This window comes from Etheostoma spectabile, chromosome 12, assembly GCF_008692095.1.
Source record: "Etheostoma spectabile isolate EspeVRDwgs_2016 chromosome 12, UIUC_Espe_1.0, whole genome shotgun sequence".
NCBI classification, from domain to species: domain Eukaryota; kingdom Metazoa; phylum Chordata; class Actinopteri; order Perciformes; family Percidae; genus Etheostoma; species Etheostoma spectabile.
In genome coordinates this window covers 18,753,338-19,041,695 of record NC_045744.1, presented here as the reverse complement: position 1 = coordinate 19,041,695, position 288,358 = coordinate 18,753,338, and the positions used below count along the sequence as shown (strand labels likewise).

Genomic DNA, 288,358 nt, shown 5'->3' with positions numbered 1-288,358 from the left:
ACTGGTTCAAATACAGGTTTGCCCCTCATACTTAACAATATCCAGCTGTGTTAATGTGTGCTGTGTGGCCGGGCGCGGAGTAAGAGGAGAGATCCCACACAGGCACGGCTTTACAGAACAAATGGGTAATGTAACGCAAAAGTAAACCATATCCATATAAACAACATTGCAGCGGATGCGAGGACATTAGCGCCGGTGCGTCCTAGAGGAGCTAACAGCTAACAGATGCTACTAGCTAACAGCTAACAGACGCTACTAGCTAACAGCTAACAGACGCTACTAGCACCGACTAGCACTGGTCACTGCTGTTGTCTGAAAAACAGATGGGACGAAATGTTGCGTTTACTGGCAAACTGGTAAACCTTGGGACCGACGTATAACCGACTGCTATCTGTTGAGTTTTCCTCCCGTTACTCTGTTCTCTGTGACTGTCTACATCTAGAAACTAAGCTGCGCGGTGCAGGGAACAACAGACTGGCACATGAGCAGACCGGGCTATGCAAAAAACCCGGAGCGTGCTATGAAAATGATGCTTTAAAAAAAAGAATCGCTCAATCACGCAAATTTGATCGTGGGAAGTCAAAATCGTGATCGCGATTAAAATTCAATTAATTGTGCAGCCCTACTTCCACCCCTGGCTGTAACTTGTTTATGGCACTCCCTACATATAACGTGATTTTGTTGCTCATCTGATACTTTGAATCCAAACCATCTCCAAATTACTGAACCACTGCTTTTTCTTGTATTAACCAATTCCTCCTCCGCACGCCCCGCAGACGTTGTTGCTTCCTCCATGTTTGTTGAAAAGTGGCTGAGTGTCTGTTCCTGCTCCTCCCCCCTCTGTGCATGAAAGAGGAGGGGCGGGAAGAAGTGCAGAGAGCTCCGGTCAAAAGCTTGCTTGGAGCAAGGATCAAAGCGCAAATTTTAACTATATTGATATATGCAATATGGTCTAATTCCATATTACATTTAAAAATATATAAATATAGTTTTTTATATTGCTATATCACCCAGCCCTATATTGCCCTTTTCCCCCGTCTGGCTATATGACATCCTGGGTGAGCAACATCACTTCATCCCTGTAATGTGTAACAGAATCATAACAATGTCCTCAGTACACCATGATTGAGTACATTTTGATCCTGCGGAAGTGAGACCATCAACAAAACCCAGGCAGTGCTGTCCAAGATGTCAAGTAAACTCATGTGACGACATACTACAGTCGCAGTATAGAGTGTGTAACAAACAAACTCTATTGTGTGTTTTGATTGGCGGAGAGTTTGGCAAGTGTAATGGCGTGTATACTATCATGTGGGAAAAGTAACCACATTTACATACTGTGAATCGTTTTTTTAATTGACACTTGGTTTTGAATCAAATGGATTTTTGAATCAAATCTTCAGCCTAAAAATTGAAATTGAATCGTGACATTTTCTGAATCGTGCACCCCTGATGATGATGATGATGATGATGATGATGAGAGAACGCCGGAACAATCGAAACCCAAAGCTTAAAAGCCAGCGTCATGGATAGTCCTTCTCTCGCCTCTATCTCTTCTCTCTCCCCCTTTTCTCTGTCTGCCCCTCCCTCCATCCATTCCTCCTAATCCTGATGGTGTTAATTGAAAGTCAGGAGAGGGCACTCTTGCGGTTTCATTATTAATTTAACACTCAGGGTAACTTAAAGTGCAATTTTCACCCACATGTGCAACAGAAAAATCAATGGCCACAACAGCAGTGAGCATCAAGGTTGATTACTGATGCATGGGGAGAGACAGGCAAGACACCAGCTACTTGAAGCAAAATGTGACGTGTGTGTGTGGTGTCTGGTTGGTTTTTGCCAACCAGACACCACACACAAGTGTAAGTGTTTCTGAAGCGTAGACCCTGTTTTGACACCTCTTTCGGTAATACAAAGCAGTGGGTGAACACAAAGATGTGATCAGCTGATTAAAAATGACACCCAATGGTGTTGTGGTTGTATTCCCGTGTGTATACACGTTTGTGTATTCTTTCATTCATCAGCATGTGCTCAGGCCATGCATTTATGTTGCATCTGCATGCTTGTGTGTATATTTCTCCATGTTTAATTGTGCACGTACGTGACTCTGTTTCTTATCACCACTAGCTGTGCACTGGTCGGCCCTGTGCTGAGGATTAAATGGGGGAAATAAAGGTATATTGCCCAGTAATGCAATCTGTCCTACGAGTTGAGAGATGAGCAGCCTGCCCTTTGCGCTGAGTGGACTCGCAGATGATTTAGAGCAAGCAGATGGAAAATTCTAATATGTTAGCCTAACCCCGAATGGCTAAGAGCTAATTTATTTCAAACCCTTCGCAAGAATTACAGTTCCTTCCATGGATGCCTCTTTTTTTCCCCTTCTTACTCTGGGCTCTCTTTATTCTCTTGACTCTCAAACACAAGAGAGGAAAGTCGCCAAGACATGCAGAGAGGGAGTGTAACACTAAAGTGTATTTAACCCACCTACAAAGCACCAGGTTGTAGAATTTATTCCTTTCTTGAAGCCAAAATTGAACTCCATTTAGGGTCCAGCAGTTAATTGAAAATATGCCACTCTGAGGCGAGGTAAAAACACAGTAGAAAAGGGATAAACTGACAATTTATAGTGAGTAGGTTCTCTGCCAGGAACATTACTCTCCTCATCCTCCCATGATGTATGCCTGTACTTTATTTTAGGCGATTTCAAGTGCTTTGCACGTTAATTCAGTTATTCTGATTTAAGACATTATTCAGTTGATACTGAATTACTTCTTGATTGAGGACCACTAATAACCCCCCCCCATTTCTCTGCCATTACCTTTAAATCCTGCTGTATGCAAACTTCATATAAACGCGCTTGGTCTTACCTACAGTAGGAAAAAGCCATTGTAATGTGTGCTTATTGCCAGGAAATACTCAGGCACGTGCAAGAACACGTTCAAACACACAATCATCCTGGTAATTAAGACAACACGCACGCATGCATAGATGTGCATATACCCAAATTTTTCCCCTCCCCCCTCGTTTGCATCTAGCTGCTTGAGGTATTTCAGTGTGATCACCCCTAAGTGGACATGTCCGTCTTGATAAACACTTTATGCAGATCAGCTTCCACTTGTTTTTCCTTTCTTGAGAGAGGGAGCGAGGGAGAGCGAAAGAGAGAAATAATACCTCTCTAATTGACCCATTTGGCTGCTTCTCTGCCCACAGGAGGGGGCCTCGGCTTTTAATGTTTGATCGGCCTAATTTCCCCAACACATCATTAGTGGCCATCTTCAGCCTCGACTCTTAATAACCTCTTTATGAGGCGAGTGGATGCCGTTAAAAGTCTTTGTCTCTCTCATCCCTCTCTCCGGGTCCCGGACCCTCCTCGTTGTCCTAATTAAGTCAGATGTTTCAAAATATGGTAATGGGGCCTGGACCTGTTTGAATTGAATAAGCAAGCATCTTCTGGACTTTTCCACCATTTACATAATTTCATTAACAGGTAAAACACACTAATTGTTGTGTGTGGGTGTTTGCATGAGGGAGTGTATGGACAGGGTGAGCCAGCGGTTCCTTGGCAAAAATGCAGCACTAATTACAAAGTGAGTGGCAGCGCTCCAGAGCCAGGGTGTGTAAAAGCAACAAGCCATTTACACAGAGGCTAATGGATTACTGAGCGCCGGCTTGGCCATTCCAACAGTGTAGGGCAACATTTTCCCAGTAAAGCTGATCTTTTATTACACATTGTATCCTAATAATAGGTCAGTGCTTACAATCTAATGCGCAAAGCAACAAGCCACTTATTCCCATTCATTTAGCATTAGCTGCAGTGTCATATGCTGTTTGGGAAGCAAGTACAAAAGATATAACCTCATCAGCTGCAGATTCAGCTGCTTCTCTCCCCACGTCAGAGTCAAAGAAACCCGGAAAATAGTCACATCAAATCTATCAATATACAATAAACAATACTGAAAGGCCAGTTGGTGGCATTTGCTTGTACAATCCCTAAAGCCTCATTGTTTAGTTGACAGTCATAGCAATCCTTTAAATAGCATACTTCATAGTTTTCTGCATCCTGTCCTGCCTAGAAGCTCTTATTGAGTGCACACTCCAAAAATGGTCTTTATCAAGTCTATGGAAGGACAAAATAACGTTTGTCAGGACCAGTTAATATATATGCTTAGGAAACTGAAAGACCTGCAGTCTATATCTGTGTTTCTAAAGCTAAATGAATTAAAAATGGTTGTGGTCCTACATTAAAAGATAGATTTGTTTATATTAGTCAGGATACAGAATGAGACATTATTTCTTGAAGTTGAAAAAAAGGAAGGAACTTCTAACACTTTACATCTAATAGGTGTGTGTGTGTGTGTGTGTGTGTGTGTGTGTGTGTGTGGTGTGTGTGTGTGTGTGTGTGTGTGTGTGGTGTGTGTGTGTGGTGTGTGTGTGTGTGTGTGTGTGTGTGTGTGTGTTTTGTGTGTGTGTGCGCGCGTGGGGTGTGCGGCGGTGTGCGTGTTGTGCGTGCGTGCGTGTGGTGTGTGCGCTTCCTTTGTCGTGCCTCCTGCCGTGTTTTTGTCCAGACATCACAAACAGCTGTGACCGTCTCTGCCTGTATCACGCTACCAAACTTCCCCTACATAAAGAACAACATAATCTTGCCTGTTTTACACTCAGCTGCTGATTGACTTACCAGGACACAGCTGTGTGGAGGAAGCATGACTACACAAACAACTTTCTAGACAGAACAACAATACTAGGTGTTTCTGGGTAGGGATGCAAATTTAGATTTTCTTTTCTGACCGATAGCTGGCCCTTGTTAGCCAATCATTGACCGACCCTACAAGCAGGCAACTGAATCCCACTTCACCTGTCCTCCAGTGCTGTGGAGAAAGGTCGAGCATTGGGAGACTACAGTTTATTGTCCAGGAGGCTCGGACATACTTTCGGCATCCTGGGGACAGCTGCGGACTTGTACAGGTCATCGCTATGAGCGTTTGTCAGAGCTTGTCTCCACCTGTGAGATTGTCAGCTGTGTGCCTGCCTGGGAGACTCTGTGTGTAGGACGGCCGATTTAATCCTGTCAGTCCTCTTCAGATCTGTAATATGTCATTTAGTCCTACACTGTGAGCACTGTCCAGCAGAGAACCACACATTTAGCAGAAAAAAAATCTTAAAATGCTAAGTTAGCACCATCAAGTTAACATACAGTTAAATGGATTGTATGGACTATTTTTATTTTACCATGCAACACATTGTTACTTTATTATTTTTGTTAAAATAATGTTGTTTTTTAACTGTTTAACTAGTATTAATCGGTCGAAATTCTTAATCTTGATTAAACAATTAATCATCCCTAATTCTGAAACCCCCCCGGATTATGTTCAATGCCAACATTTCTTCATTTCCACTACAGATTTTTAGTATCTTCACATTGCAAAAGGTTAAAAGTAGAGCTAAGTAGGCAATAAATCAATATTATATTGATATTGTGAAATGAGAATAGATATCGTCTTCAATTTTGGATATCTTAATATCGTAATATGGCACAATTGGTGTCTTACCCTGGTTTTAAAGTCTGCATTACAATAAAGGGATGTAATTTCCTGAACTTACCAGATTGTTGTAAGTGTAAGTGTTGTATTATTTGCCTTTACCCACCTAGTCATTATATCCACCTTACTGATTATTTATCCAAAATCTCATTGTGTATATATTTTGTAAAAGAACCAATAGTCAACACTGCAATATCGCTGCGGTATCGATGTCAAGGTATTTGGTCAATAATCTTGTCCGTCCTTCTTCATCCGCTTATTCGGTCTCGGGGGCAGCAGTTCCAGCAGTGGACCCCAAACTTCCCTTTCCCGAGCCGCATTAACCAGCTCCGACTGGGGGATCCCGAGGCGTTCCCAGGCCAGGTTGGAGATTAAATCCCTCCACCTAGTCCTGGGTCTTTCCCGAGGCCTCCTCCCAGCTGGACGTGCCTGGAACACCTCCCTAGGGAGGCGCCCAGGAGGCATCCTTACCAGATACCCAAACCACCTCAACTGGCTCCTTTCGACGCAAGGAGCAGCAGCTCTACTCAGAGCTCCTCACGGATGACTGAGCTTCTCATCCTATCTCTAAGGGAGACGCCAGCCCCCCCTCCTGAGGAAACCCATTTCGGCCACTTGTACCCTGGATCTCGTTCTTTCGGTCATGACCATAGGTGAGGGTAGGAACAAACACTGACCGGTAGATCAAGAGCTTTGCTTTCTGGCTTTCTTTGCTTTCCCAGGTATTTAAACTCCTTCACTTGGGGTAAGGACACGTCTTCATAGAGAAGTCTCTTGTTTCCCTGGACAATGTTTCCTTACTGAGCTGCAGTAAAAAAAAAAAAGTTAGATGAAAGATGTTTTTAGGACTGACTTGAAAAATGGTGAACCTATTCTTTAAATTTGGCTTTTAAAAGAATCCCAGTAATAGTCTTCTTGCTGAAGTAAACTAGACATGATGCTCAGTGCAGCGCCATCATGGTACACAGTGTAGCGCCATTGTTTGTTTAAAGCTTTGATAAAACCCGTTTTTGCATGTACTGTAACATAATTACAGACTTTTTTTTCAAATTCCATCAATCAAATAAATTAAAAACTTTTGATCATTGTATTTCCCTCTTAGTGGATGCATGTGTGTGCATATTTACAAGTTAATGAGAAATATATGAATTCCCCCCCCCCCCCCCTACCTTGTTAAGTCATTTGTCACCCAGCCATGTCTCCACCTTTTGATGAGATACAGTACATGCACTGATCACCCCCCCCCCCCTAAGTGTCTGCGCCTTATTCCACTCCCTGACAGCCAGGAGTGTGTGGCACTGTGTGTATGTGTAGATGGCCCTCAGAGGCCAACTTCTATTTGCCATTTACGCCAAATGGTTTGGTTATTAATTACCAGCCGCGGGGGGGACAGGGAGGAGCCAGCTTGTCCAGCGCTGGCATCAAGTCTGTCATTTTTAAAACATCTAAAGCTCCCTAAGTCTTTTGTGTTTAACAAAATGGCAATATCCTCTCTTCAGAAAGTGTCGAGAGGATTCAATACTGAGGGATGTTAAAGTTATTAAGTTATTTAGTTAATATTCGGTCATGTGTACTCAAGTTTACTTGTCCGCAATGTAGCTGAACCAAGTATCACTGTTGTTGAAAGAAGGTAGACTACTTCTATCAATAAATTGACTCTTGGTTTTGATAAAGAAGTTGATTTGCATTGGAAACAAGTGGAATTACTTTACCCCCTTGGCAGCTTTTCTCACTTCATATAAAATAAGATGGATACTTTTTAAAGTGTATTGCACATGCACTCCCTTTTTTGTTCCTTTTTTCTGTTTCTTTCTTTCACACAATTGCCTGACACCACATAGCTCTTCATCAGGTGCTGGTCGTCAGGGCCTCTTGCACGTGCAGGCGATTACCTTGTCCCCTGATTGCCACCACACAGCGATGGGGAGTTTTTTTTCTTACAAATTAGTGGATAAATAGATACCCCACCACCATCGCCACCATTCACCCCCCTCTCTTCTACCAACTCCACCCAACAACCCTGTGCCTAATGACGGGGGCTGGGGAGCGGTAATGAAAAACTATACATCACAATCAGCCGGACAGTCCTATTCATGGCTATGCATTATGCTCACTAGTCATAATCATCGCTGCGGTGACACAAGGAGAGATGTGGAGAGAAGAGACCAGAGGAGAAAGAGAAAGAAACCAGAGCAAGAGATGGTAAAAGAAGAGTTTGATAGAAAAAAAGATTGTGTGAAATGGTCTGATGAGGGGAAAAAAAAAAGATAGGGAAATGAGGAAATGGAAGGAGAGAGTGCAAAGGAGCCATGGCAGAGAGGAGAAGTAGAAAGAATGAAACGCGATCAGGGCGGAACAGGTGCTGGTCTTTGTTTATCTGCTGTTTTTTAGCATTACCTCTGTAATGAATGCACTGCACAACAGCACACTACTGCTGCATTGTTACCTGCCTGAGAAAGGTTTTTCTTCTGATTAGTGGTGAAATAGTTGTTATAAGATTCTTAGGACTGCAGGAGGCAGCACCAAAACATGACGGATATGATAACATAGCTATTGTACAATGGTGAGATGTCTGTCCTCTTCAGTCTAGTACATTGATATTTGCAGCACATGATTTCGGCGTGCGATAACACCATTCAGTGCCAGTGCAGGAGGCAGTGTGTCCTTTATGAAATGAGGGGAAAAGTCTGAAGGTCGGGGTGGTAAATTGTTGTACAGTAAGGCTGCACAATTAATTTAATATTAATAACATCACGATTTGGCTTACCACAATTAAATGAACATGACCGACTGTGACTTTGATTTTTAAATGCATGGTTTAAACGCCGCAACCCTAGTTGTGATAGTTTACAGGTAAGATTTTGTTCCCCAATAGACATCCATACATACAGGGATGCTTAGGAAGCTACAAGCCGTTGTCTGTCTGTCTGTCTGTCTAAAAAACACAGGAGACCTGTTTACCTCACGCTCAAGTCAGTGGAGGACATACTGTATAAACGCGAACTGGCATAGGTTTACAAAGTCTGCAGTCATTAAGAGTAAAATACTCCACACTTTAGAAGACCATGTGCAAGCCTTTTTCTCAACTTGGTGTTGCGAGGAATCCCTACTTGCGCTGTTGCTGGAGGCCGCAATGTTATTTTTAGACGTGGCGTGTCAACACATTCGCGTAATCGACTACGTCGACGAATCGTCCCAGCCCTACATTCGAATTGTAATTTCAGCATTCAAAAAGATTTTTATTTATTTATTTTTTTTGCTATTGGAATTATATTCTGCTTCAGGAATTCGTTCCAGCAGCCCCACTCTACATTGGCTTATTTGGCAGCCTCTGCCCGTTCTGGCATCCCCCATCCTCTGGACATTACATTGTAGAGGGTCTGTGTGCGTTAGAAGATACAGTTGCAGTGTGTAGGTACACTTTTATGGGTTTGCATGTGTTTGTTGGCACAAGTTAGGCAGCAAGCAAGGAGGGGAAGAGAGAAAAGGAGATTAGCAGAGAAAAAAAAGAGTGACTGATACAGAGTGAGAAAATGACAGAGGTATGGTTGGCACAGTCACACATACACACATGTTCACCCAGAATCCTTTGGGGGAGATTTGTATTAGGACAAAGCTGCATAATAAAAGTTGGATCACATAATCACTTTGACTACTGCAGAAAACTAGACTGGCTAAAATACCCAGGGGACAAATAATAAGGTTCTCCTATCAAATGCGTTCGGCCCATCTGTTGCCAGGGGTGTGTGGGTGTGGGTGTGTGTGTGTGTGTGTGTGTGTGTGTGTGTGTGTGTGTGTGTGTGTGAGACACAGTATGAGACAAAAAAATGGAAATGTAGAAACATTTCTATTACCCCCCTCCACACACACACTCTCAGTGTGTGAAGTATGGTCTCATTAAGCAGGCTGTATGGGATTAACAACAGCGGTGACATTTGGTGGCTTGTAAGCGACCAGTCTATAAAAACAGACCGAGGAAAGGTGTGTGTGTGTTCACTTAGTATGTATATGTTAACATGTCTATGAGTGGCTATGCAGGTTTGAAGTGTTGCGTGTGTGTGTCACCCCTGACCTTGCCCTCACCCACATCTCATTCTGTCTCATTAAATATGTATAGCTTATCGCACAACTGTGCTTTCTATCTCTATCTCTCTCTCTCTTCCTTCTTCTCTTTCACACACACACACGCAACACACACACACTGAAGCATATTTGCATGCAATAAATTTCAGCAAGTGACGGGGACAGGGTTGTAGAGAGAAACAGTGAGAGGTAAGACTAGCTTACTAATGGGTGAGATGTTGATAGAGGAAGAAACATACAGAGTGAAGCAGAGACTATTTCAGTTCAGACAGTTAGGTTTTTTTCTTCTCCAATCCCCACTTTGCGTCACTCTCTCCGGTCTTCTATCTATCTCACTGTGTCTCTCTTTGTGTCTTTGTGTACAGTGAATCTTGATCGAATCTGGCCTAATGAGAATGATGTGCTACAGTGATAAAACACGGCTGTGGCCTCCAGTAAAACACTGAGCATCCCTAGCATTAATTATTGACCAGGCTGGGGTGGCCCTGAAGGGGTTTACAAGGGGAGAAAAACATTACACTGACCACCAGCATAGTTAATCACCACTGGACACTGGATGGTGCTCAGACAAAGTGGAGCACATGAACAAAACACAGAGTTTTGATAAACTTAGCTGTATTGTGATGAGAACATTGACACCAAAGTTATCAGAAAATCATGAGGTCTATGCTTATACTTTGGCATGGTTGCCAAACATTCCACCAAATGTCTTTTTGAGGAAATAATCTTTCCAAATCTTTTTTTCTTTTTTTTATGTTTTGAGGAAAGGGGGTTGAGAGGGGGAAAACATGCAGCAAATGGCCACATGTTGGACTTAAACCCTGAGCCGCTGCATATGGGTGCCCGCTCTACCAGGCGAGCTACCCAGGCACCCATAATCTTTCCAATTCTATATATTGTGATTTCACTTAGGCTTTAGGCTATCTGCTTACAAAGCTACAAGTTGCAGGAGAAGTGATTTGCGAGAACCACGAATTTGGCTAAATTCTTAAATTAGTTGTAGGGGGACAAATTCAGGGTCAAAATTGGGCATCTATACAGTGTCTTTCCAACTCTATGGAGTAGATGGGACCGAGACGTAACAGTCTGCAGCTGTCGTTGTCGGAAAAGCAACACAGACAGTGCGTTCGCTGAAACTGGTAGCCTAAGCCACGTGGTGCATTCAAAGCTATTGTAAAATACCTTTTTCCCATCTGGAGGTTGTTTTTGTTGTTTAACAGCAATTTACTGGTGACGTAATTATTGTTAGACGTTACTGTAATTACATTTTTAATCACTTAATTTTGACCATATGGCAATAAACAAGCCGTTCTTAAATGTCGCCGACTGTCGCTTTGTGCTATTTTTCTTGTACCTTTTCTGGTATCACTATCACCGGTATCAGAAAAAAACCAAACGATACCCAACCCTACTTGTAGCCTGTCCATGCTGCTGCTGAAGTTAGTATTGACACTGAAGTATTCACGTAGTTGCTATATAGTGCATATATATATACTACAGTGTATAGTAGTATACAGTATATATACTCACCCTATCTCTAAGGGAGACGCCAGCCCCCCTCCTGAAAAAACACATTTGGGCGCTTGTACCCTGGATCTTGTTTTTTCGGTCATGACCCAGCCTTTATGACCATAGGCAAGGGTAGGAAAGAAAACTGACCGGTAGATCGAGAGCATGGTAAATGTAATACCGCACCTGCTGTGCCGATTATTCCGCTCCATTGTTCCCTCACTCGCGAGCAAGACCCCAATTCCTTCACTTGGGGTAAGGACTCATTCCCTACCTGGAGTAGGCAGTCCATCTGTTTCCTGCTGAGAACCATGGCTTCATATTTAGAGGCACTAGTGAGGGCTGAAGGTCACAGGCCGATGATGCCATCAGCACCACATTATCTACAAAAAGCAGAGATGAGATCCCCAGCCCACCAAACTGCAACCCCTTCACACCATAACTACGCCTCGATATCCTGTCCATAAATATCACAAACAGGATTGGCAACAAAGCGCAGCCCTGGCAGAGGCCAACCCTCACCTGAAACCAGTCCGACTGACTGCTGAGAACCCGGACACAGCACTCGCTTTGGTCATACAGAGTTTGGATTGCTGTGAGAAGGGACCCCCTCACCCCATACTCTTGCTCCACCTCCCACAGTATCTCTGAGAAGTGTGATACCCCTGTAATTGGCACACAACCTCTGGCCCCCCTTTGGAACAGGTGAACCACCATCATGGTCTGCCACTCCTTAGGCACTGTCCTAAACATCCATGCAATGTTGAAGAGGAGTGCCATCCAAGACAGCCCATCCACACCCAGAGCTTTCCCCATTTCTGGACTGATGTCATCAGTTTATGGAGCTTTGCCAATGTGGAGTTGTTTGACTACCTCAGCAACTTCCACCAGGGAAATTGATGACAATCCCCCATCGTCCTCCTTCTAACAGGACATGTTTTTTTTCATGGATTTAGGAGTTCCTAAAAGTGCTCCTTCCACTGCCCGATTACCTCCTCATTTGAAGTCAGAAGCGTCCCTTCCTTACTGTACACAGCTTGGATAGTTTCTATCTCCCCCCTCATGAGGTGGCAAACAGTTTTGCAGAAGCACCTTCATGCCAACCAAAAGTCCTTCTTCATGACTTCTCCGAAGTTCTACCACACCCGCTGCTTTGCCTTTTTCAAGGCAGAGGCTGCAGCCCTTTGGGCCCTTCAGTACCCTGCAACTGCCTCCTGAGTATCAAAAGACTCCTTCAGTTGGACAGCTTCCCTGACCCCCGGTGTCCACCACAGACAACCTAAGACTCTAAGACCACAGCTCCCCACTGCAGCTTCAGCAATGGAAACTTTGAACATTGTCCCCTCAGGTTCAATGCCTCCGCCGGAGGTGTGAGTTGAAAGTATGTCGGACAGTGGCCTCCTCCAGACGTTCCCAGTTTATCCGCATCTGGATCTCCAAGATGGCTGAATAATCCAAGCTTTTGTTTTGTGCATATGCACAAACAGTCAGTTTCTCCCTCACAACCCGCTGGTGTAGGGAGGCAACCCTCTCTTCCACCGGGGTGAACTACAACATAGCACTGCTCAGCAGAGGGATTGTGAGTATCCCCACACCTAGCCGACGCCTTACACACTGGGCAACTCCGGAGAAGAAAAGAGTCCAACCCCAATCCAGGAGCATGGCAGGCAGGGTAACTCTTCCTCCTCCTTGTTGAATCTTAGGTTTATGAACCATTCTTTGTCTGGCCCCTCACCTGACACCACTTTGCCATGGGGAGACCCTACACACACCCTCAGGTTCATAGGGACACACAAACCTATCCACCACAATAAGGGGATGGTTCCAGGTTACCAAAGACATTCAATGACAAAATGCAACATCACAGACAAGGTGTGTGGGGGGGGTGGGTGGGTGGGTGGGTGGCCAAAACAATGGCCCATCAGATTGAAACTGACTTCACCTTGTATCTTTTGGCCCCGGCCTGCGACAATAGATTGGACAGGAAATCCAATGGCAAGCTGAGGAGAGGGGGGATGGAGGCGCAGAAGAGGATAACAGATTACAAATATGCTGTTGTAGAGGTGTGTGTGAGAGAACTGCATGTGAACTTATAAATTACTGTATGTTTAGATCATGCATTTGTGTGTGAGGATGTGTATTTTAGTATTATTTGATCCAAATGTGTGTATTTATTCCACATTGTTGTGGTTATGCAGGTGTTTCCATGTGTTTGTGAGTGAACATGAAAGTGTGTGTTTGTGTGTGTGGTAGGTGACCTGGCCCGTTTTAATCTGTGGCAGAGAGAAGATGTGGTGAAAACCATTATCACTGTCTCCTTGTCGCTGATAACAGCCCGCTAATCTGTTTGCTGGAGGTATTGAACGAATGCATTTGTGCCACAGACGGACAAGGAGAGAGGTGAGGGAGGGGATGAATGGAGAGATGGGAGCCTGTGTGTGTGTGTGTGTGTGTGTGTGTGTGTGTGTGTGTGTGTGTGTGTGTGTGGTGGTGTGTGTGGGAGGTTGGGAAAACTTCCACAGCGGTGGCCTCCCTGTGACAACAAAGAAGCAGGGAGAGATGAGGAAAGAGAATGAGCAAGAGGTAAAGACAACGTGGCGAGGCGAAGGAAAGAAATTGAGGTAATGACAGAGACAGATGAAAGAAATGAGAAGGAGAAAGACTGGATGAAAAAAGAAAATGGGAAAGAAAGATGAAGACAGAAAAAAACGAGACAGTGAAGGTAGTTAGGGAGAATGAAAGTGTTGGATGCAGAGGGTGAGTGATCCGGTCAAGTATTGTAGATCAATTGTTGTGTGAATAGACCTTGACCTGTGATGTAAGTTTGATCCAACTAAAGTTGATCTAGGAAATGTATGTTTAGAGCATATTTTACGTTCTCAAATACAGTATTCTCTTCCGTATTCCTTTATTGTGGTGTTGTTATTAGGCCTGGTCAGACAGCTTTGAAGTGAAATGACTTCAGTCCAAAAAGTCCCAAGAAAGATGAAGTCCGAAGTTGGTTGCCACTGTTGATACAGTGGGTCTCAAAAGTCTCAAAAAGTTAGATTTTATTTCCATCATTTACACTTTTAAAATAACAGAAAACAAAAAAATGGCGTCTGCAAAAGTTTGGGCACCCTGCAGAGTTTAATACCTTGTACTGTCCCCTTTGGCAAGTATCACAGCTTCACAGAAACGCTTCATGTAGCCAGCCAAGAGTGTTTCAATTCTTGTTTGAGGTATCTTCGCCCATTCTTCCTTGCAAAAGCCTTCCAGTTCTTTGAGATTTCTCAGCTGTCTGTCACGCACTGCTCTTTTAAGGTCTATCCATAGATTTTCAATTATGTTGAGGTCAGGAGATTGTGAAGGCCATGGCAAAACCTTCAGTTTACGCCTCTTGATGTAATCCACCGGGGATTTTGAGGTGTGTTTAGGATCATTATCCATTTGTAGAAGCCATCCTCTCTTTAACTTCAGCTTTTTCACAGATGGCATCAAGTTAGCATCCAAAATTTGCTGAAATTTTATTGAATCCCTTTTTCCTTCTACTCGGGAAATGTTCCCTGTGCCACTGGTTGCAATACAACCCCAAAGCCTGATTGATTCACCCCCCCATGATTAACAGTTGGACAGAGGTTCTTTTCATTAAATTCTGTGCCCTTTCTTCTACAAACGTACCTTTGCCCAAAAAGTTCTATTTTAACCTCATCGGTCCACAGAACTTGTTTCCACAATGCATCAGGCTTGTCTATATGTTCATTTGCAAACTTCAAACGCTGAGTTTTGTGGTGAGGACGTAGAAGAGGTTACCTTCTGATGACTCTTCCATGAAGACCATGTTTGTACGAGTATCTCTTTATAGTGGAATGGTGTACAACTCCAGTGTCTACCAGGTCTTCCTGGATGGATCGTGCAGTCAAACTTGGGTTTGGACTTGCTTTTATCACAATCCTGCGAGCTGTTCTGTCTGATATTTTTCTTGGTCTTTCAGATCTTGCTTTAACTTCCACTGTTCCTGATGACTGCCATTTCTTAATTACATTACGAACAGAGGATATTGGCATCTGAAAACGCTTTGCTATCTTCTCATAGCCTTGTCCTGCTTTGTGAGCATTAACTATTTTCAGTTTGATTTTTCAGACAACTGCTTAGAAGAACCCATGGTGCTGATTGTTGGGCCAAGGTCAGCTGAGTCTGGGCATTTAAAACCTTAAGATTGACATCACCTGGTCTTTCAAGACGATGATTGAGAACAATCCATGACGCTGTCAGGTCTCAGCTTTCCAAAGGGGGCGGTGCATGCTATAAACTCTGCAGGGTGCCCAAACTTTTGCAGACGCCATTTTTTTTGTTATTTTGAAAGTGTAAATGATGGAAATGAAATCTAACTTTTTGTGACATATTAATACAAATATCTAATCTCTCATTTGATGCCTTTTGGAGATTTTTTTCTTTTCTTGGCTTCTTTATGCACATTAATACAAATTTTTACCTGGGGTGCCCAAACTTTTGAGCCCCACTGTATAGGTGCCAGTAGGCAGGGCCGGAGTGGGACTCATTTTTCAACCTTGTAATTTCACACACTGTGTTACATCAGTGTAGATGTGCTTTCCACACTGTCAACAGCTATCCCTTGCACACTATTGGCTCTACTTCCGACACTAAATCAAATGTTATACATTGTCAAAATAATCAGCACAAATCTCCCTTTTTTACAAAGCCTTCAGATCAAGTCAGTTTCATTACTGTAGTGCTGAATCATCTGGTATCAGGTCAAGCTCATGAATAGTAATGAGCTCAGGCAACATGACATCAGACTGACCAGCTTTTGTAATTGGCCTGTTTCTGATCTTATTTCTTTTCAGTGGCCAGAGCTGACAGAGGAGGTTGCAGTTCATTTTCACATTTACAACATAACAAAACACATTTGGACATATTAAAAAAAAAAAAATTTTGTTGGCAGCGCACCTTTTAATTACAAAATGTCCAAGAATGAATAAAACTAAGACTGATGACAGAGATATTTGAGAAAAAAATAATTTAAGGGATATTTGTGCTTTTTATTTCACCATACCCATGTGACTAATTCCATGGTGCCATTGACTGGGCGGTTTGTCAGTTGAGGCTAGTGGTGGTTGGGTGGTGGGGGAGTTTGGTTTTACTACAAGCCCCGGGCTAGCAGTTAACCTGAGCTCAGAGACCCTCTCCTATGAAATGCTGAAGATTCCAGAGATGTTAAAGAAAAGAATGGGTGGGCTGGAGTGGTGTTGTAATACCCTAAGCAGAACGTCAAACCCAAGGAAGGACATACTTATGCACTGTTTTATCTTTCTCTTTTCTCACCATCTCCATTTCATTCGGCCTGTAACGTCTCTTCCTTCTTCTCTTTTACATCATATTTCTAGTATTCATTTCCATATTGTTTTGTATCCCGTCTTATTTTCTCTCTGTCGTGTCATCTCTTCAGCCCCGCTATCTCTTCTCTCCCTCCCTCCCTCCCTCCTGCTCTGCTGAGGCCCTAGGGCACCATCCCACTGCACCGGCTAACCCTTGTATAAGTTTTCCAATTCCAATTCCTGCTGGATTATGGCATGGTGGTGATGAGGGGACATTTCCTCTCTGATTATATATTTGATTCAATGGTATGATTTGTTGTGTGTGTGTGTGTGTGTGTGTGGGTGTGGGTGTGTGTGTGTGTGGAGAGGGTGATGATGTTGAGTGGGGACAGAGACCTTGACCTCACCCAGGGGACAATGGACATTCTTGTGCTTTCTCTCTCACACACACAAATAAACGGTAATGCACAATCCCAAAATCCATGCACACAAACACACGCACACCCTCTCCACCCTGCAGCCCTGAGGTTAGGGGCTATAGATGGAGATTGGTTTTTAGTTAAATGTCAGTGGAGGTGAGAGTACAGCCCAAAGGCGCCTCGCTCTTTCTCCCTTTCTCTGTCTCTTGCTAGCTTTCTCACTCGCTCTATTCCTTGTGCTATTTCTTATGACAACCTCTGTCTTTCTTTCACATTGTCTTTCATAATTCTGTCAATATGGATCAATCCATCTCATATATCCACATTGTGGGTTTTCTCTTTATTTAATCACTGTTTGCTCCCAAATATCAGATAACTAGATGGAAAAGAAACTCCATCTTCAGAAGACGATAACTAACTCATTTTCTTCAAACAAGGAACAATAGAATTAAAAAAACAACAACTCCTCAGTAGCTATAGACACTGAAATGGCGCGTCCTATGGAAAGCTCATTGTGGGACTGGCTCTAGTGCCTGTAATTCGGCACCAAGGCCGGATTTTCTGAAAGAGACTTCAGAAACAGTATCAGGGGACCACTATGGCCTATACAAAAGCATCCAAAATGCACTATGTCATGGGACCTTTAAATTTGACTTGGTGAAACATGTAGAAACTCTGGTCTGTCTTAGTTTTTCCCAACAACTTTTCATCCGATCGACTTAACACTTACAGGGTGTTTTGCTGAGATCAATGAAACCGATAGGGTGCGTTATGTACAGTACACACTGTTCATGCATTGAGATTCAACCCTTATTTACTGTTTCATTGCCAAATTCAAATTATGTCAGAGATGACTTAATATGGAGAATTTCAAAATGAATAAAAACAAAATCTGTTATGTACCAGTAAGTCACAATCTGAGATAGCTTCAGACCCAGTCAGACATTGACTTGAGTTAATGTGCTATGTTGCATAAATGTATGATTTAACCCAGTAAGGTGTCATAGTGAGCCTATGTTAGAAGTGCTGGGCCATTTAAAAAGAGAGTTCTCTGCATGTTATGAAATGATGTTCACTTATAATGCATTTGAAAGTCAGTGAGTCTTTACAAGAGTGCAGCATTGGGCTAAATGTGCCTTGTTTGATCAGATATTAAGAGAGAAGAAGAACCTGTGGTGGTGTTAGTTGTTTGGATATCTATTTCAATTGGGTGTTGGTCAGTGGATGATATTGTATTTGTCAGACAGCAGGCTGAGTGGGGTTTAGATTATGGCTTACAGATGTCTAATCACTGAATGAAATTGTAAGCTACAAAAAAAGAACTGTCACTAGCATGGGGATACTAATATTACTTAAAATTTAGCGCTGTCAAATGATTAAAATATTTAATTGCTATTAATCGCATTAATGTCATGGTTAACTTACAATTAATCACACATTTTTATCTATTCTAAATGTCACTCGATTTCTTTGTGTCCCATTATTATTATTTATTTTTTCTCATTTTATTTCTCTTATCCAATGGAAAAGTGGACCGGCTTGCTTTGTGCAAATGTTTTTTAATGGAAAACAACATTGGCGTACAGCCTACTGTAGCGTTCAATTTCACATGTAACATTCTCACTTGAAGCAGTCATTCTCACCAAAGGGATTCAATTAGCAACTAGCTAGCAAACGCAATGGAGCATTCAGCTGCTGAAGCACTGGATAGTAAATATTGGATGTCTAAGTACTGGTTCTGATGTGATCATTATGTGTCTGCATTACTATCAGTAAAGAGCATAGGGAACTTACAGAATCCACCAGGTAGTTACTCGGGCTTTGTAGTCTGCTAAAAGGACAGCTGGCTGCAAGTGTGTGGCACAAATCGCATTCTCCCGTGGGTGTCAACATGCCAGCTGCTTCTCCTTGTGAACACCAAACCAACAGAAGAAAGCTGCTGTGCATCTGTTGCAGCCTGTGGCTTTAACAATGTTCTTACCTATTTTAAAGTAACTGCCTTGGCCTTTTCATTGGTAGTGTAGATGAAATAAATGAAGCACATATATTGGACTCACGTCATCATTGGTTTGTTCCTGCCAGTGGAGATTTGACAGCTGGATCATGCCAAAGACTCGGCATGAAAAAGTGCTTCAGAAAACTGGCATCCTGTCCAGAGTGAAGATTTGAAAACTTATGTATATTTGTGTAAATGTGTGTGGCCTGTCCTGTTCAACCCGAGATGTGTCAATCAACTCAGCTCAGAGTGGCAGTTGTCAAACTGGTATTCACAGCACCAAAGCCAGAGGACACACAACACACACCACACACACACACACACACACACACACACACACACACCACACACACACACACACACACACACACACACACACACACACACACTGGTACAGAGATCATGTCCTAAAGGGTTGTATTGTCCTAACATGGGCCGTACGTTGTCTGTCCACCAATCTGATCACACGGACCACTAAACCTCTACACTGCCCCTAACGCTGTGTGTGTTGGGGTGTGTGTGTGTGGTGTGTGTGTGTGTGTGTGTGTGTGTGTGTGTGTGTGTGTGTGTGTGTGTGTGTGTGTGTGTGTGTGTGTGTGTGTGTGTGTGTGTGTGTGTGTGTGTGTGTGGTGTGTGTGTGTGTGTGTGTGTGTGTGTGTGTTTACTGCATGAATGCTGACTGACAGCTGTCACAAAGCCTGAGAACCAACAGACCGTATTCGTATGTGGGGTTTTTGTGTTACTCTATGATGGATTAAGTGTGTGTATGCTTATGTGCCTCCGGTCATAAGAAAAGGTCAGTGTCTGCTAGCTCTTTGAATGTTTTCTACACTGGGTCATTGTTACACACGCGCACGCAAGCAGTTTGTTAATTTTTGTGTAGAAGTGAAAAGGAAAAATGCAGAATCAGATGATTTGTATCATATGCAATAAAATGATTTGATACAATTTCTTGCCAGATTTACTCGTGGCTCAGAAAGAAAATGGACCAGAAATTAGACTGATCCACATCACTATTGTCGGAACAACCTGAAAAATAACGGATTTGGGGGAATGAAACATTAGGTTTTACAAGCTTTGTATGCTGGTAAAAATATCTCTAAAATTAATTTAAAACTAAGAATTTAAGCAATCTTTTTTCCTATAATGTATTTATAACTATTATTTCGCCTTTTTACATTTTTTCAATTAATTTGTTAAAAGAGAACAGGTCAAGTCGACGAGTATGGCGTATGTTGCTGGCATTGGCTGTTGGGTGCAAAAAAAAAAGACTGAATAAACATAATAAACAAATTTGAGCAAATAAAACAATTCACGCCCCTTAACATGGACACTATCCAGTTTCAAATTCCCACACGGATTGTACAGATCTACAGAACACTAAGAATGTAAAACATTAATTTTTTCCCTCTGCCATGTTTATATTCCGTCATATTAGGAATATCCAAGCTTCAGTCTTTTGGCACAAAGCGCTGAACTATTTTACACAGCATTATTGTTATTTCAGACCCTCAACTTTGTTACACTTGCCTCGCTAAAGTGCAGTGTCCATTTGAACCAAAGCACCACGGGAGCTGAATAGCAGGGGAGAGCAGCCAAGGCAACAAACAAGCCAATTTGGAGACACAAATAGTGTGGCCAAACACTTTCCCATAGTTCAACCGTAAAACAATTCACAGAGGCAGAGGGCGAATGTGAAGTTGGTGGCTTTCAGTGCATCCCAGTAGGCTAATACGCTGTCTATCTGCGTGTGTGAGTCTTGTCTCAGTAGGTAACACAGTAAATGCCCAAGAACAATGTCCATAACACTGGGAAATCCTCAAAAACTGGGTTGTTGCACATGAAGACAAGCAAGGAATTACTCATTATCTGTCAATTATTGAAGAAATGGTAGCATCGAATCATGGCAATGCTTACATCCTCACTACTAAGACTGTTGCTACTTATTTCTGACTCACTCCAAATTGAAATACTAATTGATAACACCAGTTGTTCCTGGTTAAAAAAAACAATAATACGATTACCGTCTTCTGCCTCCCGTCACACTCAAATATGTTTAATTGGTTGATTTTAGTTGATTAAAACGTAGGCCTTAATTTCGTGCTTTCAACAATGTTCTATTGTTATAACATTGTACATCTGTAGCCTGTGATGAATATTTGCAACATATGGTTTGGGTAATAATTTAACAGTTCTTTGTCTAAAAAAAGGTTTGGCTAACCTTACGGTTTGTTGTGACAATAAAACTAATTCTTATCATACTATTTTAGTGAAAACTTGTAAATAAACAACAATCATTTAAAATAACTATTGTTAGAGAAATCTGTTTTGTTACGGATTTCTCGATTTCGTTTGAAAAATATATATGGGCAATATATTAAATATCGGATTTTTAAATGACCAACTATTTGTATTGGTATCGGCCTCGAAAATCTTTAATCGGCCGGGCTCTAGCCCAAACCCAGAAACCCACACCCCTGTTCCTGCCAACGCGGTGACTGCCTGATAAAGGCTGTCCCATGTGCCTGTAAAGAACAATCTCTTTTTCAAACCACACACACAACACACACACACACACACACACACACACACACACACACACACACACACACACACACACACACACACACACACACACACAGAGGAGGCTATGCACTGCATTCTATCCCACTAATTCCTATTCATTTAAAACAGCCAGCAGGGCACGGCGTAGCCTAGCCCGGCCCCAGACACCAGCCATTCATTATTCAGCTGCTTGCTTTATGAATGGCTTACAGGGGGATGCTACAACATCAACCAAGCAACACTGCTCGTAAATCACAATACGAATACGTACTTTCTTTCTTTTTTTCTTTCTTTTTTTTTTACCGTTTTTGAGGATATAGAGCCATATGTGTTCGCCCGTGAATGGGGTTGCACTTTGTTGTCAGTTTCTCTGTGTGCACACTCTCTCTCTGCTGCTGTTTAATTAGTAATGAGGACAAATATTTGTTTGTTCCAACACTGAGGGAGAGGGAGAGAGAGAGAGAGGGAGAGAGAGAGGGAGAGGGAAAGGGGGGGAGAGAGAGAGAGCCTACAGGACTAAATTAGTTTCCCCTTGTTTGTTGTCAGTAGCAAGCTGTCTGACTGTTCTCTCTATAGGCAACCAATGATAGAGATGGCCGTGTGTGTGTGTTTGTGTTTGTGTGTGTGTCAATACCAAAGCACAGGGCAGCTGTTTAACATAGTCTGTGGTATAACTAATAGATCACACTGTGTTACATTTGTCAATTTGACACTTTCTCCTATATTGAGTTACACTCCGGGGGTTTCTGCCTTTCTTCTCCTCCCTCTCTGTGTTCTTCTTCATACTTCTCCACTCTTGCGCTCTTTCTGTCCGTCTCTACTCTTTCTGACCTCTGCAGTCATTCTCTGTTTCGCTCCGCAAATCAAGACTCAGGCTGCAGACAGCGAGGGAGATCAGCCTACCAGAAGAATGCCTTGGTCTGGTCAAGGTGTCGACATCCCTCTCATCCACCAATGATGATGGATGACACAATGAACTGTGTTCTCAATTTTGTCATGATATACATCAGGGTTTTTCACCTCTGTCTGTCTGTGCTTATATTCAGTCACAAGTCACGAGGACACCAACTTTTTAGGAACTTTTAACAGAATGTTTTTTGCATAGTAAAGATGTTAGAAAATTCAACAAAACTGAAGTGCAAGGATGCCTTTATTTCACCTTTTACATCTGTGAATAGAAAGGAATTGGACCTCATTCCTGGAGCAATTTCTCACTTTTTGTTTACTGTAATGCTGTTGTGTGTTTTATGTACAGTGTATGTTTGTGTGAGAGTGGTGGCATTGCAGTAATGATTGATGTGCCCTTCTCTTTCTTCCAGATGCTTCCACTCAGCTCGTCTTTCCCTGCCAGGCCTCTGATTCTGTTTCCACTCTGTCACTCACTCACAGAGAAAAACACACACACACACACACACACACACACACACACACACACACACACACACACACTGATTCTGTTTCCAGTTCGTCAGTCACGCAGATACACACTGAGATATGAAGGCAGTATGTGACAGCGCATCTACCGGTGCTCTCAGCAGCCACACGCATACACACCAACACACACACTCAGTGCTGCTCAGTGTTGTGTTTTTGTTTTCCCCAACTGACCTCTTGAAGAAAATGTCTTGCTTCAGGCTGTGTTGTCTTTGCAGTTGTCAGGTAGACAGATGTATAAAGATTGTGATGCTGTCTATGTGTGTATGTTTGTGTTTGGCTTGGGGTGAACACATTTGACTGGACTGTTCACAACAGCATTGAGTTTTGAGGAATCACTCTGTAGCTGTTTTACCAGTTGTTTGACTTAGATAAATTGAAGAAGTCAGCCATCATTTTGTATAATTTACACCTATGCCTTTCCAACTCTGACAGGGGAGCTGGGTAGACATACATCTACATATACACGCTTTGTGGGAAAGCCAAGAAAAGACAAATTTAACTGTCCCAAAGTAGATGTAAATTATCCAAAAAACAATATGTTGTTTCTTATTATCATCTAAAGTTGTTAGTGGCATAGTTAAAAACACCATTACGTTGTTGAGTAAAAAAAAATTATAGTTTGCTCCATTCAAAAAAATTGGTTTTAAACAAAATAAAAAATTATCAGTAAACTGTAAAAACCTGAATTAATCCAAAAAAAAAATAAATAGGACATAATTTAGTAATGCAGAACTTGGGAAAATCTATGTGTCAATCCTGCTGTGTGTTTAGCTCGGCTAGCTCTATTAGCTCTGTTAGCTGTTGGTTCCATTGACCAAACACACCACAGGATTCTGCTGGCCACCGGCTGCTAACAGCTAACCAGCTCTCCTGCCGATTTCAACACAGACTTGTTCACAATGTGGCATTATCAGGAAATTTTCATATTTTTGAAGTCCTACTACTTGAATGACAAAAGCGGGTCATTGGTCAGTGTGTTTCAAAAGTACTGATGTGGTGCTTCTGTCTGAGTACTTAAGCTTAGGGAATGTCCATGGTTAAAACCAACCAGTGCTGATGTGAACATCTTTCTCCAGTCAAAACACTGAATGCTCATCCATTAGCTCCAGCAGAAGACTTTTCACTTACAGTGACCTGTACTTTCCGCCAGGCTTTCTGCTTTGCTACTGAATGTAAAATGATGGTCTCTTTGAGCTTTTTAATTCAAACAATTGATGCGTGCTGTTGAAAAATTGCTCTTAAGGGAAGCTTTGTGTGAACCTGTTTTTACTTTAGTATTATAAAAGCGTAGCGCTCCTTTGCTAAGGTTGTTGTGTAGCAGTTAGAGACTAACCAACCTCTCTGAAACACAGTCAGCTGTGAGGTTTGGATAGCACAGGACTAACTACCTGCATGCACACACCTCACACACACACACACACACACACACACACACACACACACACACACACACACACCTCGCGCACACAGTTGCATGCACCATGATTCATAACCCAGTGTGCTGCCTTTTGACACAAAGGCAATAGGAGCAGCAGCCTGTACAAGCCTGGACTTTTATTCCTTTCAATTTATCTTGCTTAAAAAACAAACCGGCCGTGAGCCAGTGAATAAATAAATAAAGTGGTAGGCACTGAGGGAGGGAGGGAGGGAGAGAGGATGGATGAATGGGCCCGTCTCAGGAGTGAGGGAAGGTACCGGGGGGGGTAGACCTACCTTGGAGAAGAAAGTTGTGTGTGTGTGTGTGTTGGCAATTCTTTGTCTGCAAATAGGTGCACACATGCCTTTTTATGTTGGCATGTCTATATGTGCACACATGTTTATATACAGTATGTGTGAATGTGTTCCATAATTTAGTGTGTGTGTGTGTGTGTGTGTGTGTGTGTGTGTGTGTGTGTGTGTGTGTGTGTTGTGTGTGTGTGTGTGTGTGGTGTGTGTGTGGTGTGTGTGTGTGTGTGTGTGTGTGTGTTGTGTGTGTGTGTGTGTGTGTGTGTGTGTGGTGTGTGTGTGTGTGTGTGTGTGAGAAATCTACACTTTACATTTTCTACTACTTTACATGTGCGCACATAGCTGTGTGTGTGTGTGTGTGTCTGAGCAGCTGTCTCCCGGCCTGCTGTTGCTCAGTGTGTATGCGGTCACAATGTTTCATCTTTCAGAGCCCGGCCGTCCCAGACAGAAGGGGGCGGGACTGTTCCCTTTTTCATCATCTCGGCTTACGACTGTAAGCTTCCATTGTGGAAAGATACAATGTAGTATTTTCCTGTACGGCTTTAGAGTACTATATGACTAAGGTTATTAATAGATTGGCAGCATAAGAACTATAACTTAAAACAATGTAAAATGTTAATAAATCATACTTGTCCCCCACGTTTTTCAGGAAATGTATAACCTACCTAAATTACTACATAACTCAGTTCTATTGACGGCATACGGTTACATGTTAAACCAGAAAATAGTTCTTTAAGTTTGTACCTAATAGAATCCTTTTTTTTTTTACACTATTAATCCCTCCAAAAAGGTTTTAATACAGATGTTAAGGTCCCATGTGTCAGTGGCTCTACAGGCTTGTTGGAGTTGGAAATAACTTTATTTGGTAGGGAAATCCTTGCTGGGAAAGTTGTCATTAAAATGCGCCCAAGTCTCTCCTGAACAACTGTTTCCACTTATCTATGGTTCATTTTAGCATCTTGAAACAATAACAACAAAACAGTACTTAACTCAAGGTTACCAGGAGAATGAGAACATTTACTGTGAAAACATTCTGCTTTTTAGTTTTAGTTTTTGCTTTAAGCCTTAATGTGAGACTTCTTCGTTATCGGTACAGTTTAATGTCAAGCACTATGGAATGAGTTCCAAAGCAATCAGCATAAGACCTTCAAACACATCTGTTGATTTTGGGCACTTTTTTAAACATGCCACAGATGTCTAATTACAGTGCACTTAAAAAATTGAAACATGCTATGTCAGCAAACCCCTGAAGCAATTAAAATACCTGACATGACAGATAGTTGCAATATATCCACAGAACGAAGGGGCTATCCTTTCAATACATTCAAACCCTGTCTCTGTCTGTCTGTATAGTAACCCTGAGGCAACCATAGCACAAGAATTCTTTTTTTCCTCCGTGTTGTTCTACTTGCTACTACGACTCGTTTTTTGTCTCTCATTTGTAAAGTCAACATCCATCCATCAGTCCCTCTCTCTCTTCATGCATTGGTGTGTGTAGAGTTTATAATGTCTTCAGGCTACTGATAAACCCCTTTGCCTCTCTTCAGGTACCCTGGTGCTTGTCTCAGTCAGTTTTTCTACAGGAATCTATCCCTCCACTTGTTTTCTTGCTCCCTTTTAGCTGATAATGACATATTGCCTTGTTACGAATGCTTGATTCATTTCTAATATAAACATGACCATATTCTTCATTAAATGTTTTTGAATGTTGAGTTTCAACCGACACCTGACATTTTTCTGTAAAGTTGAGCCTTTTTATTTTTTTTTAAATTTTTGTAAGTGCTTTACAAAAAGTGCTTTTTTGAAAGTTCACCTTTTTGAAGAGCTGCTGCTGTCCGAGCACCCTGTAAATGCTTCAATATACTTCTTGTGTATTGAAGAAATCCCATTACTCATGTTCCAACTAGACACAGGACACAGGCGATAAGTAATGTGTAGCGCATATATTTGAAGAAATGCTAAAAGCAAAAAGATATATGATAAAAGGAATTCTGCACACGTTTTTCTCTGGGACACTTCAGTCTTGATTTGTGAACATGAACAACTTTCCCCTCTAGGGGTTTGGTAGATATGGGAATCATTACTTAACAGCAAGTAGAGCAAACACATTAAATATCTCATCCCTCCCTCTCCACCTCCTCCATTGCCTCTCCATCTTCTTGCTCCCTGGACTTCCTTGTACTTTAAATACACACTTTCGTGACAACAACACGCCATTGATCCTGGTCAGCCCACACAGCTGCACAAGTCAAAACCCAGGAGATTGTTCTGTTAGAAGTGGATTAAGGGGGGGACATGGCACTAAGTGCGGTGTGTGTGTGTTTGTGTGTGTGTGTGTGTGTGTGTGTGTGTGTGGTGTGTGTGTGTGTGTTGTGTTGTGTGTGTGTGTGTGTGTGGTGTGTGTGTGTGTGTGTGTGTGTGTGTGTGTGGTGTGTGTGTGTGTGTGGTGTGTGTGTGTGTGTGTGTGTGTGTGTGTGTGTGTGTTGTGTGGGGGCAGGCCAATAAAGGAGTATGTTTTATGACAAGTGAAACGAGCCCAGTGAGAAGCTGCCCAGTTCAATACCTCATCACACACGCCAAATTGTGCTGTGTGGACGACACACACAGAAACTGATGTGTGTGCACCAAAACTCATTTCATGGCAAATTGTCCATTCCTGATGACAATCACACTGAGGAACAGTACACACATACGTACAGTAGACACAGTAATAACAGTAATCATATAGAACTTGTAATAATAAATTGAAAACTGAAAGACATTATATATGATATCGATCTAAATAATAAAAGGATTAGACCGACAAAGGCGGTGAACATGGAAATGTAAAGTTGTGAAGGTCAGATGAGTCCCTCTGGTACAGTACGTTGATACATTGTGAGGTGGAATCGTTTTTGCACTATAATGTATCACTTTCAACTCTATCCAAAGCTTCTTGGCTTGGCAGCAGATCAGACATGCTTCCTCATTCAATGACAATGTCCAAATGCCATGATGCTGGTATTGCTCCACCAAATTACACCATGGCTTTCGGGGGAGCCCTAATTTTTGGGGTGGGAGAGCACTGTACGCTTTCTCAAGCATATATATGAATTCAGCCCGCTATTTGCAAAGGCATGCTATCAATACATTTCAATTCTTACAAGCAAGCCATGCGAACTTGATTCTGAGACAAACAAATCTACACTGTACATTTTCTACTACTTTACAACCTTATTGTTAATTTCTCCTTTGCTCTGATCACCAACAGCCGAACACCACTTCAAGTGGCTGCTCTGAGTGCATCCCCTGTCACTCTCTCTGGTTCTACCACACACTCACTATGCACTAAGCTATTCCTTCTCACAAAATTGATACGTGAGCTAGGGAAGTTTTTACAGTAATGAGTTGGCACGTTTGTGTGTGCGCCTTTTTATTGATAGTTAGTTAGAATTTGGTAAACTCTGACTTTCAAAAAAAACAAAGATTCTACAGCCAATGCTTTTATTTAGCAGTTGTGAGTGACTATTAAATGTGTAGCTCAATCCAATCAACCTGGCTGCCAATGTGGCGAATGGCCTGACAATGCTAATTTCAGACCCTGCCTGTGATGGTTACTTTTTTTGGGAGGAGAGGATCTTGGAGGACACTGATGAGAGCTTTGCCATTTATTTTGGGTCTAGGGGAGAAGGAGATCAAGAGCATGTATTCACTGCGGTTCAATCTCCATGACAAATGTCCCCTCAGGAACAATCAAGGTTATCTCATTGTGACATTGTGCACAAAACAGACATAAACATAATAATGCATGCTAAATTAGCAGAGATGCAATCCCTTATTGTAAACACACCAACCTGCAGGAATACACACACAGGCACGCACGCGCATACACACCCCTGCCTGGTCCAGGCAACATGCTCCAATTAACACCTCCTTAAGCGGCGATCAGCAGACCCCCCACAACCCGAGCAGAACCCCGCCAACCTTTGGAATCAGCAAATCAAAGAGCAGACATATCTCAACAAGGAAGTAATTGGCCTGACCCTGTGACCTCTGGTGCTTTACATCAGGAACACATTGAATCAAAACTGGCTACTGAAAGACACACCCACACTGCTAACTAGCGCCTTGGTTGCTTAAAACACACACACACACACACACACACACACACACACATTTAATGTATACAGCAACATGCACACAAAGATGCGTCATTAGTGGCTATGCTGCGCTCATTAAACACAAACTAGGGAGAGATGATCAGTTGATGAGGAGGTGAAGTGGCTTCCACTGAACATACACACAAAACACACGCAGCCATGTAAGGACAAACATAAAAATGACTGGTCTCAACTAGTGAGGACAAGAAGCTGCAGGGCTAATAAGGTAGGCTTGGGGAGGAGAGGGAAGAAGGAAACGAAGGAGAGACATCCGTTTCTCCCCACTGTTTAGAGGAGATTTAATTGATGCTGGGACAGAAAGATTGAGATTTTGGAAGGAAGGATGGGATGTCTCTATGCTTTATATAGTAAAAAAGTGCCGCCATTAGGTTTTGTGAATACGTGCATCCATCCATCAAAGCTATTAAATAGTCAAGAATTAAGCAAAACGTTTGTTCCTCAGAAAATGGACAATTTTTGGAGTGAATTTATAGAAAGCTTTCATGTTATTGTAAAATTTGCTGAACTAGAAGCAAATCTGTGGTGTGGAATAATAGACTGGTAATAAATCCGAAGAAGCTATTTTTTGTAGCCAATGCTGTTGAAGCAATACTTATTGCAGTAGAAAAGGCTGCAATTGTGTTATTTCCCCAAATTTCACTGCCTAGGCGTTTGGTTAGTCTGTTTGTCTCAAACAGCTGATGTAGTGACTGTCCACCAACTCCTGAGGGAAACGTGAGGCCCGTAAGCTGCTAAATGCTCCTTTACAATCAGTCACTAACTTTTGTCTGTTTGGAGTTTGGTGCTGGGCAGGTAGCATACTGTGAGTTTATCAGAGCTTTTTAAATGAACATGGTTGAGAGCAATGAGACAACAGAGTCTGGTGATAACCCTCTGTGGGCTCATCGCTATGAGTGAGCCCTCTCTCATTACACGCAATCATTTCATCCAACGATAACATGAAATACTGAGTAATGCAGCTTTAAAAGCAAAATATAATATGTATAAACGTGTGACTCTAATAAGGTTGTCAAAATGTTTGATACATGTTTAAAACAACACAAATTTAGGGGGGGGGGGTAATCAAAGAGGGCCTGAGTAACATTGCAATTCACAATTGGTGCATTACTGGACTCAAACATACACACACGCACAATAATCATAATAAACACAGCCTATACATGTAGATATCTTTAAATATCACACATGATAACACAACATAATGAAGGTGTTTGGCAACCATTGCAAGAGATGTTGTAAATGGTGACACCGAATGCAGGAGTTAAGTGTTATTCATTCCATATACACTACGTGTTGTATGCTAATGAGGTGATTTTTATTTTTTTTATTTTTACTAGACTTAATAAAGATTGTTTTTCCCCCAGTGATTTATAATGTAAACCAGGTGTTAATGTAATTTGCGTTGTTATTGGGGATAAAGATGTTCCCTCTTCTCGTTGAGGGGACAAGCAGACTTAATTCCATATCAACTGCATTTAAGTGGCACTCGGTTTTTCATACTCGCGCCCACACATACTGTATAAAATGCACGCATTAATCCAAACGCAGACAAAAACACACTTACAAATCTGCACACAATTACGATCCCTCACACTATAGCCCCTTTTAATTTAAACTCAGATACGCACAAATGCATTCGTTCAAAATCCCTCTTTTACTCCTACCCTAATATCACTGTACATGCGCCATACGTTAAGACCTGTACACAAACAAACACACGCGTGCACTGTTAGTTAATCACGTATTAGATGGAGAGCAGAACTATGCTAATGTCTCAGTTAATGCCTCAGTGGCTCTCCTTGAGAAATATATTTATCGCTTTATTATGGGCTCATTTCTATAATTCATAGGAAGCACACTGTCCTAGATTACCCCCAGATGAATAGAGCCGGAGAGTGGAGAGATGTAAGTGTAATTCACTGAGGTCTACTGCCGTTATGCCCCTCTCCACCTCTCTCCCTTTTTTTAACTTTTTTTCAGTGTCTGTAGTTATGGATCATAATATTATGATAGCTGTTGGTTGTGCTTGCACCATTAATGATGTTGCCTGATGGGTGAGAACAACTGTTTCAGCAAGTACAGGCTCCTCTGGGAAGGTGTGTGTGTGTGGTGTGTGTGTGTGGTGTGTGTGTGGTGTGTGTGTGTGTGGTGAGAAATTATCGTAACTGGAAGTTTCAGAGTTATGGAGGGGGGGGGCTACGAGGAGGCAGGTGGTAGAGCGGTCGTCTACCAATTAGAAGGTTGTCGGTTTGATCCCTGGCCCGCAGTTCATGTCAAACTGTCCTTGGGCAAGATTTCAAATGGGAGCACCTTTGAATGGCAGCCGTGTGTGTGTGTGTGTGTGTGGGTGTGTGTGTGTGGTGGGGTGTGTGTGTGTGTGTGTGTGGTGTGTGTGTGTGTGTGTGTGTGTGGTGTGTGTGTGTGTGTGGTGGTGTGTGTGTGTGGGTGTGTGTGTGTGTGTGTGTGTGTGTGGTGTGTTGAATGGTGCCTGTACTATGTAAAAATCTTGTTAAGACTGAAAAGTGCTATATAAAATGCAGCCATTTATGCCTATTGGAATGGGGGGGGGGGGGGGTACAGCTGCCGTACCAGGCGGTGACACATCCGGTCAGGATACTCTCAATAGTGCATCTATTGAAGTGGAGCGTGTCCTCGCGTCCAAGACGAATCTCCTTAGCTGTTCGAGGAAGAAAAGCCGTTTCCTGGCCTCCTTTACCACAGTGTTGGAGTGGAGAGACGAGGTCGGGTCATCGCTGATGTTGACCCAGAGGAACTTTAGGTTGGTAAATCTTTTGACTGCAGACCCGTTGATGAGAATGGGGCGTGGTCTCCCCGCCGCTGATTCCTGTAGTCGATCATCTTCTCCTTTTGTCTTGCTGGCGTTGAGCTGGAGGTTGTTATCCTGGCATCACAAAGACAGTGATCGTATCTTGTCTCTGTAGGCCGTCTCTTCGTTATCAGAGATCCGGCCTATGACGGTGGTGTCGTCAGCAAACTTTATAATGGTGTTAAAGGTGTGAGTTGCCAAGCAGTCGTGGGTAAAAAGAGTACAGGAGCGGGCTCAGCACACAGCCCTGGGGGAGATCCAGTGCTGAGGGTCAGTGAGGTATGATGTTGCCCATTCGCACCACCTCGGGTTTAACAGTCAGGAAGTTCAGGATCCATCCGCACAGGGCAGAGACCCAGTTCCCTGAGCTTCACTGCAAGCTTAAGGGGCACAATGGTGTTGAATGCTGAGCTGTAGTCTATGAACAGCATTCTCACATACGTGTTCTTTTTGTCCAGGTGAGAGAGTGTAGAGTGGAGGGACGGAGCGATGGCATCCTCTGTGGACCTGTTAGGCCTGTAGGCAAACGGTACAGGTATCTATATGTAGTCGGCATGGAGTCTGTGATGTGGGCTTTGACTAGCTCCTCTTAGCATTTTATGATGGTGGATGTGCTACTGGCCGGTAATTGTTCATACAGAAGACACTTTACCGATAGAGTAGTTCTAGACCACACTTTTTAAATATCAAAGACCCAATAATTCCCCTAAAAGCAAGCATTTAGTGCAAAAGTGGTGAGGAAAAACTTCATATTAGGCAGAAACCTCTGACAGACCCAGGCCTTTGGAGGGCGGGCATGCCGGTGCTGTTTGGGGTTTGAAGAACAGTGGCAATTATAGTAACAAAGATAATGGAACTATGACTAGAAATAATAGTTGTAGTAGTTCATGGCGTAGCAGGATGCGGAGCAGGACCCACGGCAGCAGCTGCTACCATGATTTAGGGGCCACCCTGATCTAAGGACATGTGATATGAGAAAACATAAGGACAGCAGGGAATAAACTTCCCGGAGATAAGTTAGTGGGACACGAATGCACACAGATGGATAGAAGAGAGAGGACCTCAGCGTGTCAAAGGAAGTTCTCCGGCAGTCTAGACTCTATGACAGCATAACTAAATAGCGCTGGTCCAAGGCAAACCAGAGCCAGCTCTATCAGGGTTGGTAGATGAATCGGACGACTATGAAGAGAAGCAGAGATGACATCATGTTTGCAGCAAAAGTCTACCTAGTTTTACTGCTCAATAGCACGGCTGTTTGTCTGAACAAGGCCGACATCCAGAGAATTCATTGTAGAGACTGTGAATGTCTGTGGCAATGTGCACTATATTCATCAGTGTTTTGGATATTTTCTATACAGTTCACTATTTAATAAACACTCGAGGGAACCTCACGATTTGATTGTGAGGCTATTGATTTGATTCTAAACCGATTTATTGATGCATCTCGATGCAACAAATTCTTTTATGTACATTTCCATGCGTGATTTAAAAAAATGCATATAGTTTGTCTACTGAGGTTTTTATTGTGTAGTCATTCCATGCTTAAGCCTTAAACATGCTTGTGAAAGTCACCTTCTCTCACAGTAATCCTCCATGTCGGAGGATCAGTCATATTTAAAGGTGGAGAATTGGCTTCTTAGAACATGAAACATAAGGGTGGTCAGATGTAATGTGATAAAGTAGATGAACAGCCTCTATATGTTTTGCCCAATTATTTTATGTATGTCTTATTTATGTGTATGTCTACAAAACCTTTTTTTTCTGCACTCTTACGTAAACTCTAAATTGTTGTCCATTATTCCAATCTCTTTCAGGCTGTTTTCTGATTTGTACATGTCTACTTTTAAATAGAAATTTATATATATATATATATATATATATATATATATATTATATATATATATATGTATAATTAAAAGAATTAAATCTTTTATTTCATCAAAATCGAGCATTGGATTTTCTAGAGAGAAGGGAAATGCTTTAAAAAAAATAGAAAAAAATAGAAAAGGTTCCTCTTCTCCCCCCTCCCCTCGGGGAGCGACCATTTCTCTGACATTTGTTTTGGGCCTACCTTTGTTTTTCCCCCTTAAAAATCTCCCCCAACGCTCAAGCCCCGAGAGGGGGGAATAAAAGAAAGGGGGGAAATCAAAGGGAAAAGGATGATAAAAGGAGAAAAAAAAAGGGAAAAGAAAGTGGTGCAAAAATGGGAAAAAAAGGATGTTTGAAAAAAAGTAAATTATAGGAAGAAATAATGTGGGGGAAAAGAAACTGAAAAAAAGAAGGGCAAAATCCCGCTGCTGGGTGGATCCCTCACTGAAAAAACTTATCTCATCTTGTATGTCTCGACATTCAGAATTTCAAAAGAAACCATTAAAAACCCTGGCCTTTTTTTTTTCCCCTTTGCTCTTCTCCTCTTCCCTTTCCTTCCCCCCCTTCCCAACCCTCTCTGACTTACTTCCCCCAAAATACAACAATATGGTGGGGGGTGGGGGTGTTTGTGTGGGTTTGTGGGGGATGTTGTGTTTGGGTGGATGGGGTTTTGGGGGGTTCCGATTTTGCTGACCCTTGCCTCTCGGGCCCGTCACGGAAATCCCCCTCTTGAAACCCCTTTCACAAGGTTTAAGTGTTGCAGGGCAGCCCCACTGGTGGAAAGACGGGGCTGATCACTATTGGGGGGGAGTTTGTGGGGGTAAAAGGGGAGGCAGTTCTGAGAGCTTGATTTTTTTAAACGGGAAACGGTGGACAGAAAAAGGGAACAGAATGCTTCCCAAAATTATAAATAATAAATTATTTTAAAAAAACACATTTAAAATGTCAAATTTGGGTTTATTACCGTTTTATTTTTAAAAAATTGGGTCAAATTATTTTCAAAAATTCTTTTTTTTAAATTATACCCCTATCATCCAATTTTTGCCACTTATCCTGGCCTGGCTATACGTTCTGGCCCGGGCGGTCCGTCCGTGTCTAAAACCAAACCCAACTCAAGATTTTTTACTGCCAAGCTAAACCAAAAATCTACAAAATGGCATACTTTTCCTACAAACTCACCCCGTACATGACCGTTGGGAAACATTCCTGTCGGATATTGACAAGGCCTTGATAGAAATGTTAACGAATTAGCATAAATCGTTCCTCCTTGCCCTTTGGTTACACAGATGATATATGGAAGAAATTTACATTTATTTTTTTAGGGTTAATACCCTCATAATCTATGGTGCGCTATTTCACCTGGTCAATTCAGTTTGACATGATGAATGGGTGACCGTTTACACTTAAAATAGATTCTTCCTGATACACCTGGAAGCTTATACATCTTCCTTTGTATATTTCTAAAAGCACCATTATGCACTTGATGACATAAGATAAGATAATCAATGGTAGAGCATGAAAGCAAAGGTTTAATCTCCAGACTTGCAGCATAAATCTGGATGGAATTGCAGTGCTTAGCCCTACTTATTATTATTATTATTATTATTTATTTTTCTCTTTACCTCGTCTCTCTTGTTTTTGTTGTAATAGTTTTAGACAGCTGGGGACTTATTTTGATACACTAGTTAGGGCATAGATCGAATATTGTTAGGGAGTAGTAGTTAGTCACATAGTTTTCAGTTTATCTATCATATAATCAGAATATAATAGAACCAAGGGAGACTTGGCATACAGCCCGATCCGGTTGGGGAGAGTTCTAGCCCGGCCGGCTGGAGCTCTCTTACCTCGTCTCTCTTGGTTTTGTTGAATAGTTTTAGACAGCTGGGGACTTCCTTTGACACACTGAGCTCCCTCTCCTCTATCTTTCCATCTTTTCATTTATGTGCATCCATGTCCCAGAAATGCTTGTTACTAACCTAGCTCTGGGGAGTCATTCCCCGGAGTCCTTATGTTCTTTTTTTCCCCAGCATGTTCCCTTGGATCAGAGAGGCTCCGAAATCAGGGTAGCAGCTGTCGCCATGGTCCCGCTACACGTTCTGGTGATGCCATGTTCAACTGCCACACTACGGTGCCCTGCTACGTCCTGCTACGTCCTGCTACGTCCTGCTACGTCCTGCTACGTCCTGCTGTGCCTTGTATGCCGCACAGCGTCCTGCTATGCCATGAACTACTACAAAGAACTGCTACAAACTACTAATTTTTTTCTATTTTTGTTATTGCCACTCTTCATTCTAACCCTAACCGGCCCGTCAGACACCGCCTACCAAGAGCCTGGGTCTGACCGAGGTTTCTGCCTAAAAGGAAGTTTTTCCTCGCCACTTTCGCACTGTTGCTTGCTCTGGAGGAAACTACTAGAACTGTTGGGTCCTTGTAAATTCTGGAGTGTGGTCTATCTGTAAAGTGTCTTGAGATAACTCTTGTTATGAATTGATACTATAAATAAATTGAATTGAATTGAATTGAATTTTCACCGCTGAGGCACACTTACGCAAGCTGGAGTGCAGAGCACAGCTCAGAGGCAGGGTACCTTAGGTTGGCTGTAGGAAAGTGCTACCCTGGAAATAGCATTACCGGTGTGTGTGTCTCCCCCCCTCCCCCATCCCTTTCACTTTTAGCCGTCTGTACAGTTAGCTAAATTTACCCAACAAAACAGGAATAAGGCACCAAAAGGACTGCTAGTAATTTAAAGATGTGGTAGCACTGGATCTGGACGAGAAGGGTAACTCTGGAGTTGGAAGGGGTGTGTCACGGTTTTGCCTTCTTCCACCGTGACACAGGTTCGTCGAGCTGAGAGTCGCGATTTCGGTTTTATTTTCCATATCGTTACAGCCCTAGGTCCTTGACATTAAGGGCAGCTGAGAACCCCTGACGGTGTAAAGGGTCTGGAAGTTGATTAAGACAAAGGGGAGCACTCCGCTACCTGCTTGCCGCTTAAAGAGCTCTTTATCCAGGATATGATTAGTTCCAAGGACCCCTCTCTTCAACCACCCAGGGATAGACTAGACTTGCATGCACACAGCCAACCAGGCCTGCAGACAGAGAGAGACAAATGCAGAGCAGAGAAGTAAAGTGCCTCTTCATACTGCCAGTTAATCGTCCCAGAGTGGGGAGCAGGGCAGAGTGGAACCTCTTGGCTGCCTGACCCCATGAAGAGCTCTCAACCTGGGCTCACTGAGTCCCAGAGCCTTGTTTCTCTCCTAGACCTCAAGCCCTGTAGCCCTGCTGGGTCAGAGCAAACCGCACAACTCTTCTCTGGATGCTTGGTAATAGGGCCTGGATGAACTCTTCAAGGGGATTAAAAGCTTCTTCTGGCTCCTGGATTTGGACTTTATAAACTGGTTTCAATACAATTTTAGGACTACATAAGAAATGTAGTGCCGATTGAATTGGCAGTCTTTATTATATATACCAGGAAATAGAAGATCTCTAGTTCACACAAATACTAAAATCAAGACTGCAGTTAAGGCAAGAACTATTCAGGAAGTGACAATTATCACATAATAGGAAATTTAAAGAACGTGGCCGTTTTTAAGCCCCTGTGGAAACAAACCCAATGTGAGGTAGCTGCAGCAAGGAGAACGAGTGTAGAGGCAGAGTGGCAGCTGAGTGGAGAGATGGAGTGGTTAACTGGAGTCGGGGTGGAGGAAAAGAGCTGCAGAGGTCAACACAGGTCAGAAGAGCGTAGATCAGGAAGAGAGAATACTGAAGTCCCATTCTGAGCTACTGCACAGCATGTTGCTGATGTAACTTAAAGCTCAATTGTGATGCATAATTCAGCAATGGTGTCAGCAATTCAGTTTTTTTGTCAAGCCCGCCAAACCCTTCCTCCTAAACCAAACAGGGTGTTTCCAGTAAGTGAGAACGCATCCGAGACAAATCTCCTGTTGTGTGCTAACGTGTGAAAGGGAATCTCCCGACTATGTTGAGGCCTAATTCCTCATTGCCCAGTGTTTCTATGTAAAAACAGATTTATTGGAAATTGACAAACTAAACCATTGTTTACTTTTTGAAAGAAGTTTAATGTGGAAGAAGGCCATGACTGGCCTACACGGAGTCATGATCTGAACCCCATCCATAACTTTTGGGTTTGACTGGAACACCAACTGTGATCCTTGTCATTAAACAGTAGAGCGTGACCTCACAGTTGCTCTTGTGGCTGAATGGGAACAAATTCCTCCAGTCAGGGATTTGTTCCCATTCAGGTCCCGATGTGTTTGGCTAAGCCTCCCCAGAAGAGTGGAGGCCGTTATATGGAGGCTGGTTTTAGGGTGAGATTCCAGTGTCTACATACTGTTGGCCCTAGTGTATTTTCCGGATGTTTATTTGAAGGTACTGTATGATGTCACCTAGTCTCATGGAATCATGCATCTTTGGCCACTTTACATCAAGGACCGCTATGAAAATTAGACTTGGACTTGGTGTGCGTCATCCTTGAAATCTGTAGATGTGTTTGATGTGTTGAATGAACTAAACCTTGAAACATAGTCCACCAATCAACCATTGCAATAGAATATACACCGAGGTGCAACATTAAACATTGAACAAAATTATAAATGCAACACTTTTTGCCCGCATTTTATCATGAGCTGAACTCAAATATCTGACTTATTTAAACAAAAGGGTTATTTCTCTCACATATTGTTTGCAAATCCGTCTAAATCTGTGTTAGCAACATTTCTCCTATGCCGAGATAATCCAGCCACCTCACAGATGTGGCATATCAAGATTCTGATTAGACAGCATGACGGCATTGCAGGTGTGCCTTAGGCTGGCCACAATAAAATGCCACATTAAAATGTGTGGGGACCCCCCCCATACAGTAAACTGCACATTTTAGAGTGGCTTTTTATTATGGCCAGCCTAAGGCACACCTGCAATAATCATGCTGTCTAATCAGAATCTTGATATGCCACATCTGTGAGGTGGCTAGATTATCTCGGCATAGAAGTCCTCACCAACATAGAATTAGTATATATTATGCAATAGTTGAGAGAAATAAGCCTTTTGTGTACATAGGATAAGTCTTAGATCTTTGAGTTCTGCTCATGAAAAATGGGGGCAAAAACAAAAGTGTTTATAATTTTGTTCAGTAAATATCATCAATATCTACTTATCAGAGACAACCGAGATGATGTAAACGAATCAAAGCAAGTGAAGTGATATCACATTTATCTTGGTTTTAGCTCTCTAGTCATCTGGCTTCTCCTGTCCTGTTGATAGCATGTCACAGTGGAGGGTGCAGTCATGTAAGGGGCTCTGCAGGGTTAAACTCTAGCACTCTCATTCCATGTGACAATTAGGCAATCAGGCATTTAGGAGCTACGGGGATTGCTTTAGACACTCGTGGGAGGTAATTTGCTGCAGTTTATGTAAATGTGACCGGGAGAAAAATAGAGTGGATGTGTTCTTTCATCTGACTTTCTTCATTTTTTTTTTTTTTTTTAACCCACCGTTTTACATAATCATCTTTTTCCTGTCCATTACTTCATCTGTCTCTCTCTGTCACCAGATGACAACAAGCTTCCTTCTCCACCCACCACACCTTCTCTTTCTATCTCTTCTCCTTCATCTCTCCTTACCCTTCCATCTCACTCGTCCATTTCCAATATCCCACAATACCACTCTTCCACCGTACAAATCTTCTCTCTCTCTCTCTCTCTCTCTCTCTCTCTCTCTCTCTCTCTCTCTCTCTCTCTCTCTCCCCTCCCCTCTCTCCAAGTCAGGTGACACCAGCCAGACCACTAATTAGAATTCTGTCACTAAGTAAATGCATTGTGACCGGTGGTTGACAGCTCTGTGTGTGTGTGTGTGTGTCCACGGTGTGTGTGTGTGTCCACGTGTGTGTAAGTGTGTGACAGTTTGGGCAGCTTGTTGGCGGTGACGATGGCAGCCGCCTGGCATTTTTAACGTGGCAAGGTGCTGCTCTCGCCACTGACCTGACAGTCTTTTAAAATTTACACAGCGGATTGTGTGTGTGTGTGTGTGTGTGTGTGTGTGGTGTGTGTGTGTGTGTGTGGTGTGTGTGTGTGGGGTGTGTGTGGTGTTGTGTGTGTGTGTGTGTGTTTTTGTGTGTGTGTGTGTGTGTGTGTGTGTGTGTGTGTGTCCCATTAGTAGCTGTGGGATAATCACTGACTCTCAGGTTGACTGATTGTGTAGCTGACGGACTCACTGACTCATTGTTGGAAAACCGACAGATAGGCAAGGCTTGTTTATCATGTCAGCCACCAATATAACTCAAATCTCCGTATTTCTCATTGACATGCACATACTCACACACATAACATAAAGTGAGGAAACAAAAGATGAGAGGGCAGAAAATACAATGGTAGTAAAGGAGTGTGAAGGGACTGAAAAACAAAAATGGCTTTTATAGCCTGGCAATCAACCTTTGCAGCTTGATAAAGAGATTGATGGGGGGGGGGGGGGGGGAATGGCAGAAACATCTGTATACAGCATTTACTTGTAAAACATTTTTTTCAGTCAGTGTTATCAGATTTCTTTTTTCTTTTTTTCTTCTTCAAACAGTTCACCATCCAAACTAGAGGCTGCCATTTTTTCGGGAATCCCGTGGGATTCCCGTGGGATTCCTGCAGGATTCCTGCAGGATGGGAGTCGTATTTACTATTAATCACGGGATTTGGACGGTACAGGATAAATGGTTAACAGGAGCAGACGGGAGCGGGAATCAACCAATAGCAAAGAAGACAAAAAAATCTAAATGCACCTAAATGCAAAAAAAAGTAAATGCACCTTTTGTAGTTTCCTTTTAATACGCCTACAATGTAACGCAATTAAAAAATAACTACAAGACCCAGCCGTCCCAGAAGCCATCAGTGCTTTTTGTCACGGCTTACCGCCGTAATTCAAAGAGCAGTGATGGAGGGAGCTAACAGCCGCGGAGAAGTCGATGTGGCAAAAAATGATTTACAGCGCAAAGTCAGAAGTAAGGACATGTCTATTAAGTTCACAGAACTAGTCGGAAAGTCTGAAATATGAATTAAGTTTATGAGAGTAGAATGTGACGGTGATAGCACGATGTATGCTGCTTGTAAGACATGCTTAGTCTTAGTCAAGTACGCTAGGGATTCAGGGACAAGCGGTCTGAAGAGGCACACTTGCAAGGCAAATTCGGGAAAGAATCAGCCAAGCATCGCTTCGTTCATCAAGCGAAAATTGCCGTCAGGTGTCAAGTCTCGTCTGACCGAAACAGGCTCAGCAGCTGGTCTAAAACAGGATGGAGAGCAGATTAAATCAAATTCTATGTATTAACTAAACACTAATTTAAGAAAAAAATAAATGGGAGCGGTACAGGAGCCTGAGTCAGTTTAAACAGGAGCGGGATGGGAGTGGGACTCAATTTACCAGGAGCGGGATGGGATGGGATTAGTTTTTAAACTTTGGTCTGGGAGTGGGACGGGACAAGATTTCTTTCTATGGGAGTGGGACGGGACAGGAGTGAAAATCCACTCCCGTGTCATCCTCTAATCCAAACTACAACACTGGAAAAATGTTCTTCTAGTGAGGATACACAGGGCGTCCGAGCCACTTGTGTTTTCTGCTTTTTGTCTTCATCAGAGTAATGTTTGGCAAGAGCAAATGTGAATTATGGGTTGCAAAAGCAAGTCATGATTGTCCAAAATGAAACACATGCCCACTGTGTATTAGCATGTTTACAAACTTTTTTCTACACACACATGGCCCCTGTGTCTGCCAATCACCTTGACTTTGCTGCGATTCGCAATTTTGACCAACCACCGCAACTTTTCCATAAATTTGACCAATAACCGTAGTTTGCTCAGTTCCCCCAGCGACTGACACAAAGACTGGAGCTTTAAAATGGACCCTTGAAAGTGCTTGAAAAGTGCTGATGTGACCTTGGGAAAAGGGTAAAAACACTGATTGAGGTATCCACGCCTGCCTCTTGTCCCCCCAGTGGCTAAAATGGTTGATAGGTGTAAACCGAGCCCTGGGTGTCTGCTCTGCCTTCGAGTAATGAAAGCTAAATGGTCCCGATCTGGAATCTTGCTCCTTAGAGGTCCTAAATGGGAAAGGATTCCCTCCCCTTTTTCTGCTTGGCCCGCGCAAGAGACATTGGTCCACCCATGGAGGAGGAGACGTCATGGCTTTCAACAGAGCAGGTGGATTGGTCAAGGCCACACCCCAGCTCCACATTGCCCCTTTGATTCATTCAGTAAATTATTTTTTGTCTTAAATCCACCACTTTCATATTCTACTGCAGCATCCTGAGCCTTTTTGGTAAGGTTCCTATGAAAACTCAGCTCAGAGTAATTTTATTCTCCTCAAAACAAGTTTCCTCTTTATACTTTTGCAACTTTCACTGTCTCTCACAACGTCATTGCAACAAACATTGGACATTTTATTGCAATTTTTTTCAAAAGGTCCTGCAAAATCAGGCTTTTTTTGGTACGCAACAATCTCAAAAAAAGGCCTCAAAATCCTGAAGGGACTGATTTCAAATTCCCTCAGTATTTAAAACAGTTCATGATACCTTTGTCCTCTAAGTATCAATTGAGACACTTTTCTGTTCCTGCAGACTCTAGTCAAAAGGGACAATTAAAGGGACAGCAAGCGTTTTAGGAACATTCCAAGTGTACCTGGTTCTGTCTGCTACGGGAGATTGACTGCTTTGCTACGGCAAACGGTTGGAATGTTTCTGGAACGCCGTAGCCGTCCTTCAACTGTTGCTGCTTAAAGTCCCTAACAGCTAAGAAGTCGTTTTTTTTTTTGATGACTTTGATTCTCATTTATTTGCAATCCCAACTTCATCACAAACGTACTTACTGGTCTTCTGTGAGTTTAAACTAGACTGTATAAAATAGGTTTTACAAGCCACTCCCCAGGCTGCAATGCTCCCCTTATTTCACTTGAGCTTCTCTGTTTACAGGCTTGGTGGCGCAATGTGCTTAGATGCAAAAAAAAAATCTAGTTGGGTACTCACAATTTGTTTTGTTCTGTCTGGTCAAAACAACTCGTGGCAGAGAATCGTGAATCAATTTAAGTAAGCAAAGAAATCGCGATCATGTTTTTCCCGAATCGTTTGCAGGCCTAGGTACAGAGGAGGAGAGCGGAGAGACAGAGAGAGAACGAGAGAGAGAGATGAGAGGGGAGAGGAGAGAGAGGAGGGAGACCGACGTGAGACGACCGGAGAGGAGGAGGAGAGATGAGAGAGAAAGGGAGAGAGGAGAGAGAGGAGAGAGAGAGAGAGAGAGAGACGAGAGAGAGAGGAGAGATGAAGAGGGAAGAGAGAGAGCGAGACGAGAGATCGAGAGACGGGGGGGGGGGGGGAATGAGAGAGAGAGAGAGACGAGAGGAGAGAGAGAGACCGGAGTGGGGAGAGAGGAGGAGAGAGAGAGAGGTGTGCCCTTGAAGGAAAACAGCGATCAGTGTCCCACCAGATGACAAGCCACCATGACAGCGCATGGTAAAACACCTCTTAATGCACCTCTATGGTTTTTACTGTGTCGTATAGCAGCAAGGACGCACACACACAACACAAAGAGGACACGCCAAGGATGGGGACATTGGAGATTCACGTTTTTGTTTTTCACCGGGGCAACATGCTTCAGCACAAACTCACGCACACAATGTGGATATTTATTATTCACGCTTTTGTTTTGCACACAGACAACATGCTTGCTGGAGAGAGGAGGAGATATGGAGGGAAAGAGAGAGATAAACAACCGTGATAAGTCTTGTCTTGTCAGAGGAGAGGAGAAGGGCTGAGTGACATACGATTGGTCTCCCGGTCGTAAAATATGCATGGCTTTTTCAGCAGCCAGAGGAGAGGAGTTAATTTAGGCCTCTCGCTATGCTCGGGGTAATTAAAAGAGATGATCGATAGTTTCCCCCCCGTGACTGATAACAACCGCCACACACACACACACCACACACACACACACACACACACACACACACACACACAACACACAGCACACACAGCACACACAGCACACACAGCGCACACACAGCGCACACACACACAGCACACACACACAGCACACACACACAGCACACATACAAGCAAGACACTGACAATGCACAGACAACTGCACCAAGTATACATGCACATCACAATTGGAGTATCAGGGAAACAAACAGGGAATAAGAGAGCAATGAACATCAGTCCAGAACAACAATTCCTTATTCAGGCAATGTCAGGTTATTAACAAAAAATAGTTTTTTTTGTATATTAAGTTAATTAAGTGTAAAATGCATAAAAATATGCCCATCCCAGAAGACCCCATAAATAAATCTACCCAATCCAGAGTAGAGCAGATACATTTACATTACATCCATAACTTACAATCAGCACTTAACCCAACTCTCAACCTTCAAGTCTACAACACTCATAAATTTCTGATAAAAATATGTAATTGTAAATGTAACTAGACTTATATCAAGTAAGATTTTCTTTAAAGCCACTAAGCTTTTTAGCAGAAACTATTCGTAATTGTTTGTGCCAGTGTTCCCTCGCTCACGGAAATATTAATCATAAAATAAATCATTTGTTCTTGTAACACTGGGGTGTGCTGTGTATATGCTAGCTGGCAAACTAGCGTCTTGAATCTGTCCTTTCGGCCTTCTGGTTCTCTTGATGAATACACTGCAATACGTACTAGTTGGCTGTAGCCTGTAATCTTTGCGGGGTGTTCAAGTGCAACCTTTTGGTCCAGACACAGGCAGCGTGAGGCGTCGCAACAGTCTGCTTTCTTCCCCACTAGGTCTTTGATGTCGGTTTGGTGTGTCTGGGCCCTTATGCTTAGTGTGGGTACGTGATTAAGGAGACATGTGTTTTTTTGGGCCAATTAGTACAGAAAAACGAACACTTGTATATAATGCAATCCATTGTCACTTGCGAGTGTATCCCTTCTGGATCATCCCCCCCCCCCCAAAAAAAAAAAATTAAAAATCCATTTTGAATTCATTCTGCTATGTCAGGATGTTGATTTGTATTCTCTAGTCTCTTATAAGGAGGCAGAGAAGAAGAGAGCTCAGTCCTGCAATCTCTTCCATAAACAGACACTCTGTCATCAATATTGTAGAGGAATCCATACTGCAGGACTAGAAGACTAATTAGAGTCAGCTCTAAATTATTTAACTCCCTCTGATTTTATTGATTTGTCAGTTCAGAGCTGCGACTCAGAGCTGTAAAATTGACTCTGCTGAAAGAGACATGCTCTTCTGCTGGTTTATGGCTGTCAGCACATAGACGGGGACAGACAGTGATGTACTAATACAGCTGCTACACACGTCACAAGCAGATACACGGAGGAAACTGAAAGAGACAGAAGAAAGTCATACATGGGGACAGAAGCACCCATGCTAATGAATAGGCAGGACTCTGTAGATAATATAGTCAAACCATAAAGTTACAGCATTAACCGGCTTAATTAACAGCACTGCAATTAAACACTCCCATGTACTCAGCACACACACACACACACACACCACACACACACACACACACACACACACACACACAAACTTGTAATCTAATTACGTATCTCTCAATTAACACAGATCTCAATGTGGAGTGCATGGAGCTCCAGGGATCCAGTTAGCCACCTGTTACTAATATCTCAACTCAAGCATGATAACATCAGTACACACAGACACATAAACACACACACTCCCTCAATACTGGCCTTCAATTAAATGCACAAACTGCAATAAACACCAGTGGACTTTGAATAGGGCCGACTCGTCTGGCTTGTTGGATGTTTGCTAAATTGGTTTGCTAAATGCCTAATTGTTTAATTGCAGAGGGATTATGTTCAGATGTCTGGGAATCAATTGACCGGGCATGCACATTAGCACAGATGATTGACAGAAGAGATGAATGATCTCATAGGCTGCGAAGCAAATCAGGGATTAACCAATCAGAGCAGATGTCAATTGATCTTGCGGGCCTGGAGGTGAGCTGTAGTTTATGACAGTAATCGTCAAATAAATGTTAATTGAACACCTTGATCTGCCCTGGATTGATATTGTGTCATTTTTTTATGTTTTGGTGTATGCATTGATTTTGAAGTGCTGGTGGGAAGTGAGACTCTTAGTGTAGGCTGTTCAGAAAGGAAAGGACAGTTTAAAATGAACTGCCTATCACTCACTCCAAATGCCACACTGTGTTGTTCATTGATGCCCTGTTTAATCCTCATTGAGCAGTTATGGATTCATCTCGGCTCATGTGTGTTCATAATGTAGGTGCATACATGTAATGTGTCAAATTTCTACTACACACCTGATGCTCTTGACAGTTGTGGGTGTAGGTGCTCAATGAGGTTCAAGTTCACACGTTTACGGTTCATGGATCAAACGGAGCAAATGGTTGTGTCTGCCAAACACAGCAGGGTCCAGCTGTGGCCAAATGTCATCAAGACAGACAGACGACAAAAATAGAAATAAATATAGATAGAAGCTTTTGTTGTAGTCTAGTGCTAATAGATTACGTATAGTCCCCACGGGGCATTTCACAAATCTTTTACTGAAAAGATGTTTTCTAACATTAAGTGTTTTAGTTACCTAACCCTAACCATACCTTACTCATAACTTGTTAGCTATAACCACAATCTTACCATATCTTTTTGTGTTTGGACAAAAAAACAAACATTTTTATTGAACTCAACCAGGATTTTTTGCAGAATCATATATATTATATATATAGATAGATAGATAGATAGATAGATAGATAGATAGATAGATTTTTTTCTAGTGAAATAAGTTGTATAGTGTCCTTGGTGGCTCTGGAAGAGCTTTGTCAAATCAGAAGAAAGTTACATCTGGTAATGTTGTATGTTCTTGGACTTGGAGAGGAAATACTTCCAGTTCACTTGAGGTGTAGGTGTAGAAGATGGTATTGAGTTGCTTCAAATGAATTGTAGCATTCAGTGTTTTTGGTACTAGACTCATACTAGAGGCTAAAAGACAAAACATACACACCATAAAGAAACACACTGCAACTACAGAAACCACAAGAGAATGTGACATTTTTGGTGTTAATCAATTCTATGCGGCTGTGCTTGGTAACTAAGCCAATTGGGCTAATTTAAAATTGTACATAATGTTCTGGCATGTTCATTGACACTGATTTGCCTACATTGTGAACTTTCCAATGCTAATATGTACAGTAGCAGGTGTCAGAAATCCCTAAATGACGGAGAACCATGGCCCCTGACAGATTCAGCAGCCAACACAACAGCAGATGCTTCAGATGTAGGAGCATTGCAGTCAATCCATCACTCTCCGATCATTTATCAAGCTCGCTCACTCTCCCTGTTTACTCTCCCCCTCTCTCTCTTCATTTATCAAACTCCCCAAACCAAAAGAAAACCAGCAGACCCTGAGGAACACCTGGCCTGCAGTGACAATCCCCCCACCCCCTAACACACAACACTACACACACACACACCACCCACCACCACACACACACACACACACACACACACACACACCCACACAATGAAAAAAAACATTCCAACAACAAAATAATTGCATTTCCAACTCCTGTTGGGACTATTTTTCATGTAGCTGAATAGTGGGTGCTGGTGTGTGGGCTGACTGGATACAGATTAGAGGTGGCGTTAGAGGCCACTCCCTCATTGAGCAACAGCCAGAGTGTGACTGCTGTCCCTCTCTATTACACTCTCTCTCTCTCTCTCTCTCTCTCTGTGCTTAGCCCGCTGCAACAACCATTTCTTTTTTTCTCCACTTGTCCCATCTTCCATCACCTTCTTTCCTTATTGTCCATGTACCCATGCCTGTTCCTCATCCATCCATCCATCCATCCATCTTTCTATCTATCACCTCTATTTTTCCATCTGTGCAAGGCACAAAGATGGCTAGAACATTGGATAGATTAGACTAAGCTGATATAACAGCAGTCAGAGACACTCATTTGATGTCATGCTATGAGGAGAAGTTGCCTGTCATGAGGTGATATGAAATCAAGGCTCTGGGTGCTGTCATGGACTGCTAACAGTGTTTGTGATTGGTCAAGCAAATATGTTGTCAAGTCATCACTGACTGCTAAAACAAATTACTACTACATTTACTACAGCCAAGGGCATAGGTCTTTTTTAGGAATAAAACACCCAGAGGAAAACCTTTGCAACAGCAATAAACACCAGTGGACTTCGAAAAGGCCCGACTCGTCTTGCTTGTTGGATCTTTGCTGAATTCGATGCTGCATTTGCTCATGCAGATTTTAGTATCTATCCCTAGTAATAATACATCTGCATCTGCAATGACTGCATTTTTAAAAAGCTAGATGAAAATGTTTACCAGGGGACATCACAATGTTTAGGTGAATGGTGGCAAAATAGATACTTCATTTACCCCTGCAGGGAAATTCACATGTCACAGCAGCAGTATACAAATGAAAAGCACTGAACAAAGAATAGTGCAGGGAATCAGTCAACTATCAAAATGTAATACAATCAAATATCAAAGTTCAAGTTCAAAGGGTTTTGTCTCATGCCCTGTAAGGAAACATGTTTCCCTGTACAATTAAACTCTTCCTTTTCTGTCCACATAATGCCAAACAATGTAAAATCTACACTATATACTACAAATATACAAAATAAACAATGTACAAAATAAAACAATTTTAAAAGGCAGCATTTGAAAAATAAAGTAACAATAATATTAAACAGTCCAAATGTATGTAGGGCTAGGCACCGAACATTGATTCTTTTATGGCACCAAACAAAATACTCTGATCCTATGAGTATGGAAAGATGATTTATCTTTCTGTAAAATTTTGGTACCTGAGAGCATTTAATCGCAAGCTTAACTGTCTTCTCTGTCCTCTCTGCATATTGACTAAGAGCGGAGCTCCGACGCACACACGCGTGCAAGAGGTGCGGACGAAGTTTCCTGGTTTCCAGTGTGGTTACAGTTATTCAAAACTTCACGCGATATGATATTAATGGCAGGCAAAAGCGGTCACGGTGCTGTTGACATTCCACTTCCTCTGAGACAAGCAGGCACAACAGTGGTTTTTATGCCCTGATGACAGGCTGAGGTTGTAAGGCTAGGCAACTTTATTTCTACTGCACCTTTCAGCCATAAGGTAATTCAATTACATTCCTTTGCACTTAGGTCAGTTCTCCATTAGGTAGGTCAATGTTGACAACTGGGCAGTCACCAAGTCTATTGTTAAAGGTTTGTGTCATTATGTAGTTTGCACTACAACGTCTTTGTTGTTTACATGCCTTTGCATTTTAGTTAGTTCAATATTAACCTGTACACAATTTCATCTGTTTATTTATTATTTATAATATGTTCATGTTGTGGCAAAAAGGTTCTCTTTCTTTGTTAATTTTGGCCCAGTTGGGATTGATACCAATTTTGGGGGTTTGAATATTATTATTATTATTATTATTTTTTTAAACGTGCTGACGGGCTGAAATTCACTGCAGTGTTTTGTCGGGACCAAGCTGCTAGGTAATGTCCGCTAGCTGCTGGCAAATTTCTGCAGCGCTATGCTGTCCATCTCAGCCAAGAATGGAGAAATGTTGAGTTACATGCAAGCAGTCTGATGTTTGCAGAGGTCTGTGTGGTTCGACTGTAGCAGCCTGGTGCCGTTTTCAGACCATTTGATAAAGGTAAAGATAGTAGGCTTGACTGACTGAGCATTCATTCACAAACACTGCAACAATCATCATCGTCAGACGGTCTGGCCAAAAAGCAGTTCTTGCAGCAAACATTTCGTCGTCGTCTACCTGCGGTGGACATTCTCGTCATGTTAACACACTATCAGACTCGTCAGTCCGTATTGAGGCCTGTAAAACATCACTGTTACAAAAAGGTTTTAAAGGCAATGTAAACGCATGAAATGCAAGTCTTGAACTGCACATGATTGTGTGTAACAACAGGTGACTGCAACAGCACATCAGTTGCTTCAACTCTATCTTTTTTCTGGGAAATGAAGCTGCCTAAAGGTGCAGTCAGAAATTTTGTTTTTCCCCACCGCTGCTGCCTCCACCAAACTTTGAAAAAATGGAATTCGGTACAGCCCTACTCTCAAGTTTCTGAGGTAGAAATACATTTTTTGGTGGCATTTTTAAGCCTTTTTTTAATATGTGCTGGGAATGGCTGAACAGAATGATCTGGATAGATGGATTTTGTGGTTTCCAGTTAGCGTTGTATTTCTTTGTACCATGGTTCTTTTTCTGCCTGCGATGCAACTTGTGTAAATAGACACATCATTGAAACTATCTCTCCATGATTGCAAGTGATTATTACATTACCCCTTGGTTAATGAACATGCTCATGATGGAAAACAACTCACTGACTCTACCGATCAATTCCCATATTCAGATACTCTTACGGTCTTTTTAAAGTCTAAATAACATGGACGCATCAAACTCTGTGTATGGGTCTGCGCTGTTAAGGTATGCACCAGCAGGCACACTTAAGTTTGCATGTATGACTGAAGGTGTGTGTGGTGTGTGTGTGTGTGTGTGTGTGTGTGTGTGTGTGTGTGTGTGTGTGTGTGTGTGTGTGTGTTTTGTGTGTGTGTGTGTGGTGTGTGTGTGTGGTGTGTGTGTGTGTGGGGTGTGGGTGTGGTTTTCAGACATATTAGTGGCAGTCCCATGAAGAATGAAGTCACCTGGCTTTCCCCTGTCTTGAAGGTCAAGGAGACCCACTTGCATATTCATGGCCGAGCGCGTGTTTGCACACGTGTGTGTATGTGTGTGTTCATGCGCGTTCACGTGTGTGTGTGAGTCGGGATCGATGGCTTTTAATTGTTTTTCCTGAGCTGTGGAAGGAAGTGCCAGCAGTTATTGATTGGATGGAGGGATGGCCAAGAGAGGGAGAGAGTGGATAGGAAGGCAGAGTAGTACAAAAGAGGAAGACAGAAAGAGAGAGACAGTGTGGCAGACAAGAAGGAAATGTGACAAGACAGGTGGCGACATGGAACATAGAATCACTGTCTAGAGGGTGGATGACGGGGGAGGGTGTGTGTGTGTGTGCGTGTGTGTGTGTGTGTGTGTGTGTGTGTGTGTGTGTGTGTGTGTGTGTGTGTGGTGTGTGTGTGTGGTGTGTGTGTGTGTGAGAGAGGGGGGGGGGGTCTATGGGTGCCAAGTGTGCATATGTAAGTGTGTGTGTGTGTGTGTTGTGTGTGTAGGGGCTGGGGGAATGTCACAGGGTGTCTGATCTGAATGCTACACACACATTGTGCACCACCCTCACTAGGTGCGTTATTGAGTCGGGCTTAGTGTGCGTGGATAAGTGTGATTCCGTCCGCGGGTTCACATCGCTTGCACAGAACAGGCCCCTCGTTTGTTATTCTTTGCTTTTCATTCTTATTTAAAGTGTTAAATCTTACATTTTCAACAAAGATAGGATTTTAAAATAGGTTGTATCAACATTATCAGAAAAAAACATGTATGACTGGTGCACATGACAAACTAATAGGATATGTATATTCACACTTTATATACAGACAACAATAATAGTATACATTGTATAAGTATTCACTGTCCAAAAATAAACAATTTTGAACCCTATTGATAATTTCTTGTGATTTATGAATAGCTTATGAACAAACACTGCTTTGCGGTGTGTTTTAATAGTTCAAAGATTGGTAAAAATGTTTTTATTGATGTAACTGTTATTGTGAGCTCATTTTAGCGGTTAGCCAATCAAATAAAAGCAGCCAAACTTACTAGAAGGTATGACATAGTATAATACAATTAAAAACACACAAACCACACACAAACACCTCTCTAAAACAGTTTCAACTATACATTTTGTGATTTATTTATTTGCAGGGCTTTTGAATAAAATTGCATTAGTTTAAGCTAAGTGTAGCTAATAAAATGGACACTGCGTGTATCCAACATACTGTATATGAAACTGCATGTTACCATCTGGGTTGTAGCCTGGATTTTAGAAATACTAAGGTCAAGAGACCAATGATGCATCCTTAGACACCCCAAAGAAGGGTAACATGTTTCAATTATAGACATTTTTCATACTTTATGTATTTAACTGATGCCCAGGGTTCAAATTTATAATTCAAAAGGGTGAATAATTTATTTTGTTTGCTTAAAACACTGAAATGTTATTATACTGAATCTAACAATAAATTAGTTTTATGCTTTTCCTTCAAGTTGCTAAAACTGACCAAAAAGAAAACAGATGACATGACCCCAGTGTCCTTAGTGGTAGCGTGACATCATATGATGATAAAAAACAAATATTTTATGTCTTTATAACTTCTATTAGTTACCCGATGACCTACTTAGTCTTATTTTCATCAAAAACAGAGCAAATATTTAATATATTAAACCCTATATCTACACTTTGATATGGCTGTATCATGCAGATTATGGATGCATATTTCATTGCACAAGAACTTGATAATGCATTATGAGAGTTGACCGTCTGAATCAATAAGTTGGGTGGGTCTCTCATATTACATAACTAATGAATACGCCTTCTATTCAAATAAATATTAAGGGGCCTTTATGAAAGACCCATTTGTTTTCATGCTGTTTGCGTTCCTATGCAGTACTAGGTTGCACAGATATTAGTTTCTAGTGTTACGAACGAGAGAAAGAGAAAGAAAACAGGCAGGCCAATGTTTGAGCTACAGGGCAAGACGAAATTGGAGTCAATGGTGTTGCTCAACCCTGACCCAGTGTTAGCTAAGGCTTGTTTGGATGAAATGTGGGTGTATCTCTATTGTGGGTGTGTGTGTGTGGGTGGATATGTGTGTGTTGGCGAGTGTGTTAGGACTAAAAGTAACAAGCTTTATTCCCTAACAATGTTCCACCATGCCCTCATTACACACAGGTTAAAGTGGCACTCGGCCCTGTCTAGACTGCTAAAGAGCGTGTTCACACACACACACACACACACACACACACACACACACACACACACACACACACACACACGCAGGTGAGAGTGGACTGGGGCCCTGTTTCACTGCTGACCAGGCCACAAGCACTCAATCACCGAACAGTGAGAGGGAGAGATTGAGATGATGTGGGCCAGAAGAGTGTGTGTGTGTGTGTTGTTTCTTAATTGAATGTAATACGATCTAAACACCATGACTGAGCCGCAGTCAAAAAGGAAAAAAGGGGCTAACCAGGATGACAAGTGTTTTGTTGTAGCTTGTATTGTAGCGATTGCTGTTGTTGTCAATGCTGTCTTTGCTACAGCAGCTATAGATTGCTGTTGATATTGTTGTTTGGTCTGAACGTTTTTGTTTTTTTGCATTTTGTTCCTGCAGTGACCCTGGTCGCTGTAATGTAAAAGCGGTTAACGTTGTTGTACCTGCTGTTGCGTTTTGGGTTGTCATCTTTTGTGGAGTTGCTATTGCTTTGGTTCCTGTGCTTGTTTGGACTGTGATTGTTATAGAACGGTTGGCTTCTGCTTCTGCTGTTGCTGTCAAAGCTGCAGGTTGTTCTAATCAAATGTAAAACTCGCTTTTAGTCAGCAGGTAAGCTGACTTTGCAAACATTTGTCTACAAGCAAGCAAACAGTTCAAAATATATTTTATGAACAATAAAGTAAAAAAAAAATGAATGCATTATGAATATTGCTTTTAAACTCAACATAATGAACAAAGTATCTGAAGTTGGTTTCTGCTTCCCTTATAATTATTACAAAATAGTTATTTTAAATAGTTCTCGCAGGAAAGAACTTTGTTTGGAATTTACGCATCTGTCAAATAAAGAGTTACCAAACGCATACACTGCACCAAGGTAATATTATGGCCATTTTTGGGGGGCACTGCATACAGTACATTTCTCTCTCCTAAAATGTGGAAACTCAAATAAAATGACAAAGGCGAAATGTAGTGCACTAGAAAGCAAACAAGGAGTGATTGCAGACACAATCCAAGTGATCAAGAACATGCGAGACAGTCCAGGTACACTCACACACACTCACACACAGGGTCCTATTATTATAGTATTTTCTCACCCTCAAATAACTTTCTTATTCTCCCTCCATTGCACCATGGTCTATCTGTTTCTGTGTCTCTCCCTCACCCACTGTCTGTCTCGCTCCTTGCCCAAAAACCTCCATTGCACAAGACGTGATAATCAGCGTCTACTGAAGCACGGCCAAAAAACATTTAAGTGAAGTGAAGATGGGGGAGCGGTGGTGGTGGAAACAGGGATTTGGGTGGGGGGGGGGGGGGGATGAATTGGTGCTGAGGAGATTGCGGCAACAACACACAAGGCTTTGCCCTGCTCCGCCACACTGTCAAATCTGCCTTACACACACACACACAGATTCTCTAATAGATTCTCGTCTTGACACTCAATTCCGTGGCGAGACGATCCCGCTTTATCCCTCCCTGCATCAAATATTTAAACACTTGTATTAGTGGCTGTGTCATCCCCTCAAACACCCGCAGCTTAGGGCACCAATCTCCTCTCCACCTCTCTCTCTTCTTCTTATTCCTTTTCTGTCTCTCCTCCACACTCCTCTCACTCTCTTTCCTCATCTTGCGCAATTCCACCCCTAATATCCACAATGTTATCACCTGCTTGCCTCCCTCCACCACCCCATCATTTTATATTTTCAATACTTCAACCTTTTTTTCCTATGAAGGAGTGTGATAGAGGGAGGGCCGTAGAGTAGGGAGTATGTCTTTTTTTTCTTTTCAGGCTTTTTGTCGCGGGCCGAGAGCCCTTTTCAATCTTAAGAGACGAAGCGCTACAGATTGCAACAAGGAGTAGGGAGATGGAATGAAAAAAGCGGGATAAAGGAGGGAGGGGAAAGGAGAAGGTGGATGAGCAGAGAGAGAGAGAGACAGAGCGAGGGGAAGGGAGTGGGGATCGGTGGCGGCGGCTGTGCGCTTGAATGATGTCTTTCAAGAGGAGCAGTCTAGCTTGTCAAATCGCCGGCTGCAAAATGAATTGGCATATCTGTTGGGCTCGGCGCGGAGATGTCGCGCCACGCCGTTTCATATTCCTCGATAAGGCCAAATAACGCAATTGTCAGAGAGACAGAGAGAGTTTGACAGAGAATGAGAGAGTAGAGCCAGTTAAAAGAGAGTGGCAGTGGAGGGGGGAAAGAGAGTGAAGCTGGCAACAATGGAGTGTGTATGATAGACAGAAGAGCTTTTACACCTGATATTCTGCTCGTCTGTCTGTCTGTGGCTGGTGTTACGGCGGGCTAATGCAAACCTTTTAAAACCACTCAACACATGAATCTGTTGGCTTAAATCTGATTGCTTGCCATTGAAGTTTTCCACCTTGAGGCTAAAGTGGCTAACACCATGACCTACCTATTTTTGTAAGATTATTATAGGTCATATCAACTTCAGATAGTACACAATGAAAAATACTGAGAATGATGAGAAAAGGTAAAGGACACGGGCTAGACTTGAACTCCACAATGTCAGACAGTACATACATAACATATCTCGGCTTCCTCAGCCACTGTAAGGGCCCCAGAGCTCGGATATCATCCACTCTCTATCTTCCACTTAGACGTTGGTTCACTTCCACAGTACAAACAGGTGATTTGTCCTTCATGTTTTTGTCAAATCAGGACCAGAATATTGTCCAGTTATTAATTCAAAACTTTTTCTAAAGCTGCTTAAAGAGACATTTCACTAATACAAATGGAGATCAGTGTACTTCATCATTAGAATAGTACTTGGTCTGTAAAAATAGTTCATAAGGTCCTCGGCAGGTCTAGAATAGCTTTTACAAGTCCGGAAAAAATAACCCTTCTGTTGTCATTCGTGTACTCTTGACTTGGGCTTGGACACGCTGCGCTACATAACGGGGTTGTGGAGTATTGAGATGTGGGCATTTAGCAGGTAGTCTGGGTCTAATGAAGAGAAGCTAGACAAACAAGCAATTCATTTTATATCCGTGAACATCCATTACAGGCCGATCTGCTGGTCTTTCCAGGTCCACAATTACTATAATTGTGCGCAGTCACGTTGTTTCCAATAAGGGATTTGAAGTGCATTAACTCTAGGTTTTACTTAAAAAAACAAAACAAAGGGATTTTTTAGATAATCTGGCTAGTTGCTAACTTGTCCGAACATCCTACCGCTGTTCTTCTTTTCCCCATCGGACCCTGTTGCACCAATGTAGCCTGTGTGCAGCCATTTTTACAGATCTCAGCAATTGCAGTACCTTGGTGGGTTTTCATAACAAATAGAAGTCAAAGAACTGATGTGTAAATGTACAGAAATAAGGTCCAAGTTCCAGGAACCAAGTTGTAACAAACCACTTGTTATTGAGATGTATGTACCTGGGGGGGAAAAAAACGACAAAAATCCCAGCTTCCACAGCTTTTTCTTGTCTAACAGACTGTCTACCTATTGTGTCTACACGTGAGTGTGGTGGGGGGAATGCACGATGTGTCACTGGGTGGTTCAGTGTTGTGCTGTCCAACAGTAGACTACAGTTTGGTTTGGTTCTGACAAACTGACAAACTGAGACTTGTTTGTTCAGTAGCACCAAGTCCAACGGGAGAGTGGGAGAGTATCGTCAAGGGAGACCACTGTCTACAGAATTTGTGATGAGGGGTGTGAGTAGACGTATGGTAACATACAAACACCACACACACGCATAAAGTGCAGTGGTGGGCTAGAGTGTACTAGTGGTTCAGTATGTGACAAACTGAGGAGGGTTGTTTGAAATGTAGTCCAGTTGGAAAGAAGAGAAGAAAGAATGCACAGAGTTGTCTTGTTGAGAATTACTACTGTAGCGGTGTGTGTGTGTGTGTGTGTGTGTGTGTGTGTGTGGACCACAAAGGTGATGGTAGAGAGAGGCTTTCCAGGTTCATGGTTACTACTAGAAATAAGCATAAGAAACCAGAAATGCTGTCAAAGTCTGGCAGCGTCTTGTACACGTAGAACACACACACACACACACCTATGATAAAGTATCCTTTCGCTAGTGTGCTGTTTGAATAAGTTGACCACTAATACATGCTCATACATAATTCTAACACATTTTTAGATAGAGATTAATGAAAACAAACACCAAGGTTTTTATTAAGGCAATATGTTATTAACTGAATGCTTTACCAGATAATAAAGGATGTGCATCCTATGTTTTAGGGTTATACATTTAAAGAAAATCACACCTCTCTAAAATAGATATTTATTTCTAGCTGTATAATAATCAATAACAATGATGACTGACTTATATTTAAATTTATTAAAAAGTGGGGCAAAAGAATGAGTGCTGCAACTAGTTAATGTTTCCCTTATTTAAAAAATCTGCAAGGTGTAGAAGTCTTGTCGTTACTACCAATAACTTAAAACCAAAATAATTTTAATGTACAGTCATTTAAAAGCAGCAAAGCCTGACCAGAAGTTGAAAACCAGAGGATGTTTTGCATTTTTACTTGTATGCAAGTAATACAAGTAAAAAGTATTTTTACTTGTATTACTTGTATGCAAATATGTAAACATGTTTAAAATGGTGATTTGATTATCAAAGTATTTGCACATTAATTTTATGTCAAATTAATAGTCAGTTAATTGATTAATGGTTTCAGCTCTGAAATTTTCAACAAATATATTTTTAAGTGCAGAGCATGTTGGTTTCTAAAGACCACTGTTGCTTTATCATGATATGGGTACATTTTGACCAAATATAAAATAAACAAAATCAACATGATTATCTGTCAATGCAATGAGATGGTTTCTCTTAATCTTTTTTAGATTAGTTAGCAAGGTCTGAGTACTGACTAAAGGCACTTTCTTTGCTTTTCTGTCCAACACTTGCCTCTTCCCTCCATCTGTTACGGCCCGACTTTCTCTTCTGTGGTCGGCCCATTAGCTCGGTGACCAGTGGACTATGACAGGGTGGCCTGGTCATGGCAACACACAGCTTGTAACATGGATGGTGCCTTTCACATTAGTGTGGTGAACAAGGGGAACAGGAGCAGGAGCTTTTCCATTAGCACCTCCCACGACCTGCCAAGATCCTGACAGGGAGCGAGGGAGAGGGAGAGCTATATTGACCATGTTTTCAAATGGCTGCTTCCTAACAGTATGACAATGGCCCGAGCCATGCTGTAGGCAGGACTATCTTCCATATTCATACACTGAGAGAGAAACCGGGAGCATGGTGTACAGTATAATGGGGGTAGGACCAGTGTACATTGTGTGGTTCCCACTCAAAATAAAATCAAGTAAATTAACTTGCAAGGTAACGTCTTATTGAGGTAAATAAAAAGTAATTAGTAGAAAATATGTTTTTACGTTTTGGATCTTGACATAAATTGACATGAATTACTATGTCAATAGTTTTTCTTTTTGAGCCCTTCTTCTCTCATCAGGACTAATGTTTTTTTTTTTTTCTTTCATCCTAGTTCCTAAAGAAGAAGCGTGAATAAAAGTTTTCCAGCAGCTGTTATTTTAACCTGTCCTAGCAGCAATAGCACAGTCTCTTGCCCTGTCCTAATTACTGGAGGTGTGTCACTGAGCCAACATGCACACAATTATTCATTAAATAGTTAAATATTTAGTGGTTTACAGAAGTTGAAGTTTCATAAAGTTGAATACAAGAGAAACGTTTTCATGTAAACTTCCCCATCCATTGAGTTTACATACTGTGTCAAAACAATCATTAGTAAATTAGCTTTTAAAAAATCTGCCTTTTTTAAAGTGGTACTCCAGCATTTCTGTTTTCAACTGCCATGATGAAGGAAAGATTAAAAGAAAAAATCGGGATAAAGCAGGAGAAGCTGAGATATCCTGACTTTTACTAAAGCTACTGAACAGTGGCTTTTTGGGACTTCATGTATACCTGATGTAAGATGGCCACTTCCCTTCGTAGCTATGGCGCTTAGGTATAGATACACAAGTCGGGCTCAACGGGTGTACATTGCTGGGATAAAGCCTGACATTGAGTCCCTTCCCCTTCTGCTATCTATTTTGCATGGGCCCTATTTCTGCATTAGGGCTAAGCACTGCCCAGGATGTTGTGATTGGTTTCCCTTACTCAGAATAGGTAAGCGTTGCAGCCAGACCATCGTCTGGCAATGCAAGACAATAGATTTATTGTCTAGTTTTCTCCGACTTGAGAACTTTAGGCTGTAGAAAAGCTGTTAGACTTAAATGCAACTTAATTTGCAGTTAACACCAATAATGCCTCATAAAGGCACCTCACAAATAAAACATGATGCTTTTCCGTGATGCCTGTAAGTCCCCCAAAATGTACTTCTCTTTTTTCTTTGTCTTTTTTCCCCCCAATGCCTCCAAGTATAATTACAACAAAGCTATTGAAATGGACTGCATTGGGCCCTTGGATAGCACACCTGATAGGCTACTCACCCATATACAGAGGCTCAGTCCTCAAAACAGCAGCCGCGGGTTCGGTTCTGACCTGTGGCTCTTTGCTGCATGTCATTCCCCCTCTCTCTCCCCTTTCCTTTCTAAGCTGTCCTGTCAGATATAAAGGCCTAAAAATGCCAAAACAAATAATCTTAAAAAAAGAAATGGATTGCATAGCATTTCATCAATGGTTTGCTTTTTAAAATGTCGGTTTCTTATTCATCTCCAAAGGTAGCAGCAACGTCCCTTTTGATGAAGTGATCAAATGTTGAGGCGCTCATTTGCTGTGATCACAGGGCCACACGTTCCCAAGCCCTAAGTCTATCTACTTCATTTATTTAATCTTTTTTTTTTTGGTGTGTTTCAGTGTTGCCTTCTTCTCCTCTGTCTGTTCCCTGTAATTTGACGTGGAGATGCTTGTTATGGCCGATCAAAGACAGCCATCTGTGGTCTGTCAGCTTCTCTCAGACAAAGTTGGAGGTGAGACGGGATGATCTACAACATGCATATCACAGACAGGGATTCAATGAGAGAGACATGCATTAACAGGGTACCACAGAGGAGTGTTAGAAAGATAGAAGAGATGAAAGAAATGAGAAGCAGTGGAAATATGATGGAGAAAATATCATGATAATTTTTACCAGATGCTGTACATCAATGTCAATATTGCATCAATATTGTAGGGTTGAATATTGGGTCTCTCACAAATAAAAATACACAATGAGTTTTTTTGATAAATAATCATCAGTAATGTGGATATATTGACTAAGTGGTTAAAGGCAAATAATAGAGCAGCTAGAACTATTCTGGTAAGTTCATAAAGTTACATCACTTTTCTGTGATGCAGCCTTTTAAACCAGGAAAAGACAACACTTGACAATATTTTGTCTCACATATTGACATAGCCCTAATACAGCTACTGTGTATTTTTCCTTAAGGAGTGGTTGTGTGGCTTTGTTTGGGCAACGAGAGACCGTTAATCAGAGCTAGGAAAGAAATGTCTCATGCCAGAGCACAAATTAAGTTCTCTGTGTGCACAAATTACTAAACTGAGAGCACAAATACATATGTTTCTCTATGACATCTCCTGGTCTCTATAGTCCTACTTTCATACTAGACATTAAAAGATCCTTTCCAATGCTGGTGGTCAACAAAATCCACAGTCTTGCAAAATTCTTAAGTTTATCTGAAGTTATTACGAGGCTTCAGCTCTAACTAAAATATGTAACTTATGAAGATATCTACTTGATTTGTCAATTCCTCAATTTGCAGAATGTCAAAGCCTCATTTTAGCGTCGGTTTTTAGATAACAATCAGTTGTTTCTGGGCCAGGGCGTGATACTGTATTGCACATGATGGCTGACTGATGCACCTGAATGGGATGGAGCCATAATTGACATTATTTGTTTCAGCTGTGCTTTTCCTACTGGTCAAAATATCAGCTGTGAAAAAGACTGTTTACAAGTATTTTCATAAACAGACATTTCAACCTCTCCGGTTTCAAAAATAACATTGTGCACAGCTGTCAGTTTTCAGAATAGTGTTCATTTACCCTGTGTGTGTGGTGTGTGTGTGTGTGTGTGTGTGTGTGTGTGTGTGTGTGGTGTATATATATATATATATACACATATATATATATATATATATATGCTGTCGATGGCACCAAGAGCATGCCAAACCTGTAGGTGACCGTGTTAGGAGAAGCTCAAGCCCACGTTAGCTAAGTCGAATCCCGAAAATAGCAACAACAACAACGAATACTTCCTCTCTCTTCTCTTCCTCACTTCCTCGGCTGCTTAAAGCTCCATAAGTCTCAGTTTACATGCAAACGTGCAGACAAAGTTTTCAAAAATCTCCACTCTGGCCGGAGTTTCTAGAAAGACTCATTTTCAGAGGCGAATTCTCCGTTTGTGTGTAAACGAAGGGCAGTGTCTCCGTTTGTCAAAAGAACCATGTCCGTGTAAACGGGGCCAAAGTCATTTTGCTTGCAGTTTAATTTACAGTATGATATGCACAAATTTGAATTGTTGAATGTCTTGACACACCTGTAACAACCAGTCAGAGATAAATATTGTGTGTAGCCTTGGAATTAATAATATTAATGCGCAAGATAAAAAGCAGTCAGATAACAAGTCAAAAGTAAATTTTCATAAGAATGTGATCGTATCAGCTTTATTCTCACAAATGTAACTTTGTCACATTTGTCAGACTCAACAGATTCAACTGGCAGTTCCATTTCACATGATATGTTCAGTTTAGCATATTACTTCAAGTTATTTGCCTATTCTGTGTATACACAGCTATATTGAATGATTAATGGTGATAAAATACAATACACTTCACAATTTTAAGAATGCATGCACACATTAGCTGTAGGCTATCTATGCTAAATAATCAGAGGCAATGTCTTCCATGTGTGTATAATGCTGACCATCCAATAAGTGCCACTCTGAGAAGTGCGTACATGCACATGATGTAGCATGACAAGACAATAGCCGCCCTAATGATGAAGGGCAGACATTACATGGAACAAGACACAGATATGGACGGGACAGGACAATGTAGAGATGTAATGGTACAAGACCCTCATTACAGAGGACAAGACACTGCAGAGGACAGGACATAAAGTGATCGAACCCTCTCAAGAGAGATAAAAGCGATGAAAATGGCAGAGCGAGGGACAGGGGATGAGAGAGTTGGGGAGAGGGCGAAAGAATGAGCAAAGGAAGGGATGAAATAGGAGGACAACTCCACTCAAAGAGACCCTATCGCTCAAAGTAATGATGATGTCTTAGTTGGTTAAAAAGCAGTGTTAAGTATTGGCCGTGTTGAATATCAGGGAGAGCTGGCTCAGAGAGATGGATAGCATCTTAAGTAACATCATCTTGATAGATAGGTTGGCACAGGAGCAGAGCATGACGCGTACTGTAAGGAAAGAAGAGGGAAAAAGAAAGGGAGAGTTGGAGAAAAAGGAAGGCTAATACCAACATTTTGCATATTTTACATGGAAAAATGAACAATACAGGAAATGAGTGACATAACTCTTAGCTAACCGAAAAGTAAATGGCATTAAGGTATTTTAAACTAAATTTGATCCTGCAGCTTCTCTTATCACAACATAGTTCAAAGATGGAGTGAAAATACCAGGGATTTATTTGAACACTAGTGATTAAGACAAATACAAACGGCGTCCTTTCCTTTCTAGACCAGCTGGAGTTGACAATCTGGAGATGAATTCCTACTGTATGTGGACCTTTTTTTTCTTCCTTTTGCCTTTGCATAATGAGATTATTATATTATTTTAAACATTACATACTTTGGTCCGTACTGGGATTGAGACAGCGACCCTCCGGTTCCCAACACTACTCCCTACTGACTCCCCCCCCACACACACACACACACCACACACACCACACACACACACACACACACCCACACACACACACACACACACACACACACACACACACACACACACACACACACACACACACACACACATCATGCAGCAGGACAAACAATTACTTGACAGAAATTCTGCAGCCATGACCGTGGCTATGTAAAGCTGTATTCAAGCACAGCCAATGGCACCTCCATGCACAGGCTTAATGTGGCTTAAAAATGTTATATGTAATATTTCTGCATTAAAATGTCACAAAACGACTATACCTACAGTATGTTACCTATGTATGTATAAGGTCTGGGAACAGACCATATCAGACCCAATGCACCCGCATCTGGCCTAAATCGAGAGATTTGGTGGTGGAGATGCCACCCATCACCACCACCTCCACTGGCCAAGTTTCAGTCTCGGGCCATGGGCCTCCAGGGGCCTCACAGGTCATTAATTATTAATCATAAATTTGCACCACCAACGCCTTGAATAAAATTGGACCAGGGAAGTCACAGAAGTTTCCCATGCATAGCCATGATGAACAGTGTGCTCAGTCTTGCTGGAGCGGTCTGCCTTTGTCCCAGCGGTGAAACTGGCTATGTTATGCCCTCCGACCTCCACGCCTGCTGCATTGCTCCTGAACATACACACCGGGCCGCATGCGCTGAGCGCGAGTTACACGGTAAAGAGGCACTGGATGTTTTCGACCGACCCAGCTTCAGCTCCCTCCATCGCTGGCTCCCCCCCACTACCCAATGGGAGATCATTATGTGTATTAAAGGTTCAAAGTACGGAATAATAAGTGGAATAATATTAATTGAATCATCCAGTGTGTTATAATCATATAACAATGATACATAAACCTAAAATAATTGAAATTGCTCATTATAAATGGCACTTAATGCAGAATTTACTTATTCTAAAATATTGGTAAAGGGAAGCTTTATTAGTAATCAAGATAGAATTTTTCTGAGAACAGACAAACCTGAAGCGTGCCTTTGAAAATATGTCCATTTATCATCACATTTAGACTGCTCTTACCCTCAGAGGGTTATTTTGTCTGATGGGACTGAAGCAGCCCTCCTCCCTAACCATTTCAATAAGTGTTTTTCAATTACTGCTGTCAGCTGGTAATCATCTAGTGATGAATAGTCTGATATCCAGCCTTTATATTCATCTGCCTTCTTTGTTAGATTGTTTCGAGACAAGGTGTGTGTGTGTGTGTGTGTGTGTGTGTGTGTGTGTGTGTGTGTGTGCGCGCGCACGCTCAAAGGTAATATATATTTTATGTATTTACTTAAAGTATAGAAGGTGAGATTAAATAAATGGCAAAGTTAATGAATTTTGCCTTGTTTAATTTGTCATAACAAAAACAAATATAAATGCTACTTTTCTGAACAATTAAACTATCCGCTGTCAGTCCTGAGAAGAAGCTGGTTTTATTTTGATCATGTATGAATGATTATTACTCATCATGGATAATAATTGCAATTTTTTTCTCTTTTCAAGCTATTTTGGTTCCAATAACAAAAGCACAAGCAAAAGTGGGCTAATATTATCATTAGAAGCATTATGTAAATACAGTATTATGCAGAAAGCATGTAATTGCACCTAACGAATGGCCAGACACGGTAGATATGGAAAGCATTGATTTTATTACTTTTGGGTCATTATAGCAGGAGAAGAGTGGTCAAATATTAACACTGGAAACATTTTGTAAATGCTATATTAGACAGAAAATGGAACTTAAAAAAAAATGAAATGCTTATCTAAAGTACATGGAATAAACAAACCAATTATAAAGCAATATGACTATTTATATCTGGGTTGGAAGTTTGGGGGAAGCTGGTCTTTTTTCATTTCTAGGTTGTTTAGTTTTGCTTTTCTGTCCTTTGACTAAGCCTGAATTACCAACAAGGCATTGTGTGCCCCAGAACACCAGGGTCCACTGAAAACACCAGACTTGTAGTTTGCCAACTGGTATCTGTTACTGTAATTGTTATTTTGTAGGCTCGCACGATTCAGAAAACTCAAGATTTGATTTAAAATCGATTTTCGATTCAAAAACAATTGTCAATTAAAAAAAAATGATTCACAGTATGTTACTTTTCCCATGTGATAGTATACACGGCATTACAAAACGAAAAGAAAAAATTAGATTTTTGGAATTCTATAATCAATTTTGAATAGGTAGAGCTTGAATGTTTTTGGTTTTTTTTTCTGCACACCCCTGGTTAGTCAACTGACTAATAAGGACTTTAAGGGTTCTGCTTCAGTCATGAGGCCCTGCCTTGTACAGGCTCGCTCTGCCTTTACCTTTGTGTTTTCATGTTTCAGATTCATCAATAAATGTAAGTTTAATCAAACTATCTCACATTAATTCTGGAGCCAGGTGGTGCTCCCTTTAAGAAAACAGTTCAACCCAATAGCCATTGGAATTGCGTACCTATTGGACAATTTTGCAACTCACGATTTTTAGTTCAATGACAATAGATTATCTATGTTCGACAACCCTGTCAACTAGAAATGAGATTATGACAGAAACGTAATCTAGCCGGTTTCTATTAAAGCCACAGTGCGTAGTTTCTGTCTCCCTCATGAGTAATTCTAAGGAATGACAACACGGTAGGCGCGTCCTCATGTTACAAGCCTTCCGTGATCGTGCACCTCCCCGCCCCTCCTCCAAGCAGTTGCTGGTAGCCAAGCAGGACACAGAGGATTTAAAAAAACATAATGGACTCTTCAGAAGAGGTAATTATCTTCACTCAATTTTTTGCATGCAAAAGTCGCCGGACAACACCATTTTCTGAACATAAATATACTGAGAAATACAGAGAGAGGAGCAGAGTCTGCTATTTAGCTTTGTCGACTTATTTGGCAATGGCTTGAATGTAATGACCGTTCATCAATGTAAAAAAAGTTACGCTTTAAAGTTTAAACATAATGGGGAAGTTTTGTTAACATATCTGGCAAGTTTTAAAATGTTGATACTGAACGTGGCAGTAAAATGTACATTGAAAATGTGTTTTTTTTTTTCTTCACCAAAATATCTGATCCAAACTTTTTCACAATTACGTTTTTGTTTGTATGTATGGTTATGTTCATCGTGGTCTGGTTTAATACAGAACAACTTTGCAGTGACTTGAATCCCAGGACACATCACGATTGTTAGCATTTAACCAAAACTACAATCTTTTCCCCACATTAACCAAAGTGTGTTGTAATCTGGGGTCTTGCAGACTTGTGCTACATTAATTTTATTGTCAGGCAATGGGGTTAAAGTACATATATGCACAGATGGGGAAGATATGGGAATTCATATTTGCCATGGGGTGTCCCTTCAGTTAAATCAGACCATGCCCAAGACCACTCTGTGGAACATTAGGCTCCCTACAAGGATCATTTTTATTGTAGTGTTGTATGTTAAAGCATTGAAATAGTTTTTTTTTTTCTTGAATTACATACTTTGAAATAAACTGAGTGAAGGACACTAGGGCAGGGTATAACACTGTAAAGAAGATATGTCATAACTGAAAGGTTGGATTCAGGACAACAAACATGCAGAGTGGTCCAAGAGAAGTGGATGCATTGTGAAAGCAGTGTAGCAGCAGAAGGAATGGTCAGAGTGCAGGAGGTAGAGGAAAATAAGTATTGCTGCTGTGTGTTAGCCCGAAATTCCAAAATATTCCCTGCCATGTTGTTCTACACCCTGCCATTTGGATTGTGTGAAGATGTAGGTTTGTGAAGGAAGTGGGGGTATTCAAACAATTATGATACTATATTTAGTTTTAATGATTTATGTACAGTGGTGTGAAAAAGTGTTTGCCCCCTTCCTCATTTCCTGTTCCTTTGCATTTTTGTCACACTTAAGTGTTTCGGAACATCAAACCAATTTAAACAATAGTCAAGGACAACACAAGTAAACACAAAATGCAATTTGTAATGAAGGTGTTTTTTATTAAGGTGAAAAAAAATCCAAACCATCATGGCCCTGTGTGAAAAAGTGATTGCCCCCTAAACCTAATAACGGGGTGGGCCACCCTTAGCAGCAAACAACTGCAACCAAGCGTTTGCGATAACGTGCAATGAGGCTTTTACAGCGTCCTGGAGGAATTTGGCCCACTCTCTTTGCAGAATTGTCCTAATTCAGTTACATTAGAGGGTTTTCGAGCATGAAAGGCCGTTTTAAAAGGGCATACCACAACATCTTAATAGGATTCAGGTCAGGACTTTGGCTAGGCCACTCCAAAGTTTTTCATTTTGTTTTTCTTCAGCCATTCGGTGGTGGACTGCTGGTGTGTTTAGGATCATTGTCCTGGGTCAGAACCCAAGTTCGTTTCAGCTTGAGTACACGAACAGATGGTCGGACATTCTCCTTCAGGATCTCTGGTAGACAGCAGAATTCATAGTTCCTTTTATCACGGCAAGTCTTCAGGTCCTGAAGCAGCAAACAGCCCCAGACCATCACACTACCACCACCATATTTTACTGTTGGTATAATGTTCTTTTTATGAAATGCATGTTCCTTCTACACCAGATATCTTGGACACACACCTTCCAAAGAGTTCCACTTTTGTCTCTCGGTCCACAGAATGTTGTCCCAAAGTCTTGGGGATCATCAAGATGTGTTGTGGAGAAATTGAGACGAGCTTTGATGTTTTTTTTGCTCAGCAGTGGTTTCCTCCTTGGAACTTTGCCATGCAGCCATTTTTGCCCAGTCTTTTCCTGATGGTGGAGGCATGAACGCTGACCTTAACTGAGGCAAGTGAGGCCTGCAGTTCTTTGGACGTTGTTGTGGGGTCTTTGTGACCTTTGGATGAGTCGTCACTGCGCTCTTGGGGTAATTTTGGGCGGCCGGCCACTCCTGGGAAGGTTCACCACTGTTCCATGTCTTCGCCATTTGTGGATAATGGCTCTCACTGTGGTTCGCTGGATTCCCAAAGCTTTGGAAATGGCTTTATAACCCTTTCCAGACTGATAGATCTCAATTACTTTCTTTCTCAATTGTTCCTGAATTTCTTTGGGTCTCGGCATGATGTGTAGCTTTTAAGGATCTTCTGGTGGACCTTACTGTGTCAAGCAGCTCCTATTTAAGTGATGCCTTGATTGTGAACAGGTTGTGGCAATAATCAGGCCTGGGTGTGGCGAGAGAAATTGAACTCAGGTGTGGACAACCACAGTTATAGTATGTTTTAACAAGGGGGGCAATCACTTTTTCACACAGGCCATGATGGTTTGAATTTTTTTACCTTTAATAATAAACACCTTCATTTACAAATTGCATTTGTGTTTACTTGTGTTGTCCTTGACTATTGTTTAAATTGGTTTGATGTTCCGAAACACTTAAGTGTGACAAACATGCAAAGGAACAGGAAATGAGGAAGGGGGCAAACACTTTTTCACACCACTGTATGCCTACTGATACACTGCAACATACACAAAATGTATTAAAAGTTTTTAAATGGAGAACACCGTTGCCAATCCGGTACATCCAACATGTAAATACACTCTTCTTCTACCATAGTTGCATGGTAGAAATGTTACAAAGACATTTCCTTGAAACAATAAAATATAATACATGTGCAGGCAGAGAAAGAACTCCCTGCCCTCCTCCCTCCCCTCCTCTTCCCTCTCCGCTCTCCATCTATCACATCCAGCAGGTACCACAGGCCACTGACCAAGCCTGTCCTCCTGTCATTAGCCCCACGGTCTCCTCACGCGATCCGTGTGGCTACCCCTGTCTCCTTTCTCCAGCCCGACACCCCATAATAATATCTCTTTCAACCTTCACACCGTGATAAATAGGGGTGCGCAGAACAAAAGGGATGGTGGGAGAGAAGGGGGGAGACCAGAGGGGTGAAGTGTAAGAGAATTAGGGTAAAGAAAGAAAAAGAGGGGAAGTGTGGGTGGTGTGTGTGTGTGTGTGTGTGTTGGTTGTGTGTGTGTGTTGTGTGTGTGTGTGTGTGTGTTGTGTGTGTTGTGTGTGTGTGTGTGTGTGTGTGTGTGTGTGTGTGTGTGTGTGTGGTGCCTGCTCTGTTAAAGACTGCATTGTCAGGATGTAATATGAAAAGTTTACAGTGGACATGGACATTATTACTGTTTTTTGTAAATTTTAAAATGAGCTTATTTTACTTTATTGGACATTATGAGAAGCAAGACATTAAATCACACACACAACCACAAAGTGTAGAGAAGGACGCAGTAAACAAAGACATACTGTGGTCATTGATGAGTAAAGATGCAGGAGCTCTGCTGAAATCCGTAAACCAATACAATTCATATCTAAATTATAATCACTTCAAGTCACACAGCTAGAAAATAATAGTTGGTTACTAATCCTGTTTATGTTTGAAAGTAGTACCGCCACCACAGAACCTTAAAGTATCACGACATCGCCATTAAGTACAGTAATTGGAAAGTTTCATTTTTTGTTTATTTCTCGTTTCTTGCAACGCCAGATCCCTTGTTGTGGACTTAGCTGAATGTTGCTCAAGTTGCGTATCTCCTCCGCTGGTTGTTGTGCTCCCTACCGCGGTCTTTGTCTTGTTGATTCATTTAACAGTGCAAATAGTGATAATAATGAAAATCCAGATCCCTCAGCTCCACCAAGACAAAAAAGAGGGGGATAAAATCATTATGCAGATTCCCCTGAGACATGTTTTGAGTTTGATGTTTAAGTCATAATTAAAAAGTCTCTCTCCCTGCTCTCATAATATCTGTGTGATTTATTAGCACCGCCACAAATTGCATCCTTTTTTTCCCTCCCTCTGAGATATGTATTGTAATATTACACTTCAACAGTTAAGTAGATTGTTGTGTATATGTAGTGTAAGTCTGTGTGTGGACCTGTGCTCCTTTTCTATATTGGCTTTAATCAGTGCCGTGCTCTTTTCATGTGTGTATTTGTTAGCATTATACACTGATATTAACTTTTCTTAATTTTCTTAAAAACACACATTACCTAAATAAGTTTTTTTTATTGTTCTGGACTGATGTTTGCTCCTGTATCCCCTGTTTGTTTGTCTGCTACTCCAAGTGTGATGTGCATGTACTATATATTTAGTGCAGTTGTCTGTGCATTGTCCGTGTTGCTTGTGTTTGTGTGTGTGGGTGTGTATGTGTGGGTTGCAGGGTTACTTTTAATATCAACTTGAAGTTAGTGTGGGGGAAACAATATGTCAAGTCATGTCAGGAGAGGACATGTTAATTAATTTTTCCTCTTCTGTATGTCACACTAAACAGTGTAGAACTTGCCTGGACTTCCGCTCCCCCTTTCTATATATCCTCCACCTAAAATACCTCCATCTTTCCCCTCTATCCTTCCTTCTGTCTATCTTTCTATCCATCCTTGCCGCCCTCCGTCTCTCCCCAACTTGATTTAAGAGTCGCCCTCATGGCTTTGACACATCGGTATATCTATCAGAGATGTGTGGGTGTGTGGGTGTGTGTGTGTTCGTGTTCCATGATGATTCAAATATAATAGCTCTGTATTGCTGCCGTCTTGTTCAGTTGCAGAGATTAATAAGTGTGTGTGTGTGTGTGTGTGTGTGTGTGTGTGTGTGTGGTGTGTGTGTGTGTGTGTGTGTGTGGTGTGTGTGTTCGTTCACTGTTGTGTGTGTGCATGCAGGGTTGTACATTTACGCCCAGACGGTAATATCTGCCATGCATACATTATCCATCCTCCCCATTATCCAGAAGTCTCAGGCAGAAGAATTAAAGCGCGGCTCCTCTGTCTTGTTGGTCTCTCTGAGCAGACCGGACTGCTGTGCCTCTCCCCCCAGTCAGAGGTTAAGATAGCAATCAGGACAGGACTGCAGATGGAGGCAGACATTTTAATATTATCTTAATATTCACAGTGTCTGGTAATTGTTAAAGGACAGTGCGGTCGTCAGCGCTCTGCCTCAATGTCCCAGTAATTGCACAAAGGCTACAAAGCCTGCCAGCTACAGAGTGGTCCCCTTTTTTTAAAATGTAAGCACAATGCACGTAGTCCACTCTTTTAACAAATAAAAAATCCTCTTGTTGCATCTACTCATGCACTTTTGGTTGTATTTCCCCATTTTTAGATTGCTGCCCTAAAATCTCAGTTCCCATCCCAGTACGAATGTACTTCTGTTGTGGTGTTCATAAAAACAAATCCATAGAAATAACTCAATGGTAACGCCCCTTTTCAGAGACAATCTTTCTGTCACACTGGATAATCCACAGATTTTATTGTCAGCAGTTTTCATAAAGACCTTTTTTTTTCCCAGAGTAGTTCCAATGGAAACAAAGAAGCCTCTGGAATTCCCTGAGTAAAAGTCATGTTTTCCTGAAAGACGAGTTGATGTTGCATCACCCCAACCCATCAGGCTTTAAATGTGTACTTTTTCTGGAAAAACTGTAGAGATAGAGATTACAATTTGAAACTGCAATTTACTGTCTGTGGATACAGGGCTTCATGTGATCCAGGACATAGATCATGTCTTAAAAAAATAAATCCAAATCAAACTTTTAAGCCTTTAAAAAAAGTACTTAACTCACTGAAGTATTGTGTTCTAGGTTAAATAATAACTGGTCTTAATTGTCCTATGTCGATGTAACGCTAATGCTCATTGAAATGCTCCCACAGCCTTACAATATTTTTTAAAGTTTTTTTTTCATTCTGTGATGTTGTAGTTCTTTCTTTCTCTAGTCCAAATATAATTTGCTGTATATAGACAGATTATTATTACCCCTTGTTGATTTTATTCAATTTGAATGAGTTTACTTTTATGACTCTGTAGTACTTTCATGTAGTGATATTGGTCTTAAATTTTATTCCAAATGGTCTTTAAAAGCTCTCAAAAAGTCTTAAATTTGACTTGGTGAAACCCCGCAGAAACCCTGTGTAGCTTGATCCGAGGCTGGATGTGTGGGGAGGTAGCAAGCCTCTACCAAAAAAGGACTCCACATTTGTTTTTTTCTAACCCCAAACTTGTCTTATTTACATTGTGTCTTCCTATCTAGCTAGCCACCGGCAAGCCTATATATTCAGGTTTTGTTTCGAGGTGGAGTAATTTTGAACCATGTGGCTTCACATTGAGGACAGAACTTCTGGTACCTGTAAAGGGAAGGAGATTAGTCAGCTTAGTTATGAAACAAGTCATTTAAGTCACATGTTTCCTGTGCTGTTGTGTAAATAGTATAGTTTTGTCATTACCTTTTCAATAAGGGGGGCGGCTGTGGCTCAGTGGTAGAGCTGTTGCCTGCCAATCGGAAGGTTGGTGGTTCGATCCCTGCCCCTGCAGTCATTGTCGAAGTGTCCTTGGGCAAGACACTGAACCCCGAGTTGCCCCCGGTGCTGCGCATCGGAGTGTGAATGTGTGTGAATGTTTATCTGATGAGCAGGTGGCACCTTGTACGGCAGCCCCGGCCACAGTGTGTGTGAATGGTGAATGTTTCCTGTAGATGTAAAAGCGCTTTGAGCAGTTGTTAAGACTGGAAAAGTGCTATATAAATACAGCACATATACATTTACATTTACAATAAGTAACTGATGAGGAATTGGGATGGTGGCAGAAATGTGAAGTTTTGTAAGGTTTTGTGATCACAAAGGATTTGAGCAGAACACAGAGCTGGGATGCAGGGATACCACCCTATTTCCTTTTGCCTCAGACAAGCAGAGGTACGAAATAAAATGTCAAACCCCATCACCAGGCACTTTGAAACGACAGAATACAAGTTTGATCAAAGTCATTTCCCAGCTTCAACGCTCCGTATCACATCTACAACATCTGAAATGGTCGAACACAACAGGGCCAGCTGGAAAATAAAGGGAGCTGACACCAAAATAGCCCACCTGCTCTGCATGCTCCTTGCTGTTATGCATCAATCTATCAGCTAGCCTTATTACTATTCAGATTACACACAGCCCACACACACTATTCAGATGAGAGGCTAAGGTGTACGGGACGTTGAGGGGAGCAACGGAGACATGAGTGACCTTTTCAATCGTTGCTGGACATTTTGAGGCCGCAGTGAATCCATCTCAGCGAACTGGTGTGATAGGCGATTTCTTGAAACCTGTCTAATGCTCTTCAGATCTACTACCAGGCTATTGTAATGCATGCACATTACATTTGTTCAGTTGTGCACCATGTGTTTTCCTGTATTCTATTCCTTTTCTACATGTGCTGTTGACCGCAGCCAATTCTAGTTCTGTGTGCAATCAGGTAAACCAAAGCTCAGTTTCATAACGTCTAAACCCAAGTTCTCTCTATAGACATGATGTGGGCAGTTACTATGATGCATGATTTCATCTGCTGACTGATAGAACACTCAGTTTTTCAGTTTGAGTACTGTCATTCAGTAACATAATGATGTATCGCTCCATTGTGATTATGTGGCGGCATTGGCTAGTCTTGGCATAAGCTGATGCAAAATGCTGCAACTGCATCACTCAAATAGTCACCTGCTTTCGATTAGAGCTGCAACAACGATTCAATAAAATCAAAAAAATTCGATTATTAAAAGATTTGGCAACAAATTTCATTATGGATCCATAGTGTCTCGCATCTATTACGCCACTTATTAAGTTACGTTGATGTTTGAGTGGAGGTAGAGGAATGACCATCGAAGAGACCATAACGTTCTGAATCTGAGAAATCTGGACGACCTAAGTCATCCAAGGTGTGGGAGCATTTCATACTAAATAAATTGAAAAAAGTGTTAATTGCAAGACATGCAAAAGTGACATGGCACGGCACGGGAGCACCGCGGTGATGATTCAGCACTTAAATTGTAAACATGTTGGAGTCCTTGATGAGGAGGAAGGGAGTTCAACAGCAGGGTAAGTCACTACAGAATTATTGTTGACAAATATATTTGTGTGTGTTGTACTTTTTAATTTCATTTTAAAGTTATTTTGTAGCATTTGGTCATCTTAAGCTGTTCAAATGTGGTGTATAAATGAACTTATTGAGTTGATGTAAATTGTGCTATTACACATACTCATACTATCTTTTGGATTCCAGGCTTCTTGATGGGAAATGCACCATGTAGGCTACACCACAGCAAGCCGCTGTCTTGACGGATAGTATCCTCAACATGCTCGTCACTGACATGACACCTGTGACGATGGTTGAAGATGAAGACTACTTTGTAATCATTACTTTAACAGCTTAGGGATGTTCAAGGAGCAACCTGTTTGTGCACTTTCTGAAGATGTTGTGCATTGTGAATGTGTCAATTCTGTTTTTTAAATAAAGGGTTGGAACTTAATGCTCTTTTGTTTTTTTTTTAATCCGATTCATCGATAAATCGGAAAAATAATCGTCAGATAAATTGATTATTAAAATAATCATTAGTTGCAGCCCTACTTTCAATAGTGTTAAGTGGTCTGAGTTTCTGCTTTCTCATCATTTAGGAAGTTAACGAGGGGGGAGGGGCGTATGGCACGTCACTGGTTGTGATGTTATGAAGGAGATTTGCTCTCTGATGTCGAGCTACAGTGGCATGAAAAGGCAGAGTTGGACGCTGACTGGAATACTGGACATGGTCACAAGATCAATTAGGATCTGGATTCCTTGAAAATAAACATACGTATTGTCTTTCTGGGTTGTTTTTTTTGCTTACCGGAATATTTATTTTCAAAATCACACACAACTAAGTACCTTGTACACACAACATACTCAGTTAAATGACACTCACACACTCACTCACTCTCACACACGCTTCCTCTCTCTCTCTCTCTCTCTCTCTCTCTCTCTCTCTCTCTCTCTCTTTCTCACACACACACACACACACACACACACTCTCACACACACACACACATGGTTGTGAGTTCCCTAATGGTGGCTGGTGCTCTGTCATGCATCTCCAGCCCACTCCTGGTTAATTATCCACACCATTAATTTATTGCTTTGTATATTTGTTGCTTATTAGCTCTCCAGCGAGAGAGAGAGTACTCAAGTACACTCACGCTCCAGCTCTCTCTCTCTCTCTCTCCCCCCCCCCCTCTGAGAGAGTATAATTACAGTGAAACCTGCCCCAGCAGAGGGTATTGGGAGGCCCATGAAAAGAAGCACACAAACGCACACATAAGCAACCACACCACCGGTTCATAAATGGACAGACTTTTTCCGTTTCTTGAATTTGTCTGACGATTTTGGCGTCTGCCCTCACCGATCTTGTCTCTCCAGTTAGACATTTTCATTGCCGTCTTTGTGTAAATTACTCCTCTTCACTCACGGATGTTTGTTTTTTTCCGGTTTTGCACATGCCATGATATTAACCTGATCAACACAAAGCTCCTCTGGGTAATGTCTAGATCATTTTAGATTTGCAGTGCAGGAGTAACAGGGGCTACAGTCACATAAAGAATAGATAAGATAAGGATTTTAGATGCCAACGACATGTTGTGGACACTAATACTGTGAAGATCACAGGCTTCTGCTGTGTGACCTTATTTCGATGCATCGTTTTTTGCCAAGCTGACAAGTTTAGGTTTACACAAGCCATACAGTTAAGGCTAAGCTCTCATATCTAAACTGACTCTAGTTAGGGTCGGGTTACAAACATATCTGTTACCATGTTATGAAACGGTTTTTAGAAAAAAAATATTTTTATTTTGGATATCAGTGAAAATGATAATAAAATATTGGGTGCCATAATAAAAAAAATCAAATCAGTTATCAATTGTTTTAATGAATCCCTTAATTTAATTAAGTCTGCTGTTTGACAGTGTCTTGTGCAGCGGGAAACTGAACAACTTTTGGACTCTCAGGGACATATTATGCAGGTCAAAATCAACCTGCTCATTTAAAAAAACACTTTTTTCTTGTTTCGGCTGTTTTCTCATCTTTTTATTTCCATGTGGTTCAATGAGCGACAAACGTACTGTAGCTCTCGTGTATCAGATCAAGCCTAAACTATTGAAATCCCAGCCCTTAGTACAAAATAATAACCTCCATAAAAAGCCTACAACAGACACACAGACAGAAAAGTCAGCAGACGCCTACACAAAGACATGGGGGCGAGCGTGAGCGGCACACAACTTAATAGAGGCATCGGACAAGGGCTAAAAAGGAAGAGTGGAATCATTAGGATGCAAATGAGAGGGAACGATTAGCATGTGTGTGAGAGATTGAAAGAGATACGTATGAAAGGCAGAGGAAGAGATTGAGTCGTCTCTGCTTTCACCGGGGTTTTCACCCTGAAAGCAGCAACTGTCACATGCTCGCTGTCAAAGATCCAGGCGACGGGTGCAATTAATTTTACACTGATGACTATTTTACCAGTCTAGAGGAATTTGTTTTACAATGCCGGGACTCATCCTACTGTCCAAACGATTTCATGCAGGATTTTATCAAAGACATGAAGACAGGGACTGGTGTGTGTCAAGTTTCTGCAGTCCACTTGCTGCAGCAAACTATATGAGTTTACTGAGCTTTTTATAACCATAATTCAGAAGGTGGTTTACTATTTAATGTGTGAGTCCACCTGTTTTGGGCCTTCAATAAATTATCAATTAAGTGTGTGTATATAAAAACAAAAATCACACAGATGCAAAATGCATATAATCATTATTACCTTTTATCAAAAGTGAAGTTGATTAAAGCAGAGAGAGGCAAAGGATTTGACTTCCCTTGTACAGCTACAGAGAATAAGTGTAAAATGAGTAATCTTATAGATATTATAATCTAAGACCATATGTTATGTATGCTAGTTTATGCACGTTTATGGTAATATTTAGTGATTATAGGGTATGTGTGGTGATATTCTATATTTTGTATTGCCAATAAATCGCAATCATTGATCCCAAGTGTGTATTCAAAGCCTGATATGTCTAGTTCCTCTGCATTAAAGCTCCAAGGTTTTCCCAAAACTACTTAAAACATAGATTTTCCTTCAATACCATAAACACACACTCTAGTTTGGTTTGAGTCAATCCCACGTCTTGCGCATGGCTGCCGTCACGGTAGCGATACGCTACCTACTTTAGCCTTAAAGACTGACCTTGCATGTTGTCTGTATATATGTTTTAGTTTGTTCATGATCACAAGATTTAAATCATCTGTGAGCCTAACTATTCCTCAAATAGTTAATGTAAATCGCATAAATGTCTAGTGTGATAGATTCAATCATTTTGGCTGTATAGAGCCTTCAGTACTGCCCCTGTCACCTGAGCCACCCGCCTTGTCGTATTGGAATGTTCCAGTTTGAGCGGCGGGCTTCAGGCCTATGTAGACGGGCAGTGGCTCGGGAAAGAGAGCTTGAGAGTAGGGCGTAAGTCCGTTGGATGCCCTCAGTAATGAGTTGTTTAAAGGTCAGTAGGAAACAGTTTGTTTTCATAATGTGATCGTCTTGACTCTCATGTCAGTTTACTTTATTTTTATGAAAGTGTTTTGCTTTTCTTAATTTAGTTGATTTTTGTATCGCTATTTTGCCGCATCGGCCTTACTTGGGGTGAATAATAAATACACCATCTTTTCAACATCATCTCACACTCCCCTTGTGTGTTCACCTGCTCACGACTACTTACATCTTACAGTTACATCTACCCACCACATACTCACTATAGAGCACCAAATTTGTATTAATCCACGGGTGAAAATAGTCCAAAATAAATGCCTTACTCCTGTTTGGGTAATGACAGCATAGACAGCGTAGGAAAGTATTGTGAGACGAACCGAAGCATTGTTGCCTACCATTGTTGCCTTTTCTCTTCTTTTTTTCTGCCTCCTTATCTGCAGTCAAAAGCACTTTCTTTCAATCTAAAATTCAATCTTCCTTCTCCAACCCCAAAAAGATTTTTTTTCTATCTTCGCTATCCTCCTTGATCCCCCCCTCTTTTCTACCTTGCTACTTTGTTAACAACTTCAATAAATACTTGAACTATCTGAGTCAGAATCAGATGTATTGCCAAAGTAAGTTTCCACTTGCAAGGAATTTGTGTGGGTGTATTTGGCACCAAGCCTACAGGCTGCGGTAATCTATTTGTCATTCAAAAAGGGACACCAGATATGTAAACTGTTGCTAGGATACATGCAACCAAACAGCTTTTGCCCACCTGGATCAGCTAGCGGCAGCGCACATTCTATGGCACCTCTGCCTCACTCCCCACTCGGAGACCGCACGCTAGCTCGACCATCACCGAGCTGTTATCCGTTCTGAAATGATGATTATTAAAAAAAGATTGCAGGGAACCTTCAGTGTGTCCTTCACCTTCTCCTTTGTCTTCATCCTGCTGAACCTTTCAGGAGCCTTTGACACAGTAAACCAGTCCCTCTAGCATTTCGCGATCGCACAAATTCCCGCAAATTCAACCAATCACTGTGACTTTGGTGTGACTCGCAATTTGGATCTTTTCTGCCTTTGTCCTTATAAAAAAGATCTGGTGTCCTATGTTGTTCCGCCTCCAAGATGAATCGCTCATTGTCCATGGCGTCGTAGAGAAGACGTATACGATATTGGGGACTGGGTTTTGGTAAATTGACTGGATACTCTCGTTCTTTCACTTCCTGCCCGGTTGTCCGACCACCCTGCAACTCGCGTGGAAAGCCGCTTCGCGCTTGCTTCTGGGAACGCGCTGTGGCGCGGCTGGTGGGTTATCAAAAATTGACTTGAATGGCCGTGATTGCGCCCTGGAACGCAGACACGCCCAGTGGAAAATAGGGGTTGGGCTTAGCAACTTAGTCTGTTCACACCCAATCTCAATGGCCGCACTTACTGGGTCACTTAGAGAGGATCTACTGTTTGTCTAAACCTTTTACTACTGAGGTCCCTCTGTATGTCTGGTTGACATCTCACAGTGGATGTCGACATGCTCTTTACTTCCAGTGAGAGCGTCTCTGATCCACGACTGCTCCATCAACACAGAACTCTGTGGTGTCCGTGGCTTGGACTGCAAGAAACCTGGGTGTGACGCCAGATCACCAGCTGTCCTTTGCTGCCAATATCACTGAGACAACCTGTTCTGCAAATTAATGCTCCACTACTTCAGGTGGACTGAGGTCTGAGATCCAGAAGTATAGTGTGAACAAAAAGAGAACTGAGGCCCCATTGGGGTACGGACTTTAGGACTTTTCAGTTTGATCTGAACCAATATTACAGTTGTGAAACCTCCCCCTGGACCACTGTCCGGACCAAACGGCCGCCCCACAGAGAGGTGGTCTCTGTACCGATCAAACTCAACCAGTGTCCAGTTCATTTCTATTGTCACAACATGTTTGGATGGTTTGGACTTTTGACCAATTACAGGAAGTTCTGGCAGGTGATTGTCAATAGCTCAGTGCTTAGTGTGTACGTAGTGTGTGTGTGTGTGTGTGTGTGTTGTGTGTGTGTGTGTGTGTGTGACACAGAGAGAGAGAGAGAGAGGATGCGCTTCAACAGCCAATAGTTGGCAATCGGAGCGGAGAATAAATAAGTTTTTAGTGGTAATAAATGTACTTTGGTGTCATCTTGTCTATGAACTGCAGCTCCTCCATACCCAAGTTATTTTTGAAGCAGGTTAACAGTCACAACCTTTTAAAATGTGTAAAAAAAAAAAAAACGGAAATTCAGACACTAGAGGATTTGAGAGGACAGGGAGTCCGTCAACAAACAATCAAGTACAGGTTTTGGGAGATGAGGCTTACGCAGGTGAAGTCAACAGGACGTATGTCATGTATAGTTCCTTATTGCACTTGCATAATTGCAATGTAAAACAGGGGGGACACCCGCCCAAAAGTTTTTTGGTAAAAGGGGGCCCTATGTATTTTTGCAGACGGCACCTGCTGTACATTTTTATCCCGGGGGCTGTTTTTATGATCATTAAAAATTGTCCCAACCTTTTTTACCCCATTATTTAAATTTTTTGGGGTTTGTTTTCCCCGATTTTTTTTTTTTTTCGTTTTCCAGCCAATTTGAGTGGGGTGATTGGGTTAAAGCACTGGGGTTAGCCGTGTCTTAGCAGTTGGGTTTTTCTAAAAAAACAGAAATAGGACTGGCTGGGCCCAAAACCAAAACCCAAATAAAATCCAGCCAATGTTTTTCCAGAAAAACCCCACCCCTTTTTAAGGGCATAAAAATGGCCTTTATTTGTGTTTTCAGTCCGTCATTTTGTTTTTGGGCCTTTTGGTGTCTTGGCACTGGGTACCCCCCCTGTCCATAAATTCCCCCCCCCCCCCCCCCCCCCCCCCCCCCCCCCCCCCCCCCCCCACCCTTTTTCTCTTTCTCTGTTCTCTCTCTATCTCGCTTTTAAAAACTCCCCTCTCTCGTCTTTCCCTTTGGTGTTTCGGGTTTCTAATGTGAGATTTATTTCCAAACATACTGTCGCCAAATGTACTTTGTGTCTCCTTATTTTGAGGAGGGATTTACTCCCCGTTAAGAAGAGTTATGTACACTGAGGCATTTTACATCCAAATTTTTGGAAAACCGAGTTTTTTGAAATTTTTTTTACACAGGTCTTTGCCAAATTTCCAAAATTAAATTTCCACGGGTGCTTTTAGAGACTTTTTCTCACTTTTACAGGGGGAAGAAAGATATTCGGGGGTTTGGGGCCCTTTTGGAAAACCATGTTTTTAACTGGGGAAATTGTCCCTTTTTTTACTTTAAATTTTTAAGGGAAAAATTCACACCCAATTTGGGAAAAAGTTTATTTTATGAAAGGGGTTTTGGGGGAAAAACATCCCCACTTGGATACATTTGTTTTGAGTTTTTGGCGGGTTTATTGGATTTTTGGGCCCCTTTTTTTAAAGCCAAGGGAATTTAGCAGCACTCAAAATATGTAGCAGAAATTTTAAAACCCACTGGGTAGGCCCGGGAAAACAGATGACTAAAAAAAAAAAAATTATTACGGGTTACTTAAATTTTCTAAGGTAACCCTTTGGGAGGAAAACATTGTGTACATAAATATTGGCATTTTAAACCCTTTTTCCCTGGTTTCCCGGTTATTTATTTTAGTTTCTAAGTTTGGGTTTAAAATTTACTTTAATGCCCCTTTATAACAAGTTCTTTTTCATAACCCAAAATTTTCTTAACCAAAATTCTTCCTTAAAACCACATTTTTTGGGGGTCTGTAATATTAGCTTTTTTTTGTCCTGTCCACACCCCTTACCCTTTTCTCGGGTTTCCCTTTTCTCCCATCCCCTAAATTTTCCCTATAATATTTTTTCATTGAAAAAAACCCTTTAAAACCCAGAGAAATCTGCCCAGGCAGTGACATTCCTTTTAAATTACCCTCTGGACTAAATTTTAAAATTAAATGATTTTTAAGATAGATCTTTTTGGCTGGGGCCCCCTCTTTTATTTTCGTCTTCTCCCTTTCTTCCTTTTCTCTTTTCTCCAAAACCTCCCTCCTCTTCCCCTCAGGCGTTTTACACGGCTCTATGTTAATGACAGTTGACAGATAGTTGAAGGGCACGGGCTGCTCCCTGTCAGCCCAGTTTTGGACTCATAATTATTTCACCAGTGTCACGTCACTGTCACCCTCGCCTGCTTAACACTGTCCCACACACACAAACATACAGGAGCACACTCTCACACACACACACACACACACACACATATACACACACAGGAGCACACACACAGAGCTCCCATCCACCCTGCCTGCTGAGCCTTGAGGAGAGAGAGAGAGAGAGCGAGAGCGCGCGTCTGGCTGTCACTCGACCTCAGCGTTGGCCGTTTCCCTGCCAAGACAAGCATCGCTGCCAAACAGCAACCGTCGCTCTACGTGCTTGTCTCCGTGGTAACATACCAGAACCACAGCCTTGTGGCAGTGTGTCGGCGTGGTGGAAGGTGACTTTCCAACTGGATACCAAAAAAATGTCTGGGCGAGATGTTCGACAACTGGCAACAGATGTGCTGAGGTCTGCACAAGAAGAATATGACAATAAAAAGGATTTCTGAATGAAGCACGTTGCTAAAGAGTTTTTGAAATGATCAAAACGATAAAAACAATGGATATACTCCACTGTCATTTGAAACAACTAGGGCAGTCACAATATCAGATATCCAATTATTGTGGCCAAAAGAATTCACAAAACTGTTATGGGGATATATATTAAAAATTTTAAAACCAAATAATAAAATTAAAATAAATATTGACAGCCGTCGGTGAAATGGACAGTTGGTAAAAGTACCTTGAGTAAACAGAAATAGATCAGTGCAAACAATGAGGAATTATGTATTGCTTCAGAACCTTTGAATAATAACCATGAGAAAAGAGAGAACGGGTTGAGCGAGGACATGTGTCAGAAAGACTAAAGGGTGAGGACAAAGACTAGGAGACAGTCTGCCAGTGTGACTGTCACAAAAATATCGAGGGGAAGAAGAAAGGGAGAAGGATTGAAAAGAGGAAAGAGCGCAGAAGAGGCCGAGCAAGATAGATATACAGATGGAAGAGAGAGAGAGAGAAAGAAACGATCAATGATTTAAACAATAATGCAGCCCTCTGTATTCACTGTCACACTCTCGCTCTCTACCATCAGGGCTGTCTCTCCGATATGTGTACACGAGTCGACACTGTCCCCCAGTTCATGCTCCATCTTGAGGCTGTCTGTAAGGTGGACTCCCCTGATTGTGTACCTCTTCCTATGCTTCTCTCTCTCTCTCTCTCTGACTTCGTTACTGACACTATCATGTCACAATCAAGTCACTACTGCTAAATATACTGGCTTCTCCTCTCTCCAGCTTTTCTCTGTGTGTTACCAAGTATATGCATTTGTCAATTCTTACTACTTCTATGTTCTCTCCATTCATCCGTCTATCGCTATTTCCTATATTTTGGCCTTTTTGTGTGTGTGTGTGTGTGTGTGTGTGTGTGTGTGTGTTGTGTGTGTGTGTGTGTGTGTGTGTGTGTGTGTGTGTGTCTCTCTCATTCCTCAGTCTTAGCCTCTCTCCCGCTTCAGCCTTCTGTTCAAATTAAGGAGGACTGACGAACAAATTTAATCTGTCACATCCTGTTTGCATGAACCAGACAGGAAGTCAATATCGTCAGCCAGTTGGTTAGCCAGAGTTCTAATCACACTTCAACGCCATGGCAACGGAGATGAGGGGAGGGCGGGAGGTGGCACATGAGCCACCTACTCTGTGCAGTGCAGGTTTCGGTCATTGTAATTAAGGCAACTGCTCTTCTCTTTTTACCCAGAAACATGTTAATCTATATCAAGATATAAACGTGTGTGTGTGTGTGTGTGTGTGTGTGTGTGTGTGTGTGTGTGGTGTGTGTGTGGTGTTGTGGTGTGTGTATATATATATATATATATAAAAACCACGTGTTGGCAAAAGATCTCTAGGAAGTGTGGTGTCTAAAAAGGCATGTGGATTTATCACACCATACTATTCACATGCATAGAATCCATGTATCACATTAATAGTTATGCTCTGGATTTTAGGAAATGGGCTCCTGAACAGAAACACACACACACAACCACACACACACACACACACACACACACACACGGCATCACAGTCATTCTCATGCCGTACACACACACACACACACACAGAATGCCAAAGGTCACCATAGTCTTCTTGCTTAGCTTTTGTCAAATCAATGCAGACCTTCTCTACCCCCCCCCCCCCCACCCCCCCCTCTCAAACCACCCCCCCCCCCCCCCCCCCCCCCCCCCCCACCCCCCCCCAACGACCGCGGTTGTGTTCTGCTCCCTGTGGAGATGAACAGTTAATCTCAACGACATCGAGACAAATGCTTGAGGCTGTGTGTGTAGGTGTGCATTTTTGCCTATGTGTGTGTTTATATGTAAAGGTCAAGGGTCAAAGGTCAGGACACCTGCAGGGCTGAGTTTGACCCCACTACCCCCTAAATACACAGGATTATTAATGCTGTAAATTTGTACCTATAAAGATTCAACAAGGAGAGAAAAAAAATGGATAATTAAAAAGGTGGAACAGAAGGGCGTTGACACTGGGACACAGAAGCTTAGATTGTTAAATTTCTTTCTGTGCTTTGGTCTGAACTCACTTCTTTTGCAAAAATCATTCACTTTGTCATGCAGCCTACAACTAAAAGAAATTCTATAATATCACATAAACTCCTTTTTTTAGATCACTGTATTTAAAATAAAGGTTGGCAATAAAGGTCACAGTTATAAAAAATTAGGTAAATTAAAGGGACCTTTCTACTGACTCTGAAAAACACCAATAGAAAGATCCCCAGGGTCCCTGCTAATCTGCGTGAACGTGCCTTAAGGCATGCCGCAAGGAGGCATGAGGACTGCACATGTGGCCGGGGCAATACATTGCAATGTTTGTTGTCCTTACTGTGAGACGTCTAAGACAGCGCTAAAGGAAGACATAAAGGACAGCTGATTGTCCTCGTAGTGGCCGACCATTTGTAACAACACCTGCACTAGTCTGTGTCCACGACGTTCCACTTCCCGGATTGCTCAGTTGCCGACGAAAATTCCGCCGGATTCCATTCTTTTCGGCCAGATGTCTGTTACCTTCCTTTTGCCTGTGGTTGTAACGTTAAACTCCAGTGGATTTATGAGGACGCTGGTTAACTGCTCCTCAGATCTCTGCAGGGTAAATCCAGCCAATAAGATAGACTATCTGTCCATCTGAGTTTTCTGTTGCACGACTAAAACAACCTTTGAACGTACACATGTTCCACCCAAAATAAGTTCCTTCCCGACGCTATTTTGCAGCTGCACTGCAGCGCTGTCCTGTGCCTACATTACATTTAGCTCACGCTTTTAGCCAAAGGGACTTACAATTGCTATATAGCAGAGGTTTCACACCTCTGGAGCAACTAGGGGTTATCTGTCTTGCTCAGGGGCACATTGGTTGATGTATCGCAGTGGCAATCCCCCCTCATTCAGGGAAATATTCCATTTCTGTTAGTCACATGTCTGTGAAAATTGTTCAGTTTATGTCTTAGTTGTTAAATTGTTTAATGTTAATGCAAATATTTACACTTTAAGTATGCTTAAAATAGAAAGGCAGTTGAAAGGGACAGGGGTTTCTTTTTCCTGCTGAGTTTATACATAATATCCAAATTTTGTTACCGTTGTTGCTTTTACAACAGTCTTCAACACTGACATATCCAATTTGTCCATCTCTCCTGCACTCGTTCCTCCTTTTTTTCTTGCCTTGGGGTTAAGTCCTGTTTACTCATTTGACCCCACTGCTCTGCTGTTTAAAAATGCATGAACAATAAATAAGGATGCTCTCTCTCTAACTCGCTCTCTCTCCATTCATCCATCCACCTGCTCCTGTTTGTGCAGAGCTCATTTAGGCTCTTAAAGGAAATGGGAATCCTCCGTGGTGACCCTACAGCCACTGTGGTGACTAACTGATATCCTCTCAGTCAACATTTACAATTCTTTGGCTACACGCTTGGAACCCATCAGGAACTCCATGTCCCATGGGGCATTGGAGCTGATGTTTTTAAAGGGTCTGGCTGACCCCTAGGACCCTGAAGATGAGGCTCTTTAAAGATGTAGATACACTGCAGGGTATACCCCATATGTGAAGAACTTACTGGAACTACATATCCCAGAGGGCCATAGTGATATAGGTTCCTCACTTATGCCAAATTCACAAATTATTAGGAAATAGACACATTTTGTTGCAACTACCTGTAGTGTTTGTGTTTTATTTTCCTTTTTTCCTTTCCATTTTCTTTTATAATAATGGTACAGCCAACACATTAAAGACATTTGAGAGATCACAGTTTCTACTCATTACTTATTGCCAATGTAATATTTTGCCAAAACACCACACACCTTCCTTTTTTTTTCTGTCAACCCCCACACTTTGCAGTGACATCCTTTCTTACCTTTAAAAATCACGTAACATCAGGTTTCTTCTCCTGTGGATAATGAGGGCAACTACTGCTGCTGTCCAATGTTCTTGTCATGCTTTAGCTCAACACACTTATGATGATGGCAGCACATCCAAAAATCACCTTTTCAGGCTCTGTAACCAGGGACACTCAACATTGACCTGCAAAGCTAAAATTATAGGCTAAAGGGAGAAGACCTCAGGGGGAGAAGAGAGATGGTGTCAAGTACAAAAAATAACTTTTTTGCATGTCTGAAAGTCTGAATTTATATTTTTATAATTCTTATACCTTTTTAATTGGGCAACACAGCCCCTTTTGGCATTAAGTCGTATTACATTCTGGCAAAAGTTGAGCCCCAATTAAACATTTTTTGCCAGACGACCCATCGTTCTCTTTATAGTTTCCTCTGCCTCTGTGCACCTGCTGCTTCAGCGACGTGGCCTCAACAAATGAATGAGGGTGCTTCACTTTTTCCCACAGTGTTGTTGCCCGTCTGAATGCAGCCTTACAGCTTTTCTACACCTTTTTATGTTTTCAGTACACATCTGTCTCCACACGCTGTGTAGTGAATCTGCGATGCAAAGCTCTCAACGGTCCCTTTCTAATAAATGTAAAATGCCAAAAAATATCATCTTAAAGAGTGAACATATTTTTGCTTGATTTAGATTTGTATCAGTCCAATGATGGATTGTATCAAATTTATTTTTTCGCAATTCAATTGTGTGTTCAATTCAATTTGCATTGTTACACTGAGCCACAGCTTGTGCAGCTGTGGCTCAGTGGTAGAGCGGTCGACTGCCAATCGGAAGGTTTGTGGTTCCCTGGCCCCGCAGTCCCATGTGGAAGTGTCCTTGAGCAAGACACTGAACCCCGAGTTGCCCCCGGTGCTGCGCCATCGGAGAGTAAATGCATGTGAGTGTTTATCTGATGAGCAGGTGGCACCTTGTATGGCAGCCTCGGCCAGGTGTATGAATGTGTGTGGATGGTTCTTGTACATTGTAAAAGTGATTTCAGTAGTCTAGAAAAGCACTATAAGAACAGCCCATTTACATCTTACCTTTCCTCCTTATCCTCCATCTTACCTTTGCTAATGCTAATAATCCATTAAATGCACTGCATTAAATAGGTGATTTTGATGCAAAACTTCACATAATGTCAAATGTACTTTGAGTTTGTTTCAATGTCACATTCAGAGATACATCTGCATCATTAAACAGACGTCTGGAAATGGAACGCCGGTACAATAGAAGTTGAATAGAACAAAACAGACCAGCAAGGACAAACGTTTTAAAACAGCAGGAGAGCCATCAATCTTTCCCCAGATCAATTTCCTAAAGGCCGGGAGATCAGGAATAGAGCCAGAATGGGGTTAATCTGTGGAAATTATTTTGTTATTAATAATAATTTCTCAAATATCTAACGGCCGAGAAAGACGGACTGTAACACTAATCAAAGCTGATGGCAGAGTCTGTCTTTGCACATCAGAAAATGTCCTCCCCTTGATTGCTTTAAGTGGTGTATGGATTTAGTTCCTATGTATTCACTCCAAGTAAAAGATAAATGTATTAATCCCAATGTATTTCAATTAAACAGCACAATTCTTTGCCTGTGCTAGCTCAACATTTTAACCTCTAATTATTCTACTAGGAGTTTTGCTCATAAACAGTGGCATTCAGTGCCATTTTACTTGCTATTCATGGTAACTCAGCAATTTTCATTATGAAGTAAATGTACTCTGATTCAATTAAATTGCTGTGTTGCTCATAAATAGTCACAATATTATGTTGTTAATAGATTCAATGTGTGTGTGTGTAAGTGTGTGTGTGGGGGGGAGATTTTGGAGAGTTAAGAGGCATAATGAAGTAGCAAAAAGCTGCCTTCATCCCCAGACCCCTGAAACGAGCAATTATGGCTAATTTGTTCTTTTAAAAAGACAAGGGGAAGCCATTTGTCCTGGACCACACACTCATCCACACAAGCACAATGAGAGAATATTACCCCCCCCTTACAAACACTTAGGAGCTAATTATTGTTATTAGCATCATGGTTGAAATCCCTCCACAAGGACATGTCAGCACACTTCAACATCTGTACACTCCTTTTCTTTCATCAAAGAAATGAGAGAGACGGGAGGAGAGGAGGGACGAAGTGACACATAAAAATGTCCTGAGATCACCTTGAAAAGGCCTTAATCAAAATGTTCTACACTTCCAAGTCATTTTGTCTTACACACAATGACACCATTTCAGTACAGCAGTAATTGCTCCTCACAAAATATTGGCCTAATATATACATGAATATTGATTTAGCCATAAGCAGCACCATTCCCATTATAGGCAATGTTGCTCTGATTTTACTATTAGTACCATCACACGGCCATTATGGACACATGTTTACTACAATGACAATATGGTAACTATAAAACATAGATAAGGCGGTGACTTGATTTCTATTCAGGATGAATGCTATAAACACGTGTGAAGATCAATAAACTATGGATTAACTTACATACAATGCATGTCAATGGAACAGCAGGACTAAGTGAACTGTATTCTGTAACAATGGAACTCAGCGGTATGGTTTTTCACTGCTCTCCAGGTCTGGGCTGCGGTGGCAGGAGTCTAAGAAATGCAGCCCATATGTCTTTCTCCCCAGCCATGTCCTCCAGCTCTTTTTGGGCTGGTGCCAGATGGGACGTATTTAACCCTTTCATTGTGTCTGTCATGTGGTCTCCCAGTTGGACAAACTCAGACTACTTCCAAAGGTAAGCTTCTGTGAGGCATCCTGATCAGATGCCCAAACCACATTAACTGTCTCCTTTTAACACGTCAGACTAGGGCTGCACACTTAATCGAATTTTAATCGCGATCACGATTTTGACTTCTCACGATCAAATTTGCGTGATCGAGCGATTTTTTTTTTTTTTTTTTTTTTTAAAGCGTCATTTCATAGAACGCTCCGGGTTTTTTGCAAAGCCAATCTACCGCTACTACCGTCTGCTCATGAGCCAGTCAGAGTAGTTCACTGCACCCCGTGCATCTTAGTTTCAAGATGTAGACAGTCCCAGAGGACAGGGTAACGGGAGGAAAACTCAACAGATAGCAGTCGGTTATACGTTGGTATCAAGGTTTACCAGTTTGCCAGTAAACGCAACATTTGTCCCGTCTGTTGTTTTTCAGACAACAGCAGTGACCAGTGCTAGTCGGTGCTATAGCGTCTGTTAGCTAGTAGCGTCTGTTAGCTGTTAGCTAGTAGCGTCTGTTAGCTGTTAGCTCCTCTAGGACGCACCGGTGCTAATGTCCTCGCATCCGCTGCAATGCTGTTTATATGGATATGGTTTACTTTTGCGTTACGTGACCCATTTTGTCTGTAAAGCTGTGCTTGTGTGGGATCTCTCCTCTCCTCTCTCTCCTCTTACTTATCTACAGTTTAAGTTTTTTATTAACAAAGCTGTATATTGTTAAATACGAGGGGCAAACCTGTATTTGTACCAGTGTTTCCGCGGGTAACTCTGCTATCGCGGCCGCCACGGCGAAGAACACAGAAGAAGTTATTGAATGCAACTAACTTCAGTTGGTAGAGTAACAGCGTGAGAGACGGAGCTGCTGGACCTGGGCCAGAGATGTGACCCATGGCCAGAATATCATAGTTCATAAAAATGCAGCGCAGTGACGATACAGACGTTTCATACACACGTCGTGTGTATCCGCCATTCGACCCGTGCTGGACCCGTTCATGATGAGTCAGCCGTCTCTCTGAGTAGAGTCCATCACACTCCCTCTTGCAGTTATAAATAGCCTATGTGACAATAAAATTTGTTTTGGCTAAAATCAACAAATAATAGTGAAAATAATCGCGATCAAAATTTTGATCAAAATAATCGTGATTATCATTTTGGCCATAATCGTGCAGACCTACGGCAGCTAGGGTAATACCACGTAGGGACAAAGGAACACGAAGCAAGTGGGCTCAGTGTAGTCATCTCCTTTTCACTAACACACACCAAGCGTAGACCTCTCCACTGCAAACCTTCTGCACATCTCGATCCATGTTCTTTATTACACTGACTACGTTTAGATACACATAATATTCAGATTTTTGCCACTATTCCGAAAAAAACAATATTCTACATTGTAGCCGTACAAAATACGATTTCTTCAAAGTTTACCAGCGGTGGCACCTGGTTAGATTGTGCTAACACAGCATCCCTCTTTCATTCCTTAAACCAGCTTCTTGAAAAGTTCAGCGTAGAAATGTCCAAAAAACTGTTGATATCCAAGTCTTTGATAATGTTTAAAACTAGCTGTGTTTCTCCTCCTTATCGGGTCTACAGCTTTGCAAACTCTATATTGGTTTGTGTACTGCAACCATAGCAACGCACCGAGCTGACTATAAGCCTGCTGTAACAACCCTGATTGAGACGCATATTCCGAATGCCCTCTATAGTTTACGTCCAAAGAATGGCTCTAAAACCTGAATAATAACAGAATATCCTATGTCTTAATCGGAATAATGCTATATTAGGAATAAGGCCTTATTTGTAATATCCAATCAGAATATGCTGTTTACATGACTAGTATCAAATTCAGAATATTGTCATATTTGGAATAAGAGTGGAATATTGGTGTGCATGTAAACATACTCAGTGAAAGAAACAATGTCAATACAGTGTGTGACCAGTACTGCACTGTAAGCAGGGGATGGAGGATTCAGGGTTACCCAGATTACCCAGAATATGTGCCTTTTTAGATTTCTGTTCCCAAGAACCCATGTTTAGAGTACTATCTCTTATCTATAACGCTGCCCAAGTTAGGGGCTACGTATATTCCTACTAGTCTGACTAACCGTATATACGGTGCTGGGATAAAGCCAGCATTCTGTGTAAGATGTACTTCCCCTTTCGCTATCTCCACTATCTGGGTCCTAGTGCAGCCCAGGACCGTTGGTTTAACCAAATACAAGAAGGCCAAAGCCTGTTTTCACCCTCAACCAAGAATAGATAAGCGGCGTAGCCAAACCATAGTCCAGCTGATGTGTGCCGCTACAGCTGAGATTTTTACAAATGTGGAAATCATTTTATCCTCCGATGCGATTATTGTGACAATTTGTGTAATAAAACAGAGGCAGGTTCACCTTGCCAAACAACCAAGATGGGTATAACATTCCATCATTATATTTGGCCAGTTTCACATAGAATAAGGAACATGTGTGACAACAAAACAACAAAAAACAAGACTGATGACTGTAAGGAGCATACCCAATGGTTGTGTTTTAACAGTGTCAACACTTACTGACTGGATTTCATCTTCAAACTTGAAGAGACACAGTCCTTCTTGAGCACACCATTTTTATCTTTCTTTGTTATTCTAAAACACAATGGACAGGTCTAACCACTTGACTGGTTGACTTTTCCGTGTCGACCACAAAGACACACTGGAGATGCTGCAGAATAAACACACTCACACTCAGACACACAAAATTAACTGTCGTTCGCTCGTCTCTAATGCATCTGTCATTTCAGGGGTAAGCCCTTTTGATCTCTCTCTCCGTCTCTCTCTGACAGCTGGCTTGCTGCTCACTGGTCCTAAATGAATTGATATTTCTTCTGGCCACTTGAATTTGTCACTTGACTTCTCTGTGTAATCTTCACTCCTTAGTGACTGCGGTGTCTGCTCGTGTGCATGTGCTTAGAAACCTTGGTAACACAGTTCTGTGTTTTGGATGAAAACACATGGCTAATAGAGTTGCTGACTGTCAGGCCGCCAAGTCAGGCAAAATGCCTCTAGATGAACCTGTCAAAGGTGATCTCATTTTTCCTTCAAACACAACAATGAAACGTAATCGCCTGCAGAAGCATGGCTAATACAGTGGAGGAGAAATCCAAGGCTGTGTGAGTGTTCACGTGCACCTAAAGTACGCAGGCCAAGAGTTATTTTTAACTTAAATAGCAAGTACATACAGTATATTACAGAGTAAAATATCTTTTTTCTAAATCGTTTGCTAGATATTACAAAACATAGATTTTATAAATATGCCTTGTGTCTGTAGACACAGAGAGCTTTGATAAAACATGCAGGTTGGTGGTGGTGCATCATCAACTGAGAGGGTCGGAAACTTGAGCAGGCTGTATGCTGTTTATAGAAGAAGAAGAAGCCTGATTTACACAAAGATGCTTACAAAAATATCTAACTGGAGAGACAATGAGATTCGGCAACTTCTGTTGCTAAGGGTTCTACAGTCGACTCCACAGTCAACACTATGGAGTCCTTCCCCTTCCTGGGCTCCATCATCTCCCAGGACTTTAAGTGGGAGCTGAACATCAGCCCAGCAGAGGATGTACTTCCTGTGGCAAGAAGTTCAACCTGTCATAGCCAATGGTGGTGCACTTCTATACCGCCATCGTTGAGTTCATCCTCACCTGCTCCATCACCATCCGGTACGCTGTTGCCACGGCTAAGGATAAGGGCAGAGTCCTCCACTCTGCTGGGAAGGTGATTGCCGGCAATCTGCTGTTTCTCCAGGACCTTTACACCTCCAGAACACTGAGGCGGGCAGGGCAAATTGTAGTCAAATCCCTCTCACCCCGGACACAAACTGTTTAAAGTTCTCCCCTCTGGTAGGAGCCTGCGCTCCATCAGGACAAAAACCTCACCCCACAAAAACAGTTTGTTCTCCTTTGCAGTCAGCCTCCCCAACCGGGCCCCAGAACCCCTCTAACATTGACTCTTAACTACCCTATTCACCACACTTTGCACTAACCTACATCCTGGACTATGCACCTGCCCATTGCACATACTATATACTATTGCGCATTCTGCACTAAACCATTTTGCCTCCTTTTTTTCTAATGCTGTTTTCTAAACAGCTGTTTTTTGTCTAAAGTTAAATTATTTTCCCTCTTTAGTCTTTTGACAGATACATGCAATAGGTGAGATTTATTTTTAATTTGTGGAAGAAAAGATTGTATGTTGCAGGTTGAAAATGTCTGCTTAATATCAATCACCTTTAATCCCCATAAAAGGGGCTACAACAGAAAGATAACCTAGTGACGTGGAATTTTTTTTATTTATTTTGATCTCTTTTCTGTATATTATGAGGTCATCTGTAGGTGACCTGGCGGTGGACCAAAAGAAGCATTTATGTAAATCAGCTTAGAAAATGTAAATTGTCATTAATATGTTTTTTAAAACCAAATCACAGACCCACTCAATCTGCTTTTCTCCCCCTGGCTTTGCTTCAATCTTTATATATATTTATATATATATCTGGCTGTCTTTGTGTGTCTCTGAGTCCAATCACTCCATATCTCTATCAAATGCACTCTTGAGGAATATGGCACAATAATATTCAGCATAAAATCAATGGCTTGTTTAATTTAAACAGGGAGGAAGTGGGAAGGCTGGGTAATTGCAGAGAAAGGCCCACAAATCAGCCGTCCTTGTTATCCCATTTGACGGACCATTAAACGTCTGCAGGAATAAACATTATTTTTAGCTTAACTACCAGCTTCTGCTGGCTATAGAGTAGATGGACAAATCATTCTGAGACAAAAAAGATAAAAGTGATCTTAAGAGGTACAAAAGTCTGTTTGTTTATGCCATCATTTTAGTAATTACAATTTTTTTTGTTTTTTTTCTTTTTATTTAGTGACAGCTGACACTGTGTAGCATATGTGAAACATGTTTCAGCTGTCAAATACAGATTTTACAAAACACTAGTTATTTCCATGCAGTTAGTGAATGTGCTGAGTGAAAACAGGTCATACATACAGTATTTAAAGCAACATTGTTTGACTTTTGAAAGAATAAATTGCACATTCTTTCTCTTACTCAATTCAGTACTCACGGGGGGTTTCCCACTGTAGCTCAGCCATATCACCTGATGATCTAAAGCAATTGACTCAAGAGAATATGAGGACAATCAGTGACCGCTGTTCAGCAAAAGTTACAGTATAATCTACTTTATTGTAAAAGTTAGTTAAGTTCTATTACGGTACATCAGCACACATTTTTGTATCATTAGCCCTGTTCCTTTCCCTTACCCACTAATGCTAATAATGCCAGCAACATCTTTAACATAAGTGCTGTAAGCACAGACTAAGGTAGTGCATTCATTTCAAGAAGTGGTGCTATCACTGCAACCTCAAGCTCGATGAGGGACAACAATGTATTATACAGTGTATGAGGGTGTAATACGACAACAAAGAACCATTGCAATGTCTCCTGCGTAACGTGTGATTGAACAAAACTCAATTTGTTCTTTTGATGAAAGGCGTTGCCTCCTATATGTACTGTAGGAATATCTCGAACCAAGTGTTATCCACCACTATTGAATATTGAGACCAATGCAGAAATGATTCACATGTTCTGTGATGGTCACTAGAACTGTATTGAAGTCCAGAGAAAAACCTACAACTTCTATCTTAAAATACAATACAAATTCTAAACTTTATTTTCAATAAGAGGTACCACTGTGTGTCTGATTTCAAAAATGAAAACAGAGCTTCTAAAGACCTCATACGTACTCATTTTTGGGGTTCATAATTATATTTAGAGGTTGGACCAGAATAGGTTTACATGGTTTGATTTTCAAAAAAAAAAACACCATATTTTTTGTTGTACTGCACATTGCTGCAGCTCCTCTTTTCACCCTGTGAGTTGGCTTCCTACGTGTTCGAACCCGAGTCTGAACTCGAAACACAGGCAGAACAACCCGAACCAGCTTTGCAACCTCAACTGGAGGAAGATGAATCAGAGTGGTTAGTTATTTAAACGTTAACCAATTAGTCTTTCAAACGTAACATTTTTATTCCGCACGGTCTCCTGGACATGGCGGTACAACTATCTGAACTCTTGGGGTCTTTCAGGGTGTGCCACACTAGCAGCTAGGCGAGCATTACAACCTCTGTTACCAGGTGACGCAAAATGCGTGTCCATCACGGAAGTAAAGGCTGGAGTACAACACAGCTGTTTGAGCCGTTTGTGAACAGTGTTTTCTGTTGGAGATGGTAAGTCTCTTTGGGGTGGACTTTGGGCTTTTTAACTTTGTAAACCTATTACAGGAACTAAAAAGATATATAACACAATAAAGGAAAGGGAAAAGGCCAAAAAGCATAATATGAGCACTTTAAGACAAGTAGAGTGATGCCTTGATTGGAATGGTATGCCATTGAATGCTGCTTGTTTGGCCCACCTCCGCTACACAAACCCCAAATTTGGATTTTTCTGACTATGGAAAATATGGCTTTCAATGTGAGCAAACAACCAGACAATGATTTCATTCAAGAAAAAAAAAGATAATGTATTTCCAGTCATCAAAACCATCCTATCAGCAGCATGGACAGTTTCAGCTCAAGCAGTAATATGGAGATTACTTGGACTATGAAATAGGATGGTTTTACTAGATGATGATAGGAGGCCACTTCACCATCTTCACCTGACTGACTGAGGAAATTACTCTTTCTCTATGTGTCACTGTAGTAGCCCCCCCCCCCCCATATATTTATCTCTGTTTGAAAGAACAAAGCTGATGTGTGTTAGATACTCATGTAACTACACCCCCCTACCCCTCTCTTATTTTTCATGGATAAGACATTTTTTTTTATATGTTGCCCTGGATAAATGTTCCCCTGGGGAGTTGCCAGAAATTAACTTTGTCTGGTCTTTAATTACAGTACATGTGCTTTGATGCATCTCTCACACCCCCTAAACCCCCACATCACCCTTCCCAGCCCACCCCCAACACTGTCATTTTCAAAGCTATTTTAAGACAATGTGTGATTATCTGTGACATTGCTTGACATGTGCCTCAAGACTGTCTCTCTCTTCACTATCTCTGTTCTCTCCCTCTGTCTCCCGCTCCATCTCTCTCTAATCAAAAAGCCAAACCATGCAGACAGCTCAGAGCAAATAACAAGTCACTCCCCGCGGATGTTTGAAGATGACAGAGCGACCCGAGTGACGAGGGAGGAAATACACTCTTGATGTTTCCCTGGTCTTGAAGCCAACACAATATTTCACCCCCCTATTTTTGCACCATTATTATTTTCAGATTTTGTTGTCGTCATCCATGGAAATAGGATTATTTGTAATCTAACAATGGACATAGAATTTTGTACAAATGCTTAGATTGGTAGAAGCCATCCCCCAAATGCCAGGAATTGTTTAGAAAAAGTAGGGATCAAGCAGGTTAAGAAATCTTGAATTATGGATTTGGCCAGTTAGTCGTGAGACTTAAACAACAAATAGATTTGGTTTCCATCAAGTGTGCCATCATATAAAGAATAGCCATGTGTCATTATTTATAAGGTAAGTGTGTCAACATGATTCAATCATGTACCAAGATCATGATCAAATTGCTATCATAAAGGTTTTTACAAATTTTTCTATTTCTTACCACAATTACACGGTTTTATATATTTATACTACACATTTTTTATATATATATATAATATATATATATATATATATATATATATTACCTTAACCCAACAATCTATTTTCTATACATTTCTAATATTCATCAGCTGCCATATATTTCACCCACTTTTCTTCATACAAACCAAATATAAAGACGGAGAATGTTTTTTTTGTTTTTTTTAAATATACAGCAGCCAAATCTGTAAGTGACAACTGGGACAAATTCCACATTTATATTGAAGCGAGTTTAGATGGCAAGCGGTGAAACATTGATGTAATTACCCATCTACCTTCCCTCAGATTGTTGCCCATGTATCATAGCCAGAACAAATACCACATAATTACATAATTAATCAGATCATGTATGTTTCCTTTCCCTTTCTTCATTTTTTTTGTTCTTTTGTACACGAGTCAAATGCATGTAATCACTTGTTCTGTAATGTAATCTGATCAGGGCCATGTAATTCTTCATTTTCCAACAGCTCCCTGGAGCAACGGATCTGAGAGCGACATGAATGTGGCGGAGTCTGTTTCCCTCCTCTCTCTCTCTCTCTCTCTCTCTCTCTCTCTCTCTCTCTCTCTCTCTCTCTCTCTCTCTCTCTCTCCTCTCTCTCTCTCTCTCTCTTTGCTTTGCTTTCTCTAAATGTGGCTCCTTCAGTGTGGTTAACCGCTTGGCTGTGTAGCTGCTGGCAGCTGCGCCTCCCGCCACAAGACAATATCTGTCCTCCTCAGTTGTCTCTCCATCTATCTAACCATCCATCCATGCTCTACTTCCTTTTTCTCCTCCCCGTCCTCATCTTCTCAAGTCTGCTATCCCCCTTCGTCTTTCTCCTCCTCATCCTCCTCTCCTCCCCTTTTGTCCCTCACTTCTCCTCCCTCTCTCCCTCCCTCCCTCCCTCCCTCCCTCCTCCAGTGGCGACACCAACCATCAGGTCCCATCTATCTGTGTGTACGTCAGCAATTAGAGCGTCGTGGCAGCCAAATGCCAGCCATGTCCCCAAGCTACACACACACACTCAAAGGCTATGCCCTGACAAACAGCGAGAGAACAAATCACACCATAATTTATAATCTCACTGCGCTTAAATCTCATTATATTACAGACATATGGATTTGGCGGCATGCACGGCTGGGGAGCCGGTGCTATAAATTCCACCAATCGTAAATTATTAAAGGAAAGATAGAAATGACCGTCGCCTGTCCAGATTAGCTGTAAATCACCCTCAAACATGGTTTGTTTAAGGAATTAAGTCCCACGTGGTGTAAAGGACCTAACAGGGTATTACTTTCGTTGCTGGGTGTTAGGGAGGGTCAAGTTTGAGCTGCCTTAAAATATCAAAGGATTACGGGTTCAAGTCATAAAATAGACCAGGGCTTTCTGCTCGGAAACCTTGTCTTTATCTGTGTATACACCAACCAGTAAAAAAAAAAACTGAAAACCTTTTTTTTTTTCTCACCCGATTGCTAGGCTTCACCATTTAAAGAAAATGCCTGTTGGCCAGGCCGACGAGCAACATGAACAAAGCAGAAACCCACAGCTTGTCACACCCTCTCCACTCTGCTTTCCTCAGTCCAGCCCTCCTAGCTCAGTTTTGAAAAAGTGGAATTCAATTTAAAGATAAACCCGGCCAAGCAGAGGTGAAAGCAGGCAGTGCGAGGGCAGCCCCGGCCCTCTGCTGTCAGCTTGACTTCTTATTATCACGCCGTCATTTCAGAGGAGATGTCAGGGGTTTCATAACACAAGGACATGACTCAGTTCAGATGGATGCTAAGAAAATCTCCTGAAAACCAGAACGAGCCCTGATGTTAACCTGTGTCTGCTGACATGCAATGTTGTACACTAATGGCATGTCACCAGCCAGGGGAGGTGTGGGAGAAGATGAGTTTTCAGCCATGTCTTGGATCTGGGTTCATATACTTAACATGTTAATGTATTTATTGATACTGAGAATAACATAAAAGATAAATTATGTAATGATAATCTATCTAAGGCAGGATTCAGTTAGATAACACCGCATGAAAATTGGAAGCCCTTTCATTTAAATGGGACCAGTGTGTTAACTGAACAAATACTTGTAAGCGCGCATTCCTCGTAGATTACTTGTTACATGTAAACACCGGATTTCTACTGTTGCAAAATGATTGCTGCAGTGATAACTTTCCAGAGTTAAATTTCATGAGTTAAAATCCTTCCTCATATTATAATCCCCTGTACATTGTTGTATTTTTCCTTATTGATCTATCTATCGGACTTCCTGGATCATATTTTATTGTTTCGCCGTTAGGTACCTGGCACAACACACTCCCACCAACACAGGGCCTCACAATGTTGACAATGCTGTTTTCAGTCCAAACGCCCAATATCTTCGTTTATGTTACTATTATAATCCATCCAACCTTGGTCTGAGCTTTTGTGGACAAATAAAAGATATTCTAATCGTTACCAAATATATATTTTCATTTGGGTTTTTAATCTCTGAATTGTGGAGGGGGCATGTCTGCATAAAGAGATGTACTCATACTGTCATAATGGGTTGGTTCACCCAAACAAGAGAAACAATTTCTCGGATTTTACGACTGGTTATTAATGTGGCAACTATTTTACAGTACAAATACACGTGTGGCGTTCCGATTCGGCAACATTTTCACCCTTTTTTGACAGATCCTGCTGCGTTGGCACCTCCACTGTGACACTGGACTGGTCTCATTCAAAGGAATGGGAGGGCTGTGTCTTTTCTCCGGACTAAAGTCAGGCTTTGGTCAATCCAAAAAAACATGCTGTCAACAGAAGCTGTTCTCAGTGAGGTGTACAGAGTACTGTAAGACCCTGATTCCGGAAAGAGTTGGGTCTGTAGAACCTTTGGAATATATCCTTTCAAAGCTGTGAGCACAAACACAATCCCCTTCACGTCCATTTGTGCATTGGTGTGGAGGCAGAGATAGATATCTAAAAACTTAGGCAAATATAACTAACCTATCTGCATAGCTAGTTAGGTTAAATCTGCCCTAAAATCCCATATTTCTTACACACCTTTAAGCAAATCCATAGTATCCCTTGTGCCTCTGATATCTGCATGGGGAATGCCTTTGCTTGAGAGTGGGGGGGGGGGGGGGGGGGGCATGCAGATGCCTTAGCAGTGCAACAGGTGCTATCAAAGTGCTTCCTAGTCAATACACACAGAGGCAGCATTTAAAAACATCAGAGGGTGGGACTGAAGAGTGGCATTAGACTTTGAATAGAGAGGGATCTAATACATGGATGGTCCTCTTCCTCAGTCAGCCCATTGACTCCAAACTGAGCCTATTAGCAAGACAACACAGCACTAATGGCACTGCTACTGCCCCTCATGTCTATGGAGACCACACACACACACACACACAAACCTCTTCACTTTTCCCACGCTATTGTTACCTAAAACATTGGTATATTATAGCGTGGAACCTGATCAAAATCCCATTTGAAAACCGTCACATCTTGTATGATGGACTGTAGGTGGGAGACATCAAATTTGGGAAGAAAGTAGAATCAGTCTTTTTGGCACTCCCGATCTGCAGAGCAATTTATCTACAATCTGTCATACTACTGCAGTAGCCCAGTATTTCATGAATTAATGTCATGTGAATCAAAAAATAAAATGCCCTTTTCCCACTAAGTGCCCTTTCCACCGCACATTGTTTTGTGTGCGTGATCCAAGAAATGCAAAGTGATTAGTTTATCATAATCCATATTTGCTTGATTGTAAGAACTTCTTTTATGTCCCTGTTAGATTCAAGCCATGCCCATGTATTTGTGCCATTCAGTCAGAAATAAAAAGTTAGTGTGAAGCTTTGAGCATTGGTCAGTTCCACATGTGACCAGCAGGGGGGTGTAGTGGAGAGGAAGACAGCTGGACTGGAGGCTTCTCTTCTCCCTCAGTCTGACAGACACATGCATACACACTTTATGCTCAAATTACATATTAAATTTTCCCCTAACAAATCTAGAATTCTACAGGTGTAATATTCCAGGGCTAATAGTTGGGTGTAAAACGTGTGTTTTGCCTTTGCCTAGTTATTTCCCCCATGATTAAGTCTGATAGTTTGTTACACTGCTGGTCAGATTGAAGATGTCAGTGCGTTGTCACTTATGGAAGAGTATGTGCTGTCAGGAATAATGTGCACATCATTTGAATAGAAAGCTAGAATACCAAAACAAAATTGATAACTTAATTAAAAACCATCACAGATGCCAGGGTTTATTTCTATAAAAATGATCCAAGAGCGGTTGCACAAAAAAAAGTTTTACATGAGGTTTGGGGAATTATAAAATAGCTCACGAGTATTTGGCTCGACTTTTCCCAACAAATGTAGCCTACACGCTTCTCCATTTGTAAATGTCTTGAAAGTTGAGGCTGATCCGTGCTTTGCCACACAGCTGCCGGTTTAGTGAACTTCCCTCGGTCTCACTAACTTCAGTCTCTAGGACGCACTTTATAAGAGTGTCTGGTCCACCTCTTTTTGTTAAGAGGTGGACTTCATTGACTTTATGGCAAGCAGTCTCTCCAGAGAGAGAGAGAGAGAGAGCGAGAGAGAGAGATAATTCATTCACTTTGCGCACAAAGCGCAGTGGAAATCACCCAGGGGAACGAAACACCAGACGGAGGGGAGAGGCAGAAGGGTGGGGGTGTTGAGAAACAGTGTCCACGCATGCACACGGACACTAGAAAGCCCACTCCGATTCTTTAATTTCCTTGTAATCACTCTTAATTTTGTGGAAATAGAAGAAGAAGAAATCCATATTTTTGTTATATTGACTTTATCGGGGAACAAATAAAGTCACTGCATATTTTATCTTGCAAAGGACACAAATGTAAGACATGAACACTGAACATCTCGCGCAGGAGAGGAAACAGTGATCCAGATTTTCTGAAGGCGATAAAAAAAGCAGTGTTGGAGCAGTGTGTGGTCAATTTGGTATTCGGAGAGGAAATAAAACTCACATTGAAATGAATAAGCAGCAATGATCTTTAGATTAAAGTGTATTGTTTTTATACAAGGAAAAAGCAGAGAAGTGTTCTCTATCTGTGTGTGTGTGTGTGTTTGTGTGTGTGTGTCTGCCAGTCAGTCACTGAACGAGCAGAGCGCTGCGCGGCAGCACTGCACCTCGGAGCGCTCTGGACTCTGGACACCCCCCTCCCTCCCTCCCCATCCACCCCCACACTCCCCGCTCTGCCTCGCGCAGCCCAGCTCCAGCCTCACACACGTCGCTGTTGAGCACTGTGAGACCCCCACCCCCTCCCCTTACACCACCACTGCCTGCCACAGTCTCTGCGATCCTGCGCTCCCTCACCGCCTTCACTCCTCTTTCCTCTCACTGATCGTCCCTCTCGGTGTTTCAGCGGAGGGGCTGCACGCGCGATTGCGCTATTGATACCCACTTTACACTGTGTCTAAGGAAAGTCAGCCTCTCTCTCTCCCTCGCTCTCTCTGTCCTGCTCTCTGGCTGCGCTTTGGTAACCTCACAGGGAGGTGTTAACTACTTTTGCTTCCACAAAGCGCCTCCCGTTATCTCCGGTGCTGCTGCGCAAGAGCCTGAAGGGCTTCTGCTGCTGATATTGCCACTCCGCAGAAAAGTTTTCGGTTTGTTGTGAGGATAAAAAAAAAACAAGAAGCCGGAAACCGAGGAGTCGTCTGCAGAAAAAGCGGATTCTACCACGGCGAGGTGAGTAACACTGACTTTCTTTTTGTTGTTGTTGATCGGTTTGAAGCTCATACAGTTTGTGTTTCCACGCCTTTTTCGAGTTCCGCCGCTTCTTTGTGTTTTGGGAGCGGATATTGAGTCGTTTCAATAAACTTTCTCGCTTTGGTCGCTGTGCGCGGTGGCGCTTCCACGCGTAAAAAAAAATCTAATAAATAGAAAAGTCACGGCACGGTCTGTCTCCGTTTGGACACGGACTTCCACGCGTGTGCGCGCGAGTGCGTCTACGTTTATATCTGTTAATGTTTCCCTAGGTAGGTGGGTGTGTGTGTGCATATCAGAGGTTCCCGAACAAGAAAGTGGTTTCTAGAAGACAAAAACTTGAATAGTTCAGTATAATGCGTGTGCCAATGCCATTACGCTTACCTCCCCATCACCAGACATTAGCTCATTACAAGTAGTGCACGGTCACACACTGCAACTAATATTACAACTTTTTACAGCTCTTCTTATTGATTTGGTCATAGCGTTTGATGAAGGTGGGTTATGTCCTTTCAGATTTAATGATTAGATAATTGAATTATACTCAAACCTCCCAATACAAGAGTTACACATGTATAACTTTATTTGTGATCCCGAGATCTTTCCCCATCACCAATAATGACCGTTAGTGTGCAGGCCTGCACTGATTATATTTAATTCAAAGTTGAGTTTTAGTTCTAGTGGTTAGTTAACCGCATTTCATGATGACATTTGGCTTCAACTGCCGTACTGTAATAATGATTCATTTTCATAATTATCCCTCTTACACCATTAATTATTAAATGCGTTTTAATCTTTAAAGTCGTTTTCAATGTCTATTTTTATTCAACCAAATGTGATCGTAGCAATTAAAACTAAATTACCAAAACACTGAGAAAAAGAACAACACTAGAGAAAACCCTGTCCTATAAGCGTGTGTGACTGTAAGTCCTCAAATGCGCAACAAATTATTCTCAATTTCTCTCAAAGAGAAACAGACGGCTTGAATTAGGCGACTTGCTGCAACATGGGCGTGCACGTGCGTGCACACACACACGCACGCACACAGGCCTACACACAGTTGGGAAACACCTGTTAACTAGGGAGCCACTATAATTTACATCCTCCCCCTAAATAAGCTGCGCCCAGCCAGAGGAAGTCCCGGGGGCCTCCCAGCTCCATGGCCGAGCACAGTGAGCCAAAATCGGCTTCCCCAAAACGCCAGGTCCCGCTGCTGCTACGTCGGTAGTACCGGATACAACATTCACTAATCATTTACGTTTTGGCGTTCTACCGTGTCTCATCAAGAAGAAAGTATTACACTTTAACCAGAACTTAAGGTTTTTTAATTTTTTTAATTTTTTTAATCATTTTTGGCAAAAACGTCCACACCTTTGTTTTCTCTGTATTTGTGTGTTGTCCCGCGTCAGATCATTTATATTGTAGACACGATAAATGCAATTTAAATTGTTTTTATTTCCTTTTTATTAAAATAAGTTAGTTTGTATTCGAGTGGCGGGCGCAGACAATGAAAACTGTGACTTTATTATTTAGTTTGACTCACTGCTTCTAATCTTTTATAGTCGAAGAAATATTTCACTCATTTGTGCTCCCTCCTTTATTTCTCTGCTTGTGCGCCCGCCTGGTCTTAATCACATCGACGCCGTCTATAAAAAATAAAAAAAATAAAAAATAAGGAACGACCCCACTGAAGCAGACAAGTGAGCGTATACGCGCCCGGATCAACGCGCACTGCAGCACAAAGCCGCAACCCCTCAGAACAGTATAATAAAATTACTAGTGTGGGAAAAATGCAGCAAACCTATTAGTGGTAATTTCCAAGTTGAAAAGTCCTCTCACTGCCAGCAATAAATAGCGCGTAAAAACACACTATTGGAGCGAAGGTGCGCCCGGTGCGGGTCATTGAACTCCCCGCACTGTGAAGATTGAATTATAGTTCCTAAAAATCACAACTTCCGAATCCAGATCCAGTGAACCCAGCGTGATGGATCCCTTCCAAATTGATTGTATTGATTGTCCGATCAACCAGCCCTGACTTCTAACGACCGGCCGAGCCTTTTCATTTCCCAACCACACACATTAGCGAGCAATAATTATCTTTTAAAAGTGGAACATTGGGCAGGAGGACAGATGTTACAGAAACAAATGTGTTAAATTGCTTCATATAAAGTGAATAGAATAGCCTACAGTGATGGTTTATTTCCGGTAGTTTGAGTTTAGCATATTTCTTATTAACACAGTTTGCTGATAAAGAAAAATGAGCATTTGTAATTATTGACAGGCTATATGAGACACACAGCCCATTCCTCTTCCTGTATATATAGATATAGCCTACCTCTACATGCATTCACATTCATTGAATCAGTAATTTTGATAATTACTGTAAAGCTATATATATTTCTCCAGTTAACGCGAAGCAGTTTAATTCTTTTTTTCTTTTTTTTTTAATAATACGTTTGAAATAACATATTAATGAGACATTCAGAGCGATATGGCAGATTGATTTCTGTTACATTGCTTTCCTATTAGGTGTGAAAAGTGGGCTATTTAAACCGTCATTTAAATAGGCCGGTGTTTATGATTAATTAGGAGAAATTAAAGTAGCATTTTTTTTTCTCTCTCACACACACACACACACGCACACACAAGATTGTATCTCAAGTCTATTTAAACGTTCTGTGATCTTGCTGTCCATTTAGAGTGATGTTTTCAGTTCCTGGATCATTTTTATTATTTTATTATTCTTTCGAGATCAGTGGTTAACAGGCCGCCGCTCGTTTCCCTCTAACATTACAACGCGCTATAGAAGCCTGATATTTGTATTGATATGTTTCTATGGAAGCTGGGTTTTGATTGCAACTTTTGGGTGTTTTAATTGTAAGTTTCCATGCGCGTTCCAGTCTGTTTGGTAATAATTCAGAGACTTTGCCTCGGAGCCTTGGGATCTCACCGATATAAATCACATGCAATGATGCATATGTTCAGCCCAGAATATGAATTAAATTGTTTTAAATAAAACAACAGAAAACGGGCCTTTTATGAGGAATTCTGCATATTTTGCTTTCTCAACCAAATTCAACGTATAGCCTCCATATTTCATTGAAAATCTCTGCACATCTGTGTTTATCTTGCTTATTCATTTAGGCCTCATCTCCCCCTCTGTGCCCCCGCCAGCCTTCCCACAGGGATGGTCCGTAGGCGCTAAGAAGAGAAAAAAGTGTCAAGGTTGAAGGAAAAGTAGCAAAAGATGATTTATTTGTCAGCGTTTTCGATTGCCCTCTCTCTCTCTCTCTCTTTCTCTCTCTCTCTCTCTCTCTCTCTCTCTCTCTCTCTCTCTCTCAGCAGTCAGCTGTTATTGCTCGCCATTGATCTCCCGTGCTCCTCTCCTTTGCGCAGCGAGAAGTGAACTAAAATTAATGTCCATTTCACACCTCTCTGCTGGATCGATGGCCGCAGGGAGAGAAGTTTATTTTATTTTGGCTCAGAAGAAGCGCCAAGTCCGAGACACAAAAAAAAAATCCTACCTGCTTAATTATAAGGAAACCAGTTCACTCTCACTTTTATCGCGACGTAGGTAACAGTAGACAGCTGGTGAGCAGCTTCCAAATCAAATTCATCAGATGAGGATGGGTTTTTTTAAGAGAATCAAGAGTAGAAATATATTTTTTAATGTGACAATGGATTTTTTTTGCTGCTCACCAAGTTTATAACGCCTCCTCTCTGAGACGGTAAGAAAGAAAGAAAGAAAGAGTCTCACCTCCTCCCACCTGTTCTGCCCCTTTCTTTCTCTCTGTCTGAACATATATATTCTCATCCACTTCTCATATTTAGGAATATTAAATGCGTCGACGATTTACCCCCCCCCCCCCCCCCTCCCCCTTTCTCTCCCATAACATGACACACTGATAGTAAATTAACCGTGGACCGCTCAGTCGCGACTACTTTGATGACCCCCCTCGGTCTATTAAGTCCTATCAATATGCACTAATTCCTCGTTCTTTATTAAACGCAGAACTCCTCCACTTCTTCGCCCCACACTTCCCTGCCTCCCTCCCTCCTCCCCCTTTTCTCCATCTCCTCTCCCCCCTCCCCTGTGTGTGTTTTATTATTTTGTTGTGCTAATAAACCCTACATAGGAGAGCTAATTTGACATGCAGACGGTAATTGAAATAAACGCGTCGCCGGTAAATAACAAGTGTTTGAACACGCGGACCGGAGAGCGGGCCCCTCGGAGAGAAAGCGCAGTCTGCATTTTAAAACTTTGTGTTTTTGTTGTCTCGTTATCGCTGTTACAATCACCGTCATTAAGTGCGAGCGGCCGGATGCAATCATTTAACGGATGGATATTGTAGGGCTGTCTCGCTGATCAAACTAACCAAATGTTTATTATTTATTTATTTATTTATTTATTTATCCTTCACTGGAAATTGCAGCCTGTCCGCCACGCAGATTGGGTTTTGGGGCGACTCTGATTGATGTGTGCAATATACCGTGTTAGAACTTGGATAAAAAAAAATGTTCACACACCGTTTATTTCACCTCTAATATTTCTAATGCATTATTCTCATTATCTTTTGCATATTTCCAGAAAAAATGACATTTTAAACTGTCCATTTTTATTGTTTCATCATTGAAAGTCATTTCAATGTGACTAAGTGAGATTTCGCCATTAAATCATGTGAAACATCCTACTCTCTGGTCATATTTTAGAAAATAAATGGAAATGCAAAACAAAAAATGCTTCTCTTTGATACTAAATAGATGATTATTTCTAATAAACAGAGAAAGGGAGAATCCTCTCCCTGCAAATACGGGCGCAGACCCAATTATTCCTTTTATTGATGACAGGAAAGGGGAGTAGCTCATGACCAATCATTTTCTATTGGAAAAAATCACTCCATGCATGGGATGTAGCACTGTGTTTAATGGTTTGATTGCATTGGAGAAGGCATCCACTGGTAATGCCGTTACAGGGGGAAATATCACTTGGAGATGCTATCGGCAACAAGAGAAAGTCAAAGAATTAGCCTAATGGGGGGGAGAGGAGTTGTGTCGGGTGTCAGATACTTTCTATTCTCCATATTGCTCCGTGTCTCTTTCTCTCTGTGTCTATGCCCCTCCACCCCCACCTCTGCCCCCACCGCTACATCATATCTCTCTCAGGTTTCCCCCCCTCCATTCGTCAATTACACCGTGAGCCAGATCACAAGCCTCCCTGCTTGGAAAATAAGCTAATATTCACCCCCTCCCTCTCACACCAGCCCAGAAGACACTGTGGATGCTTTTGCGTCCATCGATTGCAGACAGGCAGTATTTGTGTAGCCAGTCGGGCATCCAGGCAGGAGACTGATACAGGAGGCCTGATGTAACCAAGCGACGCATAAATGCACACACACATACCTGCGGGAACACACACCACTCTGCATCTGCATGACCACACATGAGCAGTTTGATATTGATATTGTATGCTTGGCAGCCTTTTGATAAGTTAAAACAAATGCTTGGCCGTTGGTTTTGCGTCCTCCCAAATCCCCTTCAGCCGTAAGGTCGGCTGCTCTGTAACTCCGACCTTTGGCCTCCACGCAGAGCAGGGCACACCGCTTCCCGGCAGGCATCAAACACGTTTCCCATTGTTCTTATTATCATTATTAACTCTACAATAAAGGGTTATTACTTTGGAATCTGTGAGTGAAAACAGTGTACCTGGCAACACTTTTTCCTTGTTAAACTTGAGCTAATTGGCTTGCACTTGTATGCCGCCTGTAGTACAAACCGGCCAGCCAGCCGCCTGTCTGCCTGCCAACCAGCTAGATTAGTGGCTGCTGTTGTACACGCTGGCCCAGCACAGCAATAAAGAGTCATAGCAGGGCGGCTGGTGCCACACACACACACACACACACACACACACACACACACTGTCATACTCCTACGTGACAGATAGCAATCTCTGTCACCTGTCAGTCAGCAGAGGGACACTGGTGTCATCTGTCAGGGTTGTAAGCTTTTTGTGAGTGCGTGCCTCGTCTCTGAATAGCCAAAAGTCATTATACATATGTCTTCAATAGAAATGGATGAATATGAGGCATAAGAGAAGATTGTCAGCTCTTGAGAGAACGGCTTCTCCGGCTTGTGGTAAGCTTAGTGCTGCAGAACCAAGCATCCATATCAGTTGCAACATAAATCAAGCACATGAAAATGTTTCATTTGAAGTAGGTTGGATATTGATGTCCTCTGTTAGATATTAAGCAACGTAAAGTAATGGCTTTCTGTGAATGTTAATTCTTATATTTTTGACTCTTTTAATCGGATAAACTGCTTAACATGCTCTCAATTTACAAAGAAAAGCAAAATTCTGAATGTGGCCATGTTCACAGGCCAAGACAGGGATTTTGTTTACCAATGATCCAGAAAACACTTTGTAGATGGTTATCTATGAGCAATGGAATGGTGTGCTTTTCCCATTTTCCCTCGCCTGTACCAGGAATTAGCTGGCCCCGCTGAACTGGTCCTTGTTGGTGCTGCCATGAATAGAAATCCCTGCCACAGGTCAGGGCCGACTTCCAGAATGATTTTTGTCTGCCGGCCATGACTCTGTCTCTGAAATTACAACGGCTTATTTGAGAAGTAAATCCTCTTGCTTTTTCTTCACGAGTATTGCATTAATGTCACAGGGAGAGTCTGGGAAAGAAAGATGTCCCTCTTTAATGAAGTAATTAATTTAAGTATATAAAGTTACACATTCTACAAAATATATTAGTTGTTAGTTAGACTGCTGCACAAAGATTGCATGTTCAGTTACACAAGCTTGTCCAATCCTTATTGATTTTGTTTCTGAATATTGCCCAAGTGCCATTAACCACTTCAAGATGATGTGTGTGTCTGTATGTTATCAAATCTTACTATAATTCTTTTCACTGCGGATGCATATATATCCTGTTAACTGCAGCAGCTGTTGACTGAAGCGAATAACCTGGTTACAGATTTCATATCACAGAGAGAAGAAAGACAAGATGAGAGAAACATGAGAGTGGATATTCAAAAGACATTTGGAAACAAAATTAAGGTTTTACAGCTGAAAGGAAAGACAAGGACGAATGAGAGAGAGAGAGAGAGAGAGAGAGAGAGAGAGAGAGAGAGAGAGAGAGAGAGAACAGAGATAGATAAATGGGTGTGATTCTTATTCACAAGGACATTTGAGCTTTGCCTCATGGCCAGACATGAATGAGTAGATTTCAATAGTATTGACTGTTGCTTTGGACATCAGCAAACACACTTGCAGAGATACACACACACACACACACGCACACACCTACTGACGCACAAACACCGTCCGTCTGGAATACAGAGTAGACCTGTGTGCAGGTCATCTCACGCTTTTTATGCTAAAAAACACACACACACTGCAAAGACATGCAGTTTACTTTCTATTTTTGTCTCTATGTGTCATAACGGCAAATATCTAACATGTGACAGCAGAGTTTTAAATAGCAGTGTTTTCTTTGTCTTTTGGCTGGTGAAATGAGGCTTCACAAGGGTCTGGTTTAGCTGCAGTGTTTGGAAAATGTAGTTTAAACCAGTCCAAAAAAGTCTTTATTTATATATGTGTATAAGTGTATATATGCATGTGTGTGTGTGTGTGTGTGTTTTCATTTATTTTTGAATTGTTTTAAATTGGGTCGGTTGAAGAACAGCGAGTAAGAAGCAGAGAGCGCCAGCATGGCGGAGGCTGAGGGTAACCTTTAGAGGCTGTAAATTTGAACTGGAGTTTCAGGGCTTTAGGACATGAACATAGGGTTCTAGGGAGAGTTGCTTTCTCTTTTGCCTTTCATAATTTAAGTTGCTCCTCATTAAATACCATAATCAAGTATGGAAGCATGCATTTAGATGGTTGTTCATGCACTGAGGGCAATTTAGTTAAATGGCGCATCAACTTATAAAATGTTGCACAGTGTGTTTTCCAAAGTGTTTAATTCATCAAAGTCTCTACATTGTCCATACCTGATGTGTGACTGATTGTGTGTGTGTGTGTGTGTGTGTGTGTGTGTGTGTGTGTGTGGTGTGTGTGTGTGTGTGTATGTGTCCACCAGAAAAAATGTGAGAGTGGCATTACACGTATAAAATGTTAGAGTGGCACTTTCACGCTTGTCAACAATCTCTAAATATACCCACAGACCGGGAAGTGAGTGTTTGCGCACACAAACACACCAAACACACCAAACACAGACATTTAGATAGGCCTGCAGTTTTTACTGCTATTCTCTGTCTCCATTAGAAAAAGAGGAAAAAAAATCAACTTTAGCTGCTTTATTTCCCGACAGCCCCCCCCCCCCCCCCCCCCCCCCCACCACACACACACACACACACACACACACACACACACACACATACTCACATAGATAGACGTAGACAGACGTGCATAAACATACCAGTCACAGTCGACAAGAGATTTTTATAACAACAATTGGATTTGTCTTCGTTCCTCTCCAAAACTCAGCAGACACACTGGAAAACTCCATCTGACAAGTTTCAGCGGCTTGTTGGAACAGCAAAATTGTTGGTAACACACTCAAAGCAGCCATGCAAGAAAAATATTTATTCCGACCAGTCAACAAAAAGCAAGGCTTCAATAAGATGAGTGTTCTTTGTGTACCAGTGTACCAGTGTAGTTATTTGGATCCCATTTTCCCTTTTTCTTTTCTGATCCTGTCACTCACAACTGTTTATGTTTCTGTCCTTCAGAGAAGGGATCCAGTGTACCGTGGAAGACTAAGACAGTGACAATGATAAAACCTTTTTCTTTCTTACCTGCATAAAGTGATATTTTGTATCCATAATGCCACCATCAAAACGTCTTCAACCCCTGAAATTCTGTGTCTAAGCCCCCTTACAAACAAATAGCTTCCCATCATTACTCTTAAAGAACAAAACTAATGGTTATGAGCACATTTACAAATTATTTTACATTGAATATGTGACTTCTCCTGCAGCCCCCTGTCTCAGAAGCTTACATTTCCCCCTCAGAATGATGTAAAAGCACATTGTTGTTGACACTGCAATTTTGCAGACAGGCATGACATTGTCACTTAAAGTGCAGATTTGACGTGGAAAGACCTGCTCGCTGTTTGTATTTAATATCGCGCCGACAGCTGTATCATTCTTGCACACTGTAATCAAATTATGACAACGTGGTAAATGTTCCCCTGTGACATTTTCTATTATAAAATGCATATACTCGGTGTCAAAACAATGTGTGGGTGGTATCCCTCAGTGGCAAATGGGATTGTAAGTGCCACCAACTGACATTATACATGTGTCCGTTAGATGTAATTGCACTTGTATATTGATGATATGCATAGGTGCATGTCATCTGGAATTATGATTGTTGTTTTAAAGATAAAGTGGAAAAACATTACTGACTTTGAGAGGCTTTATGACACTTCTGTCAGTGTGATATTGCAAGTATAGTTGGAATTTAATGGAAACTTCTTATCAAATAATGTTTTTAATATGTGAAAGTATCCAAACTAAAGCAAATACAAATGTTAAATGTAGAGAGAGAGTTAAAGGGCTCTACGGTATCAGTTTGTGATGAAAGGCGTCATCACGTGCGCGCGTGCATGCGTGTGTGTGTGAGAGAATGCACACGCATTCACAAATGTGCGCACAAGGCCAGAAGGCAGCCAGCTTGTGTCAATCATCGAGGGAAATGAGATTTGTACCCTTTGCTCTGACATCACACCACTATTCTCTACTCTCGTTTCCTCACTTAGTTTCTTTATTTCCTCTCCTCTCTTTTCTTGTTTCCTCTCATCATCTTCTCCCTTACCAACCCATTCCCTCCTGCTCTCTTTTTTCTTGTTTCTCTTGTTTCCTCTATACTCGCTTCCCTCGCATTGTTTCCTCTCCTCTCCTGTAAAGGAATATCCAGTGTCCTCTTATTGAATTGGCTGCTTCACGTTGGCGGCCCTTCACTCGCTGCCCCTCAGCCTGCTGGGTAATGATAATAAAATTGAAATATCCCGGTACTTATCAGTGTATTACCTTGCTATCAACACCTCAGACACACTCCTACTTTAGAGGTTATACAGGAGAAAGCGTGATCTGATACACAATGCGAACAGCGAGAGGACGTCAGCCGAGAAAGTGAAAAAGACAGAGAGAGAAGGAGAGAGAGTGAACTGAACAGAGAAAACTATTGGGGGGGGGGGGGGGAGAAAGACACAAGTTTTGTCATGGCTACATTTTCAAGGTGCTATTTCCAGGATGGATTGCGGTAGGTAGGGAGGAGAGGGTGAAAAGAGGAGGTGGTGGAGTAGGAGGAAGAGAGGTGTGTAATGTGACTCTGTGGCATCTGTCCAGACCAGAGGCATGTTAGTGTAAGCTGCTCTCAACACTCCACAGTAGTCTACTGTACATTTGCGGTAATGTAAAACATCTCACATCTCCCCATCTCTCTCTGTCTCTGGGCCCTCTCCTCTCTCTCTTGGCAGTTGTGATCGTGAGTGGGGGAGGAGGGGGAGCGTGCCAAAGCCGAGATCAGGTTTGGAAATTGATTTGAATGAGTGTTGTGGACAGCTGATAGCTATAAAAGATTTTCTCCTTTTCATTTCCCAGGGAGTTTCTCCTTTGATGTTGGCTGGTAGGCAACACAGCTTTGAAGCACGTCTAGAGCGGGCCGAGCCGCTGCCTGATACTGTGTTTGTTGTGTGTTTATGTATGTGTGCACATGACTTTGCGTTTGACCTTTTCATGTCACATCGGTATGAAATTTTTTGATTGCAGCGATGACTTTTTAATGATAAAACTACCGTTTTTTTATCATAGTACAAAATGACATTTGATTTTATCTGATTTTATATTTGCATGTAAACTGATCTGATTAATTTTTTTAATCCAGAAGGATGCACAAAATCCGACAATCACTTATGTACAACAAGCACATCTTCACCTACTCTAAATCTTTAACATATTGGACGCTTAACGTGCCATCCGCCTTCAAATTGCCCTTTGGGGATAAAAGTCTCTGAAATGTTATTTTGTCGTTTCATCGGCTGCCTCTCTGCCTTCCTTCGACCGGCCAATTGCACGCTCCAATCTAATCCCCAGGAGGGAAAATTCTAGTCAGTTGCCACGGATGCCAAGGAGGGTCGTGAGGTCAAGTACGGCTAATTTATTCACTCAGTCAGATTTCCTCTGGCTCGTGGATGGCAGATGGAGAGGTCTGATATGATATCACCCATCTGAATCACCCGAGGGAGAAGAGAGCGGGAGCGACGGGGGAGGGAGGGAGAGATGGAGGGATGAGAGGAGAAGAGATTGACAGGAGAGATGTAAAAAGAAAGGGAGGACAGATAGTAAAAATTGGGGAATTAAAAGTGGTTAGATAGAGAGATAGGAGAGAGGGTAGCATAGCCTGCAAGAGTGTGGTGTGTGTTCGCACCACCGAGTCGGGTGTCAAGCTGAACATTGAGCCACATAGCCTCTTATCAGATGTGTGGGTGAAATGTGTGTATGTGCGTGTGTGTCCTCATCTTAAGACAAGTGGTTCTGGTCCAATAAGATCCTGGGAGATGGTAGGACTAAGCGGCTTAGACAAAGATCTGAGATGGAGGAAGGAGAGATAGTGCTAGGGTGATGAGAGGAGGAGATGAAGAAGGAGAGAAGAGGAAGAGGAGGAGGAGATGGACAGATTAGGAGGATGGAGGACAAGGAGGGGACATTTGGAAAGAGATGAGACGTGGAGGGCTGTGGAGATCGGAATGGAAAGATGTGATGTGGAAACAGTTTGGAGAAGTTTTTTAAAGAGCGGGAGAAGGGGGGGGAGTGGGAGAAGTTTGGGTTTGAAATAGCTCTTGGCTTTTTGTCAAAGGGCAGGGATTTACAGGATTTGATCAACAGTGTCAACTTGAGGACACTTTTTCCCAAGAGGTTCTGAATTTGTGGCTTCAACAACAGTGTCTGCTTAAGAACTCTCTGTCCCAAAATGTTTTGACTTCAGGCTGCCAGACGCTCCTTTATTTAAAAAAAATTTCACTCAGCTCCCAGCCTTTCCACTACACACAGATTGAGGTCATGCCATTGATCTTTGTCAGTTGAAAAGCACCACACCTTTTGGTTCATAAAAGTACCTATCATTAAGAAAAGACGAGGAGGTCTAAGATAATGATGAAAGGGTGTGCAGAGGAATTTGAATTTTTTTGTATCATAGTTGCCATTTTTGTCGCCACAGATAAGATAGTTTCAGGGCTGTCCATACAGCAGAAACCTCAAGGAATCTGTGAAGGTAAAAATCTGTCACCAGGCAGGTCTTATCTAGCCACAAAAAAATGTGTAAGAAGGTAAATTATCTCTACTCATCACATTTTGAATGCCAGGTGAGAGCTCAGTGTAGAGTCCCTTTGACACCACCTTTTTGAGGCTAACATTCTATTTGCGATTAGAGATAATGAATTATTCCTAAACAACACTGTAACACACTGAAAGTGAATGTAAGCTAATGCTTGTGTTTTGTCTCCTCTCAGTTTGGCAACCACACGAAGATGAGGAATCGGCTTTGATGACCTACGGATGTCCACCCCTCACACCGGACCATTTGGCTTCGGCAACACATCCATCAAACTCTCCAGGTGGGAGGCTTCTACTGCTTATTACCCAGGAGGACAAACGTAGTCTTGACTATTTATTGTATTAGTCATCAAGACTGAAGTTGTCCAAACTGTAAAGTCTGTGAAAGACTGAATATACCCAACGGCACTTGCCTGGCACGGAATGATCTGGACAGAACTGAGCTCAAGTGAATATAGCTGGAGACAGATTAACTCACTTACACTCCATTGACGAGAAATGAACTGAACTCAAGCTAACCTGAACTGAGATTGGCCGTTTTCTTCAAGAATACTCCTTTTTTTTTTTTTACACAAAAATCCAAATCCCTTTAGTCTCCAACTTAGGTTCCCTCACTTCCTCAGACCCTTTCCGAGGGTCTTGAACATTGTCTCAAATTTTATTGAGGAGGAATTATCTCCTCCTCCCCCTAAAATCCTTACGGTCTCTTTCTTCCGTCCAGACATGGATCTTCACAGGGCAGCCTTCAAGATGGAGAGCTCCTCCTACCTGCCCAATCCCCTGGCTTCCCCGGCCCTCATGGTCCTGGCCTCCACTGCTGAAGCCTCTCGCGATGCCTCAATTCCCTGCCAGCAGCCACGTCCATTTGGCGTCCCCGTTTCTGTTGAGAAAGATGTCCATTTGCCATTTAACAATGGTTCTTACACTTTTGCATCAATGTACCACCGACAAGGCGCGGTCCCACCAGGATTCCCAAACAGGGATTTTCCTCCATCCCTCCTCCACCTCCATCATCAGTTTGCCCCACCTAACCTGGACTGCTCGCCAATCAGCATGCTGAATCACAGCGGTGTCGGCGCCTTCAGGCCCTTCGCCTCCCCCCAGGAAGATCGCGACGGAGTGCCAGGCGGGTATCAGTCCGCGTTCACCCCAGCCAAGCGCCTCAAAGGCTGCCTGGATGCAGATGCTTCACCCCACCTGCGCTACTCTGATGCAGAGGGGAAAGAGTATGACTTTGGCGGTTCCCAGATCCCTCCCGGAGGTTCGCCCAGCAGCGCCTTGAAAGCAGTAGAGGACAGTGGGAAAAAGATCTTCGCCGTGTCAGGCCTCCTGTCTGATCGAGAGACTTCCTCCAGCCCAGAGGACCGCATTGAGCGCTGTAAGTAACCATTCATAGCTGTTCTACATTGTACTGAAACAAACTAGAATCCCATTGAACGGCACATACAGATTGGTGACAAATGATAGAAAAAAACATGGAGTATAACAACGATGTGAATCATATGCAATGATCTCAGAAGTCGCCAGTTCTCAACCCAATTAAACACCTATGGGAAATTTTGGAGCAACATGTTAGACAGTGCTCTCTACCACTTTTATCCAAAGACAAATGAGAGACTATCCTTTGGATGAATGGTTTTCATCCCTCCGGTAGAGTTCAAAAAATTGGAGAATTTATGAAGGAGCCTTAAGCTTTTCTCCAGGCTCGTAGTTAATGAGACCCTTCATGTTGGGTTTTTCTTACATACATATTTATCACCCATCTGTATTGAAGGAAATCTTGCAAGGCATATTCATTAAAACAAATTGTTGGTACTTGCATAATGTGCTCACATAACAATACATTTACACAACACTCAAACTACAAAGATTTACACATTGTTGTTGTGAAAGTCTCCTCCAGTGCAAACACAAATCAGCACTAATATGCTCTTATAATGATACAAAATGATATGTTGTGTTACTGTGTGGTATGATGAAGGGTCGCACAACATACTTTTGCATTACGCGCTTTCTTTTAGCTTATTACAAATAGTTAATGTACTGACATATGGTCTACGATACACAACCTCATACTTACAATGCTCATCCCACAATTTATCCAAACTGTCATAAACAATTTAAACCACCATATTCCAGGATTATTCTACATACAATAGTAATAATTAAAACTGCGAACAAGACACACGCTGAAACCTATACAGCAAGACACACACACACACAACACACACACACACACACACACACAGACAAATGGAATTCTGACTCAAATTAAAACAAAAGTACAACTTGCTGCAATTTGCAAAATAATGCAAATTTTGACACATTAGCATCACACACACCAATAAACAATCCCATCTATGTTCTCTTGTCATCATCTCTCCTGGCTCTCTCTATCCGTGTTTCACAAGGCCACAAGCTCCACTGGTCACATTAGCATTCACCAGTGGAAGGATGCCATTTGGCCCTCACGCACCGAGAATCTGATTTGTGTGTGTGTGTGTGTGTGTGGTGTGTTTTGTGTGTGTGTGTGTGTGTGTGTGTGTGTGTGTGTGTGTGTGGTGTGTGTGTGTGTGTGTGTGTGTTTGTGTGTGTCTGCGTGTGTGCGTGTGTGTCTGCGTGTGTGCATGTGTGTGTGAGAACTGGTTCAAAGACCGGCCATGCTCTTTGCCATCAGCATTCATCATAGCTCCACGCTGGCAGCCCTGTTGCCAAAAGATTTACCCACATACCCAAAACCTTGGCAGGCCATGTGTGTGAGTGTAATAAATGGGAGTTGGGAAAGGGGCTTGTAAGAACTCCAAGCACAAACACTCTTCCAGACACACAAACATCTTTCAGCATGAGCACAGACATCTCCTACACATGTCAACAAGCTGCATCGGATCGACTTAGACTTAGACTTAGACTTAGACAGACTTTATTGTCATTCAAATGAACATTCACAATATACAGTTGAGCGAGATTCCATTGCAAGGCTCCGAACAAAGAAAAGAAAGAGAAGACAAGTAAAAAAAGAGAAAAAGCATAAATATAAGTACAGTACGTGCAATATAAAGTATGTGCAAAATGCAAACATATAAAATTAAAAATTATAAGACAATTATGACTAGTGCAAATATCAGTAGCAGCAGAATGTTTTGCAGTGAAAATGAATGATATACGATTAAATTTAAAGCTACTCAGTGACAAATTAGGAGCTGGACAGAGGTGTGCCTGTTTAATTTAACAAAAAAGAAAGTCTTTGTTTTTTTCATTTTGTCTTTTCTTTCCTAAATTCACTTCATCGGTCCTTTATGTTTTTACTTTGATATTTCTTCTTTCATTCCTCCTCCACCTCTCGTGCAAATAGGAGAGGCTGTGTGTGTGTGTGTGTGTGTGTGTGTGTGGTGTGTGTGTGTGTGTGTGTGTGTGTGTGTGTGTGTGAGATGCATCCTTGATGGAACACATGAGAGACAGAGGCGACGACCTGAGACTGATCCGATAAAAAGACCACCGCAGGAGACACACAGAGAGTGAGAAAGAGAGGGATGAAGTAAGGAACGGAGAGAAGGAAATTGGGAAAATGACACCCGGTGGCTGGCTGGGGAGGAATGAGAAGGAGGAGAAAGATATCAAAGAAGCACATCAAAGTGAGACAGTGAAAGGGACAAGAACAGGAGAGGAAAGAAAGAAATGACAACTCTGCAATGGAATTGGATTTCATTGTCGTCTCATTAGACCGATTTGATACCTTTTTCACATGCGTTTGAAAGAAACACATTTTTTGTCCGTGGCGGCTTTGAGCAAAAGCTACTACAGTACTGGCAAGACGCCGTGCTTCATGTGAACTGTGGTTGTGCCATGTTATCACCACAGATTTGTGAGCATTAAGACTGAGGCCAGAAATAGAATGGGAAATAGGTACAGGGCTCCTGTGCTGTCTTTTGGAACGGCAGAATCTGTATCTAATCAGGTTAAATCTTGGCACAAGTAGCCTCTACCTCTACCATAGGCTTCTAATGCAATTGGATGTGCAGAGGCACTGCTTACAGCAAAGAATTATGGGTTCTCCTTCACTGGTTTTGGCTATCCAGTAGAGGCGTAAAGAACAAACAACACTTTGGTACAATCCCATGAGAGCAGTGCTCTTGCTGCTTCACACACACATTAGCTAACTAGCAGCATTCACGCTGCTTCACACATACCTCGGAAATCTCGCAGTGAAAAGAGGTTTATAATGCTGGGGATCATACAGTGTCAGACAGAGATTCTGGTACAAAAGATTGAATGTTATTGGCATTTGCAGGAGATTGAAAATATATATGATGTCAAACAAATAATTAAAACTACTAGATTACAATTCATTCCAAAACTAACTCTTAATATCTTATGTATATTGTTAGTATGCTGTACATTTTATTAGCTACATGGCTCTGACACACAAGGGTACATCTAGTGCAAGCATGACTTTGTAGATTCAGCTCTGGCGTATGGACTTTGAATCCATTTGTGCCATTAAGTCTGTATCTTATCCGTGTTGATAGTATTTACATGGATACGATTTATAGCATTAAGATGCTGATAGCTCTCTACTGAATTAATTACAGTGACTTTGATTATAGTGTTCCATGTTGACAGGAAACATAACATTTAGCTTAGCTTAGCTTAGTCCCCCATTTTTAAACACCCTCAAAATCTCATTTTGTACAAGCGTGTTATTGTCCTAACTTGTTAAATACAGCAGCTCAGTCAGTGGCCCTCAGCCTCTGATACAACGCACAACTGGCACAAGGCGTCTGTTTGAGATGCGCCGGGGGTTTCAACAACTCGATCACGGCACTGTGAGATGACATTAAGACATGTTAAGAAATGATGCCAAAGGGGCACCCAGAGCGTTAAAAATGTGACCTGACCAAGCGGCCATATGTGGCAAGTTGGGAGAGTGTGTTGCACTGTCTGGCTCTACGTCACATGTTTATTATTCTCTATGCACCGACTGCAGCAACATTGCAGTTGTATCAATTCTTTTAAGTCATCTCCCATAACTTCTGGAGTTTTGACAAAATAATCTTAATTTGAGGTCCTCTCACTACCTTCCATCTGGAGCTTTCAAATCTCTTTTTGCTGACAATGGTCTTCATCAGCAAATGGAGTTTGCTCAGTAATCATAGCTTAGCACCTAGAAGTGTAAACAGAACCACCTGCATGGCCACTGTATGTAATGCGATTTAATAACATAAACAACTATGTTTAGCTTTCAGTAACGGTATTTTAAACGTGATGCCGATTCTTAATACCACTGCTTTGCCACATGTCTTGCATTCATCCACTCATATCTAGAATTTATGTGTTTTGGTTCTATCCTATTACAGCCCAATCATATGTCATGCTGGTTAATCCCAAATGTGAAGAAGATCCTTTCTTCTTTTTCTTCTTCTTTGCTACACACTAAAACAAAAATGGTAGTAACACAACTTGAAAAACCCTACAACCCTACCTTCCATGCAGCCAGTTCTGTCAAGCCTGCCTTCATGCCACTCCAAGCAACAGTGGCCTACTCTGTGCTAAGCCCTCCCAAATCCCCCCACTGCACCGGCAGGCACGTTGGCTGTTAACTAAACCCGCTAACCTGTCAGCCGCTAAACCTGCACATAAAGGCCCCATCATGCCTTAAGAGGACTATGCATGTCATATTATTGTAAAAGCTATTAGCATTTAGTGTATTCCCATTGTAAGGTTTCAGCACAGGAATAAAGGTGTGCAAAGCAGCGGAGGGTTTTGTGTGTGTATACAGTAAAAGAGAGAATAAAATTATGGGATGTGTGATTGGAATTAATGGGAATGTTGACAAATGACACTACCCCTCCCCCCCTGACCGTTTGCTGTTCACTTGTTTGTTTGTGGAGGGGATTTGATGTTTTTGTACGACATGTCAAAGTGAAGCTTTGTATGTGTTTATGTCTCAGTATCCAGCAGGCTCCATCCTCTTTGTTTTCCTCTGCCTCATACTTATATTTTGTTCTCTCCATCATTTTTTCTCCACTTCCTCTCTCCTCCCCCTTTTGTGTGTGTGTATGTGTGTGAATATGTGCATCTCCCCATATGAGTGTGTGACAGCTGTAGTCTGTTTGTTTACACCATCTCTGCTCTCCACATTTACAAGGCTAAGAGATCTACACTAAACCTGACCGTGCATGGCTAACCCAGCTTCGTCATCTTCCTTTCTTCCTTACCTTTTCGTTTTTGTTTTCATTCTTCAATGGACATGTTCTATGCATACATTAAGAAAGACCCTAAATACAAGAAACTAAGACTTCAAGAGTCAACAAGAAGAACAAAATGTACAGCTGAAAAAGAAACTGAGATTTCTGGCAGGGGAAGAAAGAAAACAAAGTCTTTCAGCACAGAGAGAGGGGAAGTAACGTATGGGGGGGATAAAAGAAAGGATAAAAGAAATCCCAAAAAAAGGTTGTGGGAAGGAAAGAGGGAGGATGGTGACATTGTGAGCTGGAATGCAGATCCCATCTGCCTGACTGACATACAAGCAGAGGAATTCTTAAGACAGTACACCACAGACAGTTCAATATTTCTGCATTAGTATAGTAGTCACACATATTGTGCCTACTTTAGAGTAGTGTTAGTGAAATCCCCTTGATGCACTGACAGAATGTGCCTCCTTTGACTTGACCTGATGATAAGGATGATGTGTTAAAAAAAATAGTCACAATCCAAAAAACTAGAACTCAAAATGTGCAGGGGTGACCTATTTCTCATATTCTCATCAACATCAATAGCAGTTTAAACATTTACCAGAGTGCATCACACACAGCTGTTAAAACACACAGCGAGAGGCCTCCTCTTCACTTTTGTTCTGTTCTTTTTTTGGTGTTGCCTCTTTTCTTTGTTTATCTTCAGCTTTTTTTTCCCCTCTTCCACAGAGCAAATGTCTTGTGTATTGTTTCTTTCTGGGGTTGGAATTGTTGTAGCTAAAAAAAAAAAAAAGTGGAGAAAGAGAATAAACCTCTCTTCTCACGAATGGAAGATGGATGATACTGATACTGATGTTGATAGATGACAACCAGATTTTGTTTTGAATTTTGTTTCCATCTTTAGTTCTTAGCAGTCATTACTGTGGGATCTCTGCACTACACGTCCCACTGACAACTGTCAATCAAACTCTGTGGGTGGGGCGTCTGCAAGGGGCAACCTTAGACTGTTATGTCTCAGTTTTTATTTATTTATTAATTCATTTCCAATCCTTTCTTCCCTGCATGGCATGTAAGGAGTTAATAACCAGCCAAGGAGACAGAACGCTCATCTTTCTCACTTGTCCTCACAAAAATCCCCCCCCTCCCTCCTCCTCCTCCCTCCTCCTCCTCCTCCCTCCTCCTCCTCCTCCTCCTCCTCTCCCCCTCCATCTCTGCCTGTCACGGTCTAGTGCAGGGTTAAGTAGTTAAGAGATGGTTCTAATAATTAGACTGGGACTGTGTGTGTGTGTGGTGTGTGTGGTGTGTGTCTTCCTGTCAGTGCTTAGCCAGATGTTAAAAGGCTTGTCCCTCTCATGTTGCCTCCCTGTCAGTTCCACTGTGTGCCACACACACTCACTCTCACTCTCTCACACACACACACACACTGGCTACTGTCCTACTTATGGTGGCTTTGTTTACCCCCAAGTGTGTGCCCTTCTGCCCTTCTTGCAGCTCCCCCAGGGTGAGGAGTGTGCGTCTGTTTCCTTATCAATACCAGCCTTCATGCATCTGATCCATACAGTCAACCTAAAGGGGGTAATGATAGTTTTTGGTTTGTATTTAGTGGGACTTTTTGCTCTTAGAAACATTTATTTTTTTAAATGAAACAGTTATTGGAATCTGAGAGTATCTCTCTTTCAAGCCATTCCTTTCTCCTCCCCTTCCCTCTCACTGGGTGGCAACTGGAAGAAGGCAGCAATTGTCTGTGTGTGTGTGTGTGTGTGTGTGTGTGCGTGTGTGTGTGTGTGTGTGTGTGTGTCACTTGGTGTGAGTCGTCTTGCGGTCATTGTTGCGACGCTGCGCAGATCAAGGATTAGTCGCTTCCTGTCGAGCCTTTTGTCGACCCAGCCACTCACTCATTTGGACACAGATCACTGTCTGTGTGTGTGTGTGTGTGTGTGTGTGTGTGTGTGTGTGCGCGCATGCATGCGTGTGCGTGGAGGAGTAGGTTACACAAGTGAGCCGCTAGAGCTGGTGTAAGGCAAATGAAGGAGAGCAGATGAGATGAGAAGATTCCATCTGTGGCGCCCTGCAAAATATTTGCTGGCCTCAAAAGTCATTTTCATTTTCTTTCACTCTTTAAATGGGACTTTTTTTTTCTTCTAATGACCTGTCAATATGGGGGTCATAATACATAACCCTTGTTCCCATTGCTGTTTACTTGGGAATTTTTTTAGAAGCAACGGAAACGTGTAAAAATTCAGGTAGACCACTCTAAGGACAGGATGTCACTTTACATTCAGGGAGTTCTCGTAGAAGGTTGCTTTAAAGGGAAAATCCCATTGTACAGGGATAGTGTCTCTCTCTCTTGCTCTCACACACACACACACAAACACACACACACACACACACAAACACACACACACAGGCCCAGGTCTGTAACGTCCCCATTTACGGAATTCCACTTTGTTCCCCTGGTGATGTCAGCATTGGCCAATAAAAACCCTGCGTTAAAACTCCACTGAGCCTCATACAACCACAGCACAGCACACCTGGCAACACAACACACATTTAGCTTTTATTATGCGTACACACACACACACACACACACACACACACACAACACACACACACACACACACACACACACACGCTCACATAAGGTCATGGCATACCACAGCCCTGAACTGTCCTTTACATTCTGAGTTTCCAGTAGTGGTGAAAAGAGTAAATAGGTTGTGCATGTTTATCAGTGAAGCTGATGTGAAAACCCACTAAGTCGAGGTTTAACTTGAACAAAGGCTCCCAAATAAATGTAAAATTGTGTGTGTTAACGTGATTCTACTGTATAAAGTTACATAGTGTACCTTTATGTTTGCAAGTGTTCCTGCAAGTCTGGCAGAAGGGAATCTTATTTCTCAGGAGATCTCCAGCATTTAGACACCTCCTAATAGAGGTGTGTTAAAAGATTCTCTTATTATTAGTCTGGCATTGTCTCTGTTTGTCTTCTTATTTCTTCCTCTTCTCTTTTTCTAGCCTACCTCTTCCTCCATCTTTCTCTTTTTCAATCCATTCTGTCTCATCCCCCCCCCCTTTTCTCCTCTCCTCTTCTCTCCTCAGTAATCTAATCTGCACCCAGTTTGTGGATGCAGTCTAGTGTGACAGGCCTCCCCCCTTTGCTTCTCTCACTTTCTCTCTCTCACACACACACACACACCACACACACACACACACACACACACCACACACACACACACACACACACACACACACACACACACAAAAACAGACAGGCCTGTTTCCAAAAAAGCCCATTTGCTTGGCAGAGCCCACCCCTCCCTGTCTTGGTCACACCCTCTTTAATATTGAATTATTCATCAAATCTGATTGGTTCCTGCTGATGGCGGCCATGATGCGAACGAACAGTTTGTGTGTGTGTGTGTGTGGTGTGTGGTGTGCGTGTGCGTGTGCGTGTGCGTGTGCGTGTGCGTGTGTGTGTGTGTGAGAGCTAGGAGGGGGAGTTGTGGGTTTGAGATCGTTAGCTGTACTTAACGCACTGTCGCTTCACAAAGCTGGACTGGCCCGTTACGCAGCACACACACATGCACACACACATTTTCTTTTTTACAAAAGTGACTTAACCACTTGCACCTGTATTTTCTTTTGGAAGTGAAACACATCTTCAAACGAGGAAGAAGGATCTTGTTTGTGTTATTATCTGACAGCAAACTATTCTTTCCCTGAAATTGAAAGTTGCAGTTAGTGATCAGAACATCAGAGTGTATCGTCACATTCGACTTCTTCCTCTTTGCAACTAAAAATTTACCAGATGGAACAAAGCTTAGCATCTTCTGCAAATAAAGGCCTTTAAAGTCCCTTAGAAAGGTGAAACAAATCAATAATGGGTGTTTTATATGCATGCCCGAGTGTGTGTGCATTCTCATATGATTTGCATGCATCAGATTCTACACTATTCAATATTGGGAGTGCACCCTGTAGCAACAAAGGTCTCATTGAAGTGTGTGTAGAAACGAGCTGTTTTATCACCTTCACATCCTTAGAATGTTTTCCATTTGTCATAGCAAATTCTTGGGAAATGCTAATTCCCATGCTAACAATTTAATGACGGATGAAGTGCTCCAACCAAAAGGCCATCTGAGAACATTGATTTAAATGGGGGTGTCCCTTCCATGGAATGTTCCCTGCTTGTGAGACACTTCAACTCCAAACATAATGGCGCATGTCTCTCTTACGGCATGATCAGGTTTATCCACAATACTCCCCCGCACCTCTAGTGTGTTTGTATGCGTGTGAAATTGCATTCATGCTGCAGGTTTAGTTAAAGGCATAAACAGTCGATGATCACGGATTTGCCAGCACTTCAGAAAAAGACGCGGATAAAGAAAGGATGAGTGTGTCGATGTTTGCGCACGTGCGTGTGTTCGTTATCTCAAATGCCTCACAAGGCACTCCACGTTGACCCTGTGGTGCCTCTGCATATCTAAAAGGCATTAGAGGGACGTAGAGACGGTCTGTCCAAGGTGTTTTTTCCCCCTTGTGGTTGAGTCTCTCAGCAGAGCTGAGGCACACACGCTGCACTCAGGGTTGAGGGAGGGACCTTTGTTGCAGGTGAATTTTTAAAGGAAGAAAAGACTAGTTTTAGTGAAACTCAAGAAACACAAGTTGCCTCTTCAGGCTCTCCTCTTCATCCTCTTTCACACCCTCACCCTATCACTCATTCCCTCTATCCCTCCCCCTTACCTCTCTCTTCTTCTTCTTCTTCTTCTTCTTCTTCTTCTTCTTCTTCTCCCCCGTCACCGGGTGTGTGTGGAAACCCAGCCCACTGTTCAGCAGATGAATAATTTAGCGGTGTGTGTATCATCTGTTTACCGTGCTATCCATCTGTCAGCAGGCACCTATCGATTTGCGCCTGCCTGGTAATTGTGCATCCGCGCCACACGCACACATATATGCGCATACACAAACACACCCATGCGTTTGCCAGACGTGTGCGCACACTCGTGCAACTATATGATGTGCATGTTAGCTCATATTCCGATCCTGTAGTTGTCAGCTGGCCACCCGGACACTTCATTTGCACTGAGTGAAACTAATTTTAGGGTCAAGGTCACACAAAATAAAATGAAATTGGCTTCAGTTGAGTCCAGGATTTTATTACAGACATATGCGTTTGTGGTTTCTTTAAATTATCAGCTAATGTTGGTCATGGTTCATGCTTTCATCTAAAGACCAAGCAAATGCACTTAATAATATAAAACGCACCTGCAAATGTCCATAACACCCACAATTTGGAGACACGAGCTTGTTGGAGTGGAATAAAAACACTTTGATATATGACATTACAAAAACCTGGATGCATCTATTAGTTTTAGATATGGAAAATAGGACAAAAAGACAACTACTTTGTATGACAAAAATAGTGACTTGAGTGAAAAGTACCCTTAGCTGTTGTTCAGATGGGAGATGCAGTGGCTGCATCGATTCTAAATAACATCTCAAATCTGACAGTGAAAGGGAGAAGTGCGTAAAACTAAGGCAAAGAATAACACATCTTCATCTCATCTTTGTTGTTTCGGTTCCAAATTCCCTCTTTTATACATCACTCACTTAATCCTCCCTCTTGGTCTTTGAATTCCTTCTTTCTCCCTTCATCTTGTTGCTTTTTATTATTTTTATATTCAAGCCGTCAGACTTCTATGTAGTAAGAGTTTACTGAAGACTTTGTCACCTCTGGATTTATCTTGTCACCTAAACACAATTTGTGGCCTTCTAAACATTTGCCTCAAAATGATGGGGCTTCAGTATCTTTCTTTTATAGAATAATTAAACGTTTAAGCAGCTATATTTTATCCCTTATGGTTTTCACTTTACGATGGCTCATTAAATGATCATGTATTTAGACATTTTAACTGACAAGGGAGTAAATAATAATGCATATACTTCACAAAATGACTTAGATTTTTTTAAAGGCTGAATATTAAGGACAGAGATAAAAACAAATCGTTTGCATAAATATAGAGAGACAGTGGGAGACACGGAGCGCAGTACTATAATGAATCCATGTGTGACCATTGATGGTTGTAATTATCAAATGGCTGGTTTTAAAAGCTCATTGATTGATGTCATTAGCTCCATGAGTGATTACTAATTGCTGTTAACCACACACACACACACACACACACCACACACACACACACACACACATAAAAGCATTCATCAAACACCGACACAGTCATACATCTTTTCTGATTATTATTGGAAGGATGAGAGATCGACGGACACAGCAAAATGAAATAATGTGAAGAGCTGAAGTAGAGGAGAGAAAGAGAGAAGTATGTACGCAAGGCCTGTTAACATGTATTTTTTTTTTAACATTATCTCTCACCATCACTTCATTCTTATAATCCATATGATCCATTTCAAATGGCCTCGGGTCCTTTGATCAGCTTAGTAATCACATCCATTAGACGTAATTTTGAATTATCCCGAGCAGAAATATCCAGCGTTTAAGACTATTATCTACTTAACCCTGTGGTGTTTTTGTGCTGTCAGACCTCACAGCCCACTTTACAGCTGCTCGACAATAAAAGCAGTCACAGTGATGATTTACATTCAACAATCATTCTTTAGAGACTCATGTTTATTTGTTTGTCCGGACAGAAAAACTTCTTTCAACCTTTATTTCATGCTCAGCTTAAAATGTTCACATTTCAAATCTTAGGCTTCTTTTTGTTGTAATAAGGGCAATAAACCACAATGCAGTCTGGGAAATATAATGATTGATTGTATGTGCTTTTTGAATGTTTGGAATTTTTTACCAAATCAAGCAAGACTGCACAAACTGTAGAGCAGAATGACATTTTAAGAAAGAACACTGTGAGACTATTAATACTCACTAGACTTAAAGGGACATTAGCGAATTAAGAGAATGGACAAGGTATTACAGGGAAGCCTAGAGTGTATTTTGGTCTTTTCTGTAGAGCACCTCCACACTGACTTCATTCTCCCTTGGTTTTTGCTTTTGCTATCCTTATCTACACTCTTCCCTTTCCTGACTATTGAGTCAACCTCTTGTTTTTCTGCTCCTCTCTTGTCCTGTCCACTTTTAGAAGATGACAATATAGTTCACTCTGCTATGCCAGAAGTAAAAGTCCCAGCTTGGATTCTAACCATTTATATTGATCACTTTTAGTTTCTTGCATCTCTGCTTGATATTTGTCTCTTTTAGTGGTTATTGTGCAAGCAAAGAAAAAGTGGAGTCAGGTGGGTGTAAAGAGTTGCAGTAGTTTGCTTTGATGAGAGGTAAAAGTCAAGAGCTAGAGGCCAATCTGGTTGTTGTACGTGTCTGTTTTTACCCAAACGCATTGCACTCTTTCTTCTTTGTGTTGTGTGTCCTACCCTCAATCACAACACTCGCCAAAGCTGTGTTCTGCTGTCCAAACTGGGCTTCTCCACCATCCTTCTCTCGCACACTCACACACACATACAGTGTAAGCGTACACACACTCAGCGGGTTACGCAGCAGGGTTCATTTCGATGTGGAACGCTTAATATCACATCCCTGTGGCAAAATGCTCGGAATTCTGCTCTCCTGGAGAAGCGTCACATCTTTGTGTGTCTCTTTCCATCTGTTTATGTGTGTGTGTGTGTGTGTGTGTGTGTGTAGAAGCAGGCAAGGGCTTAGCAGAGCAAAAGAGAGCAAATCTGTCAGCTCTCCCTGGGCAGACAACCCTTCTGACCCTCATTCAAAGACATATTGATTCTCCTCTACGCCCAACAGGGGCGGGTGTGTGGGGTGGGGGGGATGCACAATTGCTGATCGGTCCTCCTTGCTTCCTTCATAAGCACAGAGCCTTGTTCCTGCACCAGCAACGTGTAAATAAGTAATAAACATTTTGAATTGTGTAATCCCTTTTTTAATACTTTATTTGTGACTCCACACACATAGACACCATGAAAGATGGAGATTATTTCAACAAGTAAAACCACAGATCTTAAAAAACACAGCCTGACCTAGTTTGCGGTTCTTCAGGGCTTTTATCTGTCTTGCTCTGTTTCCTCTCTTACATACATAAAGAAATAAAGTCAGTGGGCGAAAAACACAAACTGAGCCAGCCACAGAGACGAGCTTTCAGCTTTTCTCTTATCTTAGCACTAACACCATATTAAACCTAGTGGTGCACTTGTTAGCTCTGCCTTGTTTCCAGATAGAAGCCGAAGCCTAATGACCTATGGGACGTCACCAGTCGGGTCTCTGCAGTCTGTTAGGGACCCTATGTGTACTTACATGTAATTGTCAGAGCAGTGTCGCGCAAAGACTGGGTCAGGGCCTTAAGGCCAGTGGTGGGAAGATTAACCCCCCCCCCCCATCACACTGAAAACGCTGTTGACAAAAGCTTCTTGTTGTGGGTTGCCAAAGACTGAAGTGACTGCGGGGTCGGTCCACCACAGGATAATGAATACTCGGACATGGTCTCTGTATACTCCACAACAGTATTCTGCAGAGGAAACAAAGTAAAAATCACTTTTTCACTTTCCTGCCCAACTATTGTGCTGTTAACCTAATGAATGTTTAAGTCCAATTTTCACTCTCCTTTTAGCTCTGTTTTGGTCTCCTGAGAGAATTCCATCTGGCGCATTAGTGGCTAAATGCTTCACCAGCTAGGTGCCAACTTGGTCTGTGCACCGCTAGGTGCTGGAAAGGTAGAGTGGGTTTATCAACACAGTCAAGTTGCACACTAAAACTAATGAATGATGCAAATTCCATAGAGCTGAGGGGAAGGGCAGAGTTGGGTGATAATCATCTAAGCGTTCATGACATTACACACAGTCATTTAATGCATGTTTCATAAAAATAGTCATCTGTGCAGCTTTAAAAAAACAAACAGTAGGAATAAATGGATTTAACCTGCACAGAAAAAATAACACATTGACTTTGTGTCAATGTCGTGAAGGCTCGTTGCATGTTTGTGTGATTGTGTGTGTGCTCGCTGTTGGGTCACATGTCTTGCGACCTGGCACAGAAGCACAGCGCGAGGTCTCTGGTAATAGCTGGTCGCTGGGGGCAACCGGTCATGGCAGTGTGTGTGTTGGAGGCTAGTGTGAGGTGGGAGGAAAAGGCTCCGACATGGCGGGGTTGTTGTCTACAGCATGGAAGGGTCGTGGTTGAATCCTGACCCTGCTCCTGCTAGCGCGCACACACACACACACACACACACACACACACACACACACGGTCAGTGGTATAAGCTGAAAAGTGCTGGCTGCAGTAATGAAAGGCAGGTGCACTGGGAGGCTGACAGAGTAATAGGAAGAGAAAATGAGAGGGGACAAAAAGAACAAGTGAAAGTCAAAGCAGGTGGGTAAAGAACGGCTGATGGACTTCATGTGGACGATGATGTTTAATGTGTTTGTGTGACTCGGACAGAGACAAGCAAGACATAAAAGACCAGAGGACAGGCAGAAAGTGTGTGTGTGTGTGTGTGTGTGTGTATATGTATATGTGATCTGGATAATGTGTTATACCACCTGAGGGCACATTAACCGCCCCTGTCGTCACTGCATTCATAATTACCCATCAATACACACATCGCACACTGAGGTGGCTGATGTGAGATGTCTGGCATCAGGCATCCATCACCTTCTTACACACACACACACACACACACACACACACACACACACACACACACACACACACACACACACACACACACACACACACATATCAATAAGTGGTCAGAATGCTAATTGTAGCATTTGACCAGAGGGTTGATAAATTAACCAAGGCCCTATTTTAATATTCAGACTCCTGCAGACTAAAAGGTGTATGTCACCCAAATTATGGTAATTCTTTTTTATTACCTAAACAAAGCATCATGGTGGCTGGAGGCTTAAGTTAAATGGTGTATAACTGGCAACACTGTGCACAATACATGTGATAATCTGCAATGTAATGTGTTGTTTGGTCTGTGGCCTAGAAACCTGTACTAGATGGCATCAAGGGATGCTGGTCATGTTAATTAGATGAATCAGACTCGGCTATTCAAACCTGAAAGATCAATGGAAAATTGATCTGTTTTAAAATCACATGTAGTATATATATTTTGAATCAATTATTAGGAGGATTTCTTCTATGAATTACTAGGTATCAGCATGTGTAGCATCTTTATTATTTGACTTTGTCTCTGTTGTGTTCCACTAAATGCCATTACATTAGGATTGCACCACAGAATAGAACAAAAATGAGGAAATGAGTTATGGTAAACTTACATTCTTACAATTTGTGGTTGACACAATCTGGCATTCTGAAACAACACAAATGAAAGCATGGATTTGAATTTGTGACTGAACTTGATTAAGATCATATAAACACATATATATATATATAATATATATATATATATATATTATATATACACACACACACCTTGTCTGTATTGGTTTCCCTCTATATCTCCTTGTTCCTTTGTCACTGTCTTCTCTCTCTCTCTCTCACACACACACACACACACACACACACACACACACACACACACACACACAGTGCGGGCCACAGATGGCATGGTGGTGTCAGGGTGAGAGGGGTTTGTTAGGATCAAAGAGCTCCAGTGTGTGGCCCCTCCACCCTTCACTTGCTTTCTTCTTCTCTTTCTCTTTCTGTTTGTCATTTTATTCCTCCCCTTCCTCTGCTTTCAATTTCACTTCCTCTCTCCCCTCCCTCCCTCCCTCCCTCTTCTCTCTCTCTCTCTCTCGCTTCGTCTCTCTTCATTTTTTCCCCTAATCTGTCCATCAGAAGTGTTGATAAATTATTCATGCCTCTGTCTGTCCCCAAAGCCTTGTCACCTCTTCTCCACTCGCCGGCTCCTCTGCTTCCTCTCCTCTGTTGCCTTCATACCTTCCTCCCTCTCTTGCCTCCTCTCATCTTCTCTTCCCTCCGCTCCACTTCCTCCTCCTCCTCCTCCTCCAATTCCTCTTCCTCGTCTTCCTCTTCCTCTAGTCTTGCAGAAAGCTCAACCACACACGACCTGCCATCAAAAACCAAAGAGGTATGAGTTGATAAAGATTTGAAATTATTCCAGCAGCTTGGAGGTGATGGCAGGTGGACGTGATGTTCTTAAAATTGCTCAAGATTCCTCAAAATATTTTTTGGGCTACAAGTTTTAAGGATGAGAAAATGTTTTTTTTCTTAAAACAGAATGTCATCCCTTTAATGGAGGCTAAACTATTTTTCTATGGCAGGATTGATTGAAACAGCTTTCAGTTACGTTATGGTGCTTTCCTTTATTTCTGCAGGAATCTGTTAAGTCCTCATGATGTACGTTAATGTCTGACTCATCTATTACAATGAGGAAGCAAATGACAGAAGGATTAAAGAGAAAGAGATGGCATTGAAAAACGCTAAAGACCTCTTTCAATATCTCCTTCCTCTCTTTCCTCCACGCCCCCGTGTGTCCCATATCCTGCCGGATGGAATGCAAAACACAAAAGAGTAAAGAGAAAGAAGTAAAAGAGGTAGAGTAAGGAAAAGACAGACAAATATGCAATTGAAGGAGTAATCTTATGGCTAATCCAAAATTCTCTCCCCAAACAAACACTGGTTTATGTCTGCTTACACTGTAGAGCACTGACTTCCAAACACACCCGTTCACACACTCCAACACGGTTTTCAGAGACAAAGTTAGCTGTGGAAAGCTATTAATCATAGGAAAATCCAGATGAATACGAAGTTATAAATACGGGAGTCTAGTGATTAGTGATAAATTGCTTTGTATTTCCCCATAGGTGGTGTGTGTTTGTGTGTGTGGTGAGGATTGCATCTTAGGTATCAGTATGTGTGTGTGGTGGCTGATACAAGGGTGTAAAGCACTTGGGCTGAACCCTCGGGATATTAGAAGTGTGTGTGTGTGTGTGTGTGTGTGTGTGTGTGTGTTGTGTAGGCATGTGTTTGTATGTGTCACATATGGTCTCTCTCTCAAAAGATGGGCCTGTCTCAACCACTCTCATCCCCTGTTACCACGACGATTAATACATTTAAAAAAAATGTCCCCTCCACTTTCCTTCGGTGCCGGTCTCTCTCACACACACAAACACACACACACACACACACACACACACACACACACACACACACACACACACACACACACACACACACACTGCTCACTATTCAGCTGAGGTTACTGCAACATCAGCAGCACACACTGAACTGCCTTTAGAGGCTGATCAATCTGTACTGCTGCTCGCGCTGATGAATTACAGAAGGCAAGACAGAAAGAAAGAGGGAGAAATGGAAGGAGGGAGGGAGAACAGGGATGAGGAAGAGAAGAGAAGACATAGAGGCTAAGTGGAGGAGTTCAGGACAACAATGAAGAGAGAGAGCAGCAATAGGTGGGATGATGGGTGTCGAAAAGAAATCATATAAGAAGAATAGAAGAAGTTGGATATCTCTGCATTAAATATGAGATGGAATATTTGGAGAAGGTGGTTTACGAAATTGTGTGTGTGTGTGTACATATGTGTGTGTGTCTATATGTGTATATATAAATATTCAAGGATAGACAGATAGATGATAAACAGGAGCCAAGAACTTGAATGAAAGTCCGTCCCTGAACCAGGGACGCATGCATAATATTGACTTTAGCGGTTACATTTTGACAAACAGGCAAACTTTATGTCCAAGACACAGCAGAGACATGTCAGGCTTGAATAGATATCTTTGTTTGGCAGAGAGATAAATAGTTTTACGGATTGGAGACTTTCTGACATTATGTTGTTTTAAAGAGCTCGTCAAAGGGGTTCGAGATTGATAATGCATGCACTGTTTTCAGGCACTCTTGCCAAGAACTGGGGTCAAGTGAGCAGTATTGTATCAAGATATATGGTTCTGATGCTCATTCGGTCATACAGACGTCTCTCAGTTCGTTCTCAGTATCTTCACAGGTAGGCCTGTTTTTTCTTTCCAATAGAAACTGCCATTAGTGGATTTGTTTGTGGAGCAAAATAAATCCATGGCAGCGAATCTTTAATGTCAAGTTCCTAGAGGATCCAAAATGGAGAAAGCTCTTGTATCTTATTAGCTGTGTTGCACCATCTGCTTTATGCTAGAGGAGTCAATGGTACAAATAAGTCTTTTGATTAAACGGTGCAAACTTATGGTCCTGTTAGCGACCGGGCACGCTTGTTTGATCAGAGGGCTTTTTCCCCTGTCTTCAATAAAACTGTATTGAGTGGAATCATGTACAATCATCATACAAAATGCCTGGGAAGTAAATTGCCCCGTACAGAGAAAATACAAAGAAGCTCCGAAATATATTGTGACTTACTATTGCTGGCATGTTACCGGCCAGCAACAGTTGGTCACCAACCAGCCAAATATTTCTAAAAGATATGCAGATTAATTTCGCTATGCCCCTCAATACTTTTTTTTTCCATCACAAAACCATGGCTCTGATTCAAACTGTGTAATTTTTGGGTTATTTCTTTCTTTCCTTAATAAAACTAATAGAAAATGTCTTTTTAAAGTTTACCGTTCTGAACAAATTTATCCAAGCGTTGCGTTTCAGATTGTTTTTCATGACTTTATCATGTTGATGCATTCACAAAGCATGAATTGGTCCACATTGAAGCATCTTTTTTTCCAGAGCATATCACGGATTAATGATTAATTTCAATAAATCCCTTCAATGGGTTGACCATAACAATAACAATATAATATAACAATACAGGTGAAACCCGAATATACATATGAGTTTTGTCCACAATGTTCTGTTATACTCTGATTGTTTTCCCTGCCTTCTTCCTCTCAATCTCCATTTTTATCAAGTATCTTCTGTGTCCACCCATCTTATTTCATTTTCTCACATTTTCCCCTCAATGAAAACATGATTAAACTTTAGAGTAGGTGGATTTACCCTCGGCTATCTCTTACAATATGGGAAATATTTTTTTTCACGCCTTCCTTCTCCCCTCATCCTCACCGGTGATAAATCCATAGCTATCTATGACAGCTTTGTTGCTGCTGGGAGGCCCCTCCTGCCTTGTTTGGCCGTGATTCCAGTCGACAGCTTTAGGAGTGTGTCTTTATTTAAGAGCTGCTGTAATTACACAGGCTTTAGCATATGTAGACGGCCAGATATGATTCAAACCACCACGACAGGGAGAAGGGAGCTCAACGGGTGAATGAGAAGAGAGATAAAACACAATGGAAGCGCAAGAGAGAGAGAGAGAGTGAGAGAGAGGGCGCGAGAAAAGGAGGAGATGGAGAGAATGAGGGGAGGAAAGAGACAGAGAGGGAGAGATATGGTGAGCAGGGCAGACTGATGGAGCAATTGAGAGACGAGGAGGGGGCAGTCGGGAGGGGGTTAGAGGAAGAGATATGGTTTGGCAAATAAAAGAGGAGCGCGGCGCTGCTGCAAACTGTTCGCCTTATGATGCCTCATTAGGGCTTAGGGCTGCAGATAGTGCCTGTTAGAGAGATCTACGGCCTCAGCGCTGAGAGAGAGACAGAAGGGGAGAAAGAGAGAGAGCAGAGAAGAGAGATGCAGATATACACAGTAAAAACGACAAGAGAATGAAAAGCAAAGATGAAACCTGCTGTGTGCAAAATTTCTCTTTAACACATTTTCATATTACATTTAACACTTGTATGATTAACACAGACCAATGTTTAAAAAGTACTGTGACTTTTGATGGGTACTTTTCTGTTATATATCTGTTATATGTCATATATATGGGTACTTTTCTTGATGTTTTGATATCCAAGAACTATCCCAGTGAGGTTTTAACCAGTTTTACATATTTTTTAGCACAATGCTAAATCTAATGTGAGCAACCCTTTTGAATAAAGTGCAGATTCCAGTATAATACTGAAATGCTTATATGTTATAGAAAACCCTATGGACATTTTCTTATCCACAAATTACAATAACTACAACAGCAATAGAAAGATTTGTGTGGGGTCAAAATGTCAGACGTTTGGTTACATTTTTCCAAAGTGCGTGTGAATGCAATGTATTCTGTTATTACAAGTAAATGTATTAACACTCATTAGTTGCCTCTTTATATTATTTTTTGCGATGTCACTGGCAGGGTCCACTATTTACTCGCTGGACTTGTATGGCATTCACATGCACAAGAATTCCCAGGAAACAATACTTTAACATACTGGACACAAGTTGGAATAGGTCCATTGCACGCACTTGTGTGCATGCGCAAACTCTTTCATTTTGTTGGCCGGCTTCCGTAGTCTACTTTTCTAACGTAATACCATGAATCCTCCCAGCCCACAGTTTGTTTGTTTCAGTATGACATTTTGAACAGAATGTAAGTACTTATTGTTAAAAAAGATGTTCTTAGCATTGCCACAAGTAACCAAAGATGTTCCCAAGTGAAACAAAACTTTGTTTCTATTACGAAGAGTACAAACATGTAAGAAATGATATTTCCTCTGGTGTAGTGTCTTGCTGGTTGCTATTACAAATGTTGAGTCAGGTAAACAAAAAAAAGGCAACAACTTATCCTGGAAGACCTTGGATTCTTTGGCACATGGGGATCCCTGCTGTGTCAACACAATGGTCTAACTGAAATGAATGAGGAGGCTACATTTTTCAGACACAGTGTTAATGCCGGACTGAACACGGCCTAATTTGACATAGCGACAGTCAAGCAGAAAGAAAAAGTGTGATTTGCAAAACAATGGACGGTGAGAGAGGCAGCAGAGCAGATAAGGAATCGAACACTATCCAGCAAAACAGACAAGGAAAGAGAAAGACCAAAGGACCACTAAAACAAATGTCTCCTTTTCTTCAGCATGTGTAAGAAAGATAGCAGATAGTATATCACCAGGCTCCACAAGCACTAATTAGGAGGCCAGCTTTTAACAAGCAGAGTGACACAGCAAGGCAGAGAAAGAAGAAGGGAGGGAGAGGAGGAGACGGGAGGAAGGCTGAAGGCAGACCGTTAATCCACCGTCCATTGTCAGTCGTTACAGGAGGAACCGTGTTGGTTGTTTCGCCATGGGAGACGACCGTAAATCTGCGATGCAACCTTAACACACCATGCTCACAATACGCACAGATGCAGCCGTACATGATACCGCCTGACACAAGTGTAGCCACCCAGTGACAGATTGCTTTCATCAGAGAGACCACACAAATCAACTGTCTGCCACTCTCTCTCTCTCTCTCACACACACACACACAGTGAGAAAAGTATAATCGCAGGCATTTTGCTGCAGTTATCCAAAGTAGTAAATCAGAACCTGTTGTTTCTACAATGAAAGGCCAGCGCTTATCTGCTAGCTACAGGTGTATGTGCGTGTGTGTATATGGTCTGATGCTTATCTTTATCTTGTAGCCACAGAGGAGCCCTTTGTATTCTGTCGCTGATTTGCTGTCTGTACACATGTCCAACCATAAATCTACCTATGTGAACCAATTAGCGGTAATGAGGCGTTAGAAAAGGAAGAGTGCATGTGTGTGCTCCAGTCTGTGGGTGTGTGTCCTAATAATTCCTGTGTAATTTCCACAGGGGGTCTAGTCCAGATTTTCTAAGAAATGCATGAGGTTGGTTCACAAGAGCGGGATACCTGCTGCCTTACAGGGCCTCAGAGACTACTATGTTACACACACAGCACAGACGTTGTTGCATACTGGCAACATATGCATTACGCACAGCCATAGTCCTCGCCCCTGCGAGGACCTTGCCCTTCCCTAATCATACCATACATCCAGAAATGTATGGAGTTCCCACTGTCTTGCACACCTGCAGACACAGGCATACACAAATCAGGGCTCCACCTCCCACTGCCTCTCCCAGGCCTAAACATGCATGTTCTTCATCCTAACCACCGGTCATTTCCCTAACTGCCGCTTACGTCGCCCCAGTGGATCCCTTTTAGCTGTAGATCATAGACATGATGGGCTGTTAGGCATGGAGGACGCCAGGCAGGACGCTCCAGAAGTTTTGGATCAAGAAGACAATTGCTCAGACTGTATTCAACTGTATTTTTCAATGGGGTGATGAAAAGAATTTTTGCTCACTGCAATCATTTTTTTAGTGATTTTTGTTGTCATGTTAAATCTCCAACAATGAACGTGTACTTTTTATATTTCATTTGAATGGATTGGTAGGGGTGGGGAAAAGAAATTGGAAATAAAATCGCAATTCTTTTTTGCAATGATTTTTAATATGGACTCCTTTCCTAGAATCCAATTTTTTTATACCAGTGGTTCACCTTAATATGTTCTGTTAATGTTCATGATATATTGTCTTTAGAAGTGTATTATTCAACTTTACTTTTTTTGTTTGAAGAAGGAAAAGAAAATCACAAACTATTGAATCACAATACTTCTAGAATGGCAATAAACGATAATCATAATTCAAATCAAATCGGCACCCATGTGTTGTGAAAGAATTGAATTGGGACAACAGCACATCGTCCCAGCCCTAATGTTTGGAGAGGACGCCTTTGACATATCAGTCACTCTCACTGTGAACGTAAACTTTCTTTTGCATCAGCTAGCCTCTTTTAAAGTGTAATCTTATAATGTGTGATATGAAGGAAAGTATATTATTGGTGACAACGTGCAAGCTCTTTACTGAGATAGTCTGTTATTAGAACTGCAATTGTCTTTTATCATAGTTTTTCTTTGCTAATGATAGCTGCAGCTGGAAACAAGGTTGATGAGAGTGGTGAGAGTGAACCAAAATAGTAAAGTTGGGTGCTTTAAATCCAAAACAATTAGCAAAGAAGACACTAAAGCACTGTGCTGCGCTTAGGGTGGCAGAGTTGGATGATAATTCTCTGTAGGTTTATCACTAGTAGCGACCCTTTTCACATCATTTATATTAATTTTTTCCTTTGTAAGTATTTAAAAAGAAAATCCTTAGTGCAGCTTTAAGTTTAGATTTTGAACTTCCTATGCATGGAGAAGCGTACAAAGCTGCTATTACAATTCCACTTGTGCAAACAGGTTGGATCTCAATTAGTGAGGTAAAGCCATTCTTCTCAGTTGCTGTGACGTTTTCTGGTGCTGGACACTTCAAATGCTTAAAAAATGACTACAATGCATCCCCACTAATAGGGATTTAACCGGGTGTGAAATGTGTGGTCTCCCTTTCATTGTTCTTCCTAATGGAACCTACTGAGGGTTTGTGCAATCAGAGTTCATCACTATGTATGTACAGTAGATTAGAGACAAGAACAGCAGCCTCACACTCTCTTTACATCTGTTTATCTTTTTCTACGTTTCTGTTTTGTTATCTCTTTTTCAGCTTGTAATTTCCACTTGAATCAAAAGGTGCTTTTCTGGCATGACTGTCGAAGGACTAACAGTGTTGACAAAGAGGTTTACAATACATAATGATCAAAACAATACAAAGAAATGATTAAGGTATAATGCAATCATTGATGCCGCCTTTGTTTCTCTTTGCATATCTTCCCCTTCTCTGTGTAACAGCAGGTAAACAGTCTTGTAGCTTGTAGTGGTTATGTGATTTAGTAGCGCGGCGCGTTTCCGAATGGTAATTTGCAGAAATGAAAACTTAATCAAGCGTGGTGCAGAAGTGGCCCGTGAATAATTTAACAGTGAGGGGAGAATGAGCGAGTTTGGGGGGGTGGGGGGGGGGAAGAGAGAGAGATGAAAGGAAGGAGGAGGGTTGTCAACGGGGAGAGGAAGGTGTTGGTAGATGGGGAGAGTTGTTTCTTTCCTCTACTATCTGTACTTTTATTCCTACCCTCATTTTTTTTACTGTCCTTTCTTTATTTCACATTTTATTTGCTTTATCTTTTATCTCCCACCATTTCTTCCCTTTTTCCACTTCTCGTTTAGGTTTTCTACTACTTTCTGCCCTGCTTCCTTTCATTTTCCCTTCTTTTCATCTTACATTTTCTGTTGGTTTTCCTCCCATCATTACTTTTTTGTTTGCTACTTATGTCATTTCTCCTTTCTCTCTTCGTCCCTACGCATTCATTTGATATTCTGTTTTTCCTTTCTTTTGTTCCTCTTCTCCTCCATTCATTCATTTATCTTCCTCTTTCCCATCCTTCCACCCTTCTTCTCCTGTTTTCTATCTCTCTTTCTTTTCTTCCATCCTTCTTCCACATATGATCCTGCCTTTTGTGATGTACTCATCTGGACAGTGTATACATAAATCTTAATCTGGAGGAGTTTATCTTTGTCAAAGGCTCTCTGAGATGGTAATTAATTACTTAGCCCCAGTTAAACTTTTAATATCTTCCTTCTCCCTCTCTATCTTTGATTAATTTCTCATCCTGGGAAAGAAAGACTTTCATTAATACTAAAGCCATTAGTCTTCCAGCAGGAAGCTTGCCCATATTTGGTCGTTACAGATGAATCCCTAACCCCCTAAATGATTAGAGAGCTACAGGATAAACATTTTTCTTCTTTCTGCCCAATCTGGGGAACGTGTCTGGCCCCCTGAATTTTTTTTAATGATCCAAATCTTTCCTCCTTGTTTGTGTAATGGGGAATCCCTTATTGGCAGCCATTCATATCACACACATTGAAAGTGTGTGTATGTATTAGACTGATTGATATTGACCTTTAGTGTTATGATCAGCAGTTAAAGTTAGTTTTTTTGTGGACACACATTTCCATTTGTTTCTATTTCTATGTGTCTAAAACATGTTTCTCTCTCTCTTTCTTCTCTTCTCTCTCTCTCTCTCCTCTCTCTCTCTCTCTCTCTCTCTCTCTCTCTCTCTCTCTCTTCTATGTCTGTCTGGCCAAACTATGTACTTTGGATTGGAGTGAGAATGAACTGCAGCCCCAGACACCAGTTTGTGAAAACTCTGCGTTCCTCTTCTCTAATGGAAATTAAGGGCCTTGTATGTGTGTGTTTTTGTGCGTGCGTGTGTGTGTGTGTGTGCTTTTGTGACAGGGCCTTGCAGGACTTAGATTTTATTAAGTACCCTTTGGAGAAAGAGTGAGAAACATAACAAGCGAGAAGTCTTTCTCTCTTTTCCTCTCTCTCTCTCTCTCTCTCTCTTTCACACTCACACACACACGCACGAAGGCCAGACTCAGAATTTTATTAAGTACCCTTTAGAAAGAGTGAGTGTGAGACAAGAGGGGAAAAGTCACCGGCAGCATGGTAATCAGGCCTGCTAACCGAGACACCAAGAAAAGAAGAGAGTTTGTTAAAGGAGAAAAGAAAAGACAGAGAGAGAGAGAGCGAGCGAAAGAGAGAGAGAGAGAGAGAGAGAGAGAGAGCGAAAGACGGGGGCGTGGGGGTGGGGTTCAGAAGGCTTTTCAAAACACTTTCCTTTTTTTTTGTAAAAGGGAAAACCGAGTTTACATGTGAGCAAAAACAGTTTTCTTTGAGAGAATGAAAAAAGAAAAAGTGTAAGAAACAGGTGTTTTTTTTTGCAACACACTGACATCTTTTCTTTTTGCTCTTTTATCTCTTTGCACACTGTAAAGTCAGTGTTCTGCTATACACCATTTTCGACATCAGGTTTCAATGAATCATTTCATATAATGGAAGTTGTTTTTCTCTGTCGCTAAAACTTGCAATGACATTTTTAGAACATTGCCAAAGCCTTTTTAAGGCATATATAAAATATACTCACTTACACAAAAAAATATGTTCTTCAAAGGCAATTTTAGATTGGGTATACTTCCTTAAAGTACATTATAAGTGGGCAAAACACTCAAAAACAAGCCTTCTTTTAGGGAAAGCACCTTCCTTCAGAACCTTTAACTATATACATTTATATCATAAACATTTCCTTATATCTCCTGATGACAAGGCTCTTATGTGTGAAAGGTTCAGGTTCTAGAAAAAGGCCAAGGTTAGCAAAAGGCCGAGAAATAACAGAGCTGTAAAACAGACAGACTGATATGGAAGATGGATATGAATTGCAGTGGAGAGCAGGAAGAGAAAGAAGGACAGGAAGCGACAGGAGATAGCCGGAGGAGGAGCCGGGTAATACCTTGCATGACTGCGCTTTCCCTAGAGGGACCATGCCCCCCCCCCCCCCCCCCCCCCACACACACACACACACACACACACACTGAGCGACGGCTGGTGTGCGGGTGGCTGTCTTGTTGGCAAGGGTTTCTGATTTCACGGCCTACTGGGTGGTGGCATTCAGCTTCTATCAGGCACCCCTCTTTCAGTCTTTCAGACTCACGCACACACACACACACACACTGGCCCATCCCCTCTGCTCTGTCCACCCAGCACCTCCCAATTTCCACTTTTTATCTTATTTTGTCACCTCTTCTACAATCTGGAGTTCTACAATTAATACAATTTTACTTCTGTAGTACTGTACACATTTCATGATTATGAATGATCAGGAACTACTGTATAAAACAATGTACGTGGTGCCATGTTTTTACTTATTTAACCAAAGCCATTATCTGTAAAAAAATAAAAATAAAAAATAAAAAGTCAGTTGAGCAAGGCACTGATTCTGCAGTGTCCAAGCTCCAATCCCCCTGTGCAAAAGGCACTAAAAGACCTCTAGGTTTTCAGAGGGAAAGCTGATAATGCTGACAAGCTTTCCTTTCACTGAATGGCCAAGACAGGCCCCCTGCTTTCCCAACACACACACTCCCACACACAACCCAAGTGACAAGTAGCTCATCAAGAAAAATGGTGGACTGAAAATTAGCATTTTGAGGAAAGTTGAGGCAGATGATTCATGCTCAATTTGGACAAATGATAATTGATAGAGAGAGAGAGATAAAGAGAGAGAGAGGGTGGGAGGTCCTGTCAGCTTGTGTCTGAGTAGGTCGGCTTGGACTGAGTCCGGAGGTCAGGAAACAAGAGGTCTCATAGAGACACACACACACACGCACACACGCACACACGCACACTGACACCACGCTGCACTTTCTTTCTCAGCCATTCAGGCTTTATGTGAGAGAATTTAGGGCTCAGTAAACCAGCTCCGTCAGGAGCAGATCCTTTACTTTTTTTGGACTTCATGAAGCTCTTCATCACTTACAGATTCTTCCTATGACAACAGATGCGTAGAATCCAAACTAACCCTTATAACACACAATAACACAAACTAACTAACTGATTTATAACTGACGGCAAGGCAAAGAGGTGACTATATTATTTTTTGATTAATATAAATACAGCATCCACATACTGTTTTTTTTTGGTAGGCTTTTTTTTTTCAGTGGCTAAAATACGTTTTGCTGTGTTCCACCGTAAACAGCAGTACATTGCGTAGTTTCCGTGCCGACACTCCGACCGCCATCTACTGTTGGTAATCCACTGACTATAGATAAATACTTCCCAACCCCACTTTAACAGATTCAAGATTATTTTTATTGTCATTCCAAAAACACTTTGGGAATTGCAGTGTAAAACAAAATTACGTTGCATCGGATCATCATAAAAACAAACATAGAAACCGATCAGCAGCTAAAAAAATGCAATTTTAGATAATGTTAAAATACTGTATATAAATAAGATAGCTAGCATTTTAAATATATGACAAATGTGGAGATACGTACGTATGTATATACGCATATCCCACTCATACCCATACATATACATCATATGCACACATACTGTATATTCCATCTTGTCTCAGTTCACAAAAAATCCCCAAAAAACTATGCGTTTTAAAGATAGCAGCAGAGAAATGAAAGCTGACAATATTCTAAATTTTACCTATCGTCAATATTCCCACAAAAAGACCAAATCTAGCAAAGAATTGAGAAGGAATAGAGCTAAACGCTCGAATTGTATGACGGTGCTTAATGACATGACACAAAATAAGTTTCTATAGGAGTGTTGTAATTATACTGTATTATAATAACGCTCCTTTATAAACTTATTTCTGCAGTATCTAGCGTTCATAAATGTTATTAGTTCCTTCCAGAGATAACAGATTTCTTTAAGAGTAAGTTCCCATTGAGACTACTCTCTACTGCGTGTATATGTCCAGTATGTGTGAGAGAGAATGCATTAGGTGCAAACACCCGATCCATCCTTCTCTTCCTCTCCTCGCTTAGCTTTACAGAAACACTAAATGAAGAAATGTGTCCTTTAGATGATCCTCTTCTGATTTAATGCTGAGGTGCAGCAGGAGAACCTGTTGAAAAATCACTTTCCTGGATTTAGTTTTGGACAATAAAACACTGTCCACACGTAATAAAAATTTAAAAGAAAACTGCACGGTCCTTTTCTACAAGTCGTTAACCTCTCGTGATACTTTTTAGGAATTGAGCCATAAAGCTCAGAGTTTTTAATGTGCGCAGATCAACTATGGTCCTACGTTAATTTAATTAAGGCTTGCCACCAAAATGTCCGGCCTTGGTCCAAATTTTTGAGAAGTGCAATACTTTTGCCCCCTCCTCCAAGTTGATTAAAATATGTGATATTTCACATTAGTTTAGTTTTTATGGGCAGTGAGGTAATTCATTGTCAGTAAATGGCTTGTCAGAGTGCTCTCTGAGTGATGTAATGCTATGAAGTCTATCGTTTGAATTGCCCCTACGCCTATTAGAGAAAATCGACTTCTGGGCCCATTATTTGATTATCTTGCAGGAAGTTTGGAGATTGAGGAGGCCATTGGCATCATGTTATTGGAAGGGAATATATTTTTCATTTTTACAAGTGGGCTGATAGTAGTCTACTGCTTTGAAATGTATGACTGAAAAAGCCACATGTCCTTGGAATATTATTTTAGAAATAACACATTTTAACAAACACACTGCTATCTAATAATGATATCAGCATCAGATTTTTTAAACATATATATTTATATAATTAAGCTTTTACTTTGTCCCATATGCCACAGCATGCAAACCCCTCCCTTCTGACTCATTTGTACCCTTTAATTAAAATATGTCAGGTTCCCATTTGCTGTAAAAGCACTTAAACACGTTCCTTAGGTCCCGTATCAAGGTAGGACCTAATACCTGGGCCTAATTAACACGCATTTAAAAATACTCATGATGCAAATTACCGTTAACATCCGAACAGGGGTGCAGGGTGGTAAACGACAAGATGAGATAATTTGACTAATGCATATTTATCTCATGCTAATTGGCGTGCACGGCTAAAGAAAAGCGTGCACTTAATTAATTGACATGGAGGGGGGTGGAAATGAATTGGAGGCACTCAATCTGGAGAGAGCGAGACAACAGGGAGAGGGGAGAGTGGGGGGGATGGAGACTCCGCAAAAGGCAACAACAAGTTTAGTTAAATCATTTTGAGAAGTATCCTCCTTTTTTTCTAAATAAATTTCTTCTTTTAGAAAATACCTTAATGTGTTGTTTTTTTATCAGTGCATTTACAATAAATCAATTGGAAAAAAAATGCATGGATTTGAAATCTAACAGTTATCTAACAGATTTTTCAAAATCTCAAAATGAACCAAAATGAACCAAAAACAAATCAGGATTAGGAATTATGAATACACTAATATTATGTGGCAACATTCTCATAAGACAACTAACAATAAACATAATAAAATATATAATAAAGATCATTTAATCCCAGTAGTAAGGACCATCAACACAGTGTAAATCTCTGTAGGAATGGCTTAGTAATAAAACAACAAACTACAATAAAGACAAAAAAGAAAGAAACATTATGCTATATATTCAAGATAACTCACATATTTAGGTCTGTACATGATTAAGTTAATAGGAATACTTTGTGGCAAGGATATGGCTGAAATGATTTTGGGCTAATTTGGCATTAAAAGCATTGATTGTGTATTTTTCTAACAAGTGGGACATGGTGGATTTCCTAAACTGGCCCTTAACGTCTGTCCCAGTTAGTCACTCTCTGTGTCCCTAATGCCAGATTTCAGAGTGGTTTTGTTAACAAAATAGCTGTGTCTGTCCAGCTCGCCCCGTGTAATTTGGTTTGTGTAGTTGGCCCTATGTTACGTAGGGGCCCGCACACACACACACACACACACACACACACCACACACACACACACACACCACACACACACACACACACACACACACACACCACACACAGTCCCTCTCTGTATCTCTCATTCATTTGTATACGGTCTTCCCTCTTTTTTAAGGGAAGTGATAGGATGCAGGACCTTTCACGCCTGCCTCCCTTTTCTCCTCCCTCCCTCCCCTCTCTGCTCCGCCTGCTCTGGAGGCACCAGAATTAAAACCAAAATGTTTTTGAACACACACACAACACTCATCCATTTCAAGCCACAGATGGTCTTTTGAATGGAGCGGGGGTTCCCTTGTTGTGTATGTGTGTATAAATGTGGGAGTTTACCCTCACTTTAGCCTCCTCCTCCTCCTTCTGTGCCCAGGCAGCCGTTTTGCTCCTTCGTTTCTTTCTCTCTTTGTGCCTCCCAACTTTTTCTTTTAGAAACGTCTTTTGTGTCAAACCCACGGCCACTGACTCACTCTGCCTTCTGCTCATCTCCCCCCATTTTAACCTCACACATCCTGCACCGGGTGTGTGTGTATATACGTATATGTGAGTGTTTCAAAGATAGAGACCATTACTACTACAGATACAGACCCAATGATAGTAATCCTGCAATGGATCTTTAGAACAATGCCATACAAAGTACACAATCACAATAAGGTTACTTTTTGTACTATTAGACCCACTATAGAAATATTACATGAGGATGTGTTGAAAGGGGAAAGTGAAGAAGATCATTTTTAATGAAGAAGAACTACATTGGCAATCCCTTCAGCAGCTGTTTATCCTTTATGTTATGTATATGCCATCTACATCAGCAACATGCAAGACATCATGTTTGCATTAAGCTTAGATAATGTGTATACTGAAATTTGAAAGTTTCTGTATGTTTGCATGTATAATGTGTTAGGGATTATCATACAGTGGCACAATGTTCTCATTGTATTTTCATTTCAAGGCCCGTGGAGAATCTGGCATTAAAGCAAACACATGCTCACTCAAATTAGTCAGGGTAACACTCCGATAAAGAGGGAACAAAATCATTGCTACTGTGTGTCAAATTATTAAATTGACCACCTGTTTCTCACACACACTAGCACATAGACACTCCTGGTCACTCCCATAACATGTATGATCTTTCTGCATGTATTAATACTCTTAGTCGTTACAGAGCGAGCAGCTGTCTTGGTTGGTGGTCCCAGTTTCGTGTTGAATTTTACACATATGTAAAATGAAACCCAATCATATTTGGCCTGCTATTCCTCGTACCGCGTTGTTTAATAGCGTCATTTAAAGTGTCTGCATTCTTTTTGGACATGTGAGCGGTAAGATTTCATTGACTCATGCGGCTGCTTCCGTCTTTTTAGCGGTGCATATTTTAAGGGCCACTTGTAACAGAGCTAAAGGGGAAGAGCAGGGACACTATGGCAAAGAGGGTGTTATTGCTTTTCTCTGTCTGTCTGACTAATTTGTCTTTGCTCTCTGGTCGCTCATCCTTTCCTCTGCTCTCCCTAGGTGGTTCTGGTAATAAACACACTAGCTGTCTTTCTGTCTTTCTGTCTTGGCAGGTTGAGGCCTACTTAACCAGGCGAGACCGCTGCTCTTTTCTAAGTCCCTTTGAATGCCTCCCTTTGTCGGCGACACGCTACCATGTTAATGTCATGTACCGTAGAAATTGCTGCGGCTATGGCTATTAGCTGCGCCGCTAAAGTACAGAGAGTGACGGCGAGAGAAAGAGTGAGAGAGGCTGCCACAAAACCCAGCCGGCTTCAAATGCAGACCATAATTGCATTGCTGTGAAGAGGGTTAGCCCTATCCCCCCCCCACCCCTTCTCGTTTCTCCATATCTTTTACTCAACACCCCCCACCTCTGTCTTTCTCTCCCTTTTTGTGTGTGCGATTTGTCCCTTAAGCCGGCGTAACGTCTCGTCCGAGGCCGCAGAATGTGAAGAGCAAATTGGAGGCAGAGCGTGAACAATGGAACATGCATCGCTGCTGGGGCATTCTTCTCCGTTACTGGGAACTGTGGGAGGGGTAGAGGGAGAGAAAGTCATTTTGTGAGGAAACTCCAGTGCTATAGACATCCAGATGTAGACAGTGACTGTGCAACAAAGGATTGTTTTGATACTGGATATACACCAGCTAATAATAAAGTATATAGTTTTGACTTATTACTGACTTTCTTTACTTATTTTAGGGATGTTGTTGGATAGAAAATACAGTTTTATTTTGGAAGAATGAGAGTAAAGTATGCATGACGTAGAGGAAACCAATAGTAAGCATAGGATTAGCAATAAGTGGCAAAAGCAGGGGTACGGATTTCAAAGTTAGGACATCATTATTTTTCGTCGGTTTTCTGGTTCTATGTCGCCTGTCGTTCTATCGCCTCTTTTCTTTCCCTGAGGGGTGTTCAGCCCAAGATACGTTATGGCCCACAGAACTCAGATCAGTGTTTTTTGCATGGACTTCATATGAATGTTTGTATGTAAGTTTCATTCCTCTGAAGTCAGATCACAGGGTGGGGTAGAACGAACTGACAGTAGGAGATGAGAAGAAATGAGATGACAGGGTAGAGAACATAAATATGGAATATGTACAGCGAGGTAAGCTGTCAAGAACAAAATGACAGCAGGGAAGCGAAGACCAGAACAGAGCTGAGGAGGCACATAGTCAAAGAATTGCGGGACCTTAAAAAAAAGACCAGAGCAGGGCAGAAGAAAGGACAGGACAAGACCACACAGGACAGGATAGACCAGAAACCACGTAATATTACCTTCAGCAGTCAACATTTCCTAGCTTGACTTCAGCCGTACCTTTGCACTGAGGCCTTTGAAGCCAAAGACTCAAAAGTGGACAGAAGCAGAAAAGCAGTAAAAAGCAGCAAATGAGAAAATAAGTCAAACACAGCACACAGAGGCAGAGAGCAGCAGAACAGCTTGTCTTCAGTGGTGAATAACAGTGTGTATCGTTCACATTGAGTCAACAGATTAGCGACAGAGGAAGCTCAGCTATTACTGGCCTCCCTCGTTTGATGTTTCGGGAGGCCTAATTAGATTTTTTACCTCCTATTGTTTCAGCACTGTGTGCCCCTAATCCACTTTAAAGTGGAGACAGCTTCCATCCTTTCCCTTTCTCTCATTCACTCACTGTTGCTGCTTCCCTTTCTTTTGTCACTTTCTTCTCTTCCACCGGTGCTTTGAACATACCGTAACATAAGTTGTCCGAACGGTTTAAACTTTTAATATTTACAAGTAACATTTAATTTTTATTTTTTTTAACAGGAGTGAGTGTTACCACACTACCATTAGTGCATCTTAAATCTGCTGTTTGTGAGAAATAGATACATTGTAAATCTCCTGAATAATAAACAAATAAACAGGTTGTTAGCAAAGAAAATATTAGCCTGACATTAGCATAAGATTCTTTTGTTTACAACCACGTAGGCATTTTAGCTAGCAAGCTAACGCTAACAACTTTAGCTTTAAGTTCAGGGACACCATGCTTCTGTCTTCATAACAGTATCTCAATCTTTAAGTGCATGATTGTGCTCCTCATCAAGTACCACACTGGTAATAAGTATGCTTCGCTACCTTGATGTTGGCAAAAAGTGTCATAGCATCTGTCGCTTTGTCCTGTTCACTTCCCTATATGACGTCATACATCTCTTTTAATGTCATATTGTATATCAAGTGCTAAGAAAAAAAGAACAAATTGTATCCAGCCCTGTGTTTCTGTCTGTCTAACTTCTCCAGTGTTGAGTGCTCCAACAGTTGTTGATCGTAATAAAAGCCTTTGGGGTTGGAGGGGTTTTCGTTTTGGCCTCAAAGCGCTCCCCTTCACCAAGCCACCCCATCCCATTCTCTGCTGCAGGCTGTATTAACCCTGAAGAAAAGCCTATGGAGAAGCACAAGAATGGTTCGAGAAAAGAAGAGGTGGATGTTGTCACCACAGAGAGACCCCCCCCCCCCCCCCCCCCCCCTTCCCCTCCTTTTTTCCCCCTCAGTGAAAACAGCAAAATGACCAGCCCCTTGGCTCGGTGACTGCACTCAGCTTGCTATAAGGGAGCTTAATGCACCCAACCCTCCACCCCATTGTCAACCCCCCAAGCTACCCCTTAAAAAGGGGAAGGTCCCTCCACCAACACACACATACACATTACCAATGCGCACACACACACACACACACACACACACACACACACTCACACAAAACACCAACCTTGAAAAGAGCCACACACATCAACTCCTTTTGTGTTGGTTTCTTCTCCAAACCATTGACTGACTGACTCACTGCTGCTGCATTTACACCCTCCTCCATCCCCTCTACACCATCCCTCCAGCCTTTCTCTACCTTCTCCATCTATCCATCCTTCTCTTTCTCCCCTGCCTGTCCTCTTCCCCTCCCAAAGTGGTTAGAAAGTCCTACTAGAGAGAGGTGGAATGGAAAAAGGGGGTGAATAAAGACAGACAGACTGTCAATGCATATGTTGGGTGAGGTACCCCACTCTTATATATTTAAAGAACCATCTGTGATAGTTTTTATTCAAAAGCAGCATCAATAGAAAGTTAAGAGAGCTCCTTTTGTCCCCTCTTCCTGCTTCTTTCTCTTCTCTTTTTGTAATTTCCATTTCTCTTCTCTAGCGCTGTTAATTTAAGAACATATGGGAATGCATTTGTTGTCTGTGTTGAATGTTTCAAAAGCATCTCAAGTGTCACAAATTCACTAAGAAAAAAAACACAACCATTTAAAAAATGTGTGTGTGTATGCACGCGCACGCACGCTCTCGTGTGTGATGGATTAGCTCTGTGACGGGCTCAGCGGTATACTGATATCTTTGGTCAGTGCTCCCTGCATGATACACCAGATTCTGGCACGTGCGATCTCACACACACACACACACACATATATCAGCAAGGATTTGATTTCCAGCAGCGTGGAGACAAACCAGTGGTGAGGTGTGTGTGTGTGTGTGTGTGTGTGTGTGTGTGTGTGTGTGTGTGTGTGTGTGTGAAGCCTTGTTCCTAACAGTCCTCTAATCCTTCTAGAGTGGCCCTGATAGGCCTAATGACACACATTGGGACACTACAGGGTGCTGCACCTGTGTGTGTGTGTGTGTGTGTGTGTGTGTGTGTGTGTGTGTGTGTGTGTGCGTGCGCGTGTGTGTGTGTGCGTGCGTGCGCGTACTTGCGTGCCCGTTGGGGCTATTACCACTTGATGTGACACTTAAACATGATACTTTTTCATCCTTCTCCTGTTTTTTTCTAATGTTGAATTCAAGCCTTTCTCCTTCAAGCATTAAATGCTATATGACGTTTGTATATTTGACATGTGTTCATAAATGTGAATTGTGACCTTTTCTGGGCACTCGCACCCACAGAATTGTTCGGACATCCAATTAAATCTTGCAGTGACCCCAGTTTGGGTCCCTCTCTGGCTGCAGAAACAACTTCAGACTGTGTAAGGGAAGTGTCGGCTCCTGGCACTGCAGAGGCAGCAACATGTTGGTGACTCTGCCATTCCCAGATGCAGACAAAGAAAGTGGTGTGTGTGTGTGTGTGTGTGTGTGTGTGTGTGTGTGTGTGTGTGTGTGTGTGTGTGTGTGTTGTGTGGTGTGTGTGTGTGTGTGTGTGTGAGAGTGAAGGGGACATCACCCCACAGAGAGTTGTGCTTGAGTTGTGATCCTTTTCACTCAGCTCACTCCACCTTTCACCCAAAAAGTTCTGTAATTTAATGTTTATTAAATATGACCATTTCCATTTTTTTTTTTTTAGCAACCAATAGAAATATTACATGGTTTATTTACCATAATAGTAACCTGGTGACCAGGCTGACACAACGGAAGGAACTCTGTAGAACAGAAGCCACTAAGCCACTGTCTCTCTCCACAGAAAACAGACTACTTAGACTCGTAAACTAAGAGCTACCTGTTAACTTAAACAGGTGGTTTAACTACTGTCTAGCCTCTGGCTACCAAGCTAATGGCTTCCTGCACAACACACACACACACACACACACACACACACACACACCACACACACACACACACACACACACTTACACAGTCTGACTCAGTGTAAACACATGTTTTTACCCACAGGAAATGTGTATATCTCCCTCAATGACAGGTCCCAACGTACAGCACCGGAGCTTTCAGACTGTGTGTGAAATGAAGTGCACTTCTCCCTCTGCTCTCCATACTTTAATGGCCATTTCCTTTTGAATCCAATGCACACAATTCCAACATCACCGAGGTACCGGTGTTGGGGGAGATGATGGGCAGAAAGCAACAAAAATGTGAGGTGAACGAACAAGCACTTCTGTCTGTCTGTAGCACTAACCTTTTTATGTGAAATAAAAACCACAGAGAGGCAGAACCAAGGGATTACATTTTCACCATTAGTACTTTGCTGTTTCTGGCTCTTTATCTATACAGGAAGAACGTTTATTTCTAAACCTCAAACATCCATTCGCCTCTTTCAGAAAAAAAATGACATGGGAGGAAAAAAGGAAAAGATAAAACACCACACGTAACAATCTGTTTTGTGTGTGTGTGTGTGTGTGTGTGTGTGTGTGTGTGTGTGTGTGTGTGTGTGTGTGTGTGTGTGTGTGTGTGTATGTGTGTGTGTGTGTTTGATGGGAGCAAAGTGAGGTTAGATTATAGGGTCTGGGCTCTGAGAGGGTGGTGCAGGGAGGCTCAGGGGGGTAGCGGCACAGGGACAGCTAGTGACATGATGGGACTCCTAATGGTCATAATTGGCGGTGGCTTTGACAGCAACTATATGATAGCTCCACAATACACACAACTCTGACTGTGTAGGTGTGTGTTTCTTTAAGGAAAAATTTACACAAAATTGCAGCTACGTTGTTGAACTGCTTGTTTGCAACAGCTGACTGTTTCTCTTTATTTGTGTGTGTGTGTGTGTGTGTGTGCGCGTGTGTGTGTCAGTCAGATATAAATATAGTATAAACACACTTGAGTTGGCTCCTGACAGGTGTAAAAGGTAGCAGTTAAGCTTGCTCCCCTCCTACCTGTTTTTGCTCTTTTTAACGTTGCTTAAACACACACACACAGACACACACACACACACAAACCAATGACAATGTTGCTGTTCAAAAAGCGGCAGCTGCCTTTTATTGTGACTTGTTCAAAATTGAAATTAAACCTCTAGCTGCTCATCCATCTACAATAGTCTCTATCCATTTGTCACCTATTCTTTTTTTCAAAGCAGATTTTTGATCTTTACTAAATTATGTAACTGCCATAGGTCATGACGACAGCAGTGGTATAAGTGAAAATGACATATTGTACAATTATTGCACAATACTGACACTGGTTTTACTGTTTCAATTGAAGGAATCTGCATAGAAGCAGTGAAACGGGGCAGTAGTGATACAAAGAAAGGAGTAAGGAAGCCATCTGATGCATAATAGTGACAACATTTACATCTGCTGTCTAATGCACACCTGGAAGACAGGTGTGAAGGAAAATTAGAGAATAGAAAATACATTTCTAGTTGTACAAAAAGGTTAAGGATCTACTTTTGGTAGGCCTGACGAAGGTCCATGACTGAAAGGAAATGTTGTCTCTCACCTAAAATGAATTTCAGTTCTCCAACAAAGTGACTAAATTATATTTTTTATTTATTCTAGCTGCATTGGATTCTTTTTCATCACACTGAGATGACTTTGATAGTCAACAGGGGGTCAGTAATGTCTTTTGTGCATTTGCAAGACTCAACAGTGAAAGAGTAAATGTCCTGGATAGAGAGACACAGTGAGAGAGCTTGACAATCAAAACAGCAGACGATCTCTTGCACCTGAACGAGCAGCAGTGCTCGTGTGTGTGTGTGTGTGTGTGTGTGTTTGAGCCAAAATGCTTCCTCTGATCTTGGTTCAAAGGCAGCTGGGAAGAGGCTCTATGCATTCTGGGTCTAGGGGAGAGATGGAGGGAAGGAGGTAAAAGAAGGAATGGGAAATGACACAAAGAAAAAACAGTCAAGGAGAGTGGGAGATAGATGAGACAAAGATTCCCCAGGGCTGGCAAATCATTCAGAGCACAGATGGATATGTGGGTTGAAAATCCTCTTTTTGATCTCAAATTTCATCATGTTTTAGTGTATTTGACCTCTGATATGTTTTTGGCACTTGTAGCGGTTGTTTCACAATCGGGAGATGATGCAAAAATTATTGGTGAGAAAAATCCAATATGGTAATTCGAGAAAGAAATCTACCGTCAAATCAGTTTTCCAAGATTACAAAAATATTAGAGAATTTCTTGATTTATATGGAAGATCCAGGTCTCGAATCTACAGCAAAGATCCAGGAAGTCTAGAAATGGTGAAATAAAGCCATATTTTGTTTGTCTACACCCCAACACAAGGATTCTTCCTCTGCCAGATCTAAATTTGAAGTTAGCTCACAAAAGAGCATTAGTGGAATAACAATTGGTGCCTTTGAAAGTCAAAGGAGGTAAAATAAGCTGTGGTACAAACCCTTGAGAAGTTAAGGCCTAAAATTCAGAAACAGTACTGTTACCCCACTCTGTGTGTGTGTGTGTGTGTGTGTGTGTGTGTGTGTTGTGGGTGTGTGTGTGTGTGTGTGTGTGTGTGTGTGTGTGTGTGTGTGAGTCAGTGAGGAAGAGTCTGATGGTCTTAACAGTAAAACTAATAGTGGATGACTGCCCTAGCTGGAGGCTCACTTCTCTGAGAAGTTTCCAGCTGCTTTCAAAAGACACGCACAGCACACATAGAAAATGTAACACAGACACACACTCACCAACATTTTTTGGAAAGTCTAACATAAAGCCATAGAAGTTGGGATAAAAAAAGTTAAAGTAGAACAGGAAAAAGACAATGCGATGTGGCAGGATGGCGTCACACACAGTATTTTGTTTTTTCTCATCGATGTGAGTCATCTTTGTTTTCAGAGATCTCTGGGGTTTGTTATGATGGATGGAGTAGAGGGACAGAGACAGGAGACGCAAGGGAAAACAATTTGGAGAAATTTACGCCTTAGTTTGCTGCAGTTTGTAGATTATTGCAATTTTATGGCCCGCTGTTTAAGTCCATTTCCTTTCATTTTATTTCATTTAGGCTTGTAGTTTCTTTATTTATAGTTAATTTTGCAAAGACACTCACCATCAAATCCTGCGTCACTCATGTCTGCTTAGCTGTCTATGTGTTGTTTGTCTTGGTCATAAAGTTTGAAGCTGTAAAGGTTAAATGCACAGTTGGCCACTAAAACATGCAGACAGTCATTTGGTGTGTGTGTGTGTGTGTGTGTGTGTGTGTGTGTGTGTGTGTGTGTGTGTGTGTGTGTGTGTGTGTGTGTGTGTGTGTGTGTGTGTGTGTGTGTTTCTTTGTTTGTCCCACGACTAAACAGTAATTGTCAAGGTTTTTGTCTTTGTCTGGCTCCGGTGGGGTGGGCTGGACACCAGTCTACTCTTCAATTCCCCTGCACAGACACTCACACACACACACACACACACACACACACACATACACTCACACATAGACAGACACATGGACAGGTTCTGTCTGTTTTTGTGGGTAGAAGGTGCCACGGGTCAGCGGTAAAAGGCCAAGCCTGCTTTTTCATTGGTCGACCCCTACTTCCTACTTCCTGGATGACCCGGCACCATCTGGGGAAGTGATAGGTTGAGAAGAAGAAGCCTCTTGAGTAAGGTTGAGCGGGGTTGCCACGGGTAACCCCTCTGAGGCCTGTCACTCCAATGAGTCGTAGAGCCCCTGGTAATGATCAAACCAGCCTAGTCACGAACATTTTCACCTTCCTGCATTTCAAAGATTTCAATCTGTTTATGGTATTTTGAGGAGGGTGAAATGAAAAGAAAATGTTAAAGGAAGGAGAAAATAGGATAAGAAGGAGGAAAAGAGAGGAGACCACAAAAGATAAAAGGCAATGAGAAACGAGGAATCAAGAGGACATATTTCCTTCATATCTACATATATTCATTTTCACATGTTGTCATCTATTCCAACCTTCCTTCCCTATTCTCTCCATTCATCGATGTATCCTACATTTCCACATGCCTCCTTCCCACCCTCCTTCCTTTGTCCTCACCTCACACCCTCTCCCCCTCTCTGTCTTTACACTCCTCCACCTCCTTCCCTCTACCCTTCTCTCCCAGTCTCTCCTGTTTATGAAGGTAAATTTATAGGTCTACCAGGAGCTGTAAGCTGGAGGTGGCCTCCGCTGCTCAAACCACAACAAGGCTTCACCCTCCACATGGAACAGAAACGGCATAGTGGGCATACTGGGTTATTTCCATCACCACACATTAAACATGATGGTGCACTCCCACCTCCCATTATCTACTAATGAGCATCCCTGTTCTCTTCCTGCTTTCCCCTTTGGTTCCTGCCTTGCTCTATCATACTCCTGATGAGTGGCTGGGGTTTTTTTTGTCTTCTTTTTTTATATTGCTCCATCTAGCATTTGTTTTTTATTGGTCTACAAGGAGCAGTTAGCCAGTGGTGGGCTCCACTTTTTAAACCAGCACATGTGTTGTACTGTTTTTCACACTCGGCCGTTTCAGTCAGCTCACTCACTACATGGTTATATCATTTATGTAGTGTGTCCTCCCCGCTGTGCATTTGTCTTGGGTTGATAGATACACCGAAATGTTAAACTGGAGCCGAATTTAGTGAAAGATGTCAGAATAAAAGACTATTAGATGATGAAGACTGATACATTTTTAAATTAAATTTGTCCTTAGCTTCTTACATACACACATACAGAAACCCTCCACTTGACTTACATCATCACGGAGGGTTTTGAGTTCCTTTCATAACAAAAGGCTGTTCACTCTTTGGTGGTCTGATCCGCCTTCCCACAGTAGCCAGTCAAATAGCCACAGAATGGAGCAACAGAATAGGAAGTAAAGCTGGTCATTCACACACAGGAACACAATTACATATACTTACGCATATAAACGAACAAAGGGTACATGTACTGTATATGATATTTAGTCTTTGTTTCAGTATATTAAAATCCTTCAACATTCATATTGAATTTTGTTGTTTTGATAATCAGTACTAACATTCTACTCTAAGTTTATTTCTAACTTATACAAAATATAATAACTAACTTATTCGGCTGAGAAGATGAAGGTGAACTGTCCATTGTAAACTTCCATCAAAGTTTCCCAAACTAATTGTTTTTGCACCATGTGACTTTTCTCTAGCAATGTGGTCATGTTCACAGATTTGTTTTGGGGGTTTTCCAACAGTGATATTATAAATTATCTAAACAATGCCCAAAATATAAAAATCCAAGTTGTACTAAACCAAAATTTATCATTTTATAGCAAGACAAAACCAAGAAGCTACTTAATCCTGAGAATGACATAACAGAGAAATGGTCCGCTTGTTTCTATGTGTGCGTCTCAACAGCGGCGGCAAAACAAATGTTTTTAAAGTTTTAATGATCGTCTTTTTTGTCGGGTTTAAAATTTTACATGACATGGTTTTTGTTGTCAACCAAAAGAATGTTTCTAACTTTCTTTCCTTTCTCCTCTCTTTTTTTTTGGTGCTGTATGCTGCTTATTCCCACCTTGTTCATCTCGCCAAATCAGGTAAGTCAGATTTATCTCTTTCACACATATTCAAACACTGCCTGAAACCACCCAACGGGGAGTTCATAGGAGGGAGAGAGCATAGGGATGGAAATGATAGAGGGGGATGGAGAGGGGGCGCGGTGGGTTTAGGGGTAAAGTGGGGGTTCAGACTTTTATGAAGTCACTATGAGAAATGGCCTCGACTTGTGTGGCTGGCTGTTAAAACGGTCCCGGGCCATTCAGCAGAGCAGTGTTACAGAGTATCAGTCAGCCGCTGCTGAATGGGAAATCAGCTAGCCTCACACTCACCCCTAATGATAATGGCTCTTAGTATACACACACACTGACTCATTTGACTCACACGCGCGCACACACACACACACACACACACACACACACACGCACACACTCACATCTCATTCACAGGTTAAGCTCATGTTGTTATTCAGAGTGACTTAACCTCAGCGCCTCAGTAGCTCCAATTAGTGGATCAGAAACATCAGAGGCAAAGAAAAATAAGGGGTCTTGATCCCTGAGTACATTACTGTGACCACTGAAATGCAAATTACACACAGACACAAACAAACATTCATACACACTCTTTTGCAGGCATCTAATCTGCATTTGTCACACATTTCTCCTCTTTCTCTTTCTGACTTTGACTTTGATTTTTGTTTCTTTTAATCATCTAGCTCTCCATCTCTGCCTGTCTCTCTCTCTCTCTCTCTCTCTCTCTCCCTCTCTCTCTCTCTCTCTCTATTCTCTCTCGCACGCACCCACGCACACATAGTGGTTGTAATTCCTCCGGGTGGCAGTAGTCATGTCAGAGGTTTTTACTGATCGCTTGTCGTCTGGTGGGACCAAGGTGACATTTCCTGTTACGACCCTAAATGTGAAACGTGTGTGTGTGTGTCCCTCCTTAGATAATGAGGGGTCTATATGCAGGGTTGGCAGGATATTAAATATGTAACAGCAGGTTGGAAATGGTGGACAGAGGTGGCTTGTTAGACACACAAACAGACACACACACTCACAGTTGAGATGTTGACATGACTTCTTTCTTTCTTTCTTTCTTTCTTTCTTTCTTTCTTTCTTTCTTTCTTTCTTTCTTTTCTCTTTCTTTCTTTCTGTTTTTCTTTCTTTCTTTCTTTCTTTCTTTTCTCTTTCTTTCTTTCTGTTTTTCTTTCTTTCTTTATGTCTTTCTTTCTCAGCCCATTCCCTCCCTCTCTGTCTCAATTATTTTGTATCCCTCCTCAACAGACAGGTGTGTGGCTTGTTCTGCACAGTAATTAGTCAGATAGACACACACGCATACTTGCAGATTTTACGTGTGTCTGGGGGGGTAGAGGGGAAGTAGATGGGCTGGTGATCACCCCACCCCATTCCTCCAGTATGTCCGGAGACACACACACATAAACCAAAGGCGCTGCCATCTATACCCATCCCGCCCACGGAATTTCTCTCAATTTCTAATCCCAAAAATGCACCTGATATTTATTTTAAATATGCATCAGTTTTCCACTCCATACGTTTCACTTAAATATCAGTGACCAAGCGATATTTCAAGTGATATTTTGAGTTCTCAGTATGATAAGAGATGTTCATTCCCATTGGTTTACCAGCATATGCAAACCTTGGTGGACTGTTATTTGGTTGCTAGGATGACTTCACAGCTATTCCACAGCTGTGGCCACTCAGGAAACACACTCACACACACAAAACACAAGCACTACAAGGCAGTTTGTTTCCACCCTTTCTTATCCTCAAAAGATGCTGACCATAAAGACCCCAAACTACTGTATCTCCTAATTTTTCCATTCTATTCCATTTTTCATTCTTCTTCTCTCTGTCTCTTTCTCCTTCTCTCTTTCTTTGCCTGTAACCTTTCATCACCTCTGTCTTTATTCTCTCATTTTGTCTTTACATCTGCCAAGATTGATTTCCTTTCTCAGTATCTCACTCAGCCCTTTCCTGTGCTCTCCAATACAGTCAGTGTAGCTTGCAAATATGAACACACACACACACTTATGGTGTAATGGGATTAGAGGGGTCTCCTGAAATATTGAAGAGTTCCAATGCAAATAATGAATAGGCTGGTAAGGTGTGTGTGTGTGTGTGTGTGTGTGTGTGTGTGTTGTGTGTGTGTGTGGTGTGGTGTGTGTGTGTGTGTGTGTGTGTGTTTCCCAAGTGTGGGTTCACGATGCAGTTAGCATGGCCTGGAGGCACAAAGCACACACAAGGTTTTTAACACTGCTCTTCATCACCCAGTACTCTGTCTGTTCACTCCACAATGACACCCCACTCACATCTGTCTCACAGCAAGAGAAGGGGAGTAACAACGCCTTTGTGATGTACGCTGTGTGTGTGTGTGTGTTGTGTGTGTGTGTGTGTGTGTGTGTGTGTGTGTATTCTACCAGTGTCTAAGGTTGCTGGCTGAATGGAGGAGAAAATTATACCTGATATGATAGTCCCCGCTTCACACTGTCTGTCTGTGTGTGTGTATCTGTGTGTGTGTGTGTGTGTGTGTGTGTGTGTGTGTGTGTGTGTGTGTGTGTGTGTGTGTCTGTGTGGAGTGTGTGATGACGGTCACTGGAGCCAGTAGTACACAAAGACAGCAGAATATCAACAATCTTTTGATAGTCGGCAGAATGACAAGGCCCAGATATAAGCACTTAAGATACTGAGAATTGTTACATTTTGTTGTTTGCTGATATGAATTTCTAATTCACCATTTCTTGTTGCTGAGATAAAAAGAGTGGCGGTCCAACATGTTTTAGTACGCGTTTGGTAGTAAGATAACAATGCATTAAAGGAATGGCTCAGCATTTTAGAAAATGCACTTATTTGCCACTATTTAAATCAGAATAATAATACCATTCTCAAGTTAGTATTCTAAACATGTAGCTGGAACCAGCAGGCACTAAGCTTAGCATAAAGACTGGAAGCAGGGGGGAACAGTTAGCCGGGTTTGGTCCAATAATAACAAAATCCACCTATCAGCACCTCTAAAGCTCATTTATTAACACCTTACTGTAAATTTGATTATCCGTACAAAGTGTGTGTAAAAACGAAAAAAGTTTGGGGGCTTAAGACTGTTGTGCTGGAACTATTTCTTGACTGGGGGCAGTGACATACTGGAGTTTAGACATTTCTAGGCAACTACTGGAGACTTTAAGAAGTCACCCGGCTCCGACAAGAAATTGTGACAGGCAGATTTCTTTTTACCTTTGCACAGAGCCAGGCAAGCTGTTTCCTACCTTTGTATGCTAAACTACGCTAGCCCGCTGACTCAGGCTTTATATTTACCTTACAAACGTGTGAGTGGAATCAATTTTCTCAAAAGTCTTGGTAAGAAAGCGGATAAAGAGTATTTCCCAAAATGCTGAAGTATTCATATTAATCCGCCAAAGGAGCTCTGTCTGTGTGGGCGTGGTCTTACTTCACACAGGCATTTAGACTTTCACATCTAGACTGTGTACTTGCACCTGCTAGACTCACTTTGCATTGTGGCTAAAGTTGAGTTTTATATCCATGTACTGTACATTCGCCAAATTAACAACAAAAAAAGCGTTGTTTTACTACGTGCTGTTGTTTCTTTTACCTGACTTTTAAGGTCTAATCTTTTACAGCCCTAGTGTGCTTCAACGAGTCTTTTTCTCAGGGTGACACATTTTCTCACTTTCAGTCCCAGGATGAAGAAGTTGCAGGAGCTTTGGTCAAGTCCATCATCATTTCTCTCCGTCCACTTAGATTAGACTTTTGGGAGCAGCTAGAGAAACAATCCAGAGAAGGTTTAATGACCTTCTGCCTATTATCAACTTAATTTGATGTTAAACGAGACAGGATAATGGACCTGAGCAGTCAGTGATTAGCCAAATAGACACAATGTCCAAGGAGAACAGACAACACTGTGGTTGGTTCTCCGGTCAGAGGACGGAAACTCAGAGAGCGGAGGATAAAAGCAGAGGCAGAGGGAAACAGGGAAATGAAAGCTAGACTACACATATATAGATTGACAGAGATCACCAAAACAATAAACAAAAGAGAACTAACTTGGCAAGGACAGACTTTTTTTAAAGGCATATTCTAGAATTCTCTTACATCTAAGTGCGTTCAATAGGAAATGGAGGTTTATGCCTTTTATTATATAATACATGTACACACTATGTGAAAATGAGTAATTTAGTCTTGTGTTGAACGATAAAATGAACATGTTTGTGGCTTAGACACATAGCAGGTGGCAATGTCTAAGTGTCAAAAGTGGAATATCGTGATGGATCTAAGCTTTGTTGTGGTTTGCGATGTGTTTCACCTGCATGTCTGCACATAGATAAGATCAAATGGGGAAAAAAAACATGGTAGCAAACATAAAATGGAATGATAATCCTGAGGGTGATTATTTGATACTCAAAAGATAGCTTTCGGTGGTGAGGCATCTTGTAACATGATTGTTAATCTTTACTTTCCTTCACCATCACTGAGGTTGTAGCCAACCACTGCTCAGTAAGTGTTATCCCAGTGACTAATTCATTCAAATTCAGTCGTAATCACACCTAACTGGATGAGAGGTCATGACTGACAGGTGTTTGAGCCAATAGCGTGCAGGTGTAAATCCCTCCCGTAGGAATAGAGGAGTCCTAATCAAGCCCTTGTAATACACTAGTTCCAGTTAGCTCCCAGGGGCTAATTAGCATTCTAATTACTGATTGCAAATGAGAGCTGCGTTGATTGTGTTCCGCCTGTGAGTGGAGAGCCGAGAGAGAGAGAGACACGCACACGCACACACACATAAACATACTCACATATGCATCGCACACACGTACACACTGTCATACACACACACACACACAGAGGGATCATCGTTAAGAAGCTTATCATGCTCTTGTTCCTCTGCGCATTTTTCAGTCCCCTCTCATCTACGGTGTCTCATTAGGATTGTGATGCAGTACATACACACACTGGTGGAACACGCGCACACACACACCTACACACACATACGGCGATGAACATTAAAGATGGTAATAAAGAAACAAACATAAAACATTATATACTGCCAAAGTGTTGCTGTTGTTCCTACCAATTAACACAGCACTGATTTACTGCTCAGGGGAGAACACAATCGTACAAATCACAAATGCATCACACACACACTAACAAATACATGCGGATGTATGTATTGTTTGGCATGGCAAAAGGCTGGACAGAGGGGACAGGAATAATGAAGGAATAATTCCTTATTACAGTACGACTAGAATGAGTCCATGTATGTTTGTGTATTTGTGTGTGTTTGTGAATAGAGAGTTGCAAAGATAGTGTGGGGGGGAGTAGATAAGAGCAAACTCACCAACAGCCAATCATCATGTTATGCTGCTCAGTTAGGTGCTTTAACAAGGCTCCTCTAAGCTGCACTTCAGTCCTGTTGTGTGTTGTGTGTGTGTGTGTGTGTGTGTGTGTGTGTCTGTGTGTGTGTGTGTCTGTGTGTGTGTGCGTGCATGTGTGTAAAAGAAACACCTCTGCGCTGTGTTTTGATTGCTGCAGACAATTGTAGCTACTTGTTTTTCCTCCCACTCATGTTGCTTTTCCTGTGTCACCCTCATGCTGACTGAGTTATCTCTAAAGGAACATTACACTTTTATTCAAATTTTGCCTCCATGTTCTTTTGGATGGCTTGTCCTTTATATTCCAAACAATCTACTGTAAGGTATACATAAGGGGGCAACACTCAAACACACACTAAAAAACTGAATTTTCCTTTAATGCATCTTTTGAATAAGTATAAAATGCACCAAAGGAAGTTTCCAGCAAGAGATTCACCACACATAAGAGTTACAGTAAACTGGAAGGAATTGCTGTTAGGTACCGTTAATGTTACACAAGCATATCTTGCATTTGCAATAGTCTGTTACATAGTTAGTTGGAGAAGATTTTCACAAGTTTTTCATTATATTGTCACGCTATATTCTGACTTAATGTGCATAAATTATTGTGTAATGTTTTCATATTTTTGTATTTGCACTTTAAATAGATGCTGCATTTCAAATTGATCTGAACTGATATTTTATTTGAATCAGTTCAAAAAAAAAATTGCTAAATTATCATGAATGTTATTTTTTATCCTGTTATTACCGCTGCAAATATACAATTTCATAGGAATCATTTAAGAGCTAGTCAAGTTGTAATCACACACATACACACACACAGTGTGTATTATCTCGTAGATTGTTCTGTCCATATTCTGTGTAAAATTGGTGTGGGGAAAAAGCAACAGTGAAATTGGAGACTCTCTCACTCGCTCTGCCGGTGTGTGTGATGTGATTGATGCTCGGCAACCGGTGTTTACTCTTGTTGGTCAATTGAAAACCCAGCGTGGCAGGCTGGGAAAGCACAATGGGGAGAGGAGCTAAAGTGGCAGTGTGAGGTGCTGAACACTGACATGGAGACAAATAGATAGAAAGCTGTTAGAGAGGAGATGACACGGTGGGAGGGAGGGAGGAAGAGCCAGACACAGACTACACTGAAAGCAAGCATTAGATTTGATTTCAGTAACAGAGAGAAGTAGAAAAATGAAAAGGAAGAGATGGTAAAGAAGGAAAAAGAAAGACAAAGTACTGAAAGATAGTAAATATAAGCTAATAAGAGCCCCCCCCCCCTCCCCAACCCATCCAAAGACATAGTTGAGTGATGGATGGAAAAAGGCAGATGGACTAAGTAACAGACAGAAAGAGCTGTAACGAGTTGGGAGAAAGGCAGAGACAGACAGAGAGAGAGAGAAAGGACGAGAGAGAGGAGAGTGGGAGGGCTGGAGGAGTGGAGATGCTGGTCATTCCTGTCAGCAAGCCTTTAAATGAAAGGCGACAGTGTGTGTTGGGGAGAAGATTGGAAGGCATTAAGGCCTGGCATGTCCTGTGACACCCTGAGAGGCAGAGCAACCTAGAGAGAGAAAGGAAGAGAGAGAGGCCAATTGAATTCTTCTACCAAGTGTCCACTTGTCCATGTTAAATCGCTCAGTGTGTGTGTGTGAATTCCTACAGTATATGTATGTGTGTGTGTGTGTGTGTGTGTGTCTTGATCCCTGTGTGTGTCTTGATCCCTGTGTGTAGACATGTGTGTATGTCTGTGGCTATGTGTGTGTGATCCTGAAAGGTGAAGTGATTTAGTGAGAACAGAGCAGAGGGAGGATCTATAACGGCCATGCTGCCCTCGCCTTTGTTCACCACCAAAGCCGGAGCTTATCGGTTGCACAGATTACTGGTGCATCGATGGCACCTCCTATGAGTATGTGTTTGGGTCTGTCTCTTTATATAAACAAGACTAGAAAGAAAAGAAAAAAAATGTAGACAGATAGGCATGTTGTGCCAATGTACGTTCTTGGTGGTTAAGACTCAGAATGTTAGCCAGACAAGCCAGACCCACGTCAAGATGTTGGGTCTGGGAACCCACCATTGGCAACCCCCAATCCGAGGGGCGGGATAAACAATTGTCTTTCAGATTCCCTCTGCACGCAATAGGATAGCGCTACAACCAGTCAGATCAACACTAGTTGACTCTTGCCGGATCCGGTCGTCAGAACTCCAAACACATCTTCTTTTTTTAAGAATGACTTCCGTGCTTAAATCAAAGTATTCCAGAGTTGCTGCCAAAGCCGATTAAAAAAAAAAAAAAAAAAAGATGTTCGCCTGCTGCACCAGCCATCTTCTTTGTTTTCAAGTAACAGGGAATTCAAGCGGAACCGCCGCAACTCTGCCGTCATTACATTAAGCCTGCCCAATGACCAGAATTTTGTTTTTCCAACTCGTAAGCCAACGGAGAGTTGCTGGACTGACCCTAGCTAAGGTGCGTCTAGATCAAAATGTCACTTCTAGACCAAAAATGAAGCATCACATCAATAATCTAGTAGTTTTAAGTTGTTAGCCTCTACACTTCCTTTCTTTTCTCTCCCATTGAGAATATCAGTTTGGACGCCTGAAAAGTCTTTGCCCAAATCATTCTGAATCCTGTTCTTTCTTAAAGCTGTTCTTTTTTAACCTGATCATTCTCAACTCTGATTTTCTTAACTTTATCCAAGCCTGAACGGCCGTGGCATGACTTGATTGAAACCCATTTTTAACAATAGCATACATTGTTGAGTCAAAGTCAGTCTGTCAAAATAGAAGATTTTCACACTGTCAACATTTACATTTACACACAGAAACCTTGCCAATGTTGATAATGATGTCAAGGTTTGATCTACATATCATTTGTACTGATGAACCTGTATATATCAAAAATTGCTGATTTTCATGAATCGGGGGAAAGTGCTACCCTGGAAATCCAGAGTTCTTGCGAGAGCACAATTTGAATTTGCTCAGCAAGTTACTCTGGCCTTGGGTCTTGTGTACTCTACTTTGGAATTGATTTAAGAGCACAACTCTGAAAACTGTTTCACCTTTAAGGTCTATAATGTGCAATGGGGTCAAAACAACAATGATGAAAAACTTAAGCGCATGGGATGACAGCCAAAAGGACCAGAATCTGTACAGCGGGGACTGTCAGGGCTGCTTCTTCCTTTCTATTCTCCACTTATTTTCTATGTAAAAGGTTTATTCTCTCCTTTTTCTTACCGTGCCGACCTGTCCATTGAAGAATAAGGACAGATATTTGACACATATAATCAAGACATCAACATGTACACATTAGCCAGACTGGCCCTCCTCAAAGCACTCAGCTTTGACGGGCTTTGAGATGTTCATTTCCTTGTTTGACCACAATTAATCCCGTGGTGTGTGTGTGTGTGTGGTGTGTGTGTGTGTGTGTGGTGTGTGTGTGTGTGTGTGTGGTGTGTGTGGTGTGTGTGTGTGTGTGTGTGTGTGTGTGTGTGTGTGTGTGTGTGTGTGTGTGTGTGAATAGAGGAGAGAGACATCAGTAGGGGAGGGGTGCTGTGTGTGAGAGTGTGTGTTTCTTAATGGAAGGTGGTTAGAGGTGTCACCCTGCACCCATTTTAATGTGCTCCACAATTACAGCTGTCATGACTTGAAGATAATGTCTTGGGTTGTTTTTTTTTCCCGTTTTTCTACACACACACACACACACACACACACACACACACACACACAACACACACACACACACACACACACACATACTAAAAAGGTGAAATATGGTAGACAAGGAACAGGCCCTTGCTCATAAAAAATGCCTCAACGACCTCCATCCCTGTGTGTGGTGTGTGTGGTGTGTGTGTGTGTGTGCGTGTGTGTGTGTGTGTGTTGTGTCTGTGTCTGTCTGTGTGTGTGTGTGTATGTGTGAGCGTGTGTGTGCGTGTGTGTGTGGGGGGGGGGCACAAAACGGATGCAAGATGACTATGTGCTATGTCTCTGCTCATGAATTATTATAATTTGCGTAGATTTATGCTTGTGTGTATGTGTGTGTGTGTGACAATATTTGCTTTGTTGAACGAGCCCCTAGGTGAGAGTCAGGGTGGTTGTAGCATCCCTCATGCAGCAGTAGAGTTGCTCCATTGATGTAAAAACACTGTAACAGCTGCACACTTAGACCTGCTCCAAGACCTGTTTTCTGTAAATATGTCCTGCAGCGATGTGACATGCTTGCATGCAACATCATTGACTACTGCAGTTCCCTCTGTCTTAGTTTTACATTCACACATAGTCACAAAGTTCACATAGTCTGAATGCTTGGACACAAAATGTTGAATGTCTCGTGGGAAAACAGCATTCCTAGGGAATCACTCATTTTGCAGGAACCAAAGAATCACAATTTGCTGTTGAATGACAAATGGAATACACCCATTAACCATACTGTATGAGAAAACTACCAATATGATCGGAAAATTTAATATATGATCTTTTCTTGCAAGCTCATCGTCAAAATGTTTTAATTAAAAACCCTTCACACCCACACAGGTTGATTCTACTCTTTCTGGCCAGTCAGAGATCAGCTCAGGTGATAGGTGGAGCTATGCTGGGAGTTATGTTAGGTCACTAAAATGCATGATCCAATGGGAATATTACAGGTGTAACAAAACAAAAAGGAGAGTGAGGGAGCAACAGCTCCTGTGTGTCTACCAAGACTGCATTGGCCTTTTGATATTGTAATGCACATATCAATTGTTGGCATATAATACGGAACATTGTGAAATTCTAAACTTTGTGTTTTTCCTAAAATGGTAAAACAAAACTCATGTATACACTAATCCAATGCAGCACTACACTTAGTTATAGATTACTTCAGATTGGTCTTCTGTTGTATTTACAAGCAAGACAAGATAAAACCTAGGTAGTTTCTTTCTTTATCTTTCTTTCTTTCATGGAAATTATCTAGATTACCCACATGAATATGGCTGCTAAATGGTATGTAGTATTGACTTCACCTCTTATATATATATATATATATATATATATATATATATATATATATATATATATATATATATAATATCTGACCTCGCTGTCATAAGCAAGGTAACTCCCAGGCTTTCAGTTCTCTTAGTATACCTCTCTCTCTCTCTCTCTGACTCTATCACCGTCTACCTCGCTCTACCCTGTCTTTGAGTGCTCCTTTGCTTGGTAACATGACCTCTAATTCTCCCGAGACAAATATGTGCCCATGGATAAAAACGAGACATACGACAAGAAGAAGGGGGAAAAAAGCCCAAATGTCTGTAGAAGAATCGACTCGGTGGTGTTTTAATGTCACGCATTTAAGGCAATGATGGGAGATTACACAACATGGTGCACGCACACACACACATTCACACACAGGCACACCCATACACAGTCATTCACACACATACACACTCATACACACATTTGTCTTTGGGGTGTGTAAAATCAAATCTTTCCAAATCTCTATTCGGGCGTCACGGAGCTGAAGACGCAAACACAGATGATCACTACTCGCACATACACACGCGCACATTACATGCATGCACGCTTACACATATGCAAACACATACATTTTACACACACACACACACACACACACATACACGACCATGCAGATGCACACATGGAGGGGTAACCCTGGTAGATTTATCAGTGGAGGTCTGCAACACAGTGGCTGCCTTTCTCATTTCATAGGCCACCGGGGCAGAACAGGCATGGGCTTGTTCAAATCCATACCCAGCAAGACCAACACACACACACACACACACACGCGCATGCATACACACTTTCTGTTTAGCGGCTTAACAGATGCCAGCAAGAATTGGTGGAGAGGAAAGGGAGGGGAAGGATAGAAGAGGGGAGACAATCTGGTGGAAGGAAAAAGGTAAAAAGGAGAAAGAAAAAATGATATTGAGTACTTCTAAAGAGACAGACAAAGAGAGGGAAAGGATGATCGACACAGACCAACAGGTGCAGAAAGAGTGCGAGAGAGAGATTCATGCAGGTTCTTCACCACAATACAGAGATATCATGGCCATGGACAGCTGGCTGGATGTTTATTCTGCCCTTGTTGGAACGCACACACAAATTCTAAGCAAGCTAAGACGAGGAAAACCGAGGGGTAGGCGACTGCACCATGTCCGAGACATTGTGTGTGTGCCTGTTAGTGTGTGTGTTTGCACATTCTCCATGAAGAAAATCTGTGTTTTCAGAGTGCAGCACTGTAAGACTGAAATTTAATTGGATTCTTTGGAAATGATGCAGGCTTATTGGTGTAATGGCTTGCTCATGGTGCGGTTGGAGTGAGTCCCCGTAACAATACCTAGTGCCTCGTTAGCCGCACACACACCACACACACACACACACACACACACACACGCTAAAGAGAGTGTGTAACAAACGGCGCAGACCATGGGTGGGTTTGAAGCTTTGCTGGGGGGGGTATAAAGCTATAAGGGCCGTATAAGCTAAAAAATTGGCTGCTGTATGCGACGAGTGCTTGGTGGGAGGACAAATTAGGACACACATGCACACACAAATACAGACATTGCTTAATTAAAGACACATTTATTTCCCTCAGATATTTCTGTGCAAATTGTACATCATCAAGTTAAAATGCTTGTGAAATAAAGTACAGCCAAGCCCTTTAGCAAACACTGATGTTCCACAAAGAATTTAGCCTTTGGATGAATCTTGATCTCTGTTCCCATGGTATCAAAACTCAAACTGAGCTCCTGGAAATGACGGCAAGCCTGACCTGTTTTTCCCTCTTCCTCCATTCTTTTGTCCTCTCCTTCTTTTTCCATCTTTTTCCTCCTCTCCCCTGCAGTCATAAAACTCAAAGCCCTCAGTGGTACAGCTGGTTGTTTCAGATGAGTAGACAAACACTTTACACCTTCCATGGCATCCATTCTTCTTTTCTCTACCTTGGTGGCTCTTAAAAAAAGCTGGCCTATAAAGGGATGGGAGGACGGAAGGTCAAGGCACTCTTTGATGTGATCAGTTTCAGCCAAGGGAAAATAAAGAGGCAGCCAGGGAAAAATATACAAGGCCCCAGGTGGAGCCTGGGCTTCACCCGGGGGAGGCGACCCAGCGGAAGAGCCCTGCGTTAGGCTTGAGCGCTGCCCGGCGGGGCCAGCGCTGCCTGTGTTATTCTAACATGGTTAGCACATGGGCTAAACTCCCCAGTCATTTATTTAACACACAGACTCCCCACGGCGCTCCCAGATGCCACAAGGCTAAAGGGAGCTACAAACACCTCATGTGAGGCCGACTCTACAGGGCAGCTTGTTGCTTTTGTCTCTTTTTCTCATGTGCTTTTTTATCCAGTTATTTCCATTAAATGTCTGCAGGTTGCTCTGGACATGAAGGTGAAGGTGCAGCGCTTCCCCGCTGACATGATATTCTGAGCTGTTATAACTATTTTCAAGTTTCTAGCTCTACAACCATGGGTGGATTAATCTGTTAGGGGGCCCTGGGGCAGATGTTTGTTGTTAGACCCATAATGATCCCTCACAGTACAGAGCACAAAGCAGACTACATGCAGCTTCATTATTTGCTCAATATACAGAACCATCCAGCACTCATATAGGTATTATATTATCAGGCACCTGGTTTTCTTTCACTTAGTTAAAAGCAATTTAACACATTTTTAGTAAGGAATATGCACAATATAATGGAAGATATCAAGGGTCTTAAAACTAGATTTTGGAGCATAACCACAGGAGATGGAGCCAAACAGCCCTGTTTCCCAAGGAATTATGTCAATATTGAACAATTCTGCGTCCGACAATTTACGTCTACAGCCAACATTCAGTGCCAATGCAGAAAATAGTTTATCTAACAGTGCAGAAAGTAAAGGTCTGGAGGTCAAGGAGGTGGGTGGGCACGTAGCACATCAGACTTTCATGCAGGAAACTGGGGTATATGTCCCATTACAGACCAGCAATTGATGTTTGCTTGTTTAATACCCTAACCACAATCCTTCTCTGACCTTAAACGTGGCATAGATGCCATGAGAAGACATTGAAGAAAGTGAACATTTTAAAACCATTGCTTTGGAACATATACAATGTTGTTTTTGAATGAAATCCAGGTTCAATATCGATCTTCTCCGCTTGTATAGTTGATGTAGGATACCTCTCATCTCCAAGTCCACAAAGCAGGCACCTCTAGAACTGACCAGTACTCCCTACAGTTTCCCAGAGCGCCGTTATACATATATACAGTACATACACATATAGCTTGCTTTTTCCAATTGACAGTCCATAACCCAAATATTTCCTATCATAGAAAAAAAAGAAGAGCAGCCAGTTTTTCATTTTTGGTTGAAAAATGATCAAAAGTGTTGCTGATACATTTTTGAGTAATTGATTAAACAACTAATCGTTTTAGCTCTACATTAAAACCAATGCAAAACACAGCAAATGCATGCTTTATCACAGGGTTGGTTAATTCTTTCCATTCTACACGCGCACACGCCAACACACTTACACACACACACGCACACCCATACACATATGAACAAAAACAGTATTTGGGTGCCAGTTGGACGTTTACTGTTTTAGCCTTGTGATATTTGGCAACCTTGTTCCCCAAACAGACACAGAGTCCTTGTGGGCAGCTTGCTATACCGTGTGTGTGTGTGTGTGTGTGTGTGTGTGTGTGTGTGTGTGTGTGTGGTGTGTGTGTGTGTGTGTGTATGTGTGTTTATGCAGCAAGCAGCAGCTGTGTCAGTAATAGCTCTGTAAGCTGCAGGCTAATGACAGAACTCAGAGTACGGGACTCTAACATGGATAGATGTTTAACCCCGTTTAGCCCCGATCTGGAGACCAATGGGCAAACACCACACAAACACACACACAAACATACACACACACACACAGAGGGAGAGTGTGTAGGGACAGAGAGACAGATATAGGAGAGGGGGAACAACATCCTTCACCCTATATATAAGTCCTGACTCTTTCCCCCTGTTCCCGTGGCAACAAGACCCCACACATAACAACCAGACCCCAAATCACCAACCTTCCCACCACGCACACACATGCACACACACATGCACACACAAAGGCAAACACACACACCATCCTTTAGAGAGCAAGAGGGGTCAGGTGGTCACATCGGTGGAGTATGTATGGGGGGTTGTTAGCTTTTAGGGTTAGTTTGTATGCGTGTGTGTGTGTGTGTGTGTGTGTGTGTGTGTGTGTGTGTGTGTGTGTGTGTGTGTGTGCGCGTCACAGCTTGCTCATCGCTCAGCCAGCAGTCTATTGTCCAGTCCCATGAAGTGACTGTGAGGTCTAATTAGCAAGTTAACAAGTTAAGAGGTGGAGTCTGTCAAACGCTTAGCTCTTTCACCCCGAGGGTCAGCCCACCACCGCTGTGTGTGTGTGTGTGTGTGTGTGTGTGTGTGTGTGTGTGTGTGTGTGTGTGTGTGTGGTAAACGGGGTCCATCACAAGCCTCATTTCAGAGCTTCTGAGCACCTTTGTTTAGTGTGTGAGAATAATGATTGACCAATAATTGATAAAGATTTAATATTATTTTAATAATTACTATTAGTATTTTTTTCTATAGAAACGTGTCCATTTTAGTCTTTTAGTGAAGAGAGCCATTGCATCTGGGATGAAGGAAAAAGTAGCTTATTAATAACTGCACAGAAGTGATTATTGAAAAGGAGGTGAAGTTAAAAGAATACATTACATTAGTATACAATATAGTATACGAGTATACGGTTATTCACATTTTTGCCAAAAGTTAGAGGAGATGATTGACACCACGCTCTGAGAGGGGTATCAATCTTAATTATATGATTAGATTAAAAAATCTAATCTATAAATCAGATCATATTATCATATATCACAATCTTATTCACAGTAAATAAGTAGATTAATGAGCATATGTCCTTAAATTTTCAGTTAAAAGGAAAGTGAAGTGGAATGTATTATTTATTCACTGAAATGAAATAATCTAAATAAAAGCTGTGAAAGTATGATATCAGTGGTATTTGTAGTACAGTATACTATTTTGAATGTGTGTGTTCATGTTTTGCTGAAACGCCAGTGGTGTATTAATCGGTGCGGTGAGAAGTTCGGTCTGTTCTGGGTGTCTTTGAGGTTTGACGAGACTCATTTGTAACTGAGCCTGCCACAGTAACAGGAAAAAATGAGTGAAATTGAAATTCCTGTCTTTACTAAGATCTTAACCACTCTCACACATTTATTTAATGTATTTATTTGAGGCCTTGATGCAAGCAGATTTATGTATTCAATGTATGTATGTTCAGAAGAAATTTTTTTTAATTAAAGTTAATTATCACAGGGTTTTAAACTTTTACGATTTTTTTCCCCTTATTTTCCCTGTGGCAACATTGTCTTCAAACCACTTTCTGTGCTATATTTGATCTATTTATCTCTTCCAGTTCCATCCATTCCAAGTGAGTGGCTGATCCATCTTTCCCTCCTCTCTTCCTCTCTTTTTCTGTCTTATGCACTCTCTGTCTTTCTCTCTGTTAATCTGTCTGTCTCTATATCACTCCCTCAATGAACTGAAGCTATCTACCTCCCACAAAGGCAGCACCATATTTCTCCTCTTAAACATTGGGGGCAAAGTGCATTGTCTGGTATGCAATGGAACTTGCCTACAATAGAAGTGGATGGCTTAATGTGTGTGTGTGTGTGTGTGTGTGGTGTGTGTGTGTGTGTGTGTGTGTGTGTGTGTGTGTGTGTGTGTGCGCAAAGTAGGGTTCCCCCACCCCCCTTTTAGCAGACAAAGACCCCAAATTTTTCCCTCATGTACAGCTGTTGACCGGGTGGGTTCAGTTTGTATGTGCGCATATGTTCGTGTGTGTGCATGTGTGCGTGTGTGTGTGAGATTGTGTGAAATCGGGGGGAGGAAAAGCACGGAGGAGGCAAAGAGGGAGAAAGTGAGGCGGGATACCCTTTTCTTCCCCAATACAACCTCTGAGGGGGCAGGAAGGGGGGGCGGAGGATAGTAAGTAAGGTTTTCTGCCTCTTTTCTGTGGGAATGTTTGTGTAAGAGAACAAAGCAGCAGCCACTCTGTTGCAGTGTGTGGGAGAGTGAAAGTGTAGGGTAAAGGGATGGGTCGGGGGGATGTGGGGGGGTGGGGGTTGTTAAAGCTGCTTTCAGTGGAGGAAGGAGCAACCTCTACTTCCACTGAAAGTGTCCATCACTGTTGTCGTATACCTATGGCTTCAAATGGATACCTGGCAAATCATACTGTATCTTATGAGACTGACCTCCACTGAAAAACGCTCCCATAGGCCATTTGTCCAAAGCAGCAATTACAACCCATATTAACGTTTTTAGTGGCGGCACCTTCTAGTGGCCACCTGTAATTATTACGGGAGCATAGCAGGAAGAAAGCTTATAAAGTAAAAGACAGCAGGTTGGGGTGATGAATGGGTCAAAAAAACACTGGACTTTTACCCGGGAGGACCAGTTTGAAAACAAACTTAAATAGCAAGTTTTTTTTACTTGAAGAAACAGTACTACGTCCCATTCTGCGTCACATGCGTTACCAGAAGTAACGTAACATGATTTGAACCCAAACCACCATCTTTTTATAAACGTAACTAGGTATTTTTAGTATTTTAATCTAACCAAGTAGTTTTTGTAAACAAACTGAGACCATTTCACAACATTAACCACGTGTACCGCAACCGCTATGTTCTATCGATATGAGGATATATCGCTCCTGTAGGTCGTATTTCCTGTATATTGTTGCATCATTTCTTATTTATACAACACATACACGATTTCTCAAAAGATAATGTTATTGAATGAAACAAGCTATCCCACTATCCTTTTCATGATATCCCAGTTTGCTCACAATGTTTGTTTAAATTTACTGTTTGAACATCAACACCAATAAGAACTTTCAGAGAGTTCTTCCTCAATATTGCCCTGTACATGATAATGATAACGGTAGCAGTCCATCTATTTGCTCGGGTCACATCTTTTGCCTCCAGTCATGTATCATATCACAATGCACGTTCAAACTTGGAGACCAGGCCACCATGGATCCACCACGTAGCTCACATATTGAGTCACACAATCTGGTCAGCAACAAGTCGATGCGTGCCACATCTACCAAGTATACATCATTCCTGCAGCTGCAAAAAAAGAAGAAAAGAAACATCTTCAAATCATTTAGCCTCACTTTCATTCGTACAACTTGAGTATCATGGTGTGTGGCAGCTATGCTTGCTTCCAATGGATTTTTTTAGTGGATGTATCAGCAGAAAACCACAAAATAAGGCTAATCTCCCCCCCCCCCCCCAATATAGTCACAAAATGCTTCACACAAGTTCATGTGTTAAGAAGAACCTTACTTGCAGACTTTTTTAATGCATCTTGAAAAACATCTGAATACTAGATTAAATTATACATCCATTCCTTTCTCCTCCATTCACATCCCATCATGCCCCAGGCCTTCCTCATTTTCAGCCATCAGCTCAGCGCCATCCTGCCTGCTTCTCTTTCCGTCCCCTGGTTGGCCCCTTATGTTGTGACTCCTGACAACTTCTCCAATTTGCTCTGCTGTGTGAAGAGGCAGGGAGCACATTGATATCTTCCCACCTACACACACACACGCACACTTAGGCACAATCTCTCCCTTGCACACACACACACACACACACACACACACACACACACACACACACACACACACACACACACACACACACACACACTGAAGTCATCAATATCCTCCCATTTATAAATGATCTGGCCCTGGGATAGAGTTTCAAACCTGCTGGGCCTTTCTGCCCCCTGCATGTCACACACACATACATAGACACACACACACATACACACACACGCACACAAACACACAGTCGCGCTCCTCATTGGTCATTGATTGCCTTCTCAGATTTAACACAGCTTCATCCGTTGTTTGAGCAGCAGTGGGGACCTCTGTCTCTGTCCATGTTCATCCCTCTGAGGTTCTGTGTGTGTGTGTGTGTGTGTGTGCGTGCGTGTGTGTCTGTGTGTGTGCGTGTGTGCGTGCATGCGTGTGTGCATTTGTGCAGGCAAATTTAACCACACAGGGAATGAAGGTCAAAGGAGTAGAGCAAGATCACACCCTCCTGTTAACCATTCTGTTTGCACCAAGAAACGAGAGAAATAAGAGGGAAAGAGAGAGAGATACTTTCTGGTGTATCTATGTGGATGATCTATTCATAGATTATTGTCAAACTGATTCATAGTTTCATAGCACATTGACATGTAGGGCCCTGCAGTCAGTGCATGGCCAGAAACATTACACTCGAGTTCCAAATTCCAAATTCTTTACCTTTGTGTCTTTATTAAGATGGAGTGTGGTGGATGGAAGTACTCAAATTCTGTAAAAATACCAATACCTCAAAGTAAAAATACTACTAAATTTACAATTTATACAATTAAAAGTGCAAGGGTATTATAAACAAATACAAATACTACTTAAAATATCAAAGGTAAAAGTAGTAATTATGCAGGATGGCCCCTGTCAGTGTTTTATTATATATTATATATTATGTTACTGGAATTATTATTGATGCAATAATATGTAAGAAGCATTTTAATCAAGGTGTATCTAATTGGAACTAGGCTACTTTATGCAGCCTACTCTTGGGTGGTTTAAGCATATATATTTTTTAATAGATAAAATGTTTTGAATATAAAATTTGAATCTGCAAAGTAACTAACGTCACTTAATGGTGTGTAAGCAACTTTTTTTTTAAATCACAACCTCTTAAACCTTACTGACATGTATGTACAAACACACGCTGTGATGCAAATGCATTTTTAATTGTAATGGAGATCCCAAAGTCTCCAAAGATACCAAATATTTCAGGCTGAATTTTGTGTAATAAAATGATGCAAAGACTTATAGAACAGAATGGTACGGTCCTTAAATAAAACATGGTGTCTTGGGTTTGATGTACCATATTTATGTACCATGTCATGTATTTTCATTATACTACTTCTAATTTAAAAGCTTAAGGAGGAATTAAAGGGGGGAATTGGATGTTAAAGGGTAATACAATCACTGACTGTGTTCATATCGATGGCTGTTTACTTCATTGTGATCACCAAATGTAGGTCATAGTTTACCACAAAATCACTGCAAACATGTACATCTTTAACATAAAGCCACATATTGTTTCCTGAATACCAAATCAGCTAAAACACCCACCCACCCACACACACACACACACACACTCACTTTCTCCTCACACTCTGGTGGGCTGAGTCTCGCTGTAGATTCCTTAAAACCTGATCCTGTCTAAATTTGCAGGCCTTTCCTCATTGATTTCCCCGGGTGAAAATAAGAGGATAGGAAAGCATGTTAGACGTCTCCGGAATGAGAGCCAATCCATTAGCAACGATCAATACACTGGCAGAGGGGAGAGAGAGAAAGAGAGAGAAAAAGAGAGAGACGTGAGTGTTGACAAAACCAAATAAATATAGATGCGCAAAGAGAGGAGAAATCAGATTAGTGCTGAGAGAATCTAAGCACAACACTTTTAACCCCTAACCTAACAATCTGTGTTTACACCACAGTAAGGAGGGAGGGGAGGTAGAGGGAGGGTGACGCAGAGGGAGGAGGGAGGTTGCGGTCGCGTGGAGTACGTCTGTTCCCGACTTGAATTTAACAAGGTTTTTCTGTGTTGCTGGATGGCATTAAAAAACTGTACACCCTCACAACAGACACACACACATACACACTCTGAAACAGGACATGCATTACACTGTTGACATGCATGCTATTCACATAATTACTGTGGTGGGGAATAATGTGACTTTGAATTTATGGTCATCTTGCGGTACTGTGAAATAAGTCCTTTTTCATATAAAGATCATTACATGGTTTCAGAGAGGCTGGATGTGGAAATACAGGCCATATGTTGCCAAGTAACGTTTCTTATATTGTCTCTTTCTTTGTTTTCCATGTGCCTTGTTCTCCTTCTTTTTGGCTGCTTCTCCCAGGTAAGTCCCTCTTTTTGTCTCTCATTTGTCCTATAATCAAATAAACATTACATGTCTGTTTTGAATAGGAATGCTCTCAGAGTCAAAGATTTAAAAAAAAAAGAACAGAAACTTGATTTGAAATATGCACATACTGAAAGCATGCCACAATGACCCTGACACCCTCTAAATGAACACATATTGCCCATATAATCCCCTTTTAAATGAAATGGAATACATGGACATTGTACTCAGTTTTTTTGCCGTGCACCTATACACCATATATGCTACACAATGACTCACGCAATGAACCCCACCCTCTATGTTTCCCATCTCATACACACATCATCATCGCTGTAATCATCAATGATATCTTGGCTTTCACTTAATTGAACATGTGGTCTTTGCATACAGCAGCGTTGTAGTAATGATGCCAGTATATGCGCAGGAACTAAGTGTGTGTGTGTGTGTGTGTGTGTGGGTGAGAAACACAGGGAGGAATGCAGACACTCCTTTCTTTTAAGCCTTCGTTTTGAGGTCACACACACACACACACACACAACACTCGGCTGCTACCCAGATGGAGGCATAACCTGGCAGAAAATAACTGGCACTGATTAAATATTTAGTCGTCACTGAAGTGTCACGTTTTGGATGTTTGCTCTGCTGCCGCAGCAGTGATGCTTCTCGCCAAAGATGAATTATTTGAAATGTGCACTGAAACTAATAATGCATGCCGGTAAGATGTGGCTTAAAAGAAATGGTTTATTACAACTTATTCTGTGTTTGCCATTATTCCTAATAGTGATGCTGTAACAATTCTACATTTTTGCTGTACAATTAATTGTCTCAGAAATAATTGAGATTAACAATATAACTGTCTCTTTCAATCAAATTTAAAAATAGTTATTTATTTATTTATTCCTTTTTCAAACAAATTTTGAATTCCAGGATACATCTTTTGGTAAGCCAAATAATGTAATAACACAGGCACACAGCCTATACATTAAACAACGCCTCTAAAACATTATTTTCTGTATCAAGTGACAAGTGTCAAGGGTCAAGTGACAACAACTAGCATAGCTTTAGCTCAAAAGTCCGACCAATGATTACTTATGTAATTACAATTTGGCACATCTAAACAAAATCATCTATTACCATCAACACTCATAGGACTTTAGGTAATGTTAGCAATTAATTGCAAAGAAACCAATTATAAATTGAGTGTTTCATAATTGTTACAGGCATACCTATAATACATTTTACAGGCATACTTATCAGTAATAATGCGATTTTACTGACCAAGTTTTCACTCCTATGACTTGCTACATGTTGCTGTGCGTGGACACACTAACATTGCGCGGGTGTTTACTTTACAGTTTTAACACTAGTAAGTTTAGTTTAAACAACGCGTTGTTATCATATCAGACAATGGCTAACATTACGGAAATAAGAGACAAGTTGTAATTAAGCGGATTTTTCCTCAAAAGAGTTTATTTGCGTAAATATGCTACATTTATTTTAGTTTAGCTAGATGAGAAAGTCAATAAAACTCTCAAGTCATTCAGTAATAAGTTATAGCCAGGAGGGGATTAGCTTATTTTAGCATGCAGACTGGAAACAAGGGGAAACAGCTAGCTTAAAGTAAACCAGAAATATGCCTACCAGCACCCCTAAAGCCAGTTGTTGTGTGACCCACAAAGTAAAAACAGCACATAACTCTCAAGTGCTTGTTTGCGAGCTTTAGAGGTATTGGTAGGTGTATTATTTAACTTTGTAGAAAGCAGAATAGCTGCTTCTCCTTGCTCCCAGTCCACTACGTTAGCTTAGGTTTTACCAGCTAACCTAAGCTAATGGCCACGTGGCTGACATTTGCTCTCACACACAAGTACATGATGCAGCGTGCACTGAGACTCAAAAATTCACATGAACAACAGGCACACATCTACACAAAAATGCACATGCATCAACACAAGTGAATGACCACAATTGGCGGCTGATTGATTGTCTGATGAATAGCTTCTGTAACAACCAGCTACTGTGCATGTGTGTGTGTGTTTGTGTGACTGTGTGTGTCTGTGCTTGTGTGTGCGCTTATGTAGAGCATAAAATACCCTTTCTGGAACAGGAGAGGTTTGTACAAGTGTCTGGGTTGACTTTGTTACACACGCTCAAATGCTCTCAAACAACACTGAAAATAGATGTCCATTTTTCCTCCTCTGGAAGATAATTGCATTCAAGCGATCGTTATGCATTACCATGTAGTTCCCGTCAAACAGTTATATTGAAGAGTGAAGAGGCGTTCACTTCAGCTCTGACTTTGATAGATGGTTCCTATTCTCAGCGCGAAAATCTGATGTCATTACCTATAGATTTGTATATGCTATCAGCGTCTCGTATTCATTCTGCCTTTTTTTTTGTTTGTTTTTTATCCGTATCCTCCAAAAGTTGGTTTGTATCCAAAATATTCTTTTAAGTTAAATTAGATGCCTCATTGCGCTTGGACTTCAATTCAAACACAAGCTGGCAGTTTGTGTCTGTGACAAGAATTCGGCTGAAAACACAGGGAGGAAGAAGAGTATAATTTTTTTTTCTCTGTCTAGACTCTCTCTTTGTATCTCGGTTTTTCTCAGTTTCCAACCCCCCTCTGCTAACCATAACAGGCTATCAAAGACATACCGTAATTTCATCTGAAGCTCAACTCGAAGTTAACTACATATATGGCCTTAACAGGGCAGACTCTCTAAATATCCTCCTTTCCTTTATGGTGTATTGAGTGAAAGATAATAGCCGGTTTGGCTATGAAGACACTTTGCTTTGTTGTCTTTCTCCATGTATCCTAATGGCTGATGATTACCGCACAATGACAGTGTCTGTGTCTGAGTGTCAAACAGACGAGGGTACAGGTCTGTCTGTCTGTCTGTCTGTCTGTCTGTCTGAATGTGTGTGTGTGTGTGTGTGTGTATGTGTGTGCGCGCGCATTATACTGTGTATGCGTAGGATGTTTCACTGGTAGAAACATGCTATCGACAGCTGTGAAGTGTCAGGCTTTTATTTCTTCTCTGTATCAGCTAATTGTCACATGAGCTGGCTGGCCAGAGAGACTTTGATAAATGATATAAACAGAAAGATGAATAGACAATACATTAACTGCAAAACATGCAAAAACTATTACACCGTATATATACAAAATGGATTTCAATATACATTTAAAATTTGAAGTTCTTTAAACTAAATGCACATTGATGTCCATTACCAATACGAATGTTTTCAGATCTGCTGCCACTATCAGCATGATGACATCATTTGAAACTGTCTTCAAAACTGTTACAAAAAAAGGTTACAAATGATCTTTGCAAAGATATTTTCAATTTTTAGCTTTAGGTACAAAAGTGACTTGAAGGTTATGGAGAGATCTTAGTCACAAGGTTAGGGTTATGTTCAAAGAAACCTTCGCTGACTGTTGGTAGGAAACAGGATGCCAACAGCAATCTAAAGCGACACATTGAAGCAATTTTTTTTTTTCTGGTCTGATGTATGATGTTTCGGGACACTTACTTAAATGACCGACTGCCATTCTTACTGGGAGGACAGTCTTTTCCAGAGGTATAACAACATATCTCTGTCTAGTTGATAAGTGCTATTTAGAGAGAGGAGAGGAGAGGAGAGGAGAGGAGGAAAAAGCTATTAATGTTGGCCAATGATTGGGTGCGGTAATAGTTATCAGTGTTTTAGGGCAAATATTATGGCCATGTAACGAAGGCCTTGATTACTTTATTAGCCTCTTCAAGTCGTTTGGCTAACGTTTACCAATGTGACCCTGAGATCCCTTTACCTCTTTCCCTCCAAACCCTCCAACACCATCACCTCCACCTTCTTCTCTTCTTCCCTTCTCATCTCCCCCTTTACTCTCCCACAACTTCACCCTCCTCCCCCCATATTCTCGCTGTGCCCTGTGATGATGAAATCAAATTAGGTGGACTGGATGGGCCTAAATCACTGCTCGTGTTGCGAGCCCTGACATAAAGAATGGCCGCGACGAGGTTACCCAGAGTTCACGGCAGATAATGAAAGAGACAGGGAGGTAATAGCATGACGGAGTGGTGGGGTTCACTATACTGGGGGTGGAGGGGATGGGGGTTAATACGAGGGGAGGGGCGGAGGTTCATTTGGAGGGTACCTACCTATATGACCACTCCATCTGGTGAGGGACACAAATTTACCTCCTCCGTCATCTTCTCCTTTCTCCACCTTTTCTTTCCTCTTCTTAAGTCTCTCTCCTGTCCTCTCCTTCATCCTCAACCACCATCTCTTCCTATCCTCTCTTTTTTTGTCATCTAGCCATCTCTCTTTCCCCTCTCTGTCTTTATAGTGATAAAAGTTTCACACTCAATTAAGTAAAGTATCACCTAAAAGCGAGTCTAGCTGGCGTTATCAGGAAACATTCACTAAGTACTTCCATAATGGCATATGTCTTTCAAGTCGATTTGTGTTTAAGAGAAAACCTGCCATGTCAACTTTTGTCATTGGTTGCTTTAACTGCCAATTGGCATTGTCCCTTCCCTCTCCACTTGTAAAGGTACACTGTGGTCAAAAGTATGTGAACGCCGGGTGGTTGGATGGCTCAGTTGGTGGAGCGGTCGTCCATATGTAGGGGTTGGACTCCGACCCGCGGCCCTTTGCTGCATGTTGTTCCCCCCCCTCTCTCTCCCCTTTTATGTCTTCAGCTGTCCTGTCCAAATAAGGGCTGAAAAATGCCCCCAAAAAAATCTTTACAAAACAAAAAGTATGTGAACGCCAACATATTATATATGTTATTGTTGAAAAATCCTATTCCAAAATATAGGCATTAATATGCTGCTACAACAGCCTCCACTCCTCTGGAGCTGTAAGTCGTTTAAATTACAACCCAGAAGCTTATGATTCAGCTCTATCAACAGATTGGTCCAGAACCAGAATGAACCGTGTGACTTATTCTAGTTTATCCCTACTATGAAAACAAACAAAAAAATTCTCAATAAGACCTAGTCAAACATTAAATGTGGACACAGTAAAATATGAATAACCACCAATATTACTGATAAAAAATTAAACTTTAATTGAAAAAGCCTTTATGGTGTCAACATGTTGCTGGTTTCTGCTGCTGTCTCAAGTTTACTTACTGGGGGAATTCAAATGATTTACGTAAATGATGGCCAATAGTTTACTGAAGAAATTGGGAAGTCAACCATGTTGGATACTCTTGTCAGTTACAAAAACAAAACGCTCAAATGTTTCTCCAGAGCTTTACCAGATGGTGACTTGCAGGTGTGTGTGTGTGTGTGTGTGTGTGTGGTGTGTGTGTGTGTGTGTGTGTGTGTGTGTGTGTGTGTGTGTGTGTGTGTGTGAGTGCGCTCGCCCTGGTAATTCTAACCTAACAAGACACCTGTCGCTGTTTACAGTCTGTTCCTCTGTTGTTTTTTTCCTCTCATTACCGAATACCACCACATGGAGTATCCTGTTCTCACGCACACAACATGCCTTTAGTGGCCAACATGCCACCAGTTAGTCTGCTCCGACAAAACAACATGGACTGACCCTTGACCTTTTCTGCAGAGATCATTTGCTTCCTGTTGCTCCCTAAATGGGGCAGGTAGGGTAAATGAGATCACCAGGGGTCACTGTCGATTTGTTGAGCTGCTGCCAAACTAGGTGCCTCATTAGTGGAACTGCTAACTTGTAGCTTCATTTCAGCTCTTCACTAGATGTGGTGCAAGCTCAAACAAACTTTTGCTCTCTTCTGATTGCTATGCAACAATATCAGTGCTCGCTTACCTTTCTAGATGTCTAGGGAGACAGCGGCTTCAATGGCACAAATACAATGTCCTTAACAATTTTGCTTTAAAAGATCTAGCCAAGATAACCTTATTGTGAGTACACTACTTTATTTCACTTAATCCATATTGTGGTTTGACGATGTTTATGAAACAAGGAGCTGATATTTAGTCCCCAATTTAGACCCCAAAACTGTTAAGTAATTTAAATGATGAAGACCTAATTGCTTAAATATAACAAGCACAGGATGACCACAGTTGGAGGTTCTGACATTATTGATTTTATATTATCAGATTGATCAGATGAGAATTTTTGTAAAACAATTTAAAAAACAAAACATGTTGTGCATTTTTAAATATATGTTCCATTACATTACCTTCAGAGGACTGAGATCTGTGAATTTTGTGGCTCTTGGTTTGCAACCTAAAGGTGTCCCCCTCACTCTCCAGCTCAGTGACCTTGAGGCCACCTTGTCCTCCATTCACCAAACTGGGCTTTAATTCCGTAGGCTGGGGCCACCAAACGGAAATAAAAAGCCCATTATGTGTTGCCTGCGGCGGGGGCTTGTTGACTAGGTTTTATACAGCGGGGGATGAGAGCGCTTGATGCCTTCATTTAGGGCCCTGAGCACCCGGCGCTGACAGCACCGTGACAGTACTGGCCCCTGTGGCACCGCTAAAAGAGACGGTCAGAGAAAGAGACACTCTGCGTGTGTGTGTGTGTGTGTGTGTGCATGCGTGCGTGTGTGTCCTGGCTGTCGGTAGTCCAGGCTGGCATGGTGAGACTTGCTCGTAAAGCTGACAGCTAGACATATGTATGGATCCCCCATTAAAATTTTACTACTAATCACTATGGATGGCGTGCCTGGCTACTAGCTGGCTGACGACTCAAACACGCACGCACACACACACTCGCATACTGTATGCACACACAAAAATATGCATGCCTGGACAAGAAATTTGTGGGTACGCATTTGCACATGCACACACTTCCCAGCCATGCAGTTACACCACAGTGTCCCTGTGTGTGGATTCCCTCTCTAGTTAGCACTTTGCTGTCCACTGTGTCCTTATTGTATCGTATATGGCACCATAAAATAAATTAAGATGATTAGTGGTATGGTTTGTCCCCCATACCGAAACTATTACAGATATATTAGAATTACCAAAGTCTGCAGTGTCAACTCATGTTGCAAGGCCATTACAATAATTAAGTTATGTACAGGGAAAACATACTGCGTGTGGGTCCATGTTGTACTGTATCTCTCGCCTCATAACAGTTTCATGCGTCGCCTTTTTCATACTGGTGGATCAAGGTAAAGTTCATCAAGGGGTTGGCAGACTCATAAAAGTCTATGTTGCGTATCTTAAGACCTTCCACGTTGTGTTGTAATGTTATCAGCTGAAGTGTCAAAGGGAAGAGAAGGGGGTGAGAGAGAGGGAAGAGCAGGAAACATTGTAAAAGAAAAGTGTGGAATGTCAGATTCCCTCTGCTGGTAAACTACATCCTTGACCTAAGGCTGAAAACTTACAGCAGGTTGTCAGGTAGATACTAAAACCAATCTATGTGTAAATGGGATTCTAATGGTGAAGTTACTGAGCTATTCTAAATAAACTAAGAATGTAATATTATTTTGGAAGTCAGCCAGAGATTAGATATGGCCTAATAAAAGCTTTGACTGGCAGGTGATAGGGTGTCTTTATTGTATGAAAATCTGATTTACAGAGTGTACACTGCAGAAATATCATTAGTTTGCATGCCCTCCCATCAGAACAGTGACAGTGACATCTTCCTCCATATTCTTTCCATCCTTCTCCCTGCTCTTTCCCTCCTTCCATTAATTCCTGCCTCCTTAGTCTCAGGTGAAGCTGTAGGACTTAAGGAAGGCCAAAGCATTACTCTCAGTGTGCCCTGTGTTGTTAGGGTTATACAAACCAATGTTACAGCGGCCTCGTTATATGCTTCCTTAATGCCCCTGTTGGTTTCGTGTATGTGACAGGCAGCATGTGTCAAACGTGTGTGTTTGTGTGTGGCAATGGAGTAAATAAACACATCGTTGGGGAGGTCACAGAGGCAAAGGTGAAACAGCGGTTGGAATCGTTACCCCCGGGGTGTGTGTGTGTGTGTGTGTGTGTGTGTGTGTGTGTGTGTGTGTTTTGTGTGGCAAGCACCCCTCCTCCCTTGGCCTCTCTCTTGCTAACTCCGTTACCCCACTTGTTAGCCAGTGAAGGGTGACCCCCACACACTCTCAAACACACACACACACACACACACACACACACACACACACACACACACACACACACACACACATACATACAAAACTGATAGAAGCACCTGACTAATGGGCTGTAATGAGAGGCAACCAAAGAGAGTAGCTTCTTTAACGGCTCGCCCAGGGGACTCGGAACTGTGTGTGTGTGTGTGTGTGTGGTGTGTGCGTGTGTGTGTGTGCGTGTGCGTGTGCGTGTGCGTGTGTATGCATGTTCATAGGTCTTTTGGTGTGTGTTCATGTCTGCATAGGTGCACCATGGGTGACCCTGTTACTGCTGCTGTCCTAATGTCATTAGCTGAGGGCAGTGTGAGGTCAGGCTGCTGTACATAGAGCTTCCTTACTTACTGTAGAACCTAGAGGGCATATTACAGAGGTGGACGACAGCTTCCTTGTTATTACAAATTATTACCTGCATTTCCTTGAGTTACCTATAGATTTTAAGGTGCAACAACAAATTAGCTTTCCACCATCTCCACGGGTCCGAATACAAGAGGGAATTCTTGGGAACGCAATGGATCACTTTGGGATATTGGAAGCTTAAATATTTAGGGCAACTTTATTTTCAATTACCTATCCTTTAAAATTTGAGGGTTTAACAAATTAGCTTTTTAAAAGATTAATCCAAAATCAAAATTGCTGTATTTGAAGTAGTTATTTGACTAATTGTTTATGATTTTAGAGGAGGTAAGGTAATGGGTGAAAAAAAACAAGTTGAAAGGATTAGGGCTGGATGGATTTCAATAATCATTTGGAATTGCCCATTACAATTTCCTATAGCCATAATCAAAATACTTGTTTTGACTGAGAAACTGTTTCAAACCCAAATATATTAATTTTAAAAAGAAAATGCCATCCAAACCTCGCACTAAAGATGCTGGAGAACATAAATATTTTGGGTTTACAAAATGAATCCAGGGGGATGTTTTGCAGGTAATCCCTAGGAACCTTTATGATAAAAACAATACCGAGGCAAACCTTTGACATCCATATATCTGTATCCATCCTCAAATAGTAACCGCTGCCTGTCTGTCAGCGTAACGACTCGAGATTAGATCACCTACAGTATGTGTTGGCTACACATGACCACCTGTCCCGGCTCTCTATTTCCCTCTCTGTCCATCACCCTCTCTGAGTCGATAAGCCTCTATTCTCCTCTTTTCGCTGATATGATCGGTGTCTTCAGAAGCACTCAGGCCACTTTTACAGCAACCGCAAACTGGTGTTCCAGGCAGCTCGTGGCTATCAGGGAACATCACGTGAGCCTTTCTGCCTACGTAAGTGTGCGGCCGCCTTCGTGCTTGTGTGTGCTCTTGTGCATGACTCGTCCATCTAGCTGTCGGCGTCTATCGACCAGGGCCATCATGTGTGTTTTGGCCTGAGCTAGGCCACAGATGCTATAGGGCTATTAGGTGCCCATTGTTTGTTTTGAATGGCAACGGAAACAAAATTGGTCTCATTCTGATCTTATTGTGGGTAACCCTACCTCCCTCTGTGGCCAGGGGAGGCAAAAACCAATCCTAATTCACTTACCCCACCCCAACATTGGCTTTTCTAATGCTTTTTGAAGGATGAAAATATGGCGACATGCAATAAGTGTCAACAGTATAGGTCTTAAAAGCAAGAGGGGGAGACAAATAGATGGACAGATACTTAGAGGCATGGATGGATAAATATAGCTGTATTCCTTTGTGCTTTCTTTCCTTGCATTTTTTGCATCACCACTATTCCCTCCCTCTCAGCTACCTTCCTGCCTCTCTCCAACTGTCTTTCCTTTCCTTCCCTTGTACCTCCTTGCTCCCTGCCTCTTGTGCACCATGGCTCCGGCCGGAGCATTAGTGAGGCATTGTGATTGGCTTGTAATTTATGGAGTCCATAAGGGAGCCAGATTGATAGGGCTGTTTAAGGGGAGCACACCAAGACGCCACTTTATTTAATACATAGAGACAGACCCTGAAGATATAGGTTTAACCTCAATCAGCGTGAAAACACACACACACACACACACACACACACACACACACACACACACACACACGCACACACACACACACACACACGTAGGCCATTATGTGTGTATTGTACATGCACTGATTTATCTGTAGACATACTTATTCTCCCATAAAAGATATGTTAATTGAACAAAGATTTTTTTCAGCGTTAAGTGGGAAAATACAGTACATTTTGTGAGAAAATGGGGTGAACTGGTCCTTTAATTTAGATATCCTCATTTGCATGTGCCGAGCCAAAAAACACACATAAAGAAAAGATAATCATAGCTGAAGAGAGACGCTGGAGAGTGGACGCACAATTTCCCCTTTGGAGCAAAGTAGACATGGAGCATTATGGGAAATGTAGGCTAGGTCAATGTTTGAAGTTGTTAGAAAGTAACCTTATCGCCCTCTTTATAATCCCTAATAAATCATTGTTGTTGTCACAACCATGTCTACTGACTTTTGTAAAACTCCCTTTACACACAGACACACACACACACACACACACAAACATCTATTACTTATACAAACTCAACCAAACATATTTTTACATATTATCTTTCCTATACAGTCTCCCGTGTTTGCTTGTTTTGCTGTTTAAAACACAGATCAGGTCTTGTTTGCCTGGCAGAGTAAGCCCTCCACTCTCAACTCAGCAGCACGCAGCACGTAGCCAATCCTCACAGGCCAAAGCTCTGGAGAGAAAGACGATCTGCCCGCAGCGGCCAACCCTGCCCTCTCATCTGCCCTTCACACATACACGCACACACACATACGCAGAATTGCCCTCTCCTCTGCCCCATGCACACCCGCTGTAATGGTGTCTGTTGACCTTTGACACAAAGGCTGCCCTGGCAGATTAGTTTACAAGTGGCCTAGGGACTTTGGGTTTCAAATCCTAACCCCTAAAATTTTCTGCATTGATTATGAATACTGTGTGTGGTGTGTGTGTGTGTGTGTGTGTGTGTGTGGATACCAATGTATCCACATAACTACATATATGTTTTCCACATATTACCAATTGTGCTGGTATATAGTCACAAAATATTTTTAGTTTGGTAAAAACTAACAGCAAAAGTGCACAGATGGAGAAATGCACAAGGTTGCTTAAAATTCCTTTAAAAGTCTTTTATGGCTATGTTGTCATAATATCATGAAAACCTCAATGAAACAGGGCAGTCGTTTTTGCCCATTTGTTCAAAACACCAGAAATAGTTGTAAAAAACTCAAGGTTTACAGGTGGACAGGTGGAGTTTCCTCGGTTGTCATGGAGATAGCTCTGTTGTAGTGACATGACCACGACAACTGAGCAAACTCCATCTGCTGATGAGGACCATGGGATGCAGTTAAAAGCTCCAGAAAAAGCTGCTACCGTTTACTGCATAAGTTGAAATCCACCCTTCCCCTGCAGGTTAAAGGGGATCCAATGCTGACTTGCATAACATGAATAAACTCAAATATACAGGCACACACACTCTTTTAAAACAAACATAAGTACCATCAATCCCTCAATGCATTCTCACCATTAATATATGCACACATTCAAACACACAAACTCAGATGTCAGCGATGATAAGTGGCTAGTGAGTAATAGCCTAGCTGTCTGGCAGCCAGCTGCTGGGCCTGCTGTTTACATGCCAAATGATTACCCTAATTTTAAATGCATGCATGGCAGCTACGCTGATAAATAGTCCCCCCCCCCACCCCCTACCACCACCATCTTCTATTTCCCTATTGTCAGCCACTGCAGGCTAGTCAGCCAATCGGACCCATAATACCTTTTTGATTATTCAATAAATAACCCATAATTCGACAGTGATTGGCTTGCGATGGGCTTTGTGGGGAGGAGAAGGAAGAAGAAGAGATGGTGGGGAGGAAGGATTGGTTGGGTTGGTGAGGTGGGAGGGTATCGACCAGTGGTGGTCAGTGCTTTGATGACCACTGGTCGTTGGGGTCATAGCTTTGCGCAAAAACCCACTTACACACACACACACACACAGACACACACATACACATACACATAGGAACGTGTGATCAGGTAAGGGTCATGAGTTCAGCCTCATTGCTTGTTGTCCAAACAAAGATGTCCAAGACTAATGAAAGCTACTTAATAATTTGGGTGAAAGATGAGCGACAATGAGGCATTGCAAATAGACTATTTGTAACCATTTTCCACAGCCTTCTTTTTATTTGTATTAAATTTTCCCATCATAGGTCACATTTGCAAACATTTTTGGAACGCCTATATTCACGTTTAAATAATTACATGTCAGTCATTTATAAAGCTTAAGCACTGATTAGAAAGCAGCTGGTCAACGTTGGCCCTACGGTTTAAACTCACCAGAAGCAAGCATTAGCTGGGCAGTGATAATAACCACCAGTATTTGGTCACATTTGTTGGCCTTAGGACCATTATGTTAACCACCTTGATGAACATTGATTGCTAATTCTTATCTCTGCTTTCGGCAGTATGACCTCACTTCATTGCTTCAAAAAATTTGCCAATGTATCTCAACCCCAAATTATCCCCATTGCTTTTCGTGAGCGCTTCACCATGACATGGTTAGTATGGACCGTATTGAAACCTGTCCCCCAAATGGATTATTCCCTTCTCCTAAGTAGGATGGATTTTATGGTGCTTGCCTGATCACTATCTGAAACCCGCTAATCGTTTGTGTGTGTGTGTGTGTGTGTGTGTGTGTGTGTAAACCCCACTGCCTTGATGTTGCCATTGAAGTGTCCCTGGCGTTGTACTTATTGGAGTTCCCTGATGTTAGATATTGGAATATTGATCTTGGAGAATGTTTAGCTTTCACTCTTCTCTGGTTTCATTTATATGCTCACACAGCTGACGCCCGCTTCACACAGAAGTACAAGCTGCAGATGTGGCAGTACATGAGGGACCTAGATCAAATCAAACTCTCAATCAATGCTGGAGAGAAAGAAATCTGAGTAAAAGATTTGGGTTTCAGAGGGATTTCACACACAACATCTTGCATATCTGATGGGCGATTGGAGCTACAATTAGTAAACAACCATCAATTGTGGCAAGCTTTTGAAACAATGGAGGCAGGTCAGACTTTTAAATGGGTTCATTAAACACACTGATACAAGGCAATTTGAACAGGAGATATTTTACTCAAGTTGCTCTTGCTTGATACTTTTTTTGTCAAAAAGGATCAACCAGCATAGTATTTTACTTAACAACTTACAACCTAACGTACAGTTTGGTTCGATTTTGCCAGACAGCGTTTACACTGTGTTTTACTGGCAGTCCCATTGCTGCGTAAGTTGACATCGGAGCTCAGGACACACACACACTCAAGTGTCTCCAGAACAGACTCATGCAGTCATCACCACTTAAAAGGCAGTTAATGACTTCAAAAGGAAAATAGTGAACAGCAGCCCTCGATGTATCAGAGACATCGGCTGAATGAGTCTCCCTTTAACACCAGTTGCATTACACTGCCATGTCGGTTTCCTATTAAATACCTTCTCCCAATTGCCCATTATTCCCCGCTATAAAACCACTGCAGACTGCATCGGAGGGCTGTTTTTTCCTCCCATTACCCCACATCCTTTTGTTTCAGAAAACATGTTTCAACTAAATGCATCGAAGAGCTATGAGCGAAAGAGAGAGAGAGAGAGAGAGAGAGAGAGAGTAAGTAAGGAGGGGAAAGAAAAGGTAATTTAATGAAGTGAAACGTTTGATGTTGTAAATAAAAAGCAGACTGGTCGTGGGTGAGAGGCTGGGGCTAATGGACTTTGTTGGATGGTAGGTGTAGAGCTGCTGATCTTTAAAAAGCCTAAATAAAAAAAAGCAAACTTCTCAGAAACGATGCCAAGAAAACCCCCAGCCCCCTTCGCTGGATCCCTGGCCTGGGGCATTCACATCACTGGTGGGGCTTATTATGCAATTACAGCAAGGTAAAAAAGCAGCACCAACCCCCTCATCTGAGTGTGTGGGTGTATAATTATGCGTGTTTGTATCCATGTATGCGTGTGTTTTACATGCCTTTAGTTTTAAATGCCTTTAGTTTTAAATTCAGCAAACCACGATGGTGCCAGGATTGTAGAACCAAAGTCTGAAAAAAGAAATAAGAAAGGAAAGAAATGTAGGAGATGAGTTGGAGAGAATAGGGAGTGACGGGGAATTAAAATAGAAGAGAAGAAAAAAGAAAAGATGGGAGTAGATAAGAATTTAAAAAGGAAAAGGGGAAGGGAAGAAATGAGAACACACGATTATGAAGGTTAAACAATGGCAGTGGTCATTACGCTTCACTTTCAATGAGAAGGAGGAGAGAAATCACCCCCCCATTTATAATTCATACCCTCAATTACCACCAATAAAGTGGCATGAATGGGGCCAGCCCAGGGAATGGTGCAGGCACAATTACATGTAGTATAGCCTGGCATTAACATTTTCTATTTGAACATTTTTCAGCCTCAATTTCTCTTGGAGTTAATAAGAGCGATGATCCCTCCTTGACTTTTTCATGAAATTATTGTGTGGTTATAATATTCCAATCTATTAGCCCCCCTTCTCTATAATGTATTCTACCATTTAATAGCCTGACCTGGCTGGATAGAGAGGTGGAAAGAGAAAGAGGGACAGAGAGGGAGAGAGGAGAAGAGAGAGAACATGACATTGATGAGAGGAGTAGGTCTTGTCGTTTTGACCCCAGAGGGGGTGAGACAAAGGTCTGATATATCCCATACAGCGTTTGAATTGAGGTCCCTCCCGGGGCCTTGCCTATCATCTGAAAAGCTTTCCGTGGCAGTGCTTTTTTTCACCATCCTATTGGGGAAACCACTGCAGGGCTTATTTTAAATCTGACTATGTATTCACTGCAAGCAACTTGGTTGGCTGTCTCTGAGAGACATAACTGGACTTATGGTGACTTGGAGATGTGAGCTGCTTGAGTGTGAAAGCATTGTAAGGGTTTAGGGAATTACCTGTTATACCTCGTACTGGATACAAGTGCTAAAGGGGATATACTATGTACTATGTAAAGATGGCAATTAATTGAAATGCACAGTAAACTTCAAGTGAACCTGTTCCACCATCACTATAGTGTTGCAACCCATCAAATATGGCAGCCTGGTCAGTGGCCCTATGCCTCGAACTGTGATGCTCCAGACAGCCTTCATGCGTCAGTTTAGCACATGCAGGACTGCCTTTAGTGACTGTAGTAGTTATGATGGGGGTAAAGGAGTTTCACCCAATAGAATAGATAATTCTACTGGTATCTTAGTACTCTGAAGAAATCGGTCTAACAAAAGTATATATCAGGTTATATACCAATTGGGCCAATAAAAGTTACCATATGATTGTGTCTTTTTGCTGATATTTCTTTCATTTTCATCTACGTCACGATTTCAAATGTATTTATTGAGTATGTGATGAAGGACTATTTGGATGCACATAGCTGGTAGGTACACCGAATGTTTTGCCTTGCTCCTAGTCAAAATGTAGAACACCAACATCAATAAGCCACAGACGAGGCAATAACTAGCTGGTTTTAAATGAAATGTTAGAAATGCATGCACATCACCGGTGAAACAAATAATGAAATAATAATGTGTGGCTACGTAAATGTAGATAATGTGATATTTCGGCACGTCACTGTAACTCTGTATACTCCAGTGTTCGGAAATCAAGAGTAGCATCGCATTATTTTGCCCAGGGTGGCTGCTTGCTGCAGTAGGGTGCCACGTGCCTGATCCTCAGGCTGGTCGTCTAATAGTCCTGTTTACTTCACTTTTCCTCTCCTGTTCTTTCACTGCCTCCCTCTATCCCTCCTTCATCCTCCCACATAAAAAGGCAAAAGTATTCAGCAAACCTGCCTGCCTGCTTTATATAAAATAACAAAGTGTACAGAGCTTGTAAAACACTGCAGGAATGACAGTTTAGCAGACTGCCCGCAGTCAAGAAACTTGCATTGTGGAGGCGGCAACAAGGATCCAAAGGCTATAGAACGGCATAAAATGGAACTGCATTCAAAAGACGATAAGCTATCCAAATGTACAGACGCGAGCCATACATCTATCCACAAGCCATTGTGTCTAGGCAACTCATTTGAGTGCTACACCTCTGGTACAGGGATTTCTGTGGCAATCACACACACACACACGCACTGTAACACACACACACACACACACACACACTGTAACACACAGATTGAGAGCGTAGGGGATGGACTGAAAAACACCTTTATTGTGTACTATCTCTTTTCTTACACACATTCACACACAAACATTGTGCACACACACACACACACACACCATGTGGCTAGCTGAGAGCCAGCTGTTCTTTTCCACTTCACATCACTGTGGGCTAACGACTGCTAATCCCCTATAGCTTTTCCCTCAAAGGAACTAAGGCAGCAGCCATGATCTAACTCCTATTGAATTCCAATTACCCTTCACTGGGATTTCACAATAAGAGTTCCCCCTTTCACCACCACCACCTCCACTAACATCACCCTTACTTCCCACATGGATAGTACTGTCAAAATTAGACCTACCCTCACGCCTCAAGCCTGAAGATACAGTAACAAGTATGAGGAACACATATTTATTGCTATATACTAGTTATTTATTTTTATGATTTCAATTATATTTAGATGCTTTGGCAGTACTCAAGCATTAGTGCTTGACTTGAACCAAATTGAACCACAACCAAAGCACACTACTGTATTTCTTCCCCCACATAGCAACAGTTGCATACTTGACTGGACTTGCCCACCCCTTTCTTTTTACCCTGGCAGGTTTGCCCCTTTCTGCCAGCCAGGGTCCCTTGTAAAATAACAGCTTCAATGAATGGAGGCCCAGCAGGGAGCCAGGCAGGCTCGCACTCCTTAAACCCTTTCCTCCCTTCAAGCAAACACTCACACATACACACACACCCTCCCTTGCCTCCTTCCTCTATGCCCTTCTTCCCTCCTGCACTCTTGCTCTTTCAGTTGTAGTTATTAGCTTTATGGGCATGTATTTTCCATGCTTTGAAAACAATACAATCCTATGGTTCATAACTATCAATATCTATAAAATAAAGTGTAACAGCTCCAAAACCAAAGGACTTATAGTAGAACAAATCTTTCCCCCTCCTCTCCCTCTTTTACCCCACATATCTGGTTTGATTTTACCACATGAAGTGGTGAATTACAGTCCTTTAGAGAGCAACACTGGGCAATAAAACAATGGGTGGCTCTGGGGTGTACTGTATGGAGGGCGATGGGATTCCTAGTAAAGTCTGAGACAAAATGCTGCTATGGTTACAGTGGGTGGGACTGGGGTAAAGGGGGATAGACATGCTGGGAAAGTCAGTATAGTGTAAGGCGAAAGGCCAGAATGTAGGGATGTAGTGGAGGTTAACTGCCATGGCTATGAAATGCAATGTCATATTTTGTGGTGGAGTACTGACTGAAGTATGTCATAGCCCTGTATAGCCCGTACATGTTGATAGTGTATTGGTTGGGCTTTGTGGTGTTTGTAATGCTCCTCCTCCACTGTGATTGGACAGTTGGGTGTGCAGCGTTTTACCCAAAGTCCCAGAGCCATCCTTGCAGTAGTTTAAATAAAACTTAAATTTGTTCTTTCTAGTAATAATATTTAAGAACACGAGTCAAAACACACACCTGAGACATGTAGTAATTACTTATTAAAAATGTATTTTAATTTCAGTTATAGCATCAATTAACTGTTCCCTCAAAACATAATGCCATTTGATTTATATTAGTGATTGTTTGCCATAACCACCCAGTGTGTCTGGTGGAACTGGGATGGGGGGGGTGAAGTGAAAGGGAGTTTGTGTGGCACTCTAACCGTGGTATTGGCACTTAAGTTTTTTTTCCCTTCTTAAAATGTCCTCATTCCCACTTTAATGTCTCTCTCTACTTTTAGATGATTACAGTATAATGGAGAGATGGAGTCATGGCATAGTTTATTGCCACACACACACACACACACACACACACACACACACACACACACACACACACACACACACACACACACATACTTGCATCCAAATAGCCTTAAGGACGCAGGGAGACTTAGTAACAGGAATAGTCCAAAAGAAAGATTAAATTTGAGTTTTCCATGCTTAGACAGCTTGGTATGTTTTGACCTTTTGAATTTGAACACGACTCAAATTATGTTCGCAGGAGAGCTAAATATGTAGACTAAGGTCCTGTTTAATTGAAGAGTCTTGAAAATACTTTTATTATGGATTTAAAAAAGACACTGTGAAAACGGCAATCAGACCAGGTTGAAAATTCCAAAATCCTTTTCTTCCTTTTTTCTTTAATTTTCCTTTCCTTTCCTTGCACTCACATCTACTGTACAGTGTTTGTCTCAGATAGCTGGGAGTGCTCTACCAGAACTGAGATTTATACATTCAAATCAGCCATCAAACAAGAAAAAACACGTTTCTTTTTAATCACTTTTTTCTGTTTGTTATAGCCTTGCTCAAATTTTCACTCTGTTGGTTTGAAGTCACAGTTTTCAAGGTAAAATTGAAATTGTACAATAACACAACTTCAATTTTCCTTTGTTATACTAATGCAGCACGTCATTTTAATATCACAAAGGTGCAAAGTCTGGCGACAACTGTTTTTCACTGAGAAAGCAGTCATTTTCATAAAGGAAACAGTCCAATAAAGACATTGGGCTCTTCAGCCAGAAGAGTTTTTTTTCTTCTTCTGCCGTCTCTTGATATTCAAGGTAATATATTATAAATGTTGCAAGCCTCACTGTGCAGTCCAGCTGTTAAACCTAACTAAGAGACAAGTAGATGTAGGAGGCGATTTCAGAACAATCACAGTTATACAGGAAGGGGAGGAGATTCGCTGCCAGCACCACGCTCCAATCAGAGAAGCCTTAAACGTCGCGGCATATTGCACATGAGGGTGCTTTGATTGTTATGACTTGAATGGAAAAACATGAGCAAGGCATTGTTTGGTTAATTTCCTTTTCTTCTGCAAGTGAGTGTGTGTGTGTGTGTGTGGTGTGTGTGTGTGTGTGTGTGTGTGTGTGTGTGTGTGTGTGTGAATGTGTGTGTGTCGCGTGTGGCCTATCTATCCTCTCAGACATGTTTAATAGGGCTTTGGCTGCGTTGACCGAGGGTGTAAATGTGTCATACTTTATTAGAAATCCCAAAGAAGAGGGCTAACATTAATCACTGGCTCTTGTTTATGAAAGTCATAAATGTTTCACTGAGTGCTTTATTGTTGGCTGCCAGATTTGGAGAAGGGTCCTTAGTGTGTGTGTGTGTGTGTGTGTGTGTGTGTGTGTGTGTTCTGTCCACCACTGTGTCGTGATAGCACCCCAAACCTATGGGAAAGTCTCTCTCTCTGTCCCTCATAGGCTTTTTGTCATGTTGTCAGAAAGTATGACATCACCCTGCCCTTTGACCCACATAGTCAGGAGAGCGCTGATTGGATGATTGGCTTATAGAGGACATCCACATTGACTCCAAACTCAATTCTGCTGATGTCAGGCACTATTAGAACTGACGACATGCACACACCGATAGGACAGGAGTGTGTGGGTGTGTGTGTGTACTCTGTATGTATGTGTTCAGGGTTATATAGGTCAAATGTCTGAAGCTAGAACATCTCCCAGCTGAAATACCAGGCGAAATGTCAAAGTCTGCCACTGTGCAACGCCTGAGATCAATAGTTCAATTGAACATAAAGGCATCATTCTATTCACTGAGCTAACATGCTATATCATTGTGCCAGCTTCTGTCTGAACCGTTTGAATCATAACCAGCTTGAACCAGTACCGTAGGATCCCTATACTGCTCTTATTCTGTGGATAGGAGTTGTTTTAAAACTGCTTTTTTGTTTTGTGGAATGTGTCAACTTGTAGTTCCTTTTAAAGGGATAGGTTAGATTTTTTTAAAGGGGGTGGGGGGGTAGTAAGTAGTAGATGCAGTAGATGGTGGTTGGCACGCACCGAGTTTGGAGAAGCAGACAGAAGCACCAGCACAGAAGCTTAGCGATGTATTGCAGTGGACCAGGGCAGCAGCAAAACGTGTTTTAGCTACCTATAAAAGGAACCTAAAAAATTCAATATCAGTAAAGGGGAAACTATCTTTAGAACATTTTCACTGCGTTACATTGCCGTCAGAAAGCCCTTTCTGACAGGGAACTGAAGCCGTCAATCGCCTGTTGCCTTGATAGGTAAATTTGGTATTATTGTGTGACTTTGCTGTTATAAAGAGTTAGTTTGGATTCACACAATAACACACAAGAAGCTAACCGATCGAGGCAGTGATATATAACAGCACATTGCTTAGCTTCCATCCCTGTCCTCCTGCCGGCTACCCCCAACTGGGGCCAAGTCAACCGCCATCTACTGTAGGAAATACCTGATTATGGATTAGTGCTTAATACAACCTCACTTCAAAACATCTGAACTATCCCTTTAATATTGCTAAAATCAAAGGATGTAGTGTTACAATAAATCATGATTTTCTACATGATATAAAAACTTGCATCAAAGTCTCTCAAGCTTTCTCTAGATGATCACTGGCTCCAATGCTTCATATTAATGTCAATTTTAAGCAAACTCTTATACTCGTCACACAACCCTACACCCTTTCATAGGATGGATGCCACACAGTTGCATTTAAAATGAGAAACCTCTGTGACATGCCCCATGTATTTTAATATTCTCTGGTAGGTGTTGAACTTTTATTTTCCAACCAGAATCCTTGTTTAAATGGAAGCTACATCCTACAGACATATTATGGAGCTTTAAGATGACTATTACATGGCTCAGTCATCAGGTAGGGATTCTTTTTAGAGGTCCCAACTCGCCTCTTAGTATTTCTGTTGAGTCAATGTTCCTCGGAGGCCTTTCTCAGCTTCGGATGCTCACTTTAAATAGACTGTAATATACAGTCGATTCATAAGATCACTGCTGCACAGCTCCATTGTGAGACGTTATATCTCCTCCCATGATCTCTCTGCAATCATCGCTGCTCTTTTAGCTTTCCCCCAAAGTCCCACGTCAAAGCATAAAAGTCATAACGATACATCTAAAAAGACAATGGTTCAGGGCGGCTACGTTACTCGTGAAATCACGACAAATCGTAAATTCAAAGAGCCTCCCCCTTCTCCATCCTCGTCCTCCTCCTAGTTAAGTGTGGAATAATGTCATCTTAATGATTATTTTTTTGCGGTATGCCATAACAGCATAATTCAGAGAGGGCGTAATGATTTTTTATGCCCCTGACATATTGTTTTGCGGGGAGTGACATAAAAGCACGGTGACATGTGGCATTTTGGGAAAGGTCAGGCGCTCCATCTCGGCCGCCCGTCCATCTTCATAACGTCGCCACTTGTCATATGGAAACTGGCATCACCAATCTTTGTCTCTCCCTTGTCGCTCGCTGACCCTGCTATCCCCTCTTATATCCTAATTCTCTTCCTGTTCTCTGTCTCCTTTTTCATTGCTGTTGTCCCCCTCTTACATTTATCTGTTGCTCTTTTTCCCTTGTCATGCTGCTCTGTGGCACATGTTTTGTTGAGAAGAGCTTTTTTTGTTAACACAGAGAAAATTATCGCTGTAGGGAATAGGAGAAAAAAAAAAAAGATTTCTCACACACATACAGAAGCACAGACACATGCAGGGCCTCGGGGGTGCTGCGGGGCCCGCATGTCAACACCAGCTGTGATGATTGTGGTGACACTGAGAAGGACTAATACTTATGTGATAAATACGTCAGCACTCACTCCAGGCACATTGTGTGTCTCTGTTTGTGTTTGATGGTTTTAGAAATCTGCTTAGAGCCGCCACTTCAGCCAAACACATATTTAGACAGCATTTTGTCACATTTCCCCTCATAAAGATGCCAGTTTATGGATGTCAATACCACGTGTCCTTGTTCATAAATGATTCAAAAGAAAATGAATTACTGTCATGAAAACAATGATGTTCACATCTAACATCAATGTAGGGAAATTTGGGCTTTAAAAACTTTAAAAAGTGTAGGAAGTCAAGCTGTTTGAACTATTTTAATTGTAAAATTACTTTTCCTTGTATCGGACGTGATCATATTTGAAAGTGTATTTTCACGTTCACTGCAAGGTTTGGCCTGGTAATCAAGAGCCCTGTAAGGTTCAGTGATTACCGACAATAAGAAGAGCTAGGGCTAGCTTTGCCTCTCGCCAATACTGTTGAGCCCAAGTCAGTCATATCCAGGAACCTGATGGTCTGATCTCATTTACTCTAATTAACTATTTGCATAATCACAATGGAAATGAGTAAAAAGTGAAAGTTTTGTAGAAAACAACGTAAAACACAGTAACACCAGTATCAATGCAGGAACACATAAACACCACATAAAAGGAGAATTATGTTCATGAGTCTGTTGCCCTGACGCATGCTGGGAGGTTTCTCTTCATGCTCACCGCGGTATACTGCAATGTTCATTCATAAAAAAAATAATTTGATTTTAGGTTTAAAACAAAAATTCTCAAAGTAAAAGAATAAATAAAGGATTTTAAAATGTACATTAGATGAACAGCAATGTCCAAAAGCAACCACCATGATTAAAACAAGAAGCAACTGTGCTCATGGGAATTGATTCCCTCTTGACAGACGCTGATACCACTGTAATTAAATACAAGTTAATTGTTCTGACCATTGTCATTTTTTTTAAACGATGCCAACTTGTCACATTTCTTTGCATTTTTATGATATATTGATGTTGGAAACTGCAAAAGATAGCAGCTTTTACAAGCTGCAACATCAGAGAATCTTGCAATCTATCTGTCTTTTCTTTCACCCTCCTCCCTCTGCCTCTGTCCCTGTCCTCTCTGTTCTCCCTCAATCTTCCGACATTGTCAAACCCACCTCTCTTATTTTACCAGCCGATGGTGGGCGTGGCGTGCCTGCCAACCTCTGTTCTTTCCACTTCAAATTACCATTTTTCTGTGTCTTAAGGTACACAAATAATCTCACCTCCAGCCTCAATTTTCAGGCCGTATTCCTTCAGCGTGCAAGTCCCCCACATCCTTTTCCAGCTACATGCAATATGCTTGTTTGTGTTTGTGTTTGTGTTTGTGTGTGTGTGTGTGTGTGTGTGTGTGTGTGTGTGTGTGTGTGTGTGTGTGTGTGTGTGTGTGTGTGTGTGTGTGTGTATATCAAACAGTGGTGGTCTGTGGACTTAGTTGAACAATTGAAGTAGTTGAAAGATTACACTGTCCCCTGGCGCATGGGGACATGGTGGATATAATTCACTCTGTTAAGGATGGGCATGCACAGAGAAACACACACATGCAGATGCAGTAGTCAACATTACATGCACATAGAGTCATTGGTGTGTGGGGACAGATGGAGAGTGTGTGTGTCCCCCCACATCCTTTCCCAGCTACATGCAATATGCTTGTGTGTGTGTGTGTGTGTGTGTGTGTGTGTGTGTGTGTGTGTGTGTGTGTGGTGCACGTGTGTGTGCGTATGTGTGTGTGTGTGTTTGCAGGTCACGCGGTGATGCTGCGTGAGTGAGGTGTAATTTCTCAGCAGTAATACTCAACACTCCAGCCCTGACAGCTTTAATGCTGATGGCCTTATTATAGAGAAAACGCTGTGTGTGTGTGTATGTGTGTGTGTGTGTGTGTGTGTGTGTGTGTGTGTGTGTGTGTGTGTGTGTGTGTGTGTGTGTGTGTGTGTGTGTGTGTGTGTGTGTGTGTGTGTGTGTGTGCGCGCGTGTGCACATTCTAATGGTGATAGCCATATTACAGTGAGTGGAAGATGGCTAAAAGGCTTGGATTTATATCGGGCTATGTTGACTGACATAAGAATAATAGGGCAGAAGATGCTCTGTGCCATGTATCTGTGTGTCTGTGTGTCAGTGTGTGTGTGTTAATGAATGCCATCTGGTGACTGTTGAAGTAGTATGAGTGTAATAAGAGCTGTTGTGAGCTGATGAGAACAAATTTGTTCACACATCTGGCACAATTGAACAGAATAGAACAAAAAATACAATCATATTTAATTACTGATATGTACCATTTATAACATCAGTTTCCAGTATTTTCAGGTTAAAATTCATGCTAATTATACATTTCAGGAAGTGTAGACTAACTTAGAGAGTGTGTGTTTGTGCTTACTGTGTGTTTTTACCAGTAGAAACAGGGTAACACGACTCTGTGAGCCTGCAATTCATGTTATGATGGTCTGATTTACAGTCACACACACACACACACACACACACACACACACACACACACACACGCCTTTACACCTCCTCTTTTCTGTCTATCTTTTTTCCTTCCTCTCTCCCTCCTTTCACCACAATGTTAGCTAATCTGTGTATGTTGTACTCACTTCCTGTAACTACACACTGTAACAGGACTAGCACCTGCTGAGCCGTTGCAGTAAAGAGAAGGTGCTGTGTGCTGCGTGTGGTTTCAGGAGAGCTAACGGACAGGCTGTAGCTACACTGCAGTATGGATTGTCAGGGCAAAGTGGGTTAACCTCTTCCTTCTATTGCAAAACTAAGGCCGCTTCCAGAAAAATAAATCACTCATGACACTCCAGTCTCAATACAGTTTTTCTCTGTATATAGGCAACATATTTGTTTTTTAAAATGTGTCTCCAAATTATGACAGTAATATACTTTGATCACAGGCCTAGTTTAAGTGCAGGAGAACAGTTTAACATTTTTTTGACCCTGATAGATCTGCCTCTCATTTCAGTCTGTAAATAAGCTTGCTGTTTTGTGTTTTTCCCTGGTTCCCTACACTGGGCCTAAACACTGCTCCCCCGCTCCCTAAAAACATGATAAGTTTCCTCTATAGTTCACCTAAATGGGCATATCTGAGTGAGCACCATCATAACTCTCCCAAATTATTTTGTATGACTTAACAGGTACATTAGGGTGCATTGGTTCACTTAAAATGCTGTGGATAACAAGGATCATTATTATGACCTTAAACTATTTTTATGAGTCCTAAATTATGTTTTTGTTTGTTTGTTCTAAATCACCATGTAAGCCTCAATATGACTACCATACTTCCTTAATAAGGTCCATAAAATTACTATTTAAGTACATGCATATGACAGCTGTTAGAAAAAAAATGGGTTTACTATTAACAACCAGACATTTTAACGGAGATCTTAATTCAAACATATAACACATACAATCTACCACTATTTTTGCATAGAAATGTGTTGAGCTGCACAACACAATACAAACGTCATGTCATTAAAAAAGTATTACTTTTGTCAATGGAGTTCTGAATCAAATTCAGACTTACAAAACCAGATACAACGTACACAGCATTTCTGTTTGATTATGCATTCATGATATTCATCTACAATTTAACTTTTGAATAGGAGCTAAAAGCTGCATCAACTTGGTGTCACATGTCACCATGAATGCCTTTAAGTCAGTGGGGAAAACAGTGTTTAAATCCAGTGCCAATATGGCTGATAACACCACTCAGAATGAGAGGCCTTCCAGCGTGCTTAAGGCTACACTTTCATATCTAGTGATTTCTCCAATGTACCTGATTTGCGTATTGAAAGGAAACAAAACTTATCAGCTTGTTACTCTCTCTGCCTGCTCGCAAACTGTAATGGAAATGAGACACAGTTGAAAATCCCATTGCTGTGGTTGTACTAAGTGCTGTGAGTGGGTGGGTAGTACACACATATTTACATCTCTTTTTATGTGTTTGAGGCCAACTGTGTGCATATTTCTGCTTAAACTGACTATATGCCTATATGGGTGTACGCTTCGTGTGTGTGTTGTGTGTGTGTGTTGTGTGTGTGCGTGCGTGTGCGTGTGTGTGTGTGTGTGTGCGTGCGTGCATACTTACCAACAGCAGACGCCCACAAAGACACAGGTCTGTCACATCCTGCGTGTACGATAAGCCCTAATGATGACACCTTATGATTGATAGAATTTTTGATTTGCCTGCTGACATCTAGCTGGCATCCTTTTCATCTAACATAAAAAAGGTTTCTTGTGTGTGTGTGCGTGCGTCCGTGTGTGTGTGCGTGCGTGCGTGCGTGTGTGTGGAGGATCCTGTCTGCTTCTGTACATAGCAGGTGATATTTTCCAATTTAACTCAACAAGAAGAGGTGAGTACAGCTATATTTGGTATAGCAGTGTGTGTTTAAAGAAAATTGTGTGTGTGTGTGTGTGTGTGTCTGCGCCTTTTGTCTGAGTTTGTAAGGGTTATTACACTTAAATAAAATGATCAGGCTGGTCCCCTACTATCTAGTTCCCCTCAACAAATCCATTTTAATCTCACCTGACTCAACTCATGGTGTTACCTGTGCAAAACACATTTATGCCAATAGGCAGTAAAATTTGACTGTCGACGGGGCAGTAATGCCTTAATTTAGGGCTACTGATAAATTTCTCTTAATTCATATCCAAGTACCCTACAGTAAGAAATTCAACATTATCAGGAGCCATCATAAAACACTAGCAGATACATGTGACAAAATAGTGTTGGCAAAAGCTGGATGTAAAACAAAAATCAGGTTGAGAAAAAAACATATGCTGTCCTTGTCATCGGCGTTGGAAATTACCAGTATATTTGCTCAATTGCTGAAACCTAGTACACTTTAAGGCACTTAAGTATTCCCTAAATTCCTGAAATCCCTTAATGCTAGCTTTGTTATTTGCTTATCTCTGCTGGCTGGGTCGCTGGCTTGCTTTCCAGATTACCTGACTAACTCTGCTAGCTAGCAGCCTGTGCCCTAACACTAAATAGATAGTGTCTTCCTGCGTGTCTACATCCAAGTCCTACGCTCTTACAGCTCTCTGTCCAGATCCACCCTCTTGCCCACGCTGTTTTCTAATCTTGTTTGTAAGAACTAAATGAGCTGCCCCAGTGAGGTGTGTTAGCCACTAATGAATTTATTGCTTGATAAGAACAAGGCCCATGCTGTTCCAACTTACTGCAGTCATAAAGCAGTGGAAAAAAACTACGTAATTAACCTTTACTAGCTGTGTGCATAGGTGGTGCTGCTTGATGTGGTGCGTGTGTCGGTGGCGAAAGATGTGTGTGCAATTTCATTTGTGCTTGTTTACATGTTTGTGCCAGTATGAGTGTAAGTCTACCTGCTGTGCGTGCGTGCGTTGTGCATTAATGGGGAGGAAGCAATTGCTATTGATAACACTACAGCTATCAATTAATAGTTAATCTCGTTCTGCCAGATTAGCGCGTCATCCAATAGACTCCAGACTGACTGGAGACAATAAATACACATAGTCAATAAAACAGCAAAGCATCATGGGAGAAAAGAGAAATACATAGGGGGTTGACACCTGCCAGGGTTCCAACATTACAAGCTCAACCATAAACCTGATATTGGTTATAACTTTCTACTCTCTTGTCTTATTTGGATGTACTCTAAAAGGAGAAACAAGAAAGCATGGTTGCTTCCTGAGAAGAGAAGAGAATAAAAAGAGAAGAAGGAGAAGAGACATCATTAAGACTGATGTCCACACTTACCCTCGTCGTTCATTCACTAACAGGAAACCGCTTGTCGTCCAGCAAGACATATAAGACCTGCTATTATTCTTCTACTTCTCCTTCTACTTCAACCACTGAGCCATTTCCTCTATTGTCAGAGACACATACACACTGTAATGGGTTATAGATAAAGGACTAATGCCTGGGCTGAGGAATAAAGATAGATGGTTAGGGAGGAGAAGGAGCGAGGAAAGAAAGAGAGGAGTGAGTTATGAGGCGGTACCCAGGGGGTTAATTTCTCACAGGCAGTTTTCATACGCCACGCACACACACTCACAGTAAAGGTGATGTCTGGCCGTGCCAGGCCGGTAGCATGCTAGTTAAAAGTGAATAAGTTTATGGCCGGTGTAGGCCCTCATACATCAAGGAGCAGTTTGTTTAGCCAGCAGTGTGACAGGGTACAGTAGCATGGGCAGGGCTGGAGAGTGGCTACAGCTGTGATGAATGGGACATCGCAGGAGGTATTGTGTGTGTGTGGTGTGTGTGGTGTGTGTGTGTGTGTGTGTGGTGTGTGTGTGTTGGTGTGTGTGTGTGTGTGTGTGTGTGTTGTGGTGTGTTGTGTGTGTGTGTGTGTGAGAGAGAAAGAAAGAGACATCAAAGTATGTTTTTACCTCTCAAATTAATGGCGATTCCAGTATTTAATCTGTGTGAATTTTTTTTTTTTCTTCTTCCTATTTGAAGAACCTCTTTTTGAAGCTGTAAATATTGCAGACGCCCTTCTGGAGTCATCTCACAGTACCTGGTGTAAAAGGATATTTCTCTGTAGTATTGACAAAAAGCTTATGGGCTGCAGTATAATGTATTTCTTTTCTTTTTTTTCTTCGATTGTTGGTCTTGTTTTTTACCAGTCAGTTAGATTGATAAAAAAAGATTAAAAAGTGATTACAAAGAATTATACCTGTAAAGTGAAATGATTGCATTTTCTGGACATTTATTGGCATCATTTTTTTTTCTCTTTTGAATTTGAAAATTTGAAAATGGGCAATTCCAAAAATAGATCTGTGTTCAACTGTTATTAGTTCATAATTTGATGTTTTACATGTGGCAAACAAACCTTCCATCCATATCCAAGTACTTAAGAAGCTCATCATTATCAGCAGCCATTATACAACACAAGCATTTACATGGGACAAAACAGTGTGATTGAAAGCAGGATGTAAAACAGAACAAAAAAGGTTTGAAAAAAAACATATCCTGTTCTTGCATCAGTGGTGGAAATTAGCCAAGTACATTTAATTGCTGAAACCTACACTTTAAAGTACTTGAGTGTTTAGATTTTATGCTACTTCTTACTTCTACTCCTCTACTTTTGAAAAACAAATGTGCACTTTTTACTGCGCTACATTTTTCGGGCAGACACAGTTACTAGTTACTTTGCAAATAAAGATTTTACATGTAAAACGTTTCTCTTCTAACTCTTCATCTCCTCCCCATCCTCACCCCATCCTTGTCCCAGTCTCTGCCCTGCACCGATCCAGCTGTGGATCTGACTGTACCACGGTGCTGAAAAACAATGGTGCAGTCAGTCTGTGTACGTGTGTGTCTGTAAGGCTGCAAACAATAGGCTCATTATCACATCGCCACAATGAAAACAACAACTTGTACTGTTCTCCTGTGCCTCTTCAGTGTGTGTGTTCTCACTACAGCCAGCTAGTTAGGGAGACAGTCAGACAGACAGATGGAGAGGAAGACGGGCCAGATCCAGGGACAGTCAGCCTGCCACCCAGCCAGCCGCCATTTCTCCCCCAATAACTCACTTTTATCCCCCTTGGAGAGGGAAAACAATAAGATATAACAATTGGCAAATGGCTGAGGCAGGCGGAGCATTACAAATGAAATGTAATGTTGTTACAGTTTGGAAATAATGAATTATGAGGATAAGCGGGGATCTGTAAAATCGCTGTAGCGATTTACCGGGGTTTCATTTTTCAACTGTATTGAATTATGGGAAATTGGCCTCAGTCAACTGCAAAATACAAAATGGGGAAAAGGAGGATGATTCACTGTTTCACTCTGTGTGTGTGTGTGTGTGTGTGTGTGTGTGTGTGTGTGTGTGTGTGTGTGTGTGTGTGGTGTGTGTGTGTGTGTGTGTGTGTGTTTATGCATTTGTGTGCAAGCATGTAAAACCTCTGACTGTTTATCTGTCTGTGAGCATTAATGTGCACGGGTACTTGCACATTTGCGTGCATGCAGTGTGTGGTTTTCTGTATATCTCAATGCTGAATGTGTGTTTGTGTCTGGACATTTGTGTATGTGTGTGTGTGTTTGTGTGTGTGTGAGTGTGTTCCTCCCCATAGACCTGTTGAGGGCTTTCTCTCGCTCACCTCGCCGCACATGTGATAAATGTCCCTTATCGCCTCTGTCATTGTAATAGCCCCACAACAGGCCCAGAGAGAGAGACAGAGAGGGGGAAAAGAAGGGATGGAAAGAGGGATGAGAGAGGGGAGAAGGAGGGGGTCGGGCATGGGGGTGTTGAGAGAGTCACAGCCACACAAAAAAAAAAGATGGTGAGAGTGGGAGAAAAAGAGAGGGAGGGATGCCGGCATGGAATGGGATAGCTGGAGTTATCAGCCAGTCTTGTAAGGGGAAGAATACGCATCAAGCTGCCAATCATCTGGCCAGAAAATTGCTCTGAGATTTGAGTCCCCAGACGGTATGTGTGTATATGTGTGTGGTTGTCCAGAGAGAGTATCCAAAGCCCCTGTCGTCTCGATGCTATTACCGCCCCCATCCTTCCACCCGTCCCTTCAGCCGACCATCTCACCCTCTCTTCTCTCGCCGTTTTTCAAACTCAAATTCCAAAAAACCACATCTCTTCTCTCTCTGTCACTAAAACCTATACTCAAGTTGCTTGAAACACTCTTGCCGTCAGTGGCACAGGCTATTAGGGGAGGACGAGAGACACAGAGAGAAAAAGAGTAAGGGAGGGAATGATGATGGATAAGATAGAAGATAAAGGAGTAGAAAGGGAAAAAGAGAAGAGGGGTTAATATGTTAGCAGAAACCATTTCAGCCTCTTTAATTTTCTATTGATCTGAGCTGCAGACCTGTCCTCTCAACCCTTCGTGTGTGCGTTTGTGTGTGTGCGTGTGCGTGCGTGTGTCTGTGTGGAGTTCAAAACCTCCAAACTGTCTGTATACAGAACTCGTGAGTAAGAGAGCTGTCCAGTAATAACCATGTAACTCCCAAACAACTTATCATGAGCGAAGAAAAACACACTCAACGTCCTCTGTTTTGTGACAAAGCCTTTTTATTTACTGCAAAATGCCCACCCAACACTTAATCCTGCATTTTATCTGACAATTGGACATACATGGTTATTGCGTTATCACAAGATGTTGATATCACATGAATTAATAAGTATGAAGAAAAATAGAAAGATAGAAAATGTGCTACAAAATAAATTCCACAAAGTTTCTAAAAATTAGGAACGATAAACTGCTTCCGCTTTCTGTAGTTTGATTTTATTTTTATTCTTGTGTTATAGGGAATGAAATGTAACACAAATACAAATGGTGAAAATGTTTTGGAAATACTTAAATATTAATTGAAGTCATGCATTTTAGAGGTGTAAACTAAATGATGGACATGGAGACCGGAGCAAAGTGTAGAGAAACATCCCCCTCTATTGGACAATGTGATATCACCAGGCAGAGGGCGGAGAGGAAAGGGCCGGGAACAAGAAGGATGGAGGAAGAGATGATGAGATGAGATAGCAGATTCATAACCACACAATGATGTCCAATTGCAGCTGTGTGATGCAATCGCACTGTATCGTATTTGTCACACACAACACACACACACACACACACACACACACTCACTCATAGACCATATAGCCTCAGGTGTGACCTGTGCAAAACCCCACTCCAGCAGATAGACATTTGTGATTTGCTCCTATCAACCGGTTTTATTCGCCCCCCCCCCTATTTCTGGCTTGTATTATTATACTGGGAATCAGCGACAGACGGAGAGACAGAGGCATTACAAAGAATGTACTGCGGGTATAAAGTAGTCATGTATTTTAGGCTAAACCAAAAATAATAAGACAAGATTTTCCATCTGGAATAGGCCTTTTCTAAAGTGGTACAAGTCAGTGTGGGTAACAATTTGTCCTAATGTTTTCATGTTGTTGTATTTTTATTTTTACTGGTCTCTTAAATCTCATTTTAGAACAAAAGTGCTCATATAAATTATATTATGTGAGTTGTGTATAAATGATTATGAAATGTTGTGAAAGTCACAGTCTTGTAGTCTGGTCCTGTGTGGTGCCAGGGAACGCTCGGATTCTGGGAACTCGGGGTGACCCACAACACCCACTGTCATGAAGACGTGGCAAGCACCCAAACCACAACACAGCACCCCAAGGCGTAGGCCTGACCAGGAACTAAGGAAAGTTTTCATGATCTGGGGTTGCAGTCATTTTCCTAAGAGATCTGATACTTCAACTAGGACTAATGACACCCAAGGAAAACACAGATTTCCCATCAACAAACTCTCAACTTAAATGTTTACTGTGAGTTTTGTTCTCATTAAACTTTCCATCTAACAGATGTCTAACAGACATTACTGAGATGCAGGAAGTTTGCTTTGTGTCCGTTTGATTTCTATTCCGGTGACACTCCGGTGAGAGGGGTAATATAGCAGAGAGCTAGACAGACAGCTAGATAGATGGAAGGCCAGACTGCTCCCCTTGTATGAAGGATTATCCCCTATCCTCTGTTTGTGACAAGAGCTGATAAGGGCCTGAGAGGAGAGGCAGCAAGAGGCTGAGAGGGCTAGTGACATACACACACACACACACACTCACACATATGTGCATATAATCCAGAGCGAGAGAGATATCAATCCATCATTTAGAGCCGGGGATTCAGCAAGAGGAAATAGGTTTTCCTCAATCGCTGACAACCCAACACACACTCGCGCAAACACACACTAACCTACAATAGCATCTGCTGTACAAAGGGCTCATGGGGCTTCAGAGTTGAATAGGGCTGTTTGAATGACTGTTCAATTTCATCTATTTATCTGATTTACATTTGGCTATTGTTGTCACCACGGCTGTATATCTACGTGTGTTTAGAGCTGTTATTGTGTCTGAATGACATCAGTGTCACTAATAGAAACCATGAATCTAAATGTTCTAATGATAGCTATCTCAATATTATATATATATATATATATATATATATATATATATATATATATATATATATATATATTTTTTTTTTTACCATATTTATTGTTGAAATGAAAAAGAAGGAAATGTTAACCAGTGATTTTCATTAAGAGTGAACCAGAAAACACAGTCCTTGTTTGTAGCTTTTATGTAGCAAAACCTGACTTTCTAAGAATCTGTCATGTAATTGAAAAAAAAGGAGCAATGACACTGCTGAAAATTGTCTTCATTTCTTGTCAAGGGCGTACTTTCTCATTTAGCCCGAATTTACAAGATTCTTAAGATCAATTATGACGTTTAAATGGGGCAATTTTTGCAGTGTCCAATCCCATTCTGTCCAAGGGATGCCTGTTCTTGAAATTTTAGAGGGAAGAAGTCATTTTGCGAAAGGTGATACAATGCCGCAAAGGTTCTGCCTCTGAATTTGTACACACAAGCATGAAGATCCCCGCTCCTCTTCTCAACATGACCACATCTCTTGAGGGATAGGTACGAGTGAGTGTTAACATGGATTTGATAAGTGTCTTATCCTCATGAATAGAACCTCAGCACTGAAGAGAGAGAACGTATCTTGTTGCTTCTCTCTTCTTTATTTGGTCCTTCCATCTTACTGTTGCCTTAAACATATCCACTGATATCCGAGTGGGTAAGAGAAACAGAGGAAATTGTGCTATTGATTACAGTTTGCAACAACAGGTCAAAGGGTGAACATGTGCAAGAGGAGTGGAAGAGCAAGAGGAGGTGTGTGTGTGCGTGTGTGTGGTTGTGTTGCTGCAGTGGGAAGTGGTTAAGGAGGTGCCCAAGGGTCCACAGGAGGGGGCTTTGAGATGACATAATACACTCAATCACAATCTCGCAATGGCTGTAAAGAGCTCAACTTGATTTCTCAAGATATTGCGCACAATGTGTTGAAAATGTGTGATCCATGTAGGGAAAGAGTGCTCTTGCAGTGGATTTTGATAAATGAATTTACCAATCTTGAATTAATTTAGCAGCTGTGGAGTTTTTCCCGCAAATATACAAAAAAATAAATAAATAAAGGAATTTTGCGTTTTGGGATATTTTTAGATAAAGATGGAAGGATTTTCACAATAGCCCTTTTATTTTTAATTAAATTATGCAGGAGTCTAAAATATCCTTTTTGGCTGCTTGGATAGAAAAAAAGACAGCAAGAGAAGAAGGAAAAACTGGTTAAAAAATACAAGGGGACAGAGGAGGTGAAAGAGATACAAAGAGTAAGGGAAGAAATAATCCAGTCCTAGTGGGACAAAGGCAAAATGTGTAAGAGAGGGAGGGTGTATTTGGCACTACATTGCTAAGCGCCAGGTTAGGTGGCAGGGCCATTTGGCGAAGACGCCGGTGCTAGACTTGATGGATGAGACCAACTGCAGGCTCTTTTCTCTTGTAACTTTAAAATCATTAAGCCTCTTACACGGCCATGCAGATTTTTATGGCCACCTCAGACAATCTGTCGCTTGTTCATGTCTTTAGATCAGCAGGATTGGAGCAGGCACACAGAGGGAGGACGTGGTCCATGTCTCTTAATAGTTGTATTGTGGATTTACAGTCATTTAATATCAATTTGAATTGGTTAGATCTAATGCCATTTTATATCTTACTTTTTTGTTTAATTATTTTTTGTAAGGAAGCACAAGAGATTGGTTTTAATAAAGGTTTAATATGAAAGGGCTCAAAAGATTTTAGGCTATCCATTTTGTAATGTTTTCATTACTTTTTGGGCTGATTTTTTTACCCCTGAAATTGTCTTTGCCAAACATAAACACGATAGGCCTACCATTAGAAATGCGCACTCTCTGCCTTTGGACAGCCTATTCAGATAATGTGACGGAAAAAAGATTTCTTTTACATTATATATTCACATCTTCTAAATGACATTCTTTCATGTGGAATTTTGCTTCAGCTTTCAGACATGCATACATTTCACATCTCATCCCTGATGATCCTGCTATCACAAGGCAGGTGACGATGAAGTGCAGGTACGCAGCAGGTAATCTGGCACAGAAAGGACAGCATTGACATTGATCTAAGATTTTAATCTGCTGCTCCTCTTTGCCGGGCACGTTTTGCAATAACAAATACAGCTAGGTATAACGAGGAGATCCAAGGTGCGGATATGAGTTCTATTAAGAAAACCCAGTTAGCTAAGACAAACTTTTACCCAGCAAATGAGGGCGATGCACACAGTGACATAACATAATCATATTGCTTTTTTTTTATTGTATCCTTCCCCCCCTCCCCTCTTTATTTCTCTATGAGTGTCTGAATGTGTGTGAGTGTGTTTAATATATAAAGGCCATTAATGTTAATGACAAACCAGAAGAAACAACAGAGTGGGTGTTCCTGCGATGCGCTCTAAATATTATCAATAACAGCTTGTGTACGTAATGTAAGTGTGCACATGCCTCAATCCATCCATCCATCCATCCATCCATCCATCCATCCATCCATCCATCCATTCATTCATTCATTCATCCATCCATCCATCCATCTATCCATCTATCCATCCATCCCTCCATCCCTTTCATTTTGCCTCCACAGGCTTCCTCCTCCGCTGTTAGGATTCAATTAACACAGTGCAGGCAGCCATGGCACCCTCATTAAAGCTAATTAGTTAAAACATCAGCCAATCTAGCGTTAATTGGCTTTGGTAATTAATTCAGCTGCTAGACCATATGAAAGCAGCAGGGAGAGAGATAATGAGAGGGAGCGAGAGATAGAGAGAGGATGGAAGAGGGTGGAATCAGAGGAGAGGGGAAAGATAAAAGACCAGAAAATAAAAAAAGGAGAACAGATGAGAGAGATAACTCATAGAGAGGTAATGTGAAGGGCAGCCTTATTTCTGTTGGTGCTTGTGTGGCGGGGCTATTGCACTGACATGCAGCCAGATTGTTTGTCAGAGAGAAAGGTGAACAAATTTACTTCTCAAGATTAATTTATTAATTTGTAATCCTTTCAATAGAAGATAGAAGTGTTAGAGTAAATTCAAACAAAAATGAGTGTGTGTGTGTGTGTGTGTGTGTGTGTGTGTGTGTGTGTGTGTGTGTGTGGGTGGTGATTAGGGCTGAGTCAGGCTGTCTATTTCAAACTTGCTGATGCCCCTCTTTGCCAAATGACGCGGCGCGTACCCGTCGTGATGGGGCCCCTTTGGGATGGAAATGATTGCCGACAGGCCTCACGCCCACACCTCTCCGTCAGGTATCCCCCTTCCTCCGGACAGCTGAGGAAGGAGAAATGGAGTACAGACAGTGAGCAGAGAGAGGAGAAGAGAGAGGGCATAGGTTAGTGAAAATAAAATAAAAAATGTATCTTAAAATTATTTTTCTTTCATTGTATCTCTTTTTCTATGGCAATTTGATTACACACCAACAAATAACACGGCAATAAGGAAAAATGCATGATTCTCAAAAATCATACCAAACAAGTAGATATTAAGAGTAATAAAATAAGTAATGGATATTTCAATTTCAGGTTCAGGTTACTTTATTGGTACCCACTAGATTTACAGTCTAAGAGGCAGGACATTCTTAAATTTGAAACATTGAAACATATAAAACAGAGAGTTAAACATGGATAGAAAGAATAGAAAACAGCACATGTCCGTAATGCTCTTGTGTTTTGAGCAAGTAATTCCAATTCCAATTTGTTTAATAGAGTGATTGCTGCTGGGACAAAACTATTTTTGATAGTTCTGCAATTTGTCTGTCTTTGGGGTTAAAAATGCACAATCCAAAATAACCATCATTATGAAATATTTTAAAGTGAGTTATAACATAAGATTTTAAATAGCACAAGAAAGAATTAGTAATATTTGTTTTTCTTCCTTTGTTCCTGCAAAGGTGTGTGTTTGTGTGTGTGTGTGTTGGGTGTTGTGGGTAATAGGTCTCTTGAATTGAGATTTAGCCTATAGCGGCTAGTTGTGCCTCTGCTCTGTGGGTCAGTGCCTGGTTAAGTGCTCCATTAATTTACTTCTTTCTTCCTCGCCACTGTGTCTCTCTAACACAATCACACCCACACACACACTCACACACATACACACACACACTGACAAGGTGATTGATTAAATAAACAGCTGTCAGTAGTTAGAGATAACCTCACCAGCATCACACTGCTGTCTTTCAGACAGGCACACACACACGTGCAGTAGGGTCCCAGGAGTAAAACCCACATTACACATGCTGACACACACACAGGGATCATTACATGACCATTTCTCAGAGTACGTTTAAAACCAGGCAGCTGATGATTTATGACTTGTTATCTTGGTGTTTCCCGTTTGATTACCTAAATCCTCCAAATTTCATGTACATTCCTTTCAATTTTTAGTTTCTATTAAAGAGCAAAGTGGGCCTGAAAATGCTGTCCACCAGGCCCAACCCTTTTTCCTATGACATAATGAAAAAATATCCTACATATAGTAACAGTCACAGTGTTCCCAGGTTGCCAAAATGTCCTGTCCATGTAAAATTAATCTGATCTGATTTACATTGCACTCTTTCTCACAGTGCAACATGTACACAGAAATAGTCCCTTGACTTAAACAGACAGCAAACACATCCACACTGCTGCTACTTCTACTACTACTACTACACACACACGCACACACACACACACACACACCTTTCCCCTCTCTATCCCTCTATCCAGCCATCTCTTCATCCCTCCTCTCCACCGCACCGACATTTCATTTGCTTTTCTAAAACTGACAACCCCAGGGAGCTAGGGGAGGGATAGTGAAAGAGCCTGGTGATGAGTTTTGAGCAGGGCGTGGAGGAGTGCTATTTAAAAGCACCATGCATCACTGTCAGGGAGTGAGAATGTGCAAACACACACACACACACACACACACTCGGTCAGACAGCACAGGAAACACACACATGCACAGAGAAGCACAACGCGACACGGGTGGCAAACTGAAGTTGACCCCCGTTCCATTTCATCAAATGTCCTCTGAATGAGCCGCACAGCCTCATCTGTTTTTTCACACACACACACACACACACACACACACACACACACACACACACACACACACACACACACAAAGAGGAGAGAGGTAGTGATCAGCCTAGTGTCTAGCCTGCTTAAATCACAGCTCACTTAAGAAAAAAACATATCACCTCACTGGGAGACGCAGACACACACAAACCTTGCTAGTCCCATTTGTGTTAATGCGGCCCCTGGTTTGGGGCTTTAGGGCTCATATTTGCCATTATGGAGATGATGGCTTTACGGGGGCCTCTCACCTCACCTTGCGTTGGTCAGGGAGTAGAGAGGGGAGAGTCGAAATGAAGGCTGACACCTCGGTGGGATTTATTTGATTGTGGATGCGAGGCGGTGTCATTCCGGAGAGGGGGTAAAATAAGGGGGGATGAAATGGAAGGAGGAGGGCGGGAAAGAAAGAGAAAGAAAGAAATAACGGAAAGAAATAGATTGAGGGGGAGCAGAAGTGGCCCCTCTTTCCCTTCCCGTGAATCAAATCAAATTCCCCTTATCGCACATTATTTGAAGAGGTTATCGGGCGCGGTAATGCGGTTACACACCAGGCCGCGGCTGAGAGATTTCCTTGTTTACCGATGTTGGCGGGTGTTATACCTAACTGGCCGGACGAGTGGCAAGGGAGGGGGTAAAAGGAGGAGGAGGAAGAAGAGGAGAAAAGAGGGGTAGCGGGCATAAACACTTGATGCATGTCAGAAAACTCATTTAGGGGAACAACAAGGAGGGGGAATGGTAGTGTGTGTGTATGCGTATGTGTATGCGTATGTGTATGTGTGTGTGTGTGTGTGTGTGTGTATGTGTGTGTGTGTGTGTGTGTGTGTGTGCACAAACAAGGAGAAGACAGTTGTTCAAGGACAGAAAAACAGCCTCAACATGTAGACACTTTATAATTCCATTTGGGAAATGTGCTTGTGTGTTTTGCGAGTGTGGATGTTGCAGTGTGTGTGTGTGTGTGTGTGTACTTGTGTGTCCACCAGCATTATGTATGTGTGCCAACTCATAAATCTGGCTCTCCTCTTTTCTGACTCTTATTGTTGTGCTTAAATCCAGTTTACATGCTCAGTGTTCATTAGCTGATTGTGCATATACTTTACAAGTGTATTCAATCCCATGCAACAGACTTAAAAGATAGAAAATGGTTAAGTTCATCGCAATTCCAACATTTCTGTGTTTCTTTGTAAATATTCCCTCCAACTAGTTAAAAAGAGGACACATATGAAAGGAAAAGGTTCCTTAAATTGCTGATTGCTGCAGCACAATATTCAATCCAAAGCCATACATGAGATATTTTTATTTATTTTTGGATTTCAAGAACAGTCCCACATACAATCTCTTGTTTCCCGAGAGAAAGGAATGATGGGCGAGATAAAAGCGAAAGGATGACACGCAGTACAGGTCATTAAATAGGATTTGAACCAACAGTGTTGTGAGTACATGGTGTGCCTCTTAGCCCATTGAGCCATGAGGACACCCCAAATGGTTTTTTATCTCTGGCCCCATTGAAAGCGAGTATTGAGCTGACAATCCCTGTTCTCTCTGGAGGTGGCCTTTTACCTCAGCTCATTGTAGTCTGGGACTTGGAGCCTGCGCTATCTAGAATCTATTGATTCCCACTTCATCTGGACCAAAGCAACACAGGAGAGGGTAGAGAGACATAGAGAGACAGAGAGAGAGTAAGAAGGAGAGAATGTGTGTGTGTGTGTGTGTGTGTGTGTGTGTGTGTGTGTGTGTGTGTGTGTGTGTGTGTGTGTGTGCTTGCACAGCATTGAAGTAAAACGTGTCAAAATGGATTAAACTTGCTTCATTATGTCTATGATTATGACTGACTGACATTTGCCACATTTGTCATCTGTCACCCCAGCTACTGAAACCTAAACTAAAGATTAAAAACAAAGGAAAGGTTACAAGGACCAAACCACAGAGAAAGTAAGGTTCTAAAGGAAGGAAAGCAGGAAGGAAAGGGAGAATATTAGGATGAAAGTATAGGTGAATGTCAAACAATGCAATTGCCAATAAAGAAGGGATGGAAATAGAAAGATTCCTCCTCTTTGCTCTCCACTCTTGCGTATGATCTACAGTAGCTTTCTCCGCCTCACCATCTGTGTCTTTAGTTACCTGTCTACTTGTGTGTGTGTGTGTGTGTGTGTGTGAGAGAGTGTGTGTGTGTGTGTGTGTGTATTCCTCATTATTTTATTTATTAAATATCTTCTTTCATGTTAAATGTGGGTTCAACTAGTTTTTTGTAATTTCCTTTAATCATTAATAGCTTAAAAAAATATACTTAACCTGGTTTATTGTTATTGATGATCTTGCACTGATATCTTTCAGATGTCGGCTACAGAAATGACTCTTTACTTTTGTTTCTCAGCTCTAAAACATATTCAAATACAATCAAGTTGCATATGCTTTTATATCTGTGATTGGCTTTGACAATAAAGGATATGCAAGTGCATTGTTGCTGGAAACATATTCTTGTATACATTTTTCAGACTAAATCTCACAGCTACAATAGGAATTAGGGCCTCTTTGGATTGAATTACACCAGCCAAAGTGTCCATGTCAAGACTATAGCAGCCAGTAAATAAATCAGACAGAAGATACAAAAAGTCAGTGGCTATGCTTTTGTGACATGAACAAAAACCAGCGAGAGCCATTAAGTGGATCAAGTGACAGAGATGAAAAAGATAGAAGACAGTGAAAGAGGAGAGAGTGCTAGAGGAATGGTCCGGTGTAATACAAAGAGAATAAGAAAGAGATCTGGAAAGAGAAACAAAAGGGTGAAAGCAGGAAAATAGGAGATGGAGGGAGCGAGAAATCGAGCAAAGTAGAAAGACAGATGGAAGGATTGAGAAAGGAAGATAGAAGGAAAGGAAAGTGTGAGAGAAAGAGAGATGAGACGATCCATCTTGGCACATTAGGGGGATCAAGCCTACACTCCATCATGGTTGTCAGAGAGATGCACACCTCCTCTCTCCTCTCCTCCATCCACGCATCTATCCATCCCTCGTTCGCTCCGCCAGCCGGCATTTCCCTGAAGAATCTCAACACTAAAAAGTCCTGTCAGGCCTATTTCCATGTTATTGTCCAGCCCTTTCCTTCTTCCTCCTCACCCCTCCTCTCCCTTCTCTGACTCTGATACCTTCCCTCTTCTCCCAGAGATTAAACGCACCCATGTTGCGCCGCAGGGTGTGTGTGTGTGTGTGTGTGCGCGCGTGTGTGTGTGTGTTTGTGTGTGTGTGTGTGTGTTGCTCCAACATTAATCATCTTTAAGGCGCTGACAAGCCTGGTGTGCAACATCACATCAACACCCCCCCCCCCCCCCCCTCACACCCTTCTCCCCCTTTTCTCTTCTCCTCTTCTTCTTCTCCACTGGATTTATCTGTCCCTTTGCCTCTCACCATCACTCACTTCCCTCAGGGAGCGCTTGACGGAGGGAGGGAAACATAGAGGGGAAAAAGGAAAGAAACGCAAGGGGTGAGAGTGACAAAAAAAAGGATGAGAGACAGTGACAGCAAAGTTGGAAAAAAAACATGGATTTGAGGAAGAAAAGAAAGACCAGGAAATAAATTTTCACCTGTTCTATCACACAGAGCAAGTTCAATAGGAGTGTGTCTACAGCAGCTGAATTCAAACCGATTCAAATCAATTGACACAATACTTCTCCACTTTAGTCTTCCCTGTTGTTTACTGTTGACATTCTGTTGTCACACCCGGGCATCTGCATTTCCTTTTCATCACTTTTTTGTTAATACATAATACAAATATGAGTCACTTCAAAGGAAAATGCCTGCACAGTGGAATTCTTAAAAGAAAGTATACTCACACGGTGCAAAAAAAAAACATCTACTTTAAAAAAAGTACATTTTATGACAAAACATAAAAAACAAGACATAACAAAAGCCTAAAAATAATCAAGCGCAGGCATATATTTGTGTGCATGCCTGTGTGTGTGTGTGCGTCCTCCAGGTGTGTGTTTGTCTGCGAAATAGAAAGCTCCATCAGCTGCAGACAGGGATTGGATCTTTCTTTGTTTGCCGTGGCGGATGGCGACGGCTTCGGCATGACTCAAATTATCTTGTCAAAGCAATACAGGGGAGAAGGGAAGGGAGTGGGGGGGCAGAGAAAAAGAGATGGAGAAACAAGGAGAGAAAGGGAAATATACTGAAGGGAGCATGGTGGAGTAGACAATAAAGCAGAGAAGAGGAAAAAAGAAAGGGGATGAGCAACATAGAAAATGACAGAGTTGAAGGGAAAAGAGAAAGTGATGGGGCAACAGAAAAAGGGGGGAAAGAAAGAAAGAGAGAGACAGAAAAAAAACAAGCAAGAAAGATGAAAAACGGGAGGCCAACAATGAAATAATCAAAGAGGAGATGAGAGAAAGAAGAGAGGAGGAGAAAGAATTGAAACAAATAAGTGGATGGTAGGGAGCAGAAAATTAGAAATGGATGAGTCTGGAGAGAAAGCACAGAGAGGGAAAGGTGTGGAAAAAAAGAGGTAGAGATAGAGCAGCAGAGAGATAGATAGAGAGTAATCGATTACCTATTTTTCAAAGTCACTTAACGTGTCCAGTGCTGTGGCTCTGTTAAGTAGCGGTGCAGGAGAATGGGAGGCCGGTATGCACACACACGCTCTGAAAAAGGGAAGGGGCGGGGGGTGATGTGTGTGTGTGTGTGTTTGTGTGTGTGTGTGTGTGTGGTTCCCCGCTAGTTGTCTCTTGATGAGTTCTCTTGCAGGAAACTGTTCTGACAGACCAATATGTGAGCAAGGATACGCGTCCCCAGAGGGTCGCGTGTGTGCGTGTGTACGTGCGTGTGCTCGTGCGTGTGCGTGTGTCTGAGAAACAAAAAATACAACACAGATAAGGGGTCCCCCTGTACCTGGTTTTCTTGTTGCCGTGGTGACAGCAAGTCTAAACGGGATATCCTGGCTGAGGCGGAGCCCATGTTCCCAAACTAAAAAAATCCCAAGTCATTGGCTAAATACAGGAAATCAGGAAGTGTCCTCCGACATTAAGCACCAAGACACTTTCAATAGATGTTATTTTTAGCCAGGCAGTCTCAAATATAACTTGAGAAAGTAGGATGTACACTACTATACTTACGCGCACACAAAGGCACACAGACGATGACATGCCAAGTGCGCACTTTCCGATACACACAATGAAACACACAATGAAACACACACACACACACATACAGGTGGGCCCCACCCTGTGCCCTGCTGATCAAGGACAATGAAGTGAGGTAGTGTTGGCAGACTCTATACAGCATTATCTCATCCATGGCTGACACTTCTTTAAATCTGCTTTGACCTGAGAGGACACAGTGGAGACTGTAAAGCACTATAGTCCCCTTTCTGTCTGTGTGTAAAGCAAAATTATAACACCTAATGTGTGTGGTTTAAGAGAGTAAAACTATGGTTCAAGCCTTGGTGCTTGCAAGAAAACGCAATGCCAAAGTTTCCTTTATTGTCCTTGGTAAATTGAAGGGCTGCCTGGTCAAATTTGTAGAGTGTGTGTAGCACGATAAAAACAAACACAGTTGGATAAATTTATCTGTAGACAAGGCCTCTGTGTCTCTGTGAAAGAGATACCCAACAAGTAACCTACTGTAATGTATTTGTTATATGTACTGACACAATTTGTGTATGTATTTGTGTGACACTAATGATAATTCCCAACAGCTGAAACAGATACAAGTTTAAATCAGATTACTCGTCCATGAGATCCATTTAAGATGCATTTTAATGTCATCCAACAGTACAGTTGTTGGTGTGCCTGGCGCTTATTTGTATATACATATACTGATGTTTCTCCCTTTGCCTTGCTTTTTATATTGTCCCCAGGTAAAAAGAAGATGTCCCTGTATGACAGCCAGGCTCCAATCTGTCCCATCTGCCAGGTGCTGCTCAGGCCCGGAGAACTACAGGAGCACATGGAGACAGAGATAGAGAGGCTAGCTGCCATATGCTTCAGGTAGGCCTGAAACGCGTTGTTTCTTGCTCGCCCATACACTTTTGCACAATACTGTAAGTTCAGTCAAAGTTCAAAAGTTCAAATAAAAAACAAAGGTCTGTGTATACTGTGTGAGTCTTAAGTGAATACATCTTAGGAACATTTTCTGAGAGTTAGAAGAGAAGATTTCATCTGAGTCTGTCCAATACAGAGTTAGCTCAGTGACATTTTAAGCCTAGCTTAGAACAAATGAGTTGGGGGGGGCCCTAGCCCTTTCATTGGTGCCATCCACCCCCCCCCCCCTCCCCCCCAGAAGTATCTTATTTACGTGTTGTAGCTTTTGAACTTTACATAGAAAGAAAGAAAAATGAGACATTGTTGTTTAATGAACATTAAGCTTTCACACTGGGTCTGTTAGCTTGCGCAGTGGCAGCTAGTCCTGACTAAAATAATGAACAGAACTAACCAGATAAAACATGTAAAGAGTTTTGTAGTGGCTGACATCTTTTTTTTAACCTTTGACACAAGCTAGCTCTCTTTCCCTGTGTTTTCAGTCTTCCTGCTAAGCTAAACACATCTCTGCATATCTTTATCATGTAACTAGAGAAATCAAACTGATATCCATCCTTAAGACAAAAAATTGAGATGGCTCATAAAGATAAATAAATTTTTTAGGTGTAGGGTGAAGGCTGAGCTTTAACTCAACTTTTATGTCAGGCTCACTGACTGCTATTCTTTCCGAGCACAGCTTTTGCTGCCATAAATCTGCATAAAAGGCAGAGGCATGCCGTCGACGTAACGCTAAGTGTTTCCCGCAGGGATTTGGATTCAAACCTGTGACCTCAAGTTCACTGCCGCCTCCTTCTTCTCCTCATGGCAGTTACACGTGCTGTTTTACGGTGGATAAATCAACTTCAAGCCCTTTTAACGATGGGACACAACCATTAGGATCCATATTTCACCTTGACCGCACGTATGGCTGCGTGTGTTTGTGTACATACCAGTGTGGCCTGTGTGATGCTGTGCTTGTGTATGACCCGGTGTCCACCTTAGCGGCCCAGCTTTATGATAGTACCCATTAACCTGGAGGAACAGGGCAACAGATAGCGTCACCTCACATGGAAATCACACTTCATTTACCCCCGTTTACACCTACCAAAGCCCCTCCTCCCATCTGCCCATGTCAAGATACTGAACCGGTCCTCCTCATTCCTCTCCTTTTTTCAGCCTGTTCCCCTCATCTTCCTTTTCCTTTCCGTCCTGTTCCTTTTCTTTGCCATATCCGACCTTACTCATGTCCTCTTTAGTTATCTTTCTTGTTTTCTTCCTAAAGTCTTTTCAATCTGTCTTCATCCAACCCAGTCCTGTCATTACTTCATTACCTGATTTCACCATGTTTCTAAAAGCTGCACGCTAACATATAGGACCAAAGCAGTGACCAGGGATGAACCCACTGTCCTCAATGTGAACAGGTCAACAAGTGTATTTCTTCCTGGCTTTGTGAGTAGGAAAGGATGTACGTCGAGACAGCATGACAGGAAGAAGAGAAGCATGACAGTTAGAGAGAAAATTTATTGAAGTAATGGAGAAAAAACAAACACATCTGCCTATCTCAAAAACAACTCAAAAGATTCATGAAAAGTTGGGCAAGGGTGGTGATAAAGGAATAACGACAAAGAAGTTGATGGGAAACAAATTTAAGAGATCAAAATAAATCTCAATGGATAAAAGTTATTACAAAATAACTTTACAGAGACAGACATCTAACAAACCCAGTGACACAAAGAATAGAATTAAAAAAAAAATGGCGTTATCCACAGGTCAACTTGGTTTTTCCTGAGCTATCAGCCATATCTCTTGGCCTTCATCAGCCCGTAGAGTTTACTCCCTTATTATGGAGATGGTTACGTTGTTTTTTTTGTGAGATCTGGCTAAAAAGGTGGTTCTTAATGAAGAGAATAGAATAGAATAAAATAGAATCGTATAGAAAAGATTACATTACATGGGAGCACTGAATGAGAGTCATCCATCTGTCATTGTCTGATATGGTGAGGTGTTTCAATAATTAATAAAGGTTAGTAGTCTGCCCTTCCCTCTGTGGGTCTGAGATACTCACACACACACACACATGCACACAAACACACGGTTATTTAAGGAAATAGCGTCATCCAGGGTGAGATTGGATGGTGGCTAACGTCACAGCTGGCTGATTTAGCTACTTGCCATTAACCCATCCGACACACACACACCACAAGAAAAGAAAAAAAGAGGAGAATGCAAAGGATAACCTTTTAAGATATTTTGATACATTTTCCTTTACATACACACAAACACAGATTTTGTATGTGTGTCAGAGGGAATGGAAGCAGGAGATAAAACAAAAGCAGAAAGTGCTGTGTGTGTGTGCGTGTGCGTGTGCGTGTGTATGTGTGTCTTATATTGCAAAACCACATTCTATATCACACACACACGCACTGTCTCCCTCTCCTCGGCTCTCTGCATGGCAGCAGCCATCATTGAAAGTGACAGTGGGAATTTGGTCCAATTTGTAGTAAATCTGCCTTTAATGACCAGCGCTTGCTGAATGAAAGAGCTGTGGGTATGAAAACGAAGGTGTGTGTTTGAGTATGTTGGTGGGAAAAATGTGTGTGTCCCATATCTGCCTGGCCTCTTCTGTGGGTTTCTATTTGTTTTCTATTTCTCTTCTCTGCATGTGTGTGTGTTTCATTACAACTGCCAACCTGTCCTCTCTTGTGACAGTGTGCCCTGCTTGTATATGGGCCACAGCTTCTCGCGTATGGACATGGAAATCTCACACACACACACACACACACACACACACACACAGTTGAGCAAATGGTAATCTATCATGCCCTGTAAACGTCAGGTGGCTCGTGGGGGCAAAGTAATCTACATACCCCCATCACCCCCTCCTCTTCATACCCCTACTTCTCCTCTTCCTCCTCCTGCATAATCAATTTGCCTTCACAAAAGCAAACCCCCACATCTCCAGCAGACGGCACAAAAAGGCAAAAAGCAATCAGCATCTTGAGGTTAGCACCGTCCCTCCTTTCCACCCAACTCCCACTGACTCATTCTCTCTCTCTCTCTCTCTCTCTCTCTCTCTCTCTCCCTCTCTCCCTCCCTCTCTCTTGCTCTCTCCCTTTGAAAGGGAGCGGAGGTAGGAGGGGCAGAGACACCAACTAGCTGTCAATCAAACTCAGTCTGTCTCTACTTGTGCAGGATTGATGCCGTTTTAATCAGGCTTATAGAGGCGGGCAGTTGTACTGAATGGAATTGCTTCCAAATTACAAAATGTTTAACACATTTTAACTTGCATTTTTCTTTTGAAAAACTGCATATTATAACGATATGAGAAAGATGTTAGCAGACCCCAGACAACTAAAATCATAGTCTACTGTAAATACATTCTTTTTTCCATTATTAATCGATTATGATCTCGGATTTTATGACTTGTTTAAGTCAGTGGACAAAAAGTCCATCTCTTCCATTTCTTTCTCCTTTACTTGTATCAAAGATGGCAAACAAACAAAAAGGGACCACCTGACGCACCACCTGATCTCTTATGACTACTTCCTGTTCATCTCACAGGTTCTTAACCCCTCTAACAAGTTCAGAGAGGGTACTGTATGACTTGGTGAGACAGTGTGTTGTAAGACTAGTCTGAAGCACCCACATGCCCTCACCTGTCCCCCCCTGTTCACACACAGGCCTCATTACCACAACACGTGTTAAATTGCTTTGTCTTCCGTCTTTTATTCCTCCCCTCCTTCCTTTGCCTCCCGTCTATGTGTTTGTTTCGCTTTGCTGTGCTGCTCATTTCCACACTCTTCTCCTTGTTTTGACATGGCAGGCAGCTGGAATTTCCAGCCCCATAACCCCCCCGCCTCTATCAAAAATTCATAGAACCGGGCAAACAGACGTGTGTAACTGCGAGAAGAGGCGGCGACACACCAACTTTCCCTATCAATCCCTCCTTTCCTTTCTCTCGTTTTCTGCCTTCCTTCACCTTTCCCTTGCTCAATCTCTCTCTTTATGTTGCTCGCTCTTCTTCCCTCACCACATCTCTCTCTCTCTCTCACCTAACATTTGATCTCCTTCCACCTCTTTTCTTTCTTTCCCCTTCTTCACTCCCTTTCATCTCTATCACCCCCTGTGTCATTGTGGCAATTTTCTCCCATCGTGGCAGGCATGCAACTGCTATCCTCTCTCCCTCTCTCTTCCTCTCTCCCTCTCCCTCCTTCTCTTGTCACTGTTTGACACTGTCAACAAGCAGGTAGAGGTGGCTGTTATTGTTGATGCTTCTGCAGAGGTTCCAGGTAATGAATAAAAGAGAGATAGAGGGAGAAGGGGAGAGAGATAGATGAGAGAAAGGTAAAAAAGACAGGTGGTGGTGTTGGCAGTTTCCCCTGCATTACACAGCAGCTTGACTGTATCATCCATGCTTATTCTCTTTGTTGGTGGCGATGAGGCCCGCTATTCAGCTTCCACACAGCACAGCGACAGTAATGACACACAGACATGTTCAGTGCATACATACACAGACACCTGTATATACTGTACACTGGCACTCTCTGACTTGCAATGGCTACTAATCTCAGATCATCAATCACATCAGCTAAGGACCAATGAAAACTAAAATGACAACAAATAACTAATTATCACTCCAACAACTCATTAACCTAATATCCAGTGGTTACATATTTTCCTGATGTATTTTCGAGACTGTCCTCCCCCAAAAAACAACTGCTGGTTTGTTTGAAAAACCCAGTGACGTAAAGTAAAAACACGACTGACACTCCCCATCACAGAATGAGCATGAGGAAAAAAATACTTTCATTAAACGTCCCTCTATCACGTCAAACATTTCTTCATATCTGTGTGCAGCTATGCATTATATCCCTGTCTTATATTTCCCTTGTCTTGCTCTTGTGCACCACTTTGTAAAAGCTTCTCTCAGATAAGTGAAAAAATAAGGCTTTTTATTCTTATTATCCACCCACCCAGCCATTGAAAAAGAAAATCCCTTGTCTACCAAGGCATGCTGTCAGATTAGAGGTCGAGCAAATTCAGTTTCAGGCCCATTTTTTTTTCCATGGTGTGTGTTCGTGTGTGTGTGTGTGTGTGTGTGTGTGTCTGTCCAAGTGGGTCTGGAGTACTAACAGGGTCTCAAAGCAAACATGACAACCCAGTCTCGCTTTGTCAATGTCAAGCAACGCTTCAAGAAGCTCAGAGAACTGTATCTCTGTGTTCGGGTGAAAGTCACAGAGAGAGACAGAGAGATAAAAAGCAGAGGTAGAAGGTTGGATGGAAGGATGGAGAGAGGAAAAAGGGGAGGAAAGAGAAGGAGGAGAGGGCAACAAAAGAAAAATGAGGCGACATAATAAAGATGGGAAGAAAATGATAGAAGAGATCATAAAGTAACAACGTAGCACAATAGAGGCTAGTTGATATATGAGACTTTCCATCATTCACCTCTCATCTAAAATGTCAAACACAAGCACCGAAGTATCCAGCTACACCCATCTGCTGGAACATGTCGTTCTTTCGTAATTTTTTACTGTCTAACATCCTAATACTTTCTCTCTGTGCCCTTCTCCTCACTTTCCCTTCTTCCCTGTTACATTAAAAGTCAGCCAATTGTCCACCGGAAACCTCAGAGTCAAAGCAACCGCAAAATCAAATTACTACAAAATCAGAAATTTTCACCCCAACAAATGGTGTGTGTGTGTGTGTGTGTGTGTGTGTGTGTGTGTGTGTGTGTGTGTGTGTGTGTGTGTGTGTGTGTGTTTTGTGTGTGTGTGTGTTGAGCCAAATCTGGAGAATGATTGCATCCACCTGATTTGGTTCTTAGTAAACCTGCCATCAGCAGTGATGTTTTCAATTACCACTAAATTAAATGTTTTTTAAAAATAAAATATATCAGTACACGCTAGAGGCTTACACACGAGCACACTTACAGATATAACACCGAACTTCATAACTCACTCCATCCTTTTTTTTCTTCTTTCTCGGTTGCAGTAAGAACACTTCAACCAAGGATGGAGCAGCCACTCCAGGAACCCCAAAGGTGAGCTGAACCCCAATTTCTTCACATGTAATATGATGTCTATATTTGGAATATTAGCGTTTAATTTGGGCTGAAATCAAGTATGCCATACCTGCAAAGAACATAGGTTTTAAATGATTGAATACAAAATTAGACGTGGGCATAGTAAACCTAGTTAGATTCGGCAACATTATGACACTTCTTCTTTACTGTCTATCACAGTTGTTACTTTGATGCCTCTGTTCTTCTATGCTGCACTAAGGGGAAATCTGCTGTATTGTAGGTCACTGTCTAACATCTGACACACCACACACACACACACACACACACACACACACACACACACACACACACACACACACACACAGAAGTACCAGACTCCTGTGTTCCAACAGGCAGCAGAGCCAAGAGGAACTGCACCAGGATAGTTCCAATTAGAGAGGCCCAGATGCAGACAGACAGACAAGGAAGAAAAAGACAGATAACACCACATTGTGGGAAGACAGATACATGATTCTATCAAGTAGGCCTTCCCTTATCCTCTTAGTACTGCACTGTGGACGGCACACTTCGTCGCTGAGATGATTAATGTGGGTGTGTTTGTGTATTTGAGAAGTTTTGTATTTTGCACTTTTCAAATGGAAATGGAAAAAAACACACAGACAAATCTGTGGAAAACAATTCATATAAAATCCATTTTTGAGTCTTTTGGCTTGTATCTCACCAGATGTGTTTACACCGGTGTATTTTAATAATTTCTAGCCTCTGTAACTCTGTGGCCTAGAATTGCCCTAACACTTGTAACAGAGTGTTACCTTTTCAATGATATCAGGCACATCCAAGAGGGCCAAAGTATATGGGAGCTGTACCACTTTTAATTTGGGTTTGACGTTTAGACCAAAAAGCATGGAATTTCAAGCAATTCTCAAGAGGAAGACATTTCTATGTCCTTAACATGATCTATAGACAACAGATTTAATAGGCTACAAGGGCTATGGGTGGACTTGATAGCTTTATAATATTTTGGACTTGATTAAATACAGAAAAAAAGATGGAGAGATGTTTTTTTTTTATGATGGGAATCAACTTTCAAGTAATTAATCCACATTTCACTTCCATACTGTCAGATTTTGAAAACTTATTATGTGGAAATTCAAATAACCCTAAATCTTAAAATCTTAAAAGACAGACATTCAACATTTTTTCATGCATGGCTTTCTCTTTCATGCTGATTTTCTTTTTCCTACTTTCACACATTACAGCTAACCAGTAAAACATAAAAATACAAATAAATAACTTTCACTGATAGAGAAACAGGTCCTTAAACATGGATATCATAATATGGAGAGCAGTTAACCAGTGTCTTACACTTACACTTCATTCGTGCTGGGAAGTACCACTAGAATATTTCAGCATGTCTTAACAAAAGTCAGGGAAAGATTCAATGTAGTGACTTTTTCCAACATGGCTGAAAACATGCAATTGAATAGTATCTATGTAGCTTCACTCTACATTACATGTCAGTGTTTCCTGGAAGTATCCCAAAAGCAATTAAGTGCTCCATCATTTCCCTGTTTGCTTCCAACTAAAGACTATGTAAAAGACCATGTAAAAGTCAGATGCCCTACTGAAGTAAAAGTACTCCCGACGTGCTCAAGAATGCAACATAGGAGCTCTAAAATAATTCAGGGGATCCATTTTCATTCCAACACACCCTCAGGTGCTGACCCAGGCTTAGAGAGCTGCACTCACAGCACTGTGGGTGGGCTTGTACTTGAGAAAGGCAGACAGAGCAGGGGTGAGGGCTGGCCTGCCTCTCTGACCGTGACTGCGCATCTTACCGCTGATGTTTAGTATTCAGCGGCAGGCCATGGAGAATGGAGACGGCCAGTCTGAAGCACATGGGGCCTGTTGTTTTCGTCTTTTCCCCGGTATGCACCACCCACCACTGTTAGACCGAAGATTAACCCCGGAGCACCTCCTTATGGGGTGTTTGGCCCACTTTGTGTACTCCTCGCTAAGTTAAGGTGATTTGGTTGGACTAAAAACGTGATATCTGTAAGGCCCCACACACACACACACACACACACACACCCCACACACACACACACACACACACACACACACACACACACACCACAGAGGCATAAAAGCATCATGCATAATGTCCAATTTACTGTGGCAGCACTGGAGGTTGGTCATTTCTCACATATTATTATTAGATTACTGCTGTCGAGCACTTAAGCCTCTGCTCTGCCCCTTTCCGCTTGATTAATAGGAGACGACTGTAAATACAATATTTCATGGCTTGCCTTGTAAAAAAAAAAAAAAAAAAAAAAAAAGCAGCAGCGCAGACACCCATGAAAACATAAGCAACACACAGCTAGAGCTCTGTTAGGACTAAGCCTGGTGAAACAGTGGTATTGCTCCTCTTTTCTTCCCTTGTTCTCTTTCTTTCACATCATTATCTACTAGTGTCTTGTTCACTTGAGGAATTCCCTGGACTGCCTTTGTCACAGAGTGGGTTAGAAGAGGATATAGTTTTGAATGCGTGTCTATTATAGAGAAAGTGTCTGTGCATATGTGTGTGTCTGTGTGTGCCTGTGTGTACAAAGTGTTGTGAGACAGATTTATGGACAGGCAGTGTCCCGTAATGTCAGACAGTTACGCTCTTTCCTTTTTTTGATGTTTACCCTTCCTCCCCTTCTTCTTCCTTCTTCCTCTCTTTTCAATCACTCGTTCTTCCCTTACTCCTCTTAACATCCCATAAACATTAACTCTAATCAGTGGAAGGGACTTTATAGACAAAGTCAGGCAGGTTACAGTCATCATCGATGACGTGGCGCTCTCAGCATCTGTGGCAATAACACTCTCCAAGGGTAAAGATTCTCTATTCCGTTTTTTTCTTCTTCTCTGTGTAAGAGATCTATTGCAATACAGAACTAAACTTACCTTTTTAGAAATTAAGTAATTTTTTTCTTTTTTTAAAGGACTTTATTTGATACACACAACAAAGTCAAACCGTCAACAGTCATTTTACATTTTGCTTTTAAATTTAGTCAACTGACACTGATACTTCAACTCCTACTCTTCAAATGACAATTCTACTGCTGCAAGTCATTACTTTTCTTTTTCTTTTTATAAATGTACTACTAGTACTTTCCATGCTCACCCTTCAGGAAACGCTTTCACTGACATCCCCTTTCAGTTTATACACTTGATGTGGCACTTGTTTCTTTCAGGATGTTACCAAGCACCAGCACTTTGACTGACATTTTAACTCCTTCCAACTGCTTGAACTTCAGCTAAATCTTCAACTTCTTTCAGCACTTAGATTTAAAGGCACAACGAGTATGATTTTCATAAAAAGATATCTATAGACTTGTACAAAAAGAATGCCTCTTATTCATCACTTATGACCTACAAGAGTGTGTGTCTGTATCTGGAGATACCCTGCCTTGTGCCTGTATTTTCTCATCTTTCTGTGTGTGGGACTGGGTGCTGGGTGCCAACCTCTGTAAAAACGTAGCGACCAGGGGCCAGACAGTAAGCCATATGCAAGAGGAAGCTACAAAAATAGCAAACATGGTGGAAAAAAACGCAAATTTAGCAAGGCAAATAGCCAAGCAGACAAATCTTGTTCCAAAACGAGATTGCATTTGGGGATGACCAGCACTGTAACCCTAATGCATTTCCAATATCTTTCATTATTTGTAGATTGCCATTTTAACTTCAACTTCAACTTTCAGCAGCCAGCTGTGTGTTTCTTCATTCTGTGTGTTCTTCAGAACAATGTATCCTTTTCTAATTGTTGCATTCAGTTTTGGCAAGCCAATGTGTAGGTGGCGACATGCAAGGGTGTTATCGCTCCAACAGTGAAATGGTATCTGTTTTTCTTTAGATCTAAATTTATTTTTGAAACAGCATTACTCGTGCCTTGTGCATGTTTAATGATTATTTCCATGCAGCAACTTGCGAGGACAGTTTCTGCTGCAACAAGATTATCTGCATATAGAAGACATTTTATTTCTCTCTCTCTCTCTCTCTCTCTCTCTTTCTCTCTCTCTCTCTCTCTCTAGTCAATGCTGTTGTCGGTGCACATCAAGCGCGAGGGAGAGTCTCCAGTGGTTTCGCCCCTGTCCTCTGAGGATGCCCACCACTCTGACAGATACCAGGTCACACTCACTCTCTCACACACACACACACACACACACACACACACACCACACACACACAAGGGGTTAAATAATAGTCACTTGGTCCCATTAGTTTTTTAGATTTGTGAAATTTCATAATTCTGACTGATGTATAACAGTATAGCAGAGGATTATGGTAGATTTTTTGGCTTTTACGCCCTCTCAGCACTTACGTTGACCAACAGGCCAATCTCCTTAAATCTCAGATGTCTTGAACGCCGCCCTGACTGCTTTTATCTCTTAAATTCATCAAACTTTGTTCGGGTAATTCTTCTGGCCATGATGTATCTTTGGGTTAAGTGGGTTTTCCCCCTTACACCATAAAATAAGAACTATTAAGTCCACACAGACGTTACATCCATACGTTCAGGATGACACAGCTCATAAAGACCTTATAGCGATAAAGTAGATTTTCTCATTAAGTGAAACTGCTGAAATCACCTTATATTATACAAATGATTAAGTCAGTGGCGACTCTTTTTACCACCCTTAAAAATGAAGCCTAATGGCCGACTTTGCCACCTTCTCTCGGCCTGTCACACCATCTCAGTGCAATTTTTCTCTCTACCTCTTCCCTTCCTCTAAAAAGCTGACCTATTCGCAACCATACACTCACTGTATCATAATGATACGGTAGTAGCGGCCACGCGAGGCAAGTGGGCCTATAACTTCAGTGGCGGCAAGGAGGGGAGGGGGAAAGAGGGAAGGAGTGAGGAGAGGGATGGATGTCTGGAACAGAAGGAGAAGGCCTGACTGCTTGTCGGTTCTTATTGATGGATGATGGGTTGACTGTTAGAGGACTGAACCGCTGCCTACTCACTGTTGCCGTGTCAAAGAGAGGGCATCCATGACTGTGACTGGGGATGCTTTAGTCAGCACACAGCTAAAGACATACAGGCCTCTGGGTCTGAATCCCAGAGGACCCGAGGTGCACATTCTTCAAGAGACAAAAGTGATCTGACCTCCCTTGATTTATTTCTCAAAGCTGTACTTTTAAGACTATTATTCATAATGATACAGGGAATTTACCCCAGGCATCCTGAACTACCCAAGACCCCAAATGTTCCACATTCACTTAGATAAATGTAAAATATAATTGTACATCCCAGTTGCCATTGGTGGAAAGTAACTGACAACATTCAATACAATACTGTGCTTTTACTGTAGACTTTTGAGTTGCTGTTACACACTTTATGCTACTTTATACGTCTATTACACTGCTTTTCAACACAATGCACCTTGCAGATTTTACATTTAAAAAAGAACATGATAGGACATGATCTAGTTATTAAAGATTAAACCAGTGGTTCTCAAGCTTTATGTTTTTCAACCCTAACCAAAAAAAGGGCTGTCTTGTTGGGCCCCTCGTAACATGGAGTCCTCACCCAGAAAAGTCCAAAATATAAATCTGTGTTGCAAAAACGTTCTCGTATTTTTCTCACACATTTCTCCCAACCCCCCAGATTTCTTTTGGTACCCTGTGAAGGGGGCCCAACCTCTTGACCAGCTGTTAGTATTAACGTAACGAGTGTTGTGTACTTTTGGGGTTTTGTTACATTTGCTCCCATTCTAGAATAGAAGTGTATGGAGAAGGTATAAGGACAAATACAAAATAGATAAACATATGTACAATCTACTAACTATATATGGAAAAATAAGGAATATGCAAACATACCGAATGCATACTACAATATATAACAACAGTGTCAGTAATACCATTGCTGAAAAATGGGAACTGTTGTGCAGTATAAATTTGCATTATTAATGCCTTGCAGAGTACGGTACAGTTGAATTTTTATTGCAGTATTAGCACAGAAAATTGCACACATTACTCAGTATTGCACAGTTGAAAGAAGTGAATTATAGGAGTACCTATTCCACCATTGACAGTTGCATATTAAGAACGTAGGTTGGATATTCAACCGGCTACAAAACCGTAATCTGCTGCACACACAAGAAACCAAAACATTACACTTTATAAGTAAGAAGTAAAGAATGGTAACAAACACCAAATTGTTAAGCATCTTTTTTGACATGACTTTATTCTTCTTTGTGTTTGATAAACAGTAGTAGTTGGAGAAACAGTGCAATAGTTGTGCGTCTAGGAGCCTAAAGTCTGCATGTAAAACTCCACTCCCTTTGATTGAGAGGAGACCGTTTGATGAAACCTGTTGCTGCCCCCTAGCGGTCGAGCGCTGGAACAACATGTGACGTTTCCCCACTTCCGTCTTCAGCGCGTCACATGATCAAAACAAGCCAACATGGCGTCGGACATGAGCAGTATCTGCAGATACGAGCGCCACTTTCAATCCTTTCCCATCCGTATTAAAATATAGACACAAGCTTGACTTTGCAGTGATGTTCAGTATCTGGAAACACGGCCGGTTAGTTTGCTGCAGTGAGTTCTGGCGGCTGTAGAGGGAGCTATGAGTGAACCGTGTCAGTCATGGAGGATGTGGAAAACAATAGAGAAGTAGGTTTGTTTACAGTGCCCCAGTCTCAGCATCCAAAGCAATCCCATTCTGAAAAGTTACATTCATACTTGTAAACATGTTATATTGTTTGTTTAGTATCTAATGCACAATTCCTCTCTCTTTTTTCCCCCTCTGCTTGCAGACATTTTTACGAGTTCGAGCAAACAGGCAAACAAGATTGAATGGTATGTACATACAACGTGTCATCTTCTGAATATTGCTTATTAATATAAGTTAAATGGCTCCAACGACGTTTTTTGATTTGAATATTGTTAATAAGAGTTCATTACTGTGCTCTGTCTGTTTTTGGTCATGGGCTTTCTGGAAACATTGTATAGATTTACCTTAATGTCAGTAAAATACTAACAGCATACATCATTTCCCTGTAGCATTACGTTTCCAGAAGTTAAATATAAGTCAATACAAGAATGCATGATGTGAAAATAAATAATCACCACCACAAAATACATAAGAATATCACTGGTGTCAAGGCACAGGAGACAAAATAGTTTGACTATATGATGGTAATATATTACCTAAATATTGGATTTAATGGGACATATTTTACCACTGCATATTTGCTCTGCTGTCAGGTGACGTTTATCTAGGAATCCTCATTAAAGCATAACTTTCTCCAAAATGCAACCTAGGGTCTTTTTATGAATGTACCCTAGTCAAACATTTCATATAAAATCATAATTAGGATGGAAACGCCACTTTTAAGATTTACTGTATTCTCGTTTTTTGGTCATATGGCCTTTTGAATGGGAGAGCTGGGGGCACTACTATGATATTGATGGCATCAAAATCGCTATTTTTTTTTTTAAACACTAAGAAAGCTCGACACAACATTAAACTTTGATCCAAGTTGTCCACATAGTTTGTGTACACCGAATTTACTAAAAAGGTTTTAAGAACTCACTGTAGCGGTTGTTTTTTTCTATCGCCGCCATCTAGCAAGTCGAAAAAAGTTGAGGGAGGAGAGTGAAGATGGAAAGCTCTTAAAGCTTAGTTCCATATAAAGGCACGGGTAATTTGTTGTTTTGTTGTTAGTGAAACACAATATTGACCTTGTAGTTGAAAAGGAGCCTCATATAAGAATGACATTTCCTCCTATGGAGGCCATTCATTCGCATTCGGAGATCGATTCTCTTTGACCGGCGGAGATTTTGGAGAGCTTAAACAACAACATCAAACTTGAGTTGTTCTCGTTAGTAAACCCTGTGAACTCAAACAATGTTCTCAATGCTTGCGTTGACGTGTGGAGCCCCTGATGACACTTGGAGCAACGTTTGATGTTGTGTAATATTCTTAGTGTTTTAAACATTTGTAGTAGTGCCCCTAGCTCTCCCATTCAAAAGGCCATTGGACCAAAAAATGGAAATACGGTAAAATCTTAAAAGTGGCGTTTACGTCCTGACTATGCATTTAAACGAAAGTTTGACTCAGGTAAATTTACAAAAGGACCCTAGGTCGCATTTTGACAAGAGTTACGCTTTAATGATGTCATGTCCTGCGGAAGGGTTTTGTGTTAATCAGCCTGAAGAAGTGAAGGGGTGTTGCCAAAACGTCAACCAGTCAGTAACTAATAAATAGCATTGGGGGGCTTTCAGTATACTGTCAGTGTGGATTGATTGATTCATTTTGATTAGGTTTGTCCAGCACCCAAACCATTTTTTATAGTATGTTTTGTTGCCAAAAGCCTCTCATCGAATGTAGAGATGTACCGATACCAGTATCAGTATCGCCTCCGATGCTGCCTAAAACGCAGGTAGCGGTATCGGGAAGTACTGGAGTTAATGCACCGATACAGTACCGCGTAATAAAGCCCTAAGGAAAATCTAGGTTAAAGTAGTTTATTTATGTTCTTTTTCCGTTATAACGGACTGTAAAACTGGATAATAAAATAAAGTTCTGTGGCATTCATAGTTTGAGAGTTTAACCTGAGCCAGACCGACGACAAAGTTAGAAATCATATCACATTCATACAGGGATAGTAGTATACAGCTTAAAACATAATAAAATATATGACAAACTGGTATCGGATTAGTACTCTGCATCGGCCGATACGCAAGTTCAGGTAATAGGATTGGTATCGGGAAGCCAAAAATAGTATCGGACCATCTCTAATCGAATGGGCTAAGATCATCTTAGCTCTTAGTAGCCCCAGTTTGTCCTTTTTTTATAGATTACATTGGAGTCACAAAGCTAAGAATCCGGTTTTCCAAAGAATAATCAGGCCACCCGAAGAAGCCAGAAGGTTGTTAAACAACACTTAATGCTGTTATGACGTTATTTAGAGACATGGCAAAAAATCAGGTGTCAAAGTGAAAAGCCAACACTCCTTTTTGGTAATATTTTGGATTAAAACCCAATGCTAATAGGGAACCTATGATTAAAAAAATTAATGAGGCAATCTGTAAACTTTGAAGGTGCCAGCATCTGGAGGCAACATTTGTCTAGAGTGGCCGCGATCAGCTCCGGAGGCCATGTCGCAGCTGGAACGCGGCGCAGCTGCGCCCGTCTCTGCAGCGAAAGCTTGACCAGAGAGGCCAGAGATCAAAGTAAGCGCTCTACAGATATTGAGCGTCATTGACAAATATCTCTTTCTTGTAAAAATGTCCGGTGTTGTCCCGAGTTTATTAACATGTGGGAGAGTTTCCTCACTGTGGAATCCCTAATGGGCAACATTGTGGCGTCACTCAGGTGGCAATGCGGCCAATGGACCTGTCTCACGGAAGATATTTGGACATGTCCCAGTAGGAAAAGCATTGGTTTTGAAAATAAAATCAATAGCTGAATTCCATTCTGGCTCACTGCCATGGCTTACTGGGACGCTTGAATAGAACGCAGCCATCAGTCACGTAATTCACTAAAGTGGGTTGCAAGACAAGAAACGTCCTGTGCATTCATAAGCCTGGGTTCGTAATACTGCATTTCTAACATGGTCTTCAGGTTGAACAGAGATCCTGATCTCTTAGCTAATGCACGATTAATCATAAAATCGTGATGTCAATTCACGCTGTTCACGAGTACATTTTTAAATATATATACATTTTTTTAGGACTTTGATACTCATTTATTTTTACAAGCCGACTGCATCACAAACTCTGCTTATTTCTTCTGTGATTTTTAAACAGACTGTATAAAATAGGTTTTACAGCACTCCCCAGCGCTGCAATGCTCTCCCTTCTCTTCATTGGAGCCTCTCTGTTTACAGGCTTGTGGCGCAATGTGCTGTAGATGCAAAAAGAAAAAATCTATGTTTGGTACTCACAATTTGTCTTGTTTTGTCATGGTTTATGTGTGCAACAAACCTTACATTTTGTGAGAAAAAAATTGTGAAATCAATTCTTAGCTAAAAAATCGCGACTTATATTTTCCCCCAAATTGTGCGGGCCTGCTCTTAACACAGTTAAACACTCCATGATGTTAAACACAGATGTCAGTTGACAGTGTTGCTTCTTTTGCCATGCTACTAAATAAAATGTCACGATTTTTCATTCAACCCTTCAACTTTTAATAAAACTACTTGTCGTTTTTGATGAAGATATACTGAAGCAGTGTAAACCAAGATATGCTAATGTAATCTATATATTTGTATCTTACCACACTGGTTGTTATCTCGCAAGAATGTGGTGTTTCCAGTTTTGAGCCAACACACAGATAACTCAGCATTTGTCAGAGCTGACAAGAGACTTAGTTTAAACTTCGCCCTTCATTACTTTCTCTCTGCCCTCACATGGAAGCAGGAATCATTCTCATGTGGGGTATAACAGCTGGGGGGGGGGGGGGCTTTGCCGGACCTAATTAGCAGGCCTTTCCCTTCTCTATTTAACAACGCTCCCCTCGATTAGTGTCAGGGGAGAACTGGTGAGGAGAAGGAGGAGGAGGCTGTTTCTCTCTTTAACCCGCCCTGCCTCACTTTCTCCATCGTCTTCCCTTGCAGTCATGGCGTATTGCCTTAAGTCCACCTCCTCCTCTCCCTCCATCTCTTGCCACGGTCTCTCCTGGCCTCATCTGCTTTCCCAGCCAGCTAAAAATTAATGTCCCCGTGCGCCATTTGCAGTTAAGAAAAAACGACAGAGACTCGGGGCGCAATGACGGCTGTTCTGCTCTGTTAAATTTCTAATTAAGTGTGTGTGTGTGTGTGTGTGTGTGGGTGGGTGGGTGGAGCGGGGGGGGGTGAGAGAAGGGCAAGGGAGGAAAAACCAACGCAGAGGAATGGCGTGGATGTTGAGTGAAGGAAGGGGATTGAGACTGCTGCATCGGTCTCTTGTCACTTCTTTCTTTACACATTTTAAGAGTTTAGCCCTCTCAGCCTTCCCTCATGCTTCTAGGCTGGTAAATAATTAAGATTAGTGGGCAGCTACGTATATTAGACTGCATATGATCCAGTCAAGGAAGATTCATCCGACATAAATGCCCCTCAGGCCTTTTTTAGATTCTCTCTTGTGCCTTGAAACCAGTGATATTATCATCAAATGAAACATGCTTAAAACCTCAAATGATGATAACCATGTTATACTAAATTGACATTGAAAATGTTTCTCCCTGTCTCTGTCTTTCTCTCTTGCCTATCATTTCCAGCACGTATAGGGAAGATGAAGAGGAGGAAGCCTGAGGAGGGGGGCCAGGTATGTCCGCTGTGCAGCGCCCCATTGGCTGGTAGCGAGGAGGAGATGAGTAGACATGTGGAACAATGCCTGATCCAGGTAGTACAATCCTGGCCCTGAACCAGTCGGACAGCCTGTCAACCTTTCTTTTCCTGTAGATGCTGACCAGTCACCTCTTTATTCCCTGTAGATGCACCAATCACTTCTATACATAAGTGTAGATAACAACCAATAGCAACTGTAGCCACTCTAGATACTAACTTCCTTTACATGGCGGTACTGCATGCACATCATATGGGAATTACTATCTAAAAGACCATTACAAAAACCACACTGATATTGAAGTATTTACATATCCTTGATTCAATTTTGTCACTGCAAAGCAGACGTATACATTGATTTGAAGCACAAGGCTGTGGTTTATCCCATATGACATGGCTGCCTCTCATCCATCGGCATGCAGCTCCTGTATGGGCATAACCGTTACATCTTTAGTATCTGTACATGAGGGCCAAGTTGGCTTTGCTTGCGGTAGATGTAGCCCCAACAAAAAGATATTTCCAGTCACCACCTCTCTCTGTTTGGTAGCTGTCAAACCAATGACACCCTGTCATGTCAGAGTTGGTCACCAGTCCTTCTTTCCTGTAGATGCTTAACAGTTCCATTCTATCCAAGAGTAGACAAAGGACAAATATCATCACCCCTGCTCTTGTAGTCCACCTTACTGACTGCTGACTGTTACACTAGCTATAGAAACACTAATACCTCTTTTCCACTAGCACGCTTTAGGCTTTCCAGAGCTGTACCATTCTGTGTGAGTTGTGTTTTTATCACATATTCATCAGTGCAGATACTGGGCTGAGCTTGCAGCCGGAGCTCTGTTCTCCTTTTGTTTTTAGTGATCAAGTGGACTGAAGATTCTCTGTTTGATCCTATCTCCTCTTTGCCGTTTATCTAAACTAGAGCTAGACATAAAATAAAAACAAAACAAAGCTTAATTTTTGCCATTTTTCTATTGAGATGGATCAATTTGAAACCAATCCATGGTGGTTTTTATTTTTTTAGCAACAGCAAGCACAGCAAAACAAAGCTGTTGAGAAAACTGAGTCTACCTTCTGTTAGAAACATATTAAATGTAGGAACAGAACGGTATAACACAGCACGGCGTCTCCTGAGTTACACACAAGCTTGATTCGCAACAGAAGAAGAAAATAGTTGGAGTCTCTAGGGAAGTAGTTGGTAATTTAGTGCAGTGTGTGCAAACCTTTAAACTCTGAATACGTGATTTAGATTAGTAGTCTCTTTTCTGGTCTCATTTGTGTCCTATAGACCTTTCCCAACCACGTATCTACTTATCACAGCTGGTCATGGTATGGTACAGATAAAGCGTGCTACGGAGATCCGACCTATCTTCCACCACACCATATTTTGCACAGTAAAACAGTGGACTTTCAGCTGTTGAAATTTGCAAGAAAAAAAATGCCTCAACGCATTGCTGGTTGATTAACATGTGTCCCTGTGTATGTGTGTGTGTGTGTGTGTCAGCGTGAGGGTGCGTTAGGCGATGATGACTCTGCAGACATGGATGGAGAAAATGGGCGGGGCTTTGAGGAGTACGAGTGGGCGGGGCAGAAGAGGATCAGAGCTACAGCTTTGCTGGAGGGAGGCTTCAGAGGTACAAACACACACACACACACACACACACACACACACAGGTATTCCTGTCCGTGCCAGGCACACCCCAGTTAGCTGTTTGTAGACAGGGTCACCCCAGAGCCCTGTTTCTTCTCGCCTTCCTTTTTTTTCCGCGTTCTGCCTGTCTGTCTCCTCCTTTGTTTCTCTGCTCATCCATCATTCCCTCTGTTCCTGTCCAGTGTGAGCAGTGTTTGTTCTGTGGGACCAGTGTTGAATGTGACCAGGGAGCTGTAATGGTGCCAGTGGTCTGGTGGCAGTGTAGGTTTGCCCTGGGTCAGCCCAGCCCAACTCGGTTCGGCCCTACAAATCCTCTTAGCAAGGGGAAGGAAAACACATTTAGCTGGGAAATTGACCCGTTGGTCACCTCTCTCTCTCTCTCTCTGTGTGTGTGTGTGTGTGTGTGTGTGTGTGTGTGTGTGTGTGTGTGGTGTGTGTGTGTGTGTGTGTGTGTGTGTGTGTGTGTGTGGTTGTGTGGTGTGTTCCGCCCAGAAATGCAATTATAGAACTGGATGGGAGAGCTGGTCACTGGGGACATGGCTGCTCTGTGACACAACACACCTACAGTGGTAGCTCTCTGTCACCGTCTCTTTTTGGTCCTTCTCAGATTTTTCAAACTTGTTTTATTCTGTTTAACTACTTTCACTATTTAGATTTTTAGAGATTAGAGCTGCAGCCACCCTGTGTTTGATTAATCATTCATCCACAGGTCATTGTCTAGATTCAATTGTTTCTTCTATAAAATGTTCAAAAGCGTGAAACAATGTAATTCACAATTCCTTAGAGCCTGCGATGTTACTTCTGTCTACTGTTTGCTTGTTTTGTTCGACCAAAAGTCCAAAATTCAAAGATATTCAATGTACTGTCATATATCTCAAATAAAAGCTGCAAATCTGCTCATTTGAGAGGCTGAAACCAGAGAATATTTGGCACTTTTGCTCGATGCAACAATTTTATTTATGCACATTTCCATGCATGATTTAAAAAAAAAAAAAATACATATAAATCTGAGTTTGTTAGATTTTGACATATGCCGTATTTGTCACACACAAGTTTTAGTGAAATGTTTTGTCTACTGAGGTTTTTATTGTGTAGTCATTCCATGCGTAAGCCTTAAACACAGTAATCCTCCATGTCGGAGGAGCAGTCATATTTAAAGGTGGAGAATTGGCTTCTTAGAACATGAAACATAAGGGTGGTCAGATGTAATGTGATAAAGTAGATGAACAGCCTCTATATGTTTTGCCCAATTATTTTAACTTTCAGTTGTTGTCCATTATCCCATCTTCTTTCATCCACTTGGTTTTCTGATTTGTACATATCTGGAGACAGTAACTTTTAAATATTTATAGATAAATATAGATATAGATATTTTTAAATAATATTTTTAAATAATTTAACTTATCAGAATCAAGCATCAAGTCCTTCTAGAGAGAAACGTGATGCATGTAAGAATCAGAAACATAACACAGTCGGCTCAGTTTTATATGTATTTGCTAGATGAACCTTTCCTCTAAGCCTCAGAGTGCCTCTAAACTAAGCGTACGTTTTGTCTCTGTTCACCTAATTGTTTAAATACGTGCAGTTTGACGTTTTAAACTGCACTGTGCTGCCACAGTGGCCTCCCATCGTGGCACTCAGGTGTTTGTGTGTTAAACGGGGTGACGAAGAATGATGGAGGCAAGCCATCAAGATGTGCACAGATGGCGGCAAAGAGTAGTTATCCAAGTCATCGAAGAGGCTCTTTCAAACTCTCTAGGCTCTACCTCGGCTTTCATCCGTCCCTCTTCCTGGTCGCCTCCTTCTCTCCCTGTTCGATCTGTTGTTGAACACACACATGCTGAGCCTCACCTGCCTCCCTCTCTCCCCTCCCTCCTCCCCTTTCTGCGAGCCAGAGAGAGAGGAGACAAGACAGATCAATGTTGAAATCTCAACTAAACCTCGCCAAAGAACAGCTCGTGTGGTGGGAGGTGGTTTTCGCCACCCGTCCATCCATCTCCCCCATGCTCCTTCCATCCGCCCATCTCTCTTTCACGGCGTTAAACGAGCAGACACAGGACCCTTCTGCCTTGCTGTAATAGGGCACCTTGTGATGTGACACAGATAACTGAGGTGGCCTGGGGAGAGCGACTTGAAACGTGCGCGCGCACACACACACACACACACCCGGCAGAAGGCTCAGAAGGTGGATTTTGTCTTGAAAGCTTAGTGGTTCTAACACTTGCCACTGAGTCCTGCAGGCTCTTGAGAGCCAGCGGCGAGCTAGACGGATATAGAGATGTTGCAGGGGGTCTGCTCAGCTGGCGGGATAAAGAGAAGCCCTATCCCTCTGTGAAGTGCCACCATCCTTCCCTCCCTTTGAGAGCGCAAGGAAGAAAGGCAGAGGGAACAAGGCCCTTTCAAGGGGGGGAAGAGGGAGGGAGGAAGGAAAAAAATCGAACAAGCTCAGTTTATGATTCAACTCTGTGAGGGAAGACTTCCCTGTGTCTCGCACCGGCTTAGTCAGGTTGAAAGGACCCACAGCACAGACCGAGAGCTTTCTTTATCTGTCTACTGGACTGTCTGTCTGTCTAAGTCTTGGTTTCATGAGCTGAAAAGCAACTGGCTTTTACTTTTAACTTTGCAGGATACACTAAAAAGTCTGTATTTAAGGGAGAAAATGGTTTATTACAACTAAGTTATTATTGTAGCTTCTTTTATACTAGCAGCAACATGAGACCTGAGTTTTGATACTGATTTCCAAACAATGCTTTTTTTATATACTCTTTATTTTCAGGGTTCGTACGGGTGCTTGAAATCCTTGAAAGTGGCAGAGAATGATCAGGAGGAGGCAGATGAAGAAGCCAGTTGTAACCATTTGTTAAAATAAAATAATAACAATAAATAGTAGTGCATCAACATAAAATGTTGATAGTGTTGATTGAAACAATAAACATGATTTTGACTTTGACATACATGCAACAGTGGAGCCAGTAGTTTACTTTTGTCTCCATACACACCAATTGTCTGCTTCATGGCTGGTGATAATTTCACATTTTACATGTTAGAAATAATTTATGGTTTTAAGTTAAGGCTCACCTAGCTGCCTGCGTTATGCCACTGTTGCAGTCGAAAGGTATTTGATTGGCTACATATTGAAGCATTAAATTATTAGTTCTTGTAACCACCAAGTTCTGTGAAAGATTAATTGTAAAAAGTTATGTTAAATATTTCTGCATCAGTTCTGTCTCTTGAATGAACTTTATAAATGCGGAGTCTGTTGTAAATACATACTTCTCCACTGAGCCATGCAGAAGCCTGATTTTTTTTATTATGGAACTATAGGCTATATGATCTTGATGATACAACTTTGCAATTGTTGCTTTGGGGCGAAAGTACCGATATTTAACACAAATATCGGTACTTTCTACAAAACTGGCTCGTTATTTTAGTTTTGTACAAGAGGCACGGACACGCATCTCACACCGCGAGCGGGTGCGCACGCCACACAGAGAAAAAAGTGAGAGAAAAGAAAAAGAGACTAGCTGTCCGGAGGATAATCAGAAGAGATTGTGTGTGTGCGTCTATGAGAACTGTAAGTCGTATAATTTATGTGGTCAGTTCATTCAAGCCTTTTGTTGTGTTGGTCTATAGTTCTGGCACATTTAAAGTAAGTTAGTTAGCTAGTGATTTTGTTGCTTGTGTTCTTCACCTGTTAGCTGGGTTGCACGTTGCATCAAAAGAGAGAAGTTGTCTCCATCCGTGTTTTAACAGACACCTGGGGCGAAGTTGGAAACCAGGATCGGCTTTAAATACAGTATACAGTACCTAATCTAGTCTTCACTAACAAGTTTCAAATGCTTTCACTAGAGTTACGGTTAATGTTGTATGCGTCATCAATAGCATATTCAACCTTAATGGATGGGACTATACTGTACGTTGCACTTGACGCACCACTAAGTCAACTAGACAGATTTGGCATTCTGCGTTAATTCGTGGCAAATCATTGCGGCTTGACGGCGCTAACGTTGGCACATAGTATGGACGGCGACATGATTAAAAATGGAGAAAACGGAGATCCCAGAGATTCGGTAGACAAGCAGCAACACATTCCCATCATCCTCAGCCTTATCTGAGAGAGATGTTTGAGACAGTAGGCATCAAGAATGACTCCTGGCCAATGTGCTGCAGAACTTCTTAATTAATGTCTGTTTAGTAATTCATATTTAATCCTTTATTTTCTTTCCAAAAGCCATATTTGAGCACACACACATACATGTAGATTCCTTTTAAAAGTTAAGGAAAGATTAAAAAAGAAAAACTGGATCTGTGAATTCTCACAGAATCGCAACTGAATTCATATCTTGCTGCTCAGTCCGAATCTCTGTCACAATATGTGATGTTTTAGGCCTGTTGGCAGACATCCATTTAAAATGTAGGCAATGGCAGATAAAGAGCCTTTTTTCCACGTCCACAAAGGTTTCTCAGCGTGCACTCTGGTAACATTTGTGTGGTCCAGGTAGCTTTCATAAAAAATGGTTGTCATTCACAAGGCTACTTTTATACTTTAAGTACATTTCCAAGCCTGTACTTTGTTACTTTTACTTAAGTAAAGAAGTTAAATCAGTACTTCTACTTTTACCGGAGTATTTTTTTAACACATATGTGTACTTCTAGTTAAGTACGGGGAGTGAGTACTTTTGCCATCTCTGTTGTCCAGTAACCTTTCAAAACCCCCCAAAATATATAAAGTTAAAAAGTATATGAAACAGAAGAAAAACAAAGCCACACATTGGAGAGCTGGACTCTGCAAATATCTGCCATTCTTGTATAATTCAACTCAAAGATCAAAATCTCAGCTGTTGGCTCGGTAAGCACAGTGTTATTACCAAAAGCAATGAAGGGCAAATGAGGGATTAGATTTTAATTTTATACATTGTTCTATTTAGTTGCGTTGCCTAATATATTGTGTTCCTGTTTTTCTTTAGTGTTTACTCCTGCTGTTTTAGTGGTATTACCAAGTTTGGAACACAATAGTTGATCTGTTTGTTTAGCCGCAGACAGATGGAAAGGCAGACAGGGAGGCAGGCAGACTGATCCTGAGGTTTGATATCAGGCTGTCCTGAGAGACAGAGGAGGAGAAGAGGGGGATTATTGCAGGTTGAGATGGCCCAGAGGGGATTGAGAAGAGGAGAAATCTGTGCTTTGTAAATGGACTTCAAAGATGGCCGTCTCATGCCTTTGTGTCTGTGTCCCTTTCCCCGTCTCTCTCTCTGACCTGTAAATGGCAGAAAGATAGTGCGATGGCCTTTGACTCCCCTCCTCTCTGCTTCTTAGAGGGTCCCGATAATTGCTATGGTAACGCGATGTTGCCGAGGTCGGTCGATCGGTTGATCCACGTTGTCAGTCAGTCTGATGAGTCCTTTGATCCTGTCTGCATCTGTACTTGTAGTGTTGTTGTGGTGACATGTATGTAGATTGAGTGTCTCCAGTGTTGCTGCCATGAAGCATGTAACTCTGAGGATAAAATGTGTAGTTAGTATGTTAAGAGTCAACGATATTCAGGAGATGGTTATGATAATGAGACAGAGAAGGGTGGCCCTGTAGGAGTCGGTTTCTGTGTGTATTGATCATGCCTGTATAGCAGAAAACAGGGGAAATTGTGGACTAGTACATGAGAGGGAGAACAAGTGATACATGAGTAGAGAGACAAATAGAGAGATCAAGGGTGGTGGAAGATAAGTAAAAAAAGAAAAGAAAAAAAGCCAACTGTCAACAGAAGAGAAAATGAGTGGAAAGGGGATACGTGGGAGAAATGTGAAAGAATAAAGGTAAGAAAGAAGGAGTGATGACACAAAAAAGGAGGGAAAGAAGGTGAGGAAAGGAGGAATGGATGGGAAGAGAGGTAAAGAAAAAAAGAGGGGGGGTGGCGTTGGTGCATAATGTGAGTGAAAGGCAGTTAGAGTGGGGCTGACCTTTCCCTGGCCAGATTAGATTGGGCTGCCAAGACTGCTTAGAGGGACAGATAGAAGCACTGGAAACACACACAACAGGCCACACATGCTCACAGTTAAAACACCGGAGACATGTATAGTGTGGACGTTCCACAATAGGCCATGCATCAGTAAGAAAATACAGCATCACGTCCATCTTTAAGGGCATCATTTAAAATGTCTGGGATGCTATTTTGTATTGTCTGTGTTTTATACACTAACTGATAGTCCTCTATGGAACCTGTGTATTTAAATATTCTTGTTGTGAGCCCTTTGGGTTAGAGGTCTTCACAGGTCCACTTAGTTCTTAAGCTGGGTTGATAGGCAATGCAATGATTTTGGGGCGTATCCATGGTTGAAACGGCAAAGTCCCCGGTTCAAATTCCGACCGGGTGCATGTCTCTTGTCATCTCTTCACTGTCACTTTTGTTTTCTCAATTATTGAATGCAGAAGGCAGAAAGATCAATGAGGACGATTGGTCCCACCTCATGTAATCAACTTAAATATGGACTCTAGATGTGACTCTGTATCTCACTTGTCACCACAGTGTTGTAGGTGACAACGTGTGCAAACGAGACAGTTAACAAGGTATTTGATGGTGGATTGGGAGGGGGGAAGCACTGGGTTTTCCACAAAATGACCAAGCTAAAGCCAGTGAAAATAGGAATAAAAGTCCAACTGTTTCACCACGTCCGACTGGATAATGTAACATGTGCTCTGCTCACCTTCTGCCATGCCCTGAAAAACCATAGCCTCCGTAGCCGAGCAGAGCCAGCGGAATGCTAGATTTATGCTGCGTGGCCAGTGTTCCCATATGTCCCCCTCTGCCACTGAGACCCAATAAAAGTTAAAAGGTGCTTTTTATTTGATCACTAAAAACCATGGGCCTGTTGTAAAACGGCTTAGCATTGGTGGCGCGTCTTAATCACAGCGGCTTCCAGTTGGTCCATGCTCACATTCGCTCTCCTCACTCCTCATTTTTTTAAATTATTTTCTAGAGTAAGCGTGAAACGAATTACACAGTTAAGACTGAGGTGAAACAGTAGCAAATCCCAGAAGATCCTCGTAGACGAGCCCTAGCGGCTGGTCTGCACTTTGACAAGGACGCCACGGGGCAGTGAGACACTATAGTGCACTGAGACCAACTGTTATAGGAAGTCAAGTATCAGGACTTGCAAGCACACTGGGACAAGGGGGCTCAATAAGATAGCTGTCAACTCTGTTGAGCTTGTATCTGGTCACAAACACACACACACACACACACAAACTCATGTTACATACACACAGAGAACACTAGTCCAGCTGAGAGCTTGTAGAAATTGGGATAGGTGTAAATAAGATGGCTGTCAGGCCTGTCACAGGCAGACGCATCCAGAGTCACATCTCAAGTGAAACACATGCGCGCGCACACACACACAAAACACACCTAGTTACCTCCAAATAGTAAGTAACTTACACACCTGAACACTCCTGCACACACCTTACCTACCATTGCTTGGTAGATAGATGCGGTGTGTGACAGGTAGACAGACACTTGCACGCGCACACACACGCTCACCTTCAAGTGGTTGGAGATACAGGGTCTAAGTGACAGAGGGACAGACAGTCTCAAACAAACACTGAAGTGACGCCTCTAAGTGACGGACACACACATACACATACACACACACACACACACACACACACACACACACACACACGCAGCCTGCTCTGTGGCTAAGTGGAGCTGAAGGAAGCAGTCAGGCAGCGGTAAGGGTTTGTCTGGGCGTTCATCACTGGGTTTATAGAAGTGCCACTCACACACGCGCACACACACTGCCATACTCTCCCTCTCTTCCTCTCAAAGATTGATGGGTGAGGTGTCCGTCTTCATCAGTTCTTCCCATGTCTAAACGCGGTCTCTTTCTTTACCCTCGTCTCTCTGACCAAATTTTTCTCGTCTACCTCCATCTGCAGAATTTGTAATTGGTCAGGAAAAAGTCAAGTTTAGACTGAGCTAAATTTAAGATCTTCAGGTTTGTCTAAAAAATGGTTAATAGGGTTCTTATAGAGGCTTTCTGATTCCTCACTTATGCAGGGTTATTTAAAAAAATAATAACATTTATTTTTACTTATGTTTGCTGGCCCATGTAGATGTAGATACTAGAGGTGTTAAAATGAATCAAATAATTGATGCATTGAATCGTAGAAATGGACGATGCTGCATCGATAGTCTACCGGGCCGTAATTGGTTATTTATGTTTCAATTTAATGTATGCCTAAGAACCTTTCTGTTTACCTATTCTGTAATGTTTTGCACATTCAAGAAGTGCCATGTGCTTAGTGCTCCAGTTTTATATATCCAATTTAGTCTGTATTTATTTTTGAAGCTTGAAAAACTATGACTTAAATATCCTACATGGCTATAATAGAAAAATGATTTGACGCATTGAGATGCATCGAGATATCAAATCGCTGACATGATAATCGTAATCGAACCGGGAGATCCGTGAAGGTTCACATCTCTTTTAGATACTGGTTTTAACCATGACATTTAGGCGAGGCAGAAGTGGAAAAAAAGCAAAAAAAGACACAATTCGTAAATTGTTCAGTTTCACTAAAATATGGGAACCTGCAGCTGTGATGTATTTCTTTTTTCACGTTGTATTCGATCACTTGTTGACCAAACCTCACCACACTGTTTTGGAAAATTAGAAGAGATGAGGCCAAGGGCTGTTGTGCAGTTGTAAGTGAAAGTAATTCCAATGTAGGCTTCACATATCACTGATGACCTGATCACAAGAGCATCTTTTTAAATATTGAATAAATTTAAATGTTACACTTTACATATAATGCCTTGTAGTGGTGGGGGGGGAATCGATTTGTAGATGCATCACAATTCTCTCTAGAACGATTCGGTAATCAATTCTGCTAAGTTAATAATCAATTATTATTATTATTATTTATTTATTTATTTTAAACGTGTTGATTTTTATTTAAAAGTCACTGTCTCCAGACATGAACATATCAGAAAACAGAGTGATTAAAAGAGGATGGGATAATGGACAACAACTTAGTTTAGGCAAGAATGCAATTGCTATTTATCTACTTTATCACATTAAATCTGACCACCTTCACTAAAACTTGTGTGTGACGGATACTGTATATGTCAAAATCTAACAAACTAAATGTATGTTTTTAAATCACGCATGGAAATGTACATAAAAAGATGCATCGATAATCTGTTTAGAATCTAATCATTGGCCTGGGAATCAAATCGTAAGGTGCCCAGAGATTCCCACCCCTAATGCCTAGGGTTCCCTTATTCCTACTTTAGTGACAAAGTAAACAAAAGTCACGCTGACAATTATCGTCTTCTCACAGGAACCGGTTTTGCAACGTGTAGCATTAAGGAGAGCGCAGCAGACAGCGACGCTGACCTAGACGTGGACGGGGACGACACCTTGGAGTACGGCAAGGCCCAGTACACCGAAGCCGATATCATCCCTTGCTCTGGTGCCGGAGAGGACCAAGGAGAGGCCAGGGAGAGGGAGGCACTACGGGGAGCCGTGCTCAAGTATGAAGCCTTACTAACTTAACTAAACGGACGAAATGAAATGCACCATCGATGCTCCTTTCATACCAACATTTGTGTGTCTGTGTTGCAGCGGTGGGATGCCTTCTAACAGAATAACGCCTGAATTCTCCAAGTGGGCCAGCGACGGTAAGTAGGGCCAAAATACAAATTATTTTCCGAAATGTATCTTTAGGATTTTAAAATTGCAAGTCTTGCACAAAGAGATAATTGACCAAGAATGTTGTATATTCATTGCACCTTATCCTCATTTTTCCTCATGTTTTTTTTTTTTTTTTTTTTTTTTTAATGTAGCAGTGACGTGTGTGAATGCTTATCACAGCTAGAAGAGTCACCATCCAGTGTTAACCCCGCCACCCGTTTGTTTGTTTACAGAAATGCCTTCGACGAGCAACGGAGAAAGCAGCAAGACAGACCCCGGCACTCCTTCATCCTCCACCTCTTCCTCCTGCGCACCACGCACCTGTAAAAACAGCGAGATCGAAAAGTAGGTCACACATATGTATGGACGCACTCTCATGGCAATTCGATGACTTTGCGATGAGTTTTTGTACTTGTGGGAGAGTCGACTCGTAGAAGGTCTTTACGGATACATTTTGTATGGATTCAGTTTGTTGCCGTGCGTGAGACAGGGAGGGTCTCCAGCTGTTGATTTTTACTGCAGTTGTGTTCTCTCAGAGCTCCCTTCAAATCATTAACGGGACATAGACACGAGCTGATATGAGGCACACACTCGTTTCAAAACAGCAGTGTGAAAACACATGCAAATGTTTGTTCACACTGGCGAACACACACACGGCTTCAACCCCACCGTTCATATACTGAGACATGATGACATGGTAAACAGTTGCTTTCTCATAGCTTTCCAGTAACACTTTCAGATTGGCAGACGGTGACACTGAACATCAAACGTGGCATAAATACAGGTGGAGTTCAGATTTCACACCTTGTTTGTTGATCATTTTATGTCATGATTTATATCTTGACTCCCAGTTGGATTTGGGGAGTAGATTCAGGTGGACATGAGGAAAAACATGGCAATGTCCAAAACAATTACCCTCTTGTCCCACAGTGGTCAAAATTACACAAATAAATAGGAAAAAGATAATTTCTTATTCTTATTAACTGTACATACTGAATTTGGGTAGATCTTTACTGATTGATCATTTACCACATGAACCATAAATCAACTTTCAAAGATGGAAGCGCTACTAACAACTAGAAGAATAGAATTGTGATAGAATAGAGCATCCTCTTGGCATCACACACCAAACACTAGTAATTCAATAAGACTTTGTTGGTTTACCAGTAAAGCCGCACCAAAAAATTCCAAGTCGACTCTGAGTTGCCACTTTTTTTTACCATGACATAAAAAGTGTTATAAAAATCCTTATGAACTCCTGATTGGCTGCTGCCAACTTTTGTAGTTAGGGTCGTTTTGTGACATGACTTGGTTTGTAGCAGTATAGCCTTTTATGCAGTTATCCAGTATTGCTCTATGCACAATGACAGCTAAAAAAAAGTGCTATGTGACTCAACTGGCAAAATGAGTTTGACTAAGAGGGCTCTGAATCACTGACGTTTAGAAGGCAGCCCTATCAGAAATACTAAATACAATATAATGACCTGTAAATATGGCTGCAGCTTGAGGCTGGATAGGACAGTTAAATAAAAAAATAAAAAAGTCTCCTCGCTCAACTGTGTTTCAAACATACATACCCTCACAAGCAGACACACTGCTCTATTCATTAGAACACCCGTGTGTGAAAGGCCAGCACTCTGTAATTCCCTCATTTCCATCTCCTCATCCATATTCTGCCACAAGTAAACAATCTCTCTTTCTCACACACACACACACACACACTGTCCCCTGCATGGGTAATAGAGGTCAGATCATTGCAAGAGCAAAGTCGGTGGGCAAAGAGGGATTTGGTTGATTGGTTGCTTCTGCATGTCTGGCATATTCTCCTGTCCTTTTGCCCCATGTGATTACACCAACACACACACAACACACAACACACAACACACACACACAAACACAGAGCTGGGGTCAGTCTGCTTGTTGCCTTCCATCCCAGACCTTATTTCTTAAAGTGATTTCCTTTGTCCACCTGAAGTGCCTTTTAAGAATACCCCCCTAAAAATCATCACTCTCATCTCCTTTTAGTAACCTTTCCTTCTTCAGTCAATTTCCTCAGGCAAAATGTTACGGTATAAATGATTGGAGTGTTCACTGCGTTGTTTTTCCTGTTATTTGAAACCTCAGTCAGGGCTGCATCGGCTAGCAGAGTAGGAAACTAATGGCAGAGTTGTCTTAACTGTATATTTACTAGAAGTCTTATTGAAATCACTATTAGTGCTGTTTGCATGTATTGTACGTATGTTCCCCATCACCTCTGGAAAGGCTGCACGCGATAAATGCTTCATTTAAATGAATCAATCGACACTCAGTGTGAGTGTTCCCCATATCAAATATCAGCAGATGGGGTAGCTGGTGAGTAAGCGGAGCAGCTTGAAGTGTATTGATCAGAAATGGCACTGCAAGGCAAGAAGTGTGTGTGTGTCTTTGTTTACTAAGCGAGGGGATGCATTCGATAAGTTGTAGTCTGTGCTGTGATTGTCCTTGTTTGTGTGTGTGTGTGTGTGTTCGAGTGCGTGAGAGACAGCGATGTAGGTGGTCAGACGGTGCTAATTGGGTCACTCATACACACACATGTATAGTTGGTATGTTTTGATGAGGGAAAAGGCAGCCTCCTCATGGTGGTTAGCATAGCATGGACAGTTTTAGCATCAGTGAGTCCAAGTTCCTCTTCAGAGCTTTCACTTACTGCAATTCAAGTTTTTTGTTTTTTTCTTTTCTATTTTCCTACCACAGAGCATACATTACATCAGACTAATGTCGGTAGGGGAATATCTTTTGGAAATAAACGTAATCTTTAAGATTTAGTTTCGTTGGAATCATCTTTCTCGCCTGAAGCTCGCTGCCAAGAACTAGCTTAAATTCAAAGAATTTCTGAAGAATATGGGATGTTATGACTTTGTTATGAACGAAAATGCATGTGCGCTTGTGTTTACATGATGTTCTGGCTGAGGTCTTAGTGGCCCCCTGCAGCACAACATGCCTTAATTTAAGTATCCATTTAAGGAGAGCCAACTAGATGCTGAATGATTGCACTGGAACAAGCAGTCAGCTGGCTGGAACAATTCCCTGCCTCACTCTTCTCCGCTTGCTATAAATGCACGTATTTGTGGAGCTTCTGTGCCCCTCCGTCCCCAAATGAAAATGAGATTTGTCTCCTTTCGTTACATTGATACATTGTGTGTGTGTGTGTGTTGTGTGTGTGTGTGTGTGTGTGTGTGTGTTGTGTGTTGGTGCGTGTGTGTTGTTGCGTGCGTGTGTGCGTGCGCGTTAGTGAAATCTCTGTGTCTCTGATCCCAGATGGGTAATGATCTGGTCGCCTCCCAGGGCGTCCTCGTTCCCTTGCTCAATCCCCCGCAAGATAAATGAGCTCACACACACTCACATATATATATATATATATATACATGTACAACGCCTGAGATGCTCTCTCCCCTCCAAGATAAATGGCCCCTCCAATGCCGCCAATGCGATTGCTGCCAAATTTGGTGCTCCAGCTGGAACAATGCGGAGAGATTTCCATGTGGTTTCTGCACATAATTGAATCTGTCCTCAATTTGGAAGTGATGAAGCTAGATTTGTACCCTCCATTCCCCCTCCCCAAACACACACACACACACACACACTGCCCATTCACTGCCTTTTCTGTGCCTTTTCCCCTCTGATTCTTCTCTTTATTGTTTTCGCTAAGCCACCTTTCTCTCTCTTTTTCTCTTTCTCACTCTTTTCTTTCACATTTCTCTTTTCTTCCCTTCCCCTGTCCTAATTTTTCTCAAGCTGGTACAAAATGCCCCCTCCCTTTTTGCAATCTGACGCCTTCACACACACACACACTGAGAGATCGGGCTAAAGCAGGGGAAATCAATAGTGACTTAAATGTTTTATCATGGTGTGTCAGTGTAGTTAAGGCCTCGGTTAACAGGGTGCAGCATGCTCTAAAGGGATTTACCGCTGCTATTTTCACAGCACCTGCGCGTGAGAGATTTATTTCCCTACCTGGTGGATAAAAATGTTTGCTAGAATATTGTGTTTTTAGAATTAGTTGTGACATAGTTTTATCATTTGCTGTATAGAGAGAGAGGGGGAGAGAGAGAGAGAGAGAGAGAGAGAGGCCAAAATGTAGGTAGACAGTAGATTAAGACATGGGGCCGATTGAGATGGATGTTGGAGGTCTTCAGCTACACACAAACACACACACACTAATGAAATGAGAAATAGCCACACACACGTTGGGGATGGAGCGCTAAATAGAGGGGAGGCACAGCCATCTATCTGTCTCTGTCAGGCTTTCTTCCTTGCTTGTCGCCATAGGGGTGACTGGAGATGGGAATGCAATGCAATTTCACTCTCTTTCACTCGCATATATACATACATGGACACACCATTCAAACAGCCCTGTTGGCCAGGAACTAAGTTGGAGTAGTTTGAGCTACTTACAAATGTTGAGCGTTTTCAACCCCAAGCCTGTGACACTGTGTGATTCACAACTTTTGGTTTGTTGACCCGTTTTAGTTTTGCAACAGCATATGACATAGCACATGTTACATTGTTGTATCACCACCAAAACCTGCATTTATACAACTGCGTAAAATGGGATCAAATGTGTGTGCCGTATATTTGTTTTAAAGCAGTGTAAATTACTTAAATCTCCCCCTGGAGCCCACACTAGTGGAAACCTTCTGCTATGCTGAATAGAAGCCAACTCACACATCATACAATCCTCGTATATTTTCTGACACTAAACTGAATACCTTACATTTTAGTCTGTAACCCAAATTGAACTGTTAGCTTGTTTCTGTAAGTCTACTTGACATGTTTGCTAAGCCAGACATATTTTTTTTGTATTCTTGGCTCCAAGACTGAAAAGGTTGAAAACCCCTGAGCCAGCTTAAATCAGTGACACACGGCACAGCATAAAGGGCTTAAACTCAAGGATTTTTACTTGTGGTTCTTGCTGGTTGAGAGGCAGTTTATCTCTGTGTGTGTCACATCTAGCCCCAGAGAGTTGTCTTTCCTTTCCTTGGCCCTGGGAAATCATCCTGCTCTTCTTTTAACCTCCATTAAATCTTTGCACCTCCGCCGCCCCCTGCTGCCTCCACCTCCACCTCCCCGTCCCCCCTGTTTAGATGGCTACAGGCGCATAAAGATAGATTAACTTGTCTTGTTAATAGCATTGGGAAATTAAACAACTTTTTTAAATGTGGTATTCTATGAATGAATGAGTATTCATGATAGAGATAGAAAGGACAATAGAAAGGTGAGTGTTGGAGAAAACAAGAGTAAAACTTCTTTTTCCACCTCCGATCTTTAACTCACTTTGGACAAAGAAAGCAACCCTTGGCAGAGTTTTGTGCTCGACTGAGCAACAAAGGGCTTTAATGGAGCTGTTAAAAGAGACAAGACAGCCTTGTTTTAGGGACAACCCCCATCCAGTCCCGTCCAGCCCAGAGTCCACTGCCGCTTTATAAGCTAGCAGGCTAATCAAGGCTAAATGGCTTTTTACAAGCTCAGAACTAATAAGAGGAGAGGGTAAAGCAGTTTACAGGGCATGGAGTGGCGAGTCAGTCTAGGGAGTCCCAACTAGGTCTTTATAGACACGGGATGGTGATGGAGTTACAGGGAGGTGCTAGAGAACGTCGACTTTTCTCACGGAGGAAGAAAAACCTTGTGCTGCTTTTGTGGTGGCAGAACGGCTCAGTGTTCTGGAGTCCTGACCAGCCTCGGTAGTGCCGCTCTGCAGCTGATCCTGACATCACGCTTCCTCTTGCAGGAAGGAAAGTGATGTGAAATCTATAAGTTTCTTTGAAATATGTCAGGGCGACATCAAGCTCACGCCCCGTGTAGGCTGAGTCCTGAACAGCGGACCTGGGTTTGAATCTCCTGACCTGTGGCCCTTTGCTCTGTGTCACCCCCCCACCCCCCCCCCTCTTTCTCCACCCTTTCCTGTCATTCTCCAGCGGTTCTATTGAATAACAAAATGGCAATAAAAGACCTAAAAATAATCTTTCAAATATTTTATAATTTCATTGTGTAAGGGATAATACCTGACAAAGTGTTTGTTCCACATTGTAATGAGTGATGCAGACGGAAAACCACTCATCTCAAAGCTATAAAAAGGCATAAGTAGGGTTGCAACTAATGATTATTTCCATTGTTGTTTAATCTGTTGATTATTTTTTACATTTGTTTAGTTTATAAAACGTCAAGAATGGGGAAAACAACTCTGTTCTCAGAGCCCAGTGAAATCGTATTGCTTGATTGAACAGTTCCAATCCAAAAGATACTAATTTCACAATGATATAGATGTGTGAGAGGCTGGAAACAGAGAAAGAATTCAGTTTTTGCTTAAACCTAAACGTTAAATCGATTTTTTAAAGTAGTTCCTGGTTATTTTTCTTTTGATTGACACGTAGGGTATTCATTACAGCTCCAACCATAAATAATCAGAATTAAAGATGTCCATCAGTCAGTTGTACAAAAATCTTTTTTTATTTTATTTTTATTTCTTCCTATATTTCAAATCCCCTGCCACTTGTAATGCTTGGCAGCATATAAGGGGATGGGTTACATTCAGGGCTAGGAGCTGGCAGCCAATCAAAATTGAGAGATTCCATTAGAAATGGAAACAATTGGTGCAGTATACACTGAGTTATCCTCCTGCTAAAGTAAGCACCCAACGGGCTTAAACTGGACAAGTTTTAAACATGTTTTTAGCCTCTTAACATGTTCTGAGTAAACACAGTGAATCTGACTGAAGTAGATGTGAGAGAAAGACATTCAAGTTGTGTTAATTCATAAATCTGTTATCCGGTGAAGTCCACACTAGTCAATTAACACAACTTTTATGCCTTTCTGTCACATCTACTGCAGTCACTTGGAAGGAATCACTGCACATGGGTAGGCACTGGTAATGACATTTTGAACATGTTAAGAGGCTAAAACACATTTAAAACTTGCCCTGTTTAAGCCTGTTTGGTGCTTATGCTAGCAGGAGGATAACACGGCACCAATTGTTTTCATTTCTCTCGCCACTGACAGCACTACTAATTAAAAAAAACAAACAGACCTACATGTTAAAATTGACCTGAATTCTCCTTTAAGAGGTGTAACAGAAAGAATGAGGAACAACAGCTGTATCCGATGTCGGGGTCAGAGAGTTTTCATTGCTCCTGGACAAGTCTCTGCCAAAAATAAACTGAACTTACTGCAAACAAAGGCTTCTCTGCTCAGCTCCACAGTGCAGCTTAATTTTAATTCAATCTTCAAATAAGTCTTAATGTTCACTTTATTTTTAATGAGTTTTTGATGATAAGAATAAAAAAAAATAAGATGTAAATCTACTCATTCTGCACACAGTCAAATGGATTTACAGAAACCTGTCTAAATAGGAAATTGAGAATCCATCCTTATTTTGCTTTGCCTGTAGCCTGCTGTTTGAGGATGCAGCAAATAAAGCCATATCCTAGGACACGCTAAGACACACACACACAGCCACACACACACAGCCACTTATCGTTCTATTTTGCGCTCACCCTCTCTTCCCTCTCTCCGCTTGTCCTTCCCCATCCAGATCAATACCATAGATCAGCTAGCTATCAGGCTGCAAAATGACCACATCACCATAAACACACACACTCACTCTCATTTTAACACACACGCACACACACACACACACACACTGCTATTGCGTGTTGCCAGAGAACGAGTGAATGGCCATAATAAACACAGGCCGCCTTGCCTCGTCTCGCTGCTCCAAATCATCATCAGCAGCGTTGTGGTCTGTGCGTCGGCCATATTGATTTAGTTATGGCTGCTTCATATGCTGTCGGACAGTGTTAAATGCACATTTTCTGTTATCATGCTACACATTAATCAGAGGCTGCTTAGAGGCAGGAAGAAAGGGAGGTCGGTGCATAGAATGAAGGAGGGATGGACGAAGGACACAAGGAGAAGAGGAAATAAATACAGAGGAAAGGAAATAAATTGAGAGGGATACATGGATATATGGGTAGACGGAAAAACAAAAGCGATTAGACGCAGTGGATGAATGATTAGTGGGAGATGTGAGATAAAAGAGGACAGGGCACTTTACAATTTCAAAGATGGTGGGAATGAGCAAGGGAAGGGGCTAAAATTGTAAGGTAGGGCCTTTAGTAAAATAAAATGGGGGGGGGGGGGGTACGACTATGTACTGAGCTGCACAGAGACAGGAAGCAATGTTTAAAACAACTCATGTCATGCTACATACAGATTGACACAGAGAGCAAGTTTGTGTTGCAGAGAGGGCCGTAATCAGTGGGCTACAAATAGAAATTGACACACTTATGTAAAGATGGTAGTAAATTAAATTCCCATTGGCGGAACAAACACATATTTAGATATAGTAGGGTCACAAAAGAGTGCAATAGAGTGTCAAGACTGATGGTGCGTGTGTTTGTATATGTATATATATCTATCCAAACGCAACATGCAGCAAAAGTACACAGGTTGGAGTCGAACCTGGGCTTGCTGCGTCGAGGAGTAAACCTCTATAAATGGGCGCCCGCTCTACCAACTGAGCTTACACAATAAAGTTAGAGACAGGTGATTTCCTTCCAATTTCCTGTAGTTTTTTTGTGTCGGTCTAAACAAAGAACGTTTTCCAAAAAATCCACCTGAAACACTACTGTGGTTTTAACAGTGTTATGATTTTTCTTACTGTAGTTTGACTTAATGTTGTCAATGGTTACACGCTTTCTCATACCCAACTATATGTGTCATAATTTTAGCACTAAGCATTTCTCCCTCTTTTCTTTCTCTCTGTTCCTCTCCCCCAGGGTAACGGAGGAGGAGTCCACGGCTACCACCATGGAGGCTCTGAAGGCTCGAATCCGAGAGCTGGAGAGGCAGATACTGAGAGGAGACCGATACAAGTGTCTCATCTGCATGGTGAGTATAACATTCACATGACTGCTTTCGGTTCACATCAACCCTTAAAGGAAGTATTGTGCCTTTTGTCAGGAGGCACTAAAATAATGCGGATTAGAGGATTGCTAGTTTGTGCTAGGGCTAGTAGTAGCTAGCTTTCCCACAATCCCTGAGGAAACCCACCATGGAGGATGCTGCTTTTCGTTTTAGCACCCTCTTCCAATCTAGCAAATTTCCAACCAGTTGCACACTAATTCTATGCCCAATCCGGTGGCTGGATCCTCCAAAACCGGCGTTATTAGGCCAAATATGTCATAATGGGCGGTTCCGTGTCAAAGGCTTCTTCAAATACTGCCTTTTTTCGCACAACTGCTGCAGTGGCAGGTTATTTGGATAAAAATATTAATGTGACCATATCTCAAAGATCTTGATTTTATTTTATTTTTCTCGCTTTGGGCAACAGGCACTCCTGTTACATTTTGTGAAGTGTATTGTGTTGTATTCTGGATACTCCTTGAAGTGTGCATGTATGCATCTCATTTCTCCCAGTTTGTGGATGTCTAAGTAGCTTTATAAGTGTTGGAGTGGTGGTGTTGCTGTCGTGTTGTGTTGGTTTATGCTCTTGCATGGCTTTGCAAGCTTTGAAACTGAATGTGTGCTGGGATGAACGACTCCAGTGGGAAATGCCTCAAAAACTGACAGGATTCTGCCATATAATAATATATATATATATAAGATGTATTAAAGACCAGGAAGCACATGCAAGAGTTTATGTCTAGTTGATACACCAGTATCAGTAGTAACAGCAGTGTTGCATTGTAAAGCGTGAAGATTGGTCTGTGCTTTACAGCATGTGTAGGTGATTGATTGGACTCCCAGATCAATAGTCTAAGCCTCATGTTCATCCATGACAATATCAGGCAGGATGAGGGACATTTTCTATATTCATGTCCATCAGATGCTTGAGATATGACTGCACCTGCATGCTCCTCGCCCCCCCATCAGAGTTTGTGTTCTCCACTTTGTGTAAAGGACCCATCCTCGCATCTTTCAAGCTTGTGGACAGTGTGCAGCGTCGGCATCGTGTGTGTGTGTGTGTGTGTGTGTGTGTGTGTGTGTGTGTGTGTGTGTGTGTGGGTAATTACTGACGCCTGCGCTTCCTAAAGGTCGCTGGGTGCCCGGGGTGACACGGAGGGCAAGGCACAGCGATCGATCACTCACTGCCCCATAGACACACGGCCCCTCTTCGCTCATCTGTCACTGTCCCTCATCTCTCTCACACACACATTCAGGCATACAGAGGAACACAAATATATGTACAACACTTACACACGCACACTCACACACGTCTTACATCTAATCGGCCTCTGTCTGTCTTTCTCTCGTCTCTCCTTCCCTGTCACTGTGTGTCTGATGTACAAGTCATCAGTGCTTTCGCTTGTTGGCTATCAGGAAGCATTTTAGAGAAACTGGAGATTTCCACTGCATCCTCCTGTTGTGCATGGATCATAACCCTCCAATGCCCAGGTTGTATGAAAGCATAAAACAAGTGTTCTCCTGTTGTAGCCAAGTTGCCTCAGCTTTATCCCCTGCTGATTCTGACACGAGCTCAGTGCTGTGGTTTGGTGTCATCAGTGGATTTCTACCCCCATCTACTGGTCATCCTAGGAAGGGAAACACAACATGTCCTGTTAAGTAAATTTAGTCATATAAAAGCAATTTATTTTTTATAAAGGTGATAATATATTTTTAGTTAATGGTTATTGACAAGACAAATTGATTAAAAGTGAGCCCCTTAAACAGCCATTGTTGTGTAAGAGGTTTCAGTGGATAATGATGAGTTTTTGTTTCAAAAGTAAAAACAAATCCTTATATTTTGCACTAACCAATGAGATGCCTGACTTTTAGTTTCCGTCTCTTAGCGACCTTTAAGCAACTTAGCCAAGTGATTGGCATTCATATTTCTCATTATTTGACAAAAGTGGGAATACAGTAGGAGAGTTCCTCAAGCATTTTTTATAGCAGTTCATCAGCTGTCCAAGCCGTACGCATTCTCATGCATCTGTGTGTGTGTGTGTGTATATATTTGCTTGCGTGTGTTTGTTTGCGTGCGTGCGTGCGTGGGTCTTTGTGTGTCTGTGCGTCTGTCCACACGGGTGTTCGTTGCACTGTGGTGTTTGTGAGGGCGCGATCACTACAATCCCGCCTCTATGATTAGCTGCCACCTTTCGCCCCCTCTCCTCTCCCACCCCCACCCCTCCCTTCCGCAGAGGAAGCCTGCTATCCAGTCAGGTGCAGAGATCAAGAGCCTAGGGGTGTGGCCAGGGCCCCGGCCACTGGCCAATGAGGTCGGAGAGAGGAAGCCTAAGGCCCTCCCCCTCGGCCTGTACTGCCTGTACAGGGGCCTTGTGATTGGTGGCTACGGCAGCGGCATAAAGAGGCTCCTCCCACAGCCCTTACGGAGGGTAAGGCACTCCCTCCCTCCTCCACCTCCCCCCCTCCTCCCCCTCCATCATCTCTCCGTTCTTTTCGAGAGGAAAAGAAAAGGGCGCCCATCAGATTGGGTTCATTCATGGCCTTCTCCCTCATCTTCTCCTCCCTCTACCTGCTACCCTCCGTCTCTGCTCGTTGCCTGCCCGATATCGTGTCTGTGCGTGCGTGTGTGTGTGTGACCTGCAGGTTGCCGGTTCAGTTGCTCCCAATGCTGCCTTGCTCAGTGGTTCTGTGGCTTCTGGCTGTGTCGTTCCATGGTTAGTGGTTTGGTGCTGTTGGTCAGGGAATGTCCAGTGTTGTTGTTACCTGGTGTGTGTGTGTCCTTTGAATTTGGTGTCATTTTGCTCTCACTATCTGTCCCTAGGACTCCTACACGATGCCGCTTACCTCCATCCAGTGCTGGCACGTCCATTGTGAAGAATGCTGGCTCAGGACTCTGGTACGTACAAACACGCACAGTTGTCCACACACACACACACACACACACACACACACACACCTCTGTGATGCAGGACAGCTCCTCATGACATGTAGTTATTTCAGCCTCATTTCATAGTCAGTGAGCTCCTCTCTGTAGCTGTGCCCCATGGGGAGAAACTTAAATGGAATATTTATCAAATGACCTGTTCTCTCACTATAGACACACACACACACACACACACAATGCAAACACTTGCAGTTCTTAGTAAGGGAAAAGCTTAGATGGAATGGCCCCCAAAAGGCTTGTTAAAATGTTGGAATAAAGTAGTCAACTCCAACCTCCAATGAGTTTTACATAGTGCCTTGGGTCGCACACACACACACACACACACACACACATACACACACACACCACACACACACACACACACACACACACACACACACACACACACGCAGGCAGGCAGGGGTTTTGTTGGTTATTAGTTAGTCTAATATATTCAGTAGTGTGTAATTAGCTGGTGCTAATGTGGTAAATGGAGCACAGTTTTTCTGCTGCTGGAAGGAAAAACAGTCCAGTCTTTGATTTCCTGTTGTTATCTCTTATTTTCTCCACGTCTTTCATTGTTTTGTTTTTCTCTCTCACCTCTTTGTTTTCTGTATATACTTGTCTATTAGTCTATCCATCTAATGAACACATCAGTTGCCAGCTGTAACGCACGTCAACAATTACTAACAAGCAATTCCCCTTTAACTTTGTACTTGAGCAATTTTAAAAACACTCTTAGCACAATTACAGGAATAAACACACAGAGAGAGGGGCAGACATTATGAATCGTGTAGAATTGCTGCAACATAACTGACAACTGCAAAATAAACAATTCCAGAGTTATGTGTTTATAGTAACCACAAGAGATCTGCATCCTGTGGATTTAGAAAGGGCGAGGCATGTCTTTCAATCCACCGTGGCTCAAAGAAGTTCTTGACTACTATTGGAGGGATGGCCATGAGGTTTTGTACACGGCCCCAAGAGGATTTATTTATTTATATAAATTTATTTCATCCATCAAACAAACAACTGAATACAAACACAAAGTTTCAAGTCCCTAATGAAAAGGAGCAGAAAAGAAGATTAATCCTGTATAATCTGCCCCTATTCCACAAAACATACACTAACCAAGCAAATAAATAAATAAACGGATAAATGACTTGAATGTGAACATAACTAATGTTGGTTTACTAGGACAACGCCAGGGTACCAAGCACATCTAAGTACTTTCTAGCTTAGACTGATGGAAGTCTGCCAGCGTAGAGCTGAGACTGACAGAGGTCACAACCTGCCCCACTAGTGGTAAGGAGCCTCCATGTTTCCTGGAATGCTGGCCACTTGTGTGGCATTAGATTTTTAGTCTTGTCTCAAGTCCTGTGTAGTACCAAAATTGCCCAGTGTTTGGATTGATGTTTGTATTTATTTACAAGTTTATTTGACAAAGACCATGTGTAATAAATGTAAATTCTAATGTAAATGTAAATCCGGTGCATTATATAAATAATACAACTGTCATCCCCAGTCCCCAGCAAGGTTATAATCGTTATATAATCGAAAACGAACAAAATAACAAAAACTGGGTTTGGAAAAAAACATTGTTGTTAACTGAAATAGAAATAGAAACGATGCATTAGGAAAAACGATAACTAAACTAAAACTGTAATGTCTGTTTGCAAAACTAACTAAAATAAAATAAAATTATCGAGTAAATGTCCCTAGTTTTTGTCTTTGTTAATGTCTTTCATAGAGCAAATAATGTTCTATCTTTCCGACAGTGACATTTCCCGTAGGCATTAGGGCTGTGACAATGTGGAAAATATTGACCTGTTGTCTGTCTTCTTTAGTCTATTGGCTACTTAGGTTTTTTTCCTGGAACGCGTCACTTGCACATTTTGCACGTTGTGTGTAGACCGTTTACACATGTATGACCATATTCAATTCAATTCAATATTTTATGTGCTGTTGTTATTGTTGAATACAATGTCAATACATATTTCTAAAATTGTATGATGTTATTACACAATACTTTTTTTGACCTTTAAAAAATCCCCCAACCGATAACCAATGTGACAAAAAAGACTAAAACTAATAAAAACAAAAACAAAACTAAGCATTTTAAAAAATAAAAAATAAACTAATTAAAACTAAACTGAATTTGAAAACAAAAAGTCAAAACGAAATAAGAATAAAAACTAATGAAAAATGCAAACTTATAATAACCTTGGTCCCCAGGCAGGTGAACAATATTTGTTATTATATAAGAATGCTTAAATTCTTAACCAATTTTGGCATTTGATTAAGCCACATGCCTGATGGGTAATTTTATTTATTTCAATTTGTAAAATAAGACTATGAAGGAAAATGGCCCTGAGGATTGCTGCTCAAGGTTTAATTTGGCCTTTAGATGTATGCTAACGATTGTCTGGAACATACGTCCAATATAAGATCAATACTTCCTGAAGAACGTCATGTGGGTTCAAACAAAACCACCTGTGCATGTTTTATAAATTGCTTGTGGAGTTTTCTAATTTTCTGTTATTGGATGTTTTAAGGGAGACCATAAGAAATCATTCTTGAATGAGGCCCATTGTTTCCATCTGCCGTGTGTGCGTGCGCTGCCATCACAGGTCTAATGCACGGGGCATTAAACTCATAGCCTGGAGACAGCTATATAAACGGGCGGGCCAAGCTGATCAAAGTAAATGCCTTGGAATCTAGTTAACGTCAGCCCAGCCATGTACCGCTTTAACAAGAAAGGCAGCTGGAGCAAGGCAGCTGGAGCACAGCATGACGGGGGCACACACACACACACACACACTTAGCACCCGCACTAAACAGAAGTACACAGCTTTGACAGACGTGCAAACAAACAAGAGGACTCGCTCAGCACCAGTATCAAAACATCTGAAACCCAGTGCTAGTGCTACTGTACAAACGTGTGTGTCTATTTTAAACCATCCTAGACGTTCCAACACATTCTTCATATTTCCTCTCTTCTTCACCTCCACACTTTCTTTCTTGTTCTTTCTTCTCTCTTGAGACATAAAGAGACTGTTTTTAGTACTCTGGAGCCACAAATCCTCTTAGCAGGAGTGTGTGAGATCTGTCAGACTCTTGCACCACCTTCGTCCTCTCGAGTGTGTATGTGTTCGTCCTTCAGACTACCTAAGTCTGTGCACCCACTCCAGATACTTTATTCGGTGGCTTACAGGTAAAGAAGCCTATAAATCTTCGGGGTCAGTACATTTGTAACTGACCAGCAAGGATTTTGAAGGTTTAGATGCCCCAGTTATGAGATCTCTGCATTCTGTTGTACCTGTGTTAGATGTCCCACACACACACTATTTCTCGGGGGGAGGGGCTGAACTCCCACACACTACAGTGGACTGATGAAAGTGTCCACATACCAAAGAGATACTTTTTGAATCTGGGATGTTTTGTTGCCCAGGACATCTATCATAGCTGTAAGGATTCATAACTAGGGTTGGGTATCGTTTGGATTTACCGGTTCTAAGAAAAAAAACATTTAAGAACGGCTTGTTTGGGCCATATGGTCAAATTTTATGATTTCTTAGGGGTCTAAGCCCGAGGGGGCTGGCAACCGCCGTCAGCGTTCTTCGCCTAAAACTGATACTACAGCCTAAACCGTACATGGTGGCGGGTTGCCGTTTTACAGACTGGTCCAGATCCCTGCAGGGACTAAAACATTCAGCCTCTTCCCCTGCTAGGTGGCCTTGTGTTTGCCCTTATAACTCCCAAATTGTACATTGCACATAATAAATCCACATATCCACGTGTTCCCTGAATTCAGCTGCACCTGCTGATATGGGCCACGTCCATTTCCACCTAGACTTTTATGCGAGAAAAATCTCAATTTATCGTGAACCAACTTTGGTATTACTACCTACCATTGATAAACGGACAAAACAACCACTAGATAGGAATTGGGTGTTTTACAATAGCTTTGAATGCACCACGAGGCTTACCAGTTTAAAGTAAACACACCGTTGTCCTGTCTGTGTTGTGGCCAGGCAGAGGCCATATAGTGAAGCTAGATGATGTCTTAAGCTGCAGACGTGTTGGAATCCTCTATAATGAAGTAGACACACTTTACACCGTTTAGCTGTCAGAGAATTTAACCGTGTTTAATACAGCTACTAGCTTATGGTAGGCTAACGTTATGGCCAAGTGTAGTGTTAACTAGCGTCACATGCAGCGATGCTTCTGTTGCCTCGTCTGTTTCGGAGCGTCAGAGGGCAGCGCGGGCATTAAAATGGCACCGAAATGAGGCACCAAAATCCGCATTGCTATCCGGTCCGGTAGATAGTGGCCGTTAGCACCGGGTCTCAGTACCCGACCCTATTCGTAACATAAAATGAAGCAATTGCAGCTTCCTCTCCTAGTTAATACCAGATGTACCACTCAACTTCATTTATTTACATAATCTATTGTGACAATTTAAATTTATTTATACATCTGTAACTAATGCAAAAGCAGCACAGTAAAAACTGCAGGAATGTGCCTGCAGCCAGCAGTTAACCACCCAACAGAAGAAAAGGAACAAGCTGACTGGTGGAAAGAGGCAGCGGGGAGGAGACAGAGAGGGGGAGGACAGTGGTGGAGACCACCCAGTCAGATTGTGTTGCATATTATCACCTGCTGCTTTACTGTAGATGGCACACTATCAAAGCAGTGCAGAGGAAGAGGGCTGAGGGGAGGACTGTGAGATGGCGCTCTGCTGCTAACAGGCGGGCTTACATTCACATTGAGGAAATAGTAGTTATATGACACAATTAGGCTCGTCTGTCAAGCACTGGTAAACTGTCATAAGACACCTACTGTATACAGGTGCCCTTATACAGATTGGTTGAATTGCACAAAATAGTGCAAGATCTTGGTTCAACGAGTCTTCTACAACAGCAATAATGGTAATTTTTCGTGGTGCTAAATTTGACACTTGTTTGTAGTCTATCAAATGTGAACGAACAGTGAGAAAAATGAGTCTGAGAACTCAGGGTAACATCTTCAAATTGCTTGTTTTGTCGGACTGAAACTAACGCTGCTTTCGGCTCTGTTGTGGAAGAGTTGGTTCCAAAGCAAGGTGCAAATAAAACAGAGTACTCTCTCATAGAACACATTGGTGTGTAGCGCTACCAGTGGTTAAAAGCTCCACAGAGTGCCTTTAACCTCCAGTCTCATACGTCATCATCAGCTCAGATTACAGTGTCTGATCCTCACATTTGAGAAGCTGCAAAGTTTGATAAGTGAAGAGAGTTGAGAGTTGCAGTTCTATAATTCTGAGTGAATGCATTTGCGAGTGACCTAGATGGCATTTTATACTGAGCTTAAGTCATTTTCTAAGCAACAAAGCTAACCATTGTCTCTCCATCTACCACAGGGGAACAAGAAGCTGTGCCCGCAGTGCAACACCATCACCTCACCCGGGGATCTGAGACGCGTCTACTTGTAAAGAGCACACCCATCCTCCCGCCTGTTCGTCCTTCCGATCCATTCCTCCTCTCATCTCGGATTTCATCGCCCTCCCCGTCGATCCTCATTTGTTTTCCCTCTCTCGTGGCCTGTGTCGCTAGCTCCAAACCCTCCAAGAGCATACAGAGACAAGACGGCTGTCTTTGAGACTCCACTGGCTCTTTCAGGAGGTTAAAACTGGATGAAATTGAATAACTGAGCAGAACTCACTGACTCCTTGGCTGGCTGCCTGGCTACCCACCCAAAAAAAGTTTTATTAAAAAGACGGAGACCTGTCATTCCACTGCTCAACGGGCTTGTTTCCTCTCATGACTCTCTGTACATGTAACATTTGGTATCGTCCACTGAAGGACTTGCAGTCAGTGGAGAACCCCCAACGCCCAGCTAAACCCTGCTGAGACCTGGTAGCGTCATGCTGCTGGACCTGAAAGGAACTTCGTTATACAGAATATAAAGACTTCTTTTTTTCCCCCTCTAGCTCTTCTTTGACATTTCAAAGGTGCTGGACAACAGGCTCTAACTTGAAGACTGGACGGAAAGCTTCTTATTCTTAGTTGTTCCCTATCCCAGAGAGAAAAATCCTGTCTTCATGCCCCCATTGCTTAAAAGAATTAAAAAAGGGCCTGTCCACTAAAACTGAGCTTTCAACCAAACTGAGAATAACCTCACAAGCTTGAAAAGGAGTTTGACACTCCTCCACCTCTTGTGTTTCTCCTCGCGAGCCCTTCTATCCCCGTTTACCCTCTTTTGTGGTGTTTTAGTGAAGTAAACCAAAATTTCTCCCCCTCCAAGATGCAGTGCAAGCACATGTAATATAGTTCTATGTATGTTTACAATGTTGGGTGTAAATGACATAGAGTTCACACACACATACACACACATATGTACACACACACGCACACATGTTACTATCAGCAGACACACAGAAGTATATAATATCAAAGTCCTGTTGTAAGTTGGAAGGGTCTGGGAATGATGTTTGGGGAAAAAATGGCTGGAATAAAAGAAGCCTTCTGTATTTAAAAAAAAAAAAAAAAAAGATCATTTGAAGATCTGTTATTTCACTGTACAGGAATAAAACATTTAAGTAATAATAAACTACTCAAGACTAGATGGTCAAGATTTAGGTGGTGTCATTTTTCTGCAGAGTACCTTGAAAAACGAACATGAAGCAAGGAAAGATCTTTTGTTAGTTTTATAGAATGGAGAGATTCCCATTGCCCAAGATTGACTGCAACAAGCAGAACAATGGGACTGCTCTGAGCCTCTTCTTTTGACTTCCATTTCTGCTTCCTCTCAGTTGGAGTAACATCATGCTCAGATCATAGTTAAGAAACGTTTTGTTTTACCCCTACATGTCTCAAAAGAAAGCTTTTTTTCATTGTTCTCATACTGCTATGCTGCAAAAAGGTTCCAAAATGGTAACCCCGAAGGGCAGGTTCTTTCTAGCTATAACAGATGAGGGAAGTGTCTGGAAAAGAGGAATGGCCAAGGCTGAACTGGCAACTTCCAAAACCCCGCAGCATTTCCCCCTTCCCTTTTACGGCAGCAGCAGCAACCAAGGTGGTGGTGTGCTTTGTGTTTGTAAAACTATGTATTCTGTGACGTCTGTATTGTTGTAAGAAATGCTGAAAAAAATGAAAAAATAAAACTTCTCAAATACCACGAGTGGTCTTGTTCACACAATCTGGGCTGTAAAATAAGACATAGAAAAGAGAAATGTTCCTGTTTTAACTGAAATAAAGCTAAGGAAGATGGCCTTAATGCAAAAGACGCTTATTCTGTTTATGTGCATTTTTAATAGACTTTGTGTGGTGTCTTGCATGTCTTTTGTGTTTGAATTCAATCCCCAGCCCACAGTTCACCTTTTGTTTTCAGAAATACATTTATAGGGTCCAAAATCATTCTGTGGCAAGGAAAGCATGAGTTTGTCTCTATTGAACTATTTCATTTTTCTTGTCTTATAGCTCTATTCCCTTTGGATTTAGCTCATCATGTAGGTACACATCCTTGTAGGTTATTTACAGGATAGGACGCCATTATGACGTTACTATGGAACCCATGCAACTTCTAGGAGAGACCCACCTTTTAATAGCATTCACACACTACTATTGGCCAGGGGTCCATGCTTACGCAACGTTACATAACCTGATTTGTTCAAGACATAACCCTTGACCAATCAGCTAACCTTACTCACTCGAGTCAATGCCTGACCCCAACCAGTAGAGCTGCTTCGTAGGGCGGGACTTGCCTGATAAGTCAAGTGGGTTCCATAATAAAGCATACGGATGTGATGCTACAATGTTGCATTGACATTGTGAATCCTCTAACTTTTTGTTGATTCGAAGTTCTCCCAAGGATATCACCAATTGCACAAAAGGATTGTGTCAGTACAACAGAGTATCAGTGCCACATTTTGGAGAATAAAGTTGTACTAGGCTATGTTAAGAAAAAAAGGCACATTTTCCAGAAAATAAAAATAAAACCAGCAGGTGTGACTCAAAGTGTACATTTTCAAATAAAGTGGTGTTTAATCAAAATACCACAAGCTAGCGGAGCAAACTTGAGGCTAGCTATGATGCTAGCACAAGAGTACTGGTAGTTCTCTTTTCATACTGGATAAGGAAACTGCCATGTGTGATCTTCTGCTGTATGTGCAGTGTACTTAATTGGAAATTGGTGACAGCATGCTTACACAATGCACATAGTGTAGTAGGGGGGTGGTTAATCCAGCCATGCAAAACCTCTTAGCCCGTAAAATTCCAGCAAAAATAATAGTGCATATTACACAATGCAACATTCTTTTCATAGTAATGTGACTGTAAAAATCCAAGTAGAAAGTCTTTGGAGATATTTGTTCTCCCCACTGCTCAGGCTGGCTGGCTAAGACACAAGCTTGTAGAAGATGCTGCCATGCTAACACCTGTTTTCCATAAGGTGAACTAACCACATGTATCATATGTATTAGATCATTGTCAGAGTGAATCATTAAGACAAGTGTTGTCAGATGCTAAAAGTTTTAGTATTGCAAGGGAGGTAAACCACCGCAGGAGGTGAGTCTTACAACTGGTTACACAGATCCCAGAACCACAACGTCTCACGTGATCACCTTCCTGCCAATGCGAGTAAATCCATCCCAACCACCCCAAACCTATAGTGTGTGAATGTAAAGATATGTGTAGTCTCCAAGCCCAAACTGATGACATCCTCAGGAATACTATCTTATAATAGTCATATTATAAGAGCATTAAGCTTAGAACAGGTGCTACGAAACAACACTAAACACATGACTACATTGAACATTGTATCACACTGTGGCCTACTACTAGTGTTAGCCAATGTAGGGTCCATACATGATACATGTGGTGGTGGTTTGAAGTCTCATTTTTCTGGTTGTGAAGCAGATCCAGATAACAGCATTGCCATCTAGGAGGACTTTAACACACAGCCACTGCTCTCTCCATAAAACTCCACATAATCCCATTACTGCTATCAAGCAGCTATCAGCAGATCGCCAGATGGTGTCAGCATGCTTGAGGAAGAGGTGCGTATGTGTGTGTGTGTGTGTGTGCCTGCATACTCTTGTTAAACAGTGGTATAGAAACCAGCCCTGCCAAACATCAGAGCTCATTTAGCAGCCGCCAGTAATATTACTTAGCGGGAATTACAACAATATGATCTCTCTCACCACGCTTAGATGTGTGCCCAAGCCTTATTAGACCCAGCCCTGCCCAGTAAGCACTCATGTAAGTGCTGTCAGATGCTATTAAAGTTGTAGTGATTGTACTGACAATATTTTGTCAGCAGGAGTTAAAGTTTATAGAATGTTCTGATGTTGAGTGTGTGTACAGTTCTGTCGGGTTGATGCATAGACTGTAGTGTTGATCATGGTGGCTGCTTGCTGTAGGCCTATTGGAATTATCTGTATTTGAGTAGGTTATAGGTCATACATACCACCCCGTCCATGTTAGGAGATAGGACATGGGCCAAACTTACAAAAACGTTAGTACATGTCAAATACATTTTTCCCCAAAGATGGTTAATTTAAGGTAGGATAGTTGTTATTGAGCTAATGTTTGTTCAAGTGTCAATTTTTCTGATAAGTTTGGTTGTTTATTAGTTACTTGATGCTATACAAACGGGGTTAAACTTTAAAATTGACAGCTGTGTTAAATCCTACAGAGAACCAACCTGGGACTATAAAAACTGTCCTAGAATTCATCAAGGCAATCGGATTGTTCCTACGGAAATAGCTAGGATACTAAATAGGAATATATAATTGCCCTGTGAGAGGCAGCAATGTGCCGTGAAGGCATCTAGACTGCAGGAAATTAAAAGAAGAAGAAGAAAATAATTGACAGTCTGACTCCAAAAATACAAAATGGCGGCGCACATACTGAGATATTTTGACTTCACTATTGTACAGAAGGAAGAAGTAGAGACCATTATGGAGACGCGTCATCCCTCTTTATGTATTCTGTAAGTGTTAAATATTGTTTAAAAAGTTATTTTAGACAGTAATACTTCTAAATGCATTTTTGCCTTACATGTTGTTAGCTAGCATATTGTTAGCTAGCTGTAGGTGTTATGTGTAGATAAGAAAGATTGTTGGGTTGGTTTGGAGGCTCAGGCAGCATGCTAATTGGCTGAACACGTTGTTATCTGGTTGCTGTTGGCTAGCATGTTAGCCAGAGATGTTATTGGTAAAAGTGGTTGCAGGGTTGGAAATTAACTTTTTTGTTGACCCGCCTCTGTGGCTGTTGAATTTCAAAACCAGCCACTTTCTTGTTTTTGACCGGCAAATGTGTAACTGCATGTGAAAAATAATACAAGATTTACATTACGTAAGCATGTTTATTTCATAAGTTAAAGGAAAATACATTTTCTCCTTCTCTCTCATGCACACACATAGCAGACTCACACTTACACCCACACACAAACCCTTAAGTTACATTTAATAAATTGGGCCCATGGCATGAAGATTTCACTTTATGAGTTTTTTTTTACATTAATTTGTGTTCCCCCAGCCTGCCTATGGTTCCCCAGTGGCTAGAAATGGAGATAGGTGTAAACCAAGCCCTGGGTATCCTGCTTTGCTTTTGAGAAAATAAAAGCTCAGATGGGCCGATCTGGAATCTGGAAATGGGAGGTAACATTGCCCCTTATGACCTCATATGGGGCAATGTTACCTCCTATTTCTCTGCTTTGCCCGCCCAGAGAATTTGGCCCACCCATAGAGAGATATTACGGCTTTCAAATGAGCAAAGTGACTGTTGGTCAAGGCCACCCCCCTCCATTTCAAAAGCTACAGACTCAGAAATGGCACATACTAAGGAAAGCTCATTGTGGGACTGGCTCTAGTGGCTGTAATTCTGCACCAAGGCTGAATTTTGGGAAAGAGTCTTCAGATATGGTATTATATAAAATCATCCAAAGAGCACCATGTTATGGGACCTTTTAAACAATAAACAAAAACATTCCTCCACCCATCCTCATCCCCAGTCTTACTTTTATTCGGCTCTTTCACTGGTTAATCTTTCACCATAAGCTACTTTATTAGATCATGCTAGAACAGGAGTAACACCAAAAAGAAGAGAAACTATCACACTGGCATTACAACTCCAGATCCATTTTGAAGTATGTAAATTACTCTGTAATGATCAATATTTTGTTTAACATGGTCTGAAAGGGGCTGGAAGTGCATATACTCTTTTTAAAATTCTGGATCTGGCCTGACCCCACCCACCATGTTTGTGCCTGCGCTTGGTTAAGAATCATTTGGTGACTACATTCTAGCATCTACCTCAGGTTGACTGGTGAAATTGGAGATTCAGCCGTGGCTCATCATGTCTGATAGTGGATACTACAGTGCTTCTAGATCAAAATGATGGCAGAGATTGAGAATTGGTGTGGTCTGATATAATATAAAATAATTTGAAATAATTTAGTTAAAGCAACACCAAAGATTATTTTGTACCTGTAAAATAATGTTTCCAAACTCGTTTTCGTGGTGCATTAACTCGTAACAGGGTGAACTGCACTTCTGCATTCGCTTTGCGGCCCTCTACTATAACCACACTATGCAAATTTGCCAGATCGGGTAGCGGATCTGTAATTCTAATGAGACATCGGTAATGGACAATTCCGCTTCCAACCTGTAGGGGGACCAAAGAGGAAAAGTGCTTTGGTGTTGCTTTAAATTTGGTGTAACATTTGGTTGAACATGTTTTATTCCTCTTTTTATTATTATATGTACTGCTGGCATAATGCTACATATCACAGATAGTTTACAGAAACTTCACTTATTTTGCAATATAGATGCTGCTACTGAGCTGAGGAAAATCTGAAATTTTGGAGGAAAGTACTGATGTTATTTATTGGACTTTTTTCATTATTATTATAACTTTAGCTTTTGTGATGAATGTTCAATTTATCTGTTCAATATGGCTTAGTTTCATGGTTTAATGAACTATTAAAAGTAAAACGTATTGCTGACAATTCATATCTACGGTATGTTCTCATCCTTGAATAATATAATAGAGCACTTTTGATGGTGTTTCATGTTATAATGCTCAATGACATGTTTTATCTGTTACACAGTGAAACTTACTTAAAATAATAATTTCAAATTGAACCGTAAGCAATAGGTTATCTGGCAGAAAATTGCAATTATATCTCCTCCCCCCCCCCCCCCCCCCCCCTAACCAAGGGTGCCAGAAATAGTGGGGTGGGAAGTAGGGAAGGGTCCCCTCCACTTTACATCCATGGCGCAATTTGACGTTGTGGTTGGTGGGATCTTATTGCAAGATGGTCTCTAAAGAGCAGGGTGGTTCTGGGATGCTGAAACACACTGTTGCTGATGCTTTTCTGTCAGCTTAGCTCAAGTTATTAAGAGACTCACAGACAACTAAATTCATATTTTCTTTTTTGTTTGGAGAAAAATGTTAGGTAGATACAACAAATATATAAGTCAAGTCTTATTTACTGTAGTTCAATGTCATAAATCACAAACTGAGGGGTTTACAGATGAACAGTGTATGAGTCGTGACTCTTTTTTTTGGGGGGCGTCAAAAATTCCTCTATGCAGGAAAAATCGTGTTCTCCCTATTTAAGGGCACCAAACGTAATGTAATGAACACAAACTCATATAAAGTCATCATATTCTTAAAATTCCATGTTTTGCCTCACAGCAGTATTAATAGACTCCATAACTGGTCATCCTACCACCCACCTGTATCTGAGATGTTTGAAACATTCAGCCTCTAGCCCACTAGCGACCCCCAGTGGCATTGTAAAATAGACTAGTCGATTTTCAACAGGACATTTTTCAACTGACAAAAAATGTATGTCCTTTTGAATATTTCAATATATGCTGTAATTGCTTATAGTTCTAGTCACTGAGGCTTTCAATAAGTATATTAAGCAATATTGTGTCGATGATACGGGAGTCACACAGCTGTAATGGGAATAGAACATTTAACAGTCATTTAAAAAAATGCAAGGCTCAATATCATTCAACATCAATATCTTTTTCTATTACGAAGTATGGAACAGTACAGTGGTGCAGTCTGGTGATGTGTGACAAAATACCAAATTTATGTGTGTTTGTGTGTGTAGGTGTTAATCCCATGTCCATGGAAATGTCTTTTGGAGGTCAGACTGTGTGTGTCCTAAACTGTGGATGTACACAGAATGGTGTGGTCATTAATGGCATTTTACAAAAAACACACACCACACACACACACACACACACACACACACACACACACACACACACACACACACACACACACACACACACACACACACAAGAGGCCGATCAATATGATAGTACCCTCCCTGCCCCATCTTCCTTCCTACACCTCCCTCACACACCCATACATAGAGTATGATGCATACACAATGGACATGCATAGACCGATGAATACACACTCACAAGTACACATGCACACAGGGGGTTTTTCCCCAAAAACTGCATATTGATTCATCCTGATTACTCGAGGATAAAGACAATATACTGGTGTTTTGTGGTGTGTGGGGGTTTTGTGTGGGTTTTTGGTTGACCCATTTTTGGGTCAAGGCCCCGGGAAAATCCACCCAAGGGGGCCCGGGAGAAAGAGGCGGAAATTGAAAATTTGACAGAAAAAACCCCCCCCCGGGGGTGGTTCAAGTCATTAAGGATTTGCTTATAGAAACCCCACCCAGAACCACAAGCGGGTTTCCCAGACTTTTTGAGCCTTTTAAAACTTCAAAACATTGCGTATAGGAAAAGGGGGTGATAAAATTTAAAAAACCCTTTGCAATGACTGAAAAAATTTTTCCTGTGAAAAAAGGGTTACCCCCCAAAAACACAGGGGGGTTCCATTCAAAAACTTAGTACAGATTGGGAAAAATTTAATAAAATCCCCCAAGAAAATTTTAAAATGGGGGGAAAAGCTTTGGGGCAGGGGGTTAATTTGCAAAATTTACCCAAAACATCAATTTTTAAAAGAGTTTGTACAATAATCAGATACTGTTAAAACTTTTTTACTTTTTTTTTAGATGTTGTGCGTTTTTAATTTAATTTCTTTCAAAATTTTTTTCACCCACTGTATTATTTGCAGCTGTTTTCCAGTTTGTAAAAAAAAAAGAAAAAAAGTTTTAGAACCGGGAGCAGCATATAATTTTAGCATTCCCGGGTAGTTAAAAGGGTTACTCCATCAAAAGGAAACAAGCTTATGGACATGAACATGATATAAAAAAATAAAATGAAAAAAAAAAATTTTTGATTTTTTACAATTAAAGTAAATTTGGGTTTTTGTCTAACACTTTTTACTTGAAACAGTTTAATAGAAGACTTTTTTAAAAACGAGTTTTTTTTAAGGTAGAGAGATAGATAGCCTTTATTATTTAGCCTAGGTCCATAAAATCAATGCAAAAAACAGAAAAAAACAGATCACAAGAAGACACTTAAAAAGACAACTATCCCAGTTTTTCCCTAAGGGGGCGGGTACGCAAGCCGAACCTTGGGTCATCAGATGAAAAAGACAGAGTTAAAAAGAAGAATTCAAGGACCAAAACATTTTACATAAAATTTCCCCTCAGTAAACGGAAAAAATAAAATCCTGCTTGACAAAAATTCACTTGCACTACACCATCTGGGTTTCCCAAGTGATTTTGCTACAATTTTCCAAAAGTGAAGAATTGAATACTTCATCTCCCCCCCCACTGCAATCTGACATTGTACTCCTAATATCAATTTACAAGTGCAGTACTATATACTGTGGATCGAAGCTCTCCTCCTGTAGTGACACTAACCTTCCACAGGGCGGCAGTGTTTGACAGCACACACCCTCAGCGTGTCATGCAAGACCTTAAAGAGGCTCTTTTACATTTAAATTAATGAATGATGTTATCGTTTCTATAAAGTTATCTCGCAGAGGATGGCAAGACATGTACTGGTTTATCAATAGCACAAATCAAGATCAGGGATATGGCTGTTTGGTAATTTGATGTAACTTTGTAACAGGTGTTGCATGAGGGTAAAGCAATCCTTAAACAGAAGAAAAACAAAAAGCCCATTTCCAACTGTCAGGCTGTATATGACACATAAGCAAAAGATTGACTCCACTGACCATATTTAAAAAACAAAAAAACCCAATAGGAATAAAAAGACAACAATAATTTGAAGCAATGTTACAACGTAAAAGTGTACAGAACATACCAAACAAAAGCGGTGACATGAATATAATTATACTCTAGAGCTTAAAGTTGGAAAACTAGTATGTAATATGTGAAAAAGACCGAGTGAGCTGAGAGAAAATATGAAGAGCGAGGTCATCTCATCTGTTTCATCTGTTCCTTTAGTCCCCTTCACCACTCCTCCTTTCATCTTGGCAAGCCCCCCAGGGGAGAACACTGGCCCACTGTGTGTGTGTTGTGTTTGTGTGTGTGTGTGTGCGAACGTGGGGGGGGGGGGGGGGGGGGGGGGGGGGGGGGGGGGGGTCTTGCCACAAGATCCCCATATATTGAAAGGGGGAGATGACAACATTAGATAATGGTGAAAAGGAGTAACTGGGGTGTGTGGAACGTGAGTATGTGTGTGTTGTGTCCCCAAACCCCCCCAAAACCTGTGATATTCTACCTGCATAAGTTGCTCTCTTTCCAGCAGAAATTTTAATTGAAAGAGTTAGGTATCAACAAATGTATTTATTTGAAATGGTGTGCACAGTAGGAACAATTGAAGAGAGATATTCGAGAAGTCTTTAGGGATTAGAGCCTATTCTAAATGTCATCATTTTACGTGGGTCGTTGCAGCGTGAGCCATACATGAATCTGAACACCGGTGATGGAAGAGTGAAGCACAACCTGATTTGAAAATCAGTACTGATGTGATGTGGGGTGAGATTACTGATGAGCTCATTGGATGGAACCATTTGTTCTCATACCCTATGATGATGGCTGACAGCTGCAGAGAGAGAAGCAGTTTTCTATGTTTTACAGCAACAAGATGATTGGCTCAAAGGGGTCATGGCAAAATCTGATTGGTTGAAGTGAAACATGTGAATGCCCTCAGCCACATTTAGCATGAAGTTGTGTTGTTTGAACTTTCACTAAGACTTATATGACAATAACCTTAGTTAGGACCAAGCGACAACCTCCAATGCTTAATTAATAATGAAACCAATACAGAAGTGCCAAAAACTGAAGTTCTTTGAATGGCCTTTTCAGGCTGGCTCCAAAAAGGGGGTTGAACCCCATGGATCCAAATGTCACAGCAAAATTGAACAAGTTTATGGTTTGGGTTTTAGAAGTTCCCCCTTCATAAAATAATGTCAGGAGGGTTTAATTTTTTTATAACACATTTTTATGTATAAGCTTCAAGTTATGTATAATTAAGGGAATTCCGCTTTGAGTGACAGGTGGCTGCCTTCACAAGAGACTAGCATAGACTGTGGGCTTCATTCAGCTCACCTCAGCTCCATCCACACTCCACCCCTTTGACTATTTTTGGATTAGCCAATGTCAGGCACTACCAAGATGACGATGTCTGGAGCCACTGTTAGCCGTCCACTTTCACCTTAATTTTGGCTCTTTGGAAACCTATGGGTTATGTCGAGGACACAACGTCCATATTTTATACAGTCTATGGCTAGGACAATCTGGGTTACTACAGGAAATCAGTTGTCTTCCCCTCTTCAGATCATGAATATGCATGCAAAGTTGATTACATCCAACATGTTGAGTTATTGCTTGAGTCAGAATAGTGAACACAGTACATTGCAACTTTACATTTATTTTCAAACAGACAAGCGTACAGAGGACAGACCGACCTGCTAAAACATATTTCAACTCTTTACATGCACAGGTGTAGAATGACACAGCCGCTGATGATCCCCTTTATTATCTGTCAACATTGACATGGTTACTGGATACAGAGTCGCTCAAAGCTCAGTTGTTTGATGCAAAGCAAAACCCACATTCTGCTCATGTGTAAAACGAGACAAGCGAGGCATGAGCTGTGTTCACTGGTTGATCCTGAGCTAGTATCCACATGTTAATGTAACCATGTGGTGTGACCAGAAGACAGAACTGTTGACATATCAGGTGGGGCGTCGGATAAGAACACATTGCATTATGTTGGTCAGTTGTATTCCATGCTCATCCTAAGCTCCATAATGTGTTACTGTGGTTCATTTGTCACACAGCCTAGAGAGATCTTTAATCAATTAGTCTTTAGCATATATTTTAATATAAGTCATATATTTTAAAGTCAATCTAGCTCATCAAAACATGAACATCTGAACAGTATTTTAATCTTTCATGTAATGTAAACTCATGCAATGTAAACCATTATCATTTGAATGTTGACTGAAATTATTTCAGCGTTAGGTAACACCTGTTTGCAGGCACGACTAATCTTTCCAAAGCTTGACTGTAAGGAAATGTTAGGTTGTGTTTGCATGGTGCTTTCTGCAATCCCCAAAGAGCTTAAGTAAAAATCAACAAAAGGTGATAGACAAGACACACACACACACACACACACACACACACACACACCAGCTCACAACGAATGAGCGGTTAGAATAGTGTAGGCTAAAAGATGGAGGCAGTATTTCCCAAACATATAAGACTAAGATAAATCCAATCCTGTTTGAAGTGAGTTTACTGTAATTGAAGGCTCTTCTGCTAAATGACAGCACGGCATTGGTACAAATCAAAAGGTCTCTTACAGATTTTTGTTGTTAGCAGTGTTGAGAGTAACGTGTAACAAAAGTAACTTAATCACAGTATTCTATTCCTTTTATGCTGTAACGCAGTAATATAGCACATTACTACTTGCATTTCGGTAATATTATACCTGTTACAATCTCAGTAACGCGAGTTACGATGCATTTTAACGCAACATTTAGTGGTATTTTGTTTTTTTAAGAATTCCCCAACACCACGAAACGCTTCTTCACAGTTGCTGTATTCGATGGTTGAGATGACTGCAGACACAGATACATTTGCCAGATGGACATTATTTTCAGGAGATATTACACTGCGTTGAAGCGATCTGTCTCGTCTCTGTTCCCGTGGTCAGACCCAACATCTGTGTCCCAATGGATACAGGGTCACTCAAAGCACACTTGTTTGATGTAAAGCAAAACTCACATCCTGCTTCTGTGTAAAACAAGACAAGCGAGGCTTGACCTGTGTTCGCTGGTTGATCCTGAGATAGTAGATTGATCCTACATTAATACCATAGCTTTTTCTTGTACTTCCCTATTGTACATTTTACTTCTCTATTTGTATAGATTTAGTTACTTTGCATATTCATATTCATTATACAAAATATTGTAAATAATGATGATTTAATTAAAGTGGATGAAGAGGATATTTTATTGATCCGGTGGTGAAATTCACAAGCTAGCTGCCAAGTCAAATTTCCGCTGTTATTTTGGTGAAAGTAACTCAAAAGTAATGTAAAAGTAGTGTAAAGCATTATAATTCAGAGACAGTAATATGGTAATATAAGTAATTTCTCTCAAATGACAGTAACAAGTAATCTATAATATATTACATTTTGGAGTAACTTGCTCAGCACTGGTTGTTGGTGCATATTGTGCAAAGTTGTGTCCATTCATTCATTCTTAATAAAACAGATCTGGACTATTGTCAAGAACACTCAAGTCAAGTATGGAACAAGCCCGAGCTGCTTCAAGACCAAGTCCAAATGGGGATGGGAAAATATGATAAATACAATTAGAAACTGAATATTCTTGCACAATTTTACAAACTATTTATGAAATGACAACTTTGCACACATTTGTCCCAAAAAACTACATGTCTACAATAAGTACACATTATGGAATCAGCGGCAATTCATCTGGTGGGTATGCACATCAGATCTCTGACCCGATGTAGGCTTACATCCTTTTTAAGAAGGACGATGGTGCAGGATATCCTTTAGGTTTCAGTTGGTGATTGTAAATACAGCATTACTGTTGATTTTACAGCTGCTGTCTGAAGGTAGACAGCCGTTTACACAGGCTCATATAGATCCCCTTCACAGCTCATTGTGTATTGTCCTTTAAATAATCAGATGATAACACATTTAAGTGACATCCTCTAATCTGTGTCATAATCCCATAATTAAGTCCTCAGTTTGTCAAAGGGGAAGAGTCCAGTGTAGCTGTTATTGCTGTTAAGATTTCTACAAGCAAAGGGACCAACTTTATGTTCATACTCAAACAAACAGTGAAACAATGCTTGGTTAGTAGAGGATTACCACAGATGGGGATTCTAGTCCTGCTGTTTTAACACATGCACACACCCCTGACACACAGAGGCCCATTGATTGTTTAAGGGGCATTATAGTAGCCTTAATGGTGGGTTATCAGAAGTACTTTAATTTACAAAATTTTGAAGTTTGCACAAGCAGTGGAGAATATTTTAAAGATAAAAACTAAAAATATAAACAGCCACCAACTGGTGGAGCTGGTGGAATTCAGTGTTTTGCTCAATAGCACCTCAGCTGGTCCATGCTTTCCCAACAGAAGTGGTCCCAGATCCCTGTTTCTGAGGTAGACAATTTCATTTCAATTCAACTTGAAGTTAGTTGAGTTGTTTTCTATGAGGCATTCTTTTATTTCTTTATTTTAGGTGTTTTGCATAATTACCCTTGAGGCTTTTTAAGGTCACAGACAAACACAAACTTTTTTAAGTGATTTAGATGTGTGCACAATCAAGTGTTTGTGCAGGCTGACTGCTGTTTGCTCACTGTGATGTAGAGTAAACTCAAAGTGACTGACCGGTATTATCTCTTTGCATCAAAATATATTTTTGGGAATATTAACAGCTGTAAGTTGATATTCTCTAAAAATCTATTTTTCTCTGGCTTTTTCTCTTTGGATCCTTTCCTCCATTTTCTGTCAGGTTTGGGAACAAAAGCGTTGTGTCAGCTTTGGTTATGATGTCTGTTTATTAGTGACATATAGTAGTTAGAGTTGTGTGTTTAGTTTTTTTTATTGGTGCTAATACGTACTAAGCTTAAAACCGTGCTGGTGCCTGAACCGACAGGTGGCTTCACTAAAGAACACTGTTCATTGCTGAGGCCATATGGTAAAATTGAACTAATTTAATTAATATGGGTTGGAGGAATCCTGCAAAAACCTCTCATCCTAACAAAAGAAAAGCAACAAATCCCAATCGCATAAGTTCCATGATTTTATAATGATAGAAAAACCTGTTGGTATTCAATTCAACAGCACCACAAACTACATCCTCAAAAATGATCATGAAGTTGAATCAACGCGTCTCTAAAACAGTGTCAATGTATTTATATTAATATATATATATTAACATATATATATTTGTATGTTCATACAGTGTATATATATTATATATATATATATATATATACACATATACACATATATCGTTTGTTTAGGAAAAAAAATGTTTCGTCACATTTTACATCACCAAATTTGGAAAAAATACACAAAAAGTCTGTTGGCTTGATCCTCCTAAACTCTTTTTTAAACTCTTTATTTTTTTCTCCTTCAATTTAGCATTATATTGTGTGTGCGTGCGTGTGTGTGTGCGTGCATGAATGCCAGTGCGTGAGTGCGTGAGTTACACTAGGTTGGGTGCCGGGGGTGGGGTGAGGACATGTTGTTCCCAGAGATGGGGGGTGGGGGATGGGGGGAAATGACGGATGAATGAGAAGGACAGACGAGAGCTGTCTATATGTGTTGTGTAGCTGAATAGATGAAAGCCAGTGGGGCCTGCGGCTCTACCTGACAGTCTGACTGACTGCCTACCTGCACATCATTCTTTGGCTGACTATACTCACCTGTTCAAATACAAACTTGAAAAGAGGGGGGAGGGGAGTTGTAGGCTGATTTTGAAAGTTAGAGATCACCTTGTATTGTGTTGATCAAACTTGTTCCACACTCTTGCCTTCATTTGGATGTTTGCATTTTCCTTAAAAAAGGCTGCATAGAAACCAGTGTAACAATAGGGTTAGTGTCAGTGAACTTGCAAATTACAAGAATGTTGTAGAAAATTGACTGACTTGACATTGCATTAACATGACTTAATAAAAATACTTGGTAGACTTTTCCCTTTGAGAGGAATCAGCCTGTGTCAATACAAAGTATCATTGCTTGCAGCTTTCTCAAGAACCACACATCCAAAAAACTTCACACTCAACACTGCCCTTCCTTATGTCCTGAGCAATACACCTGCCATTACATGCGTCTTCTAGCAGTGCTGGTATACTGTATGTGTTATTTGCTAACAGTTAGCTTTCTATGAGAACTAATGCGTTTATTATAAAGTTACATACATGGGAAAAGGCAGAATTGCCACACCCCTTCCAACTCCCAGAGTTATCCTTCCCATCCAGATCCAACACTACGCTACCACATCTTTAAATTACTATTATCCCTTTTGGTGCCTTATCCATCTTTTGCCGGGTAAATTCAGCTAACTGTAAAGACAGCTAAAAGTGAAAGGGAGGGGGGGGGGGGGGAACACCGGTAACGTTAACGGAGGTGTAACATTATCAATGGCTGCTGTTCTGACTTGGGTGCCTGGGTCTGGTGTGCTAGCTAGCTGACTAAACTACCATTAGATTAGTTGTCCATCTATACAGTTAACGTTACTGATGAATTTGTCCGTTAGCCCAGAGTTGTTAACTGTGGTCAAAACAATCATACTAAACATAACTGAGCATGTTGAACGATTTCGTAATCTTATGTTACCCACCAAGAATTAGCTAACATTATTGACTTAGCATTAGCTACTTGTCAACCAGCACCTTTACAGTAGACACAAAAGCACTTTTACTCTTTGGTCCCCCTACAGGTTGGAAATGGAATTGTCCATTACTGTTACCAATACCATTATTCTCATGTCTCATTCGAATGAGTTAATGAACCACTTTTGAAACCTTATTTTAAGATACAAAAGCATCTTTGGTGTTGGATTGATAAATATTGAAATCAATCAATAACAACAAATAAGGTATCTGTTGTGTGTTGCAAAGTGGAATGTAATCAATGATAAAACGATGCCATGTGACAGAAAATAAGTTGTATTACGTTCACTGATTATAACTCTCCTTCATACATTTTCTTATTTGTACTCTCCAAACATGGCGTGAAGATCCCGGAATATATACTCCCATCCTCTTTCACTTCTCACTGTCCCATTTTCTCCCCCTCTTCCATCCATCTATCCTAAGCTCTGTTCCTATCCAGTTTTCTGCCCCTGTGTAAAGGCAGAGGGATTGTGATGTTGTCCCAGACAATAGACAATTTGGGTGATTTCCTGTGCGCCAGTGTCATATGATTTTGTCCTGAGGCAATGCTGCTCTAGAGCCTTTTGTCTGGCTGGCCTGATCCATGGAAGTCAGACTTCCCTCTTTCTCTCCTTCCCTTTTCATGTGGCCAATGTGAATGAGCCAAGTCTGCATCTATTGTGGTGTGATTTAGTGATTTATCCATTGGATCCAATGACCGAGGGTTTGACGTACAGTGTTAACTGTGTATTTGATACCACCAGCCAGGTCTTTTACAGAAATAGTCTCTCCACATAGGAAAGACTTGTGCATTGTGGGAAACAATAGCTTTTGTTGTGTTGGATAATAGAGGTTTCAGAAAGGTTATTCATGTTCTTGTGGTAATTAGGGGGTTTAAATGTTTAAGTTGTATTAAAGATGATTATATTCTTTTCTTTGATTTCACCTCACTGTCATTGTTTTCTTCTTAAAGTCCAGATTAAATGAGCAGTCAGTCTAAGTCAAGCATGTTGTTCATTTAACGTACTCTTCCTTTCATTGACCGGTTTTGAGGGAGATGCCTGTGAGGAACAGACATGTCAGTGAGCTAAGTAGAACTGACATGGTGCTATCAACATCATGATGTGTGGTTAAATTTGTGTATGAAGTGCTAAACTGGATTGACATGGATAGTTGAAATGAAATTAATCAGGAAAGAATCAGGCAGTCTTATTGTGGGGATTCTTTCTGCTCCAGCATGTTCTTGACCTGAGGATAGAAAAGAAACATCAGTATGATATGAATGTGAGAACTGGGCCTTAAATTCCAACTTATGCTGTCCATTCACACAGAACAGTTAGAGATTGTGTGATTACATTCACTAAAGGGTTCAGTAGGGAGTTGTAATATGTGATGTCTCACCAAGTCTAAGTGTGAAAGTGTTTATACCTGTTCTTATGGCCACACTCAGAGGCAGGAAATAAAAAGGGATTAAAACAGATTTCAAACCCTGCCTTAATTGGTGATTGCTTAAACCATCTCTCTACGCTAACCTCTTAAGGAGTTGCCATTGTTGTTTGAACAAACAGTCCCCTCTCCGTGTCAGCACACACACCTGTTGTGGCATAAGTTGAGCCAAGTTCAACTTATGCCAAGTTCAACTTCTTTGCTGGATAACCCTGCGTTCTTTTGCAGGAACCGTCTGTCTTGGCACCCCTGCTCTGTCAATGCAGAGCTCTCGTTCAAATAAATCAAGTGGGCTGTGTTTGTTCATGCAGGCCTAATGTTGGCCTGAACATGGCCTTAGACTATGTAAGCATCTGAGCATTCTGACATCTTTACTAGTACCATTAGCACATTATTGTTTTGTGTTTTCACATCTCACGAACCATGAAGATACTTTTTGCTTGCAACAGGATGACTACACAGAGTCAACATGTTATTTGTCATTGTATGTGCGTTGTTATGTGTTGCTTCAAAGGATGCTGGTGCGATGTGTTGAGTCGGAAAGAGTGAGTCAGTAACAACTTAATTCACGCTACTTTGGCTACATTGAACGTGTAACGTATGTGGACAGTTAGCGCAGCTCATGCGCTGCCAAATGTATATTTTAAGTGGCTACACCAGCTGTGCACACACTGTTATCAGACGACACAGGTGAGGGAAACAGGAAATAAAAACAGAAATTCTCAAAATGAAACTGCCAATACACTCATTCACAGTCATTAAGTCATTTTCTGTGTATTGGTAGTTTTTAGAGCTCCGCGGCACACACCACTACCTGACGCTCTCGTGCCCAGTGTAGCCACTTTCATTGATTATAGTGAAAGTGTAATGTTGGATGGTACGCTGCACATACTTACATGCGCAATGTAGCCAGCTCGTAAGTTAAAATGTATTGAACTTTTAAGTTGAGGAAAGAGAAGCAAGTTGCATTGTATGTGGGGGCCGCCCACCCAAAACAATGGTAGGGGAAAACTGAGACGCATGGACTGCAAGGTATTCTTGGTCTTCCATCTTTTTTTGCAGGATGGTAGGGGAAGACTTGCCCTGACATTCTTACCCTAACCATAACCAATTCCACTCCTTTTGCCTAAACATAACCCTCCTCTTGCCTAAACCTAACCAACCCAGCCAGAGCAGGCATCTAGTACTAGCCCTTCAGGGATAAGTTCCCTAAAGAATACTCATGAGTCTTCCCTTACCATCCTACAAAAAAAAAGATTTGCAGGCCACGTAGTGAACTACTGCACAGGTCTTTGTAATGCGTGCAACAAACTAGACATCCTCAGCTCTTCTCTTGTACAGTCTTGCACAACTTGAACAGGGCAGTTATGAAATGGATAATTAAAGAGTCAGGTTTTACTACCCATTCATACTCATTTATGAGGCTGATCTTATCAACTTGCATGAATACAGGTCAAATATCAGGATGTGTACTCTCATGTCTTTATGGTACCATGTTTTTATGGTTGATATGTCATTGGTGCTCTGGCTTTAAAGAGGCCCTCATGTAGCATACAATGAGTTTTATCATAAGTATATATGTGTTTTGTATCATAACATGCTATTTCGACTAACAAAAGTTTTTATTTTCTCAACCATGTTATCGTTGATTTTCCCATTTCACATCAACATAACAACATAGACCCCACTTAGTAATCCACTGCTCCATGCAAACTCTTTACCATCCTGTGCTACATTTTGTCTAAGAGCAGGTTTCCCTTACCCATGACATAAGTTAACACCATATCTTTATGCCCCAACTTTTGTTTCATCGGATGCCTTTATCCCATTTCACACTTAAACTTATCAACCGTACCAGCTTGGTCAACAATAATCAGTGACAATTTGGATTTTACCTAGTTAAATGAGTTTAGCTGCTTTTATGCTGCATTCATGTAAATAAAATAATAGTAGTTAAATATGTTTGTATATGTGATTTTACATTTGCACATCAGTATATGATGTATGATTCCAGTCCCGAAGGGCTCCTGGTGTACAGTAGTAAGTCCAGGCATTCATGACAGGAACCACCTGAGGGCAGCATATTTCAGTGTTAATTAGACAGTGTGATCCTAATCAATCTGTGCAAGATTTGAAGGCTGATTAGCATGGTTAAAGCGATTGACAAAAGGCAGCACAGGGTTACTGGTAACAAAAAAATTAACATCTGTACATATCATCTTCTTTCAATCAAGTAATAATATTAAAATCTGATTGTTTTTTAAACAAGACAGAAGGTGTAATCAAGGATTCAGTGTGATTGATGCTTGTAAAGTAGTCATAAGACACCTTAAGAACGTAAGTGAGATTCTGTGACAGTTAAGTACTGAGAACTTTCATGAATTCCTATCTAAATCTCTCCTTTTGTGCTTGTGCCACCAATGTCTGACCCTGCTTTTTATGTTTCTGGTAATATACAATAGAATACCTGACATATAAGTGCCATGTATGGGTATACAGAAAAGAAAACTGAAAAAAGAAAATGATACCAGGAACTCAAATTTTCTGAAACTAACTAATATTGGCTTGTTTTGTATTGCCCATCCAGTTATATTGTTGGATCACTACTAAACCTTTGTGATTTGAAGATGTGAATATTCTTCTGTCTCTTCACATCCTTGTTTATTTCTTTTTTAACTCCTTTATACTTAATTTCACTACATGCGTATGTGTACACACAATTCCCAGGATGTACAGGTATGTTAATTGTGTTGCATGTGTGTGTGTCTGCGCACGTTTCCCTTTCTGTCCAGATAACCTATCATCATCCTCTAAGTGACGCTCAGATGTGTGGTGTGTGTGTGTGTGTGTGTGTGTGTGTGTGTGTGTGTGTGTGTGTGTGGTGTGTGTGTGTGTGTGTGTGTGTGTGGTGTGTGTGTGTGTGTGTGTGTGTGTGTGTGTGTGTGTGTGTGCCAAGCTGAGGTTAACTCATCACGTCTCCTCTTCCTTATCGGTCAATTATGTTTATGAGTCTGACATAATGACTGTGTGAAATGGTACACCACACACACACACACACACACACACACACATACACACACACACACACACACACACACACACACACACACACACACACATCCTGTACTAAGTTGTACAACAGTCATGAAGGGAAGTTTATGCGTTGTATATGATGTTTTTTAGAAGGTATATGAAGTTTTTAAGAAATTATTTTTTACCTCCATCGATTCACCTTTTTGATGAAACCCATCGAGGGAAACAACCGCAGACGTGAAAAATTAAACCAAAGAACACCGAGGCAGGGAGACTATTTCATAGGACATGAATCACCGGGACACTTGAAAGCTTTGACTAAAACAACACATGACATGGAGATGCATATCAAAGTGTGTAAGACAAACAAATTGGCTGTTGAGTTATCATCAGTGTTTATGCTGTTTTGATGTGGAGAGCTATGTCAAGCACGCATGGACTGTATATATTTCTCACTCAAGCTTAAGACTTGTGGAAAAATAAATGTGTGAGAAAACGAGAGGAGACAGGATGGAGAAAGAGAGAGAAAAAGGATAAAAGCATCAACCGAATTTCAAATGTGGGTTTTCTTAGATATGTGATAGTGCTGCTGTGGTGCCACTGCTGCAATAGCATCTAAATAGAAAATCTCCCTAAGCAAATGAGTCTTCCATCTGGGCCTTTGAAGTTCCTCGGCAGCGAGACCTAGCGCTTCCTCTTTGCATTACAGAGCTAGTTTGCGGTCGTTTTCTCAAGGGAATTAACAATACGTGCCTTGATCCATGCGTGCCCACAGTATGTGTGTTTGTGTGCCAGTGTGTTTATCATGCTCCTGCGAACCAGACTACACTGGACGGGTGCCACACAAGCTGAAATGTTATTGCACTTCTCCTTTTGTCTACCGTCTTTTATACTTATTTCAAAATGACACACTAGGACACATGCAGAAATGCAACACATAATAATTACAGACACCAACTTGATATAAAGTATGACACATAATGACTTTGATGCTATAATTTGCTTGTGTGTAATGTAGCTTAACGTTGTGAAATACCTGATAAGAGTTGAAACTGCATCGTGCTGATAGGATTTAATTTACATTCTTGCAAAATGAAGTTATACTATTTGGATTGCTCCTTTATCATTAGACATAACTGTTCTTGTGTGTGCTGTGCAGCACTGGTGCCTAACTTTTACATAAATAGGTAACAGGAATAGGATGCTCGCTGGTCATGTTTTTTTACGTTATAGTCCTTCGGTCTATTGAAAAAAACTACTTCTTTTAAAGTTGAATACTTACCCCTTGTAATATTGGACGATGGTTCTGAGAAGT

At 41.6% G+C, this 288,358-nt stretch overlaps 1 protein-coding gene and 2 long non-coding RNA genes across 14 annotated transcripts; 1 reads left to right on the top strand and 2 right to left on the bottom strand.

Annotated features, from left to right (window-relative positions):
• Nucleotides 1-83,520: 83,520 nt before the first annotated feature.
• Nucleotides 83,521-102,361, bottom strand: LOC116698619 (uncharacterized). Its single transcript, XR_004334263.1, has 3 exons — nucleotides 102,348-102,361; nucleotides 101,204-101,206; nucleotides 83,521-83,620 (listed from the first exon to the last, which is right to left on the bottom strand). It is a non-coding gene; the product is annotated as an uncharacterized LOC116698619 (long non-coding RNA).
• On the top strand, nucleotides 100,690-268,068 carry rnf220a (ring finger protein 220a). 11 transcript variants are annotated; one of them, XM_032530622.1, is made up of 19 exons: nucleotides 100,690-101,071; nucleotides 113,611-113,715; nucleotides 114,156-114,812; nucleotides 212,313-212,531; nucleotides 220,093-220,222; nucleotides 226,244-226,292; nucleotides 230,351-230,446; nucleotides 233,084-233,126; nucleotides 235,374-235,505; nucleotides 237,532-237,578; nucleotides 239,103-239,232; nucleotides 248,586-248,778; nucleotides 248,870-248,925; nucleotides 249,172-249,283; nucleotides 257,752-257,863; nucleotides 260,113-260,307; nucleotides 260,522-260,592; nucleotides 260,700-260,774; nucleotides 266,203-268,068. In XM_032530622.1, the coding sequence occupies exons 2-19, from the start codon at nucleotides 113,646-113,648 to the stop codon at nucleotides 266,255-266,257; spliced, it is 2,442 nt and encodes an 813-aa protein (XP_032386513.1). In that variant the 5' UTR covers nucleotides 100,690-101,071; nucleotides 113,611-113,645; the 3' UTR covers nucleotides 266,258-268,068. The 11 variants fall into 11 exon arrangements, with proteins under 11 accessions (XP_032386513.1, XP_032386515.1, XP_032386511.1 ...); XM_032530620.1 differs by having other exon boundaries at nucleotides 100,692-101,071; nucleotides 237,532-237,656; XM_032530624.1 differs by lacking the exon at nucleotides 235,374-235,505.
• On the bottom strand, nucleotides 238,311-247,446 carry LOC116698618 (uncharacterized). 2 transcript variants are annotated; one of them, XR_004334261.1, is made up of 3 exons: nucleotides 247,366-247,446; nucleotides 242,660-242,663; nucleotides 238,311-238,324 (listed from the first exon to the last, which is right to left on the bottom strand). It is a non-coding gene; the product is annotated as an uncharacterized LOC116698618 (long non-coding RNA). The 2 variants fall into 2 exon arrangements; XR_004334262.1 differs by lacking the exons at nucleotides 238,311-238,324; nucleotides 242,660-242,663 and adding exons at nucleotides 240,046-240,057; nucleotides 243,052-243,056 and having other exon boundaries at nucleotides 247,366-247,444.
• Nucleotides 268,069-288,358: the final 20,290 nt, after the last annotated feature.

Excerpts from the sequence above, each read along its gene's own strand:
- rnf220a (XM_032530620.1), top strand. The coding sequence starts at position 113,646 with ATGACCTACGGATGTCCACCCCTCACACCGGACCATTTGGCTTCGGCA. Across the intron at positions 114,813-212,312 it reads AGAGGACCGCATTGAGCGCT|GGCTGAGTCAGGCTGTCTAT; the intron begins GTAAGTAACCAT and ends GGTGGTGATTAG. Across the intron at positions 257,864-260,112 it reads ACAAGTGTCTCATCTGCATG|AGGAAGCCTGCTATCCAGTC; the intron begins GTGAGTATAACA and ends TCCCTTCCGCAG.